Here is a 272,232-nt window from a genome sequence, read left to right on the forward strand (position 1 = left end):
CGACAAGGATGGAACTGGATAGCTCAGAGAGGCGACCCACACACACACGTTCCTCCCGCGGCCCTGCGGAGAAAAAGAGGGAGCAGTTCCGCGCCGGAACCGGAAATATCCGACCTCCCGAGCAAAATGGCGCCCTCCTATAATTCACTTCTGCTCAAGATGGTGGCGCCGTGTAGTGCACGGTGGGATGTAAAATAAGACCTCATAGTCTCCTCCGCCGCGCAACATAATTCGGCAACACCTTACAAATACATTCCGAAACCAACACGCCCGAATATTTAAAAAAGGCTCCTCACGGTTGGGGCATGAGGTCTAAGAAGCGGAAGAGAGAAAGTGCACGCCCCATTCCCGTAAGGATCGCCTAGCGTCTTCACTATCCCTACGTGGCTCAGCGCGAACCCGGCCCTTTCCGCTTGGTGGCTTGGAGGGCAGCGGAGAGGGAGCGTAATTTCGTGGGCGCAACTGTGAGTAACGGTGGGCAATGTCAAAAATACGGTATTAAATTTTAAAAATAAACTGTGCTCAGGTAAACTATTAAACCCTAACATTTCCTTGCGCGCGGGGGGCGGGGGCAACTCTTCCCTCAAGAGATTGATGCTCTGATGGTTTTGGTTGAGGAACTCCATGCCCGGAAAGACTTAGTCCACCCAGGACTAAGGCAGGAATGGGTTACGGAGCGGAAAACCGGGGATGGAGGAAAAATCAGTCTTTGGGCTGCTGGACAGTAGCCCGCTCCCGCCTAGGCAAGAGCGCGGAGAGCTCTCGCAGAAACTGAAAGGCCCCAAGAGGAAGGACCTCCGGGTTCTGACTTCTCCGTACTCGGGCCAAACCACTCAGAATGGTGAGCGGTTTGCGGGTCCAGGCGTGCCCAAGTATTTCATGCCTGTTTGTAACATGTATTATTTTCTCATCTGTGAAATGAGAGTGGGAATAATAGTACCTACCTCACATGGTGTGGAGAGTAAATGGGTTAAGATAGGTAAAACGCCCAGAAAAATGCCTGGCAGAGTAAATGCACGCAACTTAGTGAGCGCCTCTTGGGTACCAGACCCTATTTTAGGTCTTGGGAATACAGCAGTGAACAAGATAAAACGTACCTGTTTCTTTGTTGGTTTTTGAGTTTACATACGATGGGATGGAGAGGAGAGAGCTCGAGGGGGAGATTTTAACAAAGACAAGAAGATGTTGGAGAAAGCCGAGAGAATTTATGGGGGGATAATGTTCCAATCGGAGGGAAGAGTCAGTGCAAAAGTACAGAGCTGGAGCGTTGGAGGCCGTGGGGACCAAAACAATGAGAGGGAGGTGGGGGGCAGTTGACTGAGGGCCTCGCAGTCTGGGGGAAGGACCTTGGAAAGCCGTGCTAGAACGCGTGCCTTTGGGAAAAAAAAGGCAAGGGGCAATGGCAAAGCTGCTGTGGGTTATGGCCACTCAAGTGTGCGAAGAAGGCCAGAATCCGTCCCTTGAGAGCAGCTACTCTCCTGGTCCCTTGCAGACCCCTGCCTTCCTCCGCAGCCACGCTGGGCTCCTCCATAGCCTAACGACTGTCCTTTAAGGCTTACAGGCTTGTACATCACCTGCCTCCATGGCGCCCCCACCTGGCTATCCTGTCGCTTTTCCAACACTGAACTCTACCCCCACCCACGTGTTTTGTTTCTCCTGTGGTCGTGGTAGACCCTTGCGTTTACTCACCCCAGTATCCAGCTCGCTGCCCATGACTCCCGCCGTGCCTGCGCCCTACCGGGCGCTCAGCACAGTGGAGAGGTTAGCGATTCTTTGTCATCTCAGTGTGGAATGTGGGATGTGTTGCCCAGCATCTCCTCTCTGCCCTCGAGAACACTGGCTCCTCCACCTCCTACCTCCACTCTCCAAAGACACCATCACTCAATCACATTATTACATTTTTTCCCCTCGAGAAACCTCATTCGGCTCTCTGTTTCTTGAACTTTGCCCGGGGTGCCCCTGTGGAATCCGCGTCCTTGAGGTAGGCCACCAGGAGACTAGGTTCAAAAGGAGCCAGCCAGGTCCTTCACACCGGCTCAAAGATGGGACCTTTCTGTAACATAGGCTTTTTTCCAGAAGCCTCCCAGATAAGCCCTGCCCTCCCGGGTTCCCCAGCCCACCTCTGCCCAGCCCCTCCCAAGTCCTCTTTGCCCTGCCTCTGGGCCGAGACCCTTGAAGGTGCCTTTCCTCCCCACACTTGTCTCTACTCTTGAGACGTTCTTGCAGCGCCGCCTCCTATGGGGCCAAGGAGGGAATTCAGGTTTTGCCCTGGAGCCCACCAGGACTAAGCCAGTGATGCCAGTGGAGGAGAGAGAGAAATGGGATGTAGTGGAATTTCCTGTTGACCAGAGACCCTGCAGGATTCAGGCTTTCCACTAAAAGAGTTTTCCTCCAACCACCACCTGGCCTATCCTTTCTTGGAGGGTAGGCCAGCAGGCCATAATGCCACTGAAAGACAATCTTTAGCCGAAGGAGGCCTTGCCCCAACCCTGGGGACGCTGGGGACCTCTGGCAGTAGCTCCGGCGGGGGCGGGGGTGGTGGAGCAACCTTTCCTGCCCAGCCCCAGCTGCAGTTGAGTCCCATCCATGCCCACTTCCCTCAAGGGCGTCCGTGGCTTCCTGCTGGGCATCCAGGTCCTCGCCTGGCCCGGTTAGGGTCCACCTGGTCTCCTCACTCCTCTCAAGTAGGAATCTGTAGGTTCACTCTCAGTTAGCAAAGGGAGCCTGGCCTTTGGGAAAAAGGGACACAGAGTGATGTCCCTCCGCTGCTGGATAGTTTGAGAATCAGCTGTGCCTTTCACAACGAAGTCTACTAACTACTCTAGCCAGGTTGGGCCGGGCCTCCAGCCCTCTTCCTTCCACCTCCCTGAGGCATCTTTTCTCCAACCTCAGGGAGGTGGAAGCCTGCTCTCACCTGCCCTTTGGGGAAAATTCAGCTCTCCTCCAAGCCAGCTTCTCACTTCTCCAGGCTGCCCACGCCCTATAGGCAAAACTGGTCCTGGCCCCGAGTTTAGTGTTGTCTCACCCACTTAATCATCTGAGCCCCTGGGCTGCCCCATCTTTCCCGTCCCGACGGGCACCACCTCCATTCCACACAAGGTACTAATCCCACGGAAGAAATTGGAGAGGCTCTTCTAAGGAAGTCTGTCTCACTATTCCTTTTCTGAAGGGAGCCCCCAGGACCCACACAGCTGGAAAGAGCCCCTTAGGCTTCTTGCCAGAGGCCCGTGATCTCCGGGAGCAGAGGCCTCCATCCCCTCCTGCCAGCATTCAAAAGGTGAGAGAGGTCTTCCCTTGAATGCTGAGGTGAGGGCTTCTGTAGGTGCTGGGTAAGGGACGGCGGAAAGGTGTGTGGCCAGGACCAGAGGGCCTGCTGACTGCCAGCCCTGGGCAGGCGGTTTCCCTTCATCATTTTACTGTCCTGCGGATTCAGTGTGGTTGGCTCTGGCATGCCCCATGCTCTGTTGCTGTGACTACATTGGCCCTCCCTTGCTCCTCCAATTCATCCGTTCTCTCCCACACAGAACACACACTGTTCTTCTGCCTGGAAGGCCCACCGTGTCTAACCCCCCTTTTCTTAGTTAAATCTAAGCTTCCTTCAGGTCTCAGCTCCGGTTGCAACATCTGGGAAGCGCTCTGTGACCCTCAGATGTAGGTGAGGCTCCTTTATTTCATGCTGTCATAGTGGTGGTGCAGTGTTTGTTGGGTCTCATTTAAATTCTGCCACCGTCTCCTCTGAGTGCCCTAAGGACAGGGACTAGGCTGTTTCTGCTCACATGTTGCATTCCCAGCACCTGGTAGAGGCTTTGGTATGAGGAAGATTCTAATCATGGTGGCCAGCCTCACAGGCTGAGGAGTTAGGGGCAAGTAGTTAAAGGGAGGGGCGCTCCAGGCAGAGGGATCAGCTTGGGGGACGAGGTGTGCAAGTGGTTTGCATGCACAGGTTTGGGAGTGATGGTTTCAAGAAGGAAAGTAGAGTGAAATCCAAGGTGGGCAGGGAACCCTAGTGCTTTTGTCCTGAAGCCCAGGACAGTCTCTTTAGGATTATCTCATCCCTCTCCTGGCTAGCCTTGATTTTACTGAAAGGCATCTGTAGTCAGAGTGAAGGCTAGGTCGGAGGAGTAAGACTAGAAACAAGTAGAGTTCAGAAGCTGGACAGGAGGGTCTCCTAGAGGATCATGAGAGTCTTACAAAGGAAAGGACAGAGGACTTAACCAAAGGCCTTATGAGTGAGGGGTTGACCATCTCTTCCAATCCATCTCTACCCTGCTTCCTTTTCTCCAGGGTCTAGACTCGGGTTCTGAATACAGAAGCTATTTAATGATTGAGGCCTAAAGAATTAAGTTCAAAAAGGCTGGAGACAAGGAAATGTGAGACTGTAATTATAGGTTCTGTTCCATTCTTCCTAGTGAGAGGTGGGGATGTGGCATTAAATCAATGCTGGGAACAGATCTTACAAAGAAATCACATGCCATTTTTTAATGTCTCTTGAAAAAGATTCCTTGTCCATCTTAGCCAGTAATCTGAGGTCTAACAGTCGCCTAGAAAGCTGCTAAGGCATTCTATTGGGTCTTCCCTGCGAGAGGGACTGTGGGATTCCCCAGGGCCTGGGTGCTTTAGCAGATGTGCAGAATCAGAGGCTATGAAAGTGGGCATGATCTGGTCAGGTGTATTCCAGGCAGGACTATAAGAAATGCCAGCAGAAGGCAAGCTTCTTGCCTTGTTGAAGGATTTAAAGCAGCATTAGGTGGTAGGGAGAGACAAAAGGTGACCCAAGGTGCCTGTTCTCGGCTTTTTACCAGGAAGAGGATTTCATATGAACCAGGGTCAGGAGATTATGTTGAAATGGAACGTTGAGGCTAGCTAGCTCACTACAAGATATGACAGCTGAGGAGACAGGCCTCAGCTCTCATAACCCTTCCCTGCTCACACCTGGGTTAAACAGCCAGCGCCTGCTGAGAAATTCCATCCTTTGCTACAGAGGGAGAGAAGGGATTTTATGTGCCTAGGAAATGGTAGACAAAAAAGGGGGTGTGACCTCCAGGGATCCTCTTGCAAGCCACCTGGATCCCCATTTATCTTTGCAGGGTCCCTGCTAGATGCCAAGTGGAATTTTCAACCAGAAGGCTCTGACCAACTCTGGATCTGAATCCTTTAGGATGGGAGAAAAGGCAAGGAAGGCCTAAGCATGAACCTCAGTTAGTGAGATAGATATGGAGGAATGAACCTCCCTGTTCTTTAAGGCTATATCTAATTCAAATCCCTGAGGTATCCATTTTCCCCCTTTTTGGAAGGCGGATAGTTGGGGAGAAGAGTAGCAGGTCTCCTAGTAACAGGAGCCTTGTGGCATCTCCTCCTATACTTCCCACATGCACAGATGAGCTGTTTCCCCAAGCCCCAGATTCTCATCCTGTACCTCTGAGGACTCTGGTTTGTGGGCAAACACTATCATTAAAAGTTAAATTTATCATTACCTTTAGCTCTCACAGTCTCCTCTTCAGCCCTGTTATTCTTAGAACCTCTCACTTCATCTTCTCTCATTAACACTGCCACCGGAAACTGCTTTCCCTTCCAGGACTCCAAGACCTCCTCACCACCTTCTGTCAGGATCTAGTGTGAAAGGAGAAAGGGAAGAACCTACTTACCTGCTTAAACACTAGGTTCTGCCCCTCATCCCATTTTCAAAAAGTCAGGCATGAAATAAAACCTTATTTATACTTACACTCCTCCTGTTTTGAGGTTCTAGCCCCAGCTCTTTTTGGGAAGAGGGTAATGGGGGTTTTTTTAGCTGCTTTTCACTAGAGTTCTCCCCTGTCACATCTCTTACATGTGATCCACACGGATCACAATTGTAACCGGCTCAAGGCCATTTTGGTCAGATTTTAAAAAAAAAAGAGAGCTGCCTTTTCTCCTTTTATACCTAAAAATATCACCTTACAGCCATCTCTCTCCTGACTGAGATAAGAAAGTTGTCTTACTTCGCCTTTTTCTTCTTCCCTTTGGACTTTAGTACTCCTGAAGGTCCTAGGAAGGACCAGAATTCAACCTGCCTTTTTTGTATAGAACTGTACAGTTCAACATGATTTGACAGCCACTAGCCATATATGACTATTTAAATTAAAAACAATGAAAAATTCGGTTCCTGAGTTGCACTTGCCACGTTTCAAGAGCTCAAGTCATATGTAGCCAGTGGTACCTCTACTATATTGCATAGCACAGATTTAGAACACTTCCATCATTGCAGAAAGTCCTTTTAGAGCTGGTATAGAGGGCTAGTGTCCCTGTCTCCCCCTTTTTGTAATCCTATTTTATCAGTCAATAAATATTTGTGCTAACTTCACTGTTACAGGATAGCTTTCAAAGGTGGTCAGGGATTAGGGGTGGCAAACAGCATAGAATCTCTTGGTCCTATAAAGGTTTCAGAAGGGATGGCATAGGGACCAGAGTTTGATGGCCAATCTGAGGAGGAGCCTCAGATTTTAAGGAAGTGCTTTAAGGGCTGATGTTATATAATATGTATCAGCCCAGGGCTTCTCCCACTCTGACAGGAACAGAGAGGCTCTGGTCTTATCTATAAGTTCTGTATAATACTTAAAAAAACAAAATAAACAATTGCCCCATGGCCCTGCTGAAACTAAGGAATAGCTGAAGTGATTGCGTTTTCTTGCTAATTGTTTCTAGATCTCAATTTCATATACTGCTTTATCTGTTTTAGCCCTTGATGGCAGTGATATAGACAGCTCTAATGTTTACAAAAGGCCTGTTGACCCTGCCACCTGTATGCCAAGAGCTGGGAGAAGTGGGGGTCATATCAATTAATCCACTGATGCTAAGGCTACATTTAATAAAATTCCAGATAGGTGAGGCTGTTCTTCCACTGAACACTTTTGAACACCTGTGCTAGGCACTGGCTATAGGGCCTAAGTGAGGCTAGTCATGGCACGTCCGTAGATCTGACCACTTTTCCCTGAGACTAGACAAGTGGTTCTCAACCAGGGATGCTTTCGCACCACCCCTCCCCAAGACATTTGGCAAGGTCTGGAGACATTTGTGGTTGTCACAATGGTGGAGGAGTGCTCCATACATCTAGTGGGTAGAGTCCACGGATGCTACTAAGCATCCTTGAATGCACAGGACATCCCCCACGCCCCAAAGCAAAGAACTATCTCACTCAAAATGTCAAGAGTGCTGAGGTTGAGAAACCCTGGTCTAGACCACAACATGGATCAGTTCTTCGTGCCAAGACTAATCATGTGGTCCAGGGTCAGAAGGATAGTAAGTGAGGCTAACAAGTGTCTGATAAATTGGGAAAGAAAAAAATTAGGAGTCAGTGCAACAGTGACCTCCATAAAGATGAAGGGCAGGTATAACTGGAGTGTGTTTAACTGCACTAGAATGCTAAGAGCTAAGGTCATGGTGCAATTGGAGTTCAGGATTTCAGATGTGTAGCAAGTCTGTGTGAAGATGAGGTGCAGGGTACAGCCACAGGAGTAGAGAGGAGCAAGTTTAAACAGTCTGTCTTGTGATACAGCAGTCAACAGCTGAACCTAGTAGGGAAGACATTCAATAAGCAGATGAGCGTCTGGTGCATGTAGATATATATCAGTTTTTCTCAATGTTTTTGTAACCCACACCTTTACTTTCCATATACATTAACATCTCACATTCTCTCTCCCTCAGTGTTATTTAAAATTTCAAAATTAAGTTTCATGATTAAAACTAATCAAAGCAATGGTAATTTTGGAAGGCAAAATTTTTTTCAGATGATGTAATAACCATGTCACTATTAAGCCTTAACTTTTCTTTCCTGGATGGTATAGAAGATGCAACAAAACACAAGCTGCTTTGACAACACTCTTGCAGTGTTTTCTCCCACAGTTAGTTATACCAAAAAAAAATAGCTTTTAAGATATAAGGAGAAAATGGAATAACGAATGGATTAAAGTCTGAAAGTTTCTAGTCAAAACAATCAGACTTTGAGTTCCACAAACTCCTCCTGAAGTTTTTCCAGTGAGGATTGAACATCAGTGTGAAACATTCTTCCCAAAAGCTACCGCAGGTAGGTTTCAAGAACAAGGTCAAGAACACATCATCCAAAATAGTTTTAGATTCCCTTCCTTCCTTCCTTTTCCTTCCTTCCTTTTCTTTCCTTCCTTCCTTCTCTCTTTCTTCCTTTCCTGGAAATAACATTCATGTATCCCATTCTCTAAAGACTGGCCAAGAAAATTAAGACATTTTAAGCATGAGTTTGCTATCTGTAGCTAGATTTTTGGCAAGTACTTAAAGTATTTCGTAATGAGCAGTGATGTTGGTGTTTGCCCCCTGACATTTCAGGGTCAATGTATTTTAAGCCTCAACGTGTTAAATTATGCTTGAAGTTTTAATTTTTGAAGTTTTTTTTTTTTTTGCGGTACGCGGGCCTCTCACTGTTGTGGCCTCTCCCGTTGCGGAGCACAGGCTCCGGACGCGCAGGCTCAGCGTCCATGGCGCACGGGCCCAGCCACTCCGCGGCATGTGGGATCTTCCCGGGCCAGGGCACGAGCCCGTGTCCCCTGCATCGGCAGGCGGACTCCCAACCACTGCGCCACCAGGGAAGCCCAATTTTTGAAGTTTTAAAGTACAGATTCTTTATCACAGGTGTCCCAAAATCAGTTCTGTCCATAAATTCAGCTGAACTAAGTTCTTTGACAACCAAGGAACCTCAGTATATGACAGAAAACACTCTCAACAGCATTCAGATCTTCGAAAACCAAGGCAAACTGGGATCAAATGTACTATTTTTCACAACAGTTATGCTGACAGCAAGGCTTAAGATTTCCAGTAGATTATGGGCAGACTGATGGAAGTCGATGCTTGATGGTGACTGCTGCAGTACATCTTTCTTTCTTTCTTTCAAAATAAATTTATTTATTTATGGCTGTGTTGGGTCTTTGTTGCTGTGCAGGGCCTTCTCTAGTTGCGGTGAGCGGGGGCTACTCTTCTTCATTGTGGTGTGCAGGTTTCTCACTGCGGTGGCTTCTCTTGTTGCAGAGCACAGGCTCTAGGCGCACGGGCTTCAGTAGTTGTGGCATGCGGGCTCAGTAGTTGTGGTTCATGGGCTCTAGAGCGCAGGCTCAGTAGTTGTGGCGCACGGGCTTAGTTGCTCTGCAGCATGTGGGATCTCCCTGGACCAGGGCTCGAACCCGTGTTCCCTGCATTGGCAGGCGGATTCTTAGCCACTGCGCCACCAGGGAAGCCCTGCAGTACATCTTGAATGCCAGTTTTCTTGAATTTTTGACAAAGACCCATATCTAAAACATGTCATTGCTGTAGCACTACCAACATATACTCCTATAATTTTTTTCTTCCAAGTTCATTTCATACAACTTCAAAAATATTGTCTTTAGTGCTCGCTTAGTGAAAATAGCACATCCACAGTTTTTAAAGCCTTATTCTGAACATAAACAAAGCACAATTTTCTTCATCAGTAGATTCATCTCAACTAATAGCAAAGAAGGATGAGCTGTTTTTTTTAAAACCTGACGTTTGATATGCTCAGTCAATGAATTCAGAGTTCAGACGCAGAAATCGATGAAGAAATTCTGGAATTCCTCAATTTCCTCTCAAAGTTGTGGCAGCATTCGGAATGCAAGGTTTCACAAGTTTCTCCATTTTTTTCTCCTTTGCAATTAAAAGGGCTATTTAATAGTAAGCTTTCATTGCCTTTGAAGATTCCTGTTAATATTCCAATACTGTCCAGTCTTAAAACTGCAGAGAATTGTGCTCTGCAGAATACTGTTTTTAGTGGCATAACTTTAACAGTGTTTGGCATGTGTCACTGCCCAACACTTTCAGATAACTCAGCTGAAGAAGTTGACCCTATCTTCTGCATAATACATGAATCCATACTTGATAAAAGCCTCAAAAAATTTTTGGCTGCCATCTTTAGCTACCTCAAAGGACAAAACAGAAAAACAAGGAATACTGATGATGGAAGCATCTGGTCCCTCTTGCAGAGCGATGAATGACTTTATCAGCGGCAGCTGGGTGGCAGGGCAATTACAGACATCCAGTTATGCCTGAGCCTCAACAAGTGGAATCTTTGTTCATTTTCTTTTTATACACCCGTCTGCCGCCTAAAACCTGACACCATTTAATGGTGCCCTTGGTCAATCTAAATGATCTTATTTTCATAATCCTCTGATTCTAGCTTGAAGAGTCAAGACGAACTCTAACTCATGGGATGGACAAAATGGAAGATGTAAATAAGTAAACTTTTCAGAGCTAAAAAGCCTCTTCTTATACAAAATTAAACTTTAAGGAATAGCAGTATAAATGGCACCATATCCACAACAAACATCTCTGGGTATCCAACTAGTTATACACCCCACTGACAACAGGCCTTACGCTGAATGATTCTTGCTCCATCTTTGTATTCCCACCAGCCAAGGAGTTCTTTCCAATTTATTTCTTATATTATGAAAAATTAAATCTTTTTTTCTTTTTAACATTATAATACTAAATATGATTTTATAAATGATAACTCTCCCCATACCCTGCAATGCTGATATAATGTGTGAAGGGAGGGGGAGAGAATGCCTTTCTTTTCTATTCCTGAAAATCACTGACCTATTCCTTGAGTCTGTGAGTAACAACTCCCGACTCATAGCCCCTAAAGCTAAAAAAGCTTGATCACCTCCAAAGTAAGATTAAAATCTTGTTGAATTAGTAGCCGACAAGAGAGAATTTAACGTAACCAGAACTATGTGGTGGCTAATGTATAGCATATTAAATAAACCATTATATAAAAATAGTTCTGGGCTTCCCTGGTGGCGCAGTGGTTGAGAGTCCGCCTGCCGATGCAGGGGATGCGTGTTCGTGCCCTGGTCCTGGAAGATCCCACATGCCGCAGAGCGGCTGGGCCCATGAGCCATGGACGCTGAGCCTGCGCGTCTGGAGCCTGTGCTCCGCAACGGGAAAGGCCACAACAGTAAGAGGCCCGCGTACCGCAAAAAAAAAAAAAAAAGTTCCATATAATGCTAACTATTGTGAGAGTTTTGTATACTATGATTCTAAATCATGCTACTGTAAGGTGCATGTTTACCAATGAAAGGAAGTGACAAAACTATAAACTGTATAAAGAATGAAGGACTATGTCAGTTAATATCAGTTTACACATAGCCTACATAATTTTTACGTCTTCAGTGTAACTCCTATGTTTGGTAACACCATCAACCTAAGTTCTGGTATATGTCTGAAAATAAGTTTTATTTTTTAAAAAAATATTACATATTTTGAAAGGGATTATCTCCTATTTGTTTAACTTGGTTTTGCTGTTTATACTTACTAAGGTGCTTTATAAATAACTTCTGAGGTTTCAAATGAGTGTTAGCTGGTCTCCCCAGATGAAAAGACCACCTCTTTTCTCTTGTCTAAATTGGCTTTCAATTAAAATTTTGGTTTCAAAATCCGTTCTAGAGAATCCTAGCAGAGGAATGAAAGGTTACCTCCTCTCCTCAGCTTCAATGTACCAAAACCCAGAAATATAGGACATAGTTTCTTCTATAAGCAAACTTAATTATTACCCTGGGGGGAAAGCATGGTAGTAGGGTTTATTCTTAAATCATATTAATATGATGGAACTAGCAGTGGTTTGTAGTGAAGATTTGAGTCTTAACTGTGCACTTGCCAATAGTTACTGTGAAATGGGGGGTGATGATATTATCTAATTTGTAATGCCTGTAGGGCAGTGTTCTGTTTGTGTTTTGAAACCAAGTATACACCTGTGTACATATAATTTAAAAGTTTCATAAAACAATACTTACTGTGCTCCCATGCACTCTGATATTTTCTCTTCTGTTTCATTTAAAAATAATGCTGGGCATAATCCATTTATTTTAAGACCCACTAATTGGTCAAAATCTATGGTTTGAAAGTCACTGCTGTAGAAGAACATGAGGAAATATATTTTATAAACTGTAAAGCACTACTAAGACGTGAGCAGTTGCTATTGATTATAAGACTTTTATGGACTTGAAGGCAACCTCTCCCTCCTTGGGTACTGCTAGGAGTCACATCCATCTAGGCTTCTTGACAGTATTCATGCTGTCATTGAGACAATTTTCTAATACTCAGATCAGGCCTAGAAAGCAAGGTATTAACCAAATCAGAACCCAAAGAAATGAAAGGAAACTAGAGGAAAGTCAAACTAAAGAAACATTTGTTCAGCGCTTTATGGTTTATAAAATACTTTCACATATATGATCTCTTTTAATCTTAACAAGCCTAAGGGAAAAGTAAAGCTAAAAGGTTGAGACTTGCCCAAGATTAGACAGTAAATTGCAGAGCTAGGTCATCTGATCCTAAATCCTTAACTTCTTCCACTCTGATAAAATACCCGGTAAGGAAAGTGATCAGGCCAAGAGGTTTATTCTGAACCATCAAAGATGTTTATGCCCTCTGCCTTTCTCTACAGGGAAAATGGGCCCTACTGAAGGTGGGAAAGTGACCCCAGACTTTGGGAGGGTGGGTGTGTCCAGTTGCTCTATTAGTCCAGGAATCACACCTGGATTTTTGGTCTAACCAGTATTAGTCCTCTGTTTTGATACTGCTTGTGCTGACGTCCTGAATGTCTGTTATCTACAAGTACCGTGGCTTTCCATTCCTATGTATTAAGGTCCCCGAGTCTTGGTCAGGTATAGACTCAGGACTCACATCAGAGGGAAATTAAATACTGGGGGTGGGGGGGGGGTCTGTCACTTATACCCCCTTATACTTCGGTAGATTGAAAGGGAGTAACAACAGTGGTCAGCTCCCAGTTACTGTCTTTTGTCAGTTTCCTCTGGGGAAGCCAGTCAGCCTCAGCCAATGTCTCCTTCGTCCACATATACCCATCTCTCTCCACCCTGTGCCCCATCTGTCACAGAAGAAGAGGCTCAACTGCCAAGTCCCCAGCTCCCCTGGTTTCTCCTCCACTCCCTTCAAATCCCCACATTCCCTCATGCCGCTCACCTGGTACTCATGAACCACTTCCTCCATTGGCACCACGCTGTGCTGTTTTTGGCTCCTGGATTCTCGACACACCACACAGACGGCCTCTTTGTCCACCTCACAGAATAGTTTCAGAGCTTCTTGGTGTTTGGAGCAGATGCCCTGATCATTCCCCTGGCTCCCTCGATTAGGAGTGGGGCACATCTGGCGAATTATCTGGACCGTGTTGGCCAGCTGCAAGTTGAGACGAAAGCTGCGACGCGTAAAGCTCTTTTGGCATTGGGGGCAGATGAACTGCCGTGCAGGGGCCGGGGGAGGAGGCGGGTGAGTGTCAGGATACAGCTCTTGGTCGTCCTCATCGTATTCTTCCAATATCTCCTCTTCTGGGTAGACGTCAGTTCTCAGGTCATGTCTCACGCCTCCCAGGTAAGAGTCCGTATCCTCCTCTTCTTCCTCCTGGTCCCACACATAATCCACGTTGTCCCAATCCCTTACGCCACCGTCACCGTCCCAGAGTTCATCATCCTCTTGGTCCTGGCACAACTCCTCGTCAGCATTCCCCTGGTATAAAACCTCTCGAATGGAGTTGCCACATCCACCGATGGCCCCCACCGCCTCACCGTCCTCCTCCCATTCACCTTCCTCTTCGTCCCTGACTTCCTTATCATCTTCCTTGCCCCACAGCTGCGTCACACTCCCTCGGCAGAAGTTATGCCCGCAGCCGATGGATACGGGATCCTTGAAGTAATCCAGGCAGACGGCACACACCGCTTCCTCCTGAAGGGTCTGCGAGGCGTTGGGAGCAGCGGCATAGCCAGCCATCTTAACGCGCTGCCGGTTCGTATGGATGCGTCCGCTCACAGCTGAGAAGCGGGGGACACACCTGCAGGCCTGCCTCCAAGCGACGCTGGTGATCCAAAGCTGTCCCCAACCCTGCTCTGCCTACTCGGGCCCTCAGAGAAGCCTTGCGGCCCTCTCTCAGACTCTCCCCAGCTTTAAGCGCGAAAGCCCGAGGCCCGAACTCACAGCTGCCCTCGGAAGGCAGTGGGGGCGGAACCAGCTGCGGCCCCCACCTCCCTTTGAGACTCAGCGTGAAAACTCGGATCCCTTCACGTTTCTCGCCTCCCTTCCGGTTTGCCTGACCTGGCGGCTTCCGCCTCAGAAGCCGGCGCTCCTCACCCCGCCAGAGGTGACCGAAAATGACGTAGGCGCATTAGCCCACACTCGGGAGGGGGCGGACTGGGCGAACGGAGGGCCACCTCTCTATGGTTTCCCCCGGAAACCGGAGACACGACCCCCGGAAACCCCTGCAGCCCATCCAGCCGCCCCAGACAGGAAAGAGGGCCTGGTCAGAATGGGTGGAGGCGGCGAGAGAATCAGTTTAAGCCACTGAGCGCTCTAATCAGCCAGACGCAGAGGGTCCAACAGCCGCTCAGGAAAGCCCGTCCCCAGATGGACCCAAAAGGGTGGGGACTGCGGTGGCTGACCTCTGGTACTCTCGTGCACTTCCGGCCCCTCTACCCAGAGGCCTTTGTGGTAGGGAGGATTCTGTCTGCACTGCTGCAGCGCTCGAGGGCGTGGTCTGTAGCAACCTGGCGGGATCGAGCTCACTGCGCAGTTGGGTGGCGGTGAGATCAAAGAATCTCGCGTGAAGACTTGGGTGCTTCCAACTTTCCTCAGACCGATTCACCCCTTGCTTCCTGCCTTCAGCAGGCACCAGCTTCGCCTGTGGATCTTTTTACCTCCATTTATAATCCTTCCATTCACCATCCACTCACCATGCATGCATGCATCCACCCACCCAAATAACCATTCATTTTTCATCCATCCCTCTATCTCTCCATCCATCCATCATAGGCATGCATAACCCATCCATCCATTTATCCATCCATTTTCATCTATCCACGTTATAGGAACAAAAAAATGAGTAAGGCATGATTGTTCCTTCAAGGAGTATAGAGTTATACGCGAGCGGTCATCCTTCACCCAACGTTCACAAGGTTTATTTTTTTCTTTTTTTAACTTGACCCTCAGTAAGAATTACATTGCAAGTACTGATCCAATACAGACTTGCACATATATGACAGAAACAAAATTGGGGGAAATTGTTCTTTTCCTTAGGGCGTTCAAGTCACTCCGATATGTTCTGTTTTACTTCATTAAGATGCTGTTCAACACCCGTTGGAGTGATTGCACCCCTCAATAATTGGTCACTTTGGTTTGAGGAACTCCACCTGCCCTAATGGAAACTTCAACGAGCCCTGGATCCCTTCCTTTCCCTCTCTGGGCCCAAGCTTGGACTCTTAAGTCCCACAGAGCAAGAATGGTAAACGTGCTATTCAACATTGTACACATAGCTCCTCTGTCATAGTGCTGAACATATAGCAGGTACTCCCTACATATCTGCTGAGTAAATAAATGGAACCCAACAAATTGCTACCATCAAGTCCTGCTGGTTTTTATCTCCTCAGATCTAGGTCTTCTCTATCTCTGTTCCTTCCAGCCTACATCTGACCCCATAGCTTCCAAATGGACAAGAAGTTTCCTGAAGGGTCACTTGGCCTCATTTTAGGTCCGTCTTTCAGCAACCAGTACCATTCACCTGAGATGAAAGTCTGGCACTCAAGCCAAGTTGTTGCCTGTATGTCTTTGGGCATGTTGTTCACTCACCTAGAAGGCTCTCACCTCACTGCTTCACTTGGATATAATCCCTAATTAACCTTCAAGTCTCTGCCCAGGCATAATCTCCTGAAGGAGACTCTTCCCTGAGGCTGGCACCAGGCTGTGTTCACATGCCAACTCTGTCACTCTCTGTATGACCTTGGATTAGTTTCTTAACATCCCTGTGCTTCAGTTTCCCTGTCTGCAACATAAAGATGATAGTAGCACACACGTCATGGGTTGTTGTGAAGTTGGATTAATTGTAAAATGGTTTGAACAGTGCCCACTGGAGTTATCTTTTTATCCTCATCACCTGCCACTATATTCCTTTCCTGTAGTAGATAAGCCTTAGAAGAAACTCTCCCTTATCTCCTATTCTCTCCCACTTTGAGTAGGGTCAAGTGATTTGAACGCTGAGGGGAAAAATAATACGCCATCTGTCATCCTAGGTTTTTTTTTTTCTTCCTGGCCACAGTGCTCGGGATCTTAGTTCCCTGGCCAGGGATCGAACCCGTGCCCCCTGTAGTAGAAGCTTGGAGTCCTAACCACTGGACCGCCAGGGAATTCCCTGTCATGCTAGTGGTTCTGAGAGCCTTTTGTCTGGAGAGGGAGGGAGTTGAAACCCAGGTCTGACCTGCCTAAGGTGGGACACCTATTGGTGGTGTTTGTTAGAAAACTAGCAAGTAAACTCCCATATACAATCTGGGAACCATCCTGGAGGTCATGACTGACCCTGAGAAGCCACGGGGAAAATGTGAGCCATGAGAACTGGAACTGAGTTTCAAGGCTGGAATACTTCCCCATCTCTGAATGCAGGTTCTCCCCTGCACATGGAAGCGGGTGGGCAAAGAGCTGGGGAGCAGACCAAGGGAAGAGGGGGCTGCTTATAAAAGTTTCTGCTTGCCCCAGGGAGCAGAGCCCCGGTGGGAAGGAGAGCTGGAGAAAGAGCAAGGGGGAATGGGTGGAAGAAGATGGTGAGAGAAGGCTTGTGGGATCATCCTGAAGGAACTGTCGAGACTTAAAAGGAACATAGAGTGGACACCCATTATCAAGAATACGTAGGTGAATAAAGACCTGTAAAGTTCAATACCTATTTTATCTTCTTTTTCCTCTGAATTACGTCTCCTCAAATCCGAGTGACAGCTGGGAGAGGGGCTTTGTTTAGATTCCCTCCAGCTGTGAGGCTTAGCTGTTATTTATCAGGGTATACGGGAGGCTTGGTTTTAAGCCCTCTTGCAAATTCCGCATCCTCGGCAACGAGGCACACTCTTCTATTCATAGGAAGACTGCTAGCCTTCTCCTGAACTCAGTTGGGAGCTGTGGGCTGTTGGAGTAGACCATTTGGCACACACAGGGCCTCAGGTGCCATTGTCCCAGGGGCACTGGGAAAACAGCTGCAGCGGAGGGCACTCAGGAACGAGGGCTCAGCAATGGTGGTGGCTGCCAGTGCGTTTTTCTCAGGACTCTGATTTCAGAAAATGTATCCGTGGAAACTTACATCAGCCTTTTCAGGCTGAAGAACCCCACACAACTGCAGATGATTAAATTCCAGTTTATGGTGAGGAGGCAGGTACTTGTCACACAGACACTGGGGACCACTTATCAGAGGTATCAGAGAGGCAGTCTAGCACGGGCTTGGTCACACAGGGGTTGGCAAATCTGGCCCTCGGTTTCTTTTTGTGAGGCCCAAGAGCAAGGAACAATTTTTAAATTTTAAAGGGGTTGTAAAAATAGAAAACAAAGGTGAATATTAGGACAGAGACTGTATGTGGCCACAAAAGTCCAAAATATCTACTATCTGACACTTTACAGGAAAAGTTTACTGACCCCTGTGCTAGGAGGCTGGAATGGAGGACCTCCAGAATGCCTTCTGATGTTACAATTCTGGCTTGTTTCTCCCCTCTGGGTTCAAGACGCGGGCTCGTCCCCAGCATCCTAGCACTCTCTCCTCCCAGTCAGATTCCAGAGGTCCTGGCTGGACAGAGTGAGTATGACCAGTGGGTCAGCCTTGCTTTTCCTTAAACTCAGGCCCAGCTTCTCTGCCCCTGCTGCAGTGCAGATAGCTCTGGCTTCCTGGGTCTCTTCCCTGTCCTGGCTCTGTCACTGTGGAGCAAAGGTGCCTGGAGGGGCTAGGAAATTAGAGAAAAAAACAACCAGCCCAGGGCTGGGCCTTCCGGTTGGCCTTTGTCGTATGTTCCCATCTGGCCAGGCCCTGGCTCCCTGGATACGTCCTGCATTATTCATCATGGTACTCATGGCAGGGATGGCCAGGTCTCCAGGGTTCTGGAAGGCCTTGGGGGAGGGCAGGCATGGCTGGGACAGTGAGGGTAACTGGGGGAGTGAGGCTGCATCGAAGATGGCTTGTAAGAAAGGCTTGCCATTCGGTGAGTTTGGATTCTAATGTCATTCACTGAATACCCATGATTCATTATTATTCATTCATGAATTCCTTCATTCATTTGACACATAATCACAAAGCACCAGGCCACACTGAGCAGCCAGAGATTCTGCTCTGAATGTAGTGGCCCCTGAAAAGTTGTGGTTTGGGACAGGACTCCTGAGTTGAGTGGTCAGCATGTGAGATTTGTGCAAAGGGGGGTGCAGAGGATATCAGGGTGGCCTGAGGCCTTGAAGTCTGGACTCTGCCCACAGGGTGAGCGAGGGGTGGGTCTTCGGGTGGAGATCCCACAATTCTGAGCCCCAGCCAGCCCGGTCTGGCTGACAGAGGGAAGCAGTTCCCAGGAGAGGTCTGTGGCAGTACCCTCAGGACGCAAAGTCAGTGCCCTGCTGACAAGTTTCTCACCTGGTAGGGGTGGCTGAGGAAGGAACCCAGGAGAGAGGCCGGCATCCTGGCTGGTCCAGTTGGGCCCATAGCCCCGGACTTTGGTTGAAACCACTGACAAGCTGCTACTAAGCAGAGAAACAAAAATGAGGGTGGAGTAAAGCCTGGGTTAGGGGAAACGGCCATGCTCTCTGGGCCTGTTCCTTCCTCTGTGGAATCAGACTCAGGACCCCTAGGTTCACTTCCTACCTGGCTGGCGGGTGCTAGTTGAAGCATCTGCCTTTGCTTCCGTTTTTGCAGGTGCACCAGACTTAGACCAATCTGTGTTGGGGAGGGGGTGGGAGGTAAGAGAGAGACACACTTGAGAGAGCTCACAGCCTGGACAGGAAGGACTCTAATGTGAGAGGCCTCAAGACCTCAGCAGAGGGGAGTCGCATGACGGGGTGGGGTAGTTAGTGAGAGTGTCAAATTATCAGGGGCTCCTAGAGATGCTTTAGGATCCCTCTAGGTCTTAAATCTCTTATTTTATTTTTTATTTTTATATACTTTTTGGTTCTTTCCCCTAAAATGTATTTTATGGTTCCATGGGCAAAACACTGAACTAGCCTCTAAGGGAAATATGATTAAAACAAAATACAGTTGCAGTTGCTCAGTTGCCGAGGATCTCATAACCCAGTTATGGAGCAGACACTTCCTGAACGTCAGGATGGTGGCGCCATTGGCAGCATAAAGGCTGGTAGGTTCTGCCTGGGGTGCGAAGTTGCGGTGCGGGCTGCTTCAGCAGGGAAGGGTTAGTAGGACTCAGGAAGGGGGAGGAAGGGCCCCCAGGCCAGGGTAGGCGTAGCGGCTGTCCCTTCACCTCAGGCACTTCCGTCTACCAGTCCCCTGGTCCCGGAGCTCCAGGTCTTCTTGCAGATGTCGTGTTCTGGTGAGAAGGCAGGAGGCCGAGTGGACAGAGGGTGAGGAAAGCCAGCAGGAAAAGGCCGTGAGGTGCAAAAACTAGGGTTTGCTGATGGATATCCAGGACAGATATTGACCGCTCGGCCTTTGCCCGCTGGTAGTTTCTAAACCAAGTAGCCAATGAGGCTAATGGAAGAGCGAAATGACTGTAGCCTTTGGGTGGCAGGTGCCTGGGGCCCTGCTACTGTCCTGTAGGGGCTGTTGTGGGACTGTTCCAGTCCATGGCCTCTCTGCCCCTTTTCCTCATCTGGAGGAATGGTCCTATAATCCCGCGGCCCCAGAGGTATTCAGGGTCCTAGACACAGAGAAGCACAGAACTGGACGGGAACTTCTGGCCCATTCTGCCCAGGGCTTGCACTTATAGAAGCCAGACCCTCTATCTAAGGCTCCCTGAATATTCAATGCCCTTGCGTCAAAGAAGCCATGCAAATTGCCAGTCTAAGGTCTACACTTGGCTGGGCAGGACCAAAGCTGAGGAGGTGGGTCTGGGAGGTGTGTAGAGGAGCCTGAAGCCTTGGCGATATGTGTAGGGTACAGAAAGGTGACACAGCTGTACCAATTCAAAGAGAGAATGACTGGCCAGAAGCCTCCTCCAATCTGCTTCTCCCCAGACACACTCTGCCTCTACCCCTTCCCCAGGGAAGAATGTTTCACTTCTGCTCAGGAGGACCTAAGTGCATCCAGGGCTGAGGGAACCTTGAGGGTCCACCTGGGCACTTGTGCCTCCTATCTGTAGGGGCCAGACCTGCCCTGTTTCCTAACTTGTCTCACCAGTCAGACAACTGTAAAAATAAAACATGTTTATTGCTGCAAAACCTTATTAATACAGGTCCATAATCTCTTACCCGAAACCCTTAGGGCCAGATGTATTTCAGAATTTAGAATTCTTTGGGCTTTAGAAAGCTACCCAGGTATGGATGCTGAATATTACATAATACTACCAGAGGGGTCTGGGGTGACGCCCCATAATCCCCCAGATCAATATTTCTGTGGAAAATTGTGAAAAGGCGCACTAGAAGAATAAATGAGCATGAATAACACTTTTTTTTTGGGCCACACCGCACGACATATGGGATCTTAGTTCCCCGACCAGGGATCCAACCCACGCCCCCTGCAGTGGAAGCACAGAACCTGACTTCACTTTAAGGTTTTTTGTTTGTTTGTTTTTCCTCCCACCTCTCTCCCAGGTCAGTTTTTTTTTTTTTTAGTTTTAGTTTAATATTTATTTATTTATTTTTGGCTGCGTTGGGTCTTAGTTGCGGCACACGGGATCTTTCCTCGTGGCACACAGGCTTCTCTCTAGTTGTGGTGGGCAGGTTCCAGAGCGAGCAGACTCAGTAGTTGTGGTGCACAGGCTCTCTAATTGTGGCACACGGTCTCAGTAGTTGTGGCTCATGGGCTTAGTTGCCCCGCGGCATGTGGGATCTTCGTTCCCCGACCGGGAATTGAGCCTATGTCCCCTGCATTGGAAGGCAGATCCTTAACCACTGGACCACCAGGAAAGTCCCCCAGGTCAAGTTATGATGACAAAGTTAGGAAGAAACTTCTGGCTTTTGGCGTTTTTTTTGGATTTCAGAATTGCAGATAAGGGATTGCAGACCTATACTTGCTTGCCTATTTACAGAACAGCACAGTTGTCATTGAGACTTTTGGTGCAGTGGCCAGACTACCTGGCCTCACATCCCAGCTCTGGCATGAACCAGCTGCGGGACCCTGGGCCTCAGTTTCCTCACCTGCAGCACAGGAGTATTAATTCTCCCGCACAGGTGTGCTTTGAGGATTAAACAGCTTAGTATACAGTACAGTGCTCAGAACCCTGCTTAGTATGTGGTTTGCTCAGCGTATATGGAACATGACAACATCACTGAGAAAGACAGACATTTAAGACACGTCTTCAGGACAATCTGATAATTACAAGCTCACTGCTGAGGTCCTGCAGGCCACCAGGGCAGGCTGAATCTTTTTCTAGTATTACAGTGGTTCACATCCTCAGGCTCGGAGCCTCCCAGGGCTGCAGACACGGAGGTTTCAAAAGTCCCCACAGGAGGCTCTGTCACACCTTGGGGTCAGCTGAAGGGGAGGCAGAGGGTGCCCTGGGAGGGGTCTGGCCTTGTGTCCTTTGTGAGCACTCCCTCTCTCTGCCAGGGCTCTGGAGTCCCAGCCCCTTAGCACATCAAATGGCCGTGAGACTGGATTCTTGTTCACAGAGGAGACATGGGGTTTCTGGTCCACTGAAGATGCAAAGGTGAGGCTGGGCCTTCTCCAGACATATCCTTCACAAGCATTTCCACAGGACACAGCGAAAAGGGGTCTTTCCCTTATTGTAACAGTAACACGTGCTTATTGCAAAAATTCAAATCATTCAAAAGGACAGGAAATAATGGAAAATATGGCCTGTGTTGTTTCTCATCCTCCAACTGCCTGGGACCAACGAACAGGCCCCCAGGCACCTGTCTCTCTGAGCTTCTCCTCATATACACAAGGACACCCACACACCACATATACACTCACCCTCACATACACCCTATATCCTCTCACCCTCACACATACACACCCACACACCCTCACATACACATGTTCCCACCCTTGCCGCCTCCCCTACACCCTCACAGCCCCAACACTCGAATCTTCCCAAAAGCGGATCAGACATACATAAAAGAACACGCTTATAAATGAGGCAGGCATTCAGCCATTTCTTGCTGACGCTAGCAGGTGCATGAAGGATGCTGCCCCTGTAACTCTTTGACTATTGTTCTGGTTCTTCCCTGACTGCCCAGACCCTTGGTTTTCACGTTCGGGAAGTGGGAATGAGAATAACATAGCCAAACTCTCACAGGGTGCCTGAGAAGCTCAAGTGGGATTTACACTTAACATGAAACCATTCTGCAAACTGTCAAGTGTAAAACAATCTGAGGAATTACTACTGCCCTTCTCCCCGTCCCCGGAACAGGAAATAATTAGACTTTTAAAAGGACTTCAGGAAGATGGCAAAGCCATCCTAGTGGCACAGACCACTTGTAACAAGACTGTTAGGGGTGAGGACGCCTCAGTTTCGGGGTGGGGTGGGCCCTTCACAGTCAGATTTCATACCAGCCAGCCAGTGCCGGGGGCCTTCAGGTCCCCAAACACCCCACAAAACACCTCCTTGATCTGTGACGGTGACCTTCAGTCAGCAGATGAGTGGAGTAGCCCCTGCTCTTGCTGGGCTTTGGGAATTATCGGGGTCCTCTCCACCTGCAGGGAGAAAGGAGGGAGGTGACCCCGGCTCCGGGATGGTGGGATGGGGCAGGAGGCTGAGGCCAGGGAAAGCACCCACCCCATGCCCCGCCCCCATCCTGAGTTCCAAGGCATCCCCGCCATGCTTGAGAACACCTGGGGCTTCCTCTCCCCAACTGGTCCACCCCACAGTCACCTGGGGCTTGCTTGTAAGATTCCTTATTTCTGGCTGTGGGGAAAGAGAACACAAGAGAGGAGGTGGGTGGTGTGTCCCCACCTTCTCCCTCCCGCTCCCGCTCTGGGCCCTTCCCAAAGTCAGGCCCAGTGGTGTCCCCTGACTGTGGGATCTGCAGGGTCCTCGGGGTGGTGTGCAGCTGTGGGGTGGGGACGTTTGGGCTTTTCCACAGGTGGGGGACAGGGGGCAGGACCTCAGCAGTAGTTGCTGCTCCCCAGGAGGGAACAGTTCTAGCTGCAGGGATGGGAGCACAGCATTCTTCCCCATAAGGCTGGACCAGCCAGAGGGCCTCCCACTCCTTTGTTTCTTCCCCACCTACCTTGAATGCACTTGGTCAAGGTCACACCACCAACAACCACCAGCAAGACCAGGATGAGGGAGATAACCACAGCAGTAAGTCCAGGATGAGAGGACTCTAAGAAAAGACAGAGAAAAGGGGCCCCCCCACCCCCAGTCCATGGGACTGTCTCCAGGTGTCCTGGGCCCTCCCCAGCCCCTCCTCACCCGCTCCGGGCCAAGCCCCAGCTCCTCACCCCAGGACACAGTGAGCGTGTGGTTCAGGCTGGAGTGCTGCACGCGGCAGGTGTACTGGGCCTTCTTCCCCGCCGGCACCCACACAGCCGCCCACGTCTGATAGGTGCCGTCCCCACTGGGGCGTGTCTCCGCACACTCGGAGTCCAGTTCCTTCTCCCCCAGCCACCAGCTCAGCAAGATGTTGTGTGGATAGAAGCCCAGGGCCCAGCACCTCAGGGTGGTGCCGCCATCCTTGGCCGAGTGCTCTGTTATCCGCACTGTGGGTGGCTCTGCAGGGAGAGGGGGAGCGAGGAAGGCTGCTGAGTGCCTGCGCTCTGCCCATCCCTCATGCTTAATCCCGGGCTCCTCCCGCATCCTCCAGGGTGGAGGACAAGGAAATAGGGACAGGGTCTCTCTCCGGGGAAGGCACCCAATTACTGCTGCAAGCAGGGACAACCCACTGCCCACCATTCCAGAAGGGCACTGTCCCGGGAACTTCCATGAGGGGGATATGACCTCCTGCCCCCAACCTCCAAGGAGGGTCCTGGGTGGGGCTGTTGGGCCCTAGACTGACCCTCCCCCTTCTCCCTACAGAGACTCTAGGATTTTCTCAGAGGCTTGACATACTTCCCCCTGTGACTTCCTGCATACAGGAGGTGCCTAATAAGACTTTGTTAAGTGAGGGCAAGAAGGATGATACTTCTCTGACCCTATAATGAGAATGGTTATGACTGTGGGCTCCGGAGCTGGACATCCTGGCCATGAAGCCCAGTCTGACTCTGGTCCACAGCCCTCTGCCAGCGCTCAGGGCCTTCCTTCATCATTCCTTCCGCTCAGAGTTCGAGTTCCAAATGGCGTAATTCAGGGGTGATAGTTCATTTTCTGTATCCACTTCCCTGGTCCACGGGATGCCCAAGCATTTGGTCAAACATCTTTCTGGGTGTGTGATGGTGTTTCTGGGTGGTATTAACATTTGAATCAGTGGACTCAGTAAAGCAGATTGCCTTCTGCAGTGTGCGTGAGCCCATTCACTGAGCTGAAGATCTGAACGGGACAAGGAGGCTGAGTAATAGGGAGCTCCTCTAGCCTTACTACTGAGCTGGAACATGGGTCTCTCCTGCCTTGAGACTCAAAAAATGAAACACTGGGCTTCCCTGGTGGCGCAGTGGTTGAGAGTCCGCCTGCCGATGCCGGGGACGTGGGTTCGTGCCCCGGTCTGGGAAGATCCCACATGCCGCAGAGCGGCTGGGCCCGTGAGCCATGGCTGCTGAGCCTGCGCGTCTGGAGCCTGAGCTCCGCAACGGGAGAGGCCACAACAGTGAGAGGCCCGCGTACCGCAAAAAAAAAAAGAAACACTGACTCTTCTTGGGTCTCGAACTTTCCAGCATTCGGACTGGAACTACACATTGGTTCTCCCGGTTCTCAGGCCTTTGGTCTCAGACTGAACTGCAACATCAGCTCTTCCTGGGTCTCCAGCTTCCTGACCGCAGATCTTGGAACTTCTCTACCTCCATAGTCATGTGACCCAACTCCTTAGAACACATCTCTTTTTTCCTCTCTCTATGCATCCTGTGGGTTCTGTTTCTGTGGAGAATCCTGACTAATCTACCAGGTGAAGGACAGAAGACAACACCTGGTGCTGAATGAGAGTTCCACACTACTTACTTAACGCACACCAATATGTTTGCTTTGGGGAGGCAGCAGGTATTATTGCCACCCTCATGATACTGATGAGGAAACTGAGGCACAGAGAGGGCAAGTAACTTGCCCAAGGTCACACAGCCAGCAAATCCTGGAGCTGAGCTGTGTATCTAGAGGCTAGGCTCCAGTGCCTGAGCCCTGAACCACCACGCTCTGCTCTCATAATCACATCTTCTGCTCCTGATGTTACCTGTCCTGGCCTCCCTTTGAGGAATATCCTCCCCATTACCTCAACTGATTCACATCCCACTGCTCAATCACCAGACATCACGGTGTGCTGGGTGCTCTGATCAGCCCCACCCCCAGCAGCTTCCCTGACCACCACAGCCGCGAGGCTTTCACCCTCGGCACCCCAAAGCACCCACCTTCCCTAGTGTCCATCCCAGCCCTTGTGTCTCCAGCCCTGCTGACTGGGTTCAGGAGAAGTTTGCGATGCACCTGGAGTCTGGGGAGCATGTTTAGCATGAGGGGTATGAGGGAGGAGAGGGGCAGAGGGCTTCAGTTTCCCTGGCAGTCCCCAGTGGTCCAGGGAGTGGTGAGGGATGCAGACCCTGGGGCCTGGGGTCTGTTTCCCAAGGAGCAGAGCCAAAGGATGTTAAACCCCAAAAGGATTTTATGAGCACCTAGTTTAACCCACTCGTTCTGTAGATGAACAAAATGAGGCCCAGAATAAGGGGGTTTATTCTCCAAGACCACACTGGGACAGGGGAGGCTCCACAACTCCCCACTCCACCTCACTTGAAGGCCTGTGGTCTGGGCTTTCTTCCTCCTCTGCAGGAAAAAGCTGTTGGCTAGCTGGCCATCTTTCTGGGTCCCAGTGGGCTTGTCTGAGCCAGGGGGACACTGCCTGCTTCCTCATCCCCCCCACCCAAAGGCTTCTCTGTCAAATGGGATGGCTCTCGAGAATGGGAGCATGGGGCCATTCTGCATTGCCACAGGGTGGGCCTTACCTCTCCGGCTGAATCTCTGGCCTCCCAGCTCCAGGTATCTGTGCAGAGAGGCAAGGCAGGGGCCTTCCAGGTAGGCCTTGTCGTACTCTGCGTAGCAGCGCTCTGTCTCCCACCAGTGCTTGGTCCGTATGGCCACGGGCTCAGCTGACACCCAGCTCAGGGTTTCCAGGTCCAGCGACAGGTGGTCCTGCCCATCGTAGCCAAACTGCCAGAAGCCCCTGTAGCGGCCGTCTTCCTGGATCTCACAGCCGAACATGCGCTGAGTACTGTGCATCCCTGTGTGTGCAGGTGAGAAGACTTTGGTTAGTGGTGGCTGGGGGTGTCAAGTCCCTGAGAGGCACGGAGAAGCCCACCACCCAGAGGGGACTCCAAAGGGTGGAGGGACAGGGTGTCAGCATTTAAAAAACAAAAACAAAAACTGGGGCTTCCCTGTGGCGCAGTGGTTAAAAATCCGTCCGCTAATGCAGGGGACACGGGTTCTAGCCCTGGTCTGGGAAGATCCCACATGCCATGGAGCAACTAAGCCCGTGCACCACAACTATTGAGCCTGCACTCCAGAGCCCGTGAGCCACAACTACTGAAGCCCGTGCGCCTAGAGCCCGTGCTCTGCAACAAGAGAAGCCACCGCAGTGAGAAGCCCGCGCACCGCAGCGAAGAGTAGCCCCCGCTCGCCACAACTAGAGAAAGCCCACGTGCAGAACTGAAGACCCAATGCAGCCAAAAATAAATAAATAAAATAAATAAGTTTATTAAAAAAAATCTCCCAAGTAATTTTGATAAGCAGCCTGGGCTGAGAAACCTGCTGGGCCTCTCATGTGGGATGAACACTCAAGTTCATATTTAGACACATCCTTATTTCATATCCCACACTACTTATGGGTGTATAATGTACTCAGTGCTAAGACTACGTCATGCCATGCTTATCCCGGGGGCCCTGGGCTGGTGCACAGCCCTTCCCACGCTCAGTCCTTTATATCTACTCTTTCTTTTTTTTTTGCGATACGCGGGCCTCTCACTGCTGTGGCCTCTCCCGTTGCGGAGCACAGGCTCCGGACGCGCAGGCTCAGCGGCCATGGCTCACGGGCCCAGCCGCTCCGCAGCATGTGGGATCTTCCCGGACCGGGGCACGAACCCGTGTCCCCTGCATCGGCAGGCGGACTCTCAACCACTGCGCCACCAGGGAAGGCCTATATCTACTCTTTCTGAGGCCTCTGGGGACCCGAGGCTTTTAGTTTGGTCATTTGGGTGTGTCTGGCCACAGAGCAGGAGGGTGTTGTGTGAACAAGCTGTGCTCCATAAGCACTTTATTGAGAATTAGCAGCAGCCTTGGTGGTAGCTGTAAGCTCGCTGCTGCTGAGATGGGGAAGCTGAGATGGCATCTTGAGGACCTGGGTGGGAAGGCGTGATTTGAGGGTGGTGCGTGAGGCAGGGAAAAGCCTCTCCCAGTCTGCTGAGGTCCAGAGCCCTGGGTAGCCAAGGGGAGAGGGGGAGCTATCATGGGCCCTCTGCTCCTGTGGAGGCCTGCTGCACTGGCCTGTGGGCTGGCTGCTGAAGCCCTGATTCTGAGGCCCTGAGGCCCCTGCTTGGCTGTGGGGGAAGGAGACTGAGAAGAGCCAAGTATCAGAAGCTTGTCCCACACCCTATGACGGGCATGGCTGCCTCGAGCATCAGTGTGCAGAGCGTGAAGCTTGGGGAGTCCGCCCAACGCACCGCTGCTGTGGTTGTGGTAGCCCATCACCGTCCACATCTCCACCTGCTGCACCTCCGCCCATTTCTCCTGCTTCCTGGTCTCCGTCTCCCAGTACTGGGCATCCATTGGCGTCATCCACGGGGCCTGGGGCTCAGCCTTGCCCACACGACTGTCAAACCGGATGAAGGGCTGGTCGTCCACGTAGCCTACAGCCAGAAACTTAGGGAGGCTTGGGCCTGGCTCTGACAGGGTCAGGTAGTAGTAGTGGAGCGAGTGTGTCCCTGTGGAAACACAGGCTGGTCTCAGGCTCACATGGACTGCCTGGGTCTGCACTGGGTGGGGGTCAGGGGAGGGTGGTCAGTGTGCTGGGTAGGGTTGGCAGTGGAAACGTTTCCAGAGAATTCGTTATCAGCAAGAACTGGGAATTTCAGTGGAAAAAATAAGGGCATCCAAAGAGTTTAAATATAGACAGAATCAGTCAAACACTGAGAACAAAGTTCATGCATTAAGGCTTATGGGTTGTCTTCCCAGAAAGTTTCTCAGCTCTTCACTCAGGGCCTACTTACTCATACTTTATACTCATCTCTAATAAGTATGATTGTCTGGTTTCCCATTTCAAATTAAAAAGATTTCTTTTTAAGAGTTGGTTGTTTGGAAGCTTAATTTATGTGGAATTATTCATTGCCCAGACATACCTGGGAAAGGTTGGCCATCATTCTTAGCTTGAATCACTGCCGCCAAGCTGGTGGCATCTTGACTCCATTCCCCACTCCCTCCTGCTCCCACAGCAGACGTTACTAGTCAATCTCTTTTCTCTTTGAGTCCAAATGCTGCCCCTCTACTATGTCTCCAAAAGCGCCAACTCATCAGTTAAACTTGGTGCTGGAGATGAAATCTACTTAGCAGCCAGTCCTGACTCAAGCTATTAAAACAAATGCTGTATCTTAAGAAACTCAGGCCACATTTCTCAGAGATATCCCTGGCTTACTCTCTTACCTAATTTTTAAAAAACTTCTTGCTCAGAAGTTTTTATCCCTCAACACTCCTGTCTCTGTTATTTTTCTCCATAGCACTACACTTCCTAGAGAATATGCACTTTGTTTGTCTTGTTAATGGTCTGTCTCTCCTCTGCCACGTCAGCTCCCTAAGGGCAGCGATTCCTGTATGGATTGTTCTGTTTCCCCAGCACCTAGATTAGCTTCTGGCACACAGTAGGTGCTCAATGGTTGAACATTCAAGTGAGAAAGGAGAAGTCAAACACATCTCCCCACTCACAGCTCTTTTTTTTTACTGCCTTCTTGCTATTTCAGGCCACACCGAACTCCGCCCAGGCCCTCTGCACCTGCTGTTTCTTCTGCCCTGGGCACTCCCCTCTCTGTTTTCTCTCAGCCAGTTTCCTCATTCCTCAGGTTGCAGTAAGGTGTCCCCTCCTCCAGGAAGTCCCCCTGATTTCAGCCTGATGTCCCTCAGAGGGGTCTCAATAGTGTCCTGTGCTCCCTGTGAAACTGTGGACTCCATGAGGGTGGGCAATACATCTGACTCTGTCCTCGCTGTTTCCCCAGGGCCTAGCAGCACAGCTGGCACACAGTGAGCACTTAATTCTGGCCTTTGTTGAACTGGACAAAAAATAAGAACACGAATGGCAGTGACAATAATCACAGCTGCCATTTTTGGAATGACCACTGTGTGCACTGGTTTAACGGCTCCTCACTCACTATCTCAGTTGATCTTTACAATAAACCTAAGAGGTCAGTGTGGTTGGCCCCATTTTACAGATAAAGGAACCGAGGTCCAGGGGAGGCCACGTATAGCACTCAAAGGCATGCACTAGAAAGAGGGCAGCCCAGATCCTCTCCCCAGGGTTCGCTGCATTTTTCTAAGCTGAGGAAAGAGGTGTTCTCTTCTCACGGCTGGAGAAACCTCCTCATGGGAGGCAAGAGGGGTCCATGTTAAGAGTGTTTGAGTGAAGGGTTAACATCGGGTCTGGGCTGGTGTGGGCCTCCTGGGAAATGCCTGGAGTCTCTCTCACGGTGCTGTTTGCTTGCACACCATTGAGTTAAGATCAGTGTGGTGTGCTCCTGTGCTGGCAGCTGTGAACAGGCACAAAGGCGTTGGGGAGAACAGAGGCTACGGTTTCTCTGTGTCAAGGTGACCCACCCACTCCTTGGCTCTGATCTGCAGCAGCTCTACCTGCCCTGGAAGTGAGGGAGGGCAAAGATCCTGTGTCTTTGGGTAGCTGCTGGCCTCTTGGGTGGTGAGGAAGCCATGCCAGCTGGGCTTCCTGTCCTGCCTCTGTCTCCACAGCTCAGGAAGCATAGTGTGATAGGCTGAATAATGGCCCCCCCAAGATATCCCTGGAACCTTTGAATGTTACCTTATATGGTACCAGGAGTTTTGCAGATGAAATTAAGGATCTTGAGATGGAGAGATTATCCTGGATTGTCTAGGTGGGCCCTAATGTGTCCTTAGAAGAGGGAGGCGGAGGGAGAGTCCATGACGTCAGAGGAGAAGGTGATGTGAAGATGGAGAAGAGAAAGATGCAGGAAGGCACCACGTGCCAAGAAATGCAGCTCTAGAAGCTGGAAGAGGCAAGGAAACATTCTCCGTTACAGCCTCTTTAGGGAGCCGGCCCTGCCAACACCTCGATTTCAGCCCAGTGAAACCCATTTGGGACTTCTGACCTCCAGAACTGAAATAGAAGAAATGTGTAGCTTGTAGCCCCCAAGCTGTGGTCATCTGTTACAGCAGCTACAGGAAACAGATAGTATTCGACTGAAGCCCATTAGGTCCTGAGAGTTTGGTGGCCAGTGAGTCCTGGGGCCGGGGGAGGGAGGGGGGAGGGAGAGAGAGGGGGAGGAGAATGCACCATCTGGGAGCAAGGACATCCTCTGAAAGATGTGCCAGAGACTGAGGGACACAGAAGTAGAGGCCCAGGAACCCTGGTGCTCCCATCACCTAAGCAAAGAGGCCGTGAAGGGATGGATGTGCTCTTCCCCAGGTGCGGAAAATGCAGGAAAGAGCAAGCGATCCTGAGGTCAGGCCTGGTGGGAAAGGGAGCAACACACACCTGGTCGTTCTGTTAGGGCAGGTGCACGACCTTGCTTACTATGTAATGTTACTATTTATTAATGTTAGCTGCTTTAGTGGCCAGTTATTTTTGGTTAAAATGAAGGGAAGTCGATCAATATATATATATATATATTTTAAAATTTACGAAACACTTTTAAAGCACTTAGGGGCTGGCCCTGTCCTGAGCACTTTATAAGATGTTGGCCAGGTCATCCTCATAACAACTTTATCAGGAGGGTACTATTGTACCTATCTAGGACAAATGGGGAAACTGAGCCACAGGGAGGCAAAGCCACCTGCAAAGCTAACACCAGTAGTGAAAGGCAGGAACAGACTGCGCACCCAGATTCTCCAGGTGATCCTTGGCTTGCACCCACCCTTTAGTGAACCCACTTCTGGGTGACACTGAGTGGCTCGGGACACATGAGAAGGCCCCTCCCCATGGCATCTCTCCACTCTCTGCCCTCCCAAGACACCATCCTGGCTGCAATTTAAGATGGCTCAGCTCTGCTCATCCTGGCAGCCTAGATCATATGGCCCAGCAGGGCCCACCCTGCCGCCCCACTCAGCAAGTACCTTCTGAGCATCTACCGTTTGGCTATCTCCGAGGCCCTGGGGATGCTGGGATAACCCAAAGAGCCCCAAGTGCCTGCTGTCAGGAAGCTTACACGAATGTAGGATAAGCAAGATAAAGGAGTAAAATGTATGGTAGGCTGGATAGTGATAAGTGCTGAGGGAAAAAAATAAAGCAGAGATATACAAAATATCAGGGGAGGAGTTGAAAATTTTAGATAGAATGGGCAGGGAAGGCCTTCCCAGAAAGGAAACTATTAAAGAACTCAAGGAACCAGAATGTAAAGATCTGGGAGACAGAATTCCAGGTCTGCAGAGGGGAAAGTCAGTGCAAAGGTCCTGAGGCAGGAGCATGCTTGGGGTGTTCTGAGGCTGCTGCAAGAATGCAGGGGAAAAATAAAATGGTGGTGTGATTCAGTGTAGTAGGTGTAGGGGTGAAAGAAGGGGCGGAATTCTGAATCCTTCCCAGGCTTGTCCAGATGGTGTCTGGAATGGCCTGGATATAGCCCTCTGGCCTAGCCCTCCCTGCCACGAGGGCTCTGGTTCCTGGCATCTGCTCTGCCCTGGACTACTTCACCATGGCCTACATCCTGGCATCTGGTACCCATCCTGAGAGTCAAGGACCTGCTTTTAGGGCAAGTTCATGATTGTGACCCCCTCAGCTGACTTCCAGGTACCGCCTCCCATGTATCCAGGGAGGCGCCTGCCATCCCTTCCTCTCTGAAAATCCCACTGCTCTCTGCTCTGCCTGCCAGATGGTCTTGAGAGCCCAGCCGGCTCTCTGCAGGGGCTCACATCCTGCCATTCCCATCTTTTCCCCCGGAGGACCGTCTCAGCTGGGACTAGACTCCCACTTGCTAACTGGGCCCAGGAGGGATCATCATGCCTTGGGCTGCAGAGTGTGGCAAAAGAAGCCGAAGGAGGCCATCTCCTGGCTTTGGAGGTGATACCACCTGCCAGGCTGGGGGGTCAGTGCCACGCACTGTGGGACCATGGCAGGAGGAAGTGGGGGACACACAGCAGGCGTCCAGGGGGATCTGCTCCTGCTGTGACGTGGCCTAAGGAAGTGGCTACATGCCCATCATTGCTTCAGGGCCTGTTTGTATCATCAGCTTCCCACCCCCGACCCCCTCCACTGCCACTTCCTGGTCACTGGGCCATGTGGCCAGCCCCCAACAAGGAGCAGTCCTGCACCCGCTTTGGCCCAGCGTTTTACCTTCTCTGACTGTGGTGGAGGAGGGAGGAGGCCAGCCCCTTTCCCACTCTGCCCAAGAGACTTTTGTGCATCTGCCTCACTTCCCCCACAATCCACGTAGCACTGCCAGTTCCTAGCTGCGTGGCCTTGAGGAAGTTATTTCACAGCTCCAAGCCTTGGTGTCCTCATCTGTAAGTGGGTGCAATTAACTGACCTGCTCCAGAGTGCTAGAGCATTCGGTGAGATAATGAAAATAAGGAAGAAGTACAGGCATGGAGACCTCATCTTCTTAGTCTTAGAGCTTTCCTATTCCGAAGGGAGAGGTGGCCGTGGGAAGGAGAGAGCTGGAGTCGGGGGTGGGGAAAGATGACTGAGTGAGGGGCCAGCTCACTGGAGGTCAGGTCTCATCCCCTGGGACACCCTCCAAAGGCTCTGGCCTCTGTGTCCTCTACCCTGGCAGAGTTCCCCCACCCCAAGACAGTATACCAGATTCCAAGACTGTGCACACGGCCTCCTGCAGACTGGGGGCTCCTGGCCTCCACCATCCTACCCCTTGTTCAGCAGATAGGCACGATCTTACCTGTAGGCCATGGCTTCTTTTCCAACTTCAGGTTTGCCAGTTCTGCCATCACCACCTCTGCCCTGGCCGCCGGGCTATCGGCCACCAAGGGCAGCCCCCAGGGACTCTCTGCAAGGGAGAAACGGAAAAGGGAAGTATGAATCTCAAGGTATAAACATCCTACGCATCCTTGTGTCTGCTGGGAGAGATAGTATGGAATGACGATGAGAGGCACGTTGAAAGGGAAGAGGGATGTGGGGCCTTTGCCGCAGGAGTGGCTGGAAGCTCCCCCCGGCACCCAGGCACAAAGCCAGCAGGGCTGAGGTCTGGGCCTCGGTGCCAGGCGTGGTTCCTGAGCTTTTCAAGTATTGATTCGTGGTGTTTTCCCTGCATTCCTGTGAGGCAGGTCTTGACTGTTCCCACGTAGAGAGGAGGGAAACCAGGACTGGGCTTTGCTAGAGGTTCTCCATCCGGCTGCCCAACGCTGCTTTGACTATCCTGCCATTGATATGGATTTAGTGGATTTGGGGGTAAGGGAGGGCAGCACACTGGCAGGCGCTGAAAACTCCCAGGTGATTCTCATGTGCTGCCCAGGTCCTCCTGGCTCTGCCCTGCCCACCTGCTCAGCTGTGCCAGCCCTGACCTCTCTCCGCTTGCAATATTACTCATTTGACAAACATCTATTGAGCACCTACTACAAGCCAGGCACTGAGCCAGGTGGGGGTGTGTGTGGGGACAGAGAGACAGACATAGCCCCCAGGGAGCTCAGGTCTGGCAGGGAAGGAGACAATCGAGCAATTACACAAGCAGATCCAGTAAGGCCAGTGGGGGCTGACAAGTCGGGGAGCAGAAGTACCAGGTGCCGGGGGCATCCTGGGGCAGGAGGGTGCCGAGGTCAGGGGTCTTGTAGGCTGAAACCTGGGGGAGACCTCACCAGTGTGAGTTACCTGGCAGTAGGGTGCGTGAGGAGGGAAGGAAATTTGGGGCTCGTGTGAGTCTAGTGTAGTTTCAGAACTTGCTGCATCAGCCTCGCCTGGGGAAATGCAAATTCTTGGGCCCCAGCCCTACTGAGTCAGAAGCTCTGGGGGTGGGTCCTAGCTTTCTGTAGTTCAGCAAGCCCTCTGGGTGATTCTAAGGTTTGAGAACTGCTCTAGGCAAAAGCACTAGCACATGGGAATGCCTGGAATGAAAAAGAGTGTGGTGTGTTCAGGAAAACCAAGGTCAAGGGACGACTACAAATGCAAGAGATGAGTCTGGGGAGGAAAAAGAAGGGCTAGATTGCCTCTTCGTGCCTCAGTTTCTCCTTGAGGCCAAATTGGGTCAGGTCCTATGGGCTGGAGTTCAAGGGCAAGGTCTGGGCCACAGAAAGGGTGTGGCTGTGGACAGCAGGGAGGGGACCCTGAATCCCTGGCTTGGATGAACCTGAGATGGAGTGCAGGAAGGGGGAGGCAGAGTAACAAGGTCACGCAGAGTCACATGAGGAGGAGGGTGGAAAAGAGAAGAGGGAGACCAGAAGCAGTCTCAGTGGTCACGGCCCTTGAAGTTCTATAGGACTGGCCTCTGTAGTCCCTCCCCTAGCCTGCCCTTGATGCTGCTCCTGTCTCGGTGCCCCCTGGTTGCCCAGGCCAGAAACCCAAGAGTACGGCCCTTACCCTGCTCTCACCCCCACTCCCCAGGCCCTAATTCCAGCTTTGCTGTAGTAACCAGCTTTGTAATCATTTATCTCTACTTAATCTGTCTCTCACAGTTTTGATCCCAAGGGCCATGGATTAGTTCTGCCATCTCCTCTCACCCGGCCAGGACTCCCTGCCTCAGCTTCTGCCTGAGGCAGCATGGGCTCCAGAGCCAGCCTGGAACCCAAATCCTAACGAGCCGTGAGACTCTGTGAGACCCTGGGTAGCCAGTTAACCTCTCTGAGCCTCAGTGTCCCTATCTTTACCATGGGGATAATAATTGAATTCTTGTCATGGGATTCAATTCTAAGCTGCTATGAGGCTTAGAACTCCCTGCTGCATGACTCATGACATCTGCCCCTTGAAATCCACTTCTTCATTCCCCACCTCCTGCAGGGAAAGCCTGGCACCCAGGAGTGTTTGAGGGGCCTTGCTGGAGATGCCTAGCTACCTCCCTGCCATGTGCCATCTCTTTCCTACAGTTTGGCACGCACCAGGGTCACCCTCCATTCCTTCCCTCCTCCTTGGCTTGGGGACCTGTCCCCCTGGGCCAGCCTTGACCATTCCCCTCACAAGGCTACAGGGTCTATGCACACACACCCATGACCATCCCTGCCACGCAGAACTGGAATCGCCTATGCGCCCCTGTATCACCCCTGGGGGGAGCTGTAAGAAGGATCCTCAGGGGCTGTGTGAACCTGAGAACCAGGGCTGGTTACAGTCTTGGCCCAGAGACACAGTGTAACCAGTCCTGGTTTTCAGGTTCACACCCCAACTCCCCTGGGGTCCCTGTTCCAGGGACACTGGCCAAACTCGTCCCCATCCCTGGCTCCATTCTCTCCCCTGATCTCCTGCCCAGACATCCAGGGTGATTCTCCTTCAAGTGTTTCCTATGGGGAGCTGAGGGCTGAATCCTCCTGGAGATGCATCCTGTTGCGTTCAGGAGCCTCAACTTGGAGGGAAAAAATAACCTCTTTATTTTCACTAACCTCTAGCTGAAGTTTGGCCTTTCTCCCATGCTGAATGGAGGCAACAGAGCTCAGCAGGATTTGCAGAACCTGTGCTTTGGTCTCTGATAGAAGCCACAGATGTTTTCGAATCACGTGACCGTTGTTGCAGACACCTGGAAATATGCTTTACCCTCACTACTTCCAAATTCTGGGAATTGTTGCTATTAATGCATTCTTTAATGTGCTAACTTAGAAGCACATATATTACATATCACAAACTTATATTTCTATTTAAATTTTTTAGTAGCTTTATAAAAACATAACTGGGTTCCTTTGGAATCCTATGTATTTCATTTTTTGTGTTAAAAACATTGAGACAGGGTCCAAGCACAAAAAATCTAAGAACTCCGACTCTGGATCCCAGTGCTGCCACCTAGCGCCCACTCTGGGCCCTATTTTAAATCTGTAAATTGTAAATTTTGTGTGTTCTAAGAGCCGAAATGGCTTCTTGGACGTGAAGCCCTTGGAACAGAGCCTGGAATAAAGGACATCAGCTATTATTACTGCCATGATGGTGGACACTTCCCGCCTGTGCTAATAAACTTTCGGGCATCTGTGCGGTCAGGGTGGGCGGTGCTCGGTGGGAGCCGTCGGGAATCCCGGGGGAGGTCCGGCCCTGCAGTTCTGCGCGCAGAACGGAAATGGCTAAAGGATGGAAATTCCCCGCTAGGTCAGAAAAATCCTTGTTGCTTCGCATCACCCGCCTCCTCAACAAGGGGTTGCCTGGGCAACCCGAGGGAACCTCGCCAAGGAGCCAGGGAGACCTATAGCGATGGGCAGGTGCCTCGCCGAGCTAGCAGGCGGAGGCTGTGCAGGCAGCGCTCAGGTTCCTGCCTCCACGGAGCTTCCCCAGGGCCTTCCTGGAGGACCCAGCCCTGGGAACTGAGCGTGAGCGGCGTCCTCCAGAGAGGCCAAGGGACCCCCAGGAAGCTGTGGCGTCGGCTGGGTCCCCCGGGGTCCCCACCCTCCTGACCGCTCAGTCCGATCAGGGGTCTGAAATGGGAGGCGGCAAACAGGGGCCCTGCCTAGCCCGGGGCTCAGCGACCCCTGCGATCTTGGATCAGCTCTCCGATTCACCATCCGGCCCCCTCCCCAAAACCCAGAATAGCTTCCGCGTTCTTGGTGGATCTCTCCCTAGCACCGCCACAGGCGCGAGGCTGGGGGACGATTGGGGGTCCGCCCCGGCTCCCACACCTCTCCGCCCGGTTACCTGCTGCGCCCTCCCGCACCAGTCCCGACAGCAGCAGCAGCAGCAGCGGTGGTGGCAGCGGCGACCGCCGGTCCCGCGCACTCCCGGGACTCTGCGGCCGCCTGATCGGCAGCCTCACGCGCTGCCCCAGGGTGCCGGTCCCGGTGGAGTCCGTCTTCAGCTGTGGGGCAGGGGCCTCGTGCCAACGCCGGCCGCCGTCCGACCGTAGGATGCGTCCCTCGCCGGGGTCCGGGCGAGAGAGCGCTCAGTGTCCCCAGGGCCGCGGCAGCTGCGACCCCGCCCTGGCTCAGGTTCAGGCTCCGGCCGGGCTCTGGCTGCGGCTCCACCGCACGCACCCTGGGGCCCGCCCGCAGGTCCTTGATGGCGCCCTCTGGTGGGCTCAGGAAAAGAAAACATGAAAAAAACCCAATTGTTTGCGGTAATTGTGAAATACAGCACATATGCTTATTTCCTGCCTCACGAAACGAGACCACGAGACCAGGCAGTGAAGTTCAAGTTACAGCCATTTGGAAAGTCGGGCGGTGTCTGAGACAACTGTCATGTGATACGAAAACACCTGTGGTTTCTGTTGGGACCGAGGCAACGGTCCTGCTAACACCACTGATCTTTGCTACCTCTACTCATCAGGGGATGAATGGCTAAATTTCAGCTAGAAGTTAGTGAAAATAAAGGTTATTTTCCCCATCTGGGTTCACAGACCCCCTGAATTCTGACCAGGGATTCCCATGTTCAGGATAATAGTTTTCAGCTGGGCCTTTCCTGATATTTGAAAATTCATAGGAAGAGCTTTGGTGATCCTGATTGGGGCGAGTGAGGGGAGCAATTTACACAACAGAGGGAAAGGCCAGAAGTACAGCTTTGCGCTGTCTCGGGGCCACCACCCACGTGGTGTCCTGCCAGGCCAACAGGAGAGGAGAAGCCGGATTGCAACGATCTGAGTCTAGAGCACAACGTTTGTTGCGTTTTAATATTGTCAAAAGAACACAAGGAGGGGAAAGAATAGAGGAAGTTGGGCATCAGAAAAATCTAGTTAATCGAGGGACGTCCCTGGTGGCACAGTGGTGAAGAATTTGCCTGCCAATGCAGGGAACACGGGTTCAAGCCCTGGTCCAGGAAGATCCCACATGCCGCGGAGTAACTAAGCCCGTGCGCCACAACTACTGAGCCTGTGAGCCAAAAACTACTGAGCCCACGTGTCACAACTACTGAAGCCCGGGCACCTAGAGCCCGTGCTCTGCAACAAGACAACGCAATAAGCCCATGCACTGCAATGAAGAGTAGCCCCCACTTGCCATAACTAGAGAAAGCCCGCACACAGCAACGAAGACCCAATGCAGCCAAAAATAAATAAATAAAAATAAATAAATTTATGAGAAAAAAATTCTCACCCTTCACAACCTTTGGGTAAGTTTCATCTACCAATAAGGTCTTCACTGCTCTGGCCTGAGAGCTTTGAGGGGAGGAAGGAGGAAGGAAGATGGTAAACAGGCCTCCTTCTGTGGGGGAGTGCTGGCTACCATCACCTGAGAGCAGGAAGGAACCACAAAGTTCACTGAGCTGGAGCCCTTGCCCTCTCTCACACTTCCCCCACCTTCCAAGTTCTGCTTAGCTCACCTTCAGAGAAAGACAAGGCAAGAGAAGAAATACTAAAAGTTGTCCAGGTCCACAGTCAGGAGGGACACTGGGGCGTGTGTGGTGTGGAAGGAGAGAGGAGTTGAAGTGGATGAGGGCTCCTGGCCAGTGAGGATGTGAAGCTAAAGTGACCATGGTCCTGGCAACCTTATCCTGAGAATCCTGCCTTATGGCAGCAAACCCATGAAGAGGGTGTTAATGGAGGGGAAGAGAAAGCTACAGGGGGGATGCGGGGTGCTGGAGCTTCCTGCCAGAGAGTCTTTCCATCCACACCTTGGACCAGGAGGAGCCACACGGGGTACCCAGCTTTGATCAAAGGTACCCAGCCTTTGATCCCTTCCAGGATGAGAGAGTGCATTCCCTGTCCCTGTCCCCGCCCCGGTTTCTGGGGGCAAACCCTGAGCAGCGAATACTTGCACCCCAGGACTTCTGCTCTGGGAACCGAGAGCACCTGGGTTTTCACACTCACCAGCACCGTCCCCTTAGAGCCCCAGATTTCTGTGAGTTGAGGACCCCCTTTACACCTGCTTGAAATGCCTCACCCGGGTAGCCTCTACTGCTGGTAAAATGACTCTTCTATACATCTGATCTTTGAAGTTCTGGAAATTCACTAACCACAGAGGTAAACTGTAATCTACCGAGAGTTTAGCAAAGAGTTTTGCTTAGAAGATGTTAAAAAAAGACAAGGAAATGAAGGAAGGCTGATTAACTGAGATGACACACATTTGAGAGTGCAGGTGCACAGCAGGTGTTCCATCATGTTTGGAGCTGTTTTTTGTTTTGTTTTGTTTGTTTATTTTTAATTGGGGTACAGTTGCTTTACAATGTTGTGTTAGCTTCTGTTGTACAACAAAGTGAATCAGCTATATGTATACATATATCCCCTCCCTGTTGGACCTCCCTCCCACCCCCCCTTACAAGTCCCAGGACAAGACCTGAGTTAAGGCTGCTCTATGCCACCTGCCTCCAGCAACAGGATGGGAAATGGAGGAGGGTCTGGGACTCACATCGGAGGAGGCAGGTTGAGAGAGGCAGCATGGAGCCCAGCTGGGTTAGCAAAATGCACCACGTTTCTGTTCTTCCAGTCAAGGAGGCATTTTGTAAACAGAAACATCTAGTCCATAAGTGAGACAAGGGGGTGTGTTTGCACCTCCGGGGCAGGTCCTGGCAGCACCTCTCAGCTTGCTCTCCAATCCATTGAGTTCTGGTCACCCAGAGCCACAGCCTCATTTTGAAAGGAGACACAAGAGAAAGACAGTTCCTCACAGCCTCTCTTGTACACTGACACTGGCACTCAGGTAAACTCAGGTGAGTGCCTGTACACTCGAGGGGGAGGAAGATGCCCCCAGAGAGCCCCTGTGTCCTGCTACATCCATTGACGATAATGACGTCACTTTACCTGTGAACGGTGTTTCGCACACTTACTTTCGAAATTTCGAAATTTCATGTGGTCCTTGTACCAGTGTGGAGGTGCATGCAATTTACCCCCGTTTTCCAAGTGAAGAGATAAAGATGTAGACAGGTGCTGCTAGATGTGGAATCAAGACTCATGTGTCATGTGCACTTGCTCAACGTTAATTTCAAAATTAATTAATTTTCAGCCCTCTCTGTAGGAGGACAGCCTCTGTCCAGGAGATGGTAAAGCCCCAGGGTGGGCACTGGGATGTTCTTAGCCTAGTAGCCCCAGAAGACAGGCACGGGATAGTGCTTCCGCCTTTGCTGAATGAGGTGTTGATACTGTGGATGCAAAGTCTCTAATCACGGGAGAAGCAGTAGGCAGCACAGCTTGGCCATCAGCTCCACTGGGCACCGCTTAAACACTGATGGTCCCAAACCCTGCTGTTATACCTGGTGGGACCGTGGACACGGTGAGCTGCTGGGACGAGAGGCTGGAGGGACAGGTACCTGTCTGACCCACGGGCTTGCTCTGGTCCTTTGGGAACCTTTTCAGGAGGTAGACACACTCATGCCCCAGACCAGACTTCCTTTGCTTTTCAATGGCCACGCTGCCTCCCAGTTGCACTTGGTGTTGAGGGTGACATGATGGCAGCCATCAGTCTCCAAGTGATGTAGTCCTTCACATCAGAGCAAACTGACAAAACCCTTGGACGCTGCCATCAGCCGGGACCTTGAATCTGGCCATGAGCTGGAGAATGTGAACCCTGGAAGGTCCCAGCCTCATCAAGGGTGCTCTGGGGTGGGAGGTGGGGGGGCAGGTGAGAACCCAGGGGTCACGCAGGCTGCCTCACACACTGGTTTTCTGCTCAAAGCCTGAGGACCCTTTCAGGTACCAACAAACTTATTTACAACTCAGTAATAGAGGCATGATGTAGAAAACAAACCTATGGTTACCAGGGGATAAGGGGTGGGGGAGGGATAAATTGGGAGATTGGGACTGACATATATACACTACTATATATAAAATAGATAACTAATAAAACCCTGCTGTGTAGCACAGGGAATTCCACTCAATACTCTGTAATGGCCTATATGGGAAAAGAATCTGGAAAAAATAAAAAAGAGTGGATATATGTATATGTATAACTGATTCACTTTGCTGTACGCTTGAAACTAACACAACATTGTAAATCAACTATCCTCCAATATATATTAAAAAAACAAAAATAATGATGCATATTCAAACACATTGTCACTATTAAAATTTTATTATTGAGAATATTTACTATTTGAAAAGGTTTTATGTATATTTCATATGCAAAATGCAAAAATATGCAAAATAAATGTTAAAGTGTAAAAAAAAAATGCCTGAGGAACTTTTCAAAACGTGCACTTTGTGCTTTTCGGGGACATTGAATGTGGATGACTGGAAGCCCTGGAAGCCCTCTGAGTCTGTTTTATGATCCTCCCCTCTACACAGTGCTTTTAGGTGAATTGCCCATTTTTCAGGGCTGCTTCCCCCACCCCAACCTTGACAGCCTATCCCTCCCCAGGGTACTGGCACTGGCCAGCCAAGCAGGGGCCGCATTGCTGCCCCCTGACCTGCTGGGTGAGGTGAGAGGCCCTGGACCTCAGGCCTGGGGTCTCTGCAGCGGGACGCCGTGCCGCCTCCTGAATCACTCACCTTGGTTGTCACTGAGGTAGCCCATCGTGGCATGCAGGTAGTCCTGGAACAAGCACTGCCAGCCCAGCACCCAGGTCAATTCTACTCCCAGGAGGCTCCCTCCTGTCTCAGAACCATGGCATCAAGGACTCCACGTTCTGATGCTCAGTGTCAGACTAGGTGACCATCCGGCCCTCCAGGCACATGAAGGCAATGTACCCAGGTATGCTGGGCTGAGCCTCTGATGCCACACGTGCAAGAACAACAGGGAGTGGAACACTGGGAAGGGCAGAGGGTCCCATCTCTAGGTCACAAGTGACCTGAGCGGTTCTGACATCACCGGTTCAAGCCCTTTGCGTGATCCCCACTTTAGAGATGAGGACACAGAGGCACAGAGAGGTTAGGACCCTGCTCATGATCACAGAGCTGGGAAGCAGTAGTGCTGGGTTAGAAGCCAGGCCATGAGGTTTCAGAGCACACAGAGGATCCCTGCAAACCTGGAGGGAAACCGCAGTGATTTTGCCACCACACTCCCACCCCTCAAGGACTCAGAAGCCCTGGGGTCCAGCCCCGGGTCGGTCCTTGCTAACCGTGTAACTTGGACACCAGTCTCTGAAATACTAAATCTCTTTTCTTTTTGAGGCAGGTGGGTGGGCAGTGACTTGGGTGAAGGGCTGGCTGGGGACCGGAAGACGTGGGTATACACAGAGCTGCACAATGGGAGATGTGTCACCAGCAGCAGAGCTGGGCTCTGGGGCTTCCCCAGGACCTAGGAGTCCTGGGGAATCACACAGGACTCCGTATCTCTCTACATCTTGCTGCACCTAAAATCCGGTAAGAAGGAAAGCAGACAGGGAGGGGAACAAAAGTCACACTGGGAGGGTTTGGACAAGGGGAAGCAGAGGACAGGGGTCTATCCAGGTTCCTTCCTCTAGAGATGGCCCCTTCTCGGAGGCCACCATCTACTCTTGAACTGATTTCAGCTGCTCAATCCTCCACCTCCCAGTGTGCGCAGTGCTGTCAACCCTCAGGAGGTGACGAAATAGGGGTTGCCCGGGAAACCTAACTGAGGTGAGTTATACTTGGGAGGAGAAGCAGGGTCAGGGAATAGCCAGGCTCCTTTAGAAATGTATTCTAGGGACAGATCTGTTGCAGGAAGGGGGACCCCCTTCCAGGGCCCAAGAGTGGGCTCTTGTCTAACACTCGGAAATGAATTACCTGAGGAGACACACGTACTGACAAAGCAAAAGACTTTATTGGGAAGTGGCACCTGGGTTGAGAGCAGCAGGGTAAGGGAATCCAGGAGAGCTGCTCTGCCACGTGGCTTACAGTCTTGGGTTGTATGGTAATGGAGTTAGGTTTTGGGTTGTCTCTGGGCAATCATCTTGCTTGGCCCATATTTGGTTTGACTCAGGGTCCTTCCTGGTGGCACACATCTCTCAGACAAGATGGATTCCAGTGAGGAGGATTCTGGGAGGTCGGTAGGACACAGGGACTGGTGTCTCCTCCCTCCTTTCGGCTGCTCCCAGATTCTTCCGGTTAGTTTTCAGTGGTAGCACGGCATTCATTATCGGGACCTCTTGTTGCGAGACAACTCATGCAAGCGGTTATCACTGTTCCTGGCCAAGGAGGGAGGTTTCAGTCAACGGTTCTGTAACAGATCCATCAACACTGGGAAAGAGTCTTTTCCCCACAGGGGGTGTCCTGGAGACCTAGGAACAGGTGTTGACAGAGTGGTGGGATTTTGGAGAGAGCCCCGGAGACTAGCTACTGGCCAGAGGAGCCTGGAGCCCAGGATGGAGTAAGGGAGGCACTACTCTGGTTTACCTCTTTTCTCCACTGGGCCTTCCTGGATCCGCTGTCATGCCTTCCAGGTGGTGGTAAATGAGGCAGAAGCAGGAAAAGCATCACCCTCCTTGCTTGTGTTGTTAAGAGGTTGCTTCTCGCTGGTCTCTGCTTTGAGCTGTAGATGCAACAGGGGTAGCAGCTGGTGTAGGGAATGCAGCAAGTGTGTAAGCAAGAGTTTTCTAAGAGTTAGAGCAGGCAGATTGCTAGATATGAGCAGAGAAAAGGGGGGTCATGGGCCAGGTGGCAGGAAACCATACATCTTGTGGTGACAGGGGTCCTAGAGGCAGACAAAGAAAGGTGGCAAAGGTGGGAATCTCTGGGGGTCAGAATGTAACCTTTTGCTCATTATGCCCTCATTACAGTAAAATTAGCCTTGCAGATAAGAAGTTCCCTTCATGCACTGAAACCATGACACTTCTGATCAAGATCAAATAAGAACTAAAATCCCTCCTCCACTTGGGAAGGTGGAGCTGGGATGAAAATTAGGAAGTATCAATACAATAAACCCCCTCCCCTCCTCAATGGATATTCTGCCCAAACATTTTTACACATCATAGAACCAGTTTGCCGAAGGAATTCAGGGCAGCTACTCACACGAGCCTGCTCGCTCTCCCTTCTGAGAGTGTACGATTCTTACCGAAATGCAAGTCCGTGTGCCCGACGCATGGTGAGGCCAAACAACCCCAAAACACAGAGTTTGGAACACAGAAAGGTTTATTACAGGGCCATGCAAGGAGATGGGTGGCTCATGCCTGAAAAACCCCAAACTCCCCGAAAGCTTTCAGCAAAGCACTCTATAGGAAAGGTGAGGGAGAGGTGTGGTTAGTTGTTGCAAGCTTCTTGGTGTCGGCTCCTTTGTTCTTTTTTTTTTTTTTTTGTGGTACGCGGGCCTCTCACTGTTGTGGCCTCTCCCGCTGTGGAGCACAGGCTCCGGACGCGCAGGCTCAGCGGCCATGGCTCACGGGCCCAGCTGCTCCGCGGCATGTGGGATCCTCCCGGACCGGGGCACGAACCCGTGTCCCCTGCATCGGCAGGCGGACTCCCAACCACTGCACCACCAGGAAAGCCCAGCTGCTTTGTTCTTAAGGTCAGGTCATGGTCAGGTAAGGATGTTCCTGTAAATCTCCACCAAACAAATGTAGCTTTCTGTTCTGACAGGAAAGGGCAAGGTCCCAAGGCACAACTCTCATCCTCCGAGATCCAGGCGTGGCTAAGAGAAGGAGGTCCCTGCGGGGGCAGGGGCAGTGGTTCCCCTGCCCCAGAGAATTTGTCCAGCACCCAGTCTGGGTCTTCCCACCATCACCCAGGCCTGGCTGGAGAGGCAGATCTCAGTTGGAAGCTCCCTCAGGGCCAGGTCCCCAGACCCTGCCCGGCTGTCATCACTGAGCGAGCCAGGTGTCCAGGACCCAACTGGCCCTCAGGCTCCTCAGGCCACCCAAACAGTGCCAGGTCCCCCAGACTGTGTCCCATGCAAACTGTCACTGCCATTAGGTCACAGAGACATGGATGGAGGAGAGGTTCCCCGCCGCCTCAGGGCCTCGGCCCAGGCTGTGGACAGTCTTGGCAGGGGCCCTGGAGGCCTGCAGGACACACCCACAGCCTGTTCTCTGGGCCCTCCAGCTCACTGGGCCGGCTGGAGGCTGGGTGAGCTGGAGGGCCCTGGGGAAGAAGGTTGGGATCTGCCTCTTACCTCACTCTCCACCCGACTACCAACCACTCCCCAGACCATTTGTTCAATGCCCCTCTAACAGTCGCTCATTGACAATTGCTCACTTGGGGGCGGAGCCCACTGCAGCGCTGACCAATGGCTGAATGGTGCTGACCAATGGCTGAGCAGGACCTCTAATTCTGCTCTAACCATCGGCCATTAATGGTCTCCCAATAACCGTTGCCTGGTAACGGAGTAGGGGGGTGGGTAACAGCATGCAGCAATGGCTGTGCACTGCAGCGCTCTATTACACCTTCACTTAATAAATCCTCACTTTGCTTTCTTGGCCTCCATGTTTTGTCTCTGAATTCTTTCTGCGATGAGACAAGAACCTACTCTCTGCTAATACAAGTGGCACAATGTTACATACACAAACACAAGGTCGGATTTACCATCCTCTAGTTCAGCTTTATTGCTACTGGTAGAGGGGATCCTGGGGAATGTGGGTGACTGCAGTAATAACTGTAAGAGCAACTGCCTGAGATGACAGTTGTGACTGCAAGGACTATTTTACTACTTTAATACACTGTGTATGGAAATTGCTTTAGCTAATGAGGAAAGAGACTGAGACTGAAATCCTTCCCAGAGAGCTGGGCAGACCACATGCAGACCTGATCCCACTACACCAGACTATCACTGACCTACAGGTACTACTGTAGTATTAATGGACAAGATCTTAGAGGAAACTGGGCCACCCTCACTTCTCAACCCTGTGCTGAGGTCAGGCCCAGAGCCTGCCCTACTGGGTGCAGAACCCCTGGGGGCTGTGAGACAAATACAAGGCTAGCGGGGGAGGGGATCATATCATACTTCCTTAAGAGTGTTAACTGCATCCTTTGAGCAGCTGGAAGCACTGGAGGCGGAAGAATAACAACTTATTACAACTTGAAATAGAAATCACTTGTGTAGTTGCCCTAGGCCTCCCTTCCTAAAAACTACATTTGCTTGTCAAAAGCATTTGTATTTAGAAACATTTCAAGAACACATTAAAGTAGAAAGAAGAATATAATGACCTCTCCTTACACCCATCACCCAGGTTGCATAACTACCACATTTACTTCACCCTGATGCCGAAAACTTGGCCTCTGTGCACCAGTGCTGAATCGAATCTCAGAGACAGAGTTTTGGGTGAAGTAGAAAAGAAAAGCTTTATTGCTTTGTCAGGCAAAGGGGGACACAGCAGGCTCATGCCCCTCAAAACTGTGTGTCCCAACCTGGGAGGATCTGGTGAGGAGTTTTTATAGCAGTGGTTCAAGGGTGGGGTTGCTGATAAGATTAAGGTGTATGCAGGACCTGCACTCCTTTAATCTGGTCTCAGGTAATCTCTTGACAACCTTCTGTGGTTCTTGAGGTTATCAAACTGTGACCTTTTCTCTGGAGTGAAGAATACTTCATCAAGTAGTTAACATCTTCCATTTGGTGGGGGTTTTAGTTTGGCAGAACAGATGAAAGATATTGTTATGTATAGCCCTTGATGGGGAATGAGGACCCTGCCCCAAGGCTGCACTGTTGTTTCTGGACTGCTCCTCCCTTGTCTCAGCAAACACCCTCCCCCACCAACCGGTGTTCTCTGATTAACAACTGTTTGATCCTGCCCTTTGAAACTCAGGGAAGGTCATGGAGGCTGAATGGAACCTATTTCCTACAAACAAGAAATGGGGAACACAGAATGGCTTTTATGCCCAGGAGCCCCTCAGGGTCCTGCTTGGTTACAGGACCTTGTCACATTAAACAAAATTAACAGTTATCCTTTGTATTGCTTAATGCCAGATGCATAATTTAATTTTCATAATGGATGTAAATATGTCTTTTTTATAAAAGCATTTATTTATTTATACAATTTTTAAAGGTCACACACCATTTACACTTATTACAAAATATTGGCTATATTCCGTGTTGTACAATACATCCTTGCAGCCCATCTTACACCCCGTATTTTGTACCTCCCATAAATATGTCTTTTAGAGCACGTTTTTGGAATCAGGATGTAAATAAGGCCCATTCAGACCGCTTCTGTATGTACCCCCATGCTGAAGCTGAGCAGAGTCCTGTGGGGCCCTCCTGGGCACAAAAGCCTTTCCAGGTCCCCCATTTCTTATTTTTGGGAAAGAACTTAAGCATCCTAGACCTTTCCTGAGTTCCAAAGGGCAGATTCAAACAGCTACTAATCAGGGAATTAGGGAATGCTGAAACAAAGACATTTGCCGAACAGTCAAGAAACTGTAGTGTAGCGATTAAAGCAGGATCCTGGTTCCTCCTCACGAAACATACATAACAGGGCTTCCCTGCTACTGCCGTGGTTAAGAATCTGCCTGCCAATGCAGGGGACACGGTTTTGAGCCCTGGTCTGGGAAGATCCCACATGTCACAGAGCAACTAAGCCTGTGCGCCACAACTACTGAGCCTGCGCTCTAGAGCCCGCAAGCCACAACTACTGAGCCCATGCACCACAACTACTGAAGCCTGCACGCCTAGGGCCCGTGCTCCGCAACAAGAGCAGCCACCACAATGAGAAGTCCGCGCACCGCAACGAAGGGTAACCCCCGCTTGCCACAACTAGAGAAAGCCCATGTGCAGCAACGAAGACCCAGTGCAGCCAAAAATAAATTTAAAAAAAAAGGAATATACATAACAGTATATTTGAGTCCTTCTTCAGGAACTAAGGCCCCCACCCAGTTGGAGGATGGTAACTTCAGGCTGAGCACAAGATTCCTGGAGCACCGCCCTGTTACCTCACCACCAACTAATCAGAAGAAATAACCCTGCAACCCTCATGCCGAATTTTACCTATAAAAACTTCTCCCCCCAAACCATCAGGGAGTTCAGGGTTTTTTAGAGCATGAGCCACCCATTCTCCTTGCATGGTCCTGCAATAAACCCTTCTCTGCTCCAAACTCCATGTTTCAGTTTGTTTAGCATCACTGTGCATTGGGAACATGAACTTGTGTTCAGTAACAATACTAGGGACTCCTTCTCATGGTATTTTCTTCTCATGGAAGTGAGCTCTAGAGTCTACTTTTGCTTTCTGTTTCCTAATAATCATTGTAATTGAAAGAGACTGCATTTGCTCGCTATTTATCAGATGTTGTTTATAACTTGTTTATAACAGATGTTGTTTATAACATTCTTGTCCCTGGAAATGCTGAGGATAGAACTTGGGATGTTTCCCTTGTTGACTGTGTAGACTGAAAAAATACGTGCAACCTAAAAGTTGAGAGTTATGTTTTATTCGGTGGAAAGTTTTAGGACTTAAGCCCATGAGGCAGCATCTCATATAACCCTGAGAGGACTGCTCTGAGGAGGTAGTCTGAACATCAAAAGATTACTGTAAATGAAAGAAAACCAGGTATCCCAAGTTAAGGAATTTAGTGCTTTTCTATGTATGGGAAGATGCAAGAGTCTGGGCTCGCTGAAATCATTCCTTTGATATGCACCTGAGCCATCTGGGGCCAGTATCCTGTGTTTTCACATGCTGAGTTTCCTCAGGGCTCACTGTGGGGAGGGGCTGCAGTCTGACAGCTGCTAGATGGCAGGTATTCTTCCCTTCCTGAGTTCCCATAGGGCTCACCAGCTCACCATCTGTAGTGGCTGCATTTGCTGATGAATGTGACATCCTTTTTTTATCTGATATGGCAGGAAATATTCTATTTCTCAGATCCTCCTCTTGGTCCAGAATTCGACCAATATTTGCGAGATATTTCGTGACCAATTTTTGTCATATGGCGCTGGGAGGCTCATCCCAGATCAGGTGAAAGTTCCTGTTGATATGTCACTCCAGGTACTAAGTTTTGGATTTGACCCTATTGATAATTAAAGATTTTCTGGATCCTCTGTCTCATTAACCTATTATGATCCAGGAGATATTTCCCTTGTTGTTTCTTCCCATACCTAGAATCACACTATTACAATTTTTCTATGTTATAAATGTGATCTATTTCTTCAAGATGTTTAGCCATCATTAATTTGGCCAGGGGCCTGGTTACACATTGGGTAATGTAAGAGACAACAATCCTATAAAATAGAGAAGTCACAAGTGATACAGCTAGTAACGTTAATAAAGTTACAAGTAGGGATTTAAGCCGTAGCTTCCAGAACCAAACCATCTTCCCAAAAGATCACCAAGGCTAGGAAGTGGATCATCTAAGGCAGCAATCTTATTTTTCATGTGAGTCATTAAATGTGTTACACTAGAGGATTCATCTGGTATGTAAACACAACGTTTAGTTCGAATTATAGTACAGGTGCCTCCTTGAGATGCTGTAAGGATATCAAGGGCCATGTGGTTTTGTAACACAGCTTTCCTCATCATAGAGACCTCAGAATTTAGTAGGCTAATAGCCTGGTTACTGTAAGGTCGGATCTTAACAAACGGCACCGCGAAACAGAGGAAAGCTTCAAGTGAGCTTTATCAGGGAGCGCTCCCGGGCGAGGTTCACTGGTCCGAGAGAAAGGGGCCAGAGAAGTCGCCCCCGGGCGAGGGTTGGGCAAGATTTTATAGGGGAAGAAGGGAAAGGGGTGTGGTGAATCTGGGAGGGCGCAGCGTATTCCTTATTTGGTGGTCTTTTTGGGTATCCTGGGGGACCGTTAGTCCCGCCCCTCGAAAGGCGGGGGAAGGCTGGGCCGGGTTCAAAGTCCCCAGGTCAGTTCCTGGAACTGGGTGGTCCGGAATGTCTCCAGGGCAGTTTCTGGAACTGGGTGGTCCGGAGAATTTCGGTCTGATGCAACCTGTGAATCTGATTGTGTTCTCCTGCCTCGGGCCTGTTGGCCTTACAGTTACTATCATTTAAGGCCTTTTGAGTGAATTCTGTTAAGGCTTCAAGGTGGGATATTACATCTTCCAGACTTACTGCAGACACAAAAATAGCTGCTAAGTGATCACACCAGTGAAATACACTCTTGGTCCATCAGGTTCGTATTGATGGTAAATTTGCTGGAGTTGCATCTAGATTTGTCCGTAAGTGGTCTTGAGCCCAAGGGAATCCTAATGTACACCTTCCTATCCATCCTGGCAGAAGCCAGGGCCATAGATTGGACCCACAAAGCCATTGAGTCCCATTAGGTGCCACCAGTATATCTCTGGTCACTTGACCCAATTCGTTTCATACCAATCACTATCTTTAAGGGAAATGATATATTGGCATTTTTCATAAGGTACCCAGCCTAATTTTCTAGTGTTATTAGACTGATTAGTATGATTTAATTGTTCCCAGCGTAGGGGGTCCTTTAAACTTAGACGACCATAGCCTGATGTTAGCCATATATATCCATCCCATAACTGAGGAAGGGTCCTTCCCAATAGTCGAGCGTTTACATTTTTTGATTGAAATTTAGCTTGTTCTGATTGAGCTTGAGTAACCTTAAGGTAAATTCATATTTATGGCCAGGGTCAGAAGAAGTATGCGTGATTGGCTAAGTGAGGGGGTCTCATCTAGTAATATCAGTAGTGACCCAGAGAGAACTGTAATTTCTTTTTTCTAAAATAAACTTTCTAAGGGCCATCCAATCAGAGCCTTGGAGGGGAGAAACCCAACAAGGTAAACCAGAAGTACTAGATGCAGGTAATTGACCGCAAGCCCAACAATTGGACGGATTTCTAAAATTTGCATAGGGTCGTGCCCATGATAGAAAAACATTTGATTCGTGCGCAAGAGTCCAAGAAACCAAGAAGAAGACGTTAGGAATCATCATACAGGTCAGGTCCCGCACCTTGGGATAGCTGTCTACTTCTTTTTTTTTTTTTTTTTCCTTTTTTGCGGTACCGGGGCCTCTCACTGTTGGGGCCTCTCCCGTTGCGGAGCACAGGCTCCGGACGCACAGGCTCGGCGGCCATGGCTCACGGGCCCAGCCGCTCCGCGGCATGTGGGATCCTCCCGGACCGGGGCACGAACCCGCGTCCCCTGCATCGGCAGGCGGACTCTCAACCACTGCGCCACCAGGGAAGCCCGCTGTCTACTTCTGATGTTGTTTTCTTCTCATCCTGGCGCTGGAGTTTTTTTCTTATTAGAGCATTGCTGGAAGGTGAGTTTGAGGTCAGCAGTTCTCTCTATAGACCAGTCTGGTGCAGGAGCCCTTTTTAGGTGGGAAATATGAATCCAAGAGTCACTTCCCTTCAGTTTTGCTGGGCATGAGCTAGTTAAAAAAAACCTGATAAGGGCCCTTCCATCTAGGTTGGAGGGAGTCTTTTAAATGATGGCTCATCCAGTATACATAATCTCCTGGTTGTAAGTCATGGGGCATCTGACCTTCATTTGAGGATAGATGACTGTGATGAGCTTCAGAAACAAGCTTAGAATGTCCTGCCAACAATTTAATTAAACCTTTCCAATAATGTAATATATTTCCCTTTAGTAATATAGGTCGATATAATCCTTTATCCAATCTCATTGGTCTCCCTGTAATAATCCTGAAGGGAGACAAACGATGTTTGCCAAAAGGAGTGGATCTGAGGTTGAGGAGAACCAATGGGAGAGCCTTAGGCCAGGGTAGGAATAAGCAACCATAACTTTAGCCAACTGAGTTTTCATTGTTCCATTTGTCCTTTCCACTAACCCAGAAGACTGGGGACGATAGGCACAGTGGAAATGTTGCATAATCGGCCAAATTTTACAAATTTCCTTAACAACTTGTCCAGTAAAATGAATTCCTCTGTCACTAGGTAGTTCTGAGGGGATTCCCCTGATGGGAATCACTCTTTCTAAAAGCAGCTTCCCTACTGATTGTGCCGTGGCCCTTCTGCATGGCAATGCCTCAACCCAGTGTGAAAACATACAAGTCATAACAAGAACATATTGATAACCTCGAAAGGGAGGCATCTGTATAAAATCAATCTGCCATATCTTACAAGGACCTGCAGGTAATGGAAAACTTCCCTGAGAACTATGTAATGGCCTTCCTGGGTTGTATTTTGGACACGTTTTGCACCCTGAATAGACCTTCTGAGCTATAGGAAAGGAAGGTTTCCAAAAATATTGTTTACCCCATAACACCATCTTATCTGGGTTCCAATGAGTTAAGTCATGAATATATTGTAAAACAGGATATTGAGCTCCAAACAGAAGGCTAGGCTTCCCGTTTGGGCCTATCCACAGCTCTCGGTTGGAGTTGAATCTTTCTCCCTTCTGTATCCAGGTGTCTTTTTCTTTGTCTGGTGCTGTTCTCTAAAACCTTAACATCATGTTAATTAAGGTTACTGGCAGGCTGAAAGGGAAAGGCAGTAGTTAGTTGGTCGCTGATAATTTGTGGGACTGCTGCCTTGGCGGTGTGATCAGCTAAAGAGTTTTCTTTTGTCTCTGTAGTGTCAGCCTTTGAACGACCTGATACCTTAATAATAGCAATTGCACTTGGTAGCAGAATTGTATCTAATAACTCTATTACTTTTTTCCTGTTTTTGGTAGCCTGTCCTGAGGATGTTAGAAATCCTTTTTGTTTCCAAAGCATACCAAAATCATGTGCCACTCCAAAAGCCTAGTGGCTGTCTGTGTAAATATTAGCAGATTTTCCTTTTGCCAACTGACAGGCTCTTGTGAGTGCTATTAATTCAGCCTGTTGGGTGGAAGAGACATTAGGCAAGGGACCATTTTCGAGGGTAGACCCTGGAGAAACAATAGCACAGCCAGCCTGGTACTTTCCATGAGGTCCTTGTAAATATGAACCATCAGTGAATAATATAAAATCAGTTAAGAAAGCCATTGGGCTTTCTTGAAGGTCAGTCTTAGGAGATAAAAGATTGTCAGTTAAGACAATACAATCATGGGACTTCCCTGGTGGCACAGTGGTTAAGAATCCACCTGCCAACGCAGGGGACATAGGTTCAAGCCCTGGCCCGGGAAGATCCCATATGCCAAGGAGTAACTAAGCCCGTGCACCAAAACTACTGAGCCTGTGAGCCACAACTACTGAAGCCTGTGTGTCTAGAGCCCATGCTCCGTAACATGAGAAGCGACTGCAATGAGAAGCCCTCGTACTGGCACAAAGAGTAGCCCCCACTCACTGCAACTAGAGAAAGCCCATGCGCAGCAATGAAGACCCAACGCAGCCATAAATAAATAAATTTATTAAAAAACAAAAAGTGAACAAACAAAAAGAACCCAATACAATCATGCTTTTCGTTATCAGATTTTTCTGGGAGCAAGGTGGCTGGATTAAGTTTGTTACACCTGTGGAGAGTTACGTTTGGTGAGAGCAAAACAATCTCATAAGAAGTTAACCGACTTGTAGAATAATGTGTGTGAAGAGAGTTTAGTCAGGCTTCCACAGAGTGAGGAACAAAGACAGAGGGTGACTCATGACTATCTCCTCTGTGGTCTGACATATCATAGCTGTTGCAGGGACACCTTAGAGACAAGGAGGAAGGCCCTTGGCTACTGTATCTAGCTGCTGGTTATAATATCCTGTTGGTCGGTAGTAGCCGCCACGCTGTCGGGTTAATTCTCCTAGTGCAGCACCCTTGTTTTCGTGGACAAATGGGAAAATGGGTAAATGATCATTTGGATGCCCTAAGTCTGGGGCCTTTGCCAGGAGGCCCTTTATGTTCTCCATGGCTTTAGAATGTTCTGTTTCCCTGCAAAGAGGTTAAGTTTGGTCTTGTTTAAATAAATCATATAATGGTTGAGCTACTAAAGAAAAATTCAGAATCCAGTTCCTGCAGTAGCCTGCAAGACCTACAAATCCTCTCAGTTGTCTTTTTGTTCTCTGGGTAGGGAAGGCCAAAATGCCCTTTACTCTGTCTAGATCAACTAAAAGCCTGTCCTTGGATATCATATGTCCTAAATACTTTACATTAGCTTTACAAAATTGTATGTTCTCTTTGGACACTGTATGTCCTTTTGAAGTTAACTTCTGAAGCAAGTACAGGGTGTCTTGCTGCTTATTCATTAAGGAATTTGAACACAATAGCAAGTTATCTACATATTGTATCAAGACTGATTTATGAGGAAAAACTAGATCATCTAAATCTGCTTTTAATATCTGAGAAGAGTAAGTGGGGCTTTCAGTGTAGCCCTGTGGTATCACAGTCCATGTATATTGCCGTTCATTCCAAGTGAAGGCAAAAAGGTACTGATCATCAGGTTTCCCTGGTGGCGCAGTGGTTGAGAGTCCACCTGCCGATGCAGGGGATGCGGGTTCGTGCCCCGGTCCGGGAAGATCCCACATGCCGTGGAGCGGCTGGGCCCGTGAACCTATGGCCGCTGAGCCTGTGCGTCCGGACCCTGTGCTCCGCAACGGGAGAGGCCGCAGCAGTGAGAGGCCTGGCCGCATACCGCAAAAAAAACCCAAAAAAACAAAAAACGATACTGATCATCAGGGTGTACAGGGATACTGAAGAATGCACTGCAGAGATCTATCACAGAAAAGAAGTCACTATTTTTAGGGATATGGGACAGTAAGGTTTGGGGGATAGGTACCACAGAATGACAAGGAATAATAATAGCGTTGATAGATCTCAAATCTTGTATGAATCTCCAACCTTTGCCATTAGGTTTTCTAACTGGCAAAATGGGAATGTTACAAGGTCTGGTGCAAGGCATGATGAGCTCTTTCTTAATGTAAGCTGATAGTGATCTCGGAGAGACAGCAGTGAGCCGTCCTGAAGAGAGATCTTAGTTCCCTGCCCAGGAATTGGACCTGGGTAGCCTGGGTGAAAACCAGGAATCCTAGCTGCTAGACCACCAGGGGCCAGAGGCTAGAAGCAAAGTGGCCCTAGCTCTTTCCCCTGTTTGAAAGCAAGAATGTTTTAAGGAGGCAAAAGCTGTAAAAACAGGTACAAAGTTTATTATTAGAGACACAGCACAATGTATGGGAGAGAACACAGAGAAGCAATTTGTTTATTTAAGTTAGAAGCGAGGCAGAAATACACACCTCGAGAGGAGTGCAGGCGTCCTGAATGAGAAGCGCAGTGAAGAGGTGATTTAAATCACTTATATAGGACAGTCCTTCCAGGTCTTTGTTTACCTTTGGCCAATTATCGTGTTTCTTTTTTCACAACTGGCTGGTCCCGGGACCCTCCTCAAGATGTCTGCGTAACTTTTTGCTAAGATGGATCCCACCGCAGAGGCCTGTGGGTGCATGTCCACACTTATTATGGGGTGGGGGCCCTCCCTTTTTGACCCCCAAGGAGCCTCCTTGAGCATGTGCAGACAGGGAAGTTTTCCTTGACCTCAGGAGTTGTCATCTTATCTCTTTACTTCAACAGAGCTCAGCTTCTGCCACCAGCTTTGTCCCTGGAGTGTCTGGGTGAGAACAAAGCTTCAATTTTACTCCACTTGACAAACACCGGCTGTCCAGCCCAGGGGCCCATCTATCTGCTATCTCAATAGCAAGGGTTTTATTCCCTCTCTACCTTCCTGCCTCAATGGATATTGACTAATATTGGGCGGGGTTTATTGGGGTGTATGGTAAATTAATGGGTGATGCAGAATGTTTTCTCCCTATGTCAGTAGGATTAAGTCCCCATAAGTTTTTAAATACTAAGCCTAGCAATTTTTCTTGTTCTGCATCACCTTTACCATGGGCCGCAAACATTTTATGATGAAAGAAATCTTTTAGGTCTAAAAACCTTTCTCCCTTAGGAGTGAAAGAAATCTGGGCTTCATAAGTTTTTAACAAATCTCTACCTAAACAGGTGAATAAGGGCACTTTCTACTAGGAAAAAGGAGTGCATTGTAAACCCCTGACATTTGTATTAAAGTATTACTCCGAGGGAGGGAGCCTTTGATTTTGATAGGATTTAAAATTGAAAAGATTGTTCCTGTATCTATTAGGGCTTTAATTGTTTCTCCTTGTATATTCACTTCCATTTCCCCAAGGGTGTTAGAAAGGAGAAGGGGGCAGCCCCGGGCTTCCCTGGTGGCGCAGTGTTTGAGAGTCCGCCTGCCAATGCAGGGGACATGGGTTCGTGCCCCGGTCCAGGGAAGATCCCACATGCCGCGCAGCGGCTAGGCCCGTGAGCCATGGCCGCTGAGCCTGCGCGTCCAGAGCCTGTGCTCCGCAACGGGAGAGGCCACAACAGTGAGAGGCCCACGTACCGAAAAAAAAAAAAAAAAAAAGATTGTAGGTTTAATTCATATGGACATGTTTTTAAGGTCAACAATGTTAAGTATAATACTTTAATTTTACCTAGGTTTATTGAAAGTCAAACAAGTTCATATTTTTTTTTTGCTAATTTATCAGCAAGAAAAATAACTTGATATGATGAAAAATTAAATCTAAATGAGGGAAGAGTTTTGGGGTGAACTCTTTGGGAATAATTATGTTTTTGGAAAGTCTACTTAATAATAGTCTTGTTACCAAACCACACTTGGATCTGCTCACCTGCGTACAGGACAGCCAATCTACTGACACAGGGTTGTGGTAAAAGAAAGTGCAGCATTTATTGCAGTGCGCTGAGCAAAGAATCCAGGTAGCTAGTGCTCAAAAGGCCTGAATTCCCTGATGGTTTTCAGGGAAAGGTTTTTAAAGCCAGGGTGTGGGAGGGGTGTTGTGGCATACATGATCAGCTTGTGGACATGCTACTGATTGGTTGGTGGTGAGGTAATCAGGAGTCAGCCTTCTGGTTCCAACCGTTCTGGGTCTACATGCTTGTGGGCATCATGCAGTTAAAACTTCTTCCACCTGGTGGGAGTTTCAATCTCAGAAAAACAGCTCAAAGGAGATGGCTCAGAATATTATCTACAGCCCTTGAGGAGGAACTCAGGGTCCTTGACTTTGTTTAATGGCTAAACTATTATTTTTTCTTGCTTGACTCTTTTCCTTCCTTTCTGTCTTTTCTCACTTTTCTGATTAAATTTATTCTTTGGAGCTCAGGGAAGGCCTAGGAGGTGAAAGATTTTCTACAGACCAGAGGCAAGTAGAGGACGTGGGGGGAAGGGTCTGTTCCCAGAAGGCTTCATAGGGTCCTGCACAGTTACAGTCTATTAATTTTTAGTTACTTGAAACTTTAGAGTTTTTCTCAATTAAATTAAATGAGAATTCATGGAATGTCTAGATCATTTTAAAATCAGATAAAATATGGAAACATTGATTCCGAGACAAGTCTAATTTTACCTATGTTTGTCCTCTTATGAGAGGAAAACTAGAGATGTTTGGGTTTATTATACACATGTCTTGTCCTACACTGAAGAAAGAAATTACCCTATGAGACAATGTATGTTTTCAGAGGTTACAAAGTATGTTCATAAGTTTGCCAATCAGAAAATGCTGCTCTGACAAATAGTTCACAATTACTTGCTTCTTGGTTTTCACTAGAGATTAATGTTTTTAAGCTTAAAAAATGTACTATATATATAATTATTGGTACTATATATGTAATTATTGGTATTATTGATATATATATATAATTATTGTTGTAATTACAATATTAATATATTGTAATTATTGTAAAGAACGATAAGGGAAGCATTTTAGTATGTTAAAAAAAAAGTAGGATATATGCTGAGGCTATGGATATTTCCCCAGTTGGAGCTAATGTTGTGGCTGGACTGGCCCTTGGGGGTTCTTATTATGATCACAATGATCACACATTTCAGTAACAACCCTCAGGGAAATTTGAAAAAACAAGGTTAATTATTCACAGATCCTTCAGGATTACACACAGCATATGCAGGGCCACACAGCGAGGCTGAGAGGAGAGAGACTTTATTATTATCTCTGCTACACACTTCAAAGAAAATGATGCCCAACTGGCCAGAGTAATTGGAAAAATGAGGAAGAATTTCTGTTTTGCTTGAACCAAGGTAGATAGTGGTTTAGACAGTGAACAAAGGCATAAGACTAAGACCATGGATAAAGAGAGAATCCTACAAGAGCCCTGAGACAACACTCTGGAGAAAATACTGGAGGCCAATGTGAGGGACCGTTGGGTCTTAATAGTCGTCAACATACATGTGTCTGACTAGAATTTCCCAAACCTGGAGGTCACTCTTCCATGAGAGCTCCCAACCCACAAGTAGCACATCTTCGTGCAATGCCTTCCCAGTATTACTGAAGCTGCCATTGACGGGAAGAGGGATTCTCTGAAGCAGAAGTTCTGGCTGGAGGCTCTGAATGCGAAAGCACTGGCCACCATCCCTTTTGTGATCTTGACCAGTGATAATAGTGTGGAGAAGCTGAAGGAGGTTTTAACCTTCTATAGGTTTGCTTTGGGCTAGTTGACAAATCCCTGGAAATCACAGCCAAGGATTTGCTTGTGTCAGCAGAGAAATGCAAGGCAAACTTATGTCTCCCTGTTATCTATTGAAAAGGGTGATGAGTCCTTAGGGGAAAAATTGCTACATATATGGAGAAACATTGCTCAGTCACTGGGGGAGCCTTATTTAGAAAGACCTTCTATTTGCAAAATCACTTCCTTGATATTGTCGTGAGTGATGCTAAAGCTCTCCTTAAAAAAGAAAAGCTTTTCACAGAAAAGATGGCCTTGGCGGCTGGCCTGATGGTGGAGTTGCTCTAAGCAGGCCTGAACCACTGCCCCAAGCAAGGACCCCAGATATTTCCATGTTCCCACTCCTGGACAACCTCCACCTCAGTGACTAGCATTTTATAAAAAATGGGATCAGTCTTCAAGACTCACTTAAAATCTACCTAAAGGGGAAAAAAAAGGAAGGGGATCAGGAATTCTATGCTGAGAAGAGAGACCATCTCTCTGTGACACAGCTGTTCTGTGTCCAGGGCTGATCTCACTGAAGTTATCATACTGGCAAATTGCTATGCTCAATGTCTGGCACCTAGTAGGTGCTCAGTAAGTGTTTGATGTCTGCACATATCCACAGTCAATAGAGGCCATTCCTGGTGGTCCCTCATGATGTGCCCATCTGATGTTTCTTCTGGCCGCCTTCTAAAATTATCATGTTATTCTAGAAGCCTCCACAACATAAACATGAGCAGGACGTAAGGTCAGAGGAAGTGAAAGAGGAAACAGAGCCAAGGGAAAGCCTGCAACTGAGGTAATGTGAGAAAGGAGAGTGTCCTTGGCAGGAATGTAGCCTGGGGAACTTCCATATTAGAACCCTGGAAGATATTCAACCGCCACGTCTGTAGATGACTGAGGCAGGAAGAAGGCCTGTGTTGGAAAGAGTCAAGATGACTGGCAGATTACTAATGGGAGCTCTCCAGTTTGGATGTGATCATCAACCTGAGAGCTCTCCAAACTGTATTATTTTGGGATTTTTATGGAGGCTACCTTCATGTAGGCATAATCAATTATGAACTATATTTCCAGCCCATCTCCTCTCTCTGGAGGATGAGGAATGAGACTGAAAAATTAATCATGTCCTGGACTTTCTGGTGACCAGCCCCCATCCTGGAGCCATCCAGGAACCCACCCAGAGCTGCCTCATCAGAAGAAAAGACACTGCTATTACCCAGGAAATTCCAAGTATTTAGGAGTTCTGTGTCAGGGATGGGGTCAAAGACAAATATTAGAACAAGAGTTGCTCCTGGTGCTCTTATTACGTAGGAAATTACAAGGATTTCAGAAACTCTGTTCCAGGAACTTGTGGGCAGAGGACAATACATATTTTCTATTATTTCACAACCCTAGAATCCATCTGAAAACCGGCTCCAACACTGACACACCGTGTGGCTCCCTCAAAGCTAGCGTTCTCTCTAGGGAGGAAGTAATCGCAATACAGTCTCCAAAGGGTCTTGATACAACTCAATAAGAAAACACACAAAAATTACTTCATTAATGTATAGTGCACTATATGATGTAAGGTCTTCTTCATATTTATCCCTCAGAATCTCTCCTCTTTTCCTCCTGCCCACACTCAGTGGAAAACCAGTAATCCCAGAATGTGGGAAGAACCAGGGGTCAGCAGACGGCTCCTCTCAATCACTCCATTCAGATAGATGTGCGACAGGCAGCAAATGACAGGGGGAAATTATCAATCAACTTCAGGAAAGGGATGGGCCCACACAATAAGACAGGGACATCACAGAAATACAAAGAATAATAGATTACTATGAACAGTTATACACCAAGAAAGTGAACAAACTAGAAGAAATGGATGAATTCCTAGAAATGTACAATCTCCCAAGAATGTATCAGGAAGAAATAGAAACTATGAACAGATTGAGTACTACTATTGAAATTTAATCAGTAATCAAAAAACTCCAAACAAACAGAATTTCAGAACCAGGAGGCTTCACTTTTGAATTCTACCAAACATTTAAAGAAGAGTTAACACCCACTCTTCTCAAGCTCTTACAAAAAGTTGAACAGGGAGGAATGCTTCTGAACTCATTCTATGAGGCAACATTACCCTGGTACCAAAATTAGACAAAGACACCCCAAAAAGTAAAATTACAGGCCAATGTAACTGATGAACATAGATGCAAAAATCTGCAACAAAATATTAGTAAACTGAATTCAGCAATACATTAAAACAGGGGTCCCCAACCCCCAGGCCGTGGACCTGTATCGGTCCACGGCCTGTTAGGAACCAGGTCTTACAGTAGGAGGTGAGTGATGGGCGAATGAGTGAAGCTTCATGTATCACTCCCCATGGCTCCCCATCTCTTACATTACCACCTGAACAATCCCCCACTCCTGGTTCGTGGAAAAATTGTCTTCCATGAAACCAGTCCCTGGTGTCAAAAAGGTTGGGGACCGCTTTATTAAAAGAATCATACAGGATCATCAACTGGGATTTATCCCAGAAATGCAAGGATGGTTCAATATCTACAAATCAATCAAGTGAAACACACATTATCAAGTTGAAGGGTAAACATCATATAATCTCAATAAATGCAGAAAAAGCTTTTGACAAAAGTTAACATACATTTATGATAAAAATTCTCAACAAAGAGGATATAGAGGGAACATACTTCAACATGATAAAACCTGCATATGAAGAACGTACAGCCAACATCATACTCAGTGGGGAACAGCTGAAAACATTTCCTCTAAGATCAGAAACAAAATGAAGACACCCATAATCATCACTTTTATTCAACATAGTATTGGAAGTCTTAGCCACAGCAATCAAACAAAATGAAAAGAAAAAAGAATTCAAATGGGAAAGAAAGAAGTAAAACTGGAAGTTTTTCAGATGACATGATACTCTATATAGAAAATCCTAGACACCACAAAAAATCTATTAGAACTAATATATGAATTTAGTAAAGTTGCAGGATACAAAATTAATATGCAGAATCTGTTGTGTTCTATACCTAACAGGGAACTATACAAAGGAGAAATTAAGAAAACAATCCCATTTTAAAATTGCTTCAAAAAGAATAAAACACCTAGGAATACATAAAATCAAGGAGGTAAGAGACTTGTAAAATTTTAAGATATTGAGGAAAGAAGTTGAAGATGACACAAACAAATGGAAAAATATACTATACATATAGATTGACAGAATAAATGTTGTTAACATAACCATACTCCTCAAGGCAAACTGCAGATTCAAAACAATCCCTGTCAAAATACCAATGTCATTTTTCACAAAATTAGAACAAATAATTCTAAATGCATATGGAAATGCAAAGACCCAAAATAAACAAAAACATCCTTGAAAAAGAAGAACAAACCTGGAGATATCACATTCTTTGTTTTCAAACTATACTATAAAGCTACAGTAATCAAAACAGTATTGTACTGGTACAATAGATACATAGATCAACGGAACAGATAGAAAGCCCAGAAATGAACACTTTCTTCTATTGTCAATCCACAACAAAGGAGGCAAGAATATACAGTGGGGAAAAGACAGACTCTTCAATAGATGATGTTTGCAAATCTGGACAACTATATGCAAAACGATCAAACTGGACTACTTTCTCACATCATATACAGAAATAAACTAGAAAGTAGTTAATTTTTTAGTTTAAATATATTTAAAAAGACTTAAAGACTTAAATGTAGACCTGAACCAATAAAACACCTAGAAGAAAACATAGGCAATAAGCTCTTTGGCATCAATCTTAGCAATTTGGGGGGAATATGTCTTTTCATGCATTAAAGATATTTAAAAAGATTTAAAGACTTAAATGGAGACTTGAACCAATAAAACACCTAGAAGAAAACATAGGCAATAAGCTCTTTGGCATCAATCTTAGCAACTTGGGGGGAATATGTCTTTTCATGCAACGGAAACAAAAGAAAAAAAAAACCAAATGGAACTACATCAAACTAAAAACCTTTTGCACAGTGAAGGAAACTGTCAACAGAACAAAAAGGCAGCCTACTGAACGGGAGAAGATATTTGCAAACCATATATCTGATAAAAGCTTAATATTCAAAATATACACATCAACATCAAAAAAACAAACAATCCGATTAAAAATGGGCAGGGGGGCTTCCCTGGTGTTGCAGTGGTTGAGAGTCTGCCTGCTGGTGCAGGGGATGCAGGTTCGTGCCCCAGTCTGGGAGGATCCCACATGCCGTGGAGCGGATGGGCCTGTGGGCCGTGGGTGCTGGGCCTGTGTGTCCGGAGCCTGTGCTCCGCAACGGGAGAGGCCACAACAGTGAGAGGCCCACGTACAACAACAACAACAACAAAAAAGGACAGAGGACCTAAAGAGACATTTCCCAAAGACATATAAGTGGACAAAAAACACCTCAAAAGATGCTCCACATCAGTAATCATCAGGGAAATGCAAACCAAAACCACAATGAGATATCACCTCACACCTGTCAGAATGGCTCTTATCAATAAGACAACAAATAAAAAGTATTGGCGAGGATGTGGAGAAAGGGAACACTTGTACACTGTGAGTTGAAATGTAAATGGGTGCAGCCAATATGGAAAAGAGTATGGAAGTTCCTCAAAATATTAAAAATAGAACTATCATACGATCCAGCAATTCTACTTTTGGGTATTTTTCCAAAGAAAATAAAAACACTAATTTGAAAAGATATATGCACCCCAAAATTCTTTGCTTCCTTATTTACAATAGCCAAAATATGGAAGCAACCTAAGTCTCCATTGATAGGTGAATGGATAAAGAAAATGTGTCATATATATATATATATATATATATATATATATATACACACACACATATATATATGTCTACATATATGTGTATGTATGTGTGTGTATATATATATATATATATACACACAAACACACATAATGGAATATTAGCCATAAGAAATAATGAAATCTTACCATCTGTGACAATGTGGATGGACCTAGAGGGTATTGTCCTAAGTGAAAGTCAGATAGAGAAACACAAACACCATATGATTTTACTTATGTGTGGAATCTAGAAAACAAAATGAATGAATAAACATGACAAAACAGAAAGAGACTCATAGATACTGCAGAGAATAGACTCATGGCTGCCAGAAGGAGGGGGTAGGGGAATGAATGAAATAGGTGAGTGAGACTAAGACACAAACTTTGTCTGATAAAATAAAGAAGTCACAGGGATGTAATGTAAAGCATAGGGAATATAGTCAATAATGTTGTAATAACTTTGTATGGTGATAGAAGTTACCTAGACTTACCATGATGATTATTGTGTAATGTATAAAAACACTAAATCATTTTGTTGTACACCTGAAAGTGATATAATATTGTCAGTCAATTATACCTCAGATTTTTTAGAAGATGGTAAGTTTGTTGTTACACATATTTTACCACAATAAATAAAATTTGTATGGAGACAAAAAAGACCCCGAATAGCCAAAACAATCTTGAGAAAGAAAAACAGAGCTAGAGGAATCAGGCTCCCAGACTTCAGAGTATACCACAAAGCTACCATAATCAAAACAGTATGGTACTGATACAAAAACAGAAATATTGATCAAAGGAACTGGATAGAAGACCCAGAAATAAACCCATGCACCTATGGTCAATTAATCTACAACAAAGGAGGCAAGACTATACAATGGAGAAAAGACAGTGTCTTCAATAAATGGTGCTGGGAAAACTGGACAGCTACATGTAAAAAAAATGAAACTGGAACATTCTTTAACACCATACAAAAATAAACACAAAATGGATTAAAGACCTAAATGTAAGATCGGATACTACAAAACTCTTAGAGGAAAACATAGGGAGAAAAATCCCTGAGATAAATTGCAGCAATATCTTTTAAAATCTGTCTCCCAGGGTAATGGAAAAAAAATAAACATATGGGACCTAATTAAACTCAAAAGCTTTTGCACAGCAAAGGAAACCACAAAGTGAAAAGACAACCTACAGAATGGGAGAAAATATTTGTGAACAATGTGGCCCACAGAGGATTAGTCTCGAAAATTTACCAACAGGTCATGTGGCTCAATATCCAAAAAACAGAAAAATCCAATCAAAAAATGGGCAGAAGATTAAATAGACATTTCTCCAAAGCAGACATACAGATGGCCAAGTGGCACATGAAAAGATGCTCAGCATCACTAATTATTAGAGAAATGCAAACCAAGACTGCAATGAGGTATCACCTCACACCAGTCAGAATGGCCATCATCAAAAAATCTACAAACAATAAATGCTGGAGAGGGGACTTCCCTGGTGGCACAGTGGTTAAGAATCCACCTGCCAATGCAGAGGACAAGGGTTCGAGCCCTGGTCTGGGAAGATCCCATATGCCATGGAGCAACAAAGCCCATGTGCCACAACTACCGATCCTGTGCTCTAGAGCCCGCAAGCCACAACTACTGAGCCCACGTGCCACAACTACAGAAACCTGCATGCCTAGAGCCCATGCTCTGCAACAAGAGAAGCCACCACAATGAGAAGCCTGCGCAGCGCAACAAAGAGTAGCCCCCGCTTGCTGCAACTAGAGAGAAAGCCCGCATGCAGCATCAAAGACACAACACAGCCAAAAATAAATAAATAAATAAATAAATAAATGCTGGAGAGGGTGTGGAGAAAAGGAAACCCTCCTACACGATTGATGGGAATGTCAATTGGTGCAGTCACTATAGAGAACAGTATGGAGGTTCCTTAAAAAATGAAAAATAGAGCTACCATATGATCCAGCAACCCTACTCCTGGGCATATATCCAGAGAAAAACATGGTTCGAAAAGATACATGCACCCCAATGTTCATTGTAGTGCTGTTTACAATAGCCAAGACATGGAAACAATCTAAACGTCTATTGACAGAGGAATGGATAAAGAAGATGTGGCATATATATACAATGGAATTTTACTCAGCTATAAAAAAGAATGAAATAATGTCATTTGCAGCAATATGGATGGACCTGCAGATTATCATACTAAGTGAAGTAAGTCAGACAAATATTATATGATATCGCTTATATGTAGAATCTAAAAAAAATGATACAAATGAACTTATTTAGAAAACAGAAACAGACTCACAGACTTAAAGATCGGCCTTACCAGGGGGGGAAGGTTGTGGGGAATGGATAGACTGGTATTTGGGATAGATTTGGGGTTGACATGTACACACTGCTACATTTTTTAAAATGACAAATTAAAAAACCCCTGTGTGTGAATACACAATTATCTCAAAATATTAGGCTGGCCAAAAAGTTCATTCGCATTTTTCCGTAAGATGTTACCAATAAAAAGGTCTTATGAAAAGAATAGGTGATATTATTTTTTTAAAAATCTCTAACGCAGAAACCTAGGAAGAAAATTGTTAGCTTTGATGACAGCGAAAAGGAAGATACCTCTTCAAAGGTTGTCACCACATACACCACAGAAGAGAACCGATGAAAAAATACATTTACAACAGCTGTCAATGGCCAGAATATACCAGCAACTTCTACAACCTGAGAAGAAATGGACAGGAATCACTATGGAAAAATAAAATTGTGAAGAGGTAATTTATAGAAACTGAAAAATGAACGGCCAACAGATAGGGGAAAGGTTGCTCAAAATCAAGTGTCATGAGTAAAAATGGAAATGAAGACAAAAGCGGGACACCTCTCCATGCCTATCAAATATGAGAAATCAGAGGAGGGCCACGTGTGGGGGAGATGGAGGGAAGCAAGATCTTGGTTCTGCTGGCCCCAGGGCAGGGAGCGCAGTTTTTCTGGAGAGCAGTCAGGCGAAGTCATCAGTGCCAGAATTTCTCACACAGGCACAGGCGGGAACGTGTCCCAAATGTGCGTTGCAGCAGAGTTGGTAGCAGAGATTGGGAGGCAGCCCGGGGGACGGGAGAGGGATGGGATGTGAGTAGGATGCAGCAAGAACCCGCTGCGGATTATCATGTAGTTGTCCACACGGCAAGGTGGACACAATGCTGTGAGGAAAAAGTAAGAAACAGTCTGTTCCAGAGGATAGCACTAGTTGTGTAACTTTAAAATAAAAACACAGCACAGAATTTTTAAAGATGAAATTGAATTCAACAATTTTTATCAAAGGAAGCGATTGCCATTGTGTGGGAGAGAAGCAGAAGGAGGGCATGGGACGGGAATGGGACCTGATTCACCAATGAGCTAATATTAAAAACAACAGCTGTGCTGTGCACAAAACAAAGACAGTGCTTTGCCATGATCTGGACAACAGGGCCAATTTAATCTGGACAGCAGGCCCAAAAAAGTTGATTGATTTTGTTACCAGAGTCGCCACAGACCCTTGCTAAAAACCCCCCAACACCTCCGTTGAACAAGAACTAATATATATCTTTAAGTCATAAGGTCAGAACACAGAGAAAGGAAGCCATAGCAAGAGAAAGACAAAAACCAGATAGAACCAGCTGAAACCAAGATGGGGCCAAATCTGACCTTCAACAGACCCTGAGTCTCATTATACGCTGATTTTACTGCATTAGCCGCTAAGTGACACACCTACAGGTGGCCATGACGTCACAGGCCAAAAAAGGACAGAAAAGGAGTGGCATCCCAGCTCCAGGAAAGTCCTGCCTCTTTCCCAGAAAACTAATGCCTATGCCTTCCCATCTTTAGTCTCACCCCTCATTGTTCTTACCGCTTAAAAGCAAATCCCCTTTGCCACTAAGGTGAGAAGTCGATTTGTGAACTATGTTCCCAATTCTCCATTCTCTGGCCATTGAATAAAGCTTGCACTACTCCAATCTAAGCTTTGGCTTCGTTTTTGGCTGTGCAAACTCACATGGAAAAACTCACATGAGAGACAGGGGGCCTTGGCCAGTCTATGGCTGAGTGGGGGGTCCATATGTCCAAATTTGGTAACAGTTTTAAAAGAAAAAAAAAAATAAGCTTAAAAGTTAAGGAGGGAGAGGATTATCTGGGGCTGTGAAGCCCAGTGGTGACTGCATCCAAACCCTTGCTATGAGCCGGGAGGATTTCTCTGTGAAGTGGCCAGTGGGATTGTCAACTGCCATGCCAACCAGACATGAAACTAAGAGCCTGGGCACATGGGCTTTCCTTCAGCATTCTCAGAGGGGACATTCCCACTGACCACCCCTCTGTTACCCCAGGCCCCTTCCAAGGCAAGGGTGGGTTTGGGCTATAAAACGCTCTTCTGATCTCACATCTGGTTCCTATATCCTCAGCTCTTCCTCTCCCAGATTCCTCCTTTATCTCTTACTCACAGCTTCCCCCCTGGAACTTCCCCAGGGTTAACACGGGATCTTCTGAAATGTTAGTTCTACCCACGTGGGGCTAGTGGGTGTTGAGGGAGGAAGCCCTGTGGAGGGAACCAAAGGGTCATGAATGTGACAAGGAGATAGGAACTCCAGTTCTGGTCCCCACCCAGGCACTAATGCTTGTGGCCTTTGCAGCCTTGGAGCATAAATGTCCTTTGTGGAGCAATGAGAACCCCCTGCAAAAGTCTGTGATCTGACTACCTGGGAGGTTGGGAACGTGGAGAGCATGGGGTCCATGGGACCAAGGGGAAGAGGACGGGAAAGAGGATCACACAGGAGACCAGCTATGGCTACCTTGGTGCCTGCAACCTAGGACCCAGAAGAAAGGTCCTAGGGCAGGGTCACTTCTCTTTCCCCCATAATCACCAACTCACCTGGGTCCCCTGAGTGCTGGGAGTTAGCAGGACAGGAGGAGACAGGGGCTGTGAGGTGTGTGGATTATTTCCCGCCCCACCACCAACCTCTCCATCCCCTCTCCCCTTCCCTGGAAATTTCAGACCGAGTTTTCTGCTGGCTTCTGAAAGAAACACAAAAGGAACCTTTGAACTTCCTCATAATCAGCTCTGTGCTGTGATGACCAGCGGCCCACAGGCCCAATCAGTAAACAATGGTTCAACTTCGACTCTCCACACCTTAGTTTTTAAAAGTAAAACTATCAAAAACAGAAAGGAAACACTGCATTTATCGACAATGCTGGAAGGAGGGAGCCACAGATAAGGCTCTTTTAGGGTGCTAGGGCCTTGAAGCTGAAGGGCCCAGAAACTTTGCAGAGGAGGTGACACTTGCTGAGGTCGAATTTAGGATTGGCAGGAGGATGGTTTGTGGTTCTCAGGGCATGGTCCCATACTTTCAGTATCAGCATGCCCTGAGGATGTGTTAGAAATGCAAATTCTAGGCCCCACTGAATCAGAGATGCAGGGATGGGCCCAGCAACCAGTGTTTAGGAGCTCTCATCCTCTGTGGAATATAAGCCCAAGTTTGAGACCACCCTTGTAGTGGTGGTACACTTGAAGGGAGTTTCTAATCCTCTGTTGATAGAAGACAAAAATGTAGAAGCCCTCAGGGAAGGGATATGCTAAAGTGTCAGCACATGTTTGCCTCAGGCTCTGTTTTCTTTGGAAACTGGATTAAGACACAATTCCAACCTGCCGATGCCAGGCGAAAGTGAAGGAACTGTCTATTATAGGCGTTTGCCCATGTCTACCCTCAGGGTAGGAAATTCCATAAACATAGCTGAATTTTTTAAAAGCACTTAGTGTTTATCATATATTTACGCTTCTACTTTGTTTGAAAACTTATTTAAGGCAAAACATGAGATAACATGGATTAGATGTATGTGAAAAATAAAAAGGAAGCATGGTTACTACAGGCCTGCCCAACGATTTGGTCTGATGTGATGTAGGTAGCCAATTCACAGGACTTTGGACAGTCTCTCAGCTCTGCCGAAAACTGCATCATGAGGAGCAAGAGTTGGGCTCCTCCAGAGTGGGGTGCTGGTACCCCGACTGTGAATTTGTTCAGTAAGGAAGTCAACAAGTGATCGCTCCAAATCTCTCTGTACCGGCCTCCCCCCGCCGACCTCCAATGCCCTGTAATCCCTCCCAGCTCTGGAAACAGGCACCCCAGGATGACAAACAGCACAGTGAATAACAACAAAACTGGCTGTGTCTCCCCCCATTCCATAGCCCTAGAATCTGCTTCCAGCCACACCTCTGCAGCTCTTCCCATAATCTCAGTTCTCATGCTGTCTTCCAGGTCTGCAGCCTACCTACACAAGAAGGCAGGCAGTGTCACCCTCCCTGGTCCTCGGAGAGGTTCCCCAGCCTCTGACTTCCTTGTACTTCTCTCCCAGGTCCCCTTCCTCACCCACATGGAGCTGGCAAAAGGGAGTGGGTTCTTGGTTCCTAGGAGGAAGGCAGAGAACCCAGGCTTGAGAACCCAAGAATTGTCCCATCTATTCTGGGTCCCTTGCTCATCCATGTGAATTTTAGAATCAGCATGACAATCTACAATAAAAATCCAGATCCCATATCCAGAAAAGGTAAATCCATAGAGACAGAATGCCGATTGGTGGCATTATGGGTTGAATTACATCCCCCAAAAGATATGCTGAAGTTCTAACCTCCAGTGGCCATGAATGTGACTTTATTTGGAGATACGGTCTTTGCAGATGCACTGAATTTGGGTAGGCTATAATCCAACCATGTGTCCCTAAGAAGAAAAGAAGAGACACAAAGGGAAGGCAGCCATGTGAGGTAGGATGTATGCAGACATGGGAGTGAGGCTGTCACAAATCAAGCAATGCATGTGGCTAACGGGAAAAATGTCGATGAAAGAATGCTGCCTGCCATATCAATAAACAAAGGATATTGAACCATCAAGCCATCACACTGCAGCCACCCCCAGTGATGTACCCTGAGGAGACTCAGGATGAGAAAGCATAGGATACTGGCCTCAGATAGCTGAGGTGCATATCAAAGGAATGATTTCAATGAGCAGACTCTTGCATCTTCTCATACATAGATATGTGCTAAATTCATTAACTTGAGATGTATGGTTTTCTTTAATTATCAGTAATCTCTTGATGTTCTGACTACCTGCTCTGTGTTGCAAAAACTCCTATATATCCTGTGTCCTCCCTTACTTCTTCAGAGGAGTTCCCTTAGAGATATTTGACAGTCTGCGTCCCAGGCTTAAGTCCTCAGTTTTGTCTGCTGAGTAAAACATAACTGTCAATTTTTAGGTTGAGCATCTTTTTTCAGTCAACAAAAGAAGTCTCCCCTAGAGCCTTGGAAGGATCATGGCCCTGCCAACACACTGAATTCAGACCCTTGGCTTTCAGGACCATGAGAGGATCCATTTCTGCTCTTCTTTTTTATACACTGACCAGGTTGTGGTACTCTGTTATAGCAGTCATAGGAAACTAATAGTGGTGGTTACCAGCATTATGGGGAGGGGGATATTAGGAGCAACTGGTTGATGGGTACAGGGTTTCCTTTTCGGGTGCTGAAAATGTTTGGAAATTTTTCCAAATTTTCATTGCCAATAAAAATATGTGGAAATACATAGAGATTGCACAACATTGTGAATGTACTGAATGCCACTAAGATGGTCATTTAAAATGGTGACTTTTATGCTATGTGAATTTACCTCTATTTTAAAATTTTAAATAATAAATAAATAAATCCATCCATCCATCCATCCATTCATCCATCTCTCCATCCATCCTTCTGGGGTTTAGACTGAGATTGAATTGAACCCATAGGATAATCGAGAGGAACTGACCACTACTATAGTGAAGTTCTGACCTGTGAATACGTCTTCTTTACATAAGTCTTTTACATGTTTTCTTTTAAAAATTTTTATATTTCTTTATTTATATTTTACATAAGTCTTCTTTATAGGACAGCTTAATTTCTTGTAGATATATTTTCTATAGTTTCCTTATGCATATACAAGGAAATAGTATGGATTCTTATTTTTCTCTGGAAAAGTAGCATAATAGACACCCATTTTCACTAAACAATCTTTTGTAGAGATCTTTCCATGTCAGTACATAGAGATCATTGTCATTCTTTCATGCTGCATAATAGTCTACATATATGGTTGTATCATCACATAACTAACAGTCCTCATGGATGGACTTCTGGTATATTTCCATCTATGGTGAAGCTGTAATGAATGATGTTGGATGTATACCACTTTGCAAATTCACGGGTATATATGAGCAGCCAGCTCTGGCTCCCCACTCTTCCTTTAATCTGGTGTGTATGGTCCCAACTTAATATAGCCTAGCAACTCAAAACAGAGTCTGTCTCTGGAAGAGTTTTCTCCCAAACAAGCCCCCCATTTTCCAGCTCATGGGAGTGGGGAGAAGGCTCCAGGATATAGCCCCTTCAGTCTCTGTGTCACCCTAACCCCATTTCCACTGGCCCAGTTCCAGTTCCCCATCAGCACAGGTGACCACATGCACACACACACACACACACACACACACACACACACACACAGTCACACACTCACCAAGGTGCAAAAGAAACCATTTTCAAGTGCTGAGCTCTTAGCTATTTCTGTCAACTAAAAAAGAATGTACAATGTAAAAGTTGAGAATTATATTTTGTTTTGGGCATTACTGGGGATTTTAGCCTGGGATACAGCCTCTCAGATAGCTCTGAGGGACTGTTCTGAAGACGTAAGGGAGGAGCCAGGATATATAAGAGTTTTTGCAAACAAAATGAAACAAAACAAAACAAAAAACCCCAAACAGGTAGTCTGAACATGAAAAGATTACTGTTAATTAAAGACAATCTGACACCTCTAGTTAATGAACTTAGTGCTTTTCTCTGTATGGGAAGATGCAAGAATCTGGGCTTATTGAATTAATCCTTTGATAGGCACCTTAACCATCTAGGGCCAGTATCCTGTTTATCTCCATCCTTAGTTCCTCTCAGGTCGCACCATCCAGATTGGCTGTGGAGGCTGATGACGTGGTAGCTGCAACATTCACTGATTACTGAAATGGCAGGTGACATTTTGTCTAAATTTCCCTCAAGAAATCAATGCTTGGATGGCTACTGGACAGGGAAGAGCTGACCTAAGACACAGAGCACACTGATGACATGGCCTGGGAGGAAATTCCAGACATGAGACTCACAGAAGTGAACGTCAGTGGAGGCCATCACTGGGGAGGAGCAGAGATATACCTGCGTGATGACACAACAGGCCTGTGGGAACGTCTCTGAAACTTGAGGTGGAGAGTGAGAGGAAGGGCAAGAGAATAAAGGAGAAGAGAGAGGTATCTGGGATTGCAGCACAGGGCAGGTAAGCACCTGGGAAGACCAGGCTCACTGTCCCTCCCCTCTCCAGAACTGCCACCCATCCTTCTGTCTAGGCTGTTCCTGGCAATGCACTGCTGTCCTTCCCAAACCAGAAGTGATCAGAGCTGTGGGTGGAGGAAGAAATGAAAGAAGGAGTGAAGAGTTGAAGATGGATTGGGGAAGAGGTGTTCATGCTTCCCCGTGCTTTCCTCTATGGCTGGATACCTGCCCCCATTCCCATTACCTGCCTCCATTCCCATTCCGTTTCCAGTATTATAGATATTTTTTTTGTCACATAAAGGATAAAAACAAATACTCCAGAGCCAAGTGTATGTCAGGAGAAAAAGTTGAATTCTATGTGAGTTGAGGTGTCAGACTGCTGTATCAGAGCCAAAATGTATAATGGCTCAAAATGTGTAATGGTTCATTTCTTGCTCGCTTACTTGGCAGACTAAGTGGCCAGCTGACCTAATGAGTATTCACGCAAATGAGTAAACTAACAAACTTGAATTACACCCTCTTTTTTTTCTAAACTGTTGAGACCAATCCAACATGAAAACTGGTGAGGTGTTTACACCTCACTAACGCAAAGTGAATAGGAGTAATCTGCCTGATAACTGATGATGCATGATCAGTTTGGCCTTGACTTTCATTGGACACTGTGGTTCCAAATGGGCCAATCCTAATGATCCTGCCCAGACCTTGGTCCTGGGGCTGGTTTTTACCCACTGAAGTCTCCGTTTGAGTTTGGACTGAAAATACAGGCCAGGTGCAAGGGGCTTGGTATTAAGATCAGGTTTTTACTTCTACCCATTTTGAGAGGTTATGTCACAGAAACTGCCTTCCCCATAACTCTCTCTCTCTGCTCAGTCTTTGTCTCTGTCCTTACCTTCCTTCTTCTCCCACTTCTGTCTTCCCATTTTTCTTCTCTGCTTTGGCAGTAAGATCCCAGAATTGTTTCATTCAAAAGATTTGGGGGAGTGCCCTTCTAAGCCAGTTGTCACTTACCTTTCCTTCAACAAAGGAACTTTGAGAATTTAAAAAAATTTTATTTATTTATTTATTTATGGCTACATTGGGTCTTCGTTGTTGCGCCTGGGCTTTCTCTAGTTGCTGCGAACAGGGGCTCCTCTTTGTTATGGCGCACAGGCTTCTCATTGCAGTGGCTTCTCTTGTTGTGGAGCACAGGCTCTAGGCGCTTGGGCTCAGTAGTTGTGGCTTGCGGGCTCTAGAGCACAGGATCAGTAGTTGTGACACACGGGCTTAGTTACTCCGCGGCATGTGGAATCTTCCCTGACCAGGGCTCGAACCCACGTCCCCTGCATTGACAGGCAGATTCCTAACCACTGAGCCACCAGGGAAGTCCTGGGACTTTGAGAATTTTATTAAATCTTTAAGCAACATCCCTCACCCACCCCCCACCCCCACCCAAGAAAAGACCACACTCAACATTTCACACCCAATCATAGAGGGTTCCTAAATCTGCTGAAGCCACAGAACCCAGGAGACCTGGTCTGAATCCATTTTCTGTTTTTCTCACATGAGGGTGTAGACAAAGAATGTCACCTGCGATTTCAGTAAACAAAGGATGTTGGGGCCTTAAAGCGATCAGCCACTGCAGCTGCACCCTAAGGGGAATTCAGGATGGAGAAAAATGGGGAAAATGGGATAATGGCCCTAGATAATTAAGATGCATATCAAAAGAATGATTTCAATAAGCCCAGACTCTTGCATGTGCCCTTACATAGAAAAGCACTAAAATTATTAACTTGAGTTGTCTGCATTTTTTGTGTGATTAGCGGTAATCTTTTTTTTTTTTTTTTTTTTGCGGTACATGGGCCTCTCACCGTTGCGGTCTCTCCCGTTGCGGAGCACAGGCTCCGGACGCGCAGGCTCAGCGGCCATGGCTCACGGGCCCAGCCGCTCTGCGGCATGTGGGATCCTCCCGGACCGGGGCACGAACCCGTATCCTCTACATCGGCAGGCAAACTCTCAACCACTGCGCCACCAGGGAAGCCCTAGCGGTAATCTTTTGATGTTCGACTACATGTTGTTTTTTTTCCCACAAAATCTCCTATATATCCTGGCTCCTCCCTTACCCCTTTGGAACTGTTCCTCAGAGCTATCAGAGAGGCTGTGTCCTGGCTATTAGTCCTCAGTAAGACCACCAAATAAAACATAATTCTTCACTTTTAGGTTGTGCAATGTTTGTTCAGTCAACAAGGGAAACATCCCAAATTCTATGTGTGGCATTTCCAGGGACAAGAATGTTGTCCTCTGAGTTATAAACAGCATCTGAGTAAATAACAAGCAAATGCAGTGTCCTTCAACTACAATGATGATTAGAAAACAGAAAGCAAAAGTGGACTCTAGAGCTCATTTCTACCAGAAGGAAATACCACGAGAATGCATCCCTGGCATGGGGAGAGGTACAGAGAGCAAGGGGACTGAATGGGCCTTATTTAGATTCCAAATTCAAAAACTAGCACTAAAAAGATATATTTACATCCATCATGGAGATTTAATTATGCACCAGGCATTAAGCACTACCAAGGATTACTGTTAATATTGTTGGATGTGACAAGGTCCTGAAATTCTGTAAGAAAATGCCCATGTTTTTTAGAAACTCCTTCCTGAGTTATGTAGGTGTGGAATGGCAAGTTGTCTAGGATTTGCTTTGGGATTGAGTTCAGCAAAGAAATGGACAGAGACAAAGCAAATGTGGTAGTTATGCAACTGGGTGGTGGATATAAGGAGAGGTCCGTATATTCTTCTTTCTACTTTAATGTTTGTTTGAAATGTTTCTAAGTACAAATGCTTTTGACAAGCAAATGTAGTTTTTAGGAAGGCAGGCCTAGGGCAAATACACAAGTGACTTTTATTTCAAGTGGTAATAGGTTGTTATTTTTCTGCCTCGAGTGCTTCCAGCTGCTCGAAGGATGCACTTAACCCTCTTCAGGAGGTGTGGTCCACATTCCCTCCCCCACCAGTCTTATATTTATCCCCCAGTCCCCAGGGGTCCTACAGCTAGTAGAGCAGGCTCTGGGCCTGGCCTCAGCACAAGGTTGAGAAGTGTAGTGGCCTGGTTTCCTCTCAGATGACCCATCATCTTGTCCATAACCACAGCAGAACCTGTTGGTGAGTGACAGTGGTGTAGTAGGATCAGGTCTGCACGTCACCCACATTCCACAGCATCCCCGCTACCAGTAAAGAACGACTTCTGAACTAGAGGATGGTAAAACCAACCTTGTGTTTGTGTATGTAACGTTGTGCCACTTATATTACCAGAAAGTAGGTTCTTGTCTCGTTGAAGAAAGAATTCAGAGACAGGACACGGAGGCCAAGAAAGCAAAGTGAGGATTTATTAAGCGATAATACACTCTCAGAAAGGAGAGCAAGCAGGCTCATGTGAGTAGCTGCCCTGAGTTCCTTTGGCAAACTGGTTAAAAACGTTTGGGTGGAATATTCACTGGGAGGGAGGGGGGTATTTCCTGATTATTTATCCCAGCTACACCTTCCTGAGGGGAGGAGGGATTTTTGTTCTTATCTGGTCTTGATTAGAAGAGTCACGGCCTTGGTGCATGATGGGAACTTCTTATCTGCAAGGTTCATTTTATTGTAATGAGCAAAAAGTTACATTCCAACACCAGGGATTCTCACCTTTTGCCACCATTCTTTGTCTGCCTCTAGGACCCCTGTCACGACAGATATATGGTTTCCTGTCAGTCCAGAGGTTTCTGCTTTTCTTTGTCTGCCCAAGAACCCCCGTCGTTCACAAGATGTATGGTTTCCTGCCACTCCGTCCATGACCCCCCTTTTCTTCTCTGCTCATATCTAGCTCTCTGTCTGCTCTAACTCTTAGAAAGCACTTGCTTACACACTTGCTGGAATCCCTACACCAGCTGCTACCTCTATTGCTCCTACAAATCAAAGCATAAACCAGCAGGCTGCAGACTCTTAACACAAGCAAGGAGGATGCTGCCTTTCCTGCTTTGCCTTGTTTACACCACCACCTGGGAGACATGACAGAGGGTCCAGGAAGTCCCAGTGGAAATAAGGGGTCTTGTATGGACCAGAGTACTGCCTCCCCTACTCCATTCTGGGCTCCAGGTTCCTGGGATCCGGGACCTTGGGACATAGCACCTTACTCCCAAGGACTTGGGAGGAAATTCACTCCTGAGCAAAGCGGGTAGGAACAGAAAAACCTCTATATGGCTGAAGAATTAGCAGAGCCAGAGAAACTGCTTAGACTCCTCAGTTTGCTAGCAAGCAAAAAATGAGGTGATGCTGAGCTGGGCAGGCACTCACCCATGGAAGAACTTGCAGAAGTCTGGCATTCCTGAGGGGAGAATCCAGTACATCACTGGAAGGAAAAGTAAAAGAAAAATACAAGTCTGGTTGCAGCAGAGATGGTAAGAGAAAGTTTTCCTGTGCTGACGTCCCCCAAGAAAACACTGAATGGGAATGATTTATCTGGTGGAGGTGACCGCTCCTGTAGGGGAAAAGAAAAGCAGTGAGTGAGTACCCAGCTACTTCATCTGATCAGTCAGGGTCGGAGAAATCCATTTTTTTTGCACCAGCACCTCTAGTACTAAGGTGGGGATAAGAATTTAAGGTATATTAAAGGGATTGTGCTGAGCAGGAAGTCATCCCATGAGCCTCTGGGAGTACCATCCCCAGGGATCTCCCTACCAGGTCCACTGGCAACCCAGGTGGGCACAAATGCCAAACCCACACGTCCCCACTCTGCTACTGGCTCCTGTGTGCTCCCAAGTGCATCTGGGAGAACAAGTTCTGGTAGGCAAGGAGTGGGGTCTGAAGACAGGATATGATGGTTGGCAAGAGGGACATCACAAACTTGTCTATAGTGGAAAACAAAAGAGGGGTTTCAAAAGTCAGCCTGGTGTATTGTAAGGACCAGAGAAAAGATAAAAGCTTAAAATTTTGTCTACAAAGGGAAGCAAGAAGAGAGGAGCAAATAATCCTTCACAAGCACAGAAGAAAAACTGAGATAATAACACCATAGAACATAACACCACATCTGCTGAAGGCAAAGAGTGAAGGTGATGTCTACTACTTCAAATATGAAAGCAGCATTGCATAACTAAAATGAAAATAACCACGCAGGGAAATAATAGCATCAAAAAAGAAACTGATAATTCTCAAGCGTACAAACTCAAAGGCACAGAATATTGTGATCTAAGTGATAAAGAATTCAAAACAGCAGTTGTGAGAAACTCAGTGAGTCACATGAAAACTCAGAAAGACAACTCAATGAATTCAGGAATAAAATATATGAACTAAGTGGGTTATTTGCCAAAGAGATGGAAATTAAGAAAAAAAGAACCAAACAGATAGCCTGCAGCTGAAAAATTCGATGAATGATAAGAAGAATGCAATAGGGAGTATCTGAAGCAGGGCAGACAAGGTGGAAGAAAGAGTAAGTAACTTGGAGGATGGGAATTTTGAAATACACAGTTAGAAGAGAAGAAAGAAATATAATTTTAAAAGATCAAAGAAAGCCCATGTGGAGAGAAGGGACAAGATGGCAGTGTAGAGGCGTCTTGAGCTCACCTCCTCTCATGAGAACACCAAAATCACAAATAACTGCTGAACAACCATTGATGAAAAAGACTGTAACCTACCAAAAATATATTTTACATCCAAAGACATAAAGAGGACACCACAGTGAGATGGTAGGAAGGGAGCACTCATGATATAATGAAATCCTATACCCCTGGGTGGGTGACCCACAAACTGGAGAATAATTACATTGCAGAAGTTCTCCCACAAGTGTGAGAGTTCTGAGCCCTATGTCAGGCTCCCAAGCTGGGGGTCTGACATTGTGAAGAGGAGCCACCAGAGCATTTGACTTAAAAGGTCAGCGGGGCTTGATTGCAGCAGCTCCATAGAACTGCGGAAAACAGAGACTCTGCTCTTGGAGGGTACACACAAGGTCTCATGCGTACTGGGACCCAGGGAAAAATCAGTAACTTCACAGGATCCTGAACCAGACCTACCTGCTATTCTTGCAGGGTTTACTGGGGACGTGGGAGGCGGTTACAGCTCATTCTAAGGACAAGGACACTGGTGGTGGAGGTATCAGGGAGTAGTCATCGGCTTGAGCTCCCCCAAAAGCCAGTAGGCTCCAGTGCCTGGTCACCTCAGGCCAAACAACCAACGGGGCCCACACAGCTCTGCCCATAATATAAACAGATGAAATGCTCCAACCAAAAGACACAGACTGGCTGAATGGATACAAAAACAAAAAACAAACAAAAAGATATATGTTGTCTAAAGAGACCCAATTCAGATCTAGAGAAACATACAGATTGAAAATGAGCGGGTGGAAAATGTTATTCCATGCAAATGGAAATCAAAAGAAAGCTGAAGTAGCAGTACTCATATCAGACAAAATAGATGTTAAAATAAAGACTGTTACAAGAGACAAAGAAGGACACAACAAAATGATCAATCCAGGAGAAGATCTTACAATTGTAATATATATACACCCAACATCGGAGCACCTCAATATATAAGGCAAATACTGACAGACATAAAAGGAGAAACTGAGTAAGACAATAATACTGGGAAACTTTAACACCCAACTTACATCAATGGACAGATCATCCACATGGAAAATCAATAAGGAAACACAGGTCTTAAATGACACATTAAACCAGTTGGACTTTTACTTGATATTTATAGAGCATTCCATCCAAAAACATCGGAATGTATATTCTTTTGAAGTACACATGGTACTTTCTCCAGGATAGATCACATGCTGGGCCACAAAGCAAGCCTCAGTAAATTTAAGAAAACTGAAATCCTATCAAGCATCTTTTCTGACCACAACACTATGAAATTAGAAATCTACTGTAAGAAAAAAACTACAAAAACACAATCATATGGAGGCTAAACAATATGCTAATAAACAACCAATGGATAAGTGAAGAAATCAAAGAGGAAATAAAAAAATACCTACAGACAAATGACAATGAAAACACAAAGATCCAAAACCTGTGGGACAGAGCAAAAGCAATTCTAAGAGGGTAATATATAGTGATACAATCTTACCTCAGGAAACAAGAGAAGTTTCAAACAATCTAACCTTACACCTAAAGCAACTAGAGAAAGAAGAACAAACAAAACCCAAAGTTACTAAAAGGAAACAAATCATAAAGATCACAACAGAAATAAATGAAATAGACTAACAATAAAATTAGAAATGAAAAAGAAGAAGTTACAACAAACACCACAGAAATACAAAGGATCAGAAGAGACAACTACAGCAAGTATATGCCAATAAAATGGACAACCTAGAAGAAATCAAGGTCTTAGAAAGGTACAGCCTTCTAAGACTGAACCAGGAAGAAATACAAAATGTGAACAGACCAATCAAAAGTACTAAAATAGAAACTGTGATTAGAAAATATCCAACAAAGAAAAGTCCAGGACCAGATGGCTTCACAGATGAATTCCATCAAACATTTAGAGAAGAGTTAAAACTTATCCTTCTGAAAAGTTCCAAAAAATTGCAGAGGAAGGAACACTCCTAAGCTTATTCTACAAGGCCATAATCACCCTGATACCAAAACCAGTCAAAGATATCACAAAAAAAGAAAAGTACAGGCCAATAACCTTGATAAACATAGATGCAAAAATCCTCAACAAAATGCTAGCAAACTGAATCCAACAACACATTAAAAGCATCATGCACCATGATCAAGTGGAATTTTATCCCAGGGAGGCAAAGATTCTTCAATATAGGCAAATCAATGAATGTGATACATCACATTAACAAATTGCAATATAAAAACCATATGATCATCTCAGTAGATGCAGAAAAAGATTTTGACAAAATCCAACACCCATTTGTGATAAAAACTCTCCAGTAAGTGAACATAGAGGGAAATTACCTTGATGTAATAAAGGCCATATATGACAAACCCACAGCAAACATTCACAATGGTGAAGAAGTGAAAGCATTTCCTCTAAGAGCAGGAACGAGACAATGATGTCCATTCTTGCCACTCTTATTCAACATAGTTTGGAAGTTCTAGCCACAGTAATCAGGAAAGAAAAAGAAATAAAAGAATATGAATTGGAAAAGAAGAAGTAAAACTGTCACTGTTTGCAGGTGACATGACAGGATACGTAGAAAATCCTAAAGATGCTACCAGAAAACTGCTAGAGCTCATCAATGAATTTGGTAAAGTTGCAGAATACAAAATTAGTACACAGAAATCTCTTGCATTCCTATACAGTAAAAATGAAAGATCAGAAAGAGAAACTAAGGAAACAATCCCATTTACCATCACATCAAAAAGAAAAAAATACCTAGGAATAAACCTACTTAAGGAGGCAAAAGACCTAAACTCAGAAAACTACAAAATGCTGATGAAAGAAATCAAAGTTGACACAAACAGATTGAGAGATATACCATGTTCCTGGATTGGAAGAATCAATATTGTCAAAATGATTATACTACCCAAAGCAATCTATGGATTCAACGCAATCCCTATCAAATTACCAAGGGAATTTTTTACAGAACTAGAACAAAAATCTTAAAATTTGTATGGAGACATTAAAGACCCCAAATATCAAAGCAATCTTGAGAAAGAAGAATGGAGCTGGAAGAATCAGGCTCCCTGACTTCAGACTATACAACAGAGCAACAGTAATCAAAACAGTATGGTACTGGAACAAAAACATTAATATAGATCAATGAAACATGATAGAAAGTCCAGAGATAAACCCACGCACCTATGGTCAACTAATCTATGACAAAGGAAGCAAGAATATACAATGGAGAAAAGACAGTCTCTTCAATAAGTGGTGCTGGGAAAACTGGACAGCTACATGTAAATGAATGCAATTAGAATATTCTCTATCACCATACCCAAAAATAAACTCAAATGGATTAAAGACCTAAATGTAAGACCAGATACTATAAACACTTACAGTGTAGAAGAAAATATAGGCAGGACACTCTTTGACATAAATTGCAGCAAGATCTTATTTGACCCCCTTCTAGAGTAATGAAAATAAAATCAAAAATAAAAAATTCAACCTAATGAAACTTAAGAGCTTTGGCACAGCAAAGGACACCACAACCAAAACAAAAAGACAACCCACAAAAAGGGGGAAAATATTTGCAAATGAAGTGACCCACAAGGGATTAATCTCCAAAATATACAAACAGGTCATGCAGCTCAATATAAAAAACAAACAAACAACACAATCAAGAAATGGTCTGAGATCTATGTAGACATTTCTTCAAAGAAGACATACAGATGGGTAAAAGCTCATGAAAAGATGCTCAACATCACTAATCATTAGAGAAATGCAAATCCAGACTACAATGAGGTAACACCTCACACTAGTCAGAATGGCCATCATAAAAAAATCTACAAACATTAAATGCTGGAGTGGGTGTGGAGAAAAGGGAACCCTCCTACACTGTTTGTGGGAATGTAAGTCGGTACACCGATTATGGAGAACAGTATGGAGGTTCCTTAAAAAACTAAAAATAGAAGTACCATATGATCCAGCAATCTGACTCCTGGTCATATATCTGCAGAAAACTACAATTCAAAAAGATATATACACCCCAATATTCATTGCAGCACTATTTACAATAGTTAAGACATGGAAGCAATCTAAATGTCCATCAACATAGGAATGGATAAAGAATATACGCATGTATACAATGGAATATTAGTCAGCCAGAAAAAAAGAAATAATGCCATTTGCAGCAACACGGATGGACCTAGAGATCTTCATACTAAGTGATGTAAGTCCGAGACAGACAAATATCATGATATCACTTTGCTGTATACCTGAAACTAGCACAACATTGTAAATCAACTATACTTCAATAAAAATTTTTAAAAATTAAAAAAAATAATATGTGAGAAAATGTATTACATATTTTGATATTACCATACATAGAAAAAAATATGATACATATATACGATGGAATATGACTCAGCTATTAAAAAGAATGAAGTAAATATCATTTGCAGCAATATGGATGGACCTAGAGATTATCATATTAAGTGAAGTAAATCAGACAGACAAAGAGAAATATTATATGATATCATTTCTATGTGGAATCTAAAAAAATGATACAAATTGACTTATTTACAAAGCAGAAACAGACTCCGTCTTAGAAAACAAACTTATGGCTACCAAAGGTGAAAGATGGGGGAGGGATGGACAAATGAGGAGTTTGGGATTAACATATACACATTACTATGTATAAAATAGATAATCAACAAAGACCTACTGTATAGCAGAGGGAACTCAGTAGTCTGTAATAACCTAAATAGGAAAAGAATCTGAAAAAGAATAGATATACGTATATGTATAACTGATTCACTTTCCTGTATAGTAGAAATTAACACACCATTGTAAATCAACTCTACTCCAATAAAAATTAGAAAGGTCTTCTTTAATGCATCCAAGCCACAGGAGACAAGCCAGCTTGAGCCAGGAGCAGCTGAGAAGGGTCAAGTTGAAAAACACTGACTTGAGGCTGAGTGGAAATGAGAAACACAGACTTTGGCCACTGGAAATGGTCATGAGGGATGCATGGGGATCAGAACCAGAAATGGGTGACTGGAAGGAAAGTAAACTTTGGGAACTTCCTTGCCTTCCTGCTTCTTGCCACCTGTCTCTCTTGCCATGCCTACACCTTCTTACCAACTTTTTCCTCATCACTTGCTTTCCTGACAGTCTCAGCTATCCAAAATCAAATAGCCCTATGACATTTATCACACAAATAGAAAAAAAATGCTAAATATGTATGGAACCACAAAAGACCCCAAATAACCAAAGCAATCATGAAAAAGAAGAATCAAAACAGAGGCATCACACTTCCTGATTTCAAAGCTGTAGTAATTCAAGGAGATCAAGATGGCAGAATAGGAGGACCTGGGGCTCACCTCTCCCCCAAAATACATCAAGAATACTACTACAAGTGGAAAAATTTGCACAGAGCACCTGCTGAACACTAGCAGAGGGCCTTGGAGACCTAAAAGGACAGGAAAAGATCCCAGCATAACTGGGTAGGACGAAGGAGAGAAAGGGAAGAAAAAGAAAAGAGGAAACAGGATGGGACCCACACCCTTGGTGGGAAGCTGAAGGAAAGGAGGGGTTACCACACCCAGAGAGACACCCTCACCAGTGGCGAGATACGCTGAAATAGAGAGGGGGCTTTGGGGGCTAGTGTAAGAAAGTACAGAGGCCAGTTTGTGGCAGGCAGGACAGAGTGAGACTTGCACAGGCAGTCTGTGCCACAGCCCTAGGTGCCCCAGCCTGAGACGGTTGTCCGCCAATGCTGGCAGGGACTGGGTGCTGAAATGTGGGATTAGGAGAGTGGACCAGAGAGAGGACTGATATTGGCAGCACGGAGAGAGCCTGAGGCATCAGGAGTGAGGAATTCCACAGCTGGGAATGCTCCTGGAGGAAGTGATGTCTGCCTTGGGAGTAAGGGACCATTGTTGAATGCTGCACAAGGGATGCAGCCACCACTGCAGACTCTCTCCCCACATGCCAGCCCGCCTCTGCAGGCACTGGGAGAGATTCCCACCAGAGTGAGCATGCCTCAGTCTGTCTCAGCCTCCAACCAGCCCCTGCCTCCTCAGGCACTAGAGGGGGAATCCCATTGGAGTAAGCGTGTGCACCCCAGCCGTGGCTGCCTTATCCCTCTCCCACGTGAGAAAGCATGCATGACCCTGTCTGTAGCAGCCTCTTGACCCTCACACGTAAGCAAGCAAGTGTGCCCCAGTCATCTGCTGCCTTTGACCCCTTCTCACCTGGGCAGGGAAGAGAGGCCTGAGGGTGACCCACATGCAGAGGTGGGGCCAAAACCAAAGGTAAGCCCCAAGCTCAGCAGCTGTGCAACTAAGGAAGAGGAACTAAAATCTCTTGGCACCACTGTACAAGCCATGGATTAAACCCAAATGATTGGCCTGGTAAACCCAGCATCTGCTGAATATATGAATGGACAATGAGTATTCTCACAACTGAGACTGGTCTAGCTTTAGCAGCTGTGGATTTTGGTGGCACATACATGCTGGAGTTGGGTCAGGGCAGAGTCTGAGCTGCCCCCAAAGTACCCACAGTGGGTCTAGACACATACGTAGAGGTCTTGGTGGGTGTCGTGGGGAGGCAAGGGGTTGGCTGTGGCTCCTGTGAGGTCAAGGACACTGATAGCAGAGGTCCCAGGGAATTTTTTTTCTTATTTTTAAAATTTTTACTTTTTGATTTTGTTTTGTTTTGCTGTGGTTGTTTTATTTATTTATTTTTAATATATTTTTTATTTTTCTATTTTTATTTATTTCTTGTCTTGTTGCTTTGTTTTTTGGGTTTTAAAATTTTTTGTATTTGTTTTGTTTTCAACTTTTTTGTCGTTTTTGTGTGTTTTTTTGGTTTGCTTTAAAAATTTTTTGTTTGTTTTTTATTTTTTTATTTTTGTTTTTATTGTTTGTTTTGGTCTTTGTGTTTAGTTGTTTGCTTGATTTTTGTTTTCTTTTTTGTGTGGTATGTTTGTTTGTTGTTTCTGTTTGGTTGTGTTTTTAGTATTTGTCTTGGGTTTTTTCTGTTTGTTTTCTTTTCTTTTTTGTTGTTGTTTTTCTGTTTTTGTTTGTTTAGTTTGTTTTTATTATTTGTCTTGGGTTTTGTTTGTCTCTTTGTTTGTTATTTTATTTATTTATTTATTTGCCATACCACACAGCTTGGAGGGTCTTTGTTCCCTGGCCAGGGGTCAAGCCTGAACCCCCATGGTGGGAGTGCTGAGTCCAGGCTGCTGGACCACCAGAGAATTCCTGGCCACAGGTAATATCAATTGGTGTGAGCTTTCCCAGAGGTCCTATCTCAGCACCAAGACCCAGCTCCTCACAACAGCCTGCAAGCTCCAGTGCTGGATGTCTCAGGCCAAACAATCAGCAAGACAGGAACACAGCCCCACCCATTAGCAGACAGGCTGCCTAAAGTTGTACTAAGCTCACAGACACCCAAAACACACCCTCTGTTGTGGCACTGGCCCCCAGAAAGAGAAGAACCAGCTCTACCCACCAGAACATAGGCACCAGTCCCTCCAACCAGGAAGCTTACACAAGCCCCTTGACCCACCTCACCCACCAGGAAGCAGACACCAGAAGCAGGAGGAAATACAACCCTGCAACCTGTAGAAAGGAGACCACAAACAGAGTAAGTTAAACAAAATGGGATAACAGAAAAATATTTTGCAGATGAAGGAGCAAGGTAAAAACCCACAAGACAAAAAATGAAGAGGAAATAGCTAATCTAATGGAAAAAGAATTCAGAGTAATGATAGTAAATATGATCCAAGATCTTAGAAATTGAATGGAGGCACGGATGAAGAAGATACAAGAAATGTTTAACAAGGACATAGAAGAACTAAAGACGAAAAAAAGAAATGAACAATACAGTAACTGAAAAGAAAAATACACTAGAAGGAATCAATAGCAGAATAACTGAAGCAGAATGGATAAGTGAGCTGGAAGATAGAATGGTGGAAATAAATAAAGTGGGACAGAATAAATAAAAAGAATGAAAAGAAATGAGGACAGTCTCAGAGACCTCTGGGACAGCATTAAACATAGCAACATTAGAATTATAGGGGCCCCAGAAGAAGAAGAGAAAGAGAAAGTGTCTGAGAAAATATTTGAGGAGATTATAGTTGAAAACTTCCCTAAAGTGGGAAAGGAAATAGTCAGCCAGGTACAGGAAGAACAGAGAGTCCCATACAAGTAAACCCAAGGAGAAACACACTGAGACACATATTACTCAAACTAACAAAAATTAAATACAAAGAAAAAATATTAAAAGCAGCAAGGGAAAAGCAACAAGTAACATACAAGGGAATCCCCGTAAGGTTGATTTTTCAGCAGAAACTCTGCAGGCCAGAAGGGAGTGGCATGATATATTCAAAGTGATGAACGGGAAAAACTTACAACCAAGATTACTATAACCAGCAAGGATCTCATTCAGATTCAACAGAGAAATCAAAAGCTTTACAGACAAGCAAAAGCTAAGAGAATTCAGCACCACCAGACCAGCTCTACAACAAATGCTAAAGGAACTTCTCCAGGATAGATCATAACATGAGACACAAATCAAGCCTTAGTAAATTTAAGAAAATTAAAATCACATCAAGTATCTTTTCTGACCACAACGCTATGAGACTACATACGAATTACAGGAAAAAGTCTGTAAAAAATACAAACTCATGGAAGCTAAACAATACACTACTAAATACCCAAAAGATCACTGAAGAAATCAAAGAGGAAATCAAAAAATACCTAGAAAAAATGACAATGAAAACATGATGACCCAAAACCTATGGGATGCAGCAAAAGCAGTTCTAAGAGGGAACTTTATAGCAATACAATCCTACCTCAAGAAACAAGAAACATCTCAAATAAACAACTGAACCTTACACCAAAAACAATTATAAAAAGAAGAAAAAAAACCCCCAAAGTTAGCAGAAGGAAAGAAATCATAAAGATCAGATCAGAAATAAATGAAAAAGAAATGATGGAAACAATAGCAAAGATCAATAAAACTAAAAGCTGGTTCTTTGAGAAGATAAATAAAATTTATAAACCATTAGCCAGACTCATCAAGAAAAAAAGGGAGAAGACTCAGATCAATAGAATTAGAAATGAAAATGGAGAGATATCAACTGGCACTGCAGAAATACAAAGGATCATGAAGGATTACTACAAACAACTATATGCCAATATAATGGACAACCTGGAAGAAATACTACAAACAACTATATGCCAATATAATGGACAACCTGGAAGAAATGGAAATTCTTAGAAAAGCACAACCTTCCAGGATTGAACAAGGAAGAAATAGAAAATATAAACAGACAAATTACAAGCACTGAAATTGAGACTGTGATTAAAAATCTTCCAACAAACAAAAGCCCAGGACCAGATGACATCACAGGCAAATTCTATCAAACATTTAGAGAAGAGATAACACGTATACGTCTCAAACTCTTCCAAAATATAGCAGAGGGAGGAACACTCCCAAACTCATTCTACAAGGCCACCATCACCCTGATACCAAAACCAGACAAAGATGTCACAAAGAAAGAAAACTACAGGCCAATATCACTGATGAACATAGATGCAAAAATCCTCAACAAAATACTAGCAAACAGAATCCAACAGCACATTAAAAGGATCATATACCATGATCAAGTGGGGTTTATTCCAGGAATGCAAGGATTCCTCAGTATACGCAAATCAATCAATGCGATAAAACATATTAACAAATTGAAGGAGAAAAACCATATGATCATCTCAATAGATGCAAAAAAAGCTTCTGACAAAATTCAACACCCGTTTATTATATAAACCCTCCAGAAAGTAGGCATAGAGGAAACTTACCTCAACATAATAAAGGCCATATATGACAAACCCACAACCAACATCGTTCTCAATGGTGAAAAATGGAAACCATTTCCTCTAAGATCAGGAACAAGACAAGGTTGTCCACTCTCACCACTATTATTCAACATAGTTTTGGAAGTTTTAGCTACAGCAATCAGAGAAGAAAAAGAAATAAAAGGAATCCAAATCGGAAAAGAAGAAGTAAAACTGTCATTGTTTGCAGATGATATGATACTATACATAGAGAATCCTAAAGATGCTAACAGAAAACTACCAGAGCTAATCAATGAATTTGGTAAAGTAGCACGATACAAAATTAATGTACAGAAATCTCTTGCATTCCTATACACTAATGATGAAAAATCTGACAAAAGACCTGTATGTATAAAACTATAGGACATTGATGAAAGAAATTAAAGGTGATACAAACAGATGGAGAGATATACCATGTTCTTGGATTGGAAGAATCAACATTGTAAAATGACTATACTACCCAAAGCAATCTACAGATTCAATGCAATCCCTATCAAATTACCAATGGCATTTTTTACAGAACTAGAACAAAAAATTTCACAATTTGTATGGAAACACAAAAGACCCTGAATAGCCAAAGCAATCTTGAGAAAGAAAAACTGAGCTGGAGGAATCAGGCTCCTGGACTTGAGACTATACTCCAAAGCTACAATAATCAAGACAGTATGATACTGGCACAAAAACAGAAATATAGATCAATGGAACAGGATAGAAAGCCCAGAGATAAACCCATGCACATATGGTCACCTTATCTTTGATAAAGGAGGCAAGAATATACAATGGAGAAAAGACAGCCTCTTCAATAAGTGGTTCTGGGAAAACTGGACAGCTACATGTAAAAGAATGAAATTAGAGCACTCCCTAACACCATACACATAACACCATACACTCCCTAACACCATACCCACCATACACATGGGTACATTTTCACAAGTGTTTTTCTTACGTTTTATCAGGGACCTGTTTGGGGCCGTACCATCCTCTCAGGGCAGAGCGTGCCTTTTCCCCGCCTGGCTGTGCACGCAGCCTGCATCCACCTGAGCTTGCTGCGTTTAAAAACGGCCGCCTAGGGCTTCCCTGGTGGTGCATTGTTTGAGAGTCCGCCTGCCGATGCAGGGGACACGGGTTCGTGCCCCGGTCTGGGAAGATCCCATATGCCGCAGAGCGGCTGGGCCCATGAGCCATGGCCGCTGAGCCTGCGGGTTCGGAGCCTGTGCTCCACAACAGGAGAGGCCACAGCAGTGAGAGGCCCGCGTACCACAAAAAAAAAAAAAAAAAAAAAAAAATTGTTAAAAAAACCGGCCGCCTAGGGAAGAGGACGGAGCCTCCGCAGTGGCCCCTGATGGGGCTTCAGCACTGGGCACAGCGTCTGGCTGAGAGCGAACAGGCTGTCCCCGCCCTCCGTGGGGGTTGCGGTTGAGCTGGGGTGGCACCGGGTCTAGTGGCCCAGGTGGCCTGGTATCAGGGGAACGTGATGGGTGATGAGGCCCCCAGGCCCTGTCACAGCCCCTGCACAGACCAAATATAGAGTTAAACCTTTTAGAAAAAAAACAAAAAAACCAAAAAAAACACCTAACACCATACACAAAATTAACTCAAAATGGATTAAAGACCTAAATGTAAGGCCAAACACTATAAAAGTCTTAGAGGAAAACACGGGCAGAACACTCTATGACATAAATCACAGCAAGATCCTTTGTGACCCACCTCCTAGAGAAATGGAAATAAAAACAAAAATAAACAAATGGGACCTAATGAAACTTCAAAGCTTTTGCACAGCTAAGGAAACCATAAACAAGACCAAAAGACAACCCTCAGAATGGGAGAAAATACTTGCAAATGAAGCAACAGACAAAGGATTAATCTCCAAAATTTACAAGCAGCTCATGCAGCTCAATATCAAAAAAACAAACAACCCAATCCAAAAATGGGCAGAAGACCTAAATAGACATTTCTCCAAAGAAGATATACAGATTGCCAAGAAACACATGAAAGGATGCTCAACATCACTAATCATTAGAGAAATGCAAATCACTAATCATTAGAGAAATGCAAATCAAAACTACAATGGGGTATCACCTCACACCAGTCAGAATGGCCATCAACAAAAAATCTACAAACAATAAAAGCTGGATAGGGTGTGGAGAAAAGGGAACCCTCTTACACTGTTGGTGGGAATGTAAACTGATACAGCCACTATGGAGAGCAGTATGGAGGTTCCTTAGAAAACTAAACACAGCAATGACCCAGCAATCCCACTACTGGGCATATACCCTGAGAAAACCATAATTCAAAAAGAGTCATGTACCAGTGTTCATTGCAGCTCTAATACGAGAGCCAGGACATGGAAGCAGCCTAAGTGTCCATCAACAGATGAATGGATAAAGAAGATGTGGCATATATATACAATGTGATATTACTCAGCCATTAAAAGAAATGAAATTGAGTTATTTGTAGTGAGGTGGATGGACCTAGAGACTGTCATACAGAGTGAAGTAAGTCAGAAAGAGAAAAACAAATACCGTATCCTAACACATATATACGGAATCTACAATTAAAAAAAAAAGGTTATGAAGAACCTACGGGCAGGACAGGAATAAAGACGCAGACATAGAGAATGGACTTGAGGACACAGGGAGGGGGAAGGGTAAGCTGGGACGAAGTGAGAAAGTGTCATGGACATATATACACTACCAGATGTAAAATAGATAGCTAGTGGGAAGCAGCCACATAGCACAGGGAGATCAGCTCGGTGCTTTGTGACCTCCCAGAGGGGTGGGATAGGGAGGGTGGGAGGGAGACACAAGAGGGAGGAGATATGGGGATATATATATATGTATAACTGATTCACTTTGTTATAAAGCAGAAACGAACACACCATTGTAAAGTAATTATACTCCAATAAAGATGTTAAAAAAAATGTTTACCAGACTCCTGAGTAATAAGCCAAATGCAAATCTGTGTGCAATGAGATGACATGGTACTTCAATTCAACTGGAGTATTAGGGAGAATGTGGATCAATAGGATTTCTGAAATATAGCTACTGGGAATGTAAATTAATACAATCACTTTGGAAAAACATTATGGCTTAACTGTGTAAAAGTGTACATTCATGCACCTTGGAACATTTGCACGCCTACGATAGCTCCTATGAGTCACTATGCAAAAATTTACAGGGGACATGTAAAAAGTGTTTCTAATAGCAGTCTTCATAATTGTGAAAAAGGAGAGGATAGACATTGCAGAGAATGGATAAATAAATTGAGCTCTACAGCATTGAAAGGAATGATCCATTTTTATAAATAAATCTTGGTAACACAGTACTGTTTAAAATAAATAGAATTTAGTAGAACTAGTAGAAAAAATAGGAGGAAAAAAGTAGAATACTCTTTAAAGAAATATTCAAGAAAATACAACAAAATATTGTTTAGGCATGCATATGTAAGTGATAACACAATGAATGAAAGAAAGGAATCATAAATTAATACTTCATGAAGTTGTTACCCAAGGGCTGGTGACAGACCATGGAATAAATGGGAACACATTAGTAGGTATAAGTCATGGAAGATGTTCTATTTCTGGGCATGGTTGTTCACTGTGTAGGTGATCATTATATTATACATATAACTAAAGTGTTTTCTTTTCTTTTTTTTTTAATCTAAGTATTTTCCAAATGTATATATATTCTTTTGTCAGCAGTCAGTCATACATCTCTCTCTCCTGCCTTAGTTTAGGGACATCAGAGAAATATTTGATCTGATGTGTAGAGACAATATTATGATGGGAGAAAAATTGAGGAATCCTTAAGGGAGGAGGTGGGCACAAGAGAGACTGGCATTCCAGGTAGAAAGAACTGCAGGGCAAAGACACAAGCTCACAAATGAACTTGACAACTAGCTGTGGATGCAGATGAACACTTATAGACACTCAATTAAAGATCTTAGTAGTAAAATAAAAAATACCACTAAATCTAGGGGACCCTTGCAGTGATGAGGACATTTGTGGTGGGTGACAGAAAGCTCCACCCATTCCCGGGTTCCCCAGGGTTGGGCTGCTCCCCATGGTGAGGGTCACTCTGAGTCTGGCATCCCATTTGATAGGCTCTGGGCTGGAGTGGCCACAGTGCCCAGTGTGGGCTGAGGCCTGATGCCCTTGAATGCATAACTCACAGTCAGACATTCTGGTCCTAGGTCCCCTGTGATCACGTGAGCCTTTGTCAGGACAGGAGTCTGAGAACAGACCTGGGATGGTCACTACAGGGCCAGTAAAATTGGGTGAACGTGTTCAAAAGGTAAACACTTCCAGTAATAAAATAAATAAACCATGGCTATGTAATGTGCAGCGTGGTGACTATAGTGAATAATACTGTATATGTATTGGAAAGCTGCTAAGAGACTAGATCTTAAAAGTTCTCAACAAAGGAAAAAATTGTACCTGTGTGGTGACAATGCGGTGATCATTTTGCAATATACAAAATATCAAATCATTATGTTGTACATCTGAATATTATGTGTCAATTATAATCTCAGTAAAATATAAATTATATAAAGTTAAATAAAAGATCCATCTCGTCGGGCTCACAGGAGAAGGAAGTGAGTTCAGAGGGGAAAAATTAATTTTGATATATCTTAAGGAAGTTGGTGATGGGCATGTGATCATGAGGACATACAGCGCAGCCTGCAGGACAGTTCGCCTGGGGGCCCCTTGGGTGATACTGAGCCTTCTCAGGGCTTGTTAGAAATGTGCAGCTGACTGAGGCGAGTGGCTCTCTGCAGGGGGAAGCAACCTCTGTAGATTGTGGCCATGAAAGGATGCCCATGCCAAAGCACAGCCCAGAGGTTTGCCCTGTGGACTCTGAGAAAGGAAATGCCCACTGGCTAGGTCAGAGTTCAGCTGGGTTGTTCTAGACCCAGTTTCCTCGTGGCTGAGGGAGAATGTAAAGCCAGCATTAGGAGCAGTTGGGAAGGAGTGGACAATTGCCCAAACCTTCACCTAGAAACAATCATGGAGCAGTCCTGTGAAATTAGGGGTTTCTCCACATGTCACTTTCTGTCTGCTTGTTGTAAAATTTATTTAAAAATTTTTTTTATTGAAGTATAGTTGATTTACAATGTTGTGTTCCTTTCAGGTGTATAGTAAAGTGATTTAGTTATACATATGTATATGAATATATAGTCTTTCTTTACATTCTCTTCCCTTATAGGTTATTACAAGATATTGACTATAATTCTCTGTGCTATACAGTAGGTCCTTGTTGGTTACCTATTTTGTATATAGTAGTGTGTATATTTTAATCCCAAACTCCTAATTTATCCCTCCCACCCTTTCCTTTCTGGTAACCATAAGTTTATTTTTTATGTCTGTGAGTCTATTTCTGTTTTGTAAATAAGTTCATTTGTACCATTTTTTAGATTCCACTTATAAGTGATATCATACGATGTTTTGTCTTTGGCTTACTTCACTTAGTGTGATAATTTCTAAGTCCATACATGTTGCTGCAAACGGCATTATTTCATTCATTTTTATGGCTGAGTAATATTCCATTGTGTATATATACCAGATCTTTATCCACTCATCTGTTGATGGACATCTAGGTTGCTTCCGTGTCTAGGCTATTGTAAATAGTGCCGTTATGAACACTGGGGTGCATGTATCTTTTCAAATTATGTTTATCTCTGAATATATGCCTAGGAGTGGGATTGCAGGATCATATGGTAGCTCTATTTATAGTTTTTTAAGGAACATCCATACTGTTCTCCATAGTGGCTGAACCAAATTTAAAATTTACTTTAAATTGTTGTATCCACATGTTAGTTTATGAACAAACTCTTAGATGGTGACCAATCCTACTATTTCAAGAAAAATTTAATGGAGGCTTAGCTCTCAAGTGGTGTCAAAGATGACACTGGTGCTGTGAATGGCTCTGAGCTTACTGAAAAGTCCTGTATCCATGGCTCACATTGAGAATGACTGCAAACCACAGTTATTAACTTGAGACTCTGTGTGGCCTCCATTTAACTGATTAAACAGAGAATAACTGTGTTTAAGGATATTTGTATCCCATCTCACTCTACTGACTAAAACCTAGCCTTTCCTCCCCTCTACCGTGAAGGCTCTGTGATTTGTGGAAACATAGTATCAGCAATATTGAGATCATATCTTCAGAAACTATCACTTGCTTACAAAGGGGGTCTCAATAAGCTCAAAGCGATCACAGGGGGAATGAAAACAGCATGTGGACTGTCAAATTCGTCCTCCCTTTACTTCTTTATTCCAGAAGCAAATCCTCCCTTTATTCTCTAAGCAAAATCATTCTCTATTCTTTCCTTTATTCTCTAATCAAATTCTTATTGAGTGTCTGCTCTGTGCCAGGCACTGTCCCAGCCCTGGAGCTCCAGGAATAGAAATCCTTGATTTCACAGAGCTTATTTTCCAGGGGAGAGACAAAGGGGTGAGAGAACCAAGTGAAATGTGGGCCAAGCTTGATGTGATCATCAGAGAAGATTAGATTGTTCCCCTAGAGACAAGCACACAGATGGGGACAAGGGCATGGAGATGGTGGATTGTGAAGATGGACTGGGCCTGAGCGCTACCTGACCAAGACGAAACCAGCACCCGGCTGTGCAGTCTGCTCCCCTCTGCACTGCCCTCAGAGGGAGGGTAAGGCTTCCCTGGTACTCCATCTCCGTGTTTGGCTCCCTCTTTTACAGCAGCTTTGCCTGTATTCTAGGTAATACCATGTCCTTTTTATAATTAATAAATAGTGGGATATACATTTGACTGACTGCTGTGTCAGAAAAAATAAAGTAGACATATGAGCGTCCACATAGATGCCCCCAATAATATTGAGTTTAGAAAGTCAGAAACTGATCTTGTTAGGGGTTTCGTTACACAGGCATGGTTGATTAAGCCATTGACCATTGATGACTGAACTCAATCTCCAGCCCTCCTCCCCTCCCTGGAGGTTGTGGGGAAGGAAAGGAAGGAAGGGGCTGAAAGTTCCAACCCTCTAACTCTGGCTTGGTCTTTCTGGCCCCCAGCCCCCATCCTGATGCTCTGTCGTCTCCCCACCCCAGTCATCTCATTAGCTTAAAAAAGAAATTCCTATCACTCTGGAAATTTCAAGGGTTTTAGGAGCTCCTTCCAGGAATTGCAGACAAAGACCAAATAGGTATTTTTATTATAACACAGACTTTAAGCTCAATACTTTTTGTGGACACCTTAAGGGATCCACATATAGCTTTACTATATAGTTCTCATGGATACATGTATACATTAATATACACCGATAAACATACTGAAGATGAATTGTGGAGAGCTATGTTAAATTGAAAAGACTGTGGTGGTCTGTGATGGGGAGAGTAATGGGCTTAGGAAAAGGAGAGAGAGATTGTCAAGGAGGGATTTAGAGTCACGAAAACAAGGTAATTTGAAAACGGGCACTCCCGTCATTTCCCTAGAAGAAACTAGCCAATCCAGGGGCTAAGCACAGCCTTCCCAACAGCCCTTTACAAACAACGTCTCCCCTTGGGAACCCTAAAGAGAGGCGGGATGTGCAGCCTTAAGGAAGCGTACTTGTTCCGTCTACCCACCGACAACTTCTAGGTTTGCATACACATCGCACACGTCTCTCATCAACTCCGCACTCCAGACTGGTCCCCCAGAATCATATCCCTGCCCCTGCCTTGAATGGAAACCAATTGCTCTTATCTAAGTTTCTGGAGGAAGCTGCAAAGAAAAATACAAGATCTGGTTAGAACCAACTAGGCCCAAGATGGCAAAAGATTTGACTTCCAGCGGACCTTGAGCTTCATTATTGTAATGCAATTAGCATGCTAAATGACACACCCACCAGCAACAGGACAGTTGACTATTGCCATAACAACAACCGGAAAAGCCCATACAAGGACTGAAAGGGAGTGTCGCCTCAGTTTCCCATCCAAACCACATCCTTGTTCTCTGGTAAGTAATGAATATTCCTCCCTCTCTTTCCAGTTCCCTCCTGTTCACCTCGACCCTCCAAAACATATGGTATCTCCACCCAAATTGGGTTGAGAAGTTGATTTGCAAGCTAAGTTGCTGCTTCTCCATTCTTTAGCCCTTGAATAAAGCTTGTGCTATTCAAGGGGTCACACCCAGGATAGGGTCCAGGCAAGCAATTCAGTAACAAATTGAACAATGAGAAGCCATTTCATTTCAAATGTGAAAGAAAAATCAGAAGAGTGACCAGTGTAGGGGAGCACATATTGCCACTCCAAAATGTTTCTCTGGTGTAAGGATTATTTGGGGTTGGTTATTTCTAAGGAACAGAAGACTCAGAAAGTTGTCCTTTTTACCTCCCCCTTAAATACTTAAAAGCATTTAGATGGCGGGCTTGTTCCGAGAAGGGAGCTGTCACCAGAGGTAACTAAAAAGAATATGAGCTAGGCATGTAGACTGGGAAATTTACCAACGTCTATATGTTCACGTTCCTCTCTGTGTCCCATTGTCTCTACATGGCAAGGCAAATACTTGTTTACCAAGCATTTGCTCTTCCCATTACCCTGTGAATTGTCTTCCTCTGCTCTGAAGTCCTAGACCCCGAGCCTCAGCTCTTTAGGTCAGAATGAATACATAAGCCTTGATTACCTGACCCTATGACAGACTCAGTCCCAGCCCTGCTGCACCTTTAAGTTCCTTAACCTGTCCCATGTTGTCCAGCACCACCTACGTGCTGGCAACTCCCAAATTTATATCTCTACCGCAGGCCTCTCCTCTGACCTCAGACCCAAATATCCCATTGTTTATACAACATCTCCCGCTTGTATGTCTAGGGTGATCTTTAGTAACTGAACAAGGCCAAACCTGTCTCAAGCCCCCATCCCTCTCTTCCCATAGTCTTATCACTTTCAGGTAATATCAATGCCACCCCTCATTTGCACATGGGGCTGTCCGCATCATCTTCTCTCTCACACTTCACATCCCCAATCCTGCAACCTAACAAATGTATCCAGAATCCAGTCGCTCCTCCCATTCTCACCACTATTGCCCTAGCCCTGGGCAGTTCTTAGCCCTCCCTCACTCTCTTAACTACCTGAAAAGGATGACCAGGCCTTCTGCACCAAACCACAGCTCTCCACCAGCCAAGGCTACCTCTCAGGCCTCCAAACACAAAACAAGCATCCCATCACTGCAAGTGCAAAGAGTTTGCTTACTCACCACTGTCAGAGAGGAAAGACATTTCTGGTGTCAGAGATCAGATTGGAATGTTTCCACTAAAACAGCAGAAAATGTTGAGTCTGGTGAAGTGCTCCCTGCAGCCCCTAGCACAGGACACTCCACAGAACTCTTCTCATCCAGGGAAATGCAGACACAGTAGAGAGCAAGGACTGGCAAACCTCTGTCCTGCCTGGGAAATGAGGCCCAGGGTGGGAGGCAGCAGGGAGTACAACAGCCTCTGACTTGCACCCCTCTTGCAAGAAGATCTGGTTGAGAGTTCAGAACCCACATTTCCAGGAAATGAGAATGAAACCATAGCAACCATATTTACATCCTTCTCTACAGCACAAGCATTTCCCAAAAAAGAAGAATACAAGAGTGTGACTTCCAGAGGCTCAGTGAGTAAGGAGAGAGCAGAGAGGTACTAAGGGTCAGGAAAGGCCGGTCTCCGAGGACCCGTGGGAGGTCACCTAGCCAAGACACCCAGGGGAGCACAGAGGACAGGGAAGGAGGAAGGCTGTGAGCAACTTTTCAAAGCTTCCAGTGAATGAGGGAGAAGCATTTCTCTAAATTTTCTTTGTCTTTCTGATCTTTCATTGTTAGGAGACTTATACTTATACTTGAATGGGCATGGATCACTCTGGTGGGTCATGGGGTCACATCTGATGAGTGAATCAAACTATCAGAAGGGGCTCTGGGGACACAAAGCAAGACAGCAAGGAGGGGGACACAGAGAGGGAGGAAGGAACCTGGGTCCTTAAATTTATATGGAAGATCAAGGGGAAAAGACCAAAGTTTCTTTAGAAGAAGAAGAAATGGGAGGGTTTCTTATAAGGTACATGGCGCATTATCATGTATATTTCATATATTATAAAAATAAACAAAGTATCCTTTAATGCTATAGGTGGGTCCTGGCACAGAGCCCTGTGTTAGACTCTGGCATGAATGAAATTCTGTTGAATGGAAGAAGTACACAGCGTGTTAGTGGGTAGAGAAGGCACTGTCTAGTAAATGGAGCTGGACAAACTAGTTATCCATATGGAAAAAGGTTACTGATTCTCTATCTATATCACTTTTTTTTTTTTTTTTTTTTTGTGGTACACGGGCCTCTCACTGTTGTGGCCTCTCCCGTTGTGGAGCACAGGCTCAGTGGCCATGGCTCACGGGACTAACCGCTCCACGGCATGTGGGATCTTCCCGGACCGGGGCACGAACCCGTGTCCCCTGCATCGGCAGGTGGACTCTCAACCACTGCAGCACCAGGGAAGCCCTATATATGAAACTTTTTAAACTTAAAAACTTTAATCTCTAGTGAAAACCAAGAAGTATGTCATTGTGAACTATTTGTCATACCAGCATTTTCTGATTGGCAACTTTATGAACATATTTGATAACCTCTGAAAACATACATTGTCTCATAGCATAATTTCTTTCTTCTATGTGGTACAAGGCATGTGTCTAATAAACCCAAACATCTCTAGTTTTTTTTCTCATAAGAGGACAAATGTAGGTAAATTTAGACTTGTCTAGAAATCAATGTTTCAGTATTTTATCTTATTTAAGAATTTTCTAGACACTCAATGAATTCTTATTATTTAATTTAATTTAGCAAAACTCTGAAGTTCCAAGTACTAAAAATCTGGAGAGACTGTAACTGAGCAGGACCCTATTGGGCCTGCCCAGAACACATCCCCCCCAATGTCCGCTACCTGTCTCTTATCTGTAGAAAAACTTTAGCCTCCTAGGCCTTCCCTGAGTTCCAAAGAATACATTTCATCAGAGAGGTGAGAAAAGGCAGAGATAAAGGAAAACAGTCAAGCAGACAAAATAATAATAGTTTAGTCATTAAACAAAGTCAAAGACCTTTAGTTCATCCTTGAGGGGTATAGATAATATTCTGAGTGGTGCCCTTTGAGCTGTTTTTTAGGTAACTGTATGATGCCCACAGCCAGTCTGACCCCAGACTGGTTGGAAGCAAAAGGCTGATGATGTTGACTCCAGATTACCTCATTACCAACCAATCAGGAGAATGTCCACAGGATGATCATGAACCTCACAGCCCCCCTCCCATTCCCTGTCTTTAAAACATTTCCCTGAATGCCATTGGAGAGTTCAGGTCTTTTAATCCCTAGCTTCCTGGCTCCTTGCTTGGTGCCCTGAGATAAACGTTGCACTTTCCTTCACCACAACCCAGTGTCTGTAGATTGGCTTTATTGCACGTGGGTGAGCGGACCTAAGTTTGGTTTGGTAACAAGATTATTTTTAAGAAGACATTCCCCAAACATAATGATTTCCAAAGAGTTCACCCCAGAACACTTATTTACATTTAATTTTTCATCATATCAAGTTATTTTTTTTAATTTGCCACAGAAATAGTATGAACTTATTTGACTTTCAGTAAACCTATTATACTTGACATTGATGACTCTAAAGACATTATTAATTAAACCTACAATCTTAAACTTGTTTTTATTCATTAAAAATTAGTCCTAGGTCATGTGCTCCTTTAAAAATTTGGGTTAGTTTCTGTTGTATTTAAAAATATTTGATTTGTAAGCACTTACTTTCCTTAAAGCCAGTTAAATAGGGCCCATTTACAAATTAATTTTTACATGAAGTCAGACAGAACCAGAGATCTCGTAGCTTCATTTAAAAAGTTAGTCATGAATCAGGTATTTCAGTATAAAGCTTATTAATTTAAAATAACAGATGAAATAAGTTGTTTATTCACTTGAGTTTAAAAGGATTCTTTTTTCTTTTATTAAGTTCAACTTCTACTAATTTAGCCAAGGTCATAGTCTCAGGCAATGTGGGCTGTGTTTGCATTTCAAGAACATGACATAGAGTTATAACTGCAAGTTTTGTCCTAGGAATACTTTTATTTTTTTAGGGTCAGGATTTTGAAAAGATACTTTATCAAGCCAGCTTTCTCTAAACACACTGCAAAAAAAAAAAAAACCCACAAAAAAACAGTTTTGGAATGTCAGAAGAGTTTCATGTTGCCCGTTTTCCTCCAGTGTCTAAAGAATACTATGGTCATGCATGTTAAAAAAATAATAATCTTTTTTTCCTTGGGAGCATAGCTGAAAATTTTCTAATTGTGTAAGATACACCCAATAGGACTACAAGATGGAACAGAGCTCTGATTATCCTTTATTCTTATTTATGGTCAATATTACCAGAAACAGACAGGCCAGGACCAGATGAACCAATACTCAGCAGTCTCTCAGGGTCACAGTTCCCTAGCAAGAGAACGGAGGATTGTCTACCTACCACTGCAGATGGGGGTACCAACAAGACTTGGTCTAACAGGGAGTTTCCCAGTTACCAATCAGGCAGCGTCAGATGGCGAGGGACTCCTTGACCCAGAAAGAAAAGTCCAATTAAAGTGGCAGTAGGCTCAAAACCAGATGACCAAATCTTATGCCTTTTCCCCCCAAAGGAAACCTCCAATCGAGGCAACCAGTAAGTCGGAATACCCTGGTGTCATCACATGCGAGATTCCACCACTTACCAGAGACATATCAGACCAGACCATGACCAGGACCTTGTTTCTTTCACCCTGGAACTGAAAGCACTGTGGGCCAGTGATGCCCGGTCAGTGGCAGTGCTTGGGGCTGTCCCTGAGCCAAAGGTGCTCAGGTAGCTGCTGGACACGTCCTGAGAGCTTCCACCGTAACAGGGTGATAGAGTGGGTCTGTTTACCGAGGTTTGGGCAGAGACTGCAATGTCGATAACAGGTTAGGAAACACTTACCCAGCTAAGAGAATGTGAGCCTGGCTTTACCACCCTTGATTCCATCCCTGGGTCAGAAAACAATGACTGACAGGTGAGGAGAAGGGAAGGCAAGGATCACTTTTTAGTGAGCCCTTTGCAAGGGAATGTGCTTTCATTTTAAGCCAGCTATGGGTCTGGACTTGGTCTTCCTGGGTAAGATACCCTCATCCAATAAATCTGGATTTCTTCACCATTTGTAAACCCTGAACAGGAAGTAAGAGGCCTGTGGGTCTGGGCTGTGCCTGTCCCTGAGATTCCAATGGGGATGTTAGTGTGAGCCACTCCCACCCCTACCATTGTCCCTCCTATGTGAGGGACATTCACTACACCAGGGGTCATCAGTAGGATTGTAACTGTCTCACCCAAGTATGTCATTCCTACCCTTTACATTTCCTCTCAGCCAGCTCCCATCCTTGTAATGGGGTCAAGTGTGATGAAGAAAGAGGAAGGAGCTGACTCTTTCCCTAGCCCCACTGCAGCTATCTCAGTTGAAGGAAGGACTGAGCCAGGGCAGGGGAGATTTCAACTTTATAAGAGTCTGGAGATCGTTTATTAGACCAACTGGACTTTTGCTTACCTGAGTGGAGCTAGGAGACAGGATATTTCCTGAGCTGTTCCTTCCCTCTGTCAACCAGGAAATGTGTGCTTTGCCTCTTTGCATTTCAGAGACCATATTGATATCCAGGGATGCCTGCCCCATCCTGAACATGTCATGCCCTGAGGAGACCAAGATATTAGAGGCCTAGTCTTGTCAGTCACCACAGAACATTGCCCAATGTCAACTGAAAAGCTTAGTAAACATTTGCAGGGTAAAGGAAGGACCACACCCATTTTCCACTTCAGCTACTGCTTTTAGAGTTAAAGCACTTTCAGAGGGTTTTCTGGACACACTCAGCCATTCTAGGCAACCCATTTTCTGCCTGTCCTCCTTCCCTTTACTCCTGTTCCCTGCTTTTCTTACCTGCATCCCCAGTCCTAGCCTGGTCTCTGATGGAGACCTGGCACTCAGCTTCTTTGTCCACACTCTAGCCTGCTCAGTGTCTGGTGGTGAAAGTCTTAACATGCAAGCATCACATGGGTTGAGGGTCTGCCAGAGGTGGAGGAACATGAGAGGAGGTGGTACAACCAAAAGAGGCTGCTTCCTGGACCTTGTGAATTCCCTTGAGCCCAGTTCCAAACCATTTCAGGCATCTAATAGACAGATTAGCCTGAAAGGAGAGCCCAAACCTAGAAGAGGTTTCCAAAGGGTGGCCCTAAAGTGCAATCAGCAACCTTTGTATGTCTCTTGTAGACTTTGCCCAGATTCTACTTTGGTTCCTACTCTGTGCGGGGAGAAAGCATCTTTGCAGAGGCTCACAGACCTATGACAGAGTCAGTTAAGAGTTTCTCCTGCAGAGGCTGCAGCTGTCCAGGTGCCCAAAGAACAATTCCACTTGGTAGGTGACCAGTAGTGGCCATGACAGGTCTGTGTCACTTGTGGTCCTGAAGAAGATTCATGTGATCACAGGGCACTTAGGAGCAGAAGGTCAGACTGTGGGCTGTGAGATGTGTATTCAGGGCATCAGGTCCCAGCCTGTGGACAGTTCAGAGCAAAGATGGAGAAGGCATGAACTTGGTTTTCTTACTTATTTCTTATTTTACTCCTGAGGTCTTTAATTAGCTGTTTGTCTGTGTTCACCTGCATGCACAACTCATTGTCAAGTTCATTTGTGAGTTTTCATCTTTGCCTTGTAGTTCTTTCTACCTGGAATGCCAGTCTCTCTTGTCCCCACAATGATTTCTCAGTCTCTCTTCCATCATAGCATTGATTGTCTCTATATGTCAGACAGAGAATTTCTCTGATGTACCCAAACTATGGAAGGAGGGAAAGATTCATGACTGACTGCAGAGAAAAGAATATATGCAGCACCAATTTGGAAAGAACTGAGATACTTTTTTTTTTAGAATCCTCTAGTTACTTACATAACATAATGATTACCTACACACTGAACAACTATCCCAAGAAACAGAACATCTTCAGTAACTATACCTATCTATGTGGTCCTATTTACTCCATGCTCTGTCACCAGCCCTTGGGTAACAACTTCATGAAGTATGTGTTTATGATTGCTTTCTTTCATTTGTTGTTTTATCACTGACATATTCATGCCTTAACAATATATTGTTGTGTTCTCCTGAAACTTTATTTAAACGGCATTATACTGGTTCTTAATTTAAAAACTCGGCAATGGGCTTCCCTGGTGGCGCAGTGGTTGAGAGTCCACCTGCCGATGCAGGGGACACGGGTTCGTGTCCCGGTCCGGGAAGATCCCACATGCCGCGGAGCGGCTAGGCCCGTGAGCCATGGGCGCTGAGCCTGTGTGTCTGGAGCCTGTGCTCCGCAGCGGGAAAAGCCACAACAGTGAGAGGCCCGCGTACTGCAAAAAAATAAAAAAATAAAAATAAAAACTCGGCATTATGCTACTAATATTTATTTATCTATTATATCTATGACCCATTCTTTACGATGCTGTAGAGCTCAATTTATTTATCCCTTCTCTGTCATTGGTTATCCTCTCCTTTTTCACAGTTATGAAGACTGCTGTTAGGAACACACTTCTACATATCTTCTGGACATTTGTGCATAGTGACTCTTAGGTACCATCTTAGGAGTGGAAATGCTTGTTCTCAAGGTACATGAATGTACAGTTTTTTTTTGTTCTGTGGGTCAGTTCATTCATCCCTGTGCCAGCACTCAAGTACAGCATTAAAGTATACTTTATTTTTACAATGTATAAAATATACATGAAAAATACCATATATGGTACTGCAAATCCTCTCATTTCTTCTTCTAAAGAAAATTTGGTATTTTCTCCTTAATCTTCCATGTAAATTTAGGAATCCAGACTCCTCCCTCCTCTCTGTGCCCAGCTCCTGCGGTTTTGCCTTGTGTCCCCAGAGGCCCTTCCGATAGTTTGATTCGCTCATCAGATGTGACCCCATGACCCACCAGAGTGATCCAGGCCCCGGGATGACAATGTGGCAGTCAGGTATAGGTCTCCTAACGATGAAAGAACAAAAAAGACAGAGAAAAGTTAGAGAAATGCTTCTCCCTCATTCACTGGAAGCTTTGAAAAGTTGCTCACAGCCTTCCTTCTTCCCTGTCCTCTGTGCTCCCCTGGGTGTCTTGGCTAGGTGACCTCCCAGGAATCCTAAGAGACCTGCCTTTCCTGACCCCTAGTACCTCTCTGCCCTCTCCTTACTCACTGATCCTCTGGAAGTCACACTCTTGTATTTTCTTTACTGGAAAATGTGGTGCTGTAGAGAAAGACATAAACACGATTTCCCTGGTTTCATTTTCATTTCTGGAAATGTTAGTTTCAACTCTCAATCTTTTCCTCCTAAGGGAGGGGCTCAAGTCAGAGGCTATTGTACTCCCTGCTGCCTCCCATCCTGGGCCTCATTTCCCAGGCAGGACCGAAGTTTGCCAGTCCTTGCTCTCTACCGTGTCTGCCTTTATCTGGGCGAGGACAGTTCTCTGGATTGTTCCTGTGCTGGGGGCTGCGGGGAGCACTTCAGCAGACTCTGCATTTTCTACTGTTTTAGTGGAAACATTCGGGTCAGCGCTCTGACCAGAAATGTCTTTTCTCTCTTGAACTGGTGAGTGAGCAAACTCTTAGCACTTGCAGGGATGGGATGCTTGTTTTTTGTTTGGAGACCTGAGGGGCAGGGCTGGCGGCTGGTGGAGAGCTGTGGTTTGATGCAGAAGGCCTGGTCATCCTTTTCAGGTGGTTAAGGGAGTGAGGGAGGGCCGAGAACTGCCCAGGGCTAGGGCAATAGTGGTGAGAATGGGAGGAGTGACTGGATTCTGGATAAATTTGGTCAGGTTGCAGGATTGAGGGTGTGAAGTGTGAGAGAAAGAAGATTATGTGGACAGCCCCATGTGCAAATGAGGGGTGGCATTGACACTATCTGGCAGGGAGAAGTCTATGGGAGGAGAGGGATGGGGGCTTGAGACAGGTTTGGTCTTGTTCAGTTACTAAAGATCATCCTAGACATACAAACAGGAGATGTTGTATAAACAATAGGATATTTAGGTCTGAGGTCAGGACAGATGCCCGGGGTAGAGATATAAATTTGAGAGTTGCCAGCACATAGAGGGTGCCGGACAACATGGGACAGGTTAAGATAACCTAAAGGGCACATGTATGTGGAGCAGGGTGAGGACTGAGCCTGTTGTAGGGGAGGAAATAATTTTCCTCTACCCTTGTAGGTTCATTATGGCTGGTTTCAGAATTAAAATGACATGAGGCAGATTAATAGAAGAAAAACACAAATTTAACTTTGAATGTGCAGGGGTTCCATACTGTGAGGCACACCTGCGTTCAGGCAATTGAGGCTTATATGCTATTCAGATTTCAGGAGCAGGGGTAGGAGTCTGGGACTTCGAAGAGGGAAGTCAATTTACAGGACGATGGAAAAATAAATGTTCGGTAAACAATTGTTTGCCATGCCTTGCAGAAACAATGGGAAACAGAGAGGACTTTGATCAAACAGCCTTTGCGAAGTTTCCCCAAGTCTACCACACTAGCTCATAGTCTTAGTAGAAATCTCTGGTGATAGCTCTTCTTCCTGAAATAGGCCCTTTATCTAAGTTCTTTTAGGCAGTTAAGGGGAAGATAAAAGCTCTTTCTTAAAGATGATCATCCTAAAATAATCCTATGCCAAAGAGATACATTTTGGGACAGCAAATTTTGCTCCCTTATGCTGTGGGCACCCCAATTTCAGATCACACTGTGTGGAAGGACGTGCACACAAAGCAAGGAGTGGTCGGCCACACCCACTTCCTGCTTTAGTTTAACAAAATGGTGTTGGGGAGGAGAAATTTTTCCTCTACCCTTCTGGGTTTTTGTGGCTGGTCTAAGAATTAAATTGACATGAGACAGATTAACGGGAGAAAAAAACAAATTTAATTACTATACCTATGAAAGAGGGTTCCAGAAGATTATGGGGCGCAGAGGCAGTCAGGCAATCAAGGCTATGTATTCATTTTGAGCAAAGGAGTTGGGGCTAAGGGCGTAGGGCTTCAAAGGTGAGGAAGATAAGGCACAGGGTAATGGGAAGAGGAACTGCTTGGTAAACAAGTATGTGACCCGCCATGTAAAGACAAGGAGACACAGAGAGGAACGTGAACATATAGACCTTGGTAAATTTCCCAGTCTACATGTCTAGCTCATATTCTTTTTAGTTACCTCTGGTGACAGCTCCCTTCTTGGAACAAGCCCCCCCGATCTAAATGCTTTTAAGCAGTTAAGGGGAAGGTAAAAAGGACAACTTCCTGAGTCTTCTGTTTCTTAAAAATAACCAACCTAAAATCATCCTCATATTAGAGAAGCATTCTGTGGTGGCAATTATATCCCCTACGCTGGTCATTCATCTGATTTTTCTTTCACCTTTGAAACAAAATGTCTTCTCATTGCTCTAGTACCCTTCGTTTTTAAGACTTAAAGGTCACATTTCAAATACATTCAAAATACCCTCTCTCCAGGCTGAGGTCCTTGATGCTACGTGTAACATCAGAATGGGACTCATTCTTTCTTTCTCCCTATTGGCTCCTACATGGCAATAATTGCTGCTCCATTTCAAGGTGAACCACCACATAGATATTTCAAATCAGGTGGCCACAAACTAGTTAGACCACTGTCAAAGCTCTCACCTGAATAGCAGGTACGAAAGGGTTGGGGTGAGGGAATTTGTGAAGGGATATTTTGAGGGAGATGTTAGGGTGTGGGATCCCCAGGGCAAAGATGGAGGGTGATGCCTGCTCCTCACTTCAAACTCAGAATGAGGGTTTTAGCAGGAGCTTTGGGAGAACAGCTAGAGGACAGCGAACTGGGTCTTTCCCAAGCCTGAGATATCTAAACGTGAAAGTCAGGTTAGCAAGATGTGGCAGGCAAGCCCAAGAAGGAGCTGGGCAGAGAGTATGTTGGGGTGAAGGGGGTGATGTGTGGTCCATACATCTGATCCAGGCCACGTGCAGGAGAGAGCTTGTGTGGGGTCACCTCAGGGCATTTCTCAGAGGGCCACCTGCAGGAGGGACCAGTCTGGAGTGTGGAGTTGATGAGAGAAGTGTGGGATGTGCATGCAAACCTAGGAGTCATCAGTGACTATGTGGTCTTGTATCGTTGGGGCTGGAGGAGATGTGGGGGAGCTGAGTAGACGGAACAAGGAGGTTCCCTAAGGCTACACATCTCACCTCTCTTTAGGGTTCCCAAGGGGAGACAGTGTTTGGAAAGGTCTTCACCCCTGGACTGGGTGGTTTCACTTCTAGGGAAATGATAGGAGTGCCCATTTTCAAATTATCTTGCCTTTTGTGACTCTAAAACCCACCTTAAAAATCTCTCTCCTCTTTCCCCTAGTTTACTTCTCTTCCCATCACAGACTACCACAGTCTTTTCAATTTGATATGGGCCAGGATATTCATTTGAACATATTTATTAATGTATATTAATGTATGTATGTACCCATGAAAGCTATATAGTAATGCTTTATGTTTATCCCTTTAATCGTCCACAAAAAGTATTGAGCTTAAAGTCTGTTTTACAATAAAAATACCTATTTGGTCTTTGTCCACGATTCCTGGAAGGAGCTCCTAAAAATGTCGAAATTTCCTCAGTGATAGGAATGTCTTTTGTAAGATAATGAGATTATTGGGGCAGGGAGCCTACAGAGCATCAGGATGGGGGCTGGTGGCCAGAAAGATCAAGCCAGAATTAAAGGGTGGGCAGTTTCAGTTCCTTCCTACCCTTCCTCCCTCCAAACTTCAGGGAGTGGAGGAGGGCTGGAGATTGAGTTCAATCATCAGTGGTCAATGACTTTTTCAACCGTGCCTATGTAACAAAACATTAAAACCCCTAACAAGGTCAGTTTCTTACTTCCTAAACTCAATATTATTGGGGGCATCTCTCTATGTTGATGTGCATAGATCTACTTTATATTTTCTGACACAGCAGTCAGTCAAATGTATATCCCATTATTTATTAATTATAAAAAGGACACAGTATTACGTAGGGTACAGAAAATGCTGTTGTAAAAGAGGGACTCAAACACGGAGACAGAGAACCAGGGAAGGCTTTCCCTCCCTCTGAGGGCAGTGCAGAGGTTAGCAGACTGCACAGCCGGGTGCTGGTTTCGTCTTGGTCTGGTAGAGCTCAGGCCCTTCCCATCTCCACAATCCACCATCTCCTTGCCCTTGTCCCCATCTGTGTGTTTGTCTCTAGGGGAGCAATCTAATCTTCTCTGATGATCACATCAAGCTTGGCCCACATTTCACTTGGTTCTCTCACTCCTCTGTCTCTCCCCTGGAAAGCAATCTCTATGAAATCAATGATTTCCATTCCTGAAGCTCCAGGGCTGGGACAGTGCCTGGCACAGAGCAGACACGCAATAAGAATTTGATTAGAGAATAAAGGAAAGAATAAAGAATGATTGTGCTTAGAGAATAAAGGGAGGATTTGCTTCTAGAATAAAGAAGTAAAGGAAGGAATTATTTGACAGTTCATGTGCTGTTTTCATTTCCCCTGTGATTGCTTTGGGCTATTGAGACCCCTTCTGTAAGGAAGTGATAGTTTCTGAAGATATGAACTCAATATTACTGGTACTATATTTTCACAAGTCCCAAAGCCTTCACATCAGAGGGGAGGCTAGGCTAGGTTTTAGGCAGTGGAGTAAGATGGGATACAATTATCCTTAAGCACAGTTACTCTCTGCTTAAACAACTAAGTTGAGGCCACACAGAGTCTCAAGTTAATACCTGCGGTTTGCGGTCAGTTTGAATGTGAGCCATGGATACAGGACTTTTCAGTAAGCTCAGAGCCGTTCACAGCACTAATGTCACCTTTGCCACCACTTAAGAGCTAAGCATCCATTCAATTTCTCTTGAAATAGTAGGAATGGTCCCCATCTAAGAGTTTGGTTATAAGATAGCATGGGGATACATCCATTTAAAGTAAATTTTACAACAAGCAGACAGAAAGTGACATGTGGAGAAATCCCTAATTTCACAGGACTGCTCCATGATTGCTTCTAGGTGAAGGTTTGGGCAATTGTCCACTCCTTCCCAACCGCTCCTAATGCTGGCTTTACATTCTCCCTCCGCCACCAGTCTTATGAATGAGTCCAGGAGTAAAAGATGCATTTTGCCTAGGAACCAAGTATACTCAGCACACACGCACAGACACAGGCACATACCTGAAAAAGAGATTTTACCACAGAATTTGCCATCTCTTCACTTTATTCAATTCCAGTGGGTAACTTTAAAAAAAAAAACAACAACTCTTGTTATAACCCACACAATAGATTTCACAACTTCAGACAAGCAGAATGAAAACCACTCATTAGTGGATTTCCCGTGCTGGTTTCTATATAGCTCCCAACATGCCCAATTATCCCCAGTCCCAACCAAAGGGACCCATGGAGAAGTGTGGCCCACCTTGCACCAGATGTGGAATCTGAGGTATCGAGGACTTCTGTGAGCCCAGAATCCAATGTACGTCAAGCCCCAAGTTTGTTCCCCATTTGGTCATTATCATGAAAGGCTGACAGAAAATCGACATGCTCGTTTATTCCAGGAAAGTATGCTAAGCCTCAACATCATCAAAGGGCCTGGTACTGAACAGGACACATCTGGGGAGACGGTGTTTGAAAAGCTCCCACCTCACTGACATCATCTGTACAGGGAAGAGTTGGAACCCTGCAATAGAGATAGTTTCTCCAATGCTAATACACAATTAAACTGAGGGGGACTGAAATGTCCCATTAGACATCTCATCCTTGAAAGCCCACCTAAGGTCCCTATTCCATGGGAGGTCCACCCTGGGGAACTAGTGGACTCACAATTCCAGATGCCCCAGAAATGGCCAGCGGCTCCTTCTCCAGCTCAGACGCTAAGAGCGTATGAGTGGCACGTCCTGCCCTCCTTCTACACGTGTGGTCTCCATTAGAAGACCCCAAATGCCAGGAACGTGGAGATGAGAGGCACACTGCCTCCACACTGGAAGGCTGGATGGGTTTGAAGCAGCAAAGTATTTGTGGGCTGATGTGGTCCCTGAAGAATGTCAGAGAGGGGTCCTGCTATGAAAACTCACTGAAATGCATAAGCCTGATGCCAAGTTCTCCTGTCCTGGTGTGGGCCCCACCTTTCATGTCCTTACAGTAGCACAGTTATCAAACAAGTTCCATCTTAGGAGCCCTCTCCCTTACGCACTCCATGGAAGCAGAGGGTGACAGTGATCAGATAGATGTCAGTGGCCCTCCCGGCATGTCACCCCTCCCTGGGGAACAGTCCTCTCCTCAAACAGAGGCAATTCCTTCTGGGACCATCCAAGCTCAGGTTGCTCCAGAAGGAAGAAATGGAATTGTGGAGGGTTGGGGTTGTCCTAGGGAGAGCTGAGGGAAAGGAGGGAAGAGGAGCTGGCAGGGACAGTTGGTTGTCCTGCAGTTTTCTCCTTCAGTGGCCCCTCGGGGACACTGGAGCTCTCCGCTGGGTTATTTCTAGATCTGAATGCTGGCAGGGCCCCAGCTCCAGGGGGACTCAGGCAGTGGAAGTTTCAGTTCTATTCCTGGAAATGACTCTAGGTGTCCAGGAAAGGAGCGCCAGTTTCCTTTCTGCATTCCGTAGTGGAGGGGGCACTGGCCTGAGCTAGACTCTAAGGCGTCAATGTCAAGTCAGTGCACAGAGGCCAAGCACAGAGTTGGGGTGTCCTGGGTCCAGCCCTGCTGCTTCCTTCCAGAGCCATGTCCTCGGATTTGGTCCTCAGCTCCGTCCTATGTCCACGTTCAGCTTCACCGTCACTCAGACCCTGCCCCTTCCTGAGGCTCAAGACACTGTCTGCAGAGATGCTCCCTGGTGTTGCCCAGCTCACTCAGCACTTGGGTTCACTTGCTACCACCAGCTTTGCTCACAGTGCATATTCTCCATCCACCACTGCCGACTCCAAGCTCTGACCCCTACCTGCCGTCAATGCACCTGCTGGGGGCCTGAGACCCAGCAATGCTCACCACTGGCCAGGTGACCCTGGGCATCTGCCTAACATCCTAGTGATTGTCATGTGCTCGCTCTCAGATCAGAAGCAAAAGCTCCCCAAGTCTTCTGTGGGCAGGAGAGAGGCCCCAGACAGAGGACTGTGTGAGTGTAACAGAGTTAGAAATTTTTCAAGGCTTACAATGCTTCCAAGGTTTGGGCAGAGATTGCAAACGTCAATAATAAGATAGGAAATTCTTATGCATCTAAGAGATTGTGAATTCAGTTTAGCCACCATTGATTCCTTCCCTGGGTCAGAAGAAGACAGTTGAAAGGTTGAAGAAAGGGAGAGGCAAAGATCACTTTAGTGAACTTGTTGCAAGAGGTGTGGCCAACAGTGAGGGCTGGATGTTCTTTTCTGGGTAAGATGATATCAGGAGGTAAGAGGCTGGGGCTATCCACCTTGCCCAACTCTAAGGAGGAGGTAGCAGGCCTGCAGGTCTGGGCTGTGCCTGTCCCTGAGATCCCAATGGGGATGTCAGTGTGAGCCACCCATGGCCCCACCTACGTGAGAGACAGTCACCACACTAGGGCCTTCAGCGGGATTGCACCTGTCCCACCTGAGTGTGTCTTTCCTATGCTTTATTGTTCCCATCCTTGTAATAGGGTCAGTAGGAGGAAGAAAAAGGGAGAAGCTGACTCTTTTCCTGTCCCTGCTGCAGCTATCTCACTTGGTGGAGGGACTGAGCCAGGGCAGGGGAGATTTCAACTCTGTAAGAGTCTGCAGATTGTTTATGAGACCAATTGGAACTTTTCTTAGTGAGTGGGACCAGGAGACAGGATATTTCCTGAGACATTCCTCCCCTCCTCCAACCAGGAAATGTGTGCTTTGCCTCTGTGCATTTCAGAGACCTTATTGATGTCCAGGAAAACTTCCCTGTCCTGAAGGTGTGATGCCCTAAGGAGATTGAGATATTAGAGGCCTAGTCTTGTCAGTCATCCACAGAACAGGGCCGAATTGCAACTGAAAAGTTCAGTAAATATTTGCAAGGTAATGGAAGGACCACACCCATTTTCAACTTTAGCAACACTTTTATAGTTAAGCCACTTGCAGAGGATTTTTCTGGAGGAACTCAACCTGAACCCTGCTGGCCCACACCCCAGCCTGAGGGCTTTAGGCAAAGCATTTAAGGCCTGTCCTCCTTCCCTTTTCTCCTGTTCCCTGTTTTGCTTTGCTAGTATTCCCAGGCCTAGTCTGGTCTCAGATACAGGCCTGACACAGTCTCTTGTTCAGCTCTCCAGCCTGCCCAGTTCCTGGTGGTGAAGTGATGACCATGCAAACATCACATGGGTTGAGGGGCTGCCAGAAGATGGAGAAACATGAGAGGAGGTGGTCAACCAAGAAAGAGGCTGAATTTGGCTGCCTGCCTGGACCTTGGGAATGCCTTTGAGCCCAGGTTCAAACGATTTCAGGCATCTAATAGATTAGCCTGAAAGCAGAACCCAAACCTAGAAAAGGTTTTCAAAGTGTGGACCTAAAGTGCAATCAGCAACCTTTATATGTCTCTCGTGGACCCTGCCCAGATCCTACTTTGGGTTCCTACTCCGTGCAGGGAGAAGCCACCTTGCCAGAGACTCACAGACCTCTGATGGGACCTGTTAGGAGTTTCTCCTGCAAAGGCAGAAGCCGTGCTTGAGTCCAAGAAACAATTCCATTTGGTAGGTACACAGTAGTGAGCATGACATGCTGTGTCACCTCTTGTCCTGAGGAAGGTTCATGTGATCTCAGTGGACTTAGGGCTAGAAAGTCTGACTATGGACCATGAGGTGTGCATTGAGGGGCATCACTGAGCAATGGCCGCTCCAGGCCAGAGCCTATGAAATGGGGCACCAGACTCAGAGTGACCCTCACAATCAGGACCAGCCCAGCCCTGGGGAACTCTGAGTGGTGTTTTTAATTAATACTGTGTCTTTTATTTTATTTTATTTATTTTTTGGCTACGTCGGGTCTTAGTTGTGGCACGTGGTATCTTCACTGAGGCATGCGAGATCTTTAACTGTGGTGCACAGTCTCTTCATTGTGGCGCGCGAACTTCTCTCTAGTTGTGGCGCGCAGGTTTTCTCTTTTCTATTTGTAGCGCACAGGCTCCAGGGTGCGTGGGCTCTGTAGTTGTGGCATGGGGATTCCAGAGCACATGGGCTCTGTAGTTTGTGGCATGCAGGCTCTTTAGATGGGGTGCGCGAGCTCAGTAGTTGTGGCACGCAGGCTTAGTTGCTCCACGGCATGTGGTATCTTAGTTCCCTGACCAGGGATCGAAACTGTGTCGCCTGCATTGGAAGGTGGATTCTTTACCATTGGACCACCAGGGAAGTCCCAAAACTGAAGTTTGTTTTCGTTTTTTTTTAAATTTATTTTTGCTGTGTTGGGTCTTCGTTTCTGTGCGTGGGCTTTCTCTAGTTGTGGCAAGCGGGGGCCACTCTTCATTGCGGTGCACGGGCCTCTCACTATCGCGGCCTCTTTTGTTGAGGAGCACAGGCTCCAGATGCGCAGGCTCAGTAGTTGTGGCTCACGGGCCTAGTTGCTCCGTGGCATGTGGGATCCTCCCAGACCAGGGCTCGAACCCGTGTCCCCTGCGTTAGCAAGCAGATTCTCAACCACTGCGCCACCAGGGAAGCCCCTAAAACTGAAGTTTTTTTTTTTTTTTTTTTTTTTCGGTACGTGGGCCTCTCACTGCTGTGGCCTCTCCCGTTGCGGAGCACAGGCTCCGGACGGGCAGGCTCAGCGGCCATGGCTCACGGGCCCAGCCGCTCCGCGGCATGTGGGATCTTCCCGGATCGGGGCACGAACCCGCGTCCCCTGCATCGGCAGGCGGGCTCTCAACCGCTGCGCCACCAGGGAAGCCCTGAAGTTTTTAATTGGGTGTCTGTATGTGTTCATCTGCATCTACAGCTAGCTGTCAAATTCATTTGTGATCTTTCATCTTTGCCTTGCAGTTCTTTCTGCCTGGAATGACAACCTCTCTTGTTCCCACCTCCTCCCTCGATGATTTCTCTGTCTTTCTTCCATCATAGCATTGATTCTCTCTATGTGTCAGACAGAGTATTTCTCTGATGCTCCCAAACTATGGAAGTAGGGAGAGATTCATGACTGACTGCAGAGAAAAGAATATATGCAGCACCAATTTGAAAGAACTGCGATATTTTTCTTTTTAAAGTCCTTTGTTTACTTATATAATATGATGATCACCTACACACTGAACAACCGTCCCAAGAAATAGAACATCTTCAATAACTATACTTACCTATGTGTTCCTATTTACTCCATACTCTGTCACCAGCCCTTGTTCAGCAACGTCATGAAGTATGTATTTACGATTCCTTTCTGTCATTTGTTGTGTGATCACTTACATATGCATGCCTAAGCCATATTTTTTTGTGTTTTCTTGAAGATTTATTTAAAGAGTATTCTTTTTTCCTGCTATTTTTTTCTACCATTTCTACTAAATTCTATTTATTTTAAACTCAGTGTTGTGTTACTAAGATTTATTTACCTATGTATAACAATGGATCAGTGTTGTAGAGCTCAATTTATTTATCCATTCTCTGTCAATGGCTATCCTCTCCTTTCTCACAATAACGAAGACTGCTGTTAGGAACACATTTTACATGTCCCCTGTACATTTTTGCACAGTGACTCCTAGGTACCATGTTAGGAGTGGAAATGCTGGGTCCTAAGGTGCATGAATGTACAATTTAATAAAATTAATCCATATTTTTTTCATAGTGATTGTATTGATTTTACATTCCCAGCAGCTATATTTCAGAGAGTCTACTGATTCACATTCTCCCTAGTACTCAATATCATCCAACTTTAAAATTTTTCCAATTGAATTGACGTACAATATCATCTCACTGTGCACAGTTTTGCATTTGCCTCATTACTAAGGAGGATGCTAAACTTTCTGTATGCTTATTGACCACACCTGTTTTTTTTGTTTTTTGTTTTCCTGAGAAAGATCTGTTCATTTCCCCCCATGCCCTGCACTTCCATACTGGTTTGTTTTGCTTCTTAGTGATCTCTGGCATTTTAAAAATACCTTCTTAGTATTGATTTTTAGTTTACGACATTTGTGCCAATATCTTCTCCACATGTCTGGAGAATTTTTACTGCCCTGAAGCATTTATTTTCATAAACAGAAACTTTTCATTTTAATGTACTCTAAGGCACCCCATTTGTCAATCTTATTTATACAGTTATCTTCTGGGTATCTTGTTTAAAAAATTTTTCTGTACCCTAAGATCTGCTATATTTTCTAATAGAGTTTTCTATTTGAAGTTTAGATCTTTACTCTTCCTCTAGAGTTGATTATCAAAAGTGATATAAGTAGGGAATCAGTAACATTCTCCAAATGCAAAACCAGTTTGTACAGCTCCATTTACTTGATAGAGTCTTCTTTACTCACTGACATTCCATGTACTGGGTTGGCCAAAAAGTGCCTTCAGTTTTTAAGTAAAAATAAAAGACACACTTTTCATTTTCACCAAGAACTTTATTGAACAACATAGTCACCCTTTTGTTCCACTACCTTCTGCCATTTTTCAGGAAACTTCATAATTCCATCTGCCCAAAAGTTTGTCATCTTTTTGAGCAAAGAACCGCTCCAGGTGTCTTTTACAGTCTTTCAGGGAATTGAAAGTTTTTCCATTAAAAGAATTTTGTAAAGACCTAAATAATGGAAACCTGAAGGTGCAATGTCTGGTGAATATGACAGATGAATCAGAACTGCCCAGCCAAGCTGTAACAGTTTTTGCCTGGTCATCAAAGAAACATGTGGTCTTGCCTTATCCTGATGGAAGAGTATGCGTTTTCTGTTGAGTAATTCTGGACGCTTTCGTCGAGTGCTGCTTTCAGTTGGTCTAATTGGGAGCAGTACTTGTTGGAATGAATCGTTTGGTTTTCCAAAAGGAGCTCATAATAGAGGACTCCCTTCCAATCCCACCATATACACAACATCACCTTCTTTGGATGAAGACCAGCCTTTGGTGCAGTTGGTTGTGGTTCATTTCACTTGCCCCACGATCTCTTCCATTCCACATTATTGTACAGTATCCACTTTTCATCGCCCATCACAATTTATTTATTTATTTATTTATTTATTTTTTCACCACAATTTATTTTAAAAAAGATACGTTTAAGTAGAGAATTACATGTGGAAATATGGTCAAGAAGGTTTGTTTTAGCATAAGTTATGTAAGGATCCTAAACATCAGAGCGCTTAACATAACCAAGCTGGTGCAAATGATTTTCAACACTTGATTTGGATATTTTGAGTATGTCGGCTGTCTCCCACATGGTATAACATTGGTTGTTCTCACTTAATGTCTCGATTTGATCGCTATCAACTTCAACTGGTCTATCCAACCGTGGAGCATTGTCCAGAGAGGAATCTCCAGCACGAAACATCGCAAACCACTTTTGACATGTTCAATCAGTCACAGCACCTTCTCCATACACTGTACAAATCTTTTTTGTTGTTGTTGTTGCGTTTCAGTTTCATTTTTACCCTTCTTGAAATAATAAAGGATAATATGCCAAAAATGTTGCTTTTTTCTTCCATCTTCAATATTAAGATGGCTACACAAAAATTCAATTTTGATGTCATTTTTTATTTTTATTTATTTTTTTGCGTTACGCGGGCCTCTCACTGTTGTGGCCTCTCCCGTTGCGGAGCACAGGCTCCCGATGCGCAGGCTCAGCGGCCATGGCTCACGGGCCCAGCCGCTCCGCGGTATGTGGGATCTTCCCAGACGGGGAACGAACCTGCGTCCCCTGCATCGGCAGGCGGACTCTCAACCACTGCGCCACCAGGGAAGCCCTGATGTCATTTTTAAATGCACACTGATATGACAGCTGTCACATACACTCTATGAAAATTTTTTCAAATGAAGTTAAGGACAACTAAGTGCTACTAGAGCCGTTTTATGGAAAAAACCGAACGAACATTTTGGCCAACCCATATGTCTCCCTTTCAACATAATTCCACACATGCCTGAGTCCAAGACAGGGATTTTGGTATTGTGTGCTGTGGGTCAGTTGGTTTATCCCTATGCCAGCCAGCACCCGAGTACAGCATTAAATATACTTTGTTTATTTTTATAATGTATAAAATATACATGAAAATATACCATACAGGGTATGGCAGGTCCTCCCATTTCCTCCTTGAAATGTGGGTTCTCCAATATCGATCAGATTTTCCAGAGGGAGAGGCTCAGGTTAGAAGGTATTGTACTTCCTGACGCCTCCCCGTTCTGGGCCTCATTACTCAGGCAGCAGAGGCTTTGTTCTCTACAGTGAGCACAGGAGCACACTGTGTCTGCATTTCCTGGTGAGAACAGTTCTGGGGAATGGCCCTGCGCAGTCTCAGCATGTTCTGCTGTTTTAGTGGAATCATTTGGATCTGATCTCTGTCACAGGAAGTCTGTTTTCTCTCTGGAAAACATGCTCTATACCTGCAGTGGCCAAGGCCAGCTTTGTGCTTGGAGGGCTGAGGACAGGGCTGGCTGGTGGAGAGCTGGAATTCCATCCAGCAGTTCATGCCAACCTCTTTGAAGAACAGACAACCCCTGTGTCTGAAGATGCCTTTCCTTTCTTTCTTTTTTCTCCTTCTTTCTTTCTTTCATTCTTTCTTTCTTTCTTTGAGAAAGTTGTAAGAAAAGTTGGGGCAACAGAATGTTTACTGGTTTCTCCAGTAGTAAACTATGTAATGTTTAATGCACACTCAGGGTTTTCTGATTCTAGCCTTTCATTACCATAGAGATATTTAAATCTCTTTGAGTTTTGGTAATTAATAGCAATGCAAAATAATTCATTTCTTCGCCATTTCCTTACTCTGTGCAGGCTATAACCAAATACCACAGACTGGGTGCCTTATGAAGAGAAATCTATTTCTCATACTTCTGGAGGATGAAAGACCAAGATCAAGGCACATGTAGATTAGGTGTCTGATGAGAACACACTTCCTAGATGAATGTCTTTTCTGTTTAAGCTCATATGTCAGAAGGGTTAAACTAGCTATTTGGGGTCTCTTTTATGAGGGCATTAATCCATTCATGATGGCTCTGCCCTCATGACCTAGGCACATTCGAAGGGTCCATTTACTAATAAAATCACTTTGAGCATTACATTTTATCTATGGATTTATGGGGACACATTTAGTCCATACCCATATAGAAATACAATCTGTCTGTTGAGGTTCAATAGTCTTCTCACCTTCTTCTTAGAAGACAGCACTCTTGTCTCACTTTGACATTCATTTCAATATTCCTGAGCTATAAATGTGTCTCTTCTTTGGTATTCCCCTTTCAACTAGCATTAACATCTGCTTATTTCCTTCATTAGTGATCAGTTAAATAAAATCCTTAACATGTACTCATTTAATATTTTTTGATAGTAATGATTTTACTTTTTTAAAAAAATTGTCTTTGCACAATATGTAGAATGGGGGTGGAGGGCATTCAGCACACCCCTGCGGGCTTCTCACTGCCGTGGCCTCTCCCGTTGCAGAGCACAGGCTCCGGATGCACAGGCTCAGCGGCCATGGCTCACGGGCCCAGCCGCTCTGCGGCATGTGGGATCTTCCCGGACCGGGGCACGAACCCGTGTCCCCTGCATCGGCAGGCGGACTCTCAACCACTGCGCCACCAGGGAAGCCCTAAATATTTTTTAAATCACAGTTTCTTGGTATAACTTTCCTCACTCATAGTGAATGATAGGAGGTGTCATCAATATCATATTAATAATTTCTTTAAATTGCCTTGGTTTAATCAGATGCCCATGTTTCAAAACTGTGCTGAATTGGATAGGGAAAATTAGAGCTCTTATTTACTTCCTCTGCAACTTCCTGTCACATGTTTTAACTTCCACCCAAACTGGTCCATAAAGTGAGGTAAATAGACATTAAGCTGCCATGGGGTAACTATTACCACAATGACTATGTTCTTGGTTGTCCATCTTATGGAACATACATCCTGGCAGGCAGGCCACCTGGTGGGCTTGTCTCTGTCTCCTGCCTCTCCCACAAGGCAAGTCCTGTCCTGATTTGCTGCAGGTTATTGGAAGTGAAGGTCTTTCTGGAAGTCGTCTGTGCTCACTAATGTGTTGGCCTAAGTGATTCTTTCTGCAGAATGGAAAGGTGCTGGGCTCTGTATTCAGGTTTCAGGAAAACACAGACAGTCTATATTAGTTTCCCATTGCTCTGTAACAAATTACTACAAACTTAGTGGCTTAAGACAATATACATTCATTCTTTTATAGTTTTGGAGGTGAGCAGTCAAAATGAATCTTAAGGGGCTCCAATTAAAGTGTCAGTAGGACCGGTTCCTTCTGGAGGCTCCAGGAGGTACTCCATTTTCTTGTCTTTTCCAGGCTCAAGACACTGCCTGGCATTCATTGGCTCATTGCCCTCCCTCCATCTTCACTACGACCTTTGTTCCTATTATCCCATCTTCTTTTCTGCATTTGGCCATGCCTCACTCTTATAGGGATGCCTGTGATTATATTTAACCCATGTGGACAAACCAAGATAATCTTTCCATCTGAAGATCATTAACTTAATCACATCTGCAAAGTGCTTCTCGCTATGTAAGTAACATATTCACAGGTTCTGGGGTTCAGGAAGTGGACATCTTAGGGGCCATTATTCTGTCTCTACATTGTCCTGACTCCTGGAACATATAAATCATCAGCTTAGAAAACAGGTAGTCTTTTCTGTAGCAATGGAAACAAAAGTCATCAGGAAAAATAAATGAACTGTAGTAACATGAGTAAGTGTGAGAGATGGGACCGATCTGTTGAGACCACTGTGTTTCCTCAGCTGAACCTGCCTATTCTGCTGCTTCATTCACCTTACCTTCTTATTCCCTTCCTTTTCCACAGATCATCCAGGGTTAACTGGCATGGATTGGTTCACCTCCTATTTCCTGTCAGGAAAGAATTTTGAGCAATTGGCCCAAAAATGTGTCCCTCACTACTCCACCTTGATCAGCAAGGCAGTGGGGATCCTCTCTCAGGAAAGTGTTGAACGTATTCAAAGAGTCTTTCAGGAGGGGAAGCTAAAAGAGGTGGTTGAAGAGATTCAGGAAGCACTTCAGAACTCTGAGAACGCTCCCTTGAATGTGGCTGTGATCGGGCAATCTGGTTCTGGGAAGTCCAGTTTCATCAATGCCCTGTTAGGTCTTGGTCATGAAGAGGAGGGGTCTGCTCACGTTGGAGTTGTGCCAACCACCATGAAGAAAACCCCCTATCAACATCCGAAATATCCCAGTGTGACCTTCTGGGACCTGCCTGGAACTGGGACTCCCAATTCCCTTCCAGATCCTTATCTAGAAATTGTGGGAGATGATGACTATGACTTTTTCATCATTATTTCTTCCTCACGGTTCAGCTCAAATGATGCTCTCCTGGCCCAGAAAATCAAGGAGAAGGGGAAGAATTTCTACTTTGTTAGAACAATGGTGGATGTTGAATTACATAGTGAAGAGAAAAGCAAACCCATATCCTTCAAAAAGGAGAGAGTCCTTCAGCAGATCCGAGATGACTACCTGGCTATTCTCAGCAACATCGGAGTATCTAATCCATGTGTCTTCCTGGTCTCCAACTTTCACCCAGATAAGTTTGATTTCCCAAGACTGCAGGAGACATTGCTGCAGGATCTCCCTGCACATAAGCGCTACACCTTTGTGCTCCAATTGTCCAATTTGTCTGATGCTTTCATTGAGGTGAAGAGAGTTATCCTCAAAGAGAAGATCTGGCTGAATGCCCTGAAATCAGCCGCTTTGGCCATCATCCCTTTCATGGCCTTCTTCAGTGGCTTTGACTTGCCTAAACAGGAGAAGTGCTTGAAACTTTATCGAAGCTATTTTGGTTTGGATGAGCAGTCAGTCAAAGAGATTGCCCAGAAACTGGGCACATCTGTGCAAGAGATCAAGAGCTCCACAAAGTCCTTGGATTTCTGGTTATTTGTGAAGAATGACAGTATAGCAGCAAAGGCCATGAAATGTGCTGAATCCTTTTGCTCAGTGAACGGAGGACTCCGATCTTCTATCTTTCAATTTTTGAAAGTATATTTTTTACGTTTGAAATTCGTCAATACGGTGGCTGATGATGTTAAAATGCTGTTGCATAAGACTTTAGAGAGCTGAAGTCTAAGAGAATGAGGCAGAGATGGGTAGAGTTGCCTAACCGAATAACAAAAGGGCCTCAGGTCTTGTGTTCTCTGGGTGGGAGCAGGATCCTCTTCTACCCACCACCAAGGCCAACACTACCCTAAAGTAAAAAGATTGTCTCACTGTTGGAAAAAGACAATTGCTCCACATTGATGCTACACTGCTAAGTAAAGGGGATTTGACCATGACCTCTTTTCTGTACTGTCTAAGCTATTTTGCTCTAATTATGACAGATATGCACCATATAACTTTCATTAATCTCCTGGTGTTATAAGGTATTTTTCATTTGCAAGTTTTACTCTGATAATAAACATTTGGTAATAATTATGATAACTGTTATCTATTGGCTTTTTATGAATTATTATCCCCCGTCATCATTTCAATACCATCCTCATCAAAATAAGGGAAAATACACAACTATGGGAATATGGCCAAGTGAACAGTTGATGATGTGTATGGGGAACCACAGCAGGTAGAAGAAGACAGGATTAGAGGAATGGTTTAGAATGTAATATTTCTAGATACTGCTAGAGATTAAAGGGAGGGAAACCAAGGCAGCGTTTATATCTCTAGGACTTTTTCAACACTGGATGGATTAAGAGACCAGTGAACAGGGCACGATGAAGGACAGGAGATTTGAGAGAGTGAAGTTGAATTAGGAAGGAAAGAAAAGATTAACTGAACTGGGATAAATGAGAGAATAGAATGTTTTTTTCTCTCATCCAAAATTTTACATCAAACTTCTGAAACAGAAGCACACAACAACAGTACCTGTCTTGAGTTTTGGGGATTCTCACTTCTGCTGTAACTGTAATTGTACATGCGACTTTCTTCTCTTCTTCCCTATATCGCTGGTATAGGGTGGATGCTGTATGGTCTAAGAGATGTACATGGCTGAGGTCTTCCCTTAGATCCCCACACTCCGGAGGCTCTCTCAGTGGGTGGAGGGCACTGAGATGTGAAGTAGGGCATGAGGGGCCCACAATCACCCTGCTCCTCTCTGTTCCCCCACTGCTCAGCAGAGGACTCCTGTAGAGCAGAAGCAGTCAGTGGGGGATGAAGCAGATCACTGTGTGTGCTGCCTCATATTCAACAGATGTGTGAAATGATAAAAGGGAAGGAACTCTTGACTTTCTGTTATGGACAGATTGCATTAAAAAATTTTTGTTCGTCAGATGTGACCAACATGGAGACTCACACGACCTTCCCCTTCTCCAGAAATTATGACTCTCCACATTCCCCAGGCTTTTTCACTTCATTTCAGTGGCCTTTCATCAAGATAGCAAAGGACAAATCAAATGGGTCTGGTGTGGGTCCCAGTGGAAACACCCTTGCTACAAAATGAGAGTTATCAAATATTTACATCTGTGGGTTTTTTTTTTTCAAATTTCCCTTATTCCCAAATAAGACAGGCAGGGTTAATGAGTCTTTCTCTCTAGGAAGAAAGGACTCAGAGGAGGAAAATAGAGAATCTGTTCTGGTGCCTTGTTTTTATCATCCAGAGTGAACAGGAGGGTTCATATACCTAGGAGAACATTCAGGAAGTGCCTGAATGATTCCCTTCACAGGGAAAAAAGTGGGGAAATGGGAGGAGGCTGTGAAGATGAAGAGAGGTCTCAGAGTCTGGTAGGAGGGGACAGAACTGTGCGGTGTCTCTAAACTGAGACCTTTGAGTCTAGGACATCAATATGTGTGAGCATCAGGCTCTTATAAGGGCAGTTTCTGAAGTCCAGCCAGACTCTGTCAGCAGAAGCTTCAGAAGTTCCTGTGGGTGGTGCTGTAATGGTTGACCACCACGTTAGGCATTGGGTGAGCATCTCTCATTCAGCAGCCTGCAGCCCATAACCTGAAACACCACCTCACTGTGCCATCCACTTCCTTGGTCCACCATGTGTCTTACCTTGTGAGCACAAAACTCCTTTGCATGACCACTAGAGGGTTGGTGTTACTGAGAAAGGGAAGCCCCTCTTTTCCCCTCATCCCTGCCTCTCAGGGCTACTGGTTGAAGGCATCTTCCTGTCTTCTTACCACTGGATTAGTGGTAAAACAGTTCCTATCCTGTCTTCTGTCCCAAATCAGTGTCTAGTAGATACAAATTGGTTCTCTGCACTGGGACACTTTTGAAAAGCATGCTGTGAATGGTACGGTTTCCTGGATACCTGACACTTGAGCAGAGACAAAAAATATGCATATATGTTGGGAGAGTGCCCCCAGTAAAGGGAATAGCAAATGTAAGTTTGTGAAAATGGGAGGTACTTGCCATGTCCACTGAGTAGGTAGTAAGCCCCAGTGGTGGAGTAGTGACCAATGGGAGAGTGGTAGGATATGAAGGCTTAGGAGTAATCAGGTAACAGGAATGTAGGATGATGGTGGGCATGGTCTTTTCTTCAGAATTTATTCTAAGTATGATAGAAACATTGAAGGTGTTAGGCATGACTTAATTTAGGCTTGGCAAATAGATTACAGTGGAGGCTGAAAGGATAGCTCTAAAGCACCTAAAGGTGATTATTCATTCCTTCTTGTTAGAGATGATGGTGGCTTGGACAACAGTGAGAGAGACAGAGTGTGTGAGAAGAAACTGGGTTCAGGATGTATTTTGAAGATAGACCTGCCAGGTTTGCTGACTAACTAGATGAGGATGTTAGAGGGAAACTATAAGAATCACCTGATGATTCCTTCTGAGCAACTAAGTAAGCGGGATGCCATTCAAAGAGATGGGCAAGTCTCTGGGACAGTAGACCTGGGGGTAGGGGTGGGGCTGGGGAATTAAGAGTCAAGATCTAAGAAAAAGACTGTTAGACTTGAGGTGTCTGTTGGAACTCTGAGTGGAGGTGCCATGTGGACAGGTGGAGGTTTGAGTCTGAGGGTCAGCAGAGATCATGGTTGTGCTGCTTTCTATCTGTCTAACCTTTGGCAAATCACTGAGAAGCGCTTCCCTTTACCCTCAAAATGGGGATCAACTTACCCACTCAAGGACCTTTTGGGGAATACAAGTCCTGGGATGATTTAATATTTACATGAAAGGAGTATGGTGCAGTGAAAGTGCTCCATGGAGTGGAGAATTTATTAGGAGGTAAGCCACAGGTAAATTAACTTGGGGGAGAAAAATTTATCATTATAAACCTGTCTCCAGGGAACAAATGAGGAGGGGAATGCAGGCAAACTGGTAAGGTAATCACCATACTTCCCCCTGAATCTGGGGCTCCGTTTGGTTCCCTCGACTTCTCCCTTTTATTGACTACTTTTTTTCCTGTCAATGATTTAATTTGTTCATTTTTTCCCATATTGATATTCACTTGTTGCAGCAACATTTGTTGAAAAGGCATTCGTTTTTCCATTGAATGTTGTCTTAGCAACTTGTTAAAAAATTATGTGATTATTTTTGGGTTAACTTCTGTCCTCACTATTCTATTCCATTGTTCTGTAGGTCTATCCTTTCTTCAATGCCTCAGTGTCCTGATTATGGAAATTTTCTAGCAAGTTTGGAATAGGATAAGTTTACAGTGTGAGCCTTCAAACTTTATTCTTCTTTTTCAAATTGTTTAGTCTATTCTGTTCCTCTTGTCTTTCCTGTATAAATGTAGAATTATCTTGTTAATATCTATGAAAAAAGCTTGCTGGGATTTTGATCGGGATATTTTTCAAGTAATAGATCAAACTGGGAAAAACTGACACCAGCACACTATTGAGGCCGTCAATCCATGAACACAATATGTCTCTACGTGTATTTGAATCTTCTTTTATTTCTTTCATCTGTGTTGTGTAGTTTTCAGTGTATATCTTCTGCATATATTTTGTTGTTTATATCTAAGTATTTTATTTATTTAGTGCTATTATAAATGACATTTTTTAAAAAAACAAATTTCAATTGTTCTTTGCTGGAATATAGGAGTACTTTTGTATTCTGATCTTGTATTTTGCAACATTTCCACTCACTTATTAGTTCTAGGAGTTTTTTGTGCATTTGTTGGGATTTTTTAATGCAGAATATTATACCCTGTGAAGAGAGACATTCCTATTTTTTACTTTTCAACAAGTATATCTTTATTTTTCTTGTCTTGTTGCACTAGCTAGGACTTCAATATTATGTATCATAGAGTGGTGAGAGAGGGTATTTTTGTCTCATTCCTTACCTTAGGGAAAAGCATTCAGTCTTTCATTATTAAGAATGATGCTAGCTGTGGTGGGGGGGGGTTGTTTTTTTAATATAAATTGTTTTTATTAGGCTAAGAAAATTCTCTTCTTAGTTTCTGTAAGTTTTTATCATGAATAAATGGTAAATACTATTGAAAGATTTTTATGCACCTATTGAGATGATCATATGGTTTTCTTATTTATTATGCTAATCTAGTGAAATTATGATTGATTTTTCCATTGTTCAAACAGGTTTGCTTTCCTGAAGTGAATCTCACTTGGTTGTGATGTATTATTCTTTCCATATATTGCTGTAATTGTTTATGTAACCTTGTATTCATTATTTTTGCAGATATATGCATATAGATAGATAGATAGATAAATTACTTCTTGATGGTTTTCTGTTGTAATTGTGTTACTTTTCTTTGTCAGGCTTTGGTATTGGAGTGCACTGGCCTCATGAAATGAATTGGAAAGTCTGCCTTAATTTTCTGGAAGAGCTTTGTAAAATCAGAATGATTTCTTCCTTATATGTTTGGTTGGATTCACCAGTGAAGCAATCTGGGCCTGGCATTTTGTTTCTATTCTATGGTGAATTTTAATAATTTCAATTTCTTTAATAGATGCAGAATTCTTACATCCTCTATTTTTCTTGTGAGTTTTGGTAGTTTATGTCTCTCAAGAAATTAGTCCATTTCACCTAAGTTGTTGAATTTATGAGGGTACAGTTCTTAGTATTCTCTTATCACCCTTTTAATGTCCATGGGATCAGTATTGATGTCCCTTGTTTCATTCATTATTGGTAATTTTTGTCTTCTATCTTTGTTTTTGGCCAATGTGAATAGAGGTTTATCATCTTTCCGGAAGAAACAAGTAAAAGAGTTGAAAATGGTTGTGTCTGGGTGTTGAAATCTATTGTGAGGCAGGGAATACTCTATCTGGTCATAAGTCTTTTTTTTTTTTTTTAATTTTTTTTATTTTTATTTATTTATTTTTTTGCTGTACGCGGGCTTCTCACTGTTGTGGCCTCTCCCGTTGCGGAGCACAGGCTCCGGACACGCAGGCTCAGCGGCCATGGCTCACGGACCCAGCCGCTCCACGGCATGTGGGATCTTCCCGGACCGGGGCACGAACCCGCGTCCCCTACATCCGCAGGCGGACTCTCAACCACTGCGCCACCAGGGAAGTCCCTGGTCATAAGTCTTTTAGAACCATTTGAATTTTAAAGTTACTCTTCTCTCTCTTATTCTTACATCCTTAGGTGTACAATGTATTGATCCGATATATTTATTTTGCAGTGTGATTGCCATAGTAGTGTTAATTAACACCTCATCACATCACACAATTATCATTTCTTCTAGTAGTAGAAAAATTAAGATCTAATCTCTCAGCAGTGTAATGTTTATAATACAGCTCTGTGTTCATAATCACTGTACTGTGTATTATATCTCCAACTTATTTATTTACTAGTTGTAAATATTATGTACCTTTAAACATCATATCTTCCATTCCTCAACCCCTGGTAACCACAATTTCACTTTCTGTTTTTTTGACTTTGGTGTTTTTAGAATTAAGATACATGATATATCATACAGTATTTGTCTTTCTCTGTCTCTTTTTCACTTACACTCGTGTCCTCAAGGTTCATCCATGTTGCTGCAAATAGTGGAATTTCCTTTTTCCTCATGGCTGAAGTGGATTCCACTGTACCTACATACCACATCTTCCTCATTCATCTGTTAATGAACACTTCTTCAGTTGTTTCAGTATGTTGGCTATTGTGAATAGTGAAGCAATAAACACAGGAGTGCATATATTTCTTCAATAACCTGTTTCATTTCTTTTAAATATACACCTGGAAGTATGATTGCCAGATTATATGGCAGTTCTGTTTTTCATATTTTCAGGAACCTCTACTGTTTTCTATAGTTGGCTACACCAGTTTACATTCTCACTAATGATGCACGAGTGTTCCCTTTTCTCCACATCCTCGCCAACACTTTTTATTTGTTGTCTCTTTGATAATAGCCATTCTGAAAGATGTAAGGTGATATCTCATTGTACTTTTGGCTTGCATTTCCTGATGATTAGTGATGTGGAGCATCTTTTTTTGGTGTCTATTGGCCATTTGTATGTCTTCTTTGGAAAAATGTTTATTTAGGTCCTCTACTCATTTTTAAATTCAGGTTTTTTTAATGTTGAGTTTTATGAGTTCTTTGTATATTTTTTATATTAACCCTTTATCATATATATAATTTGCAAATAACTTCTCCTATTCAGTAGACTGACTTTTTTGTTGATATCTCCTTCACTGTACAAAGCTTTTTAGTTTGATGTTGTCCTAAATGTTTATTCTACTTTTTTCCCCTTGCCTGAGGAGAGAGATGGAAAAAGAATATTGCTAAAAGTGATGTCAACCAGCTTACTATTTATGCTTTCTTCTAGGAGTTTTATGACTGCAGTTCTTATATTTATGTAATTAATTCATTTTAAGTTTATTTTTGTATACACTATAAGAAAATGATCTAGTTTCATTCTTTTGCATGTAGCTCTCAAGTTTTCCCAACACCATTTTTGAAGAGGTTCTCTTATCCGTATTGTATATTCTTGCTTTCTTTGTCATAGATTAATTGACTGTAGGAGCGTGGGTTTATTTCTGGGGCTCTGTACTCTGTTCCATTGATGTATGTGTCTGTTTCTGAGCCACTACCAGACTGCTTTGATTATTATTTCTTTGTAGTCTAGTTTGAAATTAAGGAGTGTAATACCTGCAGCTTGGTTCTTCTTTCTCAAGATTGCTTTGGGTATTCAGGGTCTTTTTTGTTTCCATACAAATTTTAGAATTATTTTTTCTAGTTCTGTGAAAAATGTCATTGGGTATTTGATAGGGATTGCATTGAATCTGTAGGTTGCTTTAGGTAGTATGGATGTTTTAACAATATTTATTCTTCCAATCCCTGATCATAACTTTCCATTTATTTGTGTTGTATTCAACTTTTTTCATCCAAGTTTTCTAGCTTTCAGAGGACATGTCTTTCACCTCCTTGGTTAGGTTTATTCCTAGGTATTTCATTTTTTTAATGAACATATAAATGGGTTTTCTTCATTTCTCTTTCTGATAGATTGTTGTTATTGTACAGAAATGCAACCTTTCTCTGTATGTTAATTTTGTATTCTTTAATTTTACTGAATTCATTTATTAGTTCTAATAGTTTTTTTCTGTAGAGTCTTTAGGGTTTATATATATATATAATCATGTTATCTGCCAATAGTGATAGTTTTGTTTCTTCCTTTTCAATTTGAATTCCTTCTATTTGCTTTTACCCTCTGATTGCTATGGCTGTGACATAGAATACTATTTTGAATAAAAGTGGTGAGAGTGGGCATTCTTGTCTTATTCCTGATTATAGAGGGAAAGCTTTCCTCTTTTCATTATTGAGTATTATGTCGGCTATGGGTTTGTCATATATGGCCTTTATTATGTTGAGGCTCCCTCTGTATTCACTTTGTGGCAAGTTTTTATTATAAATACATGTTGAATTTTCTCAAATGCTTTTTCTGCATCTATTGAGATTATTGTGATGATTTTTAACCTTTGTTTTGTTAATGTGGTATACCACATTGATTGATTTGTAGATATTGAACCATCCTTGCATCCCTGGAATTAATCCCGCTCGATCATTCTGTATTATCTTATAATATGTTTTTGTTTTGTTTGATAATATTTGTTGAGGATTTTTGCATTTGTGTTCATCAGGGATATTGGCCTGTGATATCTTTTTTTGTGGTGTTTCTGTCTGTTTTTGGTATCAGGGTGATGTTGACCCTGTAGAATGAGTTTGTAAGCATTCCTTCCTCTTTAATTTTTTGAAATGGTTTGAGAAGGACTGGTATTAGCTTTTCTTTAAATGCTTGGTAGAATACCCTTGTGAAGCTGTTTGGTCCTGGACATTTGTTTCTGGGAGTTTTTGGATCACTGATTTAATTTCATTACTAATAATTGGTCTATTCATGTTTTCATTTCTTTCCTGTTTCGGTCTTGGAAGATGGCATGTTTCTAAAAAGTTACCCTTTTCTTCTAGTTTGTGTAATTTGTTGGCATATAATTGTTTGTAGTAGGCTTTTATGATTGTAAGTATTTCTATGGTAAGTTTGTAACTTCTCTTTTATTTATTTTGCCACTCTCTTTTCCTGATGAGTCTGTATAAAGTCTAATCAATTTTGTTTATCTTTTCAAAGAACTAGTTCTTAGTTTCATTGATCTTCCTATATTTTGGTCTCTATTTCTTTTCTTTTTTTAATTGGAGTATAGTTGCTTTTCAATATTGTCTTAGCTTCTTCTGTACAAAGAAATTGAATTGAATCAGCTATATGTATACATATATCCCCTTTTATTTCTGCTCTGATCTTCATTATTTCCTTCTTTCTACTAACTTTGGATTTTGCTTGTTTTCCTTTACCTAGTTTGTTTAGGTGGAAAATTGGATTGTTTATTTGAGACTTTTCTTGTTTCCTAAGATAGGCCTGTATTGCTATGAACTTCCCTCCTAAAACTGCTTTTGCTGCATCCCACAGATTTTAGAAAGTCGTGTTTCATTTTTATTTGTCGCAAGGTATTTTTGGATATCCTCTTTGATTTCTTCATTGACCTATTGGTTGTTTAATAACATGTTGTTTAGGATCCATGTGTTTATGTTTTTTCCAGATTTCTTTTTGTAATTGATTTCTAGTTTCATACTGTTGTGGTCAGAAAAGATGCTTAATATGATTTCAATTTTATTAAATTTATTGAGACTTGTTTTGTGACCTAAAATGTGATCTATCCTGGGGAATGGTCCTTCTGCACTTGAAAAGATTGTGTATTCTGCAGTTTTTGGATGGAATGGTCTGTATATATTTCTAAAGAAATCTGGTCTATTTTGTCTTTTAAGGCCTTTGTTTCCTTATTGATATTTTGTCTGGATGATCAGTCCATTGATACAAATGTGGTGTTAAAGTCCACTGCTATCATTGTATTACTGTCAATTTTTGCCTTTACACCTGTTAATATTTTCTTTCTATATTTAATGCTCCTATGATTAGTGAATACATTTTTACAAAGTTTATATCCACTTCTTGGATTGACCCTTTTATCATTATTTACTGCCCTCTTTTTCTTTTGCTACATTCATAGTTTTAGTATCTATTTTGTCTGATATGACTATTCCAGCTTTCTTTTAACTTCCATTTAATTGGAATATCTTTTGGCATCTTTCACTTTGTCTGTGCATGTTTAAGATCTGACGTAAGTCTTGTAGCAGCATATAGATGGGTCTTGTTTGTTTATACATTCATCCACCATATTTTTTATTGGAACATTTAGTCCATTTATATTTGGTTTTTTTTTAGGCCATACCATGTGGCTTGTGAGATCTTAGCTCCTTGACCAGGGATTGAACTCTGGTCCTCAGCAGTGAGAGCATGGAGTCCTAACCATTGGACAAACAAGGAATTCCTTAGTCCATTTATATTGAAAGTGATTGTTGATAGATATGAACTTATGGCTATTAAAAAAAAGTTTTGTGATTTTTTTGGTAATTTTCCTCTTCTTTTAGTGTTTTCCCTTGTGGTTTGGTAATTTTTTTTTTTTTTTAGTGTTATAGTTTGATTGTTTCTCTTTATTTTTTGTGTCTCTATTGTAGGTCTTTGGTTTGTGGTTACTGTGAGGTTCATACATATAAATCTCTCTCTCTCTCTCTCTCTCTCTATATATATATATATATGCACACACACATACATGTACAGTTATATATACCTATATATATATAGTTATAGTTACATATATTAGTTTACCTTAGCAGATAGTCACTTGAGTTCAAAGATATTCTAAAAACAGTACATTTTTACTCCCTTATCCCATGCTTTTTATGTAATAGATGTTATATTTTACATCTTTTAACTTAAAGTAGTTATAGTTTCTTTTACACTTTTGTCTTTGAACCTTTGCACTAGCATTTTAAGTGCCTGATCCACTGACTTTATTATATATTTTCCTTTACCAGTGAAATTTTTTTCTTTTGTACATTTTCACATATCTATTTATTGTCTTTTCTTTTCCACTTAAAGAAGATACTTAACATTTCTGATAAGGCCTAGTTAGTGGTGATGAACTCCTTTAATTTTGCTTTTGTGGGAAATACTTTATCTTTCCTTCAAGTCTCAGTGATAACCTTGCTGAATAGAGTAGTCTTTATTGTAGAGTTTTTCCTTTCAGCACTTTAAATACATCATACATCTCCATCTGGCCTGGTTCTTTCTGAAAAATCAGCTGATAGCCTCATCAGTTTTTCCTTGCATGTGACTAGTTCTGTTTCTCTGGCTACCTTTAAAATTCTTCCTTTAACTTTTGCCATTTTAATTATGATATGTCTTGGTGTGGATCTCTTTGGGTTCATTATGTTTGGGACTAGCAGGACAGGAACGAAAAACATCCATTAGAAGAGATGCTGCCTAAAATCATAATAAGTTCAAACACAACCAAAAACACACCACTGGACATGGTCCTGCCCACCAGAAAGAAAAGATCCAACCTCATCCACCAGAACACAGGCATCAGTCCCCTCCACCAGGAAGCCTACACAACCCACTGAACCAAACTTACCCACTGGGGGAAGACAGCAAAAGCAATGGGAACTACGAAACTGCAGTCTGCGAAAAGGAGACCCCAAACACAGTAAGTTAAGCAAAATGAGAAGACAGAGAAATACACAGCAGATGAAGGAGCAAGGCAAAAACTCACCAGACCAAACAAATGAGGAAATAGACAGTCTACCTGAAAAAGAATTTAGAGTGATGATAGTAAAGATGATCCAAAATCTTGGAAACAGAATGGAAAAAATACAACAAATGTTTAATGAAGACCTAGAAGAACTAAAGAGCAAACAACCAATGATGAACAACACAATAAATGAAATTTAAAATTCTCTAGAAAGAATCAATACCAGAATAACTGAGGCAGAAAACAGAGAAGTGACCTGGAAGATAAAATAATGGAAATAACTACCACAGAGCAGAATAAAGAAAAAAGAAGGAAAAAAATTGAGGACAATCACAGAGACCTCTGTGACAACATTGAATGCACTAACATTCAAATTATAGTGGTCTCAGAATAAGACGAGAAAAGAAAAGGGACTGAGAAAATATTTGAAATGATTATAGTTCAAAATTTCCTAATGTGGTTGAGGAAATCATTAATCAAGTCCAGGAATGGCAGAGAGCCCCATACAGGATAAATATAAGGATAAACACGCCAAGACACATATTAATCAAACTACCAAAATTAAATACAAAGAAAAAATATTAAAAGCAGCAAGGGAAAAGCAACAACTAACATACAAGGGAATCCCCATAAGGTTAAAAGCTTATCTTTCAGCAGAAACTCTGCAAGCCAGAAGGGAGTGGCAGGACATATTTAAAGTGATGAAACGGAAAAACCTACAACCATCATTACTCTACCCAGCAAGGATCTCATTCAGATTCAATGGAGAAATTAAAATCTTTACAGACAAGCAAAAGCTAAGAGAACTCAGCACCACCAAACCAGCTCTACAACAAATGCTAATGGAATTTCTCTAGGCAGGAAACACAAGAGAAGGAAAAGATTTACAATAACAAATCCAAAACAATTAAGAAAATGGTAATAGGAACATACATATTGATAATTACCTTAAATGTAAATAGATTAAATGCTCCAACCAAAAGACACAATCTCACTGAGTGGATACAAACACAAGACCCATATATATGCTGTCTACAAGAGACCCACTTCAGACCTAGAGACACATACAGTCTGAAATTGAGGTGATGGAAAAAGATATTCCATGCAAGTGGAAATCAAAAGAAAGCTGGAGTAGCAATTCTCATAACAGACAAAATAGACTTTAAAATAAAGACTATTACAAGAGACAAAGAAGGACACTACATAATGATCAAGGTATCAACCAAGAAGAAGATATAACAATTGTAAATATTTATGCACCCAACAAAGGAGCACCTCAATACATAAGGCAAATGCTAACAGCCATAAAAGGGGAAATCGACAGTAACACAATCATAGTAGGAAACTTTAACACCCCACTTTCACCAATGGACAGATCAACTAAAATGAAAATAAATAAGGAAACACAAGCTCTAAATGATACATTAAAAAAGATGGACTTAATTGATATTTATAGGACATTCCATCGAAAAGCAACAGAATACACTTTCTTCTCAAGTGCTCAAGGAACATTCTCCAGGATAGATCATATCTTGGGTCACAAATCAAGCCATGATAAATTTAAGAAAAGTGAAATTGTATCAAGTATCTTTTCAGACCACAACACTGTGAGACTAGATATCAATTACAGGAAAAAATCTGTAAAAAACCCCACAAACACATGGAGGCTGAACAATACACTACTAAATAACCAAGAGATCACTGAAGAAATCAAAAAGGAAATCAAAAAATACCTAGAAACAAATGACAATGAAAACACGATGACCCAAAACCTATGGGATGTAGAAAAAGCAGTTCTAAGAGGTAAGTTTATAGCAGTACAATCCTACCTTAAGAAACAAGAAACAGCTCAAATAAACAACCTAACCTTACACCTAAAGCAATTAGAGAAAGAAGAACAGAAAAACCCCCAAGTTAGCAGAAGGAAAGAAATCATAAAGATCAGATCAGAAATAAATGAAAAAGAAATGAAGGAAACGATAGGAAAGATCAGTAAAACTAAAAGCTGGTTCTTTGAGAAGATAAACAAAATTGATAAACCATTAGTCAGACTCATCAAGAAAAAAAGTGAGAAGACTCAAATCAATAGAATTAGAAATGAAAAAGGAGAAGTAACAACTGACACTGAAGAAATACAAAGGATCATGAGAGATTACTGCAAGCAACTGTATGCCAATAAAATGGAAAACCTGGTAGAAATGGACAAATTCTTAGAAAAGCGCAATGTCCTGAGACTGAACCAGGAAGGAATAGAAAACATAAACAGACCAGTCACAAGCACTGAAATTGAAACTCTGATTAAAAATCTTCCAAAAGGGACTTCCCTGATGGCACAGTGGTTAAGAATCTGCCTGCCAATGTAGGGGACACGGGTTCGAGCCATGGTCCAGGAAGATCCCACATGTCACGGAGCAGCTAAGCCCATGTGCCACAGCTGCTGAGCCTGTGTTCTAGAGCCCGTGAGCCCTGGCTGCTGAGCCCATGTGCCACAACTGCTGAGGCCTAAGTGCCTAGAGTTCGTGCTCCACAGCAGGAGAGGCCACTGCAGTGAGAGGCCTGTGCACTGCAGTGAAGAGTGGCCCCCACTCGCCGCAACCAGAGAAAACCCACGCAGCAACAAAGACCAAATGCAGCCAAAAAATAATTAATTAATTAATTAAAAAACAATCTTCCAACAAACAAAAGCCCAGGACCAGATGGCTTCACAGGTGAATTCTATCAAATATTTACAGAAGAGATAACACCTATCCTTCTCAAACTCTTCCAAAATATAGCAGAGAGAGAAACACTCCCAAACTCATCCATGAGGCCACCATCACCCTGATACCAAAACCAGACAAAGATGTCACAAGAAAAGAAAACTGCAGGCCAGTATCACTGAAGAACATAGATTCAAGAATCCTCAACAAAACACTAGCAACTAGAATCCAAGAGCACATTAAAAGGATCATACACCATGATCAAGTGGGGTTTATCCCAGGAATGCAAGGATTCTTCAATATATGCAAATCAATCAATGTGATAAACCATATTAACAAACTGAAGGAGAAAAAACATATGATCATCTCAATAGATGCAGAAAAATCTTTTGACAAAATTCAACACCCATTTATGATTAAAAACCCTCCAGAAAGTAGGCATAGAGGGAACTTACCTCAACATAATAAACGCCATAGATGACAAACACACAGCCAACATTGTTCTCAATGGTGAAAACCGGAAACCATTTCCACTAAGATCAGGAAAAAGACAAGATTTGCCCACTCTCACCACTATTATTCAAAATAGTTTTGGAAATTTTAGCCACAGCAATCAGAGAAGAAAAAGAAATAAAACGGATCCAAATCGGAAAAGAAGAACTAAAGCTGTCATTGTTTGCTGATGACATGATAATATACATAGAGAATCCTGAAGATAATACCAGAAAACTACTACAGCTAATCAATGAATTTGGTAAAGTAGCAGGATACAAAATTAATGCTCAGAAATCTCTTGCATTTCTACACACTAATGATGAAAAATCTGAAAGAGAAATTAAGGAAACACTCCCATTTACCATTGCAACAAAAAGAATAAAATACCTGGGAATAAACTTACCTAAGGAGATAAAAGACCTGTATGCAGAAGACTATGACACTGATGAAAGAAATTAAAAATGATACAAACACATGGAGAGATATACCATGTTCTTGGATTGGAAGAATCAAATTGTGAAAATGACTATACCACCCAAAGCAATCTACAGATTCATTGCAATCCCTATCAAATTACCAATGGCATTTTTCACAGAACTAGAACAAAAAATTTCACAATTTGTATGGAAACACAAAAGTCCCTGAATAGCCAAAGCAATCTTGAGAAAGAAAAATGAAGCTGGAGCAATCAGGCTCCCTGACTTAAGACTATACTACAAAGCTACTGTAATCAAGAGAGTATGGTACTGGCACAAAACAGGAATATAGATCAATGGAATAGGATAGAAAGCCCAGAGATAAGCCCACACACATATGGTCACCTTATCTTTGACAAAGGAGGCAGGAATATACAATGGAGAAAAGACAGCCTCTTCAATAAGTGGTGCTAGGAAAACTGGACAGCTACATGTAAAAGAATGAAATTAGACCACTCCTTAACACCATACACAAAAATAAAGTCAAAATGGATTAAAGCCCTAAAGATAAGGCCAGACACTATAAAACTCTTAGAGGAAAATGTAGGCAGAACACTCTATGACATAAATCACAGCAAGATCCTTCTTGACCCATCTCCAAGAGAAATGGAAATAAAAACAAAAATAAGCAAATGGGACCTAATGAAACTTAAAAGATTTTGCACAGCAAAAGAGACGATAAACAAGACAAAAAGACAAACCCTTAGAATGGAAGAAAATATTTGCTAATGAAGCATCTGACAAAGGATTAATCTCCAAAATATACAAACAGCTCATGCAGCTCAATATCAAAAAAACAAACAACCCAATCCAAAAATGGGCAGAAGACCTAAATAGACATTTCTCCAAAGAAGATATACAGATTGTCAACAAGCACATAGAACAATGCTCAACATCATTAATCATTAGAGAAATGCAAATCAAAACTGCAATGAGATATCATCTCACACCAGTCAGATTGGCCATCCTCAAAAAATCTACAAACAATAAATGCTGGAGAGGGTGTGGAGAAAAAGGAACCCTCTTGCACTGTTGGTGGGAATGTAAATTGATACAGCCACTATGGAGAACAGTATGGAGGTTCCTCAAAAAACTAAAAATAGCACTAACATATGACCCAGCAATCCCACTACTGGGCATATACCCTGAGAAAACCATAATTCAAAAAGAGTCATGTACCACAATGTCCATTGCAGCTCTATTTACAATAGCCAGGACATGGAAGCAACCTAAGTGTCCATCAGCAGATGAATGGATAAAGATGTGGCACATATGTACAATGGAATATTACTCAACCATAAAAAGAAATGAAATTGAGTTATTTGTAGGGAGGTGGATGGACCTAGAGACTGTGATACAGAATGAAGTAAGTCAGAAAGAGAAAAACAAATACCATATGCTAACACACACACATATATATATAGAATCTAAAAACGAAAATAAAGGTTCTGAAGAACCAAGGAGCAGAACAGGATAAAGACACAGACATAGAGAATGGACTTGAGGACACGGGGAGGGGGAAGGGTAAGCTGGGATGAAGTGAGAAGTGGCATGGACATATATTCACTACCAAGTGAAAAATAGATAGCTAGTGGGAAGCAGCCGCATAGCACAGGGAGATCAGCTCGGGGCTTGTGACCACCTAGAGGGGTGGGATAGGGAGGGTAGGAGGGAGATGCAAGAGGGAGGAGATATGGGGATATATGTATATGTATAGCTGATTCATTTTGTTATACAGCAGAAACTAACACACACACACCATTGTAAAGTAATTATACTCCAATAAAAATGTTAAAAAATACCAATTTAATCATCTGTTCTACTGTGTCATTTAAAGCTTGTGTTTCCTTATTTATTTTCTGTCTGGATTATCTGTCCATTGGTGAAAGTGAGGTGTTAATGTCCCCCCCTATTATTGTGTTACTGTCGATTTCCTCTTTTATAGCTGTTAGCATTTGCTTTATGTATTGAGGTACTCCTATGTTGGGTGCATATATATTTATAATTGTTATATCTTCTTCTTGGATTGATCCTTTTTCATTATGTAGTGTCCTTCCTTTTCTCTTGTAACATTCTTCATTTTAAAGTCTATTTTATCTGAAATGAGTATTTCTAATCCAGCTTTCTTTTGATTTCCATCTACATGAAATATTTTTTCCATCTTCTCACTTTCAGTCTGTATTTGTTCCTAGGTCTGAAGTTGCTGTCTTGTAGACAGCATATAGTCTTGTTTTTATATCCATTCAGCTAGCCTATGTCTTTTGGTTGGAGCATTTAATCCATTCATATTTAAGGTAATTATCAATATGCATGTTTCTATTACCATTTTCTTAATTGTTTTGGGTTTGTTTTTGTAGGTCCTTTTCTTCTCTTGTGTTTCCCGCCTATAGAAATTCCTTTAGCATTTGTTGTAGAGCTGGTTTGGTGGCTTTAGCTTTTGCTTGTCTGTAAAGCTTTTGATTTCTTTGTCAAATCTGAATGAGATCCTTGCCGGGTACAGTAATCTTGGTTGTAGGTTCTTCCCTTTCATCACTTTAAATATATCGTGCCACTCCCTTCTGGCTTGTAGAGTTTCTGCTGAGAAATGAGCTGTTAACTTTATGGGAGTTCCCTTGTATGTTATTTGTTGCTTTTCCCATGTTGATTTTAAGAATTTCTCTTTCTCTTTAAGTTTTGTCAGTTTGATTACTGTGTGTCTCAGTGTGTTTCTCCTTGGGTTTATTCTACCTGGGTCTCTCTGCATTTTCTGGACTTGAGTGACTATTTCCTTTCCCATGTTAGGAAGTTTTCAACTATAATCTCTTCAAATATTTTCTCTGGTCCTTTCTCTCTCTCTTCTCCTTCTGGGATCCGTATAATGTGAATGTTGTTGTGTTTAATGTTGTCCCAGAGGTCTCTTAAGCTGTCTTCATTTCTTTTCATTCTTTCTTCTTTTTTCTGTTCTGTGGCTGTGAATTCTATGATTCAGTCTTCCAGGTCACTTATCCTTTCTTCTGCCTCAGTTATTCTGCCATTGATTCCTTCTAGTGTATTTTTCATTTCAGTTATTGTATTGTTCATCTCTGTTTGTTTGTTCTTTAATCCTTCTAGGTGTTTGTTCTTTAATTCTTTTAGATCTTTGTTAAACATTTCTTGCATCTTCTTGATCTTTGCCTCCATCTCTTTTCTGAGGTCCTGGATCATCTTCACTATCATTATTCTGAATTCTTTTTCTGGAAGGTTGCTTATCTCCACTTCATTTAGTTTTTCTGGGCTTTTATCTTGTTCCTTCATCTGGTACATAGTCCTCTGCCTTTTCATTTTGTTTATCTTTCTGTGAATATGGTTTTCATTCCACAGGCTGCAGGATTGCAGTTCTTGTTTCTACTGTCTGCTCTCTGGTGGATGAGGCTATCTAAGAGGTTTGTGCAAGCTTCTTGATGGGAGGGACTGGTGGTGGGTAGAGCTGGGTGTCGCTCTGGTAGACAGAGCTCAGTAAAACTTTAATCCACTTTTCTGCTGATGGGAGGGGCTGAGTTCCCTCCCTCTTGGTTGTTTGGCCTGAGGCAACCCAGCACTGGAGCCCACAGGCTCCTCGGTGGGGCTAATGGCAGACTCCAAGAGGGCTCACACCAAGGAGTACTTCCCAGAACTGCTGCCAGTGTCCTTGTCCCTGTGGTGAGCCACAGCCACCCCCCACCTCTGCAGGAGACCCTCCAACACTAGCAGGTAAGTCTGGTTCAGTCTCCTATGGGGTCACTGCTCCTTCCCCTTGGGTCCTGGTGCACACACTACTTTGTGTGTGCCATCCAAGAGTGGAGTCTCTGTTTCCTCCAGTCCTGTCAAAGTCCTGCAATCAAATCCCACTAGCCTTCAAAATCTGATTCTCTGGGAATTCCTCCTCCTATTGCTGGACCCACAGGTTGGGAAGCCTGACGTGGGGCTCAGAACCTTCACTCCAGTGGGTGGACTTCTGTGGTATAATTTTTCTCCAGTTTGTGAGTCACCCACTCAGCCGTTATGAGATTTGATTTTAATGTGATTCTGTCCCTCCTACCAACTCACTGCATCTTCTGCTTTTATAATAACCTATAATGGAAAATAACCTGAAAAAAATATGTATAAAACCGAATCACTTTGCTATACTCCTGAAACTAACACAATGTTGAAAATCAACTATACTTTAATTGAAAAAAAGTTAAAAAAACACACAAAATATAAATCTTTAATGTTCTCACCATAACAACAAAATTGTAAATATGTGAGGTGCGTGATTTGTTGACTTACCTTATTGAGGTAAACATTTTGCAATATATATGTGTATCAAATTATCATATTGTACACATTAAATACACACAATGTTATATGTCAATTATATCTCAATAATGCTTGAGGGCTTCCCTGGTGGCGCAGTGGTTGGGAGTCCGCCTGCCGATGCAGGGGACGCGGGTTCGTGCCCCGGTCCGGGAGGATCCCACATGCTGTGGAGTGGCTGGGCCCGTGAGCCATGGCCGCTGAGCCTGTGCGTCCGGAGCCTGTGTTCCACAGCAGGAGAGGCCACAACAGTGAGAGGCCCGCGTACCGCAAAAAAAAAAAAAAAAAAAATGCTTGAAAAAATATTATTGAATATGCTTAAAACACTGATGTACACATATATAGCAACGTAGGGGACACTTCATTTTTCCATAATACAGATTTTTATTATAACATTCCCCCCAAAACGTTGTGTTCTTCCCCCCAAGTTTCTTCTGGGGATACTTCTAATTATCTAGAATATTTTTTACTCATTCTTTATAGTAGCTGTGCAGTTTCCCATGATATGGATATACTACAATTTATTCAGTCATTATCACATTTGTTGTTGCCAATATTTGAGAAAATAATTCCACAAAAAACATGAAAGCACATATTTTAAGTTTTGATACTTTTATTTCATTTATTTTCGAAAGTTCCTAAAAGGAACACAATTTAATTTTAATAAATTGGATTCGAAAAAAGCCATAACAGTGCACATTTATACCAGCGAAGCACATAAATGCCCTTTTCTGCACATCATATCCACCAATAGATTTTAGAGTGCTTTTGACTTCTGATGAGCTGTAGGTTGTTAAATAATATATATCACAATTTAATTCTTTTCTTTGTGGGGCATAACTGGTTATTGTTGACACTGGATTTTGCAATTTATTTCAATCACCAAGTGTCATTATGATTCATATGGCCTGCTATCAAGGACAATTTCCTTAGTCACAGAAAACTAAAGAAAATCTTTTCTACATCAAGAGAATCTTGACTTGGACCTTATTATTGAGACTCACAATTCCAACAAAACTTTATCCTCTTTTGTCACGTGAAATGTGACATTGCCCCAGATGGCCCTTTCACAATGTCAGAGAAGAGCCTTACCTGGATGCCTTTCACAGCCCTTGTTCTCAGTAGCAGCTGGTCAGCCTTTTTGCTTGTATTCTGTGTTCTAAGCAATAGAGGCATCATCCACTCTGGACTTAGGTAGCAATCTGGGTTTGCATGTGTTTCCACATGCAGCCATGGATCTCCTCCTGGGAGTCCAATACAACACCTCTCTAATATTCATATAACCAACTGTGAAATGTTGTCTATCTCTATTGGTTACTTCAGCCTTATTCATAGTTCAATCTGTTTCATTGTTTGGTGAACCTTATAATTATTTTACATAGACTACCAAACTCAAAATCACTCCAATTTTTTTTATCTCTGTGCATCAAATTTCACCTATTTATGCATTCATTATAGATAAATGACAGTGACTCCTAAGAGCTTAAAAGTATCCCATAAGGAAAAAGACAGCTATGAATATGCACTGATTCCAGAGAATCTGGGGAATATTTGGTATGGGCAGAGGGTACTTCTCTAAATAGGTGACAGGTAGGTGTAGCTTTTTGAGACCCTTATTTCCACTTTCTATCTTGAGTTACCAGTGCACTTATTGGATGAAGGATCTGAAGCTAGACCAAAAAAAGCTTCTATCCAAGACAGGCAGGGAGAATAGAGCCAAAATATTGAGTTTTCTAGGGCATTTAAGAGAAAAAAATGTTGTTTTTATTGTCCATGATAAAACCAATTCTTTTTTTACATTGTCAGTCACATATGTCTTTCACAGGAACTTGGTACTTCTAACAATGGAAGTTAACAAGACCTGAAGCACCAATAATACCAAATAAAGCTGAGCCTCAAGGACACTAAAAAATGTCTAAATATTTCAGATATAAAAAGAGAAGATTGGAACTTTGTGTTTATGAACTGGTTTGATGAATAGCAATTGAATTGATCCATTTTGAAAATACATTATTAGAAATTGATTGGGAAAAAGCTCCTTACAAACTATTTATGATTGAATTAATATTGTCAATCGAATTCAACCATGTGGTTTGCCTATAGGGCTACAGCAAAGTACCTCATGCTGGAAAATGCGAATGTGATGCTCCTGGAGTCTTTGTTCTTGACCCTCTAGATAACTGTTTTCCACCTTGATATGTATGTGTTCCACTTAGAGACTGGATGTTTCCTCAGGACCTTCTGGAAAGCTCCTACCACATCTTTGTTTCTCAAGCTGTAGATGAGTGGATTGAGCATGGGTGTGAGGACAGTGCAAAATACAGACACAGCCTGCTCCTGATCAGGGGTATGGGAGGAACCAGGTGTCATGTACATATAAACATATGGTCCTAGATAAAAGCTTACCACGGTTAAGTTGGGAGAAGAAGGGGGCCAAGGCTTTGTTCCTGTCTTGAGGGGGATTTCATATGCAGGACAGTGAGGAAGATGAAGGTGTATGAAGCCATAATAAATCCAAAAGGGATGATAATAAATGTGATGCCCATCACAAAGACCACCACTTCATAGGTGGAAGTGTCTTTGCATGAGATCTTCATGATTGCTGGTATCTCACAGAAGAAATGGTGGATTTCTCTGGAGCCACAGATAGGCAGATTCATAGTATAGAATGTGTGGGCTGTAGAAGCTAAAATGCCCCCAGTCCAAGACACTAGGACCATTTGCACAGACCCCTTGGTTTATAATGACTGCATATCTCAAGGGGTTACAAACAGCTACATATCAATCACAGGCCATGAGGGTCAAGAGGATATATTCAGCACCCCAAGAGTAAAAAATTAAAACAGCTGGGTTCCACAGCTAACACGAGTGATGTCCCTCCTTCCAGAGAAAAAGTTTACCATCATCTTTGCAACAGGACCACTGATGAGGGCCAGGTCTATGAGAGAATGGTGGCTGAGCAGAAAGTACATTGGAGTGTGGAGCCTCAAGTCCATGCATATCAGGAGGAGCAGGATGAAGTTCCCAATTACTGCAGCAAGGTAGATCAGGATGATAAGGTAGATAAGAATACTGACATACTGGGCTTCCCTGATGGTGCAGTGGTTAAGAATCCACCTGCCAGTGCAGGGACACAGGTTTGAGCCCTGGTCCGGGAGGATCCCACATGCCACGGGGCAACTAAGACCGTGTGCCACAACTACTGAGCCTGCGCTCTAGAGCCCGTGAACCACAGCTACTGAAGCCCACGCACGCAGACCCCGTGGTCAGCAACAAAGAGAAGCCACCACAATGAGAAGCCCGCGCAGTGCAACAAGGAGTGGCCCCCGCTCACCGCAACTAGAGAAAGCCCGCGCATAGCAACGAAGAGCCAATGCAGCCAAAAATAAATAAATAATAATTAAAAAAAAAAAAAAGAATACTGACATACTTCATATTGGGGAAGAGTCCTGAGAGAATAAAACCTGTTGTTAATGTCTCATTTCCTTCCTCAATGGCTGTGACTGATCTGGTTGAACCAAAAGAAGAAGGAAAGGGGAACAGAAGTCAAATTAAATGCTTTAAAGCCTTTTACAATATTTTTATTGGTCAAGTATTGCTGTAATAATGTGAGATAAAAAATGACTCCACAAATTTCAATGGCTTATGACAATAAACATGTATTTTCTTGCTGCCACGTCTGTAAGTCAGGTGGAGCATGTTGCTTTAGGCTGCCAATCAAGTACAGATATACTCCACCAATAAGCCTCTTTCTGGGGCTTGCTCTTCTTAAGGAAGATGGCAGAAACCAAAAATGGGCAAGAAGAACGACATGATTCCCCCCAATGCTTGAACTTAGAACTGACTCTATTACTTTCTACCACATTCCCCTGACTAGAGCAAGTCGCACGTAGAAGCCCAACATCATTGTGGTGGGGAAATAAACTCCACCCACAGTGAACCACAAAAGGATGAGGCATGTGGGCTTCCCTGGTGGCGCAGTGGTTGAGAGTCCGCCTGCCAATGCAGGGGACGCGGGTTCGTGCCCCGGTCCGCGAAGATCCCACATGCCGCGGAGCGGCTGGGCCCGTGAGCCATGGCCGCTGAGCCTGCGCATCCGGAGCCTGTGCTCCGCAGCGGGAGAGGCCACAGCAGTGGGAGGCCCGCGTACTGCAAAAAAAAAAAAAAAAGAATGAGGCATGAAGAGAGAAATGGAAACAATTAACATGATCTATTATATTTCTCAGAGTTCCTACCTCCACCATCCTCAATTTCATGATTTTGATGCTGGTTTTCAGATGTTTCATAATTTAATTTTTAGTCTTCTGTTTAATGTGTTCTGTTAAGCCTCAGTAATAAAGATCTATGGGTTTCCTATGATCACAAACTATTTTCACCATGGAGAATGCCTTGAGGTCATAGGCAGCCATTTCTTGTAGCCATGGCTAGATATGCAACAGGTAAACACACAAACTTTTCTTCTTAGCAGTCCTCTACCTATGGATCTGGTTACATAAATCCATGGAAGAAACCACAGATAAATGTGAAATAGAGTGCAGCAAAATGAATCTGTTGTCCTTGTACTTGAATCTAGGAGGTCATTTTCTAGAACAACACACGTCAGCCAAGGAATGAACCGATATAGTCAGTGGTGTGTTTTCCTTTAGATTTATTCATAGAAACTTATATAAACATCAGGATAAATTCAGATATAATAACTAAATCAGATTTCATAAGCTCTAAATGAGAAATAAGATTGTGCCTGCATTCAAGAGGAAACATACCCCTCCCTAAAAGTTTGTGGAAATAGAAATGCAGAATTTTCTACTCTAAGCAGCTTGAAACAGCCTAGAAGCAACTAAGCGTGAAATGTAATTTTTATGACCATGTCACTAGTTACGCAGACTGTATTTAGACGTTAAGAAAACGTCAATCTACAACAAATCTGTAGGTTAGGAAAATGCAGTTAAGGGGTGGGGTAAGGGACAAATTTCAAAAGGAAAACTCTGATTGGTACATGAAAAGTTCATTAAGATTCCCCACTTTCCCAACCAACACTGCCAAGTGGTACCACCTGGTGGTAACAGTGGTGATGTGTAAATTCCCACTGAAAAATGAAGATGACACTGAGGATTTACTCTTAATGCTGCTTCATTGATGTTTACTAGGTTTACTTACTTCTGGGACCCAATAATTATGTTTTCCCATGAGCTGACTACTAAATTTCCAGATAGAGGTTATGGAAAGCTCTTAAGAACAGTGGGACAAGGAGGTGAAAGTTGAAGAACCAGATCCAAAAGGTGATTTAATTTAGTAAAAATGTTCTTAACATTCATCCTATATCCTTAAAGTTGCACCAGGTTAATTGAACTAAATATTCCCCCTTGGCTTTTCAAGTTGCTACAAAGGACTCTATTAAGGGCAAATATTACCCCGAAGAGAGGCAAAACAGTTGATATAATTATTGGAAGACAGGCCAATCTCTTCATCATTTTACCTACACTTGTTTACCTATACATACTGGATTTTCCTCAAAAAAACATGCTTCCCCAAAGTAGTGATGTTCCTGGTTGCTTCCTGAAGAAGGCTTGGTGTTAGGAGACTGGAGCATTTTGTTTTCCACCTGCAAGTGGTATTTCTGAGATCATATAGACAATTACATATACACATGACAACAGCAAGTGTCCCAGAGGATCTTTGAGGCAAATAGGAAACCACAGAGGAAGTGAGTCCCTAGATACCCATTAAGTGATATGTTTTTCTCTATTGCATTGGGTTTTCCTTAAAACAAGACTCTGGGGTGGGGAGGATTACCCTGTTTATCCGGGATTTTATTCTCCTGTGTTGCTTAAATATGTCCCACATTTTGACTTCTCATGAAGCCTCATTTATTTGGGATGGATTTTCTGACTCATCAACAAGAAATTATGTTCTGGTAAGCCATTATTGAATTTACCTGAAGATGGTACATTTTACTTTCTCCAGTAGCAGTCACATACAGAAGGGATTTTTCTCTCTCACAGATTCAAAACACGTTGTCGCTGAGGACAAGCATAGCTCTTCATCATCATGAAAACTGGCCATCTTGGCTTTTAAATAATTTCTTTCCTAATGGTTTTCCACAAGTAATATATAAATATATTATCAGTGATAAAGCTTTTTAAAAATACACAGTTACAAGAAGTAACTAGTGAAATCTACTTATCCTCCTATCTCTTCCCATACCCTCCCTGGAGGTAGTTATTGATAACAAATTGTTGTGCTTCTTTCCAACCATATATGAGGTTTCTCTCTGTTTCATTTCTAGCTTTTTAAAATAAATTTTTATTTTGAAATGATTTTAGATTTACAGAAAAGATGCAAGAATAATACAGAGAATTCCCATATACCAGCTTCAGTTAATGTTAATGTGTTTGTTAAAACTAAGAAATTAACATTGGTATATTACTATTAACTAAACTCCAGACCTCATTTGGATTTCACCAATTTTTCCACTAATGTTATCTTTTTCCCTTCCGGGATTCAATCCACGATACCATGTTTCATTTAGTCATCATGCTTCCTCATCACCTCCTATCTGTGACATTTTCTGTCTTTCCATTTTTAAAGACTTTGAAAATTTAAAGAGTATTGGTCAGATATTATGTACAATATCCCTCAATTTGAGTTTCTCAGATGTTTTGCTATGACTACATTAGAGTTATGTATTTAGGGAAGATTATCACATAGATAATATTATGTCTTATCAGGGGATACATGACGTCAACATGAGTTATCGGTGGCTTGTTAACATTCATCACTTAGTTAAGGTAGTGTTAGCCAGCACGTTTCCATTTTAAAGCTACTATTTTCCCCCTTCTGTACTCTATTTTTGGAAGTGAACCTTTTAAATCCAGTTCACACTTCAGGGGATAAGGGCTTCAGCTCCACTTTCAGGGAGTGAGTATCCACATATTTATTATTTGGAATCCTGTAAGGAAGTTTTATCCCTTCTTCCCCATTTGTTTATTAAACCATTTATTTTTATCAGTATGCTCTCACGTATACGTATATTCAACTTTGTGTTATAATCCAACACCATGTTATTTATTATTCACTGTGTAAATACCTAGAAGGAGAATTGTTGGTTTTTAGCAAGTCTGTATTTAACTTGATAAACATTTGCGAAAATGCCTTTGAAAGTGCTGTACCATTTTGTATTCCCACTCTGGCCAGCAGTTGGTATTGTCAGTTATTTTAATTTTAGCTATTCTAACAGATATGTAGGGCTGTGCTAGGTGATTTAAATGTCATTTGTATTACTCACATTATTAACAGGTTTGATCATCTTTTAATTGATTTGGGGTAAAGTGTCAGGTCAAATCTCTTATATATATATTCTAATTATTGATAATTCAGAGTTTAATATTTTGTTTAATTTTTAAATTTTGATTTATTTATTTATTTGGCTGTGCTGTAGAGCTTGCAGGATCTTTTTTCTTTTTTCCTTAACTTTTATTTTGTTTTTTAACATCTATATTGGAGTATAATTTCTTTACAATGCTGTGTTAGTTTCTACTTTATAACAAAGTGAATCAGTTATATGTATAACCAGTTATATGTATAGCCAAATACATATACATATATCCCCATATCTCTTCCCTCTTGTGTCTCCCTTCCTCCCATCCTCCCTATCCCACACCGCTAGGTGGTCACAAAGCACCAAGCTGATCTCCCTGTGCTATGTGGCTGCTTCCCACTAGCTATCTGTTTTACGTTTGGTAGTGTATACATGTCCATGCCACTCTCTCACTTCATCCCAGCTTACCCTTCCCCCTCCCCGTATCCTCAAGTCCATTCTCTAGTAGGTCTGTGTCTTTATTCCCGTCTTGCCCCTAGGTTCTTCATGACCATTATTATTATTATTATTTTTTAGATTCCATATATATATGTTAGCATACAGTATTTGTTCTTCTCTTTCTGATTAACTTCACTCTGTATGACAGACTCTAGGTCCATCCACCTCACTACAAATAACTCAATTTTGTTTCTTTTTATGGCTGAGTAGTATTTCATTATATATATGTGCCACATCTTCTTTATCCATTCATCTGCTGATGGACAATTAGGTTGCTTCCATGTCCTGGCTATTGTAAATAGAGCTGCAATGAACATTTTGATACATGACTCTTTTTGAATTATGGTTTTCTCAGGGTATATGCCCAGTAGTGGGATTGCTGGGTCGTATGGTAGTTCTAGTTTTAGTTTTTGAAGGAACTTCCATAGTGTTCTCCATAGTGCCTGTATCAATTTACATTCCCACCAACAGTGCAAGAGGGTTCCCTTTTCTCCACACCCTCTCCAGCATTTATTGTTTGTAGATCTTTTGATGATGGATATTCTGAATGGTGTGAGATGATATCTCATTGCAGTTTTGATTTGCATTTCTCTAATGATTAATGATGCTGAGCATTGTTCTATGTGCTTATTGGCAATCTGTATATCTTCTTTGGAGAAATGTCTATTTGGGTCTTCTGCCCATTTTTGGATGGTGGTGTTTGTTTTTTTGATATTGAGCTGCATGAGCTGCTTATAAATTTTGGAGATTAACCCTTTGTCAGTTGCTTCATTTGCAAATATTTTCTCCCATTCTGAGGGTTGTCTTTTCATCTTGTTTATGGTTTCCTTTGCTGTGCAAAAGCTATTAAGTTTCATTAGCTCCCATTTGCTTATTTATTTTTTTATTTCCATTTCTCTAGGAGGTGGGTCAAAAAGGATCTTGCTGTGATGTATGTCATAGAGTGTTCTGCCTATGTTTTCCTCTAAGAGTTTGATAGTTTCTGGCCTTACATTTAGTTCTTTAATCCATTTTGAGTTTATTTTTGTGTATGGTGTGAGGGAGTGTTCTAATTTCATTCTTTTACATGTAGCTGTGCCGTTGTCCCAGCACCATTTATTGAAGAGGTTGTCTTTTCTCCATTGTATATTTTTGCCTCCTTTATCAAAGATAAGGTGACCCATATGTGCATGGGTTTATCTCTGGGCTTTCTATCCTGTTCCATTGATCTATGTTTCTGGTTTTTGTTGTTGTTGTTGTTATTGTTTTTTTGTGTGTTTTTTTTGCAGTATGCGGGCCTCTCACTGCTGTGGCCTCTCCCGTTGTGGAGCACAGGCTCTGGATGCGCAGGCTCAGCGGCCATGGCTCACGGGCCCAGCTGCTCCGCGGCATGTGGGATCTTCCCGGACCAGGGCTCGAACCCATGTCCCCTGCATCGGCAGGCGGACTCTCAACCACTGCGCCTCCAGGGAAGCCCTATATTTCTGTTTTTTGCCAGTACCATGCTGTCTTGATTACTGAAGCTTTGTAGTATAGTCTGAAGCCAGGGAGCCTGATTGCTCCAGCTTTATTTTTCTTTCTCAAGATTGCTTTTGCTATTTGGGGTCTTTTGTGTTTCCATGCAAATTGTGAAATTTTTTGTTCAGTTCTGTGAAAAATGCTAGTGGTAATTTGATAGGGATTGCATTGAATCTGTAGATTGCTTTGGGTAGTAGAGTCATTTTCACAATGTTGATTCTTCCAATCCAAGAACATGGTATATCTCTCCATCTATTTGTATCATCTTTAAGTTCTTTCATCGGTGTCTTTAATTGTCTGCATAGAGGTCGTTGTCTCCTTAGGTAGGTTTATTCCTAGATATTTTATTCTTTTTATTGCAACGGTAAATGGGAGTGTTTTCTTAATTTCTCTTTCAGATTTTTCATCATTAGTGTATAGCAATGCAAGAGATTTCTGTACATTAATTTTGTATCCTGCAACTTTACCAAATTCATTGATGAGCTCTAGTAATTTTCTGGTAGCATCTTTAGGATTCTCTATGTATAGTATCATGTCATCTGCAAACAGTGACAGCTTTATTTCTTCTTTTCTGATTTGGATTCCTTTTATTTCTTTTTCTTCTCTGATTGTTGTGGCTAAAACTTCCAAAACTATGTTGAATAATAGTGTGAGAGTGGGCAACCTTGTCTTGTTCCTGATCTTAGTGGAAATGGTTTCAGTTTTTCACCACTGAGGATGATGTTGGCTGTGGGTTTGTCATATATGGTCTTTATTATGTTGAGGTAAGTTCCCTCTTTGCCTACTTTCTGGAGGGTTTTTATCATAAATGGGTGTTGAATTTTGTCAAAAGCTTTCTCTGCATCTATTGAGGTGATCATATGGTTTTTCTCCTTCAATTTGTTAATATGGTGTATCACATTGATTGATTTGTGTATATTGAAGAATCCTTGCATTCCTGGGGTAAATCCCACTTGATCATGGTATATGATCCTTTTAATGTCCTGTTGGATTCTGTTTGCTAGTATTTTGTTGAGGATTTTTGCATCTATGTTCATCAGTGATATTGGCCTGTAGTTTTCTTTCTTTGTGACATCTTTGTCTGGTTTTGGTATCAGGGTGATGGTGGCCTCATAGAATGAGTTTGGGAGTGTTCCTCCCTCTGCTATATTTTGGAAGAGTTTGAGAAGGATAGGTGTTAGCTCTTTTCTAAATGTTTGATACAGTTCGCCTGTGAAGCCATCTGGTCCTGGGCTTTTGTTTGTTGGATGGTTTTTAAACACAGTTTCAACTTCAGTGCTTGTGATTGATCTGTTCATATTTTCTATTTCTTCCTGGTTCATTCTCAGAATGTTGTGCATTTCTAAGAATTTGTCCATTCCTCCAGGTTGTCCGTTTTATTTGCATATAGTTGCTTGTAGTAATCTCTCATGAGCCTTTGTATTTTTGCAGTGTCAGTTGTTACTTCTCCTTTTTCATTTCTAATTCTATTGATTTGAGTCTTCTCCTTTTTTTTCTTGATGAATCTGGCTAATGGTTTATCAATTTTGTCTACCTTCTCAAAGAACCAGCTTTTAGTTTTATTAATCTTTACTATTGTTTCCTTCATTTCTTTTTCATTTATTTCTGATCTGATCTTTATGATTTCTTTTCTTCTGCTAACTTTGGGGATATTTTGTTCTTCTTTCTCTAATTGCTTTAGGTGTAAGGTTAGGTTGTTTATTTGAGATGTTTCTTGTTTCTTAAGGTAGGATTTTCCTGTTATAAGCTTCCCTCTTAGAACTGCTTCTGCTGCATCCCATAGGTTTTGGGTCACCATGTTTTCATTGTCATTTGTTTCAAGGTATTTTTTTGATTTTCTCTTTGATTTCTTCAGTGATCTCTTGGTTATTTAGTAGTGTATTGTTTAGCCTCCATGATTTTGTGGGGTTTTTTTTACAGATTTTTTCCTGTAATTGATATCTAGTCTCATAGCATTGTGGTCAGAAAAGATACTTGAGGGCTTCCCTGCTGGTGCAGTGGTTGAGAGTCCGCCTGCCGATGCAGGGGACACGGGTTCGTGCCCCAGTCCGGGAAGATCCAACATACCATGGAGCGGCTGGGCCCGTGAGCCGTGGGCGCTGAGCCTGCGTATCTGGAGCCTGTGCTCTGCAACTGGAGAGGCCACAACAGTGAGAGGCCCACGTACCACAAAAGAAAAAAAAATAAAGAAAAGATACTTGATACGATTTCAATTTTCTTAAATTTACCAAGGCTTGATTTGTGACCCAAGATATGATCTATCCTTGAGCACTTGAGAAGAAAGTGTATTCTGTTGCTTTTGGATGGAATGTCCTATAAGTATCAATTAAGTCCCTCTTGTTTAATGTATCATTTAGAGCTTGCGTTTCCTTATTTATTTTCATTTTAGTTGATCTGTCCATTGGTGAAAGTGGGGTGTTAAAGTCCCCTCCTATGATTGTGTTACTGTCGATTTCCCCTTTTATGGCTGTTAGCATTTGCCTTATGTATTGAGGTGCTCCTACGTTGGGTGCATAAATATTTACAATTGTTACAGCTTCTTCTTGGATTGATCCCTTGATCGTTATGTAGTGTCCTTCTTTGTCTCTTATAATAGTCTTTTTTTTTTTTTTTTTAGGTAACTCACAGATCTAAATTTCTTTGGGGTTGTTTACTGAAAAATTATTCTGCTCCTTTGGTGATGTCATGTTTGCTTGGTTTTTCATGTTCCTAATGCCTTTGCATTGATATCTGTGCATCTGAGTGAGCAGTCACCTCTTCCACTCTTTATGGACTGACTTCAGTTTGGAAAGACCTTCAGTTGAAGGTGGCTGTGAGGGTACCTGTGAGGTGGGGTGTATCATCTCTGGTTCCAGGGAAGGTGCAGTGTTATGGTCTTCTTGAATCTCCATCAGCTGAGGTCAACTTTGGGAAAGACTCTAGGGTTCCATGGTGACCAAGACTAAGGGAATACTGCAGGTGTGTGTGGTGACAGTGGAGGCTAAATCTATTGAGGTTGTCAGTGCAAAAAGCTGCTGGAGTCCTCTTGTTCTCCTTTTTGCCCATTGGGAAAGTTCTAGCTGAGTGAATTCCTCTTAGTGCCAGGTCTGGGACACAGGTACTCAGAGCATCAGCAGATTCATGTCCTGGACTCAAGGTTTTGCAGAACTATAGTGACACCTGGGGCGTGCGGCACAGGAGCACTTGCTGTGGCAGTGGTGGTGGTGTGTGAAATGTAGACCTGTGAAAGTCACTATGCAATGAGAGTCTGAGTTACTGGAGCTTGTAGTAGTGACTCGGTCCTTGGGGGGAAGCAGGACGAAGCAGCATGGGACCAGGGATTAAAAGGCATAGCAAAGGCCTGGACCCAGCTGTGGGGTGCAATGGAAGCATGCCCTGGGGATGGCAGGTCAGAGTCCTGAATCAGGCCCCAGGGTGTAAGACACAGAGCAACAACATCATAGCTCAGTGATGGTGGCTTAAAGACCCAACTCAGGACCCTGGGGGCAGGGCATAGAGAAGCAATAGTGTGGCTTCTGTGATAGTGGGTTGAAGTTGTAACTTAGAACGCTGGGGGCAGTGTGCAGCACAATGGCAAGGCATTTTGGCATCCAAGTCACTAAGAGAGAGGTGCATCAGGAACTTGGATCCCTGGAGCCATATCCAGCCCCAGAGAAGAGACAGGGCAGAGGCAGTGTCATGATAAACAGGGTTTCCACACAAGAAGGACATTCTCAGGAGGTACATGCAGTACCCCTGGAAACAAAGAGTTAACGATGTTAGGGCACCTCAAAAAGGCATGTATTAGTCAATCAGGTTAACAAGGCTCCCAGTGTGGTCTCCTGTCCTAGGGAGTTCTACCCTGGGGTGGCCAGTGCAGCCTGAATAAATTAGTTTAGTCCTTAGTTTCTCAGGGCTTGATCAAGGCAGTTAGATTCAAATGATATTGTTTGTCTATGACATCAGTTTGTCCTTCTCATGAGTGTGGGTGATATCCAGAGATGTTTTGGGTAGAAAGTGCAGGAGCTCAAGCCTTCCTGTGCTGTCTCATAGTCAATGATGTCTGGTATGTCTTAGTAATTAAAACTTTACCTTTTCTAAGGCATTGTTTATTTTTATTCAGATCTTTTATCCAAAAAGGTTGTATGCAAGGAAAAAAATTTTTATTTAACCTAACCAGAAACACACATTGTGTTTAAGAATTGGTTAGCATAAAATCTTGAATTTTTAAAAGATTTTTAAATGAATTTACATAATCTCCCACCCATTGATGATTAATAGCCATCTTAACTTTTCATCTTTTCAAGCCTTTGGAAAAGAGGTTGATGGTGGTGGAAGGCCTTTTCAGGGTACCCCATGGAGACAGAAGTATCAATGAATATAAGAGAAGAATTGTACAGTTAAAGGAAATGAAGATAAATTTGCTTACCTTACAATGCCCTGTTCAGCAAAATTATTTTTATAAAGAGGATACTGGTACATGACACGTTTGGACAATGGTAACCAATATTATCAGGGAATATCACACACTGTAGGAAAACTGAATTTCTAAAATGTTCGCCTATCTAACAAAGTTGCTTCTTAGTTCTGTTAAAATGAGCACTCTTATATGCAACACGTTTCTCTGTTGCCCAAACAGAAGAAGGTAAAGATGTATGTGACTTGTTTTGACCAATCAACGACCTCACTGTTTTCTCAACAGTGACCAGATCAATAGTGTGCTCCTGACCAGAATAGGGCAGACCTTGATGACCACATGAGTCTTTTTGCTAACATTATTTGGATGGATTCTTTGCTGATGGCATTCCCTGACTACCTGTAGGGTGAGTGTCTTAGGTGTGTGACACATAACGTTGCCCTAAAAAGTCAGTTCAGCTAAGCTGGTTTCTATTATAACTGTAAAAAAAACATCTCAAAGCACAAGCTTGGCTGATATAGTTCTTTAGAAGATAAGTTCTTTGAAAACATTACATCTGTGACTTTAGTGTTACTGGTTAGAAGAGTGGCAAGAGACAGACTGTTTCAGGAGGATACTAGACAAGGTAATGCCTGGATTCAATCAGCCTTAGAGCTGGGGCCCTGGACTAATACCCAGAACTATCTAAAAAGCACAAGTCACCAGTTCCACTCAGAAACAGCCCTAGTGTAGAAGTGATGTCACCGAGATGATAAAGTAAGAAACCCCAACCTCTATCTCTCCACAAAGGTCAGCAATTAGACAGCTATCCATAAACAAAGCAGCTCTGGGAGAGCCCAGGACTCCACTTAAGAAAGTTCAGCAACACAGTGAAACAAAAGAAACCCTGGGAATAACTGTATAAAAATAGAAAGAAGAAGTTTTATTTTGCCTGCATCATCCCAACCCCAGACCGGCACTGCTCATTGCCAAGAGAAAACTCCCCATCTGGAAAGAGTTTCTTTCACTGACAAGGGAAGAGTGGAGGAAGCAACCAGCTTCCCAAGCCGGCACCACATTAGGTGTCACTTAGGTTACCTCCCACCCACACAGTGACAAAGTCGAGATGTATAAGGATGGCCAGAAACAAGAATGAATATCAGGGGATACCAATAACAGCCATGCAACAAGAGTAACCACAATTCCTAGGGACCTGCTCTGCAGAGAAACCCATCAACTTTTGCCACTGAAGAAACCAATGGCCAGCGGAGCTGCTGTGGCCTACCTTCAGATTTAACTGGATTTTACCCCACAAATACCAGTCACTGAGTCTCTTCCCACTTCCTCTCCCACACCCGCACCCAACAGCTGCTGGTAGGCCTAGATCTGGCTCTGTCTCCTGTCACTGGCCTGCACCACTGGGCTCACCTGCATCTAGCATCTTCAGCTGTATATCTGCATGATCAGGTTCAGCTTCAGTCACTGACACCCACTGCCATGCACACATGGCAAGAACTTGCAGTCACAGGAATGCACGCTGATAGCGAGGGCCCCCACAGCTGCCAGTGTGCCCACAGTTGGACCAGGCCCTTGTTATTGGCCACTGCCCACAACTATGTGTACATTAGAAGTCGGTCACTGCTACTCACAGGCACTTAGAGCTGGCATCCACAAATGAGTATGTGCACACCACTATTCTGACAACCACTGCTTACCCTGGTCCTAGCCACTAGACTGGGAGCAAAGTTGAGGATCACAAACACCCTTGCAGCCACTGCAGACCCCTGGCAGTGCTCGCCAAGGACCACAGAGTTGTTGATGCTGTGGATCACAGCAGCCTGACCCAACAAAATATTACACACATCCCAGACTCAGAGCCACAACACACCAAACTACACTTGGTGATGTGCACCACTAAACTTAGGGTCACCGGATGCTCCAGCATGTTCCAACATGCAGGTAAAGGTTTTTCATCACAGAAATCAGTCCATAAAGTCAGAGGTGACTGCTTTGTCAAATACATAGGTAACTATACAAGGTGACAAGAAGTTTAAAAATCAGAGAAAATGACACCATGAAAGGAACACAGTAAACTTACAATAACTGACCCAAAGAAATGGAGATACCTAAATAGCCCAACAAAGTGATAAAAACAATTTTTCTAAAGGTGTTCAGAAAGCTACAAGAAAACACAGATGCACAAGTTAACAAAGTGAGGAAAACAATACAAAAGCAAACTGAGAAGCTCAATAATGAGATAGAAAACATTAAAAAGCACTGAAAAGAAATTTTGGAGCTGAAGAATACAATGACTGGCTTGGAGAATTTAATAGAGTGATTCAACATCAGACAGGACAAAGCAGAAGGAAGGATAAGTCAGCTGATGCTTTTGAAATTATCCAGTCAGAGAAGCAAAAAGAAAAATGAAAACAAATGAAAAAAAGTCTATAGGACTTATGGGACACCATTAGTACAGCTAATCTAGGTATCCATGGAATCCCAGAAGGAGCAGAGAGGGAGATTAATAATTAAAAGAAATAATGGTAGAAAACTTCGTAAACCTAGGGAGAGATTTGAACATCAAAGTTTGTAAACTAATAAGTGACCCCCAAAATACAATCCCAAACAATATTCTCAGGTGACTTCAGCATCATGTTGGTGTGTGTCCTTCCTCTTTTCTCTCCCCTTTGATTAACAACTAAATGAAGATCCGTAACCAAACATAAATGCCTTTACACATTACACCAGGGCACCTGGAAGATTTCTATCCCCCTGTGCAACCTAAAGTGGGAGGATAGGACCTTGGTGCGAGCTGCAGAACCAAGGGAGTTGGTGAGCCTGCCCCACTCCCTGCAATCAGAATAAAAGGGAAGCTAGAGAGTGACAAATTGGGTGAATACCTACAGGCAGTAGAGAATTCGTGGAGGTCCAGCCTGCCTGAGAGGAGAATCTGGCATGCCATCAGAGCAGAATAGAGAGAAGTTTGGAGGCAGAGGAGAGGGTGGACACTTGCCAAGTGTCACCCAGGGTGACACTGTAAGGGGCTGAGCCTTTAGCAGCAGCTTCTCCAGCAGAGGTGGTGGGAAGCAGCAGCCTCTCCTACAGAGCAAGAAAGCAAAATTGGTGAGCAGTTGTGTGAGTTGCAGGTAGAAGGACCTATTTTTCTCCAGCAGCTCCCATATTTCTGAGGAAAAAATTCCGTGGCTGAGGGGAGTGAGAGAAAAAGAAGGAAAGCAGATAAAAATAGCAAAGGATATTGAAGGAACACATTTCCTTCAGATGCGTTTCCTCCTGTCTGCTTTGGGACTTCAACAGGAGGTCTGCCCATGCACTTCTAGATGTGCCCCACTCAACGATCCCCCCACCAGTCCATGTGCACCCACAAAGCTTCAGGTTCTAAGCCCACACCTCCCCACACTCTGCTGCTGGCTCTGTGTGTGCGCTCAAGGGCATCCACAAGAGCCAGCTCTGGAAAAAGGAAAAACAAACTTGTACATATAGCACCACCACCTGGAATAGAAAAGAAAAGTTTCTAATAGCCAATCTGTTGAATTGTAAGAACAAAAGAAGACATTAAAAAATCTTAAGGAGTTGTCTACTACTTCACTTGTGAAAGCAGAAGGCCATACCTTCAAAAAGAATTTTAAAAATCAAGGAAGCATGGTATCACAAAAGGAAAATGATCATTCTCCAGCAACCAAACTCAAGGCATGAAATATTTTGATCTAACTGGTAAAGAATTCAAAATAGCCATTATGAAGAAATTCAGTGAGCTACAAGAAAACTCAGAAAGACATTTTAGTAAACTCAGGAATAAAATTAATAAAATTAATGAAGGAGAGTTTTACTAAAGGTATTGAAACTATTAAGAAGAAAAGTAAAAAGAACCAACAGAAATTCTGAAGCTGAAGAATTCAGTGATGAGATAAAGATTGAAATAGAGAATATTGCTAACAGGGCAGACCAGATCAAACAAAGAATAAGTGAGTTGGAGGATAGGAATATAGAGATAATTCAATTATAAGAGGAGAGAAAACTCAGATTTTTAAAAAGTAAAGAAATTTTGTGACAGCTATTGGATTTAATCAGAAGAGCAAATATAAGAATAATTGGTGTACCAGAAGAGAAGTAGAAAGAGACAGAAAGTTTATTTAAAGAAATAATAGGGCTTCCCTGGTGGTGCAGTGGTTGAGAGTCCACCTGCCAATGCAGGGGACACGGGTTCGTGCCCCGGTATGGGAAGATCTCACATGCCGCGGAGCGGCTGGGCCCGTGAGCCATGGCCGCTGAGCCTGCGCATCCGGAGCCTGTGCTCCACAACGGGAGAGGCCACAGCAGTGAGAGGCCCACGTACCGCCAAAAAAAATAAAAAATAAATAAAGAAATAATAGCTGAGAACTTCCCAAACATGGGGAAGGACTTGGATATCCAAACCCATGAAGCTAATAGAACACCTTATTATCTCAATGCAAAAAGACCTTCTCCAAGACATATTATAATAAAACTGTCAAAAATCAATGATTAAGAAAGGATCTTTACCCAGAAATTCTAGTTCTGGGTATTTATCCAAACAAAACAAGAACTCTAGCTCAAAAAGATATATGCACCCCCATGTTCAATGCAGCATCATTTACAATAGTCAAGCCATGAAAACCTAAATTTCCATTTGACAGATGAATGGTTAAGGAAAATGTGATACACAGACATATAGACATAAATATAGATATTATTCAGCCATTTAAAAAGATGAAATCTTGTCATTTGTGGCAACATGGATAGACCTCAAGGACATTATGCTAAGTGAAATAAGTCAAACAGAGACAGACAAAACCATATGATTTCTCTTATATGTGGAGTCTTAAAAAATAAAAACTCATAGATACAGAAAACAGATAGGTAATTGCCATAAGCCAGAGTAGGGGAGTAGGATGGGGGAGGGAATTGATGAAAGGGATGAAAAGGTTAAAAAAAGGAAAAAGAATCTTAAAGGCAGTGAAAGAAGAAAAGAAAGTAACTGAAAAAGGAATTCCCATTAGGCTATCAGTGGATTTCTCAGCAGAAATCCTACAAGCCAGGAGAGAGTGAAATGACATATTCAGAGTGTTAAAAGATAAAAATTTCCTGTCAAGAATATTTTATCCAGCAAAGTTATCCTTCAGATATGAAAAGGAAATGAAGGCTTCCCATATAAACAAAAGTTGAGGGAGTTCACCACCACTAGATCTGCCTTGAAAGAAATGTTAAAAGGAGTTCTTTAAGCTGAAGTGAAAAGACATCAATCAGCAACATAAAGACATATGAGAGTACACAACACTCTGGTAATGGTGAAAATAGACAGTTATAATTAGAAAACTATAACTCTCTATTAGAATGGCATGTCAACCACCTACTTATCATATAAATGTTAAAGGATAAGATCATTATAAATAACTATGAATACTATAATTTGTTAATGAATACACAGTATAAAAAGAGGTAAATTTTTACATCAAAAATATATAAGGGGAGGGCTTCCCTGGTGGTGCAGTGGTTGAGAGTCCGCCTGCCGATGCAGGGGACACGGGTTCGTGCCCCGGTCTGGGAAGATCCCACATGCCACGGAGCAGCTGGGCCCGTGAGCCATGGCCGCTGAGCCTGCGCGTCCGGAGCCTGTGCTCCACAACTGGAGAGACCACACAGTGAGAGGCCCGCATACTGCAAAAACAAACAAACAAACAAAACAAAACAAACAAACAAACAAATATATATAAGGGGAGCAGTAAAAGGGTGGAACCTTTATTAGATAAACAAATATATGTTGCTATCAGCACAAAATGGGCAGTTTTATGTATGAGATGTTTTATGTAAGCCTTATGGTAACCACAAAGCAAAATTCTACAGTAGATCCACTAGACATAAAAAAGAGGAGATAGAGTGTACCACCATAGAAAACCACCAATTTACAAAGGTAGGCAGAAACACAGGGGGAAAAAAACCCCACTGGAGATACAAAACAAAGGAGAATACAAACAATAAGATGGCAGTGGTAGGTCCTTACATATCAATAATTACTCTAAATAAAAATGGATTTAATTCAATCCAAAGGCATAGAGTGGCTGGATGGATAAGAAAAACAAGACCCAAGTATGTGTTGCCTACAGGAGACCTATTTCAGTTGGGGAAATGGGTTGATAATATTTCCCAAAAAAGGGATGGAAGATAATATTCCAAAAAAGTGGCAACCAAAAATGGTGACAAGAGACAAAGAAGGTCATTATATAATGATAAATGGGTCAATACATCAAAAAGATACAAGAGTTATGAATATATACACACCCTATCTGAAGGGAGAAATGGACAACAATACAGTAATAGCAGGGGGCTTCAATACCCCACTATCAACAATGGATAGATCATGAGACAGAAAATCAACAAAGAAACATTGGAATTGAACACTCCTTTAGACCAAGTAGGATCAACAGACATATATAGAATATTCCATCCAACATCAACAGAATATACATTCTTATCAAGTCCACATGGAATGTTCTCCAGGATAGATTGTATGATAGGACATAAAACAAGACTCAGCAAATTTAAGAAAATTGAAATCATACCAACAATCTTTTCTGACCACAATAGTATGAAGCTAGACATCAAAAACAGGAGGAAAGATGGAAAAATCTACAAATATATGGAAATTAAACAACACAATATTGACCAACATATGAGTCAAAGAAGAATTCAAATGGAAAAAATTTTAAGTATCTTGGAAAAACACAAAGAAGCACAATATACCAAAATATATGGGATGCAGCAAAAGCAATTCTAAGAGGAAAGTTCATAGTGATAAAGATCTTCCTTAAGAAAAAAGAGAGATCTCAAATAACCTAACTTTACACTTCAAGGAACTAGAAAAACAAGAAAAAGTAAGACCAAAGTTAGCTGAAGGAAAGAGATAACAAAGATCAAAGCAGAAATAAATGAAAAGAGGGGAGAAAGCAATAGAAAATATCAATCTAATTATGAGTTGGTTTGTTTTGAAAAGAAAGTATCAGAACTTTAGCTAGACTTATCAAGAAGAAAAAAAGAGAGAGACAGAGAGAGAGAAGACTCAAATTAAATCAGAAATGAGAGAGGAGACATTCCAACTGATACCAAAGAAATCCAAAATCACAAGAAACTACTATAAACAAGTATACACCAACAACAGGACAACCTAGAAGAAATGGATAAATTCCTAGAATCATACAACCTACCAAGACGTAAGCATGATTTTTAAAGTTGGGTATTCATAAACAGACAGAGCATAGTTAATAGGAACACCAATGTTTAGAGAAAAAATGAATTTAGTCAAAACATAGGAAAGCAAGCTACCTAAAAAAATATCATGAGTTTCAGTACAATTTACAAAATCTCTAATGGAAGCCAAGAGAAAAGAAAATATTATCTTAAAACTGTAAGAAATTTTAAACATAAAACTATATATAGCAAACCTCTTTAACTGTGTATTCATATTTATAATTTTACTTATTAAAACTTATTTATAACCCCCCAAACAATATTCACAGTATTTCCATAATGATTCAGAAATATGCATAGAAAATCAAAAACCTTGAGCCATCTGATATGCACATTCCCCACAAAAGTCAACAAAGCAATGCTCCGTCTTCTTGTTTCAGCTTTTATACAGTAAACAAGGTCATTTCTGTGAAATATTTAGAGCCACAATTTTGCATTTTGGTGATTTTCCTGTTTAAGATCACTCCCAAGTGTAGTGCTGATGTGCTGTCTAGTGTGACTAAGCATGGAAGTCTGTAATGTGCCTTACCAAAAACATTATATGTTACACTCACCTTGAGGCATGAGTTACAGTGCTGTTGGCCATGAGTTCAATGTTAATTAATAATAAATATTAAATAATAAAATAAATACAAAAAATAAACATATTAAAGACAATAAATTGTCTTTAAACAGAAATACACATAAAACAAGGTTATGTATTAATCAATTGATAAAAACGTTGTGACCCCAGGGCCACTCTAACCTAACCTTGCATTTCTTCTAGGAACAATGAATCAGTATCTGCTAATTCAGTGTTTTAACTAACATTGTAGAACATAACTCCCACAAATAATGAGAATCAACTATACTTTTTGACTTTAAGAAATCAAGAAAAGGGACTTCCCTGGAGGTCCAGTGTTTAAGACTCTGCACTTCCACTTCAGGGGGCATGGGATCAACCCCTGGTCAGGGAAATAAGATCCTGCATGCTGCAGTTCCCCATGCTGTGTGACACGGCCAAAAAACAAAAACAAACAAACAAACAAAAAACAAGAAGGGCTTCCCTGGTGGCACAGTGGTTGAGAGTTCGCCTGCCGATGCAGGGGACACCGGTTTGTGCCCCGGTCTGGGAAGATCCCACATGCCGCAGTGCGGCTGGGCCCGTGAGCCATGGCCGCCGAGCCTGCGCATCTGGAGCCTGTGCTCCGCAACGGGAGAGGCCACAACAGTGAGAAGCCTGCGTACCGCTAAAAAAAAAAAAAAAAAACAAGAAAAGTTAGACACTTTAGATCAAGAGGGAGTATTTACCTATAATCAATGTTTAATAAAATACTTTCCAATAATTTAATTGAAGAAAAAGACAAAGGTTCCAGAAGTCGAGTCTGAGATGCAAAAATGAATGGAAAGCAAAAAATTAAAATCCTATAGATATAATCGGTGTGTACAATTGACTCAATTGTATTTGCCAACCGCATTACAAAGGTTAATATAACAAATATAACAGAGAATTTGTAATAACTCTCAATGAATTTATTCAGAAAAATAACCTGTAAAATTATTTGGGGACTGTCAAATTATATTAGTTGTAAATTTCCATTAATTTTTTTAAACTTTATTACTTCTTCCCCCAAAGAGTTTGTACAATCTTTTTTTTTGAATTTTATTTTATTTATTTTTTTATACAGCAGGTTCTTATTAGTCATCAATTTTATGTACATCAGTGTATACATGTCAATCCCAATTGCCCAATTCATCACACCCCCACCCCTACGCACGGCTTTCCCCTCTTGGTGTGCATACATATGTTCTCTACACCTGTGTCTCAATTTCTGCCCTGAAAACCGGTTCATCTGTACCATTTTTCTAGGTTCCAAATACATGTGTTAATGTACGATATTTGTTTTTCTCTTTCTGACTTACTTCACTCTGTATGACAGTCTCTAGATCTATCCACGTCTCAACAAATGACCCAATTTCGTTCCTTTTTATGGCTGAGTAATATTCCATTGTATATATGTACAACATCTTCTTTACCCATTCGTCTGTCAATGGGCATTTAGGTTGCTTCCATGACCTGGCTATTGTAAATAGTGTTGCAATGAACATTGGGGTACATGTGTCTTTTTGAATTGTGGTTTTCTCTGGGTATATGCCCAGTAGTGGGATTGCTGGATCATATGGTAATTCTATTTTTAGATTTTTAAGGAACCTCCATACTGCTCTCCATAGTGGCTGTATCAGTTTACATTCCCACCAACAGTACAAGAGGGTTCCCTTTTCTCCACACCCTCTCCAGCATTTGTTGTTTGCAGATTTTCTGATGAAGCCCATTCTAACTGGTATGAGGTGATACCTCATTGTAGTTTTGATTTGCATTTCTCTAATAATTAGTGATGCTGGGCAGCTTTTCATGTGCTTCTTGGCCAGTTGTACGTCTTCTTTGAAGAAATGTCTATTTAGGTCTTCTGCCCATTTTTGGATTAGGTTGTTTGTTTTTTTAACATTGAGCTGCATGAGCTGTTTATATATTTTGGAGATTAATCCTTTGTCCATTGATTCATTTCTAAATATTTTCTCCCATTCTAAGGGTTGTCTTTTCATTTTGTTTATGGTTTCCTTTGCTGTGCAAAAGCTTTTAAGTGTCATTAGGTCCCATTTGTTTATTTTTGTTTTTATTTCCATTACTCTACGAGGTGGATCAAAAAAGATCTTGCTGTGGTTTATGTCAAAGAGTGTTCTTCTTATGTTTCCCCTAAGAGTTTTACAGTGTTCGATCTTACATTTAGGTGTCTAATCCATCTTGAGTTTATTTTTGTATATGGTGTTAGGGAGTGTTCGAATTTCATTCTTTTACATGTAGCTGTCCAGTTTTCCCAGCACCACTTATTGAAGAGACTGTATTTTCTCCATTGTATATCCTTGCCTCCTTTGTCATAGATTAGTTGACCATAGGTGCGTGGGTTTACCTCTGGGCTTTCTATTTTGTTCCATTGATCTATGTTTCTGTTTCTGTGCCACTACCATATTGTCTTGATTACTGTAGCTTTGTAGTATAGTCTGAAGTCAGGGAGTCTGATTCCTCCAGCTCCATTTTTTTCCCTCAAGATGGCTTTGGCTATTCTGGGTCTTTTGCATCTCCATACAAATTTTAAGATTTTTTGTTCTAGTTCTGTAAAAAATGCCATTGGTAATTTGATAGGGATTGCATTGAATCTGTAGATTGCTTTGAGTAGTATAGTCATTTTCACAATATTGATTCTTCCAATCCAAGAACATGGTATATCTCTCCATCTGTTGGTATCATCTTTAATGTCTTTCATCAGTGTCTTCTAGTGTTCTGCATACAGGTCTTTTGCCTCCCTAGGTAGGTTTATTCCTAGGTATTTTATTCTTTTTGTTACAATGGTAAATGGGAGTGTTTCCTTAATTTCTCTTTCAGATTTTTCATCATTAGTGTATAGGAATGCAAGAGATTTCTGTGCATTAATTTTGTATCCTGCAACTTTACTAAAGTCACTGAGTAGCTCTAGTAGTTTTCTGGTGGCATCTTTAGGATTCGCTATGTATAATATCATGTCATATGCAAACAGTGACAGTTTTACTTCTTCTTTTCCAATTTGTATTCCTTTTATTTCTTTTTCTTCTCTGACTGCCATGGCTAGGACTTCCAAAACCATGTTGAATAATAGTGGTGAGACTGGACATCATTGTGTTTTTCCTGATCTTAGAGGAAATGCTTTCAGTTTTCCACCATTGAGAATGATATTTGCTGTGGGTTTGTCATATATAGCCTTTATTATGTTGAGGTAGGTTCCCTCTATGCCCACTTTCTGGAGAGTTTTTATCATAAATGGATGTTGAATTTTGTCAAAAGCTTTTTCTGTATCTATTGAGATGGTCATATGGTTTTTATTCTTCAATTTGTTAATATGGTGTAGCACATTGATTGATTTGCATATACTGAAGAATCCTTGCATCCCTGGGATAAATCCCACTTGATTGTGGTGTATGATCCTTTTCATGTGCTGTTGGATTCTGTTTGCTCGTATTTTGTTGAGGATTTTTCCATCTATATTCATCAGTGATATTGGTCTGTAATTTTCTTTTTTGTAGTATCTTTGTCTGGTTTTGGTATCAGGGTGATGGTGGCCTCATAGAATGAGTTTGGGAGTGTTCCTTCCTCTGCAATTTTTTGGAAGAGTTTGAGAAGGATGGGTGTTAGCTCTTCTCTAAATGTTTCATAGAATTTACCTGTGAAGCCATCTGGTCCTGGACTTTTGTTTGTTGGAAGATTTTTAACCACAGTTTCAATTTCATTACTTGTGATTTGTCTGTTCATATTTTCTATTTCTTCTTGGTTCAGTCATGGAAGGTTATACCTTTCTAAGAATTTGTACATTTCTTCCCAGTTGTCCATTTTATTGGCATAGAGTTGCTTGTAGTAGTGTCTTAGGATGCTTTGTATTTCTGCAGTGTTTGTTGTAACTTCTCCTTTTTCATTTCTAATTTTAGTGATTTGAGTCCTCTCCCTCTTTTTCTTGATGTGTCTGGCTAATGGTTTATCAATTTTGTTTATCTTCTCAAAGAACCAGCTTTTAGTTTTATTGATCTTTGCTATTGTTTTCTTTGTTTCTATTTCATTTATTTCTGCTCTGATCTTTATGATTTCTTTCCTTCTGCTAACTTTGGGTTTTGTTTGTTCTTCTCTCTCTAGTTCCTTTAGGTGTAAGGTTAGATTGTTTATTTGAGATTTTTCTTGTTTCTTGAGGTACGCTTGTATAGCTATAAACTTCCCTCTTAGAACTGCTTTTGCTGCACCCCATGTGTTTTGGATTGTCGTGTTTTCATTGTCATTTGTCTCTACGTATTTTTTGATTCCTCTTTGATTTCTTCAGTGATCTCTTGGTTATTTCGTAACGTAGAGTTTAGCCTCTATGTGTTTGTGTTTTTTACGTTTTTCCCCTGTAATTCATTTCTAATCTCATAGCGTTGTGGTCAGAAAAGATACTTGATATGATTTCAATTTTCTTAAATTTACTGGGCTTGATTTGTGACCCAAGATGTGATCTATCCAGGAGAATGTTCCGTGTGCACTTGAGGAGAAAGTGTAATCTGCTGTTTTTGGATGGAATGTCCTATAAATATCAGTTAAACCTATCTGGCCTATTGTGCCATTTAAAGCTTCTGTTTCCTTATTTATTTTCATTTTGGATGATCTGTCCATTGGTGTAAGTGAGGTGTTAAAGTCCCCCACTATTATTGTGTTACTGTCAATTTCCTCTTTTACAGCTGTTAGCAGTTGCCTTATGTATTGAGGTGCTCCTATATTGGGTGCATATATATTTATAATTGTTATATCTTCTTCTTGGATTGATCTTTTGATCACTATGTAGTGTCTTTCCTTGTCTCTTGTAACATTCTTTATTTTAAAGTCTATATTACGTGATATATGTATTGCTACTCCAGCTTCCTTTTGATTTCCATTTGCATGGAATATCTTTTTCCATCCCCTCACTTTCAGTGTGTATGTGTCCCTAGGTCTGAAGTGGGTCTCTTGTAGACAACATATATATGGGTCTTGTTTTTGTGTCCATTCAGCAAGCCTGTGTCTTTTGGTTGGAGCATTTAATCCATTTATGTTTAATACCTTCACGTTTAAGGTAATTATTGATATGTATGTTCCTATGACCATTTCCTTAATTGTTTTGGGTTTGTTTTTGTAGGTCCTTTTCTTCTCTTGTGTTTCCCACTTAGAGAAGTTTGCTTAGAATTTGTTGTAAAGCTGGTTTGGTGGTGCTGAATCCTCTTAGTTTTTGCTTGTCTGTAAAGCTTTTGATTTCTTTGTCAAATCTGAATGAGATCCTTGCTGGTTAGAGTAACCTTGGTTGTAGGTTCTTCCCTTTCATCACTTTAAATATATCCTGCCACTCCCTTCTAGCCTGCAGAATGTCTGCTGAATAATCAGCTGATAACCTTATGGGAGTTCCCTTGTATGTTATTTGTGGTTTTTCCCTTGTTGCTTTTAAAATATTTTCTTTGTCTTTAATTTTTGTCAATTTGATTACTATGTGTCTCAGTGTGTTCCTTCTTGGCTTTATCATGCCTGGGACTCTCTGGGTGACTGTTTCCTTTCCCACATTAGGGAAGTTTTCAGCTATTATTTCTTCAAATATTTTCTCAGGTCCTTCTCTCTGTCTTCTCCTTCTGGGACCGCTATTATGTGAATGTTGGTGCATTTCATGTTGTCGCAGAGGTCTCTTAGACTGTCTTCATTTCTTTTCATTCTTTTGTCTTTATTCTGTTCAATGGCAGTGTTTTCCACCATTCTGTCTTCCAGGTCACTTATCCATTCTTCTGCCTCAGTTATTCAGCTATTGATTCCTTCTAGTGTATTTTTCATTTCATTTATTGTACTGTTCATCTCTCTTTGCTCTTTAGTTCTTCTAGGTCTTTGTTAAACATTTTTTGCACCTTCTCAATCCTTGCCTCCATTCTTTTTCTGAGATCCTGGATCATCTTCATTATCAGTATTCTGAATTCTTTTTCCAGAAAGTTGCCTATCTTCACTTCACTTAGTTGCTTTTCTGGGGTTTTATCTTGTTCCTTCATCTGGGACATAACCTTCTGCTGTTTCATTTTGTCTAACTTTCTGTGATTGTGGTTTTCATTCCACAGACTGCAGGATTGTAGTTCTTACTTCTGCAGTCCACCCTTTGGTGGATGTGGCTATCTAAGAAACTTGTGCAAGCTTCCAGATGGGAGGGACTAGTGGTGGGTAGAGCTGGGTCTTGTCCCTCTGGTGGGCAAGGCCATGCTCAGTAAAGCATTAATCTACTTCTCTGATGATGGGTGGGGCTGTGTTCCCTCCCTGTTGGTTGTTTGACCTAAGGCTCCATAGCTCTGGAGCCTACAGGCTGTTTTGTGGGGCTAATAGCAGTCTCCAGGAAGGCTCACACCAATGAGTACTTCCCAGAATTGCTGTTCCCAATGTCTTTGTCCCTGCAGTGAGCCACAGACACCACCACCCCCCCACCCCACCCCGCCTCTGCAGGAGACCCTCCAATACTAGCAGGTAGGTCGGGCCAGTCACTTGTGGGGTCACTGCTTTTTTCCCCTGGGTCCTAGTGCTCACAAGACTTTGTGTGTGCTCCCCAAGAGTTGAGTTTTTGTCTCCCCCAGTCCTATGGAAATCCTGCAAATGAATCCCACTGGCCTTCAAAGCCAGATTCTCTGGGGATTCCTCCTCGCATTGCCAGACCCCCAGGCTGGGAAGCCTGACATGGGGCTCAGAACTTCCACTGGAGTGGGAGAATTTCTGTTGTATAATTGTTTTCCAGTCTGTGTGTCACCCACCTGGCAGGTATGTGATTAAACCATGATTGTGCCCCTCCTACTGCCTCATTGTGGCTTCTTTGTCTTTGGATCTAGGGTGTCTTTTTTGGTAGGTTCCAGTGTTTTTGTTTTTTTTTTTGTTTTTTTGATGGTTTTTCAGCCATGAGTTGTGATTCTGGTGTTTTCATAAGAGGGGGTGAGCACATGTCCTTCTACTCCACCATCTTTAGCTAACCCATCAAATATTTTCTTTCTTGTATCAGAGTTAATCATAATTCTTGCCGGACAACTTTAACAGCTCTGTGGCTTTTGCCTTTATAAGCCACTGACTCTTTCTTTTCCAGAAAACTCTTTGGGTTTTACCTGAATCTATCTCCTGAATTGCAATTTCTAAGACTCCGAGTAAACTCTTTTCTAATTTGCAGCCTTCTGCATTTTTCTTGGTTGATGGTATGGACAGAGGCTTTTAAATATAGATGTTTCCTAGGACTCTCCATCCAGGGTCTCTTATGTGCTTTCTCCCATGGCCATCTCATTTACTCTCACACCTTTAATTACAGTGACAAGTGCTTCCCCTGCAGCCTGAAGTTCTCCCTGATTTCCAGATGTGCATATCCTGCTGCCCCTCCCTGTGGCTACCCTGAAACTCAGCAAGTCTCACACCGAACTCATGCGGAAATATTCCTTCCTCCTCAAAATATCACCCTTCTGTTCAAGTCAGAAACTGGGAAGTTCTCCCCTGCTTACCTCCCACATATTTCTCAGATCTCTCTACTTCTCTGCACCTCTGTTGCTGTTAGCAGCTCCTGATGGGTATCTCAGTTGTCCTAGCTCAATAGCTTTGAAACTCACCTCCCCCAAATCCCCAGCACTGCCCGCTTCCCCTGACTTCACTGTCCCTACCCTAAAACTCACTGCCCCTACAATGTACCCCACTGTCCCTCCTCTGCACCCCACTGCCCCACTGTTTCTCTCCTAAAACTCACTGCCACTCCTCTGCACCACTAAAACTCACTGCCCTTCCTGTGTACTGTACTGCCTTACACTGAACTGCACTGCCCCTCCCCATACCTCACTATCTCCCCTGTACCTGCTGCCCCTCTCCAGTAGCCCCAGTACTCCTTCCCCTTCACTCCACTGCAGCAGAACCATCTTAGAAAACACAAAATTAGATATGTCACATCCTTATCCAAATGGACTCTCAAGGTGAAGTATGAGGTCTGGTGCTACTCTGGCCTATTCCCCTCTGTCCTACCAGATGTGGAAATTCCTGTGCCCTCCCTTTTTCCTGCTACTTTTTTTTTTTTTTTTGCGGTACGCAGGCCTCTTACCGTTGTGGCCTCTCCTGTTGTGGAGCACAGGCTCCGGACACGCAGGCTCAGCGGCCATGGCTCATGGGCCCAGCCGCTCCACGGCATGTGGGATCTTCCCGGACCAGGGCACGAACCCGTGTCTCCTGCGTCGGCAGGCGGACTCTCAACCACTGCGTCACCAGGGAAGCCCGCTTTCCTGCTACTTTTTATTCATCTGCCACATCTCACTTTCAAAGTTACTTCTCATGGAAGCCTTCCCTGACCTCATAGACTAAGGAATACCTCCCTGTATCTTCTCTCTGCATTTCTTGTCTGTAGCCTTTACCACAGCAGTAATTTAAAAATCATTTGTGGAATTTGTTGCTTAATGCCTTAGTGAGCAATAACTCAGCACACTATGAAAAGCCCGGACTACCTATACAGGTTGCCTGAATTGGAATCTTGGGTCAGCTGTGTGTCCCTAATCAAATTCCTTAACCACTCCATGCCTTATCCATAAAATGAGGGTAATAATTGTGCCTATTTTGCTAAATAATTGTGAAGATTAAATGAGTTAACATGGGCAAAGCTCTTCCAATTGCCATAAGAGGTAAATACACAAGTTTCTTCCAGTTATAGGGAAATTCCTGAGCCTTTTTTCCTGCTTCTTGGGTTATCATCTACCAAAGGGAGGGGCATGTCGAGGTTCACATAAAATCTTGCACAACTTATGTGTGTACCTTTCCCTTTCTAGGTCAGATGATGCAGGGGTGAGCTCAGGTTACAAGCTTGGCAGGCACAGCTGTGCCTCTGCCCGTGCAGGTCACTGAGCAGACTCCTGAGGCTCGTAGCAGTTAAAAGACTCCCAGGAAAATGCTCAGGGCTGTGCAGAATGGTGAGACCAGAATCCAGTCAGGTCTCCTCCCTAGGTCCCTCTGTTGCACTCACACGCCTTTCTGGAAAACAGACAGACAAGACAAAAAGACAGACAGAGGTTAGGGAGGGGCAGGAGATTATAGTTGGGAGAGCTGAGTACCTCCAAGATATCAGTGTTTCCATGACTGTTGGAGGTTTGATCTGATTATCAAGACAAAAGTGCACTAGGATACACAATACCCAGAAACGGACCACCCCTGCCTCCCATCCCACCCCACCATGGAGCTTCTGCTGTAGCCTTGTTGGAATAAACCAGTCCCCAAAGTGATACTTTGGGGTCCCAAAGAGAGTTGTCCCTCTGAGGAATAGATAGGTGGCACCCAAGAGTTAATGTCATCTATTGCCCACAGCTGCCAAGCCAAAGTCATCTGGACTTTTATAAGAGTCCCTCACAGCCACCAAGGGAGCAAAGGAGAGGGATGAGGAGTGAAGGCAACTCCTAGGTGTTTCCAGGTAAAAGAAGTCCTCTTCTCATGAAGTCTCTTCCCCACGTTCTAGGAAAAATGGGACACAAGAAAATGGTCATGTCCCAGGTCTCGAGTGAGTCCCCGGGACGGGTCGCCAAGTGAGAGTCCTTGGCTTCACACAGGAAAGAATTCAGGAGGGAGCCGAAGTAAAGTTAAAGTAGGTTTATTTAGAGAGATACACACTCCATAGACAGAGTATGGGCCATCTCAGAAGGCAAGAGAGGTGACCCCAGGGCATGAGGTCAGGGTCTTAGAAAGTGAGGGTGGCCCCGAGGTGTGGGAGCGGTTAGCTTTTATGAGTTGGGTAATTTCATAGGCTAACGAGTGGGAGGATTATTCCAACTATTTTGGGGAAAGGGCAGAGATTTCCAGGATCTGGGCCACCGCCCACGTTTCGGCCTTTTATGGTCGGCCTCGGAACTGTCATGGCACCTGTGGGTGTGTCATTTAGATGCTAATGTATTACAATGAGCGTATAATGAGGCTCAAGGTCTACTGGAATTTGAATCTTCCGCCATCTTGGACCTAGTAAGTTCTAACCAGTTTCCTGTTCTTCTTAATGGTTGTGTCATTCTTTTAATGGTTGTGCCCTGCCCCCTTCCTTTATATGTCACCCTTAACCTATTTCAAAGCCGACCAGGGCCTTTTCATTAAAAATGACTTTTTTTTTCTTCCCTGGATTTATCATGACTTTGTTACTGAACACAATTTGTGTCCCTGATGCACAGACGCCAAATAAACTGAAACATCAGCGTTTGGAGCAGAGAAACGTTTATTGCAGGGTCAAGCAAAGAGAATGGGTAGCCTACGCTCAAAACCCCTGAGCTCCTCAATGGTTTAGGAGGAAAAGTTGTTTTCTCTTTTTTTGTTTTCTGTTCTTTTCTGGGGGGGGATGTTTTCATAGGCAAAATTTGGGGTGAGGGCTGCAGGGTGTGTGACTTTCTTCTGATTGGTTGGTGCTGAGGAAACTGGGCAGTATTCCAGGAATCTTGTGCTCAGCATGAACTTACCATCTTCCACCTGGGTTGGAGCCTTAGTTCCATCAGAAGAACTCAAAGATATTGTTATGTATATTCCTTGAGGAGGAACTGGGACCCTGCCCCAACACTGCACTATTGTTTATTGACAGCTCCTTCCTTGTTTCCTCATTCTTCTCCCTTCCCTTGATTAGCAACTGTTTGAATCTGCCCTTTTGACTCAGGGAAGGTCAAGGAGGCCGAATGAAGCCTATTTCCTACAAATAAGAAACGGGGGACACAGAAAGGCTTTTGTGCCCAGGAGGGCCCCACAGGGTCCTGCTCAGTTTCAACTTCACCTTTGCTATCCAGAGCCTGAAACTCAGCCTGGGTTGTGGTTCTGTCTTCTTCAGCCACATCTTGTGACCCAAACATGGGTGGGGGAGGGGGTGTGGAGCACATGGCCTAGAGCACTGATATCTCCTGGAGGGCCCCTTCTCAAGGCCGAGGAGATCAGCTCAGGTTTAGGGAGAAAGAGGCTGTCTGGCTTCAGACAATCTTCTGTCTCAGACTTCTCTTTCCCAAGTGACCATGAAAAGTTGCAAAAAAGGAATCTGCTTCCCTCTGCCACTTAAAACCCAGCTCAGAAAAATCTCACCTTCACCCAAAAGAGTAACAAAACCAAAAATCATGTGTTCCATATTCTCAGATTGTCCGTCCTAGTGGGAGAGTGACTGCATTTATTACTGCTAATCACAAAAGCAGACACCTCAAATTAATGATTTTAACACTTTTCTCTGTAAGGGAAGATGCAAGAATCTGGGCTCATTGAATTTATTCCTTAGATAAGCATCTTAACTCTATAGGGCCAGTATCCAAAGCACATCATGCTTCCTGTTTTTCTCTAACCTTGGCATGTGGGATTCTAGCTCCCCAACCAGGGATCGAACCCACACCCCCTGTGTTGGAAGTGCGGAGTCTTAACCACTGGACTGCCAGGGAAGTCCCTGTTTTTCTCTATCCTGTATTCCCCTCAGGGCGCACAAGTCGGGGAGGGAGGGGCAGGGCTGCCGTGGCCGATGGCTTGATCCTTGTTTACTAGAATGGCAGGCAACACTCCCTGTCCACAGTGGACAACCAGTTGGTGTCAGAGAACTGGCGTTATGATAGCAGCAGGCTCTTCTCAGCACCTGGAAAAGCTGGTTTCCAAGCTCCTGCTCCAATAGGAGTCCAGTCTCTCTTGGGAGGGCAGAATTGACAAGGTGCACCTTATACCGCACATTATCAATATCCCATTTTGATTCAGATACTGAGCTGGCAATGTAAACAGGTAAACACAATGAGGTCTCAGTTCTTGGTGGGTGATTAGCAGGGGAGAAAACATTGACAGAATATACCAGGTATCTGTCCACCCTCTCCTACCCAACTACAAGGTGGGTCTATGCCTACCCTCTCAGAACCCCAACACTGCCCACCTGCCTAGCACCTTCTCAAAGGACAGAGAGTGTGCCTGAGCCGAAGTTCTCTGCTGTCACCAAAGGCAGCTACGTGAAAATCTCCACAGGTACAGGAGACAGCCTTAAGGACGCTGAGGCCCCTGGATCTCTCATCTCAGTGGCCATCTTTGCCGGTGCACCTGGTTCTCCTTATATAAATTTGTCGAATGCACATCTGTTAGACTTTGGGCTTCTTGAGCAGATGGTTAAAGAAAGTTGCTAGTGGGCTTCCCTGGTGGCGCAGTGGTTGAGAGTCCGCCTGCCGATGCAGGGGACGTGGGTTCGTGCCCCAGTCTGGGAAGATCCCACATGCCGCGGAGCGGCTGGGCCCGTGAGCCATGGCCGCTGATCCTGCACGTCTGGAGCCTGTGCTCCGCAACGGGAGAGGCCACAACAGTGAGAGGCCCGTGTACCGCAAAAAAAATAAAAATAAAAAAGAAAGTTGCTAGTGAAATTTTTAGATCATGACCACAGAATATCATCTGGACGTCAGCCAAGCCATTTTAGAAAAATATGAGTTGTAAAAAAGGAGACCAAGATGAATTTGGTCCAGCCACTCTTAGCAACCCCACCCCCTACCTGCAACTTGATGAGTCATTGTTTGCTGAAGATGCTGTGTTGATATGATTTCAATATGAGCTTATACTCTTTTCCACTTCAAATCTTCTTTTCCAAAATATTTACTCAGAGAAACACTTAAAAATATCTAGGACTTCCCTGGTGGCGCAGTGGTTAAGAATCTGCCTGTCAGTGCAGGGGACACGGGTTCGAGCCCTGGTCCGGGAAGATCCCACATGCCGCGGAGCAACTAAGCCCGTGCGCCACAACTACTGAGCCTGTGCTCTAGAGCCCGCGAGCCACAACTACTGAGGCCCGCGCACCTATAGCCCGCGCTCTGCAACAAGAGAAGCCACCACAATGAGAAGCCCGCGCACCGCAACAAAGAGTAGCCCCCACTCCCTGCAAGTAGAGAAAGCCTGCGTGGAGCAACGAAGGCCCAACACAGCCAAAAATAAATAAATAAAATAAATAAATTTATTATTATTTTTTTTTTGCGGTACGCGGGCCTCTCACTGTTGTGGCCTCTCCCGTTACGGAGCACAGGCTCCGGACGCGCAGGCTCAGCGGCCATGGCTCACGGGCCCAGCCGCTCCGTGGCATGTGGGATCTTCCCGGACCGGGGCACGAACCCGTGTCCCCTGCATCGGCAGGTGGACTCTCAACCACTGCGCCACCAGGGCAGCCCAATAAATTTATTTTTTTAAAAATCTAGAAATCACTCTGAATTTACCTTCAGTGGGTTGGAAGCAGGCCCCCATCTCAGAGCACACAGACACTTTCAAAGGTGATCCAGCTTGATTTGGGTGGGATTGATTTACCCCAACTATTAAGTCTGCACCTTTTCTGACCTGCAACGTTTTCAGGGCAGGTATCCTGGCCCCTTTACATTTTGACAAGATGTAGCAAGACCTGTACATAATAGGCTAGTACAGACATGACTTGTACCAAACCGTTTTTTAGCGGGTGATGGGAAAAGGGCAATCCCCTGCCATTTATTAGTGTGCTGAGGAGACAGCCCTTTGTCTTGAGGGGGTTACCAATCTGCTTGTGATCTCCTTAGCTATGGCCAAGATACGCGAGTGAAGACTGGCCCTTCTCATTAATGTGTGAATCTGCTTTTCCATTTCTTAAGAGAGTTCTGCATCTTATGGGGATTTCATAATACTGCAGCGTACTCTGGTGATTATACGCACATTAATCATGGTGCTCTCGTTGTTGGCTATGGTTCAGAGGGAGGATAAAATTCCTAATCTGTATGGGATGGTCAAAAGGTACGGATGGAACCCCAGGGCTTTGCCCTTGATGAACTTATGATCCCTAATAACCAGCCTGCAGATGCTGGGTGCCTTAGGTGTGGGGCAGGGCTGCAGGAGAGCCTGGTCATCCAGTCTTCCTCCCAATGCTCCTTTGCCAGCTAAGCTGCCTTCTTATGTATGTTACCTAATCTGTAGGCTTGTTTGCATTGGAGCACTTGTAGGCATTGACCATTCCTTATAAGACAAAACAGTATCAACTTTTGTTACTAATAGAAAATGCACCTGGGTTTATTTGACGGAACTGGGGAATTGACAGAAATGTCATCAAATTCCCTCCATTACGCTGCAAGCAGAAGTGTTTGTGCCTGATCAAAACTCTGCTTTTGGTAGAGTAGGGAAACTATCTCACAGGAGAAAAGCAACCAGGACCAATCTCCAAGTCCAAGGTAGGCACAGACTTGTGCCTTCTCTTCCACTTGTGCCATGATTTGACTTAAGAATAGCAAGGGACCTTCCCACCACTGGCTTTATCTTTGTTTTTCCCAGTGGCAAGAGGTCTGGAGACAGAGGCTATATGAAAATGGCAGAGGTTGGGTGAAACAGCTATGGTGTTACCAGAAGTTCATCCCATCCCTGGTGTAAAGAAGCAGTTACTTCCTCTCTCCTCTAGAGAAGTCAGATCAGATGACCAGAACTATCTATCTGAGGCCCAGAAGTTTCACAAGGTGATGCCTGACATCCAGAGGGCCATTTTCAGCATCCTCCCACCTCAACTTCTCTTTGTCAGGCCAACGGACCATCTCTCTCAGCTGTGCTACCTGTTACTTTTTAAACTAAAATGAAAAGTCAAACGCAAATATGAATTCAGTGAGTCGAATTTTATTATGCACCTGTGGATTTATGGGAACAATGCCAAGGGATCAGATGAACAGGGAGGACAGATGTTCTTCAGATGTGGGGCCTCTGAACATCCACGGCAAGGTAGAAACATAGCTCCCCTGTCTGCCCAGCTACCCAGGGAGGGTGGGAAGGGAGTAAGTCAGTCAGTTCTCCTATCTTCCGGAGGAGCTTTCTCCAGAGCAGGTAACCGCATTGATTCTTCTGCATGGGAAGAACCTGGGATTTGAGTTGCATCACCCAGTAGGGTTTCCGAATCCAGGGGGAAGGTAACCTTCTGATTAGCTAAGTACCTTGGTCAGGTTTGCGTAAGTGAATGGCGGACTCCCTCACAATATTTGGTGGGTACTGAACGATGCACAGCGTCCCCCAAGGTTTCAATTCTGTCACATTCCCTTTCTTTCTTACTTAAGATTTTCAGATAAAATACACTAAGTAGAGTAGTGTTCCTCTTGGGATCATAACCTCCCCTCTTAATGGAATCCTTGGGCAAGAGTGCACAGGTGGGTGGGGTAAATGTACACGGAATCTGGGTTCTATTTGGAATTTTCCCCTCCCTTGGCCTTCAAGATTCATATTTTTCCCTTTTCCTGGCAGATCAATCCAAGAGGCAAACTATGTAGAAAACAAAGAGCCTCAATAGTTTATTTCTTGTTCAGGGTTATGACCAAATTATTTTATTGCATTTACTGTTCCTGGGTATGTAGATGAATCTACACACAGTAATCGTAACTATAAAACCGTGTAACTCTTTCACTGAGTTTGTGGCAGCAGTGTCTCTCAACATGACAATGAAGTGGCTGACAAGGAACAAAGGGCCTTGCATTCATTTGCCCAGCCTTACTGCCTGCTAATGGGACCCGACATACAAATACGTAACACATGCCTGGTGGCTGGCTTTCTGATTTAGTCACTGATACTCTATAGCCTCTGTGCTTTCTCATCATTGAGCTGCGCCAACCTGGCCAGTCTGCCAGGAACAAGACCGTGGTTTTCATTGCTTGCGGTTTCACTACCAGTGGTCACTCCCAGCCCAGAACCCCACGCAATGAAATTTAAAGGCTATGTGCAGAGGACATCCACCCTGGGAGCAGAAGCTTGGATCTGAATCCTGCTTCCAATAGAACTGAGAGTAAGCTAACCCAAGTTTGTATTGACTCACCTGTGAATTGGCAATGACAGCAGAACCTCAGGATTTTCTAGTTTTATGGGTTAAACTGTGTCTCCCCATCCCCCCCAAATTCATGTTGAAGTCCTAACCCCAGTACCTCAGAATGTGACCTTATTTGGAAATAGGGTCATTGCAGATACAATTAGTTAAGATGGGAACATACTGGAAACAGTAGGGTAGGCCCTAATCCAATATGACTAGTGTCTTTATAAAAAGGGAAAATTTGGAGACAGACACATACACAGGAGCACCATGTAAAGATGAAGGTAGAGATGGGGTAATGCTTCAACAAGACAAAGGATATCAACAATAGTCGGTAACCACTGAGGCTAAAGGAGAGGCATGGAGCCGATCCTTCCTTTACAAGAAAGCAACCCTGCTGACACCCTGATCTTGGACTTCTGGCCTCCAGAACTGAGACGATGAATTTCTGTTGTTCTAAGCCATCCAGTTTTTGGTACTTTGTTACAGCAGCCCTAAGGAACTAATACAACTGGCACACTAAGTTAATATATAATGTAGAGAATGACTTCACCAAAGGTTCTGTTGTTTCCCCTGCTCAGTTCACCCAGCCAAGGAACCTCTCATTCACTGGAGCTGAGCTCCCCTTTCCTAGACACGACCCAATGGGAAAGGAAACTTAAGTGCCTTTCAAACGACGATGACTTCACTTCTAACCCACAAGCATACACCAAGGACCTTCAAGGTACAAAGAAAGGACACTTTGGGGAGCGTGTGCCAACATACAGTTTAAAATGTGGGCTTTGCCTTCCATGAGCTCACAATCCCTAATAACCAGCCACCCTCACAAATAAAAGGTTTCCATTTGGCAAGAAGCTGTAAAGCCCCCCACCAAGGTTTCTGAGCCTGAAAGGGCCATCTCATAATTGTGAGGTGCTCTTGTGGACCAGATGGTGACCAGGACTCAGACTTCTGATGACATGACATGGTCTGGTGTGCTTGGCCCTACTGCCCTTGTGCCCACGGGTCCCACCCCGCCTTCCTGCCTTCCTCCTAACCCATCACCTCATCTGCAGCTTCTTGCTGTCAGGCAGAAAGTACAGTTACCTCCAGACCTCAGGGTGGGGTGGGAATTCAGACAGCACAGGATGGGAGTATACTGAAAGTTAGCTGGTAAGGGACAGACCGCCCCCGCCCCCCCCCGACAAGGGGTCACTGCAGTAGGGGGCGCCCCGGTCCCTCCACCGCTTGGGAAGCACTGGACAGGGTTCTCCTAGACCCGATAACACTGGGCAAGTCAAAGCTGGTGGTGACACGCCCTCCCAGCTTCTGGCACAGCAGAGACAGAACGGATGCTCAACTGGCCACGATCTCATTTCTACCTGAGAGTAAAGGTCAGGAGGATGTGGTCTCCGTCCTGGGGAGGAGTCTGGAACCGAGCACGAGCGGGATGTGCTCTACCCAGGCTGGAGCTGCACCCAAAAACGTGTGCGCCCTTGACTCAGTAGGAGTTCAGCGCCTGCTTGGACCGGCGCTTCATGTGCAGGCGCTGGTGGCGGAGAAGGTCAGAGTTCTGGGAAAAGCTTTTGACGCAGTACCGGCACTGAAAGGGCCGGGACTTGTCCACATGAGTGCTACTGCGGTGCCGGGCCAGTTGGTCGGGACGCTGGAACACCTTCCCGCAGTCACAGCACTGGAAGCGCAGCTTGGCCTTGCCCTTTGCCAGTAGGGCGTCGGAATCCCCGCCCACGGTCCCCGATGCCTCCTGCTCTCTCTTCTTCAGTAGCTCGAGTCTGTCTGGCTGCAAGTGTATCCGCCTGTGGGAGAGCAGGTGGGAGTTGAGGCGGAAGCTCTTCCCACAGGCACCGCACCTAAAAGGTTTCTGGACCTCGTGGGTCTCCAGGTGCCCATCTAGGTCCTCGCTGTCACTGAACAGCTCCCCGCACACCGAGCACTCGTGTGGCTTCTGCTCCCTGCGACTCCGCAGGTGCCGGATGAAGTTGACCCTCCAGCGGAAGATTTTGCCACAGTTCGGGCACACATAGGACTTTTTGGAGGAGGTCTGCACCTCACCCCCTGACTCAGGGCCGCTCCGGTGGGAGGTAGGGAGGCTGTGCTGCTTCTCCGTGGGGCTCTGCAGCTCGTCTGTGCAATAGGGGCCGAGCTGGGAGTCCTCGTCCCCAGAGCTGGAAAGAACAATCTCGATGGTCACCTCCTCATCCAGGCTGTTGTCGGGAAATGGTGCATCACCTCCGGCTACCAGAAAGCAACATGGAGGTCAGTGGTGCTGCCCAGGCCACACTCTAGCCCCTACGAACCCTACCCAGGAAGGTTCAGCGTGGGTCCAGGAACCCACATTTTTGCAAAGGATCTTCCGGTTGCAGATACCTCTGGTGTTATCTAGTGGCAAGGAAACCCTTAGCCACACTGTGCCAACATATCCTCGGTACCTCTTTCTCCTCTCTCCCTCTTCCCTACCTTTTTCTCCTAAGCCCCCAGACCCAATTTATATATATATATATATATATTTCTAGCCACTGAGACCCCTCCAAGCTCTAAGAGTCTGCATGTAAGTCTTGAGCATTTACACATCACGTAACCTTGACTTCCTTAACCAGGCATGGGGAAAAATCTGTCAGGGTACATTAAAAGCCTTGAGAGAGAAGAAGACACTATATTCTATAAACAGACTGCCAGGAAGCTGCCAGCTACCATACTCTGAGCACTTAAATGCCCCAGGGATCGTGCAAGACTTCTGACGTGCCCAGTCCCATTTGCTCCTGGACACACCCAGTGATACCTTATTTGCCACATTATAAACATAGGCAAACTCGGGTGATGTGCCCAAGGGCTCAGGGCTGAAGGGGAGTTGAGCCCTGCTGTGATGTCAGAGCTGTTCAACGGTCCCAGACTGCCCAGGATCATCTCTCCCTCTCAGTGTCGTATCAGAGGCCCACCGACAGCCACTAGTGGTGATGCGTAGAGATGTCCTGCACTTTATAAACTGACTAGAAGAAGCTCGTTCAATGGATCCCAAGCCCGTGATGTTGGAAAGCTGTACCGTGGGGAGGAAGTGGGTGGGCACTGGGGAACCTGGTATGAAGTCCTGGCCTGCAGCCCAGAGCCCACTGCGCAGCTCTCCTCAGGACTGTTTCCTCACTTTTGTGAAATGTGGGGCTCAGGTCTAAAACAGGGGTGGGGGGGGCAGTGGTGCCAGGCCCTTCAAGATATTAGTAGGAATATGGTTATTCTGGACTTAATTGCTGGAGAGAGGAGAGTTCTGGCAGCTTAGGGAATGTGAGAGCAGGTGAAACCAGACAGAGCATAGCAGGAAGACCCAAAGCCACAGAGAGCAGGAGAGACAATGGGAGGGGCAGAGTCCATGGGGGTATCTGTCCATACATCACAAGACAAGTGTGAGGGGGACTGGGTAGAATGTGAGACTGGGGAGTGGGAAGGAAAGACTTGAAGATTTAGAAAATTTTCAGTCTACCTATACTGCAAAAAATGAGAAAGTATATTCTGGGGAGAACACCAAGGGTGTGGCAGGACAACCTTGGATCCAATCAACCTTCTCGGAAGCCAGGAATGGAGATGAGATAATCCAGGAATGGTCTGTAGAGGACCCTCTTGTCTGATGGTCTGAACTACTGTAAACTGCATGGGAGGCCTACAGTGTTTCTAAGAACATTATATGAGCCGAAACACTGCCATCTTGGAATAAAAAGGAAGGAGATAGGATGAACTGAAGCAAGGCTCTCAGACTTCCAGAACAAACTAATAGAGCTATCTGGCTGCAAACATGCATCAACCTTGAAGGAAAAGGAAGACCAGCCCCAAAGGCAGTTCAGAGGTTGACAGGACTGCCACTGCATCCACAGGCCCAGAGTGTGGACACAGCACTGAGCCAAAGATGAATCTCAAGCCCTAAAATCTAACGGAATTTGCCCTGCTAGGATTCAGACTTGCTTGGGAGCCATCAGCCTTTCTTCTTTTCAGTCTTTCCCTTTTGGAATGAGAGTGTCTACTCTCTGCCTGTCTTACCATTGCGTTTTGGAAGCACATAACTCGATGTCTGGATTCACAGGTTCACAGCTGGAAGTGAGTACACCTTGAATTTCACCCAAACCTGATTTAGATTAAATCTTGATGATGCTGGAATAGGTTAAGGAGTGTTGGGATAGGGTGAATGTATTTTGCATATGAGAAGCATGAATCATGGGGGAACAGAGGGTGAAGTGTTATAGGCTGAACTGCATCCTCTTCCTCTTAAAAATACGTTATGTTGAAGTCTTAACCCCTAGCACCTCAGAATGTGACTATATTTGGAGATAAGGTCTTTCAAGAGGTAATTAAGTGGGGGCTTCCCTGGTGGCACAGTGGTTAAGAATCTGCCTGCCAATGTGGGGACACAGGATCTAGCCCTGGTCCGGGAAGATCCCACATGTCACGGAGCAACTAAGCCCGTGCGTCACAACTACCGAGCCTGCGCTCTAGATCCTGTGAGCCACAACTACTGGGCCCGCATGCTGCAACAAAGAGTAGCCCCCGCTCGCAGCAACTAGAGAAAACCCGCATGCAGCAGCGAAGACCCAATGCAGCCAAATATTAAATAAATGAATAAATAATTTTTTAAAAAAGAGGTAATTATGTTAAAATGAAGTCAACAGGGCAGGACCTAATCCAACAGGTATCCTTGTAAGAAGAGGAGGTTAGGACGCAGACATGCAGAGAGATGAGCATGTGAAAACACAGGGAGAAGACAGCTATCTACAAACCAAGAAGAGAGGCCTCAGGAGAAACCTACTCTACTGAAAACTTGATCTCAATCTTCTAAGCTGTCAGAATGTTGAGAAAATCAATTTCTGTTGTTCGAGCCTCCCAGTCTGTGGTACTTTATTACAGCTGTCCTAGGAGACTAATACAGTGCATATAGGATGACATCCCCTTAAATCAGATGAAGTGACCAAAAATAGATGCATAGTTTCTAAAAAGGGGGAAATAAATCAACAATAGTGCTGTGTGCCATTGACACAACAGTGTAAAGAATTCCTAGCAGATGAGATGAAACTCATAGATGTGTTGCCCAAAACACCACAGAGAAAGAGTAACCCCAGGGCTGTCTCAGCTCAGCACTGATGAGTGCAAGGGGTGCGGCGGGTGGAGAGAAGGGCAGAGGGAGGCTGAATTGGCTGTGAGGATAATGGTAGAGAAAACAGGGAAGTTATTGGTGTAAGTGCTTTTACATGTATTAAATCATTTAATCCTCAACCATAACAACTCCACAAGGTAGCTATAACTATTCTCTCTGTCTTACAGGAGAAAAATTTAAAACCGAGAGATAACGTACATCAAAGTTCAGGGGAATTGAGCTCAACTTGGGGTGGGGGTGGGTGGGTGCTGCATACCAAAGCCTCTGGCTGTGCTGTCCCATGGCCAGGGAACAACCAGGCTGCTGTGTGTTTTCAGGGGGAGAAAGCCCATGACCAAGTTGATGGCTAATTCCTCAAGAAAGGCAATCTGTGGCCTGGGAATGAATTATTCCCTGTCAGCTGGGGGTGCTAAGGAGAGAAGCAGGGAGGACAGGAAGCTAGATTTTAAAAAATAAAGAAATAAACGCATTATAACTAATATATTCTTATAATGTTAGGAGGGGGAGGCGTTCTTAAGCAAGACACAAAATCAAAAAAGAGATGAAAAACTGCATTTACATACTAAAAACGTTTTTAGAAAACCATTTATGTCCTAAAAGTCCTGAAAAGTCCTTATGTGGGTCCTAAAAACCCACAGAAACAAAGTTAAAAAACAGGAGGAATTATGTACAAATACTAAGAGGCAACAGATTGAGACCCACAATTTTGAGTTTCTACTAATTCATGGAAAAGGCAAGCGAATGTGGAATTAAGAGCATGGGCCTGGAGCCCTACAACATGGGTTCAGATCCTCAGTCTGATACTCAGCCTGTGAGTGTCAGACGCTACCTGGGCAAGAGACTTCAGCTTGGGGGTCCCAGCTGCAGAATGGAGACATCCTAGTACCTGTTATGGGCCAAGAGTTTGTGTCCCCCCCCCAGAATCTGTATGTCGAAGCACTAACTCCCAATGTGATGGTATAGGAGGTGGGGCCTTTGGAAGGTAATTAGGTTTATATGAGGTCTTGAAGGTGGGAGCTTTGTGATGGGATTAGTACCTTTATAAGAAGAGGAAGAGACAAGGGCTCTGTCTCCATGAGAATGCACTGAGGAAAGGTCATACAAGCACACAGGGAGAAGGCAGTCAACTACAACCCAGGAAGAGAGCCCTCACCATACAATGAACCTGCTGTTGACTTGATCTCAGACTTCTCAATCTCCAGAACTGTGAGATATAAAATTTCTATTGTTTAATAGAAAATACCTCTATGGTATTTTGCTATAGTAGCCTGTGCTGGCTGAGACAGTATCTATCTCAGAAGGTGCGGTAAGGATATAATGCACAAATCATGTAAAGACCTTACACTGGTGCAGTGCTTTGGACATAAAGACATAGAGCTTACCAAATGTGAAGGGGGAAGGGGCAAAAAAGAAAAAAAGGACTAAAGAGTATTAACTAGGCAATTCACAGAGAAAACACAATAAACAAGAAAAGATATTCTGGGCTTCCTGGTGGGGCAGTGGTTAAGAATCCACCTGCCAATGCAGGGGACATGGGTTCGAGCCCTGGTCTGGAAAGATCCCACATGCCACTGAGCCCGTGCGCCACAACTACTGAGCCTGCGCTCTAGAGCCTGCATGCCACAACTACTGAGCCCGTGTGCCACAACTACTGAAGCCCGCGTGCCTAGAGCCCGTGCTCCGCAACAAGAGAAGCCGCTGCAGTGGGAAGCCCGCGCACCAAAATGAAGAGTAGCCCCCGCTCACCTCGCCTAGAGAAAGCCCGCGCGCAGCAACGAAGACCCAACGCAGTCCCCCCGCCCAGGAAAAAAAATAAAAGAAATAAATTAAAAAAAAAGATATTCCATCGCGGTGGCAGCTTTATAATGTGCTGGCCGGACTGACACGAATGGAACCACTTGGGAGGGTCCCTCATGAGCGTGGATGTGGGGATGTGGACCCTTCACCTGCTGTCAGAAGTGTGGGCAAGGCTACCAAAATAAAAATGGTGCCCATTCTTTGCAATCTATCATCTCTCACTGATCTCAGATAGCAACCCTCAGCTTCTTGCCATTTCAAAGTATATTCTGTGTCAGAGCCCAGCAGAGGGAGAGTGGAGCTAAAAAACTGGGGATTAATGACTGTCCACATTCTATAAGGATGCTGCCAGGGCTGAGACATGCTGTGGGCAGGAAGAGGCTGAAGAGGATTCTAAATGTATCTCGAGGGACTTCCCTGGCGGTCCGGTGGTTAAGACTTCACCTTCCAAGGCAGGGGGTGCAGGTTCACTCCCTGGTCGGGGAGCTAAGATCCCACATGCCTCGTGGCCACAAAAACAAAACATAAAACAAAATGTATCTCGAGAATCAAGCTTTCATCAGGCAGAACTGAGAATGGGCTACACATGAAAAATCATCCTCAGCAAGCTCCTTAGAAACCCAGGGGTGAGCATCAAAGCTTGTGGGGACGGAGTACTGCTCATGTAGATCGACTGTAGATTTACATCAGCATAAAATCCCTTTTGTCTACATAGGAGAGGGGGCAAACACAAATGGTCTTGAACCCTGCGGAAACACCAAAATATCATGCAAATCTTGCTTCCAGAAGGCATCACGGATTGTGCATGAGTCAGTCTGGATGGCTGCAAAAAGTCCTCCATGACACAGTGGGTTCAAGTAAGGACCGGAGACTTGGGTGTGATATTTGGAAGAATGGCTGAACACTGACGACATTAAACATGGCGGGATTTTAGTCTTCGCCTCTGGAGGTGGCAACTTTTACCAGCATTACTTGGAGTCTAAATGCTGCCGAGGGCAGTTGGAGCACATTCTCCAGAGGGCCCCTTTTCAGCATGCTGTAAACCTGTTCTCTAATTCCAACACTTTGTCCGGGGAGGCTGGTCTTCCTTGCTCAGGGAAGAAATACACAAACTAGGTGGCCAACAGCACTACATCAGCACCCTGACTCAACCCACAAGAGAAAGGAAAGGAGGGGAGGGTCTCAGATTGCGAGTGAGCTGGAAGAGAACCTAGCAAAACAAAACTAGGGCAGGCAGTTGGCAAGGAGCCGTCAGCAGGAACTTCAGAAAGTTCAATTCCTGAACCTACCACCAGCACAAATGTATACACATACCCAACACGCATGCACGCACACACACACCATGCACGCATACATTCACACACATACACACATGCACACACCACACATGCACCACGTACATAAACACCACACTCACACGTGTATGCCCACACACATGCAGACATGCTCACATGCATACCACACAATGCCACATACCATACACACCACACACGTACGCTCACACACGCAACACACCAGACACACTATACATATATCACACATGCCATCACCACAGGCCATATCACAGCCCCACGCTACATGCACACACAAGCTCGCATACACACCACACACACACATATGCACACTCAAGCCACACATCACATAGCCAGGGGCACACTCCCCCGCACCCTCTCAGGCGTTCCTTTACCTGGGCAGGTGCTTGGCGGGAGCACCGTCTGCTGGCAGATTTGGAACTCCGGCACCTGCGGCTCATCCCGTTTCCTTCTTTCTTCTGTCTGGAATGGCTGGAGACTTGGGAAGTCTTTCCAGAGAAGAAAATGAAAACATTGATTTTCCCTGCAGCTGCAGCACCACCTGGGGGGGGGTGCATCTTAACAGATGCCAGGCTGTGATCCAAGAGTAGGCCTAGGCTCCCTCTCAGGGCAGCCACTCAGTAAATGTCTGTTGAGCAAATGAATCTGCAGGCAAAATGGGCCAACACCACGAACGTGGGTTTTGAAGCTAGATAGGAGGAATGTGGATCCTGGTTCTGCCCCTTCCACTTGACTGTGGACAAGTAACTGCCATCCCTGCTGGCATTTCCATTTTCTGTGGTGGGATTTCCAGTACTCCACGCAGACGCTGCATAAACGCAGCCTGGACAGGGCCTGCTGGGGTAGAGACGGGATGGGAAGCTAGCCACACCAGAGGCCCTGGATGCTTGTTCCCGGTGGGGATAGTGAGTGAAATACGGACCTGCTCTGTGCCAGCTTTAGGTCCCAAAGGGGAAGGGGTCAAGGGTCTGCTGATGACACCGTACAGAACTCTTTCCCCCGAAGGAGCAGACATCTTGAGGCGTTACAGCACAGTGGTTACAGATACAAGCTCTGGTGACACGGAAAGCTGGGGGTGGGGAGGGGGCTGGGAAATGCTGCTGCTGGACTGTGTCATGTCAACCAAGCCCGAGCGCCACCCCCCTGCCTCACTTTCCTCACACTACCTGCAGTATGTGGCTGGATGGAGTAGACAGGTGAAGCGGCCAGAGGCACTGTGCCCAGTGCCTGGCCAAGAGGTGGCACACCCTCCTCCTCCCCTACCTGACCTCTGGAGAGCATGTGACCTCACTGGTAGAGGGGCCACTGGGTTGTCAGCACAAGCCAGGTGTCAGTTATAGCAGAGGAGAAAGATACTCCTATTACATCCTAGTTCCTGGCTGATGAAGTGCAATCCCCACACCTGGCAAAATTAAAATCCCCATATTCTTTCTGTAAGGAATGAGGGACGAGGCAAGACTTGTCCTACCAAGACATGGTCCAGTGGTGACAGAGGGCTGCAGAAAATTGGCAGAGGGAGCAGGTCTGCCTCTGGCTGGCAGCGGCCTTCCAACCCGCTCTATTCACCAAGTTCTGGTATCAATACTCACCTGCGTAGGAGACCTGGGACACATCCTTCCCCTGGAGGTCCTGCAACTCTGGAACACGTGGCTCATTCTCCTCTCCTTGGGAGAGATCCAGCTGGGCAGCTGGGTCATCTATTCACAGAAAAGGGAAGGATACACATTCATCAGTGACCTGCTCCCATAGGAAACCAGGGTGGGAGGAGAGAGAAGTTGCCTGTCCCAGGCAACTCTGGGACAGGTAGAGAAGAGAGAAGTTAGAGGGACATGTGACAGGCCATGACACCAACAGGGGCCACACAGGGCCACAGAGAAGTGGAAAGACCAGAGCAAGCAGGGAGAGGGAGGGGGAGGGAAGACACTAAAGGGGAAGCTGTGGGCCTGGGGCAACTCTTTCAGGCCTGTCAGAAAAACAGCAATGAAGAAATCCGTAGGACAAGAATGACAGAAGAAAAGCAAATGCAAGGGATACAAGTTATATTTGGTTTTGTATGCAAAACAGGCAGCTAACAAGCCTAACTTACACGTCACAGCAGCAGGCAATGGTCAACCTGCAGAGTGGCCTTGGGGCCACTGTGTACAGGTGACCTCCCATCAGGGCTTGGGGGTGAACAGTGAGGTCAGACATGGGCCCCCTAGATCCCTGGTCTCAGGAGAGAAGGAGAGTTAAGTCTTACCTGGAGGCAGTGAGACGCCGCAGTCCTCCCCAATGATGAACTCTCCGTAGAAGCCAGTCTGGGCAGGGTCTAGAAGGGACCAGTCCTCTTCTGAGAAGCAGAAGATCATATCCTTGAAAGAAGAAACCCGGTTCTGAAACCACAGAACAGGTACACCTCAATCCAGGGACAAGCTAGGGGAGGGATGCTACAAACAAGTGGGAAGGAAGATGGGGTTGAGGCAGAGCCCCCAGCAACATGTGCAGATGGGAGAAAGAAAAAGCAGACAGGCTGCTCCAGAGCTCACACTGATTCCCTAGTTCTAGCCTGAGACCCACCTTGGATGCATCTGGTTTGGCAGAATCCAAACAGTGAATGCCTCACAGGGTGGCCAAGGATGTACAGAACAGGCCTTCCTACACAGTGCTGGGGAGGCTGCAACCCACAACTCCCAGGCAGGCAAATGTCCACCAGATTACCCACTTGTTCACCCTTTGATGCAGAGATTCCATTTCTACAGTTTATTTTCACATGTGCAGCATGAGGTCTGTATGAGCTCCTTCGCTGCAGCACTGATGATAAGAGATAATAGTTAAAGCTGAAAACAAGGTCTATGCTCATCAACAAAGAACTATTTAAGTAAGCTACAGGACATCCTACAAGGCCTGATCACACCCTCGTTAGAAAGAATAAGGGCTTCTCCGTACCGCGTAGGAAGCCCTCCAAGGTGTACTGTTACATGAAAAGCACCCGGCCAGAGGTTGTCTAGATTGTCCCTGTGTGCCCAGCACCTAAAAGTCTTGACCGCCGGTTGCTTCTGCAAAAGGTGCTAGGACCCCCCGGGTTATGTGCAGGAGGGAGACTTTTCTTACACTGTGTTATAAACCATGAGAATGTGTCAAAAATTAATTTTAATTTCTGAAATGATGGCATATCCACATAATACCGGGAGTCCACAAAAATAAAGAAGTCATTTACAAAATGGAAATGTAATTCTTAGCCAGTTAGAGCATGAAGCTAGGTTCTCAAATTTCCTCTAAATACTAATATGACAATTGGTGGTATATGTAAATGTCATTGAAAAATTATTTGTTTTGTTCGTAATAATCTGGAAACTTGATCATCTGATAGAATATTTGGGAGAAGTAAAATGTGAAAAGATGGGGCTTCCCCAGTGGTGCAGTGGTTGAGAGTCCGCCTGCCGATGCAGGGGACACGGGTTTGTGCCCCGGTCCGGGAAGATCCCACATGCTGCGGAGCGGCTGGGCCCGTGAGCCATGGCCGCTGAGCCTGCGCATCTGGAGCCTGTGCTCTGCAATGGGAGAGGCCACAACAGTGAGAGGGCCGCGTACCGCAAAAAAAAAAAAAAGTGAAAAGATGAACAACTACTGGTCTAGTTGACATTTCTGTTTGTACCTTCTAATCCCAAAAGAACAGAAATACATACATGTATTATTTCTACTAAGCATGTCATTATATATTGGCTTAACAAGCACAGGTTTTCTGCAAAGTGTTTCAATCACAAAACATTTAAAATAAAATTCCATTTGGGTTTGTTTTTTGTCTTTTTTAAAAAAAGCCCTTTATACAGTTAATTGAAAAGGACTTCAAAATAAAATTTGGGGGTAAAAATGCAACCCACAGTACTTCTGTATAATATACTAACATCTGTTTTTCTTTTTTTTTTAAAAAAAAAGAAAAAGAATTCACAATATTTTAAACACATGTCCTTGCAGCTAAATCTCTGGAATATTACCAGTTACTGCCATACGGTTGCCCAGGGGCCAGGTGCCAGCTGTGGGGGTTGGTGGGTAGATGGGTGGGTGGGGACCTGGGTAAGGAGAATTTTCAATGCATCTCCTCTGGTACCTTTGGACCCTTCCTCCCCCACATACGTGCTTTTTAATTTTTTAAATTAAACCTAGAGAGTAATACAATGAACGTGAAGGATACACCACTGTTCAACTAGAGTCAATAAATGAACATGTGAACCTTTTGTCACATTTCCCCCTCTCACATATATGGTGATTGGGTATGTTCACTCGTTCTCCTGGATATCTGGGGAGTTGCAGGTTTCACAGGTCGTTACCCCAACATGTGACAGAGTGTATCTCCTAAGAAAGATGTGACTCTCCTGCATCAGCACAATTCTTTTAGCACAGTGGCTCTCAACCAAGTGGACTGATTCTGCACCCAGAGGATATCGGGCAATGTCTGGAGACATTTTTGTCACCACTGAGGGGTGGGCACTACTGGCATCGAGCAGCTGGAGGCCAAGGGTGCTGCTCAACACACCCCTACGGCCCAACTCGACAAAGAACTACCCAGCCAAAATGTCAGCAGAGCCATGGTCAAGAGACTGCTCTACAAGGCAAAAAATACACAAATCAATTTTCACTGCAAAGTAAAGGGGCTGTTACAGCAGAGGATTCCTGGACTGAATGTCAATATCATGACATAGTATGAGTGTGTTTCGTGTTTGGTAATTGCAATCATTGTTGCTTTTGCTGTGGTCATCCATTTACAATGCTTGGTGTCAGTTTATTTATCTCTTGTAAAAATACAATACAGTGTGTGAGTGTGAAAAAAAAATAATAGTACTGCTAACTGATAATAACAGTACTGCTAAAAATAGATAGATAGATGGTATTATTGTGAGGGCTAAGAGATAATGTACGTTGAATGCCCAACACAATACCTGGCACAGAACAGATTTCAATAAATGTTTCTTAAATGAATAAATAAATGAATATATTAAAAAAGAAAAAAAAACTGCTCTACAACCGAGAAATTTAATATTGGTTCAGTAATATCACCTAGTGTCTTCTGAATTATGAAATAGCATTACCCTTTCAAGGAAAAATATTTTGAAGAGTTTCACGGGTGACTGTGACAAGAGGTCAAGATTGGGAATTGCTGGGTTAAAAGCTTTCTAATGGGCCCCTAGAAATCTTGCTAAACATACATTGTCTTAAAATGTCAGTCATCTGGGATATAAATAAAATTCAACAGTCGTATGTTTATGTTACCACAGGCATATGTTTACAATTACTTATTTATACTTTTTTTTGCCCCAGTCCATTCGATCAGAAAAGATTAAAAGTGTGATACTCCCCTGGGTACTTAGGGATGTAGGAAAACAGGCCTTTATACACGGTTGGAAATAACTGCACATTTCTGAACAATATTTGGGAGAATGTAGCAGAAGCATACACTGTGATCCAGTAATTCTATTTCTAGGAAATGTTTCTAAGGAAATCATTAGAGATGTATGCAAACGTGTGTAAAGAACATAGAACACAATGTTTTGCAGAATCATATGTGAGGCTTCTTTTCTTCTTTATGCTTTTCTCTAGCGTCTGAAGACCTACCTAAGCACGTATCATTTATATTTTAATATTATTAAAAACTGGGGAATTCCCTGGCAGTCCAGTGGTTAGGACCTCAGCGCTTTCACTGCGGTGGCCCAGATTCAATCCCTGGTAGGGGAACTAAGATCCTGCAAGCTGAGTGGTACGGCCAAAAAAACAACCAAAAACACCTGAAATAAAATACCCATGTACCCGCTAGTAAGATGTATGAACTATTAATAGGTAACAGTCTTTGCTTCAGGTTTTCCTTGAAAGGGTGTGGTAGGATTATGGTCTCCTCTGAGCTTCTCCCGACCCCAGTCCCACTCCCAGACCTTCCTAGAGGGAAGCTGCACTCTGGATTTGGTGTTTAATATTCTATGCATGGCTTTTAAACTCCCACTACATCCAAATATAGCCTGAAATGACAGCACTGTTTTGTAAGTATTTAAATGTTAAACTTGCCTTATATGCACCATTCTAGTTAAGATTTATTCACGTTGATATACGTACGTCTAGTTCATTGACTTTAATGTATACAATTTCATAGAATTATTTCTTCTGTCATAATGTTTAGGTCTTTCCCAGCTCAGTGAACTCTCTCTTCTGTCACCCCATCCATGTGTAACAGTGCCTCCAGAGTAGATGTGCAGAGGGAACATTGGGAACATACATCTTGACCGACATTAAGTATTTCCACATCTTTCTTCAAGTGGAGTACCTAAAGTACGCTCCCACTGGCAATACGTTGGCACGCCTATTTCCATACACCTTTGCCAACAACACTGGGCACTGTCAAATATCTAAGGTTCTAGCAGCACTGTGGGTATGAAGCAATCACAGGAGCGTAACTCCCTTTACCTCGATGAACATCTCTTCATGAATTTATTGGCCAGTTGGGTTTTGTCTTAAGATGCTCGCTTATTTTCTTTGCCTATTTTTCTATTTTCTAATGAGTTGCTCTTCCTATTTTTTTAAAACCAGCTTGTTATCAACTGTGGATATACTTCACTATCATAAAAGAAAAGATAACACCATTTCAATTTTTAAAAAATCTAAGTGTTTCAATCGCTTTATGGTGATATGAGTAACCAGCAATATTAATGAAATATAAAGAACTGCAAGAAAATGTTCAACAAATTAGTAAGGTGACCATTTTAGAAAAGAGCTTCAAAATCAGAAATGTGGCTTTGGAACAAAAACAGGCCAACATAGAAGAGAAGAAAAAGTCCAGAAACAAAATTTGGTATACCTAAAACTTTAATCTACAGGAAAAAACAGAACCCTAATCAATGGGGAAAAAGAAAGATGACTTTCATCTGATGTGCCTGATACAGTTGGCTAACTACTTAGAAATAAAACTAGATTCTGATCCTTGATCATAAAGAATATAAAAATAAAAAACTGGAAGCCTCCCCACCCCCGCAAAGGCTTTCAGGCACTAAAAATAGAGACGCCATATGAAGAATTGGCAGATACTCCACATAAAAATTATGAATATCCACAGTAATGAAAAAGCATGAATGAAACTAAAAGACAAATGACAAACTGGGAATAAAGGCACACCACTTATGAAAGGCAAAGAGTGCTTTAAATATATGGAGCCCTTACACCACAATTGGAAAAGCTTTCCATCCCAATAAAAAAAGGTGAGGGAACCAAGAAAGTAAATATTTTAAAACATATGAAAAAAAGTTCACCTTTACTAGTACATGAAAAAATGTATATAAAAGACTAGTATCAATCTTCACTTTGGGGACTTCCCTGGTGGTGCGGTGGTTGAGAATCCGCCTGCCAATGCAGGGACATGGGTTCTAGCCCTGGTCCAGGAGGATCCCACATGCCGCGGAGCAGCTAAGCCCGTGCGCCACAACTACTAAGCCTGCGCTCTAGAGCCCATGAGCCACAACCACTGAGCCCACGCACTCTAGTGCCCGTGCTCTGCAACAAAGAGAAGCCACTGCAATGAGAAGCCCCTGTACCACAACAAAGAGTAGCCCCCACTCGCCACAACTAGAGAAAGCCTGTGCACAGCAATGAAGACCCAACGCAGCCAAAAATAAATTTATATATTAAAAAAAAAATCTTCACTTTGATAAAGTTTCAAAAAGAAAGGTGATGAATTTCACCCAAGCCTAGAGGCCAAAATTCTTACAATCCAATCATAGAAATCCTCTGGAATCTTCAAAAAAGCTTCTATACTAATAAGTAAAATTAACAAGGTTGCTGGTTAGAAGGTCGGTATACAAAAATCAGTTGTATTTCTATATGTGAACAAGTGGAAGATGAAATATTAAAAAACCATACCACTTACAATAGCATCAAAAGTCATGAAATTCTTAAGGAAAATGTTTACCAAATATGTACCCCATCCAAACACTGAAGAACTAAGTAAATGGAAGGATTTAACATGTTCCTAGATGGGAAGACTTCAAAATGTTAAGATGTCAGTTTGCCCCATAATGATCTATAAATTCAGTTCAATTCCACATAAAAACTCCAGGAGACTTTATTTATTTATTTTTAATTGATGTGTTGATTCTAAAATTTATAAGGACATACAAAGCACTTAGAGTAGCCAAAAGAACTTTGAAAAACAAAAGTCAAATTGGAGGACTCACTACCAATTGCAAAACTAAGTATAAAGTTATAGTGTTCTTGGCATAAAGGATCAAAACATAAATCAGGGTACCAGGTAGAGCCCAGATGTCCAGACATATGTGGACAACCAATTTTTGACAAAGGTGCCAAGGCAATTCAATGGGAGAAAGGGAAATCTTTTCAGTGAATGGTGATAAACAACTAAATATCAACATCAAAAAAAAAAACAACCCTACACCTCATACAATACACAAAATATAATTTTAAAAGGAACCAAAGGGGTGCAGTGGTTAAGAATCCGCCTGCCAATGCAGGGGACACGGGTTTGATCCCTGGTCAGGGAAGATCCCACATGCCGCAGAGCAACTAAGCCCGTGCACCTAGAGCCCGTGCTCCACAACAGGAGAAGCCACAACTCGCTGCAACTAGAGAAAGCGCATGCACAGCAACAAAGACCCAACACAGTCAAAAAAAAAAAAAAAAGAACCAAAGGGACTTTCCTGGCAGTCCAGTGGTTAAGACCCCGTGCTTCCACTGCAGGGGCACGGGTTCAATCCCTGGTTGCAGAACAAAGACTCCACATGCTACGCAGCACAACCAAAAACAACAAAAAAGAACCAAAGACCTAAATGTAAAACCTAGAACTATAAAACACACAGTAGGAAAATCTCTGTTGCCTTGGGGTAGACAAAGATTTGTTAGACAGGACACAAAAAGCATTAAATGATAGAAGAAAAAATTGATAAATTCAATCTCATTAAAATTGAAGATATCCAATCTTCAAAAGACATCGTTAAAACAATGAAAAGGCAAGCTGTAGACTGGTAGAAACTATTCCTAATACATATATCTGACAAAGGACTTTATCCAGAATATATATGTCTTAAAACACAATAAGATAAGCAACCCAAAAAGCAGGGAAAATGTTGGACACCTCACAAAAGATGGAGAAATGATCCACAAGCACATAAAAAGATACCCAACTTCATTAGTCAACAGACAAATGCAAATCAAAACCATATTGAGATATCCACCTCAATAGCCAAAGTATGTTTTTTAAAATAACAATGTCAGGATATGGTGAAGATGTGTAAAAACTGAAACTTTCATTCATTGCAGGTAGGAGTCTAAGTGGTTAAATCATTATAGAAAATAGCCAATTCTCCTATAATTAATTATATACACTTCCCCGTGACAATTTCACTCCTAGGTAATTGCCCAAGAGAAAGGAAAACATACATCCACAAAAAGACTTGTATATGAATGCTCATACAAACTTCATTCATAACAGCCAAAAGTGGAAGTGACCCAAATATTCACCAACAGGTCAATGGATAAGCCAACCGTGTGTGTGTGTGTGTGTGTGTGTGTGTGTGTGTGTGTGTGTGTGTGTGTGTGTGTGTGTGTGTGTGTGTGTGTGTGTTTTGGCCGCCCTGCGTGACTTACGGGATTTTAGTTCCCTGCCCTCGGCAGTGAGAGCATGGAGTCCTAACCACTGGACTACCAGGGAACTGCCCTGGATAAACCAACTGTGACGTAGTTATACAATGGAATACTACTCAACAATAAAAAGGGACAAACTACTGATACTGGGCTGAGTAAGAGAAGCCTGACACCAAGGACCACATACTATATGATCCCACTTATGTAAAATTTTAAAACAGGAAGAACAAATCTATTGTGACAAAAAGGAGATCAGTGCTGACATGGGCAGGAGAGCAAAGCTTTATTGCAAAAGGGCACAAGGGAACTTCTGGGGAGATGGAGATGTTTTGTATCTTGACTGGGTGATGGTTACATGTGTAGACACTTGTCAAAACTCTCTAAACTTTGCACTTAAAATAGGTATATGCAAATTATAGCTCAAAAAACAGATTAAAAGAAGTAAAAATATAGAGACCATTTTCGGTCATCATTATGGTGAAGATTTAAAAAAATGTTAATATAAAAAATAAACAAATATGGAACAATTATACATAACTTATATATGTATATATGTCATATTAAAATACCACCCAAGAGGGACTTCCCTGGTGGTGCAGTGGTTAAGAATCCGCCTACCAATGCAGGGGACACGGATTCGAGCCCTGGTCCGGGAAGATCCCACGTGCCGCGGAGCAACTAAGCCTGTATGCCACAACTACCGAGCCCGCGAGCCACAACTACTGAGCCCACGTGCCACAACTACTGAAGCCCGTGTGCCTAGAGCCCATGCTCCTCAACAAGAGAAGCCACGGCAATGAGAAGCCCGCACACCGCAATGAAGAGTAGCCCCCGCTCGCTGCAACTAGAGAATGCCCTCGTGCAGCAACGAAGACCCAATGTGGCCAAAAATAAATAAATAAATAATTTTATTAAAAAAAACACACACACACACAAAAAAACCACCTGAGACCCTTACCCCAGAGATCAGAGCTTACATGATCCATATGGGGAACACCACTTCAGGGCCCTCGATGTGACACATGGGGAAAGACAACCCAGCCTGGCACTCTCACCAAAACGTGTAACCTGAATCTCATCGTGTTAGAACCTATCTGAGCAGAGTCTGCCATTACAACTAATCTTCACTCTTCAGAACTACTGATGCCGCGACAAACGCTGAAATTCTAAGGAGAAAATGTTGCACATAGGACAACTAATAATTGGGAAGCATGATGCTCTGTGACTATTATTTTAATGTTGAATTTCCAGAATGTAGTAACTGTATTATGGTTATGTAAGCAAATACCCTTGCTTTTAGGAAATATGCTCCCTTGGCATGAACAAAGAGATAAAAGGGGAAGAATGTCTGCATATAACTCCCTAAAGATTCAGGAAAAAAAATGGGGGGGGGGGCGTTGGGGCTGAGACAGAGACAGAGTAAGAGAGAGAGAGAGGGAGGAGGGAGAGGGAGAGAGATAGTGACAGAGAATGCGGGAATTAAAGTGAAGAGTATTTGCAGTATTTCTATTCTGGCAGTCTCCCCCAAGCTTGATATTAATGCGAAAGCAAAAGTTAAAAATAAAAATAAATATAATATTTTAAAACTTTCTAAAGATGAATCCGTTTGGAACTGGGCTTCTCAAATTTGAATGTACATATCAATCACTCAAGCATCCTGGTAAAAATGCACATTATGCCCCTGCAGGTCTGGGGTGGAGCCTGAGAGCCTACAGTTATCAGCCCTTAAGTGGCTTTACTGCTAGTCAGAGGCCAGTGTGGGGGAAGCCTGTCCAAGACAAGTTCCACAGAGTGGAAGACAAGCCTCAGGAAGCCACAGGCTCTCCTCACAAGGGCTTGCAGCAAAGAACTTGATGTTGGTCTTGAAGGGGTTAAGAATACACCACTCCAAAATATGCCACTTTGGCCTAAGGGCTGTTTTGAGCTGTAGGCAATGGAGAAACAGAAAGACTGCAGAAGAAGTACCCTCCCCCTACTTGCCTAAAGGCAGGGCGTAAATTTTCCTTTGTGAAGGACTCCTCCCCTCCTACCAGGGTGGGCAATGTGACTCTTAATAACCAGACAGAACTCTAGACTCTTTATCAGCCCAGAGACAGCATAACAAATTTAACTAAATAACCTTTATCTTCCATTCGTTTCCACATATAGCTACCTTCCCACAATTTACCAGCCCTTGAAGCTCAAAATCCTCTTTGTCTTGTCATTTCTCCATAAATGTATTGCCTGTAGTTAAAATGGTATAATTCTCTGGGTCTGACTGCCTTCTAGTTTTCCTTTCATTTCTGTGAGGCACCCCAGAGCCATATAAAATAAATATTTTTCACCTGTTAATCTGTCTTTTATCAGCTCGACTTGCAGTTTCCCAGCCACTGAACCTTAGAGAGTAGAAGAAAAAGTTTTTTTCCTCCCTGACTAGTCTCTTAATGAGAAAAAGATGGTAACTGCCACTATTGGTGAAATATGAAAGAAGGCAGTGCTCTAAGACAGCACTGCAGAGGTGTCTGGTTCTGAAGATTCTGAAGAAAAAACTGGCAGGTACGTATTTTTCAAAACAGATATGGCTGTTTTTCCCCATAAGCCTTGGATAGGTGTCTGTGAATCTACCCCAAACTGCGATAGGAACAAAACACGGTGGGCACGGATGTTCACAGCATCACGTAAGCAAACCCAAGTCCCAGGTCCCGGGAAATGGATCAATGATGCTCCAATCACTGACAATCTGACACAGCCACTTAGCAGGATACCCAGGGAGCTTTTATATCATATGGAGAAATGCCTACATACACACTGGAGACAAAGCATACACACAGGACTCAATACAGCATATGATCCTAGAAAGGCACAAACAAAACAGCAGAGAAAAGAAGGAAGTTCATCAAGACACTCAGAGATCTTCTCAGATAACTGGAAACATGTAATATCCTTTCACTTTCTAAATCTTGCCAATTTTTATAACAAGAATGGGTGGGGGAAATAAATATGTCCATTTAAAATTAAAGTTTCAGAGGAGACTTCTGCTGCCTTCTCGAAGATGGAGCAGACATACATTCCTTTAATTCCCCCCACTGAGTATAATTAAAACCCCAGGAAATTATATATTAAAAAAACACAGCAAACTCTCTGAAAGGTGGAAAGAGGAAGGCACACCAGCTAGGGACCTCAGACAATACAGCGAGGAACAACAGAGTGCTGAGTACCCTGGATTTTTCTTTCTGCCTCATATATAAAAACTTGAAGCTGAAGGAGCAGGTGACCCCAAAATACCAACAGGCACAGATAAAAATACAACCCTAACAAAAGCCTGTTCTCTCAGCCACAGGACCAGGAAAGTAGCTAGACACACAATAACCGCTCTAGTCCAGCCAAGCACCACAAAAAAACATGGCCCCCAACCTCGCTCATGCTAGCAGAGAATGGGTGGCAGCCTAGACTCCCACCCTCACCGGGCTGCAATGAAGTGCCCCAGCACCCCCACTGGTGGTCTCAGAGAAGGCCAAGGCCAAGCAGAGAGCTGGGACTTCCATCCCTGCTGACTAGTAACAGTCCTTCCCCCACACCACCCCAACACAGACTGTATCAATGGAGACCACATGGGGAGCTGGAACTCCCAACCCCCTCAGAAGTCCAAGACATTTTCAAATGAATCAAAAAAAGGTACATTTGTGGACTTTCCTGATGGCACAGTGGTTAAGAATCCACCTGCCAATGCAGGGGACACGGGTTCGATCCCTGGTCCGGGAAGATCCCACCTGCCGCGGAGCAACTAAGCCCGTGCGCCACAACTACTGAAGCCCGAATGCCTAGAGCCGTGCTCCGCAACAAGAGAAGCCACCGCGATGAGAAGCCCGCGCACCACAACGAAGAGTATCCCCCGCTCGAGGCAACTAGAGAAAACCCATGCACAGCAATGAAGACCCAACGCTGCCAAAAAAAAAAAAAGGTACATTTGCAACAGCGGACTTATCCTAAAAGAATGGCTAAAGAAAATTCTCTAAACAGAAAGGAAACAATAACAGAAGGAACTATGGAACATAAGAAAGGAAGAGAGGAAAAAGTTAAGTCAAAATATGAGCGAAGGCGATAGGCTGCCCTCCTCCTTTTTAAGTTTTCTAAATAAATATTTGATAGTTGAAGCACCAGTTATAACATTGTCTGAAACGGTTGTAAATGTCTGACGTGGTTCTAAATGTATGTAGAGAAACTATTTAAATCAATTGTATTATAAAAGGAGGAGGGGGAGGGGATGTAAAGTTATGTATATTTAATACCTAGAGCAACTGAGACAGGAAGGAAGCGGGAAGGGCACAACCATTAAAAAAATGACACAACCATTAAGAAGAACAGGATACCACAAAAACCGGTTAGAACCTACTAGGCCCAAGATGATGGAAGATCTGACTTCCAGTGTACCTTGAGCCTCATTATATGCCCCTTGTAATACATCAGCATATGCTAAATGACACACCCACAGGCACATAACAGTTCTGAGGCCAACCATAAAAGGCCAAAATACGGGGCGGTGGCGCAATTCCTGGAAATCTCTCTCCCTTCCCCAAAATAACTGGAATAATCCTCCCACTCCTTAGCCTGTGAAATTACCCAGCCCATAAAAACTAACCACCCCATATTTCAGTGCCGCCTCTTGCCTTCTGAGAAGGCTTACACTGTCTGCGGAGTGTGTATCTCTCTAAAAAAACTGCTTTCACACTACTATGGCTCGCTCTTGAATTCTTTCCTGTGCGAAGCCAAGGACCCTCACTTAGTGGCTGTCCCAGGAACTCCCCCAAGACCTGGGACATGACCATCCTCTCGTGCCCCGTTTTTCCTGCAACACAATCACTAAAAAGCTCTATTGACAAAGGTTCTTTGCTTGACCAAACTTGGTCAGGCTCCTGAACCTTCCCCTGGGCCCATCTGTGCACTTCCTTGTAAAACTCAATTTCAGCATAAGTCAGTTTAACCAGAACGTCCTGTCTTCCACATCTGATTGGCTTCCACATCCTAGGTGATGTCTGGTCACGCTGGCCTGTCTGCAGCAAGAATCCTGTTAGGTTGGTCTAGCCAGAATCCCTTCTATCCCTGATGCTTTCTCTTAGTAATTTTCCATCCGCTGACCCCACCCTGCTCCTTGGCTATAAGTTCCCATTTGCCCATGCTGTATTTGGAATTAAGCCCCACCTCTCTCCTCCACTGTAAAATTCCATTCTAGTGGTCCCTATACCTGTCAACATGGTCCTGAATACAGTCTGCCTTACCATCTGTAACAAGCGTCACTGAATATTTTTTTTTAACAATATAAAGATATACACTTGACAATGCACTAGGCAAACAGAAATGGAATTCTTCGGAATGTTCAAGTAACCCACAGGAAGTCAAGAAAAAGAAAATGAAGAAACAAAAAACAGAACAAATAGGAAAAAAAACAACAGACTTAAGCCCTAACATGCCAATAATTACATGAAATACAAATGGTCTATGTACATCAGTTAAAACACAGTGATTTGCAGAATGGATTAAAAAACATGACCCAACTATATGCTATCTAAAAGAAACTCACTTCAAACCTAATGATACCGACAGGTTGGAAGTGAAAGGGTGGAAAATATTTAATATGCAATTATTAATCAAAAGAAAGAGTAGCTATATTTATACCAGATAAGGTACGTCAGAATAAAGAAAATTATCAGAGAGGGGGTACATTACATATAATAATAAAAGGGTCAATCCAACAAGAAGGCATAGCAATCCTAAATGTGTATGTCTCAAACAAAAGAGCTGCAAAATATGTGAAGCAAAAACTGACAGAACGGAAAAGAGAAATAGACAAATCAACTACTACAGTTGACAAATCAGCTACTGTAGTTGGAGACTTTGACATCCCTCTCTCAAAAACTAATACAACAATCAATTAGAAAATAAGCAAGGATACAGAAGGACTCAATAGCACCATCAACAAACAGGAGCCAATCAGCATTTATAGAACACTTCACTAGACAACAGCAAAATGTTTTGTTATTCAAATGGCCACAGAATATGTACCAAGACAGACCATACACCGGGTCATGGAAATCCTGGAAGGAGAGGAGAAACTCCCAACAAATTTGAAGGAGTTGAAATAATACCGTGTGTTCTCTGAAAACAATGGAATCGAACTAGATATTAATCAATAGTAGAAAGGTAACAGGAAATCTCCAAACCCTTGGAAATTTAACACCACACTTCTAAAGTGTGATAAAGAAGAAGTCTCAAGGGAAATTTAAAAATACATTGAAGTGACTGAAAACAAAAATACATTGTATTATAATCTGTGGGACCTTGTTAAAGCAGTACAGTAGCTAAAGCAGGGAAATTTATAGCACTAAATTACATCAGAAATGCTTACATTTGAGTCTCAAATCAATTATCTAAGCTCCCACCTCAAGAACCCAGAAAGGGAATAGTAAAACAAACCCAAACATGCTAAATGAAGAAAATAATATGAGAGCAGAAATCAATGAAATTGAAAACAGAAAAATAATAGAGAAAAATCAATGAAATAAAGAGCTAGTTCTTTGAAAATATCAATAAAATTGAAAACCTCTGAAACGATTGACAAAGAAAAATAAAGGCACAAATTTTCAATATCAGGAATGAAACAGGGATATCACAGACCCTGCTGATTAACAGAAAGGATGATAAAGTTAAACTACAAATCACTCCACACACAAAAATTTAACAACTTAGATGAAATGAAACAATTCTTTGAAAAATACATACTACCACAACTCATCCACTATGAAACAGATAGTATGAATAGCCCTATAACCACTAAGGAAGTTTAATATATAATTAAAATACCACACACAACCCACCCCACCCCCAAACCTTCAGGTTCTTATAGTTTCGCTAGAGTATCCTACCAAATGTTCAAAGAATGAACACTAATTCTATACAATCTCTTTTAGAAAACAAGAAGAGGGGACACTTCCCAATTCATCTTCTGAAGCTAGTATTACCCTGAACAAAACTAGGCAAAGACAGTAAAGAAAACAAACAAAAACCACTGACAGGTATTGCTTCACAGCAAGCACAAGGGAAATACGGGCAGGGCGAGCTCCAGTCCCCTGCCCGCGCTCCTGCCAGGTCTCCGCGTGAGTCTCTGGCGTCCTGCCCCAGCCAGGCCAGCTTGGGACGCCCCGTGGATCCGGGGGCTTTTAGGGGCCTTGCGAACCCGGCGGGCCGAGGCCGTCTTCCCCTGGGCCCTGCCGTTCCTGTTGGCTGCAGACGCATACCGCAAGCTCGAGGACGCTGGTGTCCAGTTTCCCTTGACCTTGAGGACCCGGGAAGGTCGTACGAGCCATGGCTATGACTAGCCTCACATTGCCCAGAAGCGTTTTAAGAAAGCCAGATGCCTGGATTGGGCTCTGCAGAGCGCTACGAGGGACACCTTCACATAAACACTGTGCTTCCTGGAATCGATACTTATATTTGTCTAGTACCAAGTTAAATGCTTCAAATTATAAAACATTTTTCCATAACATTTTCTCACTGAGACTCTCAGGGCTTTTTATATCTCAAGAATATATTTTATGGGCTTCCCTGGTGGCGCAGTGGTTGAGAGTCCGCCTGCCGATGCAGGGGACGCGGGTTCGTTCCCCGGTCCAGGAGGATCTCACATGCCGCGGAGCTGCTAGGCCCGTGAGCCATGGCCGCTGAGCCTGCGCGTCCGGAGCCTGTGCTCCGCAACAGGAGAGGCCACAACAGTGAGAGGCCCGCATACCGCAAAAACAAAAACAAAAAACAAACAAAAAAAAGAATATACTTTCCCATTTTCCATAAGACTCCAAAGTAATGTAAACTCTAAAAAATCCACTAAAAAGACTCTGCAAAAAGTGGAAGATAAAGGGGACTCATGAGATGAGTGAGCAGGAAGAGGAGCCAGAGGACGACCCCAGTGCAGTCAGAGACCATAAGGACCTGGACAAAGTAGTGCAGGCTTTCCGATATGATGTTATCCTGAAGACGGGCCTAGATATCAGGAGAAACAAAGTGGAAGATGCATTCTACAAAGGTGAACTCAGGCTGAATGGGAAAAAATTATGGAAGAAAAGCAGAACGGTGAAAGTGGGAGATACATTGGATCTTCTAATTGGAGAGGATAGAGAAGCAGAAACAGACAGTGATGAGGATTCTCCTGAAAAAAGTGTTTGAAGAGAAGACCAGCAGTGAGAAATAGTGGTGTTACGGCGGTGGAAAAAGTTAAAATTGCCTAAAAAAAGTACACTCAAATAAGTGGATTGCTTTTTAGCAAAAAAAAAATCCTTAACCAAATAATAGCTAATAAAATTCAGCAATATATAAACAGAATTTTATACCATGACAAGAAGGCGTTTATTCCAGGGAAGCAAGGCTGGTTCAATATTTGGAAGTCAATCAATACAATCCATAATATTAACAGCCTAAAGAAAATTCGCGTGATCATATCAACTGAAGTAGAAAAGGTTTTGACAAATTCAACAATCACACATAATAAAAACTCCAGAAAAATAGGAATTAAGAAACTTACTCAACTTGATAATTTATTTAAAATTTACAGCTAACATTATACTTAATTGTGACAGACTGAATGCATTTCCCCTAATATCGGGAGCAAGGCAAGGATGGATGTCTGTCCCCACTGCTGCTATTCAACATTGTGCTGGGAGTTCTAGCCAGTGGAATGAGGCAAGAAAAGGAAATAAATGCATAAAAACTGGAAAGAAAGAAAGAAAACTGCCTTTATTTGCAGATGACACGATTGTCTACAGAGAAACTCCAGGAACTGTTTAAAATAAAATAAAACCCCCAAACCCTCCTTAAACTGATGTATGAATCCTGCAAGGTCACAGAATAGAAAATAAACACTCAAAAATCAATTGTGTTTCTTATACTATAAATGGATGTGTTATCATCAAAATTAAAAATAAAAATTATAATTCCTCAAAAAATGAAGTACCTACATATAAATCTAACAAAACACATACAAAATTTATATGCTAAGAACTACATAACAGTGATGAAAGAAATCAAAAAAATAAGTAAATGGAGAAGCATTCTGCATTCACAGATTGAAAGATTCAGATGATAAAAATGTCAATGCTCCCCAAATTGATACACAGGTTTAACAAAATTCCTATCAAAATCTCAGTTATACCCTTTAGAGATATGGACAAGATTATTCTAAAATTCACAGAGAAAGGCAAAGGGACTAAAATAGCTAAAATAATTTTGAGAAAATAAAATGAAAAAGGAGGAATCAATCTACCTAATTTCAAGACTTAGTATAAGGTACAGCAATCAAAATTATGTACTATTAGAGAGAGAGACAAATAGATCAACGGAACAGAACAGAGGACCTGGGAAAAGACCCACACAAATATGCTCAATGGATTTTTGATAAAGGAGCAGAAGCAATTCAGTGGGGGAAAGAACGTTTTCAACAAATGGTGCTGGAGCAACTGGACGTCCACTGGCAAAAAACATGAATCTTGACCTAAGTCTTACACCTTATACAAAACTTAGAGATCGTGGACTTAAATGTAAATGGATCACAGATCATGGATTAAATGTATCATGGACTTAAATGCAAAATGCGTACGTAACTATATAACTTTTAGGGAAAAACAGGAGAAAATATTTGGGATCTAAGACTAAGCAAAAGAGTTCTTAGACTTTACACCAAAAGCATGATCCTTAAAAGGAAAAACTCACAATCTGGACTTAATCCAAATTTAACACTTTTGCTCTGCTAAAAACTCTGTTAAAGGGATGGAAAGACAAGTTCCAGAGTGAGAGGGTATATTTGCAAAATACATATCCAACAAAGGACAAGTATCTAGAATATATACTGAGCTCTTGAAACAACAGTGAAAAAGTAAATGGTCCAATTAGATCACAGGCAAAAGTCATGAAGAAACATTTCACATAAGAGGATATTCACATGGCAGCTGAGCACCTGAAAAGATGTACATTATTAGTCACTAGGGAAATGCAAATTTAAACCATAATGAGATATCACTTATCAGAATGGCTAAAATAAAAAAAGTGACAACAAATGGTGGGAGGATGTGAAAAATGTAGATCAGTCATACATTGTTCATAGGAATGCAAAATGGTACAGTCACTCTGGAAAAGGATGTAGTAGTTCCCTGAAAAACTAAATAGGCACTTGCCATCCAACCCAACAACCGAATGCCTGTGCATTTACCCCAAAGAAATGAAGACCGATGTTCACACAGAACCTGTACACAAATGTTTACAGCAGCTTTATGCAAAATGGCCCCAAACCGGAAACAACCTAGATGTCCTTCAACAGGTAACGGGTTAAACAAACTGTGGTATATCCAAACCAAGGAATTCTACTCAGCACTAAAAAAGGAATGGACTACTGATACATGTAAAACCCTGGCTGAAGCTCCACAGAATTATGCTGATAAATCCATTTATATAATTTTTTTGAAATGACAACATTACAGAGATGTAAAACAGATTAGTGGTTGTCAGAGAAGGATGAGAGCACGGGGTAAAAGAGAAGTGGGTTTGGCTATAAAAGGCAACATGGAGGATCCTCCAGTGAAGCAAATGATCTGTATCCGATATGTATCAATGTCAATATGCTAGTTGTGATACTGTATTATATTTTTACAAGATGTTACCATTTAGTGTAAAAGTACAAGGGATCTCTTGTTATTTCTTACAACTACATGTGAATCCACAATTGTGTAAAAAAATAAAAAATATATAAACTTTATGTGCACCCATGATCATAGCAGCATTATTTATAATAAAAGGTGTGTCCATCAATGAATGAACAGATAAACCAAATGCATTACATACATACCATGGAATATTATTCGGCCTTAAAAAGGAAGGAGATTCTGACACATGTTACATCATGGATGAACCTTGAGGACATTACGCTAAATGAAATAAGTCAGTCAGAAAAAGACAAATACCGTGGGATTGCACTTTTATGAGCTATCTAGCGTAGTCAAATCATAGAAAAAGTAGAATGGTGGTTTCAAGGGGCTGGGGGTATGAGGGAATGGAGGGAATTAATTACTTAATTTGTGAGGAATTTCAACTTGGCAAAATGAAAAAATACTGGAGATTGGCTATACAACAATGTGAATATGTTTAACATTACTGAACACTTAAAAACACTACTGTACATTAGAAATGGTTAAGATACTAAATTTTATGTTATGCACATTCTACCACAAATGAACTTTTTTTACAAACTAAAAAAAAAAAGACCTTCACAATGGTGATTTCTAGTGCACTAGGCAGAAACTGTCCTCAATAGAGTGATAAAACAGCATTGATTTATCAAAATCTACATTTTCCTTTCACAAGATGAATACCAAAGCTCATTAGATATTAAATTCACAGTATCTCCTTGTGTGTCATACTGGTCAAAGGTATCAAGTTTTAATAAGAAATATGAGTTTCATCTCCTTTGGGTCATTTGTGTTCAACAACTACCACAGTACATAGAGGATGCTAAAACACGTGTGCTGAGCACTAGGGACCATGAGTACAGCACTGAGGGAACAGAGACACCCCATCCCATGTACCCTGGTTAATTCCTTCCTATCCTGAGCCCTCTCCACTCCCCAAGTTTAAAGTCTTATTGAATGCACTGTGCAGACAGCAAACTTGAGATGTGTTTCCTGCGCATATACTGTCCTTCAGTCTTCCAGCTGCCAGGGAACCAGAAACAAAACAAAGTCCATACCTTCACACAGCCCATTCTTGTGGGAGGAGATGACTCTGTGGTACAGTAACTAAATTTTATGCCAGCCAATGGAAAGCGTTAGAAATAAAAATGAAGGGGTATGGTGGGAAACCAAGGCCAAAGGCAGAAACCGGGCTGAAAAGAGGTGGGTGAGAGCACCTGCCAGACCAACACCAGCCCCTATCCTGTGAGGACACCTGAGAAAGTAAGCCTCGTGAGGGAACACGGAAGGGGAAAATGCAGAGGAGATTCCCTAACAACTCACTGCACGGTTGTGTGACGGTGCTGAAATAATCTGTGCTTTTTCCCTCCATTTCCTAATATTTCTGACATAGCTACTACCGTGATTATTATTAAATAAAAAAAATACCCTATGAAGTAAAAGAGTGAAGAGGTCTCTCTTTTTTCACAGGAAAGGAACTCTAAGATGCCAAGAGGACAACAGACGAGGACTCCAGGGCATTTGTTTTCCACCATCTTTGTCTGCACAAAGGCTCCCGAAGGTGACAAACAGCCAGGACTACACAGGCAGGAGGGATGCAGAAGAGCATCTTACAAACTCATGCCCTTCCTGTATTAGTTTTTCTCTGCTAGGGCTGAACAACCTGTGGGGCAGACAGCAAGCTGGCTGGGGTCCTGGAAAAGCGGCCATGCAGCTTAGAGACAGGCAAATATGGGGTTCTCAAAGACCCTTGAAGAAAACACTCACCGGGGGCAGCTGGAGGGCAGTCACCTGCTGTGCGTCCCTCAAACTCGCTTCCTGAAGAAGGGAAGTGTCTTGCAGGACTGAAAGAGATCAGAAATGGATAGCTCATAAAATCCTGGGTCTCTTTTTTCACCTGTAGAAAGAGGATTACCAGATGATGCACATAAAAAGCACCCGCGGGACTTCCCTGGTGGTACAGTGGTTAAGAATCCGCCTGCCAATGCAGGGGACACGGGTTCGACCCCTGGTCCAGGAAGATCCCACATGCTGTGAGGCAACTAAGCCCGTGCACCGCAACTACTGAGCCTGCACTCTACAGCCCACAAGCCACAACTACTGAAGCCCGTGCACCTAGAGCCTGTGCTCCACAACAAGAGAAGCCACCGCAAATCACAATGAAGAGTAGCCCCCGCTCGCTGCAACTAGAGAAAGACCGCGCGCAACAACAAAGACCTAACATAGCCAATGAACAAATAAATAATTTAAGCAAAAAAAAAAAAAAGCACTTGCAAAATAAGGATTTCTGTCACTTTGCTTTCAGACATGTCAGTGGGGGCAGTAACGGGGAATGCCTGGGGTCCAGTTGGCTCTGCCACCAACTAGCTATGTGACTCCCTGAAGGTCCAGGGACGTCAGCTGTATCATCCACAATACAAGGGAAATGAAGGTTAGAGGTCCATGGAGTAAAAGGGGTCAGTAAGAGCTGTTAGCAATTAAGATTATTGTGGGACTCCAATGTCATATAAATGTATACATTTATAAGTTTATAAATTGCAAAGCTCTTTAAGAAAGACTATTATCTCTATCAGATGCTCCTGGAAGAGCACCTCCCACAGTGCCCAACCACCATCACTCAAAATGTGTACACATTGTAGTACTGGGATCATCTCACTCTCCCTTATCTTGGGCTCCCAAGGGCTTCTGCTACATTCTCATATGATTTCTCTCCCCTGACCAGCACGTGCCCAGGCTTCTGCAAGAAGTGAGCCACATACCTGGCCCATGGTGCAGCCATGTCGAAATGAGCTGTGTTTCAAAAAGGTACCCATTTCACAGAATAAGCTGCACTATCACCTCTCAGTTTGGAGAAAATCTGGGAGGTTACCCGCAGCTCATGATGTGAAATCAGTGTCAAAGCTAACATTAGAAGCCAGTGTTCCTCACCTCTCACACCTGGGACATAGAGCGTTCGGCAAACAGCAGGGGCAGGTGTGGCTATTTGAAACGACAGCCTGAGACAGGAGCCAGCTCAGACCAGCAGTGACACTTGGGTGGGGGTGTGTGAGAATTCCCCACGGAAGGCAGCCTCATCACTCCGCTGCCAGAAGCTCAGGCTAGGTGGGCATGGATTCGAGGAAGGCATGTTTTCATTCTGCTCTCATACCTACCACCTTCTGGGCTATAAAACACAGCCCTACCCTATCTTTCACCATGATAAATGAGCACATCGACGCTTTAAAGATTACTTTGGACAGCTTTCAGCCTCTAAACAAAATCTATATTTTGGGGAAAAGCTTCAAGATTAGGAACTATATGGCTTTTACTGGAAGTGCTTCCCAATGATAAATCACCTGAACGTTTAAGGTGTCAACAGCTAACTCTCATCATGCCTACTTTGTCCATTCATTATTGCTCAAGGAAATGGAAGCGCTGACCCTTTTGATCCAAAGCCCATCCATGGTAGCTGGATCATCTCAGAACTTCACCCGGAAGTGAGTAGGCTGCTACAGTTCCTGAAGCACCTCCTCCTCCTGAGGGTCCTGTCATGGCCATCATCAACCTGCATAACCCAGGCTGCTTGCACATGCATTGTTTATTTGGGCAAATGGTTGTTTCTCATGCCTGTGGTTATGGGCTGAATTGCATCCCTGCCAAATTCATATGTTGAAGTCCCAACCCCCAGTACCTCAGAATGGGACTAGATTTGGACATAGGGCTTTTCAAGAGATAATTAAGTTACAGTGAGGTAACTGGGGTGAGCCCTAATCCAATATGCCTGAGGCTCTTATAATAAGAGGAGATTAGGACACAGACACACAGAGGGAAGACCATGTGAGGAAACACGGAGAAGATGGCTGTCTAGAAGCCAAGGAGAATCAGGTCTTAGGAGAAACCAACTCTGCTGATACCTTGATCTAGGACTTCCAGCTTTCAGAACCATGAGACAATAAATTTCTGTTGTTTAAGCTGCCCAGTCTGTGGGACGTTATTATGGCAGCCCAAACAAACTAGCACATCTGTCTTGACTTTTAACCAAGGAGAGGCTGAAGCGTTAATTTGATTTGTACAGAAATCAGTATAGTTTCACACATAAAGAAATGTAATATGTAACTTTTAAAAACTGAAAACCTTATTACAATGACAAGGACAACTTCTGTGAATCATAAGAACGCATTCCTGGTCTCCTCATACTTTCTTTTTCCATCTATAACTATAGCACAACTATAGCACAAGTCTGCCCAAACTAACCCTCACACCCTACAGGTCACTTCCTTCAAACTGAGAGCACCACTTCTTTCCATGATGATTAATTACTTCAACTAGAAATCATGGGCAGGAATTCCCTGGTTGTCCAGTGGTTAGGACTCCATGATTCCACTGCAGGGGGTACAAGTTTGATCCCTGGTCAGGGAACTAAGATCCCGCATGCTGCATGGCACGGCAAAAAATAAAAAATAAAAAAAAACCAAACAAACCATGGGCAGCTCAGGCCCCCTGTTCAGTATTATGGGTATCCAGGCATACCTCATTTTATTGCACTCTGCAGATATTACTTTTTTTTAAAACTGAAGGTTTGCGGCAACCTTGCATCAAACAAGCCTACTGGCAACATTTTCCCAAAAGAATTTGCTCACTTCATGTTTCTGTGTCACATTTTGGTAATTCTTATAACATTTCAAACTTTTCCATTATTGTATTTGTTACGGTGATCTGTGATCAGTGATCTTTAATGTTACTATTGTAATTGTTTTGGGGTGCCGTAAACCATGCCCATATAAGACAACAAACTTAACTGATAAATGTTGTGTGTGTTCCAGTGGCTCCCATACTTCTCTCCCTCTCCTCGGGCCTCTCTATTCTGTGAGACACAACAATACTGAAATTAGGCCAATTAATAACCCTACAATAGCCTCTAAGTGTTCACATGAAAGGAAGAGCCGCATACCTCTCACTTTAAATCAAAAGACAGAAATAATTAAACGAAGTGAGGAAGGCACGTCAAAAGCTGAGACAGGCTGAAAGCTAGGCCTCTTGCACCAAACAGCCAAGCTGCAAATGCAAACAAAAAGTTATTGAAAGAAATTAAAAAGTGCTACTCCAATGAACACACAAGAAAGCAAAACCGCCTTATCGCTGATACGGTGAAAGTTTTAGTGGTCTGGAGAGATCAAACCAGCCACAACCTTCCCTTAAGCGAAAACCTAATCCAGAACAAGACCCTAGTTCTCTTCAATCTATTAAGGCTGAGAGAGGTGAGGAAGCTGAAAAAGAAAAGCTTGAAGCTAGCAGAGGTTGGTTCACGAGGTATAAGGGAAAAAGCCGGTCTCCATAACCTAAAAGTCCAAGGTAAAGCAGCCGGTCTCCCAGAAGATTTAGCCAAGATCATGAAATGAAGGTGGCTACACTGCACAACAGACTTTCAGTTTAGACAAAATAGCCTTATATTGGAAGAAGATGCCACCTATAGGGCTATCAGAGCTAGAGAGAAGGCAATGCCTGGCTTCAAAGCTTCCAAGGTCAGGCTGACTCTCCTGTTAGGTGCTAATGCATTTGGTGACTATAAGTTGAAACCAGTGCTCATTTACAATTCCAAAACTACTAAAACTTCCCTTAAGAATCATGCTAAATCTACTCTGCCTGTGCTCTATAAATGGAACAAAGCCTAGATGACAGCACATCTGGTTACAACATGGTTTACTGAATATTTTAAGCCCACTGTTGAGATCTACTGCTCAGAAAAAAAGATTCCTTTCAAAATAGTACTGCTTTTTGACTAGTCACCCAAGAGCTCCCTGATGAGATGGACGAGATTAACATTGTTTTCATGCCTGCTAACATAACATCCATTCTGAAACCCACAGGTCAAAGAGTACTTTCAAGTTTCAAGTCTTATCATTTAAGAAATACATTTCACATGGTAATAGCTGCCATACACAGTGATTCTTCTGACGGATCTGGACAAAGTAAACTGAAAATCTCCTGGAAAGGATTCACCGTTCTAGATGCCAGTAAGAACATTCACGGGAACTCCCTGGCAGTCCACTGGTTAGGACTCGGTGCTTTCACTGCCGGGGCCCAGGTTCAACCTCTGGTTGGGGAACTAAGATCCCACAAGCTGCGCAGCACAGCCAGAAAAAAAAGAACATTCATGGGAAGAGATCAAAATATCAACATTAACAGAAGTCTGAAAGAAGGTGATACCCATCCTCATGGATAACTTTGAGAGGTTCAAGACTTGAGTGGAGGAAGAAACTGCAGATGTGGTGGAAACAGCAAAGAGAACCAGAATTGGAAGTGGAGCCTGAAGATGTGACTGAATTGCTACAATCTCATGATAAAACTTGAATGGATGAGGAGTTGCTTCTTACGGACGAGTAAAGAAAGTGGTATCTTGAGATGGAATCTACTCCTGGTGAAGATGCTGTGAAGACTACTGAAATGACAACAAAGGATTTAGAATATTATCTGAACTTAGCTGATAAAGCAATGGCAGAGTTTGAGAGGACTGACTCCAATTTTAAAAGGAAAGACGTTCTGTGGGTAAAATGCTATAAAACAGCATTACGTGCTACAGAGAGATTGTTCGTGAAAGGAACGATTCAATGGATGAGGCAAACTTCATTGTGGTCTTATTTTAAGAAACTGCCAGGCACCCCAACCTTCAGCAACCACCAACCTGATCAGTCAGCAGCCACCAGCATGGATGCAAGACCCTTCACCAGCAAAAACATTTCATCGTGCTGAAGGTTCATATGATAGTCCGCAATAAAATATTTTCAATTAAAGTATATACATTGATTCTTTAGACATAATGCTATCGGACACTTAATAGACTACAGTGTAAACACAAATTTTATATGTACCGGGAAACCAAAATTTCACGTGACTCACTTTATTGAGATTATCTCCACTGGACAGACCAGGAAACTGAGGCTTGCAGAGTTTAGAAGCATGCCCTGGGTCATACCTGGAGGATTCAAAGCCAAGCGTATCTGCTGCTAAAGCCACCTGACTGTGGCCATTGGTGCATTTTGTACAGATATTCAGACACGTCTAGCCAACATCCATGCTCCAAGTCCTGAAGATACCACCCTATCCCCTAGGAAGCATTTTTATATTTCTTTGCAATATTATAACAATCCTGAGAGCGGAAGTTGTTTGGCTGGGGAAAGAGCGGTTCAGAGAGACAAGAGGACATGGCCATGCTCAGCTCCCCACACAGGCCCTATTGGGACGGCGACGGTGCCCAGCTGTCCCCAGACCAACAAAGCCGAGAGGTGCGCCCTCAAAGAGACAAGATGACGCAGCCTCAAAAACACCTACCCATAGTAGAGGTCCCTCTGGGCAGACCTGGCACCCATGAAGAGGATACTCTCATGAGATTCTGATTGAATTGCTCTAGGGAAGAACCAGACGCTGAAAATGGTTCCAGGCTACTTAGGGGGAAGGAGAGAACTAAAAATGTCAAGAGCTACTTCCAAGTGCACAGGACTAGGTACAAACACCCCTTCCCCACTCCCTTGGGCTCCCTACCTGGGTCCCCGCTGAGCTGGCCCGAGAGTCTGCTTGGAAGCCCGGGGCCCTGAGCCAGGGCCATGGGCTGGGCGTCCTGGCTCTTTGCAAGGTCACTCTGGGGTTCTGCTGGCAGCCGCTCCTGCTCCTGGTCTGGAGGGCTGTCCCCATCGTCAATCACCACGGGGTCTTCACAGTGCTTGAGCTGCAATCCCAGAGAGGGCTTTTCAGAGCTCGGTGGAGGGGTCCCTGGCCAGATGAGGACCAGCAACTGTGCCAGGGACTGGGCAAACCCCTCCCTCCCTGGGCCTGCTGACTGTTGACTCTACCACTAGAAGCTCAGTCCCAGCCTTGTACAGGGCTATAAAGTGCGGGGGCGGGGGTAACATAACCATGCCACCAATGAGGGCCTTTAGGGAATGGAATCTGCTTTTTTAGAAAACCAAACTTCAATGTGGGCATAACTGAAGCACATAGCTCTAGATGGAATTCCTCATCCCTGGCCAGGGGACGCGTGACCCCACCAAACCATCAAAGCACAAGGTGGCCCCCCTTTCCACACCTGCTGCCCAGCCCCACTCTCTCCCTCTCCCTTCCCATCCTCCCAGCCAGCCCAGCCCAGCCCAGCCCAGCCTCTGCTCACCCATTGCCAGGGTCTCCCCGGCTCTCGTTCCAGTGCCTCCACAGCAGCCACAGCCTGATCGCCACTCTCAGGTTCCTGGGCCCGCACCCAGCCCTGGATCTCCCGGGGCAGGATGGCCAGAAACTGCTCCAGCACCAGCAGCTCCAGAATTTGCTCCTTGGTGTGCCTTTCAGGCCGCAGCCAGCCCCGGCACAGGTCCCAGAGGCGGTGCAGGGCCTCCCTGGGGCCCGCCGCCTCCTGGTAGCAGAAACGTCGGAAGAGGCGGCGGGAGGACTCGGGGCTGGGAAGCTCACCCTGGGGGCTAGGGTTCTCTCCCGGTGGGCTCCTCATTTTCCTGGGCTCCTCACTTTCCTTCGGAGCCAAGACTCGGGGGCACAGGGCTGTGGGCATGATGGGATTTGATGGGGGTCAGCAGCAGAAGACGACCCTATTTCCAAACAGAAATCACTGGCTTCAATGTTCTGGTCTCCTGCAGTAGTTTTTTGGGGGTGGTGATGGGAAAAGTGAAAAAGCCCACAGAGACCAGCCCTTGGGAGAAGCCCTGGGACATGTGAGAAGTGTCAGTGTGGATGATCCTTAAACAAAGGGGGAGAAGGAATGACCCCATTCCCAAAAGCATCATTTTGTGATTCCCCTAACTGGGTGACTGGACAAACAAGGCAGGGAGTCCAGGAGAAAATCAGTGGCATTTCAATGTGGCACTGGCGTTCCAAGCATCCCAGGAGATCAACAGGGCCGCATGCAGGAGAGAGATGTAATTAACGCTCTGTGGTACCTTCGGTGTCCAGGTCCTCCTGGAAAGGACCTGAAATGGACGAGCTGAGAAGGCCGCTATCTTGAGGCTTCAGAGCCAAAGTCACCGTCCTTGCCCTTGAGACCTTTACAAAATGAGCTAGAAGGACAAAGACAGACATGCACAGGAAAAGTCTTCAAAGCTGATCCAGGAAATTCATCCTGCTGGTGGCTAGGGCTGACGATCAGTGCTAGACCAACACCGACTGAGAATCGGCCTTGCTCAGCGGACTATGCACTGGGAAGCAGGGAATAAAGCAGACAGCCTAGGAGATCCCCAGACAAGAGATGGAGAAAGTCAAAAGAGGCAGCCACATCCCGAGTTTCCTCCAGAAAAATAACATCATGTATTTAAAAACATCAGTGCTTTCAGATGAACCTCCACCCAACTCACTAAAGTCTGAATAGTAAACTTTAGCATATATTTAACGATGTCTGGACCTTCCACCTGGCCTCCACCCATCTTGCCTTCTCTTCTCTTCAGACCACAATGAAGAAAACCACACACACCTCACAGACCTTTCTCAGGCAGAGCAGAGGTTGGGCACTCATGGCACAGCCTCCATATCTGTAGGGTGGGGCTCAGGGGCCCCTCCACCTCCCCAGTGAACACATACAGAGTGACATCAGAGAGTAGCGGCCACTACTCAAAACTATGGGACCTAGGGAAAATGAATGGCACATGGGGTCGCACACAGTCCCCCCCCTCCCACCATAAGGCCTCTGAGATCCTTGGACATGGTCACTTGCCCTCCTCACCAGGTTTATGAGGCTCCCCAGCATGCCAGCACCTTAATCTTAACAGCTCAGTGCCCCCACCCCCCAAGGGTTCCGTGCAAAACGCAGGCCTCATTCCCATTTCACAGGAAGACAAGTGTTCTTCACAGAAGAACAACAAAGCCACTGTATGGCAATCAGAAAAACCCAAATCTCTATACCTCTTTGCTTTCCAACATAAAAACAAATACAGACTGGCATAAAAGGACTTTGAGGGTATCTGGCTGGACACGCTACAGCTTGCCCCGCCTCCGGATTTCCTCCAGTGTCTGCTCCTGCATCTGACACCCAATCTCAGCCTTACTCACTTGCCACGTTCCATGAACTCAGCCATCACACACCTGCAGGGCCTCTAGGTTCCTCAGGTCTGCACCCACCCTGTGCCCCACCCTCAGTCAGTACTCAGATACCCGCTCTCGGGCATCTGGCTCTAGGCTCTGCCCATCATCCCTAACCAGACAGCCGTGTTCCTGTCACCCTAGCACCTGGCACATAAGAGTCTCAGAAATGATGTGTGATGAATGAATTAACGTTGGTCCAAGAGGATCCCACAGGGGGGCGGGGCATGCTTAAAGAAGCTCTAGGCGGAGGAACAGAGCTGGATCAGCAGAAAGAGGAGGGGATGGGCATTTTATGGCAGGAAAAAGGGCAAGCCTTTCCTCGCTCCAGATCTCTCTCCCTTTTCCCTCTCTCCCTTTCCCTCCCTATACATACACACATCCACCTCCACTTTACCCAGTTCCCGGCTCCTCACCTCACAGCCTGGAACTCCTTCCCTGCGTCTAACTCAAATCCCTCCTGCGGCGGAAGTCTGCGGCAGCAGCTCCTCATCCTTCCAGCCCGGTCCCCCGGGTGTGCTTCCTGAGGCGGGTTCTCTGCAGAGGCCACTCCGTCCCTGGCTAGCCGAGCCCCCGTCTCCTGCTCATCCAGAAAACCACGGCTCCGCTTAGGAGGGAAGAAATGGTAGCAAATGGAGGCGCCTGAAAAACAACATTTGTGTTGTCTTATCCCCCTCCCCGGAGACTCACCGCACGGCTCCTGGAAGCGAGGCAGGGCGCGCGGGCCACAGAAGCCTGGGCCGCCTGGGCCGCACTCACCGCCGCGCCGCGTCCCAGTTGGCGGGCCGTGCAGGCCTGACCGCCTCCGGAGCCCGCCGGACGCGGAGGAAAGGAAAGGCCGAAGCCCTCCGGCTCCCTCCCCTGGGACACTTCCTGCTCCGCTCTAGGACCGGGGAGGTCTCCGCATCTCAGTGGTTCGCTCCTCCGCCCCCCGGCCGAGGTGTGCGCTGGGGGTGACATCCGACACCCCCGGCCCGGCCCGGCCCGGCCCGGCCGGCGCGCCCCGCCCTGCCACGCCCCGCTCCGCTCCGCTTGCGACCCGGCCTAGGAGCTTGGCCGGGGGCCTTGTGGGTCAACCACACCGCCTCTGCCCTGCCTCCCCGCAGGCTCGCGCGGGGGGCGCGCGTCGAGGCGGGGCGGGAGGCCGGGTCGTCGAAGGCTCAGCTAGGACCGCGCCTGGAGGCGGGTGGCAGAGCGGGGGGGTGCAGAGAACACGGTCAGCAGGAGGGCTCGCGCGGGTGCGCCCTGCCGTGGACAGCCGCCGGTGTGGGAAGGTTGGCCTGGGGGCTCCTCTCTTCGCTGTTCTACCCCTTCGGACTCCCACACGGGCTTGGGGACGCCCGGAAGGGACGATACTGGAGCCGAGGCTGAATGCTGGAATTGGGAGGGGGAGCGGAGGAAGAAGGCTGCCGCGCACAGTGGGCCGCTACATTTCAGAATCCCGGTGTGACCGCCCCGCACCCCGCGCCCTGACAGGTCCAACCCCTTTCCAGCCAAAACCCCTCCTCTAGGTCCGGCCCGCGGCCGCTGAAGAGACGAGGAGGACTGGAGAACGTAAGAGTCACCTCCCCGATTCGTCATCTATCGGATGCCCAAGGTTTAAGCTCCGGCTTTTGGGGGGTTTGTGGACTTTCACAGCGGCCCTTACACATCCCTTCTGAGCATCAGGACAGCTCTGGGGAGTGCGCAGAGGAACTTTGGTCAATCCCGGCCCCCAGTGGGTGGTCGGAGTGCTTATTGCTCCCTTAAGTGTAGGGTGTAGCTAGCTGTTCACACCGAGGCCGAGGGACAGGTTAAGGGACTTTGACTTGAGGTCGAGGGGCAAGAAGAATTAGGGCCTCTGGACCTCTAGATAGGGCTCCTTGCCACTGCCCTATGCTGAACATAGCTCAGGGGCTCAGAGGGGTCTTCCTGGGGTCATCCTTAATCTTCCAGGTTCTTGGGTTTGGGAGCAAGCATGTATCGGGTCCCTGAGCAGGCCTGATTCCCACCAACCCTTCTCTTTCTTCATCTGCCTGGCACTGAAGTTGGACTCCCCCACGGAAGAAGGCAGAGAAGTGTCTACATCTCCTAGAGGTGATACACTACTGCAGATAAATGATTTTTCTCAGATCAAGTAGGACAATACCAGTTCCCTGAAAGAAAGTGGCCTGGTTGAGCAGGTGGGAGAGAGGTGGATGGACTGAGGACCGGGATTTCTTAGCAGTGTTGCTTTTCCTTGGACTTGGGAGCCTTTTGTTTCTTCCTCTCAATTATGAATAATCACTCCTGAGTAGGGGAGTTACTGGGAGCCACCATTTGCCGAATGCTTGGATTCTGTGACTTTTGCAGGAGATGAATCAAAGCAAAGGAGTAACGCTCATTTTTGTGTAAAGTGATTGTTCCCCCAAATAGAGCCAGATGCCGGCAGGGCCACCCAGAGTTCTTACCTGGAACCTGCAGATACAAGTGGGAGCCACCCACTTAACTGGACTCAGCGTTAACAGGATTCACGTGCACCCCCTTCTCAGGAACACCAGCCAGGCACCATGGCCTGGAGGAGAAGCTGGGGAAGAGCCAAGGATTCGCCAAGGCAGGTCCGACTAAGGTACTTTGGCAAATAGCGCAACCTGCTCTAAAAGTCTAGATCCTCTGCCTGGGTTCCCAGCCCTGTGACTGGGCAGGGAACTACCTGTTGAGTGTTGGTAATTTGTGCTCACAGTTCTGCCCACTGCAGTTCTAAAGCAGATAAAATGCAGGGCCCAGAAATTCCTAGCGCACAGCATCAGATCAATCCTCCCTGCCCTGTCCAGTTCCTTCCCCTGACCTGACACCTCCCTGTACACTGTTATCTCTTCGAAGCTTTGTGTTTATTCTGCGTTTCGCTTAGCACAGGGGTTATGAGTCAGAGCACCTGGGTTAAAACCTGCCTCATCAATTCCTAACCAGGTGATCTCAGGTATACTTAACCTTTCTGCACCTCAGTTTCCTCATCCAGAAAAAGGACGATGCTGTCTACCTTGTTAAATATGTAAGGCCATTAGATCGTTCAACAAATGTGTACTGAGTACCTACTAGGCGTTCATTATACTAGGCTCCATTCCAGGTTCTCAGGGTGCATCTGTGAACACAGTTGGCTGAGGGGATGGCTGAGAGGGGGCAGGGCGGGCAGTTAGCAAAATCAATAACATGATCTGCTATGTTTGATCCATGCTGCAGAGGAAAAGAAAGTGGAGCAGCATCAGGGAACAGGGGTGCTGGGGATGAGCTGGTGACAGTCACAGTATTAAAGAAGAGGTCAGGACAGGTTCCACTGTGATTGTGACATCTGAGATGAGGGAGTTGATCAAGCCCAAGCCTAGGTGAGGTCAGGGTCCCAGGTAGAAGCCACCATGAGAGCAAAGGCCCTAAAGTTGTGGAAGCACAATGAGGCAGCCAGTGAGCAAGTACAGTAGGGTGTCAGCTCAGGGTGGAGGTGGGGAGGCAACTGGAGGCCATGGGAAGGAGTTTTCCTTGACATGAGATGGGATTGGGACAGATACCACTAGTGAAGCAACAGAAAGAGAACCCTGAATGTCAATGCTGCTCAAGGACCATCAAGCCATCTCACACTTAATGTATACATTTCATTTGGTTTATATTATGTTGCTGATTGTGTCTATTTTTATGAAAGGCTTGCTGTGTGCCACCATTTGTTTCAACCTTGGGGAGACTGTAGTGGACAGAAGATCCTGGCTTTTAGAAGCTGGAAGGGGAATCAGATGGTAGATGGCATGAAAAAAATAAAGCAGGCTAAGAAGGATCCTGCTGGGGCGGTCAGGTAGGACCTTCATGAGAAGGTAACATTTGAGGAGAGAGCAGGTGGAGGGCAAACTGAACAGAGGTGTGCGGAAAGAACATTCCAACAGAGGGAACAGCATGTGCAAAGGCCATAAAGCAGGAGGCTTGTTCCCCCACCCCCACCCCGGAGAGGCTGGAATGGAGGCTGGAATGGAGTGACTCTGGATTTTACACTTAGAGGGTTTCAAGTGAGGGCATGGCCTGATGGGACTTTGATTTTACGTGATCACTGTGCAGCACAGATTGGAGCTGGATGGAGGAGGCAGAGGCCATGTTGGAAGCAGCCACAGAAATGCAGGCAGGACATGGTCCGTTCCAGAGTCAGCTGGTGAACAGTGGTGATTTCCCCCATGGTGTGCTGCTGGGTGTCAAAGGAGTGAGAAACGGCTGTAGTTTTGGCCCCAGTTGGGTGATTGGAGGGTCTGCCTAGGAGACTGCAAAGCAGGTTTCTGGGAAGGGGTTAGGAGACAAAGATGCGTTTTGGACTTGCTGCGTCTGAAATGCTCAAAAGACAAATCGTTATGACTGTCCAGGGAGAAAGCCAAGGCTGGAGGTGGAAATCTGTTGTCCAGCACGGAGCAGGAATTGAGACCCTGGGATGGACAAGTGCAGGTTGAGAAGCTGCCTTGGAGAGGGTGGATCTGCCACACCAGCTTTGGAGACTAGGAAGAGAGGAGGGAGATCCAGAGGGGGAGGAGAAGAAGAAAGGGGGAAGGGGGGAAAGGGGAAGGAGGAGGAGGAGCCACCATGAGCGGGAGAGAAATCTGGGCAGTGCCGAGCCTTGGGATCCCAGGCAGGCAAATGTGTTTCAAGAAAGAGGGATATTCCGTGAAGATAAGTGCTGCTGGAAGAACAAATTAGATGAGGAAAAACACCGATAAGAATACTGACCCTAGTATTTGGTATAGAGGGCCCCTGAGCAGACCAGAGGCGGTAGAGCTGCTGGGATGGAGTAGTTTGGAGAGAGAAAGGAGGTGAGGGAGTGGAGACAATTGGGCAAGAAAAAGTGGCAGTGGCCAAGGGAGCATGGGTCCCATCTTAAGGATGGGAGAATTACAGTGTGTGGCTTAAAAGAAGGAGGGGCTGGGCAGGAGCTAAGGGGAGCAGTGAAGGGAGAGGAGAAGGCAAAGTGACCTCTGGGCCCTGAGGCTGACAGGGAGCAGGTGAGTGGAAGTCCATGGTGGACTTCTGAATACTCAGACACTTTGGCAAAATAAGAAACAGGGTGTGATGATGTATTTTATGCATCAACTTGGCAAGGTCAGTGTGCCCAGGTATTTGATAAACACTAGTCTAGATTTGCTGTGAAGATATTTTTTAGATGAGATTAACATTTAAATTAGTAGACTTTGGGGCATCCCTTGTGGCGCAGTGGTTAAGAATCCGCCTGCCAATGCAGGGGACGTGGGTTCGAGCCCTGGCCTGGGAAGATCCCACGTGCCGCAGAGCAGCTAAGCTCGCGTGCCACAACTACTGAGCCTGAGCTCTAGAACCCATGAGCCACAACTACTGAGCCCACGTGCCACAACTGCTGAAGCCCACGAGTCTAGAGCCCGTGCTCCGCAACAAGAGAAGCCACCGCAATGAGAAGCCCGTGCACCGTAACGAAGAGTAGCCCCCACTCGCCGCAACTAGAGAAAGCCCGTGTGCAGCAACGAAGACCCAATGCAGCCAAAAATAAATAAATAAATATATAAATTTATAAATAAATAAATTTTAAAATAAATAAATTAGTAGACTTTTAAGTAAAGCAGATTATCCTCCATAATGTTGGTGGGCCTCAACCAATCAGTCTTTAAGGGTAAAGACAGGTTTACACACACACGCACATATCCTATTGGTCTTGTTTTCCTGGAGAACCCTGACTGATCCATGGGGCCCTTGGCTAACAGGGAGGAGCCTGAGATGGTAGAAGTGTGAGAGCAGGAAGGAGAAGACATGACACGCTCACCTTGCAGAGTGGAAAGTGAATGGGCTATAGGAAAGGAAACCATAAATTATGCCAAACGTGGAAAGTCAACTGTGCACCATGAAGTACCATGTGTAGCTTTCCTAAAACCTAGTATCTACATACGGAAGGGCAGCAATTACATCTTCCCCCGGAGAGAAGGTCATCATTCCACAGAATATGCTTGTGAACCGATGACAAATACAGGTGTATAAGATGTGCCACCTCGCCGTCTGGTTCCTGGACCAGCCACATCTCCCTTACCTGGGAGCTCATTAGAAATAGAACCCTCAGGCCCCAAACACAGCCTGCATGGTTAGCCAGATACAGGGGGACTCTCTAGCTCTTTGAAGTTTTGGGTTTTTTTGCCACGCCTCATAGCATGTGGGATCTTAGTTCTCCGACCAGGAATCAAACCTACGCCCCCTGCAGTGGAAGCGGGGAGTCTTAACTACTGGACCGCCAGGGACGTCCAAGCTCTTTGCAGTTTGAGAAGCTCTGTTGTAAAGGGGTCAGCATGGTTCTGGGCATAGTAGATGCTCAATAAACTGTAGCTTAGACTAGCAGTTCTAAGAGTAATAGTGCTGAATATTACTGTGACTTATTCACAGGCTTCCAGGAAGCAAGGACAGCAGGGCTCTGACCTGGTCCCCCATATCTAGCAGAGGCTATGGCTGGTAAAAAGGGCTCAGTGAGAATCCGTTGAGTGAAGGAATTTGGCTTAATTAATTTTCTCGCAATACAGGCCTCCCAGCTGTCATATGAAGGCTGCTCATCTATTTTCATATTTTGTTTTGTTCCTCTTGCTGAAGTCAAAAAGACTTTGAGAACTACACAAAGGCCAACATAACCAACTACTTAAGGACTCCAATGAAAGCACCTAAAATGACCCACTTGTTCCCTGGAAAAAGGTACCATCCCTTTCCTCGAAGTCACATGTGGATGCTGTGGTCAAAGAAACAAAGCCAAAACACCAAACATCAGTTTGGGGGGCTGTTCATGAGCATTGGGGTGTTAATACTGACTCATCCAGACCACCAGGGACCAGCCTGTAGCTTGGCAAATTCAGTTAACTGAAACAACCAGATTTATTGTACTGGTGCCTTGAGGGAGGGAGCATAGAGGACGCTGGAGTGAGGCTTGATAAAGGAAGAAGGAAAGTGTCTTCTTGAGGTCTGTTTGCAGCTGAAGGTTGGAGGAGGAGGAGGACGGTGCCAGGGAAGTGGGGTCACTTCTGCTTTGCATGCTATTTAGAGGTGGGCTCAGGAGGGGTGGGGTTAACTGAGGGTCAGGGGTTGTCAGGAGGTGAGGGTAACTTAGCTGTGGAGTCAGAGATGAGTGTAGCAGGCAGATCTGGGGTGTCAGTGGTAAGAAAATAAGAGTCACTCCAAGACGGGTGCATTGTGGCATTTCACAGCTGCTACAAAACCTTAGGGAAGGCACATTTCCTGTGGACACACAGCTGCTTTACTGTGTGTCTTCTTTCCTGCCTGTTCTTTTCTCTCTCCTCACTGATTTTCACGGTTTTGCCCCTGGACAGGCTTTGACTCTTCTAGGAGGGAAACAACCCTGGCCATTCAAGTTACTTAGATTCTAGGAGGCAGTGGGTAAGTTTCTCCACTCATGATAGGATGGTACAATACCTGGCTCACATGGATCAAACAAAATTTTTTACATAAGTACCCCAGCACAGAGCCAGAGATACTTAACAGGTACTTATGCATAATAGTCCCCTTTTCCTCCTCAGTTAGCTGCACATGAACTTTTAAACTTTTTAGTGTTCAACACCTCCTATTACAGTGTATCTCAGTTTGCTTTTCTGCTATTGAACACCTGGATGGCAACACATATTTTTGCTCTAGATACAAAGAATTCTGAATTACTCCTTGTTCCTCAAACACTCCAAGTACTTACACTGAATCTTTTAAACTTAGCATGATCTATTTCAGGAATTTCTTGACCCTAACTACTGGCTCTCCCAATTTTGCCAGTCTCCCTTCAGCCCCATTCCCTCAAGCTCAGTTTACTTCATGTGCAGATAGGGATGGCAGTGAGAATCCTGGAATGGGTAGAAATGTGTCCCGCAGCATGGTATATCTAAGTCCTAATCGCTTATTACTGTGAAATTAACCTTATTTGGAAATAGGGTCTTTGCAGTTGTGAACAAGTTAAAACAAGGTCATACTGAATTAGAGTGAGCCCAAAATCTGATGATGGGTGTCCTTATAAGTAGGCCATGTGAAGATAGACACACAGGATGAAGGCCATGTGACAACAAAGCCAGAGATGGGAGTGGTAGGTCTACAAGCCCAGGAACACCATGGATTGCTCATAATCACCAGCAGCTAGGAGAAGGCAAGGAAGGATTCTTCCATAGAGCATGGTCTTACTATGCCTAGTTTTCACATTCTAGCCTCTAGAACTATGAGAGAATAAATTCCTGTTGTTTCAGGTTAACCCGTTTGTGCAATTTGTTATGGCAGCCCTAAGAAACTAACACAGATCTGGATACACCCACCCACACACACCCACATTAGGAAAACTTGTTGCAGTCTTACTTCTCTGCTTATTTTATTATTATTTCCAGTTTCTTGTTCCTAGTCTCTTACAGATAAATTTGAGACCATTCAATGAAACATGAAAGTTGTCACCTTCAGCTTTTCCCTGCCTGTTATCTCCCAGATCTAACTGGTTAAAATAGACAAAGTCCCCCATCCATCTTCTCTTTGGCATTCTGGTTGTCTTTGTTGAAGTCATCTCCCTGGAATATTGAGATAATTGCCAACAGATCTGCTGTCCTAATCTCTCTCTTCTTTGAGTTAATTTAATTTAGCATTTACTGGGTATCCACTCAGAGCAGCCCAGCTCAAGGGTGAGAAAGTGGGGCTTATTCTGGAAGACAGGAAAATCTCACTGGTACAACATGAAGATGAGCTAAGTGAACGAATGACCGTGATGCAAAACACTTGCTATTTGGAGGGAGCTGTGTGACAAACCTGCAGATGAGGTAAGAGGTCCTCATACACCAGGCTAAAGAACTTGGATTTCACTCCGTATGCTTTTTTGCCTGCAGCCCAGAGAAAGACGCACAAATCATGATTCACTCTGATAATTTCTGCTTTACTCTATTCTGCAGGAAAAAGGCTGGGCTGTTGTTGGCAGATTCTCTCCTCAGCCCAACTGTAATCAGGTTTCCCTGATCATTTTTCAACTAGACCTGACTTTTGGGCTTCCATTCTTGTTCTGCATTGTCCAGTTTTAGCAAGAATCCTGCTAAGTCAGTTTAACCAGAAGTCCCCACCCTAGAGATTTCTGATTACCCTTGAGATCCTGATCAGGTTCCTCATCCCCCCACCATCCCTCAGGTGATATCAGAGCACCCTGGCCTACCTTCAGCAAGAATCCCCTCAGGTGAGGTCAGTTTAGCCTGAATGCCCCTTTACCCCTAATGTTTCCCTGTAGTAATATTCTATCCACTGACTCTCCCACCCTGCTCCTTGGCTGTGAATTCCCACTTCTCCTCGTTGTAATTGGAGTTGAGCCCAATCACTCTCCCCCATTGCAAAACCCTGTTTTCAGTGGTCCATACACCTATCCCAATAGTCCCCTGAATAAAGATTGCCTTGAGGCAGGAGATAGATGGGCTCCAGGCTAGACATTTACAACTGGCCTCCTGTTCACACTTCCTGGGGTGAGAAGAAGATGGGCTCCAGGCCAGACATTCATTACCAGCCCCCTGTTTACATTTCCTGAAGCAAGAGACAAACGGGCTCCAGGACTACATATTTATGACCGGACTCCTGTCTATATTTCAAGATCTGCACCTCGATATAAAAACCAGCAAGAGAAATAGGGTAAATTACCGGACATTTGACATTTTTATAGACAGGGAGGGGCTAAACCTTGTTAAAAGATCAAGAGGTCATACATTTCTCCATCCTTGGGGCAAGGGAAATATTGCACATGCGCAGAAAGGCTCCTTGCGGGTCAAAAAGGAGGGGGCACCACCCCATAATATGTGATGCTAAGGCCGTCCCATAGGCCTCTGGGCTGTAATCCATCTTGGAAAAAAGTTGCACCCGCATGTTGGGGAGGGTCCTAAGGCAGGTCAGGTGTGGAAAAAGAAACCAGATAATTGGTCAAAGGTAAACAAAGACCCGGAAGAACTGCCCTATATAAATGACCTAACCGCCTCTTTACTGCACTCCTCCTCATTAGGCAGGATGCCCACATCCTTTCTCTCGGGGTGTGCATCTCTGCCTTGCTTCTGTCTTAACTAAACACACTTTCTCTGTTTGCTCTCCCACTTGTTGTTGTGCTATGTCTCTAATAATAAACTTTGTACCTGTTTTTACAGTTTTTGCCTCCGTGAGAAATGCATTTTTCACTGGAGGCAAGAGCCAGGGGGTGTGGTAGCTAGGATTCCTGGTTTTCATCCAGGCTACCCAGGTTCAATTCTTGGGCAGGGAATTAAGGTCTCGCTTCACGCCACCAGTCACTGCTGCCTCCCCAAGATCAGCCTTATTGTGCTTTAACTAGTGTCATGAATAATTTTTCTGTAACACTATCATAAGCTGTTATGGGTCTTTTAACAAAATGGAGTGTTGATGAACGGTTCTCATTAGGCTAAGGGGATCTTGACAGGTACTAGAGTTCAGTTAGTATTTTGGGGAAACCCAGGAGAGAGATGTGTGGGCTGCTGGCTTACTGACTTGACAAGAAAGTAGACAGTTAACAGTGAGTACAGGAGTTGGAGGCTGGAAAGTCGGCTGCCCCATAATTGTGATTGAATCCAGTCGCTGAAGGGGGCTCTTGTATGTCTCAGTCACCATTAGGCTGTGGAAAGTCATTGCCAGGTAAGAATTCTCTCCCAGATCTGTGGAATGTCTGGGAACCAAAACCTCTTGGTTTGTAATAGCTTGCTGAGAAAAGGCATCCTAAAGCCTGTGTTGTGGGCTTTGGAAATGAGAAAGGTCTGGCTCCTAAACCTCAACCTGAATGGTAAGAGTCAGAATTCTGAACTGTAAGGTGGGCCCTGGGTCTGGCTCATGCTGGTAGCCTTCCTAGGGACTCCCCAGCTCTGCCACGAGGAAGGCTAATGGGACTTAACAAATGAGACAGATGTACCACCTAAAACCAACTTGATGTGAACATAGCTATCTTCCCTGTGGCTTCGATGATGTAGATTTCCCACTTTAAGAATAGATCATGTGAATGTTACTTTGTGTTCCTATTTTCTTTCTTTACATTATCTCTTCTAGTTGAAAGGTTATCATCTACTTCTATCCTTAGCCTCACTTCCAAAAACATCTGCCTTTACCCCTGATACAACTACTTGGTATAATTTCTTTAAAAAGGTTGTTTGTTTTGTAAGAAAATTCCCGTGGTTTTATTGTATCACGAGGCACTGAAACATCGGAACAAATCAGTACATCTGGGCAGTGAGGCAGAAGCTTTCTCCTTCACTTCTTTGGGTTACTAAAACAACTTGTCAGTAGATTAAAAAAAAAAATAGACAACCTTTTGCATTAACTTGTGTTTCCAAGTCATGCGCTGGTACAACACAAACTTCTCCTGTCAGATGCAACTAGTCTAGCGTCCAAACATCATGCACAATACCTCAGTAGCAGCGGCGTCCTGCGCTGACTCCCACCGTGGCCCTGCCCATTTGTGTATGATATTCGGAGCATCTGGAGCATCCGGAGAAGTGTGAATAGTATCGGGAAGAGGAGGGAGGAGGAAACAGCATGAGTGCCTGGCTGGGAGAGCGTTAGCCCAAGTTGTGCAGGGCAAGCCTGAACCTGTCATTGGTGCAAACCCAAACACCAGTTGATGTTCTTTTAATAGGAACAACGGACGGAACCCCGTGGTAGGGTCTTCACTTGCGTTGAGCTGGGCTACAACCGTGCTGATGATGCAGCTATCTGGCATGGGCTGATGGTGCTGAGCCGTGACGCTGTGCTGGATTTTGTGGAATGGAAGCTAGACAATTTCTCCACGATGGCAGCTTTCCCCTGAAACTGCTGTCCTTTCCAGGCAAGGCATGGCGCGTCAGTATAAATTGCGCCCAGTTGGGTTCTGTCGTTATCAAATAACTGGTAGTAACGTTGAATGAAGCTGGATACATTCTGCTCCCAAACTGGCTTGTCTCCCGTTCTGGAGCATCGCCGGTCTTGTTGAGACCCAAGGGGCTGCAACGATGGCGACAGCAACCCAGCGCGGTCTGTCTGTTCGTTTGTTTTAAAATTTACTTACTCTAGTAGTACAGAGCTAACACCCTGATAAATCCTCAGAAATTATCCAGTATCAGACTCCTTAACTGAGTTGAAAAAGCCTGGAAAAGTTAACAGCCGTATTTGAGGAATTTCTAGGGACACAGCAAGTACATCTGACCCCTGATTTCCGGGACTCTTTACAGGGACCATTGCCTGGTCTCTCTGTTATTACAGAGCCTTCCTATTGCTGGAAGCCGGACGCTCCAAGCCCTTGGACTTCTCCCTTGCTTTCTCCACTGAACCCTCCCGCCTTGCGTAATTCCTCCTACTCCCACCCCATCTCCAACGGTGGCCCCCGCCCGGGATCCAGGAGTTTCTGGGGGTCAGCCCCGCCAGTGCCATGTTCGTTCTCTGACACAGGTGGTCGCGCCTTCCAAATGCCCTGAAGCCTAGGGAGGGGTGGGCTGGCCGCAAGGGAGGGTCTAGAACAGTGGCCTCTCTGCCGTCGCTCTTCGGGCTGGGAAGGCGAGGATCGGGGAGGTGTGCATCCTGCCAAGTACGTAGGCGCCCGCGCGGGAATTTCTAAGGGTGGGCGCTGTATCTCAAACAGGCTACTCCGGCAGACGGCTGGACCCAGAAGCCGCCCGCCACTGTCGGTAACCACCGGTCACCAACTTTGGTTCCGTGACACCGCGGTAAGAAGGGCTCGCGCTGGCCCTATCACCCTTGGAGGGGTGACATTACGGGGTCTTAGGTAGTTCCTCCCCTCTCCCATAGATGAATGGGAGAGGCCTTGGGGATGAATGTTTACTCCCAAATTGCCACGCAGATATTTGAAATCAGAATTAACCAGAATTTCAGTTCTCCCATTTCTAGGGCGAAAGGTTGTTCAAAGAAATTTAAAAAGCAAATCGTTTTCCTAGGGAATCTTCTGAAAAAAGGAAGCGAACAGTTTTTGCCTCTCGATTGTTCCGATGCGTCGTTGATGACAAATTGAATAAGCGAGAAGAAAAGGCGTGGCACCGCGCTGGCTTTCCTGCACCGCCGCTGTTGCGCACCTGCGGGGATTCCTCACATTCGCAAATGAAAAAGGAAAGCTGGTCTCCCAGAGTTGAGCACCACTGCCGAAGGGCACATCGCCCCCGGGTCTGAGCTTCCATCTTCTCCTTCGACTACAGCTCCTCACCAGGTTTTACGAATTTGCCTTCCCTCTCCTTACACTTCCACCAACATCTCTGATACCCAGCGCCTTTTGCACTCGTCTTTCCTACTGGGGACTTAAAAAAAAAAAAAAAAAGATCTGCGAGTTCAGTTTCTTTGGACTGTTGTCCGCCCAGGTCCTGAGGGCTCAGCGAATGCCACTCAGAACGAGAACAGGGAGCCCTTTAAACCTGGAACCTCACAACAAATCCTTTCCCAACAGGTCTTAGACTGGTGTGTTTCACCCAGTGAGTTGTGCATGGTTTAATCAACGTAGTGGTCCAGTATGATTATTTTTTTAATGGAAGAGACTAGTGGAGATTAGATGCCAGAGCACATTGTTCTAGTTTTGGAAATGAGTCCATAGACTCTGGTATGTCTGAAATAGGGCTTTTGTTTTTTCAAGATCTGCGAGAAGTAAGAATGAGGGGAGTATCCACCAGCAAGAAACCACTGGTTACTAATTACAGTTCCTATCTCCACAAGTTTATGGGTTCTTTGAGAGAACAAAAGGAGACAGTCCCACCTCCCAAATGCTTTTGGTTTGGGGATCAGCACAGGGTGTCTGGGAAGTCCTCAAAAGTAAACTCACAATCTAGGTTTGAAAAGCCATCCAAGCATGTGTTTTTGAAATCTACCTTAAATAACCATAGATAAAGTGGAATTTGCATTTGAAAAGGGATCCAGATATACATTTAAAAGAGGAATCAGAGGAGTCCCGGCTTTATTGGGAACAACAAAGAGAAGCAGGGCCTTGAGTGAGGAAAATGAAAGGAATTTTTTTGTTGTGTTACTTTAACTTTTAGAACACCTGACAAAATTCTGATTATAGAGGGGGCTGCTTTTTCTTATCAGGCTATGTCAGGTCAGTATTTTTCCCTAAGTTTTGCTCCCATTTTATACATACATGCATATTTACATACACATAAATACATATGTACTAGATACAATGTTAAATATATTTCTTTGGCTTTCAATTTAAAAAAGTGTGAGAGACAGTAACCATATTATTAGATTATGAGTTCTTAAAGAGTAGCCTTTGAAACTGTGTGTGTAATGAAACTCCTGATTCCTGGTTCCCTCCAAAACCTTCCAAATTGTAAGTACTAGGTGGAAAGTCTTTCCAATCTGCATTTTAGCACCACTGGTCTGTCAGTATTTCTCAAAGAGCAGTGGAAGCCCGCCTACATCAAAACTACCTGGGGTATATGTACATATTGTGAAGTAAGTTTAGTTAACACAATTTTAGTTAAATCCATCACCACACAAAGTTACAGTTGTGTGTGTGAACTGTTTTTTTTTAAATTTATTTATCTTATTTTATTTTTGGCTGCATTGGGTCTTCGTTGCTGCACACGGGGCTTTCTCTAGTTGCAGTGAGAAGGGGGCTACTCTTCCTTGCCATGCCCGGGCGGCTTCTCTTGTTGCGGAGCACAGACTCTAGGTGCACAGTCTTCAGTAGTTGTGGCTCGCAGGCTCTAGAGCGCAGAATCAGTAGTTGTGGCACGCGGGCTCAGTAGTTGTGGCTCACGGGCTCTAGAGCGCAGGCTCAGTAGTCGTGGCACATGGGCTTAGTTGCTCCGCAGCATGTGGGATCTTCCCGGACCAGGGTTCGAACCCGTGTCGCCTGCATCGGCAGGCGGATGCTCAACCACTGCGCCACCAGGGAAGCCCATGTGTTTGAACTTTTAAGATCTACTTTCTAAGCAAGTTTCAAATATACGATACACTGGTTAACAACAGTCACTATGACGTACTTTACTACCCCAGGAAGTAAACTGGAAGTTTGCACCTTTGGACCACCTTCGCCCATTTCGCTTCCCTCACCCCCAACCATTGTTTTTTAATGAGGAACAAAAGGAAAAGTCCCCAGGCAGGGCGGGGCTATAACGCCTGAAGCATCTCTCTCTGCCCAAACTCCAGGGGTGGCTTTAGAGTTTAGTTGGGGCGGGCGCGCCTCCTTTCTCTGCTGGAGAATGGGAAGGCAGAGATGCACCTCGGTACCCCCCGTAGTGGAGTGGGGCGTTTTAAGTTATGAACTTCCTCACAATGTCTGCTCCAATCGGCAACTCTTCTAAAATTAAAGTGGCTTGCTGGCTCAAAGGCTGAAAAACACTTTTATAAAGTGTACTGCTGCGCGCCGCCTCCCAGGGGAGATCTTGGGGCTCCACCCTTTTTGGGTCTCCCTGGCCTGGGGCTGAGGAGTTACCTCCTTGCAGTCAAAATCAAAACTTGTTCAGGGGAGTACAGGACACGAGACCCAGAGCCTGCCGGGAGCACACCCAGAGGACCTGGAAGACAGGAGGGAATACAGTGACAAAGGCGCGATCCATTGTGCGGGGCGGATTCCAGGCTTTCGAAGCACCGCGGAGGTGTTCCGAGGACATCACATTCAAACTGCATCGGTTGGGAACATGCACTTTCGGTGAAATGGTGACCCGTGGAGAGCCACAAGCTCTGGACATTTTAAAACACAAATTGCAAGATCATGCATTTTCCTCCTCGAGTCGTCATAAATCTATTCCTTGCAACTCCGAGTTCAGCGGGAGTTGAATTTCTCTAACAGTTTCACTTTGCTGTAACCACCAGAGGGCGGAGAAGATGCTTCGGGCGGTTTGCGGGGTTCAAAATCATCCGTTGAGTCCAGCCCGTGGGCTAGAAAATTAGTCGGGGAGTGTTAACACCACGAAACCCGAGCTACCTTAGCAGAGCTAACCCGGCTGGTCGAATATGTATTGCTGGAAATGCGGAAGCAACTCTCAGGGGAGATGAGCGGCAGACGTCCAGGCGTCCTTGTCCCGCGCATGCCAGGACCGGCTGAGCTCCCCTTCACGCTCAGGCGGGTCCACTTGGGTGCCGCGCACTCCACACACAGGCCCCTAGACCAGCTCACTGCAGCGCCTGGACTGAGCTTTTTTTTTTTTTTTTTTTTTTGCGGTACGCGGGCCTCTCACTGTTGTGGCCTCTCCCGTTGAGGCGCTCAGGCTACGGACGCGCAGGCTCAGCGGCCATGGCTCACGGGCCCAGCCGCTCCGCGGCATGTGGGATCTTCCCGGACCGGGGCACGAACCCGCGTCCCCGGCATCGGCAGGCGGACTCTCAACCACTGCGCCACCAGGGAAGCCCTCGTCTCTTTCTTTTTCTTCTTCTTTCCCCCTTCTCCTCTCCCGTGCTCCTCCCCCTTCTCCCCTTCCTCCTATTTCTCTTCCTCCTACTTTTTCTCCTCCTCCCCTTCCTCTTCATCCTTCTCCTCTTCTAACTTCTTCGCACTGAATTTGGGATTTAAAAGCCCTTGGAGAGGAGTTCTGAAGGCCAGGATGGTATCAGTCTTGCTGACTTTGTCCAGTTTCATGATTTTTGTTTACAGTTGGTTGTAGCAATGTTGTTGGAAGGAAATAAACTCCAAAACTTAAGTACATATTTGTGGTTTTGTATATAATACACACACACCCAAATGGGAATGTTCCCTCATCATATCGTTCTCTATAATTGACTATGCAACTTTCTAGATTTATCTTTATCTATATTCAGATATTTTGGGACCTAGTTTTTATCCAGAATGTCTCTGTTCACAGCCCTGTGGGTTAAGGAGTGAACAAGGTATGCAGGTTTCCTGTAGTTTTGCTGGTGTGTGTGTGTGTGTGTGTGTGTGTTTATCACCTGCATGGGAGATTTAAAAAAAAATATTTTACTTAAGTTAGATCACAAGATACATATATTTGGCATGAAGTTTTCTTCATTTAGCAACATACTATGTGCACTGTGGATATGATAATAATGGTTCCTTATTCATGGGTATTCTGTTCTTTATTCTCTTTGTACAGCAAGCAGTTCTTCCCTGAGCACCCCTGAACATAAATCATGTGAACGTAAGTCAGTATTCCTTCAGGAGAGAAACCTAGGAAGTGGAGTCACTACTTCAGAGGTTACTGCAAATTGTCCTTTCAATGCACACTTCCAGGATAAGGTGTAAGCATACCCACTGGCCTGCGTTGTGGTCAATGATAGATTGTGTCAGACTTTTAAAGTTCCTGCTAATCTAACAGAGAAATGGGTTCTTTTTGTTATAATTTGCATTACCTAATCACTGGGGGGACAAATATCTTTTTATATGGATAACCATTTTTATGTTAATGGCATCCAGCATCCAAGATGACCTCTATTCTATCTTCTGCGGCTCACACCCTATGTGGCTCCCTCCCACATCCTACCGGGGTTAGTTTGTGAGACCAACAGCTTAAGGCAGAAGGGATGGTATATCCCTTCCAGCATTAAGTTACAAAAGCTTTCATCTTGGTAGCTCCCTTGCCCACTTGTGCTCTCTCCCTCTGTCTATCTCATCGCTCTCATAGAAGTTGGGAAGCCGACTTTTATATCGTGAGCAGTCCTATGGGAAGGGCATCGTGGCCAGGAATTGAAGCCTCTTGCCAGCAGCTGAGTGCTAGCTTGGAAGTGGATCCTGTAAACCCAGGCAAGCCTCAGAGCCTAGGAACTGTCTGAATTTTTTCTTTTTTAATTTATTTTATTTATTTATTTTTGGCTGCGTTGGGTCTTCGTTGCTGTGAGCAGGCTTTCTCTAGTTGTGGTGAGCGGGGGCTACTCTTCTGCGGGCTTCTCACTGCGGTGGCTTCTCTTATGGAGCACGGGCTCTAGGCATGCGGGCTTCAGTAGTTGTGGCTTGGCGGGCTCAGTAGTTGTGGCTCTCGGGCTCTAGAGCTCAGGTCAGTGGTTGTGGTGCATGGGCTTAGTTGCTCCACGGCATGTGGGATCTTCCAGGGCTCAAACCTGTGTCCCCTGCATTGGCAGGTGGATTCTTAACCACTGCGCCACCAGGGAAGCCCCTACTGTCTGAGTCTTAAATGCAGCCTCCAGAGAGACCCTGAGCCAGAAACACCCACCAAACCACACCCACAACCCTGACCCACAGACACTGAGACTACAATTGTTTGTTGTTTTAAGCAACTTGTTATACACATGGCAACATAAATAATAAAATGTCTTATTTGCTTCTTTATTTTTAACAGCACTTTACACATTTTAGATATTAATAATTTATTATATAAAATGAGAATCTTGGGTCTACTCTGGTGGTTCAGTGGTTAAGACTACACGCTCCCAATGCAGGGGGCCTGGGTTCAATCCCTGGTCAGGGAACTCGATCCCACATGTTGCAACTAAAAGATCCTGCATGCCACAACTCAGACCTGGCACAGCCAAATAAATAAATGAATAAATAAATATAGAAAAATAAAATGAGAATCTTTTCACAAATATATAATTCATCATTTATCTTTTAGAAAAATTTTTTTTCCATGATAGGTTATTATAAGGTATTGAGTATAGTTCCTGGTGCTCTGCAGTAGGTCATTGTTGGTTATCTATTTTATATATAGTAATGTGTATATGTTAATCCCAAGTTCCTGATTTATCCCTCCTCTCCCTTTCCCTTTGGTAACCATAGGTTTGTTTTCTATGTCTATGAGTCTGTTTCTGTTTTTTTTTTCTTTAAAGAATTGTGTTGCATTCTTTTTCTTTTAACTAATTAATTAATTTATTTATTTTGGCTGTGTTGGGTCTTCGTTTCTGTGCAAGGGCTGTCTCTAGTTGGGGCAAGCGGGGGCCACTCTCATCGCAGTGTGCGGGGCCTCTCACTATCGCGGCCTCTCTTGTTGCGGAGCACAGGCTCCAGACATGCAGGCTCAGTAGTTGTGGCTCATGGGCCTAGTTGCTCCGCGGCATGTGGGATCTTCCCAGACCAGGGCTCGAACCCATGTCCCCTGCATTGGCAGGCATATTCTCAACCACTGTGCCACCAGGGAAGCCCCCTGTTTCTGTTTTGTAAATAAATTTTTACTATTTTTTAGAGTCTACATATAAGTGACATCATAATAGTTGTCTTTCTCTGTATGACTTACTTCACCTAGTATGATAATCTCTAGGTCCATCCAGGTTGCTGCAAATGGCATTATTTCATTCTTTTTTTGTGGCTGAATAATACTCCATTGTATATATATACCTCATCTTCTTTATCCCTTCATTTGTCAAGGGACATTTAGGTTGCTTTCATGTCTTGGCTACTGTAAATAGTGCTGCTGTGAACGTTGGGGTGCATGTATCTTTTTTAATTAGAGTTTTCTTCTTTTCCAGATACATGCCCAGGAGTGGGGTAGCTGGATCATATAGTAACTCTATTTTTAGTTTTCTAAGGAACCTCCATACTGTTTTCCATAATGGTGCACCTATTTACATTCCCACCAGTAGTGTAGGAGGATTCCATTTTCTCCACACCCTCTCCAGCATTTATTATTTGTAGACTTTTTGAAAATAGCCATTTTGACTGGAGTGAGTTGACACTTCATTGTAGTTTTGATTTGCATTTCTCTAATAATTAGTGATCTTGAGCATCTTTTCATGTGCCTGTTGGCCATCTGTATGTCTTCTTTGGAGAAATCTCTATTTAGGTTTTCTGCCCATTTTTTGATTGGGTTGTTTGTTTTCTTGTATTGAGTTGTAATAGCTGTTGGTATATTTTGGAAATTAAGTCCTTGTTAGTCACATCATTTGCAAATATTTTCTCCCAGTCCATAGATTTTCTTTTCATTTTGTTCATGGTTTCCTTTGCTGTGCAAAAGCTTATAAATCTGATTTGGTCTCATTTGTTTATTTATTTATTTATTTATTTTAATTTTATTTTTTTTGCGGTACGCGGGCCTCTCACTGCTGTGGCCTCTCCCGTGGCGGAGCACGGGCTCCGGACGCACAGGCTCAGCGACCATGGCTCACGGGCCCAGCCACTCCACGGCATGTGGGATCTTCCTGGACCGGGGCACGAACCTGCATCGGCAGGCGGCCTCTCAACCACTGCGCCACCAGGGAAGCCCCCATTTGTTTATTTTTGCTTTTATTTCTATTGCTTTGGAAGACAGACCTAAGAAAACATTGCTATGATGTATATCAGAGAATGTTTTGCCTATGTTCTCTTCTAGGAGTTTCATGGTGTCATGTCTTATATTTAAGTCTGTAAGCCATTTTGAGTTTATTTTTGTATATGTTATGAGGGAATGTTCTAACTTCCTAGATTTATAAGGGGCAGTCCAGCTTTCCAACACCACTTGCTGAAGAGACTGTCTTATCTCCATTATATATTCTTACCTCCTTTGTCAAAGATTAATTGATCATAGGTGTGTGGGTTAATTTCTGGGCTCCCTCTTCTGTTCCATTGAGCTATATGTTGTTTTTGTGCCTGTACCATGCTGTTTTGATTACTGTAGCTTTGTAGTATTGTCTGAAGTCTGAAAGGGTTATGCGTCCAGTTTTGTTCTTTTTTCTCAGGATTGCTTTGGCAATTCTGGGTCTTTTCTGGTTTCACACAAATTTTAGGATTGCTTGTTCTAGTTCTGTGAAAAATGTCATGGGTAATTTCATAGGGATTGCATTAAGCCTGTAGATTGCTTTGGGTGGTATGGCCATTTTAACAATATTAATTCTTCCATTCCAAGAGTGTGGGGTATCTTTCCATTTCCTTGAATCATCTTTGATTTTCTTTATCAATGTTTTATAGTTCTCAGCATATAAGTCTTATTTGCTCCTTTATTTTCAGGAGCCTTTTACACATTTTGGATAGTAATAATTTATTATATAAAATGAGAATCTTTTCACAAATATATCCTTCATCATTTTTCTTTTAACTTTATATATAGCATCTTTTGTCAAATGCAAGATTTAGAATCAAGGAAATATGAAGCTGAGTTTTGCTAAGTGACTGGGGGTATAAACATTTTAAATTGAAGTAGGGAGAGAATATTATAAAATTGAAGAAGATTCTTTGATGTACTGAGAAACAGTGACCAAGAACCTTGAGATAGGTCCACATTCAGGCCTGGGACTCAGACAAGAGCAGTTTAGGGGAGTGTTGAGAGCAAAGGATTTGGGGCTGCACAACTTTATTTTTTTGGCTGCACTGCATGGCATGTGGGATCTTAGTTCCCTGACCAGGGATTGAACCCACACCCCCTGCATTGGAAGTGCAGAGTCTTAACTACTGGACCGCCAGGGAAGTGCCTGTGGGGCTGCACAACTTTTAGATCAGCTCAACTGCCACGTCCCATAGTGTGATCTTTTTTTTTTAAAAAAAATATTTATTTATTTATTTATTTTATTTTTGGCTGCGTCAGGTGTTAATTGCTGCACGTGGGATCTTTTTTGTGGTGCTTGGGCTTCTCTCTAGTTGTGGTGCACAGGCTCTGTAGTTGTGGTGCGTGGGCTCTCTAGTTGTGGCCCGCATGCTCATTAGTTGTGGCATGGGCTTAGTTGCCCTGCGGCATGTGGGATCTTAGTTCCCCAACCAGGGATCAAACCCACTGCATCCCCTGCATTGGAAGGCAGATTCTTAGCCACTGAACCACCAGGGAAGTCCCTCCTATGGTGTGATCTTGTGCACTAATGTAACTTCACTGTAGCTCAGTTTCCTCAAATGATAGTAATCATAGTTAGTTCTCACCCTATAGGGTTATTATAGGAGTAAAACATTTAATAGATGTGTTATTATATAATGTAATAATATCTACTAATGTACAATACTTCTAGGTTATAGAATAGTACATTTTATATAGCATATGTGTGATTATATAGGCACTATACTATAATTTAGAATACAGTCTACAATATATACAGAACCATTTCTTAAATATAACACACTGTAGTGCAAGCTATGATTATTATCTAAACTTCAGTTCCCTCATTAATAGAATAAGGATGTTGGTAATAAGAAATATATATTTGGTCTTTGTCCCTAGTTCCTGACACAGAGTTTCTAAAGTCCTTGATACTTCCTGAGTGATATGCATGAGAGAGTATATTTTTTAATTCAGATAAGCCCCTTTCAACCATACCTGAGTTTATACTTATTTGAACTTATTTGAACTCAAGTTGGGCTCCTGGGTAGCTTCAGGATGGGGACTGGTTGCCACAGGAACCACTAATTGTGATGAGAGGGTTGGAACTTTCAGCCCCACTGCCCAGCCTCTCAGGAGGTGAGAGGGACTGGAGATTGAGTTCCGTCACCAACGGCCAATGATTTAATCAACCATGCCTATGTGACGGAGTCTCCATAAAAAATACCCCTAAATAGTGGGGTTCAGAGAGCTTACAGGTTGGTGAGCATATGGAGGTACTAGGAGGGTGGTGTGCCTGGAGAGGGCATGGAAACTCACCCCCACCCCATACCTTGTCCTACGTGTCTCTTCCATTTGGTTGTTACTGTTATATCCTTTATAAAAAACTAGTAACTACTTTCCTAAGTTCTGTGAGTCATTCTAGAAAATTATCTACCTTGTATTTTTTATTTTATTGAGGTATAGTTCATTTACAATGTTGTGTGAATTTCTACTATACATCAAAGTGATTCAGTTATACATATATATGTATATATATATATTTATATTCTTTTCCATTATGATTTATCACAGGTTATTGAATATAGTTTCCTGTGCTATACAGTAGGACCTTGTTGTTTATCCATTCTGTATGTAATAGTTTGCATCTCTAGCAAATTATTGAAACTGAGTTGGGGAGTGGGCATGGTAACCCTTGCATTTATAGCTGGTTGGTCAGAAGTACCCGTGACAACCTGGACATCTGATTGGCATATGTAGTGGGGTCAGTCTTGTGGGACTGAGCCTTTAACTTGTGAGATTTGACACTAATTCTGGGTAGATAGTATAAGAATTGAGTTGTAGGACACCCAATTAGAGTCCAGACATTTGCAGAATCAGTTGTTGGGTAGAAGAAACCCCCACACATTTTGTGTCATGAGTGTGAGCAAAAATAGTTCAGAGGGTTAAATAGGGTGATGTCAGCAAAATGTTTTGCATAGCCCTGGCGCAAGATTTTCAGTGTTGATTACCTTGAAATTGCTGAGGAAAAAGAAGTTGAGTCCTTTTAAACTAATGCATATAATCAAACAGAAATTGATTGTGTACTTACTATTTGCAAAACTTGGTTCTGACCCCTGCGAGAAGAAGATGAGGAGGCAACCATGTGTAAGATGGACTTTGAATGTGCTTTTTTTTTAAAATATATGTCTACTTCTTTATTATGCAGTATTTTTTTTGGAATGTGCTTTTATTTTTTATAAATTTATTTATTTATTTTTGGTTGCGTTGGGTCTTCGTTGCTGTGCATGGGCTTTCTCTAGTTGTGACGAGTCGGGGGCTACTCTTCATTGCAGTGGGAGGGCTTCTCATTGCAGTGGCTTCTCTCGTTGGGGAGCACAGGCTCTAGGTGCATGGGCTTCAATAGTTGTGGCTCGCGGGCTCTAGAGCGCAGGCTCAGTAGTTGTGGCACACGGGCTTAGTTGCTCCGCGGCATGTGGGATCTTCCCGGATCAGGGTTAGAACCTGTGTCCCCTGCATTGGCAGGCAGATTCTTAACCATTGCGCCACCAGGGAAGCCCTGAATGCGCTTTTAATAGTTAGAAATAAAGGAAACTAGTAACACAACATTGTCAATCAAATATATGCCAATAAAAAATTTTTATAAAAAGTCATTGGCACACCTACTTCAAAAAAGAAAGAAAGAAAGGAAACTAGAGAAAATTGGGGGAGCATGACAGTCTGACCATTAACTTCTTCCTTCTCTTCCTCATTTCCTCTGGGTTATTCCAGGGGTGTCCAAGGTTCAACCTTTCCGAGGTATGCCGTGGAGTGTGTTTGTGATAGAGGTGAAAGTTGGGCAGTGTTGGAGGGAGGGGATTGTAGGGCCATGGTTCTCCCATGGTGCCCTGGAGACACGGGCCATGCAGGCAAAACTTTGTCTCAGTGAGCTTGGGCTGCTGTAACAAGGTACCACAGACCCGGCAGCTTCAACAACAGAAATTATATCTCACAATTCTGCATGCTACAGGTCTGAGATCAGGGTGCCGGCAAGTTAGGTTTCATTCTGAGGCTTCTTGTCTTGACTTGTAGGTGACTGGATCTTGCAGTGTGCTCCATTACCTCTTCTCTGAGCTCAGAGAAAGAGGTGTTGTCTTTTTGGTGTGTGGGAAGAGGGCCATGGGGAGCTGGGGCACTTTTGGTTGTTCTTCCTTTTGCTATATAAGTAATCAAGTGTCTGAACCTAAAAGTGGTTCCTTGTATCTTTATCAGCTAAATCAGTCCAACAGATCCAAAAGAGGACCCCTAGGACTTGTTGGGCTGTGTGGATGGGCATTTCCAGTTGTCAGGACTGAGGAACACACTAGCATTTAGTGAGGCCAGGGGCTGCCTCAAGGAAGATTATGCTTCTTTTTTTTTTTTTAATTTTATTGAAGGGTAGTTGATTTACAATGTTGTGTTAATTTCTGCTATATAGCAAAGTGATTCAGATATATATATATATATCCTTTTTCGTATTCTTTTCCATTATGGTTTATCATAGGTATTGAATATAGTTCCCTGTGCTATACAGTAGGACCTTGTTGTTTATCCATCCTATATATAATAGTTTGCATCTGCTAGATTATGCTTTTTTTTTTTTGGCTGCATTTGGTCTTCATTGCTGCACACAGGCTTTCTCTAGTTGTGGTGAGCGGGGGCTACTTTTCTTTGCAGTGTGTGAGCTTCTCATTGCAGTGGCTTCTTTTGCTGCAGAGCACAGGCTCTAGGCGTGCGGGCTTCAGTAATTGTGGTGCATGGGTTCAGTAGTTGTGGCTCGCGGACTCTAGAGCACAGGCTCCATAGTTGTGGCACACAGGCTCAGTAGTTGTGGCTCACGGGCTCTAGAGCACAGTGTTCTTTTATAAAGGAAGGATATTAAACTGGATGATATCTAATATCTTTTTATTTCTAAACAATTGAAAGAGACTCGCCTGCAGGTTTACAAGGGCCTTTCTTGTGAAAGGGTTTTGATGAAGGGTGGACAGAAGGGCATTTGGTTAACTTAAGTGAGGTGGAGGGGAGGCGCCCCGTGAAGGTGAGTGCTTCACAGTGTCGGTCTCTTGGTTACAAAGAGGGGGAGGTTCCTGCTTCCTGGTTTTGCACAGGTGTCAGCCAAACATTTCTCCCCCACCTCCTGTAAGTAACTATATTAATGTTCATCTAGAAAAACAACATCTTTCCCCAGTATCCAGTCACTCGCCTCTCTCCTGGAAATTTCAACACCTTGCACACTCTTTCCTTCGGTGACTAGCTATCTCCTTTCTCTGGTCCTCTGCACTCTCTTCTAGTCCTTGCTTTTCTTTCTTTGTCTCCTTAACCTGGGAAGGAGGGTGGAAGGTTGAGTGCTACTAACACCCATGACCAGCAGAGGGTAGCAGAGAGTAGCAGAAGCAAATTTGCGGGGATTCTCCCACCCTAGTTAAGCAATGAGGTCAGTTGTTGGGGGCTGCAGGCCAGGCCAGGCCAGGTGGCCGGTTTTGCTTAGAGTCCTAAAGAGGAGAGGAGAGGCCAGGCCTAAGAAGTGTTGAGACCCCCGCGGCCCAAGATGCAGCTGGAGCCAGTTTCTGGAAAGGAGAAATGCCCAGAATGTGGGCAGGAAACGCATTGTGACAGCAGTTCCATTTTTTTGGTTTGTTTAGAGAATCCCAGTACATTAAAAAAAAAAAAAAGGAGAAGTGACAAAGCAGGATTACGAAATTGTGGTGTGTTTTATTTATTTATTTTTAAAATATTTTTTTATTTTTGGCTGCGTTGGGTCTTCGTTTCTGCGCGCGGGCTTTTTCTAGTTGCGGCAAGCAACTACTGTTCCCTGCTGTACGTGGCCTTCTCATTCTCTTGTTGGGGAGCACGGGCTATAGGTGCGTGAGCTTCAGTATTTGTGGCACGCGGGCTTAATTGCTCCACGGTATGTGGGATCTTCCTGGACGAGAGCTCGAACCCGTGTCCCCTGCAGTGGCAGGCAGATTCTTAACCACTGCACCAGCAGGGAAGTCCCTGTGGTGTGTTTTAAATGTTTACCTTGAGTAAACCTCCCATTTACAGAAAACTGAAGGTCCAGTGCAATGATAGGTTATTTATTTTTATTTAAAAAATGTAAAAATATCAATTATTTATTTATTAAAAATTAAGTTACACTTGACATACAATATTGTATTAGTTTCAGATGTGTAACATAGTGGTTTAATATTTTTATACATTATGCAATAATCACACTAAGTCCAGTTACCGTCGGTCACCATTGAAGTTATTATAATATTGACTATATTCCCTATTCTGAATATTACATCCCATGATTTATTTATTTTTTTAATTAAAAATTTTTTAATTATTTGTTTGGCCACACCACGCAGCATGTGGGATTCCCTACCAGGGGTCGAACACATGTGCCCACTGCAGTGGAAGTGCAGAGTCTTAACCACTGGACTGCCAGGGAAGTCCCGATTTATTTATTTTGTAACCGGAAGTTTGTGCTTCTTAATGACCTTCACTTATTTCACTCCCCCTGCAACTATTAGTTTTTCCTCTATCTGTGAATTTATTCTTGTTTTGTTTTTTAAATTCCACATATAAGTGAAATATGGTATTTGTCTTTCTTTGTCTGACTTATCTTACTTAGCATAATACACTCTAGGTCCGTCCATGTTGTCACAAATGGCAAGATTTCATTCTTTTTTATGACTAATATTTTATATATATATACATGTATATATATATACACACACCACGTCTTCTTTATCTGTTCATCTGTTCATGGATGCTTAGGTTGCTTCCATATCTTGAAACCTGCAATGAACATAATGATACATTTATCTCTTTGAATTAATGTCTTTGTTTTCTTAGAATAAATACCCAGAGGTGGAATTGTTGGATTGTATGGTAGTTCTATTTTTAATTTTTTGAGGAACCTCTATGCTATTTTCCACAGTGGCTGAACCAATTTACATTCCCACCAATGGTGCCTGAGGGTTCCCTTTTATCCACGTCCTCACCAACAATTGTTGTTTCTGTCTTTTTGATATATGGCCATTCTGACAAGTGTGAAGTGATATCATGTGGTTTTTTTTTTTACTTATTTAATATTTATTTGTTTATTTTATTTATTTTTGGCTGCGTCAGGTCTTACTTTTGGCACACGGGATCTTCACTGAGGCATGTGGGATCTTTCGTTGCGGCGCATGGGCTTCTCTCTAGGTGTCGAGTGTGGGTTTTCTCTCTCTAGTTGTGGCGTGCAGGCTCCAGGGCGTGTGGGCTCTGTAGTTTAAGGCACGGGGGCTGTAGCTGAGGTGCACAAACTCAGTAGTTGTGGTGCGTGGGCTTAGTTGCCCTGCGGCATGTGGGATCTTAGTTTCCTGACCAGGGATCGAACCTACGTCCTCTGCATTGTAAGGCGGATTCTTTACCACTGGGCCACAAGAGAAGTCCCCTTATTGTGGTTTTGATTTGCATTTCCCTGATGATTAGTGATATTGAGCATTTTTCATGTGCCTGCTGGCCACCTGTATATCTTTGGGAAAATGTTCAGGTCCTCTGCCCATTTTTTAATTGATTTTTTTTTATATTGAGTTGTATGAACTCTTTCTATAGTTTGGATATCAACCCTTACTGGATATATTATTTACAAATATGATAGGTTTATTTTGTGCACAAAAAGAAAGAAATATCTGACATGGTGCAAAATTTTGAAGGTTTTCTTTTCTTTAGCACAAAGATCTCACTCTGGGACTTTAGATGAACTGGATTATATTATACCATTAGGAGCCTGAGCAACAGCTGTTGTTAAATAATTATTCTGACACTTGCTAAAATGGTAAGGAAGACTTTACATAGGACTATTGCAATAGAGGAGAGAGATTGGGCTCAACTCCAAATACAGTTGCTTTCAAATATTTTACTTATCTTATTCATATATTTTAATGTGGACATTTAAAATGTGTAAATCTTTTAGACAATTCATTGTTTTCTAGGTGTTTTCACCTGTTATTTCTGAACTTCTATAAACCATTTTCCTCTAGAGGTGGGGTGACTAATGTTTTTCTCTCTCTCCTTCCTTCCTTCCTTCCTTCCTTTCTTCCTTCCTCTCTCTTTCTCCCTTCTTCACATCTTATCTATTTTTTAATTTATAATTGAAGTATAATTAACATACAATGTTATATCAGTTTCAGGTATATGACATAGTGATATGACATTTATCTACATTATGAGATGATTAACACTGTAAGTCAAGTTACTATCTGTCACCATTTAAAGTTATTGTAATATTATCACTATATTCCCTATTCTGATATTATATCTCTATGAATTATTTATTTTATATCTGGAAGTTTGTGCCTTTTAATCCCCTTGGTCTATTTCACTCTCCCCCCAACCCCGCAATCATCAGTTTGTTCTCTGTATCTATGAATCTATTCTCATTTTGTTTTGTATTTTAGATTCCACATAAGTGGAATCATATAAGTGAAATCATATGGTATGTGTCTTTTTCTGTCTGACTTATTTTACTTAGCATAATACCTTCAGGTCCATCCATATTATCTTTAAAATTTTTTTTAATTTTTATTGGGGTATAGTTGCTTTACAATGTTGTGTTAGTTGCTGCTGTATAATGAAGTGAATCAGCTATATGTATACATATATCCCCTCCCTCTTGGACCTCTCTCCCACCCCACCTCCACCCCATCCATCTAGGTCACCACATAGCACTGAGCTGGGCTCCCTGTGCTATACAGCACGTTCCCACTAGCTATCTGTTTTACACATGGTAGTGTATATATGTCAATCCGAATCTCCCAGTTCATCCACCCTTCTCCCCACCAAGTTCACACATCCGTTTTCTACATCTGCATCTCTATTCCTGCCCTGCAAATAGGTTCATCTGTACATTTTTCTAGATTCCACATATATGCATTAACATACAATATTTGTTTTTCTCTTTCTGACTTACTTCACTCTGTATGACAGACTCTAGGTCCATCCACTTCTCTACAAATGACCCAGTTTCATTCCTTTTTATGGCTGAGTAATATTCCATTGTATATATGTACCATATCTTTTTTATCCATTCATCTGTCAGTGGACAGTTAGGTTGTTTCCATGTCCTGGCTATTGTAAGTACTGCTGCAATGAACATTGGGGTGCATGTGTCTTTTTGAATTATAATTTTCTCAGGGTATATGCCCAGTAGTGGGATTGCTGGGTCATATGGTAGTTCTAGTTTAAGTTTTTAAAAAAATATTTGTTTATTTATTTATTTTTGGCTGCATAGGGTCTTAGATGTGGCATGCAGGATCTTTCATTGAGCTGCATGGGCTTCTCTCTAGTTGTGGCAGGTGAGTTTCAGAGCACGTGGGCTCTGTAGTTGTGGCACGTGGGCTCCGTAGTTGTGGCACGCAGGCTTAGTTGCCCTGCAGCATGTGGAATCTTAGTTCCCCAACCAGGGATCAAACCTGTGCCCCCTGCATTGGAAGGCAGATTCTTAACCACTGGACCACTAGGGAAGTCCGTATTTTTAGTTCTTTAAGGAACCTCCGTGCTGTTCTCCATAGTGGCTGTATCAATTTATATTCCCGCCAACAGTGCAAGAGGGTTCCCTTTTCTCCACACCCTCTCCAGCATTTGTTGTTTGTAGATTTTTTGATGATGGATATTCTGATTTGTGTGAGGTGATACCTTGTACTTTTGATCTGCATTACTCTAATAATTAGTGATGTTGAGCAGCGTTTCATGTGCCTCTTGGCCATCTGTATGTCATCTTTGGAGAATGTCTACTTAGGTCTTCTGCCCATTTTTTGATTGGGTTGTTTGTTTTTTTGATATTGAGCTGCATGAGCTGTTTGTATATTTTGGAGATTAATCACTTGTCAGTTGCTTTGTTTGCAAATATTTTCTCACATTCTGTGGGCTGTCTTTTCATCTTGTTTATGGTTTTCTTTGCTGTACAAAAGATATTAAGTTTCATTAGGTCCCATCTGTTTATTTTTGTTTTTATTTTCATTACTGTAGGAGGTGGGTCAAAAAAAACTTGCTGTGATTTATGTCAAGGAGTGTTCTTCCTATGTTTTCCTCTAAGAGTTTTATGGTGTCCAGTCTTACATTTAGTTCTTTAATCCATTTTGAGTTTAATTTTGTGTATGGTGTTAGGGAGTGTTCTAATTTAATTCTTTTACATGTAGCTGTCCAGTTTTCCTGGCACTGCTATTGAAGAGACTGTCTTTTTTCCATTCTATGGGGTTTATCTCTGGGCTTTCTATCCTGTTCCATTGATCTATGTGTCTATTTTTATGCCAGTACCATACTGTCTTGATTACTGTAGCTTTGTAGTATTGTCTGATATCAGGGAGCCTGATTCCTCCAGCTCCATTTTTCTTTCTCAAGATTGCTTTGGCTATTCAGAGTCTTTTGTGTTTCCATATAAATTGTAATATTTTTTTGTTCTAATTCTGTGAAAAATGCCCTTGGTAATTTGATAGGGATTGCATTGAATCTGTAGATTGCTTTGGGTAGTATAGTCATTTTCACAGTATTGATTCTTCCAATCCAAGAACATGGTATATCTCTCTATCTGTTTGTGTCATCTTTGATTTCTTTCATCAGTATCTCATAGTTTTCTGAGTACAGATTTTTTTACCTCCTTAGGGAGGTTTATTCCTAGGTATTTTATTCTTTTTGTTGCACAGGTTAATGGGAGTGTTTCCTTAATTTCTCTTTCTGATCTTTCATTGTTAGTGTATAGGAATGCAAGAGATTTCTGTACATTAATTTTATATCCTGCAACTTTACCAAATTCATGGATTAGCTCTAGTAGTTTTCTGCTGGCATCTTTAGGATTTTCTATGTATAGTATCATGTCACCTGCAGACAGTGACAGTTTTACTTCTGCTTTTCCAATTTGGATTCCTTTTCTTTCTTTTTCTTCTCTGATTGCCGTGGCTAGGACTTCCAAAACTATGTTGAATAATACTGGTGAGAGTGGACATCCTTGTCTTGTTCCTGATCATAGAGGAAATATTTTCAGTTTTTCACCATTGAGAATGATGTTTGCTGTGGATTTGTCATATAGGGCCTTTATTATGTTGAGGTAAGTTCCCTCTATGCCCACTTTCTGGAGAGTTTTTTTTTTTTATCATAAATGGGTGTTGAACTTTGTCAAAAGCTTTTTCTACATCTATTGAGAGGATCATATGGTTTTTATTCTTCAGTTTGTTAATATGGTATATCCCATTGATTGATTTGCATACATTGAAGAATCTTGCATCCCTGGGAAAAATCCCACTTGACCATGGTGTATGATCCTTTTAATGTGTTGCTGGATTCTGTTTCCTAGTATTCTGTTGAAGATTTTTGTTTCTCTGTTCATCAGTGAATTTGGTGTGTAATTTTCTTTTTTTGTGATTTTTTTTCTGGTTTGGTATCAGGGTGATTGTGGCCTCATCAAATGAGTTCAGGAATGTTCCTTCCTCTGCAATTTTTTGGAAGAGTTTGAGAAGGATGGGTGTTAGCTCTTCTCTAAATGTTTGATAGAATTTGCCTGTGAAGCCATCTGGTCCTGGAATTTTGTTTGTTGGAAGATTTTTTTTTTTTTTTTTTTTTTTTTTTGCGGTACGCGGGCCTCTCACTGTTGTGGCTTCTCCCGTTGCGGAGCACAGGCTCCGGACGCGCAGGCTCAGCGGCCATGGCTCACGAGCCCAGCCGCTCCGCTGCATGTGGGATCTTCCCGTACCGGGGCACGAACCCGTGTCCCCTGCATCGGCAGGCGGACTCTCAACCACTGCGCCACCAGGGAAGCCCCTGTTGGAAGATTTTTAAACACAGTTTCAATTTCAGTGCTTGTGATTGGTCTGTTCATATTTTCTGTTTCTTCCTGATTCAGTCTTGGCAGTTTGTGCATTTCTAAGAATTTGTCCATTTCTTCTAAAATGTTGTCCATTTTATTGGAATAGAGTTGCTTGTTGTAGTCTCTTATGATCCTTTGTATTTCTGCAGTGTCAGTTGTAATTTCTCCTTTTTCATTTCTAATTTTATTGATTTGAATCCTCTCCCTTTTTTTCTTGATGTGTCTGGGTAAACGTTTATCAATTTTTTTTTAATCTTCTCAAAGAGCCAGGTTTTAGTTTCATTGATTTTTACTATTGTTTTCTTCATTTTTTAAAATTTATTTCTGTTCTGATTTTTATGATTTATTTCCTACTACTAACTTTGGGTTTTGTTTGTTCTTCTTTCTCTAGCTGGTTTAGGTGCAAGTTTAGGTTCTTTATTTGAAATTTTCTTGTGTCTTGCAGTAGGATTGAATTGCTGTAAACTTCCCTCTTAGAACTGCATTTGCTGCATCCCATAGGTTTGGATCATCATGTTTTCACTGTCATTTGTTTCTATGTATTTTTTGATTTCCTCTTTGATATCTTCAGTGATCTCTTGGTTATTTAGTAGTGTATTGTTTAACCTCCATGTGTTGTGGTTTATCCAGTTTTTGTTCCTGTAATTTATTTTTAATCTCATAGCATTGTGGTCAGAAAAATGCTTGATACTATATCAATCTTCTTAAACTTACTGAGGCTTGATTTGTGACCCAAGATGTGATCTATCCTGGAGAACATTCTGCTGCACTTGAGAAGAAAGTATATTCTGCTGCTTTCAGATGGAATGTCCTATAAGTATCAGTTAAGTCTATCTGGTCTATTGTGTCATTTAAAGCTTATGTTTTCTTATTTATTTTCTTTCTGGATGATCTGTCCATTGGTGTAAGTGGGGTGTTAAAGTCCCCCACTATTATTGTGTTACTGTCAGTTTCCTCTTTTGTGGCTGTTAGCATTTACCTCATGTATTGAGGTGCTCCAATGTTGGGTGCATAAATATTTATAATTGTATGTCCTCTAGGATTGAATCCCTTGATCATTATGTAGTGTCCTTCCTTGTCTCTTGTAACAGTCTTTATTTTAAAGTCTATTTTGTCTGATATGAGAATTGCTACTCCACCTTTTTTTGATTTCCATTTAAATGGAATACTTTTTCCATCCCCTCACTTTCAGTGTGTATGTGTCTTTGGGTCTGAAGTGGGTCTCTTGTAGACAGCATATATATGGGTCTTGTTTTTGTATCCATTCAGACAGTCTATGTCTTTTGGTTGGAGCATTTAATCCCTTTACATTTAAGGTAATTATTGATATGTATATTCCTATCACCATTTTCTTAATTGCTTTGGGTTTTTTTTTTTTTGCATCTTTATTGGAGTATAATTGGTTTACAATGGTGTGTTAGTTTCTGCTTTATAACAAAGTGAATCAGTTATACATATACATATGTTCCCATATCTCTTCCCTCTTGCATCTCCCTCCCTCCCACCCTCCCTATCCCACCCCTCTAGGTGGCACAAAGCACCGAGCTGATCTCCTTGTGCCATGCAGCTGCTTCCCACTAACTATCTATTTTATGTTTGGTAGTGTATATATGTCCACACCACTCTCTCGCTTTGTCACAGCTTACCCTTCCCCCTCCCCATATCCTCAAGTCCATTCTCTAGTAGGTCTGTATCTTTATTCCTGTCTTACCCCTAGGTTCTCGTAGGTCTTTTTCTTCTTCTTCTCTTGTATTTCCTGCCTAGAGAAGTTCCTTTAGCATTTGTTGTAAAGCTTGTTTTGTAGTGCTGAATTCTCTTAGCTTTTGCTTGTCTGTAAAGCTTTTGATTTCTCTGTTGAATCTGAATGAGATCCTTGCTGGTTAGAATAATCTCGGTTGTAGGTTTTTCCCTTTCATCACTTTAAATATATCCTGCCACTCACTTCTGGCCTGCAGAGTTTCTGCTGAAAAACCTTATGGGGATTCCCTTGTATGTTATTTGTTGCTTTTCCCTTGCTGCTTTCAGTATTTTTTCTTTGAATTTAATTTTTGTTAGTTTGATTAGTATGTGTCTTGGCATGTTCCTCCTTGGGTTTATCCTGTATGGGACTCTGTGTGCTTCCTGGACGTCGGTGGCTATTTCCTTTCCTGTGTTTGGGAAATTTTCGACTATAATCTCTTCAAATATTTTCGTGGTCCCTTTCTCTTTCTCTCCTTCTGGAACCCCTATAATTTGAATGTTGGTGCGTTTTGTGTTGTCCCAGAGGTCTCTGAGATTGTCTTCAATTCTTTTCATTCTTTTTTCTTTTTTTAATAAATTTATTTATTTATTTTTATTTTTGGTTGCATTGGGTCTTCATTGCTGTGTGTGGGCTTTCTCTAGTTGCAGTGAGTGGGGGCTAGTCTTCATTGTGGTGCACAGGCTTCTCATTGTGGTGGCTTCTCTTGTTGTGGAGCACAGGCTCTAGGCACACAGGCTTCAGTAGTTGCAACAGGCGGGCTCAGTAGTTGTGGCTTTCAGGCTGTAGAGCGCAGGCTCAGTAGTTGTGGCACATGGGCTTAGTTGCTCCGTGGCAGGTGGGATCTTCCTGAACCAGGGCTCGAACCTGTGTCCCCTGCGTTGGCAGGCAGATTCTTAACCACTGTGCCACCAGGGAAGCCCTCATTCTTTTTCCTTTATTCTGCTCCTTGGCAATTATTTCCCTCATTGTGTCTTCTAGCCAACTTATTCATTCTTCTGCCTCAGTTATTCGGCTATGCATTCCTTCTAGTCTATGTTTCATTTTAGTTATTGTGTTGTGCATCACTGTTTGTTTGTTCTTTAGTTCTTCTAGGTCCTTGTTAAACATTTCTTGTATTTTCTCAGTCCGTCCCTCCATTCTATTTCTGAGATTTTGGATCATTCTTACTATCATTACTCTGAATTCTTTTTCAGGTAGGTTGCCCATTTCCTCATTATTTATTTGGTCTTGTAGGTTTTTACCTTGCTCGTTCATCTGTAACATATTTTTTTGTCATCTCAGTTTTCTTGATGGGTGGACCTGTGTTCCTGTCTTGCTGGTTTTTGGCCTGAGACATCCAGCACTGGAGTTTACAGGCAGTTTGGTGGACCCAGGTCTTGGTGCCAAGATGAGGACATCCGGGAGACCTCACACCAATTAATAGTCTCTGGGACCTGAAGTTCTCTGTTAGACCAGTGGTTTGGACTTGACCCTCCCAACACAGGAACTCAGCCTCAACCCCTGGCCTGGGAACCAGGATGCCATATGCCATGTAGTGAAAAAAAAAAAGAAAAAAAAAAAAGGCAAGAAACAGAAAATAGCAGAACAGTAGCAAAGAGTAAAGAAATAAAATTAGAAAAAAATATATATTAGAAAAATTAACAATAGAAATGAAACAAAAACAAACCAAAACAGAACCACAACAGCAAAAATAATAATAATCATAAAGAAAGAAAATTAAAAAATAAAAATAAGAATAAAAATAAAAGATAAAAAATTCCCTGGTGCCTCCTCTATCAGTGTCCTTGCCCCCACAGTGAGCTGCAGCCTATCCCTGCCTCCCCAGTAGGCCTCCAAGACCTCTAGGTAGGTCTCTGGACCCACTGTGTCAGCCCCACCTCTGTGTGTGTTCCTCTCACCAGCATCTGTTCCTGGATCTGGCCCAGAGCACACATGCCTGCACAGGTCATATGGGGTGCAGGCCTCTACAGGCATGCCCGCAAGGGCCGGCGCAGCTGCAGGGGGGGCAGTGCTCAGCCCACCTAGACCCCCGCAGACAGAGGAGGCCCTGTCTCGGGTGGCACACAGGCTGCCAAGACCTGCACAGCCAGAGGAGGCTTTGACAGAGGCAAGGCTCATGGCTGGGACCTGTGTGGCTAGAAGAGGCCTTGGCGGGGTAGGGGCTTGGGCCCAGGGACCCACATGACTGGGGGGGGGGCCCAGAGGTTGGGGGTTCAGGCCTGGGAGCCCAGCAGGCTCACCAGGGCCTGAGTGGGTTGGGGAGATGCTGGCTGTGTTCCCCTCTGATCCTCCAATCCCCCTAAGGTCCCTCTGCATCCCTGCTGATCTCCTTGTCATGACTGGGCCCCTCCAAGCATGGGAACCTCTCCCCTCCCCCAGTCCCCACTCAGGGGTTCCAGTCATGTCCCACCTCCACCTTTCTTCCCCCCCTACCCTCCCATGTCCTACCTGGTAGTGCAGGGATTCCTCCTGTCCTCTTAGGTGTCCAAAATCCGCCAGCAGCACCTAGTAGGTGCCCTGGTTGTGAGGAGATGTGAACTCCACATCCTCCTACTCTGCCATCTTGGCTCCGCCCCTCCATGTTGTCTTAAATGGCAAGGTTTCATTCTTCTTTATGACTGAGTAATATTCCATTGTATGTACATACCACATCTTCTTTGTTCATTCATCTTTCAGTGGACACGTTGATCGCTTCCATAACTTGACTATTGTAAATAATGCTGCAATGAACATAAGGGTGCATAAATTTTTTTTAAGTTTCTGCTACTTATTATATTTATTAAAAATTCTGCTTTTATTTATATATGCACATGGTCTAAAGATTAAAATGTTATAAATAGAATACAGGGGAAGGCAAGCCTCCTTTTCATTCAGATCTCTAGTATCTGAATTTCTCCAGTCTTTCTTCCCAGAGGTGAACACTGTTGCCAATTTGTTATAACTCTTTCCAGAAATACAGATATATGATTGAATACCTCTTTCCTTGTTTTTACACAAATGAAAAGAATTTAAAAACGTTAATCATGAATACATACACACACGCTCAAGATTTTTTCATAAATATATTTTCAAAAATAACTCAATAGTTCTTTCCCAGTCTTTTTCAAGACTGAATATTTTTTGGTTGTACCAAAATTGATTTATACATTCCCCTAAATCAGTGTGACTGAAAATGCCAGTCCATGAGATAAGGAGGCTAATCAAAACGAAAACCAACATATTACCTTCTTCTTTGTGGCAGTCTTGCAATGTGCTGAGTTATGTAATAATATAGATGCTGGCACAAGTTTCTCATCTTGTCACACAGTGGCTACAAAACAGTTTCCAGGCTGACTCTCACCTGTGCTAGTACCACCCAGATATCAGGTTGTTACCAGTCTTGAAATATCACAAACAATACTTCCATGGACATCTTTGTATACATTATATATTTTTCAAATACATTATAAATACATATGTAGGATTAATTCTTAGAAATAAAAATGTTGGCCTAGTGGATATGTTTATTAAAAATGTCAGTAGCTATTTGTCAAATTGTGGAAAGTTACAGAAGTTTATACTCTCAAATGTATGATGGTGGTTATTTCCCCATATTCTTGCTAACACTGTGTTTACCACATATTTTAACCTTCATTTTTCTGAAATATAAAAAATATGATCTTTTGTTTTCATTTCTAATTATTTAATTATCAGTACAATTAAGTATATTTAAAAATATTTTTAACAAGCCATTTGAATATTTGTCTTTTCTATGAACTATATGTTTAAATTGTTTATTTGGTTTTCTACTGGAATGTTAATTTTCATTGAGTTGATCTATAAGAACATTTTATATAGTTAAAAACTGACTCTTCATTGCTGATATTATTTTTCAACATTGTCTTTTTTACTGCCATTAAAATGTCTATCTTTTACATGATTACCAGTATTGTATGGATTTGGGGTTACATATAATAATTTAAAGGCACTTACTAATGCAAGATTATGAAAATAATCTTCTTTTGCTTACTTCCAGTATTTTTATATATATTTAAATTTTCTTCTATATGACAACGAATGTTATGGGGCAGAAGAAACTACCACCCATAGTGTGGGCAGAGAGAGATGAGATTAAAAAAGAACACATTAAGACGAAAGAGATTAGAAGTCAACCTGCCTTCCCCACAGAACATCAGCGTCCAAAGGTCAACTGCTAATGTAGAAGATTGGTAGGTTCTTCTCTGGAGAAACTGGATGCATCTAGAGAAAATATCTCCTCCTTCCTAAATTTGGAGTCTCCCCAATAAAATTCATAGTTCCATACTCAACTCCACAAGAGAAGTTCCCCATCCCCAGTTTATGAGCCTCATCCATGCCTTCAAACACTTAATCTACTATTTTAGTGCCTCACTGTTAAATAGAACACATAATGAAGGATCTAGAGACATTTAAGGAAAAGTTGCAAGATGAGAGGACAATATGTGAGGAAACAATGCAGAGGAAAAATCAAACTAAAAGAAAAAATTTAACAATATACTTATAGGTAAACAAGAACAAGATATTGTAAAGTAAAATAATCTGATAGCTAGAACTCTTGGAATTTAAAATTTTGAGTCAAAAGTAATAAGAATATAGAAGGGCTGGAAGTTAAAATGAATAGAATCTATTAGAAGATAGATTTAAATAATGAACAGTTGTAAGAGCTTGGGTCGTCAACCAGAAAGATAAAAAATTCAACTGTTAGGATTTATAGAAAAAGAAAACAGAAGACAGAAGGGAGGGAATAATCAAAGAAATACAAGAGGTTTTTCCAGAACTGGTTGGCATTCAGTTTCAAATTGAAATTGCTCCTTGGCTATCCATGCATAAAACACTCACATTATTTTGGAATTTTAGAACCAGGGAAGAAATCATCTTATAAGCATCCAGAGAAAAGAAGAAGATGAACAAAGGGAAAGAAATCTCATATAAAGCAATAAGAATATAAATGTTATTATGTTTCTTAAAAGCAACATTTGGTGCCAGAAGCATCATCAACCTAAATTTTTAACCCAGATAAACTGTTAGTCACGTGTGAGTACAAAACATAAACACTGTCCAGGATGAAGGGCTCAGAATATTTATCTGACGGTTTCTTTCTCAGAAAGCTACTTGCTTCTGCCAATCAAAGGAAAGAATCAAGAAAGAGAAATGTATGGGATCCTGGAAATGATGGCTCCAACTCAGGTGACTGGCAAGGAAAAGTTCTAGATGGTGACCTTGTAGACCTACGGAAAAACCTGTCCAGGCCGTGTCAGGAGCATTGAGGACCTGAAGGACAGTCTTTAGGAAAAAAAAAAAAAAAAAGGAGACTCACGGAATTGATGATTTGATAGATTATGTATTGGAGTGTCCAGATATACAAAAATTTATGCAAAAATTATGAAAAAATAGAGGCATGTTATTCTCATATTAACTATGAGAAAAAAAGTGCAAGGAGATACTCTTGGTTCAGTCCTTGGCTTTACAGTGAAGAACATGAGCAAAGCCAGAAATTTGTAAACACTGAATGGTTTAACTTAAACTAGTGATAAACTATACACTAAGTCCCCTACATATGAACCTACAAGTTACGAATTTTCAAAGATGTGAATGTGTGTTCGCGTGTCCAATCACGTAAGTTAGTTCACATGTCTGGCATACATTGTCACATGTGTGCATCCTCTACAAGTGGTTGTGCTTTTGTGTACTTTACTGTACAGTACTGTATAGATTATAGTAATGCAGTATCTTTATTTCAAGCTCAGGATGTCCGGAAGCAAGCGTAAAAGCACCAGTGATGTAGCTGGTACTGCTAAGAAGCGCCAAGGGATAAAACTGTAAAACAAAAGTGAAAATAATTGAGAGAGTGGAGCGAGGCGAAAAGATGGTAGACATCACTCGTTCTTATAACGTGAATCAGTCAACCATCGGCACAACTCTAAAGAACAAGGAAAAGCTCATAGAACATGTGACGTCTGCTGTGCTGATGATGTTGATAGTAATATTGAAGAACCATGGAAAAGTGATGGAGGAGATGGAGAAACTTCTCAGTATGTGGATGCAGGATCATCATCAGTGTCAAGTCCCACTCAGCTTAATGCTGATTCAAGAGAAAATAAAAGCCTTTATGAAGCCTTGAAGAAGAAACACGGTGAAGAATCAGAGGGCCATTCTTTTAATGCCAGCCACGGCTGGTTTCATTGGTTCAAGACTAGAGCCAACCTTCACAACGTAAAAGTAAGTGGTGAGGCAGTGAGTGCAGATACAGTAGCTGCCTGGGAATTTCCTGAAGTGCTTCAAGAAATTATTGATGAAGGTGCATATTTACCCAAGCAGGTTTTTAACTTGGATGAGACAGGATTGTACTGGAAGAAGATGCCACACTGAAGTTACATCAGTAAGGAGGACAAGTTGATGCCAGGCTATAAAGGCAGCAAAGGATAGGCTAACTCTGTTGTTTGGTGACAATGCTTCCGGCGATATGAAACTGAAGCCTCTCTAAGTTTATCATTCAGAGAACCCAAAAGCCCTTAAAAACATAGCCAAGGGCTCTCTTCCTGTTGTGCAGAAGAGTAACCCCAAAGCCTGGGTTACACAGACAATTTTCTAAGACTGGTTTTTCTACCACTTTGTCCAGGGGGTAGAGAAATATTGCTTGGAGAAGGACATCCCATTCAACATTGTTTTGCTGCTTGACGATATCCCCCATTCATAGACAACTTTCATCCTAACATCAAAGTAGTGCATCTGCCCCTGAATCGTCGCTCATCTGACCTATGGACCAGGGAGTTACAGCGACTTTCAAGAAATATTATTTACATCACGCTTCTTGTCAGGCCGTAAAGGTGAGTGATGAATCGGGAACAACCTTGTGACAATTTTGGAAGGACTATAACATCTACAAGACCATAAAAAACATTGACTTTGCTCGATGTGAGTTTACAGCCATCACCGTGAATGGGGTTCGGAAGAACGTTTGCCTGCAGTTTGTTCATGATTTTCGTGGATTTGAGAAGGTGGATGAGGAGTCCAAAGAGGTCTTCAGAAACTTAGTGACCCTCAGCGAGTAGCTGGAGCTAGATCTGCAAGAGGATGACTTCACTGAACTCCTTGCTGTGCAACACAAGGAGCTTACTAATGAAGACCCGGTGGAATTGGAGGCCCAGAGAAAGGATGAAGAGAGACAAGAGGAAGAAGTAACTGAAGAACTGAAGAGATTCATGACGCAGGAAATGGCAAGGGGATTTTCTTTATTTGAGGAGGCACTGGTGGTTTTTGAGGCACAGGACCCGAACATAGAACGGTACACAAAGGTTGCAGCAGCCGTTCAGAATGCAATCCAGTGCTACTGTGTCATCTATGATGAGAAAAAATGAGCTACTACCCAGACATCACTGGATTGTTTTTTCAAGAGGGAAGATAGAATTGAATCCAGCAAGGAACCAGAACCTGTGCCATCAGCGTCAGGCGTGAGTGAAATTGTAGCTTGTCCTCCCTCTCCTATTGCTGACGATCTTTCAGCTCTACCATCTCCCACCTCCTCTCCCTCCTCCAGTCAGTAACTCTTCTTGTCTGTTTACTCGATGCCAGCCCCTGTATGCCAGCTGTTGTACTGTACTGCTGTACTTTTCAAGGCACTGTACTGTAAGATTAAAAATGTTTTCTTTGTTTTTGTGTTTGTTTTTTTATGTATTATTTGTGTGAAAAGTATTATAAACCTATTATAGTACAATATTATATAGCCGATTGTGTTAGTTGGGTACCTAGGCTAACTTTGTTAGACTTACAAGCAAGTTGGACTTATGAACATGCTCTTGGAAAGGAACTCGTTCATATGTAGGGGATTTACTGTATTGGGAGAACAGAAGGAAGGGAAGTGAAGAGAAGGTGTTAAAAAACGAAATCTGCAACTGTCATAAAAGGAAGTGAACAATGTCTAAAACTGAAAAATCAGGAAATTAGCAGTGTAAGCAAATTTAAAAGTAAAGCCATAAACATAAAAAAAAGAACCAAAAATCTTAAAAGTAGGTGCTTCTGAGAGTGGAATAGGATGGAGAGGGTAGTTGTTTCTCTAAGATTTTCACTTGGAGGCATATGACACAAAGCCCAAATCATGGTGACTTAAACCAGACTTTGCTGTAGTTGTTTGCTTTCTATTCAGAGGAAGGGGACTGGCTCATGATGTCATTGAGGTCCCAGATTCTTTTACTCTTTCTGCGCAGTCTTAGCATGTGGCTTTTGTTCTTATAGATTCAAGATGACTTTTGTACCTCAGGTTCTGCAGCTGCATACCAGGCAGGTAGAAGAGGAAGGACAAATTCTAAAAGATACATTCCAACTGTCTTCTTTTTTTTTTAAAAAAATAAGAGCTTTTAAAAAAATAATAGTTGTGTTGATATATGATTATTCATATACTATACAATCTAACCATTTAAAGTATGCAATTCAAAGTTTCTTAGTATATTCACGTAGTTGTGCAACCATCACAGTTAATTTTAGAACATTTTCATCACCACAGAAAGAAACCTTGTTTCCATTTGAACTCACATTCCATTTCCTCCCAAATCCTCAGCCCTAGGCAACCATGAACATACATTCTGTCTGTATGGATTTGCCTATTATAGACATTTTATATAAATGGAATGGTACAATATATGGTCTTTTGTGAGTAGCTTCTTTCACATAATATGTGTTTTAGGTTCATCCATGTAATTGCATATATCAGTCGTTGGTTACTTTTTATTGCTGAATAATGTTTCACTGGGTGAACACGCCACATTTTGTTTGTCCACTCATCAGTTGAACATTTGGGTTGTTTCCACTTTTTGGCTATTATAAATAGTGTTGATATGAACATCCATATAAAAGTTACTGGCATGGAAACTCTACCCTATGAGTAAGTTGGTGCAAAGGTCATCGGCAAATACCCTCAGTTTTCCATGGGTGAAGGGTAAAGCTAGGATTTTACCCTCTGTAACTTGGAGTTGGAGGGGATGAGAAATATTGGCTTCTTGTCCTTTCTGGTGATAGCCCTTGATTGACGGATGAGGTTAAAGGGTCACTATTTTCTTGGCCTCACTCACCCAGATTGAAGCTTTCCTCCTGCTGAGGGAGTGGGTAGGGGATGCAGATAGGAAGGGAAAGAAGGGGCTGGTTGCAGCTCAAGGGCCACAGATTCTCACTGTAGAGATTTAGTAGATTTTCTTTAGTAAACACTTCATTTGCTGTCTACCTTTAGGACAATTTCCTGACACTTTAAATGGTTGTTATTTTTACAGTTTTCACCAGTTGTTGTTATTTTGCTTGGGAATGGGTCCATAGGGCTCTTCACATTGCCATTCCAGAAGTGAAACGTATACTAGAGCTTTCATAAAAGAGCAACTCAGTGACTTCTGCTAATATCTCATTGGCTAGTATTGTGACAATGGCCACTCATGTCTGTGAGGGAGGCTGGGAATGAGCCACTTAACTAGACACATAAGCACCCCATGTAGGGCTGGTGGAAAATGGGGTTTAACCAGTGCTATTGTCACAGAAGTGTTGAACTACTATGTGGTTTTTGAAATAAAGTATTTTGATAAAAGTTAATTTCTAGAATGTGAAAACAAATTCACTGCCCATGAACATCAATTTACAACATCTTCTTTTTTCATTCCATGATTGGCTTCAGTTTGTACTCTAGTAGGTTTGTTTTTTATTTTATTTTTTCTCTTTTCCAAAAAGCAGGCATGGAAATGGTACTTTTAAAAAAATTAACTTATTTATTTGTTTTTACTTTTGGCTGTGTTGGGTCATTGTTGCTGTGCACAGGCTTTCTCTAGTTGCGGCAAGTGAGGGCTACTCTTTGTTGAGATGTGTGGGCTTCTCATTGCGGTGGCTTCTCTCGTTGCAAAGTACGGGCTCTAGGTGCGTGGTCTTCAGGAGTTGTGGCACATGGGCTCAGTAGTTGTGGCTTGTGGACCCTTGAGCGCAGGCTCAGTAGCTGTGGCACACGGGCTTAGTTGCTCCGCGGCATGTGGGATCTTCCCGGGCCAGGGCTTGAAACCCATGTCCCTTACATTGGCAGGCAGATTCTTAACTACTGCACCACCAGGGAAGCCCTGGAAAAGATACTTTAAAAGTTCTTATCTATTTAAAAATGTTTCTCTTGGGACTTCCCTGGCTGTCCAGTGTTTAAGGCTTCGCCTTCCAATGCAGGGGATGTGGGTTTGATCCCTGATCGGGGAGCTAAGATCCCACATGCCTTGTAGCCAAAAAGCCAAAACGTAAAACAGAAGCAATATTGTAACAAATTCAACAAAGACTTTAAAAATGGTCCATGTCAGGGCTTCCCTGGTGGCGCAGTGGTTAAGAATCTGCCTGCCAATCCAGGGGACACGGGATCGAGCCCTGGTCTGGGAAGATCCTACATACCGCAGAGCAACTAAGCCTGTGCACTGCAACTACTGAGCCTGCACTCTAGAGCCCGCTGTGTCACAACTACTGAGCCTGCGTGCCACAACTACTGAAGCTTGTACGCCTAGAGCCCGTGCTCAGCAACAAGAGAAGCCACCGCAATGATAAGCCCGTGCACTTCAATGAAGAGTAGCCCCCGCTCAATGCAACTAAAGAAAGCCCACACGCAGCAACAAAGACCCAATGCAGCCAAAAATAAATAAATAAATAAGTTTATAAAAAAACAAAAAAAATGGTCCATGTCAAAAAAATCTTTTAAAAAATATGTTTCTCTTGACTATTTGCTTAAAAGAATGTTGGCTCTATATACAATTCTTAAGCCAAACTTTGCTTTAAGATTTTGATTAAATATTGCTGAGATTTTGATCGAAAGTTTGTGGGCAGCTTAATTGCTATCCTTTTTTGTTTTCTTTTTTTTGTGGTACACAGGCCTCTCACTGTTGTGGCCTGTCCCGTTGCGGAGCACAGGCTCCAGACGCGCAGGCTCAGCGGCCATGGCTCACGGGCCCAGCTGCTCCGCGGCATGTGGGATCTTCTCAGACTGGGGCACGAACCCGTGTCCCCTGCATCGGCAGGCGGACTCTCAACCACTGTGCCACCAGGGAAGCCCTTAATTGCTATTCTTAATAAATGCTTTTACCTGCTTATTTTTGTCCATAGGATTATTTTTCAGTCTTTGAAAGGTATGCCCAAATGTTGCACATTCTAAATCAGTTTTCCCTGTGACACACTGTGCCTTTTCAATTGGTAAATTCAAGCATTTCTTTATTTTAGGAAGTTTTCTTTAAGTCTTTGATATTTTTTCCTATTTCATTTGCTCTTATCTTCAGGGACAAAATTTATGTATATGTTGGATCTCCTTTGTCTTATATACCGTTCCTTTGGCTTTAAAATTCTCTTAAACACTTTGTCCTTTCTTCTTTCTTTTTCTCAATTTCTCAAGCATGTTCTCCATGCTTGAATGATTTAGCAGGTTCTATCTTTCTTTTCTGCTGCTCTTATGGTGATCTTCATTTCTGCGAGGCTTTCCCCTTTCCATTTGACCTGAGTTTGTCGGCTCATCGTTTTATCTCCCTTTCTTCATGTTGTCTAACCCTTTATGCCTGTTCTTCAGACTCTTATGTGTAATAGATACTGCTTTTGGTAAATTAAATGATTTCATGGAGAACTAGGGGCGCTTTTTTTAAAAAAAATTATTGAATTATAGTTGATTTACAATATCGTGTTAGTTTCAGGTGTACAGCAAAGTGATTCGTTTATACATATATGTATATTCTTTTTCAGATTCTTTTTTATTATAGGTTATTACAAGATATTGGATATAATTCCCTGTGCTATGCAATAAATCCTTGTTTTTTATCTATTTTATACATAGTTGTGTGTATTTGTTAATCCCAAACTCTTAATTTATCCTTCTCCCCCCTTTCCCCTTTGGTAACCATAATTTTGTTTTCTATGCCAATGAGTCTGTTTCTGTTATGTAAATAACTTTATTTATATTATTTTTTAGATTCCACATATAAAATGATATCATATATTTGTCTTTTCTGTCTGGCTTACTTCACTTAGTATGATAATCTCTAGGTCCATCCATGTTGCTGCAAATGGCATTATTTCATTTTATTTTATGGCTAATATTCCAGCGTATATATGTACCACATCTTTATCCACTCATCTGTTCATGGACACTTAGGTTGCTTCCATGCCTTGACTGTTATAAGTAGTACTGCTGTGAACATTGGGGTGCATGCATATTTTCGATTTAGAGTTTTCATCTTTTCTAAATATATGCCCAGGAGTAGGATTGCTGCTTCATATGCTAACTCTATTTTTATTTATTTATTTATTTGGCTGCATTAGGTTTTCGTTGCTGCGTGTGGGCTTTCTCTAGCTGCGGTGAGCGGGGGCTACTCTTCATTGTGGTGCTCAGGCTTCTCACTGTGGTGGCTTCTCTTGTTGCAGAGCATGGGCTCTAGGCGTGTGAGCTTCAGTAGTTGCAGCATGCAGGCTCAGTAGTTGCGGCACGTGGGCCCTAGAGCGCAGGCTCAGTAGCTGTGATGCATGGGCTTAGTTGCTCCACGGTATGTGGGATCTTCATGGACCAGGGCTCGAACCCATGTCCCCTGCATTGGCAGGTGGATTCTTAACCAATGCAGCACCAGGGAAGTCCTAGTTTTTTTTTTTTTTAATTAATTTTTATTGGAGTATAGTTGCTTTACAATGTTGTGTTAGTTTCTACTGTACAGCAAAATGATTCAGCTATACATACACATATATTCCCTCTTTTTTGGATTTCCTTTCCATTTAGGTCACCACAGTGCATTAAGTAGAGCTCCCTGTGCTATACAATATGTTCTCATTACTTGTCTATTTTATACATAGTATCAATAATGTATATGTGTCAATCCCAGTTTCCCAATTCCTCCCCCCGCCCTTTCCCCCTTGGTATCCATACATTTGTTCTTTATGACTGTGTCTCTATTTCTGTTTCGCAAATAAGATCATCTATACCATTTTTCTAGATTCCATGTATATGCATTAATATATGATATTTGTTTTTCTCTTCCTGACTTGCTTCACTCTGTATGACATTCTCTAGGTCCATCCACATCTCTACAAATGACCCCATTTCATTCCTTTTAATGGCTGAGTAATATTCCATTGTATATATGTACCACATCTTTATCCATTCATCTGTTGATGGACATTTAGGTTGCTTCCATGTCCTGGCTATTATAAATAGTACTGCTATGAACATTGGGGTGCATGTATATTTTCGATTTAGAATTTTCATCTTTTCCAAATATATGCCCAGGAGTAGGATTGCTAGTTCATATGGTAACTCTATATTTAGTTTTTTAAGGAACCTCCATACTGTTCTCCAAAGTGGCTGTATCAATCTACATTCCCACCAACAGTGCAGGAGGGTTCCCTTTTCTCCACACCCATTCTAGCATTTATTATTTCTAGGCTTTTTGATGATGGCCATCCTGACTGGCATGAGGTGATACCTCATTGTAGTTTTGATTTGCATTTTTCTAATAATTAGCCATGTTGAACATTTTTTTCATGTGCTTGTTGGCCATCTGTTGTCTTTTTTGGAGAAAAGTCTATTTAGGTCTTCTGACCAGTTTTTGATTTTTTGTTGTTGTTGTTATTGAGTTGTGTGAGTTGTTTGTATATTTTGGAATTTAATCCCTTGTCAGTTGCATGGTTTGCAAATATTTTCTCCCATTCTATAGGTTGTCTTTTCATTTTGTTTATGGTTTCCTTTGCTGTGCAAAAGTTTATAAGTTTGATTAGGTCCCATGTGTTTATTTTTGCTTTTATTTCTTTTTCCTTTGGAGACTGACCTAAGAAAATATTGCTACGATGTACATCAGAGAATGTTTTGCCTATGTTCTTTTCTAGGAGTTTTATGGTGTCATGTCTTATATTTAAGTCTTTAAGCCATTTTGAGTTTATTTTTGTGCATGGTGTGAGAGTGTGTTCTAACTTCATTGATTTATATGCAGCTGTCCAACTTTCCCGGCACAGTTTGCTGAAGAGACTGTTTCCCATTTTATATTCTTGCCCCCTTTGTCGAGGATTAATTGACCACAGGTGTGTGGGTTTATTTCTGGACTCTCTATTCTGGGAGGACTAGGGCTTCTTAATTGTATTAGTTTTCCATGGGTGCCGTAACAGATTGCCACAAACTTATTGGTTTGAAACAATAAAAAATGATTATCTTCTACTTCTGCAGGTCTGAAGTCAAATATGGGTCCCAGGGGCTTCCTTGGTGGCGCAGTGGTTGGGAGTCCGCCTGCCGATGCGGGGGACGTGTGTTCGTGCCCCGGTCCGGGAGGATCCCGCGTGCCGCGGAGCGGCTGAGCCTGTGAGCCATGGCCGCTGGGCCTGCGCGTCCGGAGCCTGTGCTCTGCAGCGGGAGAGGCCACAACAGTGAGAGGTCCGCATACGGCCAAAAAAAAAAAAAAAAAAAAAAAAAAAAATGGGTCTCAGGGTGTTAAAATTATGGTGTCAGCAAGGCTGCATTCCGTTCTGGAGGCTCTAGGGGAGACCCTGTTTCTTTGCCTTTTCCAGCTTCTAGAGGTCTCTTTTCCTTGAGTCCTCACATCAAATCACTCTGAACTCTTCTACCTCCCTCTTCCACTTATACAGACCCTTGTGATTACATTAGTCCCACCTGGATGATGCAGGAGACTCTCCCCAGTTTTGTCACCTCATTAGCAAACTTGATTCATGTGCTCCCTTAATTCCCTGTTGTCATGTAAGTTTATATATTCATGGTTTATGGGGACCAGCATGTAGACATGCTGGGGGTGGGTGTGCACTATTGTGCCTGCCCCACTAACTTCCACCTGCTTTGGAATGCTACTAACTTCCACCATGCTACTGTATTTAAGTGTTTTCCATTATCTTTTATTTGCCAGATGCCTTTTCTTCTTTTGTTTTTCCCTCCTGCATTATCTTTACATAGTTTCCATGATAGTTCCTTTAAAAAATTTATCACTTTTCTTTGAAGTAATGGCGTTTTTCCTGGACAGCTCTTTTTGAAAAAGTAGTTGGAGGAAGAGGTAGCATATATCCCCAAGGCTTCTGTGGATATAATTCAGGGGGTCTGTTAACTTGGATGGGAAAAATTTTAATCTTGATTTTCTCTAATGAAGGCAGGCAACACAGCCCAGTAGTATTCATAGATCCTATACATTTGTCACCAGTAGAAATTAAAGATATTTTCTTTTTAAAAAAATAAACTTATTTATTTATTTACTTACTTACTGGCTGCATTGGGTCTTCGTTGCTGTTCACAGGCTTTCTCTAGCTGCAGCGAGCAGGGGCTACTCTTCGCTGTAGTGCGCAGGCTTCTCTTGTAGCGGAGTATGGGCTCTAGGAGCATGGGCTTCAGTAGTTGTGGCACATGGGCTCAGTAGTTGTGGCTCATGGGCTTAGTTGCTCTGCGGCATGTGGGATCTTCCCAGACCAGGGCTTGAACCTGTGTCCCCTGCATTGACAGGTGGATTTTTTTTTTTTTTTGCAGTACACGGGCCTCTCACTGTTGTGGCCTCTCCCGTTAGCGGAGCACAGGCTCCGGACGCGCAGGCTCAGCGGCCATGGCTCACGGGCCCAGCCGCTCCATGGCATGTGGGATCCTCCCAGACCGGGGCACGAACCCGCGTCCCCTGCATCGGCAGGCGGACCCTCAACCACTGCGCCACCAGGGAAGCCCGGCAGGTGGATTTTTAACCACTGCGCTACCAGAGTAGTCCCTAAAGATATTTTGATATCACTTTACAGATATACTGAAATACCAGTTACCCTCATCATTTCTTCCAAATTATAACAGTTATTAGGCCCACTGCTAGATCTCATTAATTGAGGCATAAATATCACAAACTTAAAAAAAATATTTTGGTACCTGTATTTCAATATGTCTCCCTTTGTAATCTTCTGTGCTTTATTTTATGCATCTGAAAATATTATTCTGAGAGGGACCCATGCACGTCAGCAGGCTGCAGTGTGGGTCCAGCCTTCCTGCCTTTTGCCCTGTTCTTGCTGTTCCTCTCTGCTGGGTGTGGTCCCCTTTCGAAAAACAGGAAGTCCCCTTGACTCATGTCAAAACCCTGCATGTCACAGATTTTGGGTGATTTAGCTTGGACTTCTCCTTAGCTATCCCATGTCAGAAAGGATCAGGCTCCTAGTGGTTCGCTCACAGTTTCTCCCCACACTGGTAACAGATAACCACCCCTCTTGAAAACGTATGTCCCTATTTCATCCCAACATCCTTCCACTACTGTGGTCCACAGGGTTCAAAGATGTTTGGTGATTTGCCCATATACCCAGACCTTGCAATTCAAAGGAGGGTGGGGCTGGGATTGCTGTTTCCCACTAGTGTGTGTTCCCTACTCTGGAAAACCTTGGATTCTCTTTATTTTCCTGCAGATGGTCTCTCTCATTGTGTCCCTTCTCACTCCAGTCCCAGGCCCCAAGAGCATAGGGGCCCTCTCATGATTAGTGACTTCATAGAAGTGGAAGTTCTTTTTTCGTTTCTTTTTGTTGTTCTGGGTTGATTTCAGAGAAGACACAAGAGTTAGAGGTTTCTCTTCTGCTATCGTTAATAGGAAATCTTTTTAGCTTCTTTCCATAACTTTTAAAAAGTTGCTGAAGTTCATTAAAATAGAGACAATACAGAATTGCATGTAGTGGAAATGTCTCCCACTTACCACATAGTGACCTCTTTTAGGGATGATATCAGAAGCAAAAATATGATGTGTGTCTATTTTCCAGTCTTTTCTATATATTTATATAAACATTTAAAGTATCCAATCCATCCACAATTTATATAGATGTAACTGGTAAAGTGAAATATAATTGCTTACTTTTAACTGAGTGCTAGGAATAGCACTTGTACTACAGTTTTTCTTTACTCTCTTCTGGGTTAAATGAGAGAGAGGGAAAATCAGGGGTGGAAATGTATAAAACAACTGATTTTCTTCTTTTATACTGTAGAAAATATACATAACATGCAATTTACCATTTTACTAATTTCTAAGTGTATAGTACAGCAGTGTGATGAACATTCACATTGTTGTGTGCCGTCCATCTCCAGAACTCTTCTTTTTTTGTTGTTTTTGGCCATGCTGTGTGGCTTGCAGGATCTTAGTTCCCTGACCAGGGATCAAACCCATGCCCCCTGCAGTGGAAGCACAGACTCCTAACCTCTGCACCGCCAGGAAATCCCAAGAACTCTTCATCTGGCAAAACTGAAACTTTGTACCCATCAAACAATGAGTCTCCATTTCCCCCTCCCCTGGGTCCCTGCCAACCACCATTCTTTCTGTTTCTGTGCATGTGACTATTCTAAGAATCTCATATAAGTGGAACAGTATTTGTTCTTTTGTGACTGGCGTATTTCACTTAGCGTCATGTCATCATGGTCACGTTGTAGTATACTGAGGAACTGCTGATAAGGAGGGCCGACTCTAAGTTATAGGCAAATTTTCGACTCTGCAGAAGGTCAGCATCCCTTAACCCCTGCCAGTTGTTTAAGGGTCAACTGTACTCTTGAGTAGTAGTTTATCGGTTTTCCTCTCAAAATGTTTATCTGTTTTCCTTCTGGTTTCGAGTTTGCAGTAAAAGCTCCTAGATTTGCTTCAACTTGGAATGTGTCTTCCAGAATAGGGAAGCACTGACGGCGGAGGTGGGGCTCGTTTAAAGGTAGATGAGACAGTAAGCCATAGTTGGAGCCCCATGACAAGGGTCTCTGACCCTAATGCTGTTTATAAAAAGTAATTCTAGAGAAAAGCTTATGAACACAGAAAAAAGGGAAAGCTAAATGGGAACAAAGAAACTGATTCCAAATATGGTTCATGGGATGTTTGTGTGGAGGACTTGTCCCTTAAAAAGCAGGAATTAGGGTGAGCTGTGACAAAGCGAGAGAGAGGCATGGACATATACACACTACCAAACGTAAGGTAGGTAGCTAGTGGGAAGCAGCCGCATAGCACAGGGAGATCAGCTCGGGGCTTTGTGACCGCCTGGAGGGGTGGGATAGGGAGGGTGGGAGGGAGGGAGACGCAAGAGGGAAGAGATATGGGAACATATGCATAGCTGATTCACTTTGTTATAAAGCAGAAACTAACACACCACTGTAAAGCAATTATACCCCAATAAATCTGTTAAAAAAAAAAAAAGCAGGACTTGACAACTTTTTTCACAATTGTCAGTCAATTCTTCTTCAATCCATTACTCAGAAGATGTAGAGGTCCAAGAATTGGGGGTCTTTGAAACACTTGGGCTCATAAGCCCATGGAAACCCATCTCAACTGGGGATGGTGACTGCCAGGACAAGGGTGTGTTCCCAGCATTCTGAGCCCCAGGGAAATACACCTTGTGGGAAAGAGGGAAGAGCACAGTTGCAACATAAAGTGATTATGCCAGGCTTCTCCCTACAAGAGATCCCGAAGACTCAGTAATTCTAAATTGTAACTTTATTTTCAAAAATTGAATTTATCTTTGTGCCAATTCAAATTGTGCATCACTGCCCCTTCCTGCCACATCATGTTTCTGCCATGTGATTTGTCCAACAGTCACTTTCAGTTTAAAATGCAGTCTCTTTCTAAGAAAGCTCAGCTGCCTTGGGACTCTCTACCTCCTGTCTCTTCTCTTCTCCCTAGTAGCGGAAGGGTGTCTAGCTGCTGGGCTGATCTCTGTCCTTTCTGGGCCCCTCTGAAATCTCCCCTGGGTACCAGCGTCCTTCCCAGCTGCTTCTGGCACCACATCCTCATCCCAGTCTTAGGTCCCTTGGCATTTCTGGTTGTCCCAGAATGCATGCTCGCTCCTTGGGTCTGGGCCAGGTAGGGTTTTGTGAATATGTCATGGCCTGCCCAGCTGGCATCTCAGGCACCATTTCCTTGTTTTAGAAGAGAGATTTCTCTGGGAGGTGTGTACTCTCTCTGGGCTACATCTGGGACAGTGAGGCATGTTTTCCTCTATTCTCAGATCCCCTGCATCCACTAGTAGTTTCTGTAACTCCTCATCCTGGGGCTTGGGCTGCAGGTACGCTGTTGGGCTTTTGGTCCTTACCCAGGGACTGTGTTAGTCAGGGCTCTCCAGAGAAACAGATGTGTGTGTGTGTGTGTGTGTGTGTGTGTGTGTGTGTGTGTGTGTGTGTGTGTAATATACTGAATGTTTGTGTCCCTTCAAAATCCATATGTTGAGACCTAATCCCCAGTGTGATTAGTATTTAGAGGTGGGGCCTTTGGGAGGTGATTATACCTGAGGGGGGAACCCTTATGAATGCAATTATTGCTATTCTTATAAAAGATCCCTGGGCTTCCCTGGTGGCGCAGTGGTTGAGAGTCCGCCTGCCGATGCCGGGGACACGGGTTCGTGCCCCGGTCCGGGAAGATCCCACATGCCGTGGAGCAGCTGTACCCGTGAGTCATGGCCGCTGAGCCTGCACGTCCGGAGCCTGTGCTCCGCCACGGGAGAGGCCACAACAGTGAGAGGCCCGCGTACCGCAAAAAAAAAAAAAAAAGATCCCAGAAAGGTCCCTCACTCCTCCTGCAAAGTGAGGACAGAGTAAAAAGATGACCTTCGATGAATCAGGAAGCAGCCCTCATCACTCATTGAATCTGCTGGCTCCTTGATCTTAAACTTCCCAGCCTTCATAACTATGAGAAATAAATGTTTGTTGTTGAAGTCACCCAGTTTTTTAGTATGGTATTTTTGTTATAGTAGCCTGAACACACACACTCAGACAATATATATGTACATATATATATATAGTGTGTGTATATATATATATGTATATATATCACATTTATATATATGTAACTACGTCTATATTTATATCAACATCTCTATCTATCTATCTATCTATCTTGAAGGATTTTAAGTATTTGGCTCATGTGATTGTGCAGGCTGGCAAGTCTGAAATCTGCAGGGCAGGAGGGGAGAAGTTGATGTTGCATTGTTGAGTCTGAAGGCAAATCGCAGGCAGAATTCCTTCTTTCTTGGGGGATCTCAGTCTTTTCTCTTAATACCTTCAACTGATTATGTGAGACCCAACCACATTATGGTGGGTAATCTGTTTTATTCAAAATCTACTGATTTAAAAGTTAATCTCATTTAAAAAATACCTTCACAACAGCATCCAGAATGGTGTTTGGCCAAATGTCTGGGTACCATGGCCTGGCCAAATGGACACATTAAGTTAACCATTGCAGGGACTCTCCATTTCTCCAATTCAGTCTCCTGTTGAAATGTTCATGTTCTTTGAAATTGTTCTCATATCACCTTACAATCTTCCCTGTGCTATAGCTTATGAGATAAAATTTATTTTATGAATTCATGAATGCTCATGCTATTTGGAGCTCAACGAAGAGTTTCTCTCTCAAAAAGCCTCCATTCTATCATAAAAGCCTTCCATTCAAGACCATTGTTCTACCTTGAAATTCAGAGCTGGCTGATAACTCCTTATTTTGTGGCCATGTTGCCACAGGGAAAAACGATGATGAGCAAATGGTGAGGAAATGGTAGTGGCTGACAGCTAGGGTCTTTTGTAGAACTATTTAACAATCTTCAGGACACCGATGCCCACCTGTTAGCCCAGGCACAAGTCGATAGCCATGCTACACCTGTACTGGTGAGTATTAGCTCAGTGTTGACCTCAGGGAAATCAAAACTCACAGAGAAGAATAGTCAATCACACCTCAACAATGGCATCTATGAATAAGTTGCCTTTGGATTTAAGGAACAGAGAAACCATATTAATTGGCTTAAACACCAGAGCATTTCACTGTTGGGCTGGTTGCTTCAGTGGACATGTTTCTTCCATCTCTGGCTCTGCCATCCTTAGAGTCTTTCATGTTCCCTTATAGTCATTAAATGGCCACAGCAGTTCCAGGCATCATAACCTGATGTGACCACATCTATTGGCAGCAAAGGACCAAACCTTATGGAAAGTCTTTCTTCAGAGCACAGACTGTTTTATGTGAAGTCCTGGTCTTATAACCAGAACTTACTCACCAGCCCACTCCTTAAACAATCATTATTAGGAGAGCAGGATCCAATTATTGGGTTATATAAACCCCCCTTAATTTGGAGAAAAGGATTAACTTTTCCTGAGTCCTGTAAGGAAAAAGTGAATTCTTGCACAAAATTGGGGTCCTTTTAGCAAGGAAGGAGGCAGAATAACAAGCAAAGCATGGTGATCTTTTTTCCTGATTAGTTTTTATACATGATTAGAGTATATTTTCAAAATTCTGGAATGACATTTGAACACTGCTTTCTACCATGCATTTCCCTCTCAGGTATTGGTTGATTGATCTGCTGTCTCCCTCTCTGGCCTCAGCATCTGGATTCCTCACTGCTCCTGCATGCACCCTGGCCCTCAACAACATGCAGAGCTTTAGACTCAGGTCTTGCTATCCTGCCCTTACTTCAGTGGGAGTAGATGCCTCTCTGTCATCTCTCGGAGCATTTTGCACATAATTCTGTAAAAACGGTAGTAACAGGAGCTAACCACGGATGCCAGCTTCTTTGATTCAGGCTCTGTTCCAAAGGCCTCACATCTACCCATTTGCTCAGTCCTTATGACAACCATCTCCTGTTGGTGCTATTGTCACCCCCATTTCACAGATGAGGAAACTGAGGCATGAAGTAGCATACCAGTGCCCCTCTGTTAGACTTGGATGTTTTTCCTTCTTGCTCCAAGTTTCCTGCACTCTCCTGGGGGTGCTGAGCGCTTCTCACTCACCATGCTCTATGGAACTCATGCTACTGTTGGACTGTGGTCCTGCAGCCATGGTGAGAACTAGGAAAGTAGGTCTGGGTGTTTCTCTATCCTCCAGCTCCTCTTGGGTAAGGCAAGGTGCTTTTCAGCTTTGCGTTCATGCCTGACACACACTAGGTACTTCTTTGTTCAACTTACTTGTTAGTTGAACAAGTAAGTCAGTGAGTCAGAGAACAGAGTTTGTGCCCATCCAAAGGAATTTAAATCAGGATCTTGAAGAGATATCTGCTCCCATGTTCGTTGCGGCATTATTAACAATAGCCAAGATGTGGAAACAACCTTGTCCATAATAGAAAAATGGATAAAATGTCCATAAATAGAAGAATGGATAAAGACAAACAAAGCATCCATCAGTAGATGAATGAATAAAGAAGATGTGGTATATATGTACAATGTAATGTTATTCAGGCATGACAAAGAAAGAAATCCTACCATTTGCAACAACATGGGGGGATCTTGATGACATTAATAAATAAATGAGACGGGAAAGATAAATACTGAATGAAATCAGTGAAATAAATGAGACGGGAAAGAGAAATACTGAATGAAATCACTCATGTGGAATCTAAAATAGTCAAACTCATTGAAACAGAGTAGAATGACAGTTGCCAGGGGCTAGGGAGAGGAAGAAAAGGGGAAATATTAGTCAGAGGGTGGACAGTTTCTATTATGCAAGATGAAAAAGTCCTAGAGATCTGCTGTACAGCATAGAGCCTGTAGCTAATAATACTGTATTGTGGACTTCCCTGGTGGCACAGTGGGTAAGAATCCACCTGCCAATGCAGGGGACATGGGTTCGAGCCCTGGTCCGGGAAGATCCCACAGGCCGCGGAGCAACAAAGCCCATGTACCACAACAACTGAGTCTGTGCTCTAG

The 272,232-nt window shown here is 43.8% G+C and overlaps 5 protein-coding genes, 2 long non-coding RNA genes and 3 pseudogenes across 12 annotated transcripts in view; 3 read left to right on the plus strand and 7 right to left on the minus strand.

Moving 5' to 3' along the window:
- The window catches only part of RACK1 (receptor for activated C kinase 1), a 4,616-nt gene extending 4,524 nt beyond the window's left edge, over positions 1-92 (minus strand). Inside the window, exon 1 of the mRNA XM_004277640.4 lies at positions 1-92. This exon is cut by the window's left edge and continues 138 nt beyond it. The gene's annotated coding sequence lies outside the window, so the exon portion shown is untranslated.
- An 88-nt stretch (positions 93-180) lies between these two features.
- LOC117195748 (uncharacterized) lies at positions 181-16,717 on the plus strand. Its single transcript, XR_004475570.2, has 2 exons — positions 181-464; positions 13,654-16,717. It is a non-coding gene; the product is annotated as an uncharacterized LOC117195748 (long non-coding RNA).
- On the minus strand, positions 9,592-13,791 carry TRIM52 (tripartite motif containing 52). Its single transcript, XM_004277643.4, has 2 exons — positions 12,991-13,791; positions 9,592-9,660 (listed from the first exon to the last, which is right to left on the minus strand). Exons 1-2 carry the CDS (start codon positions 13,789-13,791, stop codon positions 9,592-9,594), a joined length of 870 nt encoding a protein of 289 aa, XP_004277691.1.
- Positions 16,718-20,157: 3,440 nt separating the features above from the next.
- LOC105748394 (H-2 class I histocompatibility antigen, Q10 alpha chain-like) lies at positions 20,158-97,361 on the minus strand. 5 transcript variants are annotated; one of them, XR_007476773.1, is made up of 9 exons: positions 97,187-97,360; positions 33,095-33,202; positions 27,698-27,958; positions 25,988-26,263; positions 23,357-23,626; positions 23,143-23,238; positions 22,785-22,817; positions 21,288-22,606; positions 20,158-20,832 (listed from the first exon to the last, which is right to left on the minus strand). XR_007476773.1 is itself a non-coding variant. In XM_049708605.1 (8 exons), the coding sequence occupies exons 1-8, from the start codon at positions 97,206-97,208 to the stop codon at positions 22,542-22,544; spliced, it is 1,056 nt and encodes a 351-aa protein (XP_049564562.1). In that variant the 5' UTR covers positions 97,209-97,361; the 3' UTR covers positions 20,158-22,541. The 5 variants fall into 5 exon arrangements, 4 of the variants coding, with proteins under 4 accessions (XP_049564562.1, XP_033257511.1, XP_049564563.1 ...); XM_049708605.1 differs by having other exon boundaries at positions 20,158-22,606; positions 27,698-27,883; positions 97,187-97,361; XM_033401620.2 differs by having other exon boundaries at positions 20,158-22,606.
- Positions 68,365-71,580, minus strand: LOC117195750 (uncharacterized). Its single transcript, XR_004475572.1, has 2 exons — positions 70,345-71,580; positions 68,365-69,911 (listed from the first exon to the last, which is right to left on the minus strand). It is a non-coding gene; the product is annotated as an uncharacterized LOC117195750 (long non-coding RNA).
- Positions 97,362-104,359: 6,998 nt separating the features above from the next.
- Positions 104,360-121,514, plus strand: LOC105748393 (T-cell-specific guanine nucleotide triphosphate-binding protein 2-like). The gene is made up of 2 exons (XM_012535837.3): positions 104,360-104,602; positions 119,899-121,514. Exon 2 carries the CDS (start codon positions 119,919-119,921, stop codon positions 121,161-121,163), a length of 1,245 nt encoding a protein of 414 aa, XP_012391291.1. The 5' UTR covers positions 104,360-104,602; positions 119,899-119,918; the 3' UTR covers positions 121,164-121,514.
- A 20,699-nt stretch (positions 121,515-142,213) lies between these two features.
- LOC125963831 (olfactory receptor 2AJ1-like) lies at positions 142,214-161,596 on the minus strand (annotated as a pseudogene).
- A 14,555-nt stretch (positions 161,597-176,151) lies between these two features.
- ZNF496 (zinc finger protein 496) lies at positions 176,152-217,356 on the minus strand. 2 transcript variants are annotated; one of them, XM_033401612.2, is made up of 10 exons: positions 216,695-217,356; positions 216,352-216,577; positions 214,804-214,920; positions 214,029-214,455; positions 213,407-213,590; positions 207,656-207,732; positions 187,819-187,930; positions 187,169-187,276; positions 185,954-186,067; positions 176,152-179,573 (listed from the first exon to the last, which is right to left on the minus strand). In XM_033401612.2, the coding sequence occupies exons 4-10, from the start codon at positions 214,416-214,418 to the stop codon at positions 178,819-178,821; spliced, it is 1,740 nt and encodes a 579-aa protein (XP_033257503.1). In that variant the 5' UTR covers positions 214,419-214,455; positions 214,804-214,920; positions 216,352-216,577; positions 216,695-217,356; the 3' UTR covers positions 176,152-178,818. The 2 variants fall into 2 exon arrangements, with proteins under 2 accessions (XP_033257503.1, XP_012391288.1); XM_012535834.3 differs by having other exon boundaries at positions 187,819-187,951.
- Positions 202,517-203,462, plus strand: LOC105748374 (mitochondrial transcription rescue factor 1-like; annotated as a pseudogene).
- A 10,116-nt stretch (positions 217,357-227,472) lies between the features above and the next one.
- On the minus strand, positions 227,473-229,077 carry LOC101285723 (nuclear transport factor 2-like; annotated as a pseudogene).
- Positions 229,078-272,232: the final 43,155 nt, after the last annotated feature.

This window comes from Orcinus orca, chromosome 3 (genome assembly GCF_937001465.1).
Source record: "Orcinus orca chromosome 3, mOrcOrc1.1, whole genome shotgun sequence".
NCBI classification, from domain to species: domain Eukaryota; kingdom Metazoa; phylum Chordata; class Mammalia; order Artiodactyla; family Delphinidae; genus Orcinus; species Orcinus orca.

Excerpts from the sequence above, each read along its gene's own strand:
- TRIM52 (XM_004277643.4), bottom strand. The coding sequence starts at position 13,791 with ATGGCTGGCTATGCCGCTGCTCCCAACGCCTCGCAGACCCTTCAGGAG. Across the intron at positions 9,661-12,990 it reads AAGTGGTTCATGAGTACCAG|GAGAAAAAAATGGAGAAACT; the intron begins GTGAGCGGCATG and ends TTAATTGCAAAG.
- LOC105748393 (XM_012535837.3), top strand. The coding sequence starts at position 119,919 with ATGGATTGGTTCACCTCCTATTTCCTGTCAGGAAAGAATTTTGAGCAA.
- LOC105748394 (XM_033401620.2), bottom strand. The coding sequence starts at position 97,208 with ATGTCTTTCCTCTCTGACAGTG. Across the intron at positions 27,959-33,094 it reads AAAGAAGCCATGGCCTACAG|GGACACACTCGCTCCACTAC; the intron begins GTAAGATCGTGC and ends GTGTTTCCACAG. Across the intron at positions 26,264-27,697 it reads CTACCACAACCACAGCAGCG|GGATGCACAGTACTCAGCGC; the intron begins GTGCGTTGGGCG and ends CTGCACACACAG.
- ZNF496 (XM_012535834.3), bottom strand. The coding sequence starts at position 214,418 with ATGCCCACAGCCCTGTGCCCCCGAGTCTTGGCTCCGAAGGAAAGTGAG. Across the intron at positions 213,591-214,028 it reads CGGGGAGACCCTGGCAATGG|CTCAAGCACTGTGAAGACCC; the intron begins GTGAGCAGAGGC and ends CTGGGATTGCAG. Across the intron at positions 179,574-185,953 it reads CCCGCCAAGCACCTGCCCAG|CCGGAGGTGATGCACCATTT; the intron begins GTAAAGGAACGC and ends GCTTTCTGGTAG.